The sequence below is a fragment of the Enoplosus armatus genome, chromosome 16 (genome assembly GCF_043641665.1).
Source record: "Enoplosus armatus isolate fEnoArm2 chromosome 16, fEnoArm2.hap1, whole genome shotgun sequence".
Taxonomy (NCBI): Eukaryota; Metazoa; Chordata; class Actinopteri; order Centrarchiformes; family Enoplosidae; genus Enoplosus; species Enoplosus armatus.
This window is the reverse complement of record NC_092195.1, coordinates 7,178,893-7,467,250: the sequence shown is the minus strand read 5'-3', so window position 1 is coordinate 7,467,250 and position 288,358 is coordinate 7,178,893. Positions and strand designations below refer to the sequence as shown.

General features: G+C 41.5%; 1 protein-coding gene across 1 annotated transcript; it reads left to right on the top strand.

Moving 5' to 3' along the window:
- The first annotated feature begins 138,090 nt into the window (after positions 1-138,090).
- adgrb2 (adhesion G protein-coupled receptor B2) lies at positions 138,091-274,705 on the top strand. Its single transcript, XM_070921286.1, has 35 exons — positions 138,091-138,988; positions 171,095-171,178; positions 172,985-173,173; positions 181,611-181,772; positions 187,513-187,677; positions 188,099-188,263; positions 189,568-189,669; positions 191,750-191,856; positions 192,907-193,101; positions 193,604-193,672; positions 194,212-194,320; positions 194,749-194,895; positions 199,843-199,930; positions 200,889-200,991; positions 205,634-205,677; positions 219,564-219,690; positions 230,855-230,958; positions 231,285-231,387; positions 231,869-232,019; positions 234,508-234,577; positions 236,260-236,326; positions 239,619-239,704; positions 241,614-241,712; positions 244,450-244,549; positions 245,943-246,014; positions 248,335-248,427; positions 249,727-249,975; positions 252,153-252,192; positions 252,607-252,621; positions 254,874-255,046; positions 255,489-256,205; positions 258,626-258,661; positions 261,030-261,143; positions 271,949-272,002; positions 274,529-274,705. Exons 1-35 carry the CDS (start codon positions 138,100-138,102, stop codon positions 274,703-274,705), a joined length of 5,265 nt encoding a protein of 1,754 aa, XP_070777387.1. The 5' UTR covers positions 138,091-138,099.
- The last annotated feature ends 13,653 nt before the right edge of the window (positions 274,706-288,358 follow it).

The window sequence follows — 288,358 nt, the reverse complement described above, 5'->3', positions numbered from 1 at the left end:
CTATTTGCATTTTAGTCACTTTCCACCATTTTATTTTGAGTGTCTGAGTTCTCCGTGTCCTTAGTAGGAACACTACTTTTTTGTTAAAAATAAAATAATGCATTGCTTTGCCTTTAAAAATGAGAGTCAGGCAACACTACACTTCAGTCAGTCAGTAATTATGCAAAATGATAGTGATTCATGTTTCCTAAACTTAAAATGACCATGCATTATAGAGAACACAATACATTTTTGATTAATTAATGAAAGACACAGGAACAATGATGTTCCCATGGCAACAATGGAGATGTCGCGAAGACAGCTGTATGGAAACATCTGCATTTGTTGTGTTTTTCCTTTAATTTGTCATCCACCTGCTCATTGGCTTCCGTTGTATGGCTGTTACAGCATGTGTTGCGTTAGCAAACAGGTGCCTGGGTCTACTTCAAGCAGACCCAGAGCGAAACTCGCCTTGAAGTTGTTTTTCTGGCCACCTGTTGAATTTAAATCCAATATTTAAATGCCTCACACCTGAAGTTCGGCCGTCCAGTTCCTCAAAATATTTACATTTTAACAGTAGCTTGCTAGATTCATGCTAGAATCATAGCAGCAATAGAAATTATAGCCACGGTAACAATTTCCAAATCTAGCCTCAGTATGCAATGCAATGCAATGGATGGACAAATACAACAGACTCTGTGCTGCATAATTCATGCCAGGGTACTCAAGAGCATGTTCAGTCGCTGAGCTTCAAATGTACAGTGCCACCGCTGTGTTTCATGCCATCTCCTCTCGCCTTTCACAATATATGCCTCTCCACAGGACTCCAGTGCCACATATCACTGCGCTGTATTCACCTCGCACAACAGCATGGCAAAGTTTGCGTGTGCGTCAAGCTGAGAGGCCCACTTTTAAAACAGGCTTCTCGAAGGCAGCTGCCAGCCACCCAAAGCAGGCCCATGCATTATTCATGTTCATTTACACAACCTCCTATCTCCTTATCATGGGTTCATCACACTTTCACCACTGCTCGCTGTACGATGAAGGAATGGGAGCACACTGTACTGAAATACATCGGCAAAGTATAATATAAGATGGATAAGACCCCACAGGCTTTGAAAACCGTCCTTTAGACATGTGTTAGATGGATTTGGTGACAAAACCGGAGCCTATTTGTCACATCAAGTGTGATTTATATGCTGGTCTTCCGCTCAAAATCAAATGTGTGTTTTTGACTACAAGGGTCACCAATTCGACATATCAGAAATTCAGCAGAAAAAGGAGAGAAATTGAGTTATTCGATGGCTTTTTTTGCCATTTCCAATACAATCACACCACCAAAGGAATTAGCATAGTTAAAATGGGTATCAAGTGTTTCTTAGTTTCTTTTTAGAAGATCATCCAGCGGTTTTGGCTCTTTCTAAAAAAAAAAAAAATGCTCCTGCCACAGGTTAATGAGCTGATGGCACATCAAGCGCTGGCTAGCCGCTGGCTAACTAGCCATCGGCAACTCTTGTGCATAGGAAATGCAAAATTTTAGGTGCATTAATGCATAATTTCCTGTGCATTCATTAAATTAGCATAGCAGGAATGGGGCTTGAAGAATGCAAATACGTTGTTAAATGTTGTTAAAAAAAATGCCTGTGAGGGAAACGAAGATGCCATTTTTCATCAGATAATCTTAAGGATAAACACCTTTAATCCTCTGTACTCTGTACTCTGTCCACGTGTGTGACTTTGTATATGTGTGACAAGGGGATAAGAGCATGGCTATCAGAATAATGTGTTTTAGGTCAAAATAGAACAGAGTTAAACCACATCAGAGTGGCTCTTTTAATTACTCTGTGCACGGTGTGTGTCTGTGTGCGTGTGTGTGTGAGTGCAACTAGCAGTGAAGCGTGTAAGGTATTTAGCGAAAAAAAAATCATTGCATTGATAATTCATTACTTCAAACAGCCATGCTCAGCTGAAAGGAAAAAAAAAGTTACATGAATCTGGTCTGGAGATAAAAAAAAACAACCCAAAAAATGAAATGGCAGCTTCAATATCTAACTGTAATGGCATGATAACCTTTCCTTTGATTCAAAGAAGTCCCTTGGTGTGCTTGATCATCTGCAGCCTCACACAACAGTCAACAGGCTAACAACCTCGCATTTCCAAATTTCTGCCTCTGTTTTATGAAAGAGAGAGAGGTTGTTGAGAAAGCTATTGGAAACTCCACACTAACAGAGGGCACTTGACGTGTTTTTGTGTGTGCACTCCCCCTCACACTGCCTGCACACCTGTGGTCGCCAAGGCAACATCTAACCTCCCCCCTTCCCCTCTCTATTCGACAGGGGAAATCAGGGACGACTGCTGTCTTCCTCCACCTCTCTCCACCTTCCTCTCAGCCAATGGCTCAAATTCCACCCTCCATTCCCCTGTCTGCCTGGGGCAGATGAAACCTTAAATGGAGGTTTAATGAAATCTCAGGGATTGTCCTGTGGCTTGATCGCTCGGGCTCCCCTCGCATGGGGTGGTCCCCCCTTTGAGCGGTGCGTCGCAGAGAAGGAGCACAGTCACTAATTGTAGGGCCTCGGGACAAGCAAGAGAACAGAGAGAAAAAAAGGGAGGTGGGGGAGAGAGATAAGGGAAGAAGGAAGAAAACTCAAAAAGGAATTGCAGCACATGATTCTAAAGGTCACATGTGACAAACAGAGGCATGCTCATACATGCACAAGTACACACACACATATATATATACTCTACTGCAATCACTGGTCCTGCCAACAATCAGCCCCCTGTGGTGCTGATTGTTAAAATGAATATTTAATTAGCACAAGTTAAATTAACACACTGACAGTAGGCGGTGCTGCTGTGGATCATTGAAGCTCAAGTAATTGGAATCTTTCCTGAACACACAGCTATTGTGTGTGCATTTGCGTGGCCTGTATGCGTGTGTGTGTGTGTGTGTGTTTGTGTGTGTGTGTGTGTGTGTGTGTGTGTGTGTGTGCACATTCCATCTCTAGCATGAATAGATCAACAGGCTGGAAGCCATGTGCAGCACGAGCACCAGTGTACTGCTGGAGTAATTGTTGATCGTCACATAAGGCACAATTAAAGGGAAACTATAATGAGTAGATAAACAAAGGTTATTTTTAAATTGCTAATGAACGGCTGCTGCTTGGGTGCATTTTCAATTGTGCAACAGCTGACTGTTTCCAGAGAGTTCTCCAAACGCAGGCTGACTGTTATCAATCACTTTCTATTAAACTTGTTCTGTGCAACCAAAGTCAACTAAAATAGTTAAAATTATTAAACTAAAGTGAATATAATTTGATTTGCATTAGGTTTTGGGATACTTTTAAATTGGATTTGGTGGAGTTAAGTTTTTTTTGTGAAAGATCTTAAACTAAACTTGATTTCTCTTTACTATAAACATCATCAGTAAAAAGTAAATGTCAACTCAATCTCTTAGCAGGGCCGTATGATAAAAGAATACATAGTCTATATCTGATGATTCTTATGTCGTTTTTGCCTTTTGGTCTAATATACAATATTTGTGTTGACAGTGTCAGTCTGACAACAGGTGTTGTCTCTGTCTATGGTGCTGAAACACACAGCTCATTAGACAGTGGTCACACCAGTGTTATTTTATTTGGAACCTCTCCATTGTATTAAAGAAGGCCAGAGGAAAAAAGGAGATGCTATTTGTGGTATTAGTATTCAGTGGGTGTAGTTATGTGTATATGGTATATAGTGTGTATATGGGTCACGCTTTCTAACTGAAGATATTGCACAGAAATGTCGAACACTACTGCTCCTTTGTAAATCTACCTGATGAGACTAAACAAATTCAAGAGCATTTTTCTTAATGGCCTGACACTGTTGCTAGTCTGACCATTAAGCAAGTGTGATTATCATCAGCTAATGTTTATGTACATGATTTTTTTGTACCGATATTTCTGCGAGTTTTATTCGTTGTTCTCGCACTGTAAAGTCCTACACTGACAAAAGTTCTCTCATAGCTACTGGGCTTTTATAGGTTACCAAACTAACTAACTAACTAACAAAAATGGAAGCATTACAAACTTAAACAATGTTTCAAACTAAATCAGTACTGTGTGAAAGTTAAAAAAAAGTTTAGCTTGCCTTAAGCAGTGCGGGTGATGCCTGACTAATACATGTTTTTCCCTCTGGACTTACTGTAGTTGTATACACTTGCTACTGAGACCATTTAATTCTACACACCTGTACACTCCACTCCACTCTACCCCGCACACCTGTAATAACCATGATCTCTCCCTATCCTTAACCATCCTTATCCTTATCCTTATACCGTACATTTTAGAAAGACTTGAACATTATCCAGAGTTTCTGTGAATCGTCCAAAATCAACGTTCTTGTCTGGCTTTAGAGTTGGTATTTTCCCATTGGTGGTGTACATCTGTGTGGCATTGCAAATTAGCTATAACAAACACTGCCAGACAAATCATTTCCAAATGATGGAAAACAGTTAATATACATTATAGCACAGTATGAAATTTAGCAATCTGTCTTGATTCCACAAAAACGCACACACTGACATATTATGGAGCAACTTAAATAACTCCTTGTTACCCTCAAAGTAAAACAGTTTGACTATTTGGAAAGAAGAACGTCATCTTTTCTCACAAAATAATAGATGTCATGATCATGAAGCCGATCACACAATGATAATAAACACTGCATTCCCAGCCATATATTCTCAATCATTTAATATTGTGTATACTGTACTTGAAAAGAAAGCCCTCAGATACTCTCAAGGTAATTAAAGCTGACCCGCTCCTGCTCTCCTGATGATCGGAGACAACGTATGATAGGCTAACCTTGGTGCTCATCAAAGCGCAGCATCTGTTCAAGCCCAAAGCTATATTAGTGTGTTTTCCCTCTCCGTCCCATTGGTGCCGGCTTTAATTAGCCGAGCCAGGAGAAAGAGATGACTTACCTGTCAACCTCTGCAAACATTATTATTATTTGGAGCTTTGCTATTTTATCCTCTATGCAAATCCTTGACTCTAATACTAATATGTCTTAGGAGTCTGCATGCACTTCTTATCATGTTTGTACAGATTTATGGTAGTGTGAGTGCTGTAGAGTTATTGTAGTCTTGGTGGGTGCGTCAGTGGAATGAGGCTTAAACCTATATATATAAGCTACTCAGACAAAAACATACACTACTCATTCAGGTATTAACACGCTTCTCACGACACAATGGGATGCAACTGTGTTTGCAGCAACCAGAAGCAGGCCAGAGACAACAGAAACAGCACGCAACGAAAGCTAATCAAAGATTTATTTGGCTAGGTAATTTACATCTGATTACTGCTGTGATGTCCTGAGTTAAGAGGATGATTTCTGAAGTTTCACCTGTTATTTTCCCCGCAGATCAGGGTGCCAGCCTCTTGTTATGCAGCCCGTGTGAATGATGCCATCTGCTCATCATCATTTAAATGTTTTTGTCTGAGCCAATTATGTTCATTAAGAATTCTAGACAGATCTGAAGGCATGCGGTGTGCCAGCCACCATGTCCATGTCCTGGACTGACCCCTGAAGTCAGAGGAACACACACACATGCAAGAAGCCGATAGCTAAACTCACTTTTACATATATGTAGTCATGCTTCACTATGAATACAATGATGTGTTGGCGGAAATGGTTTTCGATAATATACAGATGTGAAATATTTGAATGATATATAACTTTTGAATAGTCACACACTCACACACAGGCACACATAAACAAAAGAAAACATTACTTGTCTGTGACTCATGGACAAAAATATCATAATCTTCAGTAGAGATGACAAATATGAGGCTGCAAGTCCTCTCTCTCTCTCTCTCTGTCACTCTTTGTTTCTGAACACACACACATACACACAGAAACAAACACAAAACATCAGTAGTTCTTGGGTTTGGTATCAGGCTGCTTGTTTAAGATGTGGAACGGTGTAATGTCAGTGAGATGGGTAGCTGGGATAGATTTCATTTAGATAAAGCTTCTCCACTAGCAGCTGAGGTAAATGTATTTCAGGTGATAAAAAGCGCAAATCTTGTTCTCTAAGTCTCTGCTTGCCACAGAATTTGAATGAGAATAGAGTGCACTCTGGAGTATTGAGAAATGCATGTATTTGTCCCCTTGTCTGCTTGGGTGTGTCTGTTTTTCACTGCCTGTGTGTTTCTGTATCTGTGTGTGCTTTTCAGGGAAGAGCACTTTGATGGAAGGCCGCCCATGGATGAATAATACTCTTATTCAATTTCTGTCTCACTGACTCTTGTCTTAATCGGCGTATGACAGTGCAGCTTTTCCTTCTCCTCCACGCACTGCAACACGCAGCGCCCCCACATCGACTTCCCCCCTACTTTTCTTTTCAAACTTCTCTGTGTTGTTGTCATCTTTGTTTGGAGTTGGTTTTCTTTACAGATACTTTGATTAATTTCCAGGCAAGATGGCAGGGTAAAACCACCAGGGCCTATAAATACCATATTTAGTTGATCTTATTCTAGCTTTCTGATGTTGTGTCCTGACCAACAATTCGAAGTCACTTCTTCTTCCCCGAACAGTCCTAGGCATATAGATGGTGTAAAAATGTACAATGACTTTTGTGTTCAAAAGCCTTTGGGTTCTGCACAGCAAGCTTTATTAAGTCTTTGCTTTGAATGCCAGAATGAATTTGACCACAAGGATGCACACATTTTTTGTCACTAAATTTCTATTATTAGTTAGTTAGTAGTTAGAAAGAAAGGAAGGAAGACAGAAACTGTCCCACTCATCTCCTGGAAAATCTAACTTGACAGTTATCTACACATCAACAATCCGACATAAAGGATTCAACAAATATCGTATTTGTTTTAACTGGATCAGCAGCTTTCAAAAGAGCAGCAGTATATTTTGGCATTTTCTGACTTTAATTGACTGTTGAAACTAAAGAGATGACAGGAAACAAGTGAGGCAACCGAGAAAGAGAGACAACAAAAGATCTGGGGCCAGACGCAAACTGGGGACATTACGGTTCATGGTCAGCACTTAAACCATAATGCCACCGGGGGTTATATTACACACATTTTACATCTCACAATGAGAAGACCTGCTTTTGATATTTTGACAGATTAGGGAGTGAGTCATCATTATCTGACAGCATATCCAAGTTGATAACAAGTATCTGAGTCATTATGCTATAATAGTTGGTGATTGTAACTGTGCAAAGTTAAGTAAATATCACACCATACTCTTTTCCAGTTCATAGTCCGTCCTTACTTCTGAATCTACATTCCATACAGGCACTTTACTCATACCAAGCATCATACCCCTGATATTTCTGTTGCATAGTTTTATAAATATGAAATTAAAGGCCAGATTCATTGATTGAACTCAAACTTTCAACCATGGGTAGTGATGATCATTCCAAGGTACTCCATAGGTTTGCATTGCAGTAAATAAAGCAGGTAATCAGGTAAATTATATGCCCACTTCAATTCTTGGAAAGTCATAACACCATTATGCTGTCAATGGAAGTGTAAGGCGAAAGGTTTTTTACAGTAGAGGTAAATGATGATGTATTACAGCAGGAAATAAAGGTTGTGGCTGATGACCTTCAAAGATGTGCCATTTGAATCCACAGTACGGCTGGGCAGTCAGCCAGGAATGGTGTGACAAAGTTGTGGACAGCTGTCAATAAGTAAACAGCATTCAGCAGTCTACAATCCTTCAGAGGAGTGAAGTTTACGCTACACATGCTCTGGGGGGGAAAAAAAACAGAGCAAGAGAGAGTCCAGAGAGAGAGATGAAGTAATAGACACTTGGGTGGCGGCAGGAGGTCAAGCAGAGGGAGTGAAGGATGGCAAGAGAGGGGGATATATAGGGGGGTGGGGGGTTGGTCTTTTGGGTCCGATTCTGCCGGTGTTTGGGGAGTGAGGGCAGCTGCGTTCCAGACCCAGAGCACTGAAGCTGAACTAACGAGAATGTAATGGCCCTCCATCAAGCACTCCAGCAGCTCGCTAGTATGAGTACACACACTCATGCACACACACACACACAATAACACATATTCAACATTTACTGTAGATACACATGTATGCCCACAGACACATATGTCACAGAAGTTCAACCAAAATTCTAGAGAAGCAGAACCTGTGACGTGGAACATACGCACCAAAGTTGATGTGCAGTATATTAAAGCACAAGATTATATAACAACTTTAATAATGACCTCCCTGGTCATTTCTATCTTGTTGAACTTCTGGCTTAATATTGCTAAACAGGCCAAAAATGGCTCAGAAGATTTAATTCTGAAATATATCCTAATTGCAATTTTAGCCAAAAAGGTACGGCATGAGAGGTACTATTAGTAAAGTCAAGTGCATAGAGGCTAAAGCAGATGTCCAATGTCTGAAATTCATAATTTTAGAGGTTTGACCTGACTCTGATACTGTTTCCCTTATGGGATATTGCTGTTCTTGAACAAAAATGCATGTTAAATCCTACTACACATGCTCTCACGCATGTAAATACACACCCCTACATACATTTGCACATGCACAATACACTTGCAGTATTTACAGAAAGAAAGGAGAAGCAGGAAAAGGGCAACAGCAGTCTGGAACATCGCCGTTTTGCTCGCACGTATCAAGTGACACATTAAATCAGATAGAGATCTGTGTACCTAGTGCTACAGATAACACTAACCTCTTGTACTCAGTGAAAGCTGATATTTGCCAGAGTGGCCAATTATGATGACAGGATACATGTTAAACTTTACCGCACTGTAAGCATTTAATTAGGACATCCTCAACGGGTCCACCACACTTTAGCTCTGCCAATCTGACTAATGATGAGAGATGAGAACTAATGATTTTAACACATGCTCATTCCCATGCACATTCACGTACACTCATTCACACTTTACTGTCACCAAAGTCTACAGTAACAAGCACTGCGAATCCAGCCTGATTCAATTAGAGAGAGGATTAAGCCAAGCCACTGATATGAAGGCATGTAATGTAATATTAAACATTAGTGGCAGAGGTGCTGACAGTGCAATTGTGCAGGACCAGTGAACAGAAGGAAACATCCAGTGCCCTGACCTCGCTGGCAGCCGATTGGTTGACACATATCTCCTCCAGCATTGAGATCACTGACAGCTCATTGAGTCTTAAATGATGTGACATGATGTGGCGGGACCTGGCTGCACAAGCTCTTATCTGGCTAGCCAGACACACAGCGGAACACACACATACACGCACTCTGAGTGATTATTTGCCTGAAATTGTGACACAAAAGCAAACACGCACTACTATACACTATATGTATCCACAAGATGTACATGCACAATATCTCTTTGTGCAAATATTGGATGCAACAGCTGCCTAAATTAACAGCCCTCATGTTGTCACGCTGTCAGCTCGATTAACTAATGACTCAAATCTTAAAAGGCTGGAGATACTACTTGCCTCATAATGGAGTCTTGCCCTCGGATTCTGTGCGGCTCTAAAAGGCTGATAGATAAATAAATAAAGTAGCGAGTAGCACGTAAGACATGGGATTTATTACCTGTCCAGGTAATTAAATGGCTAAAGATATATAGACCGGAGAGTGAGATGAGAGTGGGATGAGTGGATAAACACAAGAGGAGCGGATTGCTGCATCTGATAAATTTTCCTCCCTTCTTCTTTCTTCCTGCACACACGCACACACACACACACACACACACACACACACACACACACACACACACACTTCACTGTGAGAAGTGGCTCAGCTTGTGATGTATGTTTGTGAAGGGGTGCAGATATGCATGATGATACATGACTGTCAGTCAAAGAGGTCTCAAGCATTGCGGACATGCATCCGGGCAACCATGACTTATCAGTATTCAAAGCAACTCCACAGGCTTTTATCAACAGAGGAGAAAAAAAAAAATCAAATTGCGAGGCAATGTTCTGCCAAATGGAGTAGAAATGGCTTGTTAGGCATTTTGCTGGTTATTTGCCGTTTGACCATTGTGTATGCACGAGGAGATTCCCAGGTGACAATGTCTGTTTCTCTCAAAACTGTTTTGTCCAATTATGCGCCACAGTACCGAGAGGAGCATCCTGCTAGTTTACTCCTAATTCCTCCTCAAACTCTTGATGTGATTGTCGACAGATTCTTTTTCTTTTGCAAGGTTACCCTCCACTCATGATTCAATTTGTTCTGGTTCTTTTTTCCCTCCCACTGATCCCGTCGCCTCAACCCAAACAGATGTGTTCAAATGCAAAAAAAAAAGGTGGCCAGCACCAAGACGAGTATAGACATGTAAATTGCTAATTTGGGACATAAAAAGCCAATGCCACAGGGCTCAGCTGGTGGAAAAGGCAATCCCACTTCCATTAGGCTTCTCTCCTCTCTCCTGCAGTGAAGCGGCTATCCTATCATTGTGCTCCTATCAGTGGCTAATTTAAAAAGAGGTTTTACACTCAACTGTTTACCAGCTTGATTGAGACCAGAAGGCTTTGTCTTGCACTAATTTATCTTTGATGTCTCTCTCTTTTTACTTTACCTTTCTGTCACTTCGCTCGCTCGCTCACTCACTGACTTTGGTCCAAAAGATTGCCCGCTCTCTCTAACTCTATGCATGTGCATATGTGTGGCGACCACCCAGGCAAGCCTAGCGGGACACAGAGCTGTGTTATGTCATGAAGGATTTGAAGGGAGGGAGGGGGGTAAGCTTTGACATGGATGTAGACTGACCCACTGGCAAACAAAACAAGTGAAGAGCAGAAAAAAATATTGACGTCAAGCTTTTCCCCATGTAATGTTAGCCTGCTGTGATGAACACCGTCTGAAGTGCTCTCTGTCTGTCTGCCTCTTTTATCTTAGTGGACAGCTGAGGGAGGGTGGAGAGAGAGAGAGAGAGAGAGAGAGAGAGAGAGAGAGAGAGAGAGAGAGAGAGAGAGAGCGCACACATGAGATGAAATGTTGTCGACCTGGGACAGGTCTGATGTTTCTGTGTGGACAGCTGAAGCCACCTGTAGACTCCTGGAGAAACAGACAGTGCTGTATTTTACAGACATAAAACTAGACATGCACACCCCCACACCGATGCTCTATCAAGACTTTCAAGTACTACAAGAGCCAAGATACAAATCAAGGCAACTGGATTTCCTCCCACATTTTAAACATATTACATAATATTTAGGATGATTTTAAAAGTAATAATAATAAACTATATTTATACAGCATTTTTTCCAAAACAAAGCTAAAAAGTGCTTTCTATGCTTGAACCAGGGTTAAAACATTAACAACTAAAATAATAGTTGGCAACTGTACAGCATAAGACATCAGAAAACAGAAGTAGTATAGTAATGCATCAACACTTTAAATATTAGTTTGCACCAAATTCTAGTTTCTTTCAGTACATTTTTTGGCATTAGGTGATGCTCTGTCCTCATTTTGCTGCCAAAAAACATGTTAATTGTGGTAGGCAGACAGGTTATCTTATTGAGCTTATTGACAAGGTCCAATCCATTTTGTGTTTTGGCCCACTCATGATTTAACATCCTATATACATACATGGGTTATTATACAGACCAGTGGTCTGTCTGGGAACCAGACAAATCTGCAAGCTCATGATTTATTGGATCTGGCTAGTCACCAACCTTTTCCAAACAAATTATAATCAATATAAGCCAATGTCCAATGGTCGAATAGTTTCGGACTGTCTGACAATTGTCTGATTTTTAACCCTCGAACATGGATGACACATTGTATAAACCAGTGCTTTTCGAGCACAACCTGGCCCTTAAGCACAGCTACGGCACAGCCTAGAAGTCACATCTTTGAATATGAAAGACTGACATGTGAAAAGTGCTGCAGAGCTCAGGGAGCACGTCAATAATAGGGCCAGGTCACAAATGAACAAATCAAACAAACCTGGCAGCCGAAATGCTTTGCGATCAACTTGGAATTCCAAGAGGTGGAAACATAGACAGGTCGATTGTGATTGACAGGTTGATGACAAAAATGAATGTCAAAGGAATGTCAAAATGAGTACTAGCTGCTGGTTGCAGCAACAAATCCAGATGTTCAGTGCAGTGAATCAATCATGAACATATCATATGTCTGTTTTCATAAAATCTATTAAACCCTTCAGAAAATCTAAGAAATCAATGCATTGTTCTGTTTTTAAAACTGCTGCTAATTTGTAGAAGTGAAACATGGTTTGAGAGCAGCACTCAAGAGAAAACAAATAAATAGCTGGATGTCATGACTGTGAGCTGGACTGAGAATGAGTGCATGGTGATTCCAGTCTTGATGGAAAATGCCAGCACAATTAACGCATGCTTTGTGGCTGCAGTCATGCTTAATTTTCTCACTCTCCATTTACAAATAATGTAAATGACTCATAACTACCACATTTGCCGGTGCTGTTACTTGTTAATTGCTCTCTGAATCACAAGGCGGACCCCCCCCCCATACACACACACACACACACTAACACATAGACCTTGTGTGCAATCATTGACATGTATAAGGCACGCTGATGACTCCCATACCAATTAGTAACCAAACACGTGTTGTATGGCAGTGAGCAAGAAAAGTTGCAAAAATGACCTCAGGCAACATCGGCCTAAAATTGCTCTCATTTTACAGTCTTACACAGATGACAAAGAAACAAAAAATCCTGATATCAAAGTTTTAGCTTTTTAGACAGATGACTCACAATGCAAATGTGCATTGTGAAACAGAAGCTTGCCAGGAAATAGGCAAGCACACACACACACACACACACACACATACACACACATACATGCAGAAATAATCAACCTGAAAGATAAACTGTGTGAGAATCCCTATCTAATCTGCTCGGTTCAATGGCTCCATCAGGACAGGAGTTCATTAGGGAATGTGAACTAAACAGCCGCTTAACAGGGAAAGATCTGATCAGAGACGAGCTGATATAATGTGAGTGCCCATAAAGGAGGTACAGATTAATCAGCAGGCAGAGACAAAATTCAGCTCAATAAAAGGTCCTGCATTTCTAAACAATGGCCAACGTTCACGGTACTTTAAATACTCAACCTTTTTTTTCTGTGGGGTAAAACTGAGACTGTGAGTCCAGATTTTGAATAAATAAATCTGGGCGAGGGAAGTGATTTTTCTTTCTGAAACTATTTCTGACGTGTCCATTCACTGAGTATCCACTAATGACACTTACAACTTGGCAAAGCTAGTTGCTCCAGTGTGCTACTTTCTTATGCTCAATCTTTGCTTGCTTTGCTTACTTGCTGGTGCATGCAATTCGTCCTTGTGATCAAATAGAGATTCAACAACAACGTCTCCTCCATTATGGTTTTTCTTCTCTGTGGTGACAGATGGGAGGGATGCTTTTACTGTGCAAGTTTGTGGTGTGAATATTTACCCATAGCCCTATCATGACTGTCATACAACTGCATGATCATTAAAATTCAATTAGACGGAAGTCACAAAATGCTAACGACACCAATCTGTTTGCAATGAGATTTTCAGTATTTCGAGACCTAAAGAAGGAAAAGAAAACAAGATACAGTTGTTTGAAAGTCATTAAGAGGTTATGGGGGTTTATTAATGCCTTAAAGAAAAAGTAGAAACGGATATTGCTTTGCTCACTAAAGGGGAATAAGGTTTTTGGTTCTTGTGTTGCACTTTATTGGAATGCCTCGAGGCTGAAATTTGCATAAAGTTGCAAATCCTCGACACCCTTGCAAAATTGTCCTCACCGTTTCTATACTTGTTCTCATCCAGACGAATTAAAGAAGATAGGGCATGCAAATTTGCATAATCTCCACCTTTCACCTCAAAGTCTCATTCAAGTTTCTTGTCAACAATAGACTAACTAAGAGTCTACAGCCATGCTAGCTGCTCTGTGAGGCTGGAGGCACTGTGATGCTTTGAGCTAAATGCTAATGGCAGCATGCTGACGACGAAAATACTAACATGCATTTGATATTCAGTAGGTACATCTATGTTTACCATGTTCACCATCTTAGTTGCCTGTTAGCCTGCTAACATTTGCTAACTAGCACTAAACATAAAGTACAGCTGAGGTTGATGGGGATGTCATTGGTTTTGCAGACATTTAGTCATGAACCAAAGTATTGAATACATTTTGACCTGATGATGGTGCTAGATGAAAAGTTAAGGGATCACCAAAGTTATTACTATTCATCCTGAGGGGAACATGAATGTCTGTACTGAATGTAATGGCAATTCATTGTTTTTGTGATATTTGATGGACGGACTGACAGACCGACAGACTGACTTTGCCCTCTCACACCACTTTTGTAGCTAAAAATGAAAAAGAATCAAGAAATAAATACAGTCTTCACAAGTTTGTTCTTTTGACTTAATAACTTTTTGTTGTCAGCTGTCAGATGTTATCGCTCTCTTTATCACACTGTGGCACATTAACATCCATCCAAATCTATTCTCATCCACACCCACATAACGTCCTCTTCACAGACCCTTACTCTCATCCAACTACTTTAAAGAACTGAACACACAAATCCTAAACAGTGTCTGATATAGTTGTGTGGGTGATTATTAGGTGTTGTACAGCAGCTAAGATTAATACATTTCCATGAATGTGATATCACCTAGCTAAGAGAGCAAACCTCAGGTTCAGGTGTTTCGTCTAGTGACCACAGAATCACCTCAACGCATGTCTTACACAAGAGTACTCTTCCACTATACTGCGTGAGATTAAGTTATGGCCACAATGAATACATGTAAAGAGCTCTTAGCAGCTTCAATAGCCAGGCTGCAGCACCAGCCTGAATTTCCTTCAGTTAAATGAGAGTAAAGTGTATCTGGGCTGAGAATGTCGAGCTTTACTCCTTATTTGACTTTAGTCCTCCTCCCACAACCCACCCGATTTGAATGTTATCACTCGATTGAATGGGCGTTATCAGTGATTATCAGCCTCATAGATATGGTTTAGAAGGGGCCTGCTACACCTACCAGTAGGTTCAGAAGGCTTAGGTTTAGGCAACAAAACTTAAGCGATGGGTCCAACCTGAACAACTCCACTCATACTAACAGCTATGATGACAATCTGGAGAGGCTCTGGCTCTGATAAATGCAGCAGGATGGTTGAAGTGCTGCATCACAGATCTGTTAATCTGCCCTTCCCTCAGTCTAGCACCAGTGAAAAACCATAAGGAGATGGAGTGGTTTTATAGGTATTATGTAAACTTTGGAGGGGATTGGGGAGAAGTGTTTGAGAGGACGATAAATCATAGAGAAAGGCTGTATGCTTTTAGTGTAGAGAGAAATTTCTTGAATGTCCAGAGTTAAAGAGCTTTAAATGACCCTCTTGTTTTTTGACCAGACAGCTCATTACAGGAGTTTCCTTCATTGCACCTTTTACCCTTCCTTTGTCCCTTCTGTCTTCATCCCTTCATCACTGCACATCTTCCCCCAGCTCCCTTCTTTCTCTGTTTACCTCTAATGGCTTGTGCGCTCCTCTCACCTCCTCACCTCTGATTGACGGACAGCAGACCTCCCGTTGTCATGCTTGTTAAGCCCATTAAGGCCGGTAATCACCTGCTGCTCTTCAGGTGCTCGGCTGTCTGCACACACCGGGCTAAGAGGGTCGGCCGTGTCGCTGCAGACACACACACACATTCACTCACACACACATCGTCAAGTGTCAGAATTGAAATATTCTAGTGGAGATCCTTACCACTTCAGCTTCATGAAAAATTGTTGTTAATTTAATGGGAGTAGAAATTGTAAACCAAAGGAAAACACTGTGTGTACAGAACTACGGCAAGTAGAGTGGGTCAAAGTCCAGATAGGTTTACAGTGTGCAGTTTGATTAGTTTTGATTTGATCGTTTTACAGTTCACATTTACTTTTCTTAATAGTGTTGTCTTACATAAGGATTTGGTTAAAGGAACAATTAGCATTAACTATACCATGTAACTGCTTGAGCTAACATTAGCTTCAGAGGCTGACAGGACACACTGCTTCACAGCTCTCAATCCAACTGTATCCATTCGGCTGAAAAAGATGAAAAGGTGAACATTTTTAAACAAATATTATGTGCTAAAAGCAATATTTTGACATTTTTGGAAATACGCTTCTTTGTTTTTTTGTTGAGATTTGTATGAATGAAACAAAGGAGACACAGCGTATTAATTAGTGAGCTTCAGGCAGATCTTTTTCCCCCTTCGGACAGAGCCACGCTTGCTGTTTCCCCCTGTTTCCAGTCTTTCTGCTAAGCTAAGCTAACCAGCTGCTGGGTAGCTTCATATGTATCATGCAGACATGAGAGTGGTATCAATCTTCTCATTTAACTTTCTGCAAGAAAGCAAAAAAGCGTATTTCCTAAAATGTCAAACTATTCTTTTAAAACCTGTATGATTGTCTGACGGCTCATGTTTCAGCTGGCAATAAAACTCAGGTTATATGAAACCAGAGTTTCACCTCAGTCACCTCTTCTGACCTGTTTTAAATATACCTATAAATATACCTATATACCTATGTCTATACATGCTTTGTCTATACACACAAAGCATGCTCTGGCAGTTACATAAATATGCATTTGATCATGCAGAGGCTAAGAATGCATACACCTGACCTAATTTCCATGGTTGAGAATGAAGTCAGCAAACTGCATTTCACGCAGGTACATTCAGAAAGGCACAGCTCCAGGCCAACAGAGCAGCATACAGCACATGAGTAGGAAGCTGCATATATACTCTCAAAATGTATTTGTTTTTTGATCATTCCCTGAAGTGGGAGTTAGTCGGTTCCTCATCTAACTGTTCCCACAGTCGATTTGTCCTTGTTTTGTTTGCCCAATAACACAATGTGATGGGGATTTTTTTCCAATCCCTCTGCCCCACAGTTTAATTAGAAATCGCGCTGTGAGCACTCCTCATTCTTGTGCATTGTTGCTCCTTGTCTGTAATTGCCTGTGCAGGTGTTTCCAGCATCCCCAGAAAGTAAAGGGAGTCTGTAGGGGCGCGTTCATTATCCCAACACACTTTGCAACTGTTTATAATGGCTCACCTGCACCTGTGCTGTTACTTAGTGATAAGTGACTCAAGAGCATTAGCTGTAATAATGAGCTGTTTCCTTGCTTTACTCTCTGTTCCCTTCCCTTTCCTTCGTCTCTTGCCATCACCTTAATGTTGTTTACTTTTACCTAAAGCCAGAGGGTTGCTTAGTTAGAAACAGCATGTTATGTGTTTGTATGACAGATCAGTAAAAGCACGCCCACCAGAGTTTCAACAGCTTGAAAGCCCCTATTTATCATGGGGGGCAATGACAAATGTACTGTAAAGCTTTAATTAAAGCTCATTAAAACACAATGTGTGTTTGAATGCAATGTGAAATGAGGTTCCGAGTAAATCTCCTAATTTTCAAACAGCTCCAATTGACTGTCAAGAGTAGAACAAGAAGGCACCAGGCATTTGATCAGTTCCAGCTTTTTCATTGTGTACACTGTGTTTTCTTTTCTGTGGAGCTAACATGAGAGTCTATTAGAGACTATATGCACTGTTCCCATTATAAATCTAAACTAAGAGATGAGAGATTAGTCAGAGGGAGGCCTAATGGACGCCCGCTGCCCATTGTTTTGGTGTGTTTTTGTGTGTTCTTCAAGTGTGTGCACATTGACTCCACTATTTGCAGCTACATTATATTCAAAGCTGTTCTGTGTGACCCCTAATATTTGTGTTATAAAACCCTTAAGTATTCATGAGGCAGTTTCCCTTTTAAGGGAACATACAAATATTCAGACGTATTATAAAGTATAAATATGAAGTGGATCAAGATATAATGTGGGGACTATTTTGGCAATGTGTTGTGTGTTTCAATTAGACAAACCAAAGATCAAAAGTGGGGACACATCTTATCAAAGACAGTGATGAGGGATGTGGTATGAGATGAGAAACAAAGAGACAGTGGCTTTGATTAAATGAAAGGGAGGAAGAAAATAAAGGGGGAGAAACGATGAACCTTGAGGAAATCAAGCCACTTAGAGAAAAACAGAAACTGATGAAGAGAGAACAAATTGAAGGTCAGAGCTTCATTTAGACTTCAGTCTGTTACATCGAGAAGGTTGTAGGCACTGCAATTACCTGGCATCTAGAGTGGGCTCCAAAATCCCTGACATCCTTGATACTCTAGTTCAGAAAACTGAGCACTGAGAAAGGTGAATGTCATTAAAATGGTAATTGTTCTGAGCAGAATTTGATTTTTGATATGTACTCTCTCATTCTCTAATTAAAGGGTTCATGATTGCAGGTCTCCACCTCTGTTCCCATGTCTGTTCTAAGTAGCTCAGATGAAGATGAGTCACACCTATCTCCCATATTTCAGTATCCAAACTTAGCCCTGCTTGTTCTATTTTTGTTCTTCACAAGCTTTTTGGGAATCAGCATTAGTCATAACATTGCTGCTGCAAGCTCATTCTGGTCTGTACAATTTATGTCTTCCGATGTACAACTTTATTGTTGAGTTAACTCCAATATGGACTTGGTGTCCCACTTCAGACACATATTGACTCAACTGCTCTTGATTGGGAATCAGTTACATCCTGAGACTTTGAGTCTGAACCCAAAAGCCCTGCAAAACAGTTTTTCATCCACTCTCCTCCCACAGAACTACTTTGCTGTACAGCTGTGTGGATGTGGATTGTGAGAGTGTGTATGTGTGTGTGCACCCATCATCAGTTTCTGTCAGTTTCTGCATGAGTGCATTAACTCCGCTCCAGTCACAAGAAGCATACTGTACAAGTTGTCACCGTCAGTCAGAGGCAAACGTTATTGTTAGTAGAGTTGTGAAGGGGAAGGAGCTATTTTGGGTCCCCTTGGTTCTGGAAGTAAGAGAAAGTTGAAATAATTAAAACTGGTGGCCATAACAATCACCTATTGGATTGGCAATTTCTCACACTAAATCAAGCCACCATGCCATCTTGCAGAATGTCTGTAGTTTTAGTTTAAAAATATGATGGTCTGTCGAATGTATGAAAATGACTTACTTGTTGACTTATTTATGTCAGTGCGTTGTGCTGTATTGTTCTTATATTAAATTTGTATGTGGACCTGTTTTAATAACCCCTGATGTAGATTATAGAATCATATCCTTTGCATCTGTTTTCTACTGTTCTGAGATGTCGTTTTGGAATTCATTCAGCCACAAGATGCTGCCGTAAAGGCTATTCAAATTGGCACAATTTAGATGCCACGTGGATACTGTTTTTTGCATTATGCATGGAATTTTACAAAGGCTTACTTCTCTGAAAACCTACTTTGTTTGATCCAGGTTCTGTAAACGTTAAGTTCCTCTGTGAGGAACATTATGTCTCTCTCTCCCAAAGCACACAATGAAAAGCAAAACTCTAAACTTTGACCTCATCAAAATACTGAGCAAGCAACTGTTTCATTGACAATAGATAGAAAACGAGGAGTCTTTGACAGTGATTTGTCCAGGGATATGATACATTTTCTAAAGAAACTACAAAAAAACTTACATAAACGTTCTACACATGCAGAAGATGAATTCAATTGAAGTGGCTTGAAGTGTCCAGTATTATGAGAATAACACACAGATTCACTGCAGAGTTGCTCATTGAATGGTTCAACTTTAATGAATAAACTTAAATCTTGAAAGCAGCAGATGAACTGCTTTGAACTGAAGCTGTAGATGAACTCAACGGAAAAAAAGAACTTTGGATATGGAAAAAGACACAGCACAACCGTGGTTCACATTCATTAAATACTTTGATTTGGAGGACTTATTGATTGAAAAACACCCACACATTTTGGGATGTTCTTTAACACTTTGTGCAGCTGTTCTCACACACTCTTCTGTGCAGCTGCCCTCTTGAGGAATATGAAACACCGAACATGTAACACACAGGCTTTTGTCAAATTGCAGATGAGTTGTGCTCTGTTGTGTTACTGCAATCCATACACTCCATTACAAGTATGCCCTAAACTCGCACAGCCCTTTAGGCTTTAAAGACACGCAAGGAATGGCTTGATGCTTCCTCTCATTTAAATCAATCACAAGTGACCTTATGCTGCTACAGAGGAGTGAGCGAAGCCTTGATTAGGAGTGCCTATGCTTGTTAGCCACAATGTCCATCTGCTATTCTGCATCCCACACATTCTAATCAGACTTTCACACACGTACACACCCATATGCAACTTCCGATGGCTGATTATTATTAAGCACAAAGACCTCCACACCTTAACAATCAATGTGAAACTTTTTTGATGTTTTTTGCTGTCAGTAGTAGCTGTTAATGAGTTTCTCCTCTGTCTTCATTTCTGTAAACAAAGTGAATACTGTAGCAAAATGCTCAGTGCCAGGTTCATAAAGAGGACTGTGGTCAACAATAAACCTTTAAAGGTGGCAATGGTGGGTCCAGTATGGATTTCATGCTGCTTGAGTACATACTGAGACATTTTCATCCAATAAAGCAAGTTTGATCATTGCACTTGAAGTGAATACACACATGGTAAACAAGATAAAATGAAAATATGCAGCTTGGTAGAAAACATTGATCATTCCAAAATGATTTCCTTTCATATTCTGAAGCACACTCGATACTATCCGCAGTATTTGAGACCTTGTCCTTGAGTATAAATTCAAGCTTGGATTCCAAGTACTTAAATTAAAAAGTTCAGTTACTGTATAAGAATTATGAAGTATAGAGGCCCTGAATGTATTGGCTAGTGATTCCACCATCCCAGTGATAAACAGGATATGATACACGACAGCAATCATTCTCAGATCGGGTATATCAAATGTAAGATTGAATAAAAGTCAACCATAGTTTTCTATCAACCTCATAACATTGTTAGTCATAGCTTTCTAGACGATTAAAGGGAAAGACAACAAGATATGCCTCCCAAGTCTAATTCCTCTCTAATACTTGATTTTTCATCTTTGTACTTTAAAGCCCTTTCTCTTCTTTCAGCTGCCATACAACAAATTACACAGCATAAAGAAGAGTGAGATCATATTGAATTTAGCATGTTATCCAACAAATCACATTAGATGAAAGATTTAGAGCTGGGCAGGCTGGAGCTTGCTACTGATGGCAAGTCTTCATTCTGTGTTACAGCTGAACCATTACTCTGGACTGTGTGGATTGATGGATTTCTTTCTTTCTTTGACTGTTTGGGATGAAGCACCATATGCCTATAATATTTCAGATTCAGGTTTGGTCACTGTGCCGAGAGTCTGAAAACATATTCAACAGTAATATGCAAGTTGTTTGTGTTTACTGTGTTTATGAGTAAAGGTCATGTGAGTGGGTTACTGTTGTGAAAACACAACTTTGTAAGTGTACATGTTCTGACTTTGAGTACACGAATAGTGACATATGCTGATCTGTTTTTAGTCATGCTGACAGCGTGGCTCTAGAGATGGCTATGTTGGTCTGTCGGTTGGTCCATCATTGGTCCAGACTAACATACTGTATCTTACAGACAATAATGGCTCCCAAAGGACCAATCCTAATGACTTTTCCTCTAGCACCCCCATCAGGTTCACATTTGCAGTTTTGAGTGAAATGTTTCAACAAGCTTTGGATGAATAGCCATGACATTTAGTACACACATGCATATCCACCTCAGGATGAACTGTAATAACTTTGGTGATCCCCTGACATGTCCTCTACAGCGCCATCATGAGGTCAAACTTTTAATTTGTCCAGTACTTTCATTTGTGACTTTATGACCTACAAAACGAATTACATTCCCATCATCCTCAGCTGTAGTTCATATTGAGAGCTTATTAGCGAATGTTAGCATGCTAACACGCTAACCTAAGATGTGTTCGCATTAAGCTCCCAACACTACTGTGCCTAAGTACAGCCTCATGGAGCTGCTAGCGTGGCTGTAGACGCTTACTCTTGTTGAATGTCGTTTTTTAAAATGCACATTCTGCTTACCTGATTTCCATAAAACACAAACACACTTGAAGGCAGTAACAGTTTCACTCCAGTTGCAACAAAACTGCCAGGAGTGTCGAGGAAATGTCACTCAAGCATGTTGTAAACACGCCCACCCAATCCTGAGAAGAGGTCTAATCAGCCAAAATAACTGAACACCTGGGTGGGTGTAATATAGGACTTTAATGACAATCTAGTTTGATTATTCATGATTTATGAGTGCTGTGTATTTTTTTCTTCTTCAATACAAATGATAAGCAGCAAACATTACCCAAAAAGTCATTTTATATTTTGGAACATTTTTCATGCAATATATTAACAATTTCTAAAATGTGCAAAACATGCAATTTCTCATAGCTTAGAAAATGTAAATGGACCCCAGCAATCCCTGTCACATGCTGTGTTTTTTCTCAGCCAATGGTGACCACCCATCACTTAGAAAAGTTCAAAGAAAAGCATGCAGTAAGATCAACCAAATAAAAGAGCTCACACTAAGTCAAATAAATACTGTATTCTGGGACCAAGAAAGCAATGGAAAGTGTGAGATAGGGAAGGAGAGAAGAAAGTAAAGGAGAAGCAATAGTATTTCAATGTCCCCTTTCTGCTGGCACCTGACCCCAGCTTAGGAAAGCAAATTTATTTAAAAGATAAATAAATATGCTTTGGCTGGAGCTGTCTCTTTTGTAACTCTCTGGACAAAGACAAAGCGTGTTGCAGATTGATGTATGAGGCAGAGGAAAATGAAAGTCTGGCTGAGTAAGAGATTGCCCAGGGTCCTCCCATCAACCCTCAAAATCGTATAAACACTATGACGATGAGAGCTGAGGGACGAGAGGGGAGGAGAAACATACCAAGGACAGCAGGAGGAGGGGAAAAGGGGACACAGACATCAAAAGACAGGCAGATTGAGAAACAGATACGGGAATTCAAGCACTAAGTGTCTGTGGCAGAAACAAAAGACGACACATTGATAAAAGTGTCATAAATCGAGGGGGTGAGGAGGCGGAGGGAGGGCGGCTGAAATGGAGGGAAAATGTTCAAAAATGGACGGGAAAGATTAAAGGAGGAAGCTGCAAGCTTTTATCTCACAGCAGAGCCACAGCACTCTTTCCTGGGTGGGGAGGTGGTTACAAGCTTACCAGGAGAGCTGGGGGGCACACACAGAGGGGAGGGTAAAGATGAAGGGATGAAAGAGAGAAAAGAAGTGCTGACTTTAATACTGCGCTTTGTTTCTGTCGTGTCTCACATGCGTCTTCTAAAGTGTTCCTTTTTTTACACGTGTTTTACATTCACGCTCCGTACTGATTCTACCTCTGACATACTCTTTTCCCAAATCAAATCAGATTCTTCTTTCCCATTGTGCATTTTGTGCACGTGTGTTATATTGTATAATGTAAGTAAATTTAAAGCTCACGACACCTCGGTTTCAAATCTTAAGTATTTTACTGTATCATTATTACTGATGAGTGAATAAGCAACAATCCTCAGTCCGGTGTACAGATGATCAAAAACTGGAATAGTGGTTTGACTTTGACGTGTTTAAGTTTGGTAATATTGTCTCAAAAGCCAGAAGGAATGATGGACTGTTTAGTTATGACTGACTGTGATTTCTTCAGTATTATATAGTAAATTAGTTTTCTTCATTTTTGGACTTTTTTGTTGTGTTGTAACATTCTGGATCTGTCATATATGAACGTGTGGTGTCTTGTAGTTACATGCATGAAAATAAAATAAAATAAAATAAAAACAAATTACACGGATAAAAATCAGTTTGTTCAGAAGAAAATCCTGATGATGTTATTTATTAAGACTACACTCAATAACTCAGATAATTAGCTTCATCAGGACTGGGGGGTCTGGGTTCATCAGATTTAACCCTTGTGTGGTGTTAGTATTTTTGTTACTCAGCCAGTGTTCATGGGTCTGGTGGACCCGCTAGAGTTTTGGGTTTTCAAAACAACACAATCAAACAATTTTATGTTAAAATACTCAACAGATGTTTACTTCATCCCAATTACAAGTCTTATGAACAGCAAACATGGTTAATATTTGCCCTTTACCTTTGTTAGATCACATTTATGAATTAATGTGCAACTCGTTTTTTTTAATAAAATGTAATAAAAAAAGAAAATCAGTTATAATCAAGTGGAGTGAGTGGAAAAAAACACATTTACAAATGAAGCAAGATGTTCCCCCCTCGTTCTTCAGAACTATTGATTTTTATTCATTTGAACTTCATTAGACATATAACTCATTCAGGTCAGTTTACATAACACAAGTTGAACACATACAGTAACAATATCAGTCTCAACACATCAGGGATTCTGTGGATTCCCCTTTGGACCTGAAAACTCCAGCAAGGATAAGAACCCTAAAGTAGGCATGTAAATCAGTTTGGTCCATCTCCTTCCACCTCTCTTCAAAAACACGCCTTCCTTCAAGATTAGTGCAATCCAGAATAATTTTCTGGATGGAATCTGGGATGAAAAGCTCAAATGAAGACTTGATGTCCTGCACACGAGTAACTGTCAGCCGTGTTGGCCCTGGTTGCATCCTTATCACATTAGCAGCTCTGCGGGGTGGCTCATTTCTTGGGCAAGAAGACCATTCAATTTCACCATTTTTTGACATCCATATTTCTTCACTTGCTATCTGGTGGGCTTGTTCTGGTCCTGGAGCTGGCTGCTGACGGGCTGGTCCCGGTGCTGGCTGCTGATGGGCTGGTCCCGGAGCTGGCTGCTGATGGGCTGGTCCCGGAGCTGGCTGCTGACGGGCTACTCGTCTTCGTTTTGGTACTAATTGGTGCTCAACCTCATCCTCTTCTTCAAAGTCACTGTCAGACTCTGAATTTTCAGAAATGTGATCTTCACATTCTGAAACCTCTTCCTCGACATCATCATCAGAAGCTTCTCTCTCTTCCAAAATCAATTGCAAGGCCCTCTCAGCAGATAATCTTTTGGCCATCTTGATCAGTTGTGATAAGGAACCACACTGGCAAAGCCATATTTATAGTGTTACGCCCCTAATTTGCAGGTGGGATAGGGTATGAGAAAATAAAGTTTGGTTCCCGCAAGACAGAGGGTAAAATGTGCGGGAATGTAAGAGCAGACGGTGTTGGTAGTTGAATTTTCAATAATGTTGCAACTTTGTGTGGGAGCAGGAGGGGCAGAAAACACTATCAGTAGCCCCAGAAAGAAGGAAGACAGAGTGAAGGTACACAGGACCTACACTTTCCACACTTTTATTAGCCCCGGGTCCAGTGGACCCAAACACCCTGTATGTAATATAAATGCGTAGGGTGGGTGTACAGTATGCGGTCATTGAAAATGTGTTTTGATTTATGTTCTTCACAGAAAATGAGCCAAAGCCAATGAATTTCAGGTTGAAAAAATAATTAATTGTTTCATTTTTCTTTTGATAAAAACTGAAAACGGGTCCCACAGACCCGAACACCATACAAGGGTTAATTAACAGTGCTGGCAACAAATGTTGCTAAACTCTGATTGGTTTGCGGATGTCTGTGACCTCACCTTTCTCCAACCGAGCCCCATCCACTTCAAACCAGTGAGAAAAGCAATGACAAAAACATAAATACAGAAATCTTGCATGTGAAATAAGCAAATCTGTTCTAACTTTAGCAGAAAACAGCGTGTTCATGTTCATAGAAGGAAGCTGATTGAGAAAAGAGTCTTTAAATCTCCTTTTTTGTGTCAGTGTTGCAGCAGCATATGCATGCTTTTGTTTCTGCCTCTTCGGTGGCTGTGTGTGTTCACACAGTGAGTGACAGTAAGGCAGCTCCTGCCTCAGAGACCCAAAGAGCTCAGGCTAGTGTGTCGGATGCTTCACTGATCCGGGTCGAAGCTTTTATTTCTGCATCCCCTCAATGGACAGCCACTCTGTCTGTCAGGTTAGCCTCGGCAGCACTGACCCTACATGCCATCCAACACCTGAACGAGCAGGTATGGCTGTACGTCTGCAGATTGGTTTGCATTATTTGGAGTAATTTGTGGGTAAAGGCAAAATTTAAGTTTCCTTTGTTCATGAACATAGTAATTTTGTGTCATGCTACAGATTTGTTGGATCCCTGGACATTCTAAATAAATTTTAGTAGATCCAAAGTTGTTATTTCTTGTTATCCATGAATCAAAAGTTGAATATGAGATCAAGCTGCTGCTGCAATTCCCTCTGTCTGTTTCACTGGGGCGGAAATTGTCTACCATAGTTACAGAAGGCTCCAAGCTAGGCCTTAGGCACCAGTCAGGGCTGGGAGGGAAATTTCACTAAATGAGAAGACCCAGAATAGCATCCGTTTCAAGCAGTGGCTGTCCAAAACAACTGATTGGCTGACCTCTTTGCAGACAGTTGTCAGATTACACCAACCAGAACGCAGCGTGGATGGATTGTCATCTAAATTACATTTTCATTCCATTGCTCCATAATGATTAGTCTTCTTTCATTGTATTGCTGCCTAGTTTCTGAAGCTATTTGCTTTGAGGGGCTCATGTGAGTAACAAATTACTTCTTCCTTACCCTTAATGAATGTTTTTGTTCCAGCAAAAATATTATGAAATCTTCTTAAGTGTTTCAAACACTTAGGAACAAGCCTCGGATTTAGCTGTTGTGTGATGTATTTAAGTGACTCAACACAAGAGCGGTGTGCTAAGTCTCATGGATGTAAATGAGGCTGCCACTGTTGCTAGGTAGTTGCTAGGTAGTTGCTAGGACACCGCCCCTACAGACCAGATGAGAAAACCCCTCCAACATACGGAGTGGCACGTGTTGTCAGTAAATTTAATTTGCCCTCTTTTCTTTGGTGGATGTTCAACAATGTGTTGTCGTGCGTGAATGGTTGGTAAATTTTATATACAAATATAAATATTTCTCGTTTTATTTCAATTGTAATCAGTAATTGAGGATTAACCCTTTGAAAACGGACCTCCCGTGGTGGGTCGTTGTTTGCATAATACCGTAAATTGATCTAAAATAAAAACCATAATAACTACAGCATTCATTCTTTTTGCGGCGGAAAGCTAGGGCTTCTGTCTTTCATGTGCAGTGCAAAAATGTGGGGTCAACGTGTGGTGGTGCGGTCATTATGGCGTATTGACTTACATAACCTATTAGCTTAGGTTGTAAAGAATCACAATAAGCAAAAATACCAATGTAGGCACTGGGGAAATATTTCTGTTTCAGAGTTCAAAAGTGTTAATAATCTGATATCATGTAAAATTGTGGGAGTGTCTTGCTATTTACTTCAGGCTGATGTTTAATTTGATGTTATCCCTATGTTGATGCCATTATTTTATTAAATCCTATACTTTGTTTAAAGATGTTAACTGCATCAGACGCTTCAACCTGAGTTATTTCAACTCGACATCTCGTGCTTTATGCTCTCGAACCTGGGTAATATCTGCAGGGTTACTCAGTGAGCCAAATTGATATCCAGGATGTAACCTTCCCTCCGCAAGAAGCAGTCTTCACCTCTAATCATTTACCTTCATTGCGAGATGGCTCATCAATAGCTGGCTGTGACAGAGACGTTGTTGTTTGACAACCCACAAATCATTCATTCATCATATCATTGATGTTCTGACAGAGAGGGCTTTGTCAGAGGAAGAGCACGGAAAATGTGATGTATTATTGGGCTTTGTAACCACTAAAGACATTCTTTTTCTTATCTACTTTCTTTTGTGGTAACTGTTTATATGCATCTCGACTACTGACAGTTAATTTTTAAATGTGTGTGTGTTATGCTAGAAGCAGTTAATGTAGCCTCAAGCCACTAACCTCAAGTAGAGATGAGGAGTGGGCTACAAAGCTCTGGTAATCTCACTTATTTACTCCACACCCCAAAACCTGTAGTCCTCAGCCCCAACAGACTTAAGTGACATCACATTCAATTTCATCAGATTACAAAATACTTTATACAACTTTTCCCACATATTCGGTAGTACTGTAAACAGACTTTGTGGTGTAAAATCAGTGGAGTACCCCTTTAACTCCACACTAGATCTTGTATGGAGTACAAGAATTGCTGCACTGACTTCTATGAGTAAAGGTATAGTTATATATATATTGGTATGTACCTATCTGTTGTACTACACCCAGTTCTGATGAAGCACAGGGTGTGGACACACTGCCTCCTGCACTGGCACTGAACTTTAGTCCAAAATGAACACAATTTCAACTGAGCTGGACTGCAGGTAGGATTGTGTGTATTTGATTCAGAGACAAAGTAAGATATAATTTTTGCTAGTGTATGTAGCTACATGCATGAACGCATGTGTACAATACGCACACTAACGTGTATGATTCCATCCTGTGTCCTAGCTTTTTAATGTGGGCTATTGCAACCCTGCTTACCACACTGTTATTTATAGCTTGCCACTGTTTTGCAGCCTGCTTTCATGTCACAGTAAAGCACCCATGGGATATCTCTATATCCACATGTACATGTCTGTAAGGTCCACCAGCTGAGGGCTGTGTTGGATATGGGCGCTTCCCTCTACCTCCCTTCATCTCTCTCTCCTCCCACTTCATTACCCTGCTCTCACCCCTCTCACCCCTTGTCCATCCACCTACTCCTGGTTGACCTTCCATCTCCACAGCCTCTCCTCCCTCTGTCCCTGGGCTTTGGCTGTGGAGAGGTGTCCTTATCTCTGATGACAGTGGGCTTGTTGCCAGCCAGGCCACCACTTTGCCCCCAGCTAGCGCAGCTCTCAAGAGGGACAGCGGGTCACGGATCAAGGGAGGTGTCACAGTCTGACCCACTCCGCCAAAACAACAAACCACAGAAACATTTTTCAGCTGTGACGGCTGCATGGCTGGGGACAAGCATTTGAAGTTCAGTACAACTTTGTCACTAGCTATATCTTATGTTTCCCATTTTTACTTTATTGTTGCCTCATGGTAACATGGGCAAAGGACCATACAGTAAATATTTACATTCAGTTCCACAATGTACATTATGTTCTGGTTATCTTTCCCCAGGAGGAATATGGATTGGAAGAAAAAAAAATGCCTACCAGGTAATAATCACAGTTTTGAGGGCACATAGGGGCTATGCAAGTTTCAATTTCACACTCTACTCTCCTTCCCCACCCGTTTGCTCAGTCTCTCCCGTTCTGTCTTTCTCAGTAATCCTCCGAGGCAGTGCTGACAGCGGAGGTATGATAGAGGAGGGCCTGCTGGAGCGGAGAGGGAAATGATCTGCTAATGGTACACTCTCTCCCATAGGACACCTGCTTACACTCCACAGCCCTGCTGCTCACTCAGTCGGCATGCGTGTGCGAAAGTGAGAGTATGAGCCATACCCTTGTCCATGTGTGCCGTTTCTCAATCAGTGTGCCACACTTTCATTTCCCTCCCACTTCCTGTCTCCATAATACTTCCAGTTGAGCTTTTTTTTCCCCATCCCCCTTTTTTTGATTTTATTTTTCTGTTTCTTTGCCACTTCTTTCTTTAATAGTTATCTCTCGTGAGTGCCAATTCCTACAGAAAGCCATCGGTGTGTAACATCAACTTCTCAGAGCTCATCAGATCATGCCAAGCCTGATTAAAACAATCCGCACTTGTTCATTACACCCATGGCGGTAACAAAGCACACAGCAATTAATAACCACTCTTCACTGTGGCTTTGTTGGCCAATTTTAACTCCCTCTCGCTTGGATAATAAACAATCAGCACATTTTACATCCCAGTAAAACTTTATGAATACGGCTCAATTTGTCTCCCAGGCAACCTCACTGTCCAATGCCTCGGCTTTGCAGCCGTTTCTTGCTATCACTATGCATCATGTCCCTATGCACCAAGCATGTTAGTTATCCGTTTAAGGCAGCCCCGTGGATAGCCGCATTTTAATAGGCTGAGAGAATCCAATTGCTTGCACATTCCCATGAACTCCCACAGCAACAACCCATGCATTCAATCTTGTACATACATCACGTCATCTACGTATGCATAGTGTGGAAAATGTTAATATGTATCATGTATCCCAGCTATTCCATGAACACCTGAGAGATTGTCTCATATTTATCTGTGTAATCATGAAATTGAATCTATTAAAGTAATATATATTTTAATGGAATGATATAACCTTAATCAAATGGCTTCAGGAACCAATGGGGGAAATTAACTTTGTTAACTGGCATTTCACACTGTGGCAGCAGGCCACATGGGATGGATCTGATACCATGCGGAGCCCATATACCTACCATGAAATGGCAGGAATTTGAATTTGTGAGTCGGTGTATTTGTGTGTCTTTCCAGCCCAGCCTTCTGGCGCTGGGTTACCTGGCCATCCGGTGAGAAGGATGTGTCCTCCACAGGGACCTGATCTGGGCTTTGGCTTCACCCCAGCCAGCCAAGGAGTGGGGGGGATCAAGAGCCTCTCTGCCCATCGAAGGGGCTCCATATGTGGGGAGTGGAGTGAGACATCTCCCAGATCAGCCACCATCTGGGAAAGAGGATAATATGCCAGGAATAACATGCAGGGTTGGAAGAGAGAGAGGGAGAGAGTGAAACACAACGGAAGAATAGATGACTTGAAAAACTGACAGAGTGAAGGATTGAGAGCGGGACCGGAGTAGGAATTCATCGGGGGAAAGATGGATTGATAGGAGGGCTGACAGAGAGAAAAGCAACTGATTTAGAGGGATGTTGTTTTCATCTGCTCTCTCAGCCCAACAATCAGCATTTAAGCTTTTCCTCCCAAGGTTGAGCCTCAGTCCCTTGTGTCTTCCCAGTGACGTATGTGAACGCTGTATGTGTGTGCGTGAGGGCCGATGTGTAAAGGGGTGTAAAATGGTCAATTCTCCTCACTGACGAGAACTTTACCCTCTGTGTCCCTGTCCCAACCCCAATCACAGTACTTCCCCTCAACCCTGCACACGCTATCCTTGACAGGCATCCAGATCCACAGTATCTGTGTGTGTGTGTGTGTGTGTGTGTGTGTGTGTGTGTGTGTGTGTGTGTGTGTGTGTATGTCTGGACATACATTTTCACTTTCCACTACTGGTACGTAGCCATGCAAATACCGTAGTAGTTCTGGTTTAATTTGCAAAGGTTTTGAGATATCTGCAGACCTCGCAGTGAACAGTTCATATCGGAGCTAATTTCTACTGATCAAATATTACAAAGGATAATACCCTATTAATTCCAGAGAGTATGTTCTATGGGTTATTCAGAGTAACATGGACACTGATTCTGTCACTGTGGATTTTTTTATTGGTTCCATTCACTTCCAGTGCTTTCAGAAGTGCAGGCTTTTTTTTCTCGAACTGATTCAAACTGATCCATGGAAAACCCGAGACCCAAAAGGCAGCTCAGAACACACCAAAATGTGGTTGACCCAAACATACCCTGATAGAGAGAGAGAACACCAGTCTACAAGCAGTTGCGGTTGAAAAGCAATTGTTCATTAAGTATTTAATTTAGTAAGTATTAATTCAATTATATATAGCTTAAAATAATCTGCTCTTGCGATATAATATCCGCTTGTAGCAACTAAACTAAAGCAACTAATGATTGAACTTTTTATGGTTATGTTTAGACACTGGCAGCATTTGGTTCAATACAGACAAAGTCTGTGTCGACCTGCAGCACGACACACAATGTGTTTATCGTTCACAACTTTATGCTAAACTTAACTGACATGCTTTTATTGCCTAAGCCTAACCACATGCTGACTTTGCGCGCCCACCATTCACCCTGACAATGCTCCCACAGCTTCTGCTGTACAAAACTGTAACACTTTCTTCACTCAAAAAAAAAAAAAAAGGCTATATGGGCTACCAGAAAGAAAATATGTTTGTTTGGTTTTGTGTATTTTGTATGAACCAACCCTTTAAAAAACGTGCTTATCTGTCACTTTTTGAGAAATAAATAACTCATTGTCGTTATTATTCTGTAGTAAATGTATTATTATTAGTAGTAAATTAGTAGTAGTAATAACTAATAGTTAGTAGTAGTATTGCTGTTGTCATGACTTTGCTTTTTACTCATGGGGGTTTAGAATTCTCCGTGGGGGGGAGTTGTGTATACTCTCAAAGACTCCCTCTTGTTATGGCTCACACTGAACTGCCCGTGCTCCTGTTTGCAGTGACAAACTAATCAAAATATTGCACTGTAATTGGTGGGTAGTGATGTGTAGCCTGTAATTACCGCAGTCAACGTTGCCTTTATTCTCCAGCACCATCCTTGAGGGATGAGGGAGAGGGTCAGCGTTCTGCAGTCCTGGAAGCTACAGTTTGTCAGCAACTGAAAACCTGTTCTCATGCCGGCCTGCCATCTCATGGACTTTATGTGGGCAGATCATGTGCAAACAGCAGTGTTGTGTTTTTTAGTTCTTTGGATACATTTGTAGTGATTTGTCTTCATTTTGACATGAAAGAGTCTTTTTCTATTGATCAATGTCAAAAAAGCCTAATGAATCTGTTGTGATTCAAGGTTTTACAGCTTTTTGTACTCTTTTAGGCTCTGTATGATCGTTTAAAAGATATCTGGTGACAGGAAGTATGAAGAGCACAAGGATGTTCACTATTCATTGCACTAATTGCGAGTGTGGATTAGGATGGCAGCAGCAGAGAACAAAGAGTTGCAGACTTAAAAAGCCATCCACAGAAAAGACTAAAACATAGGACAGTACAAAAATGTATTGAGTAAAAATAAAGCTTTTTATCTTTTAAAAACTGCATGAAGGTTTGATGCCTCGTGCCTCGTGCTAGTGTCAGGAAAATGAAAAGGATTAAGACACTGTTATATGCTAATAGACATTTCCCTCAGAATTGTGACGTTATTTGATTGTGTAAAAGTGAAGATCTGGAATTGTAGGCTTTTGTGTTACTTCAAATGTCTGTTTCTAAATGAAACACTTTAATACCAAGTCGCTGTGCTTGGAAAAAAGATCACAGCTCGCCATAATATGTCACCGAATGATGAAGCTGTTTTATAAACATGAAAGTGTGAGGCGGTGGGGCATGATACGTTACTCAATCTCCTGCCTGTGACCAGATATTCTTGCTGTGACCTCTTTAGCAGCCTCATAGATGTATCATTCTCCTCTGCAGACGAGAGATTTATTCCTTTATTACTGGAAATTCATGTCTAAATTGAGATATACTGCTTCTACGTTTTGAAACAATATCTCAGACATACAGTATGTATGCATGTGTGTCACCTAATTCAGATTCTTCCAGCATACTGATTATTAAATGTCAGCACTTGGAAAGCATGCATAAAATGTATTCTCCAGTAACATATAATATAATTTCAGTCCCAGCAGAAATTAAATGCCAACTCTCCAACCAATACGCACTTTTCCAGACTATTTTAGCAGATCATTTCAGATCCCCACATGAAAGACTATTCCATTAGGTCCTCTAACAGGACTCTCCTGTAGCTCAAACATCCCAACTGAATTGAACAACGTAACTTTGGACCACTTCTCCCTTTTGTTTATTCCACCAGGGGCCCCCGCTTGTTATTTTTGGGTAATTAATTTAGAGCCTGTGTGCCTTTGTTTGTTGCAACACCATAGCATTGATTCATGTTTACACCTAAGCGGCACAATTAACGGATCAATACAAAGTGGAGACACGGGGAGCTCTTCAGTCGGCCTTTGTTGGATGAAAATGAAAGCAGATCCACACACCTACAGTACAAGCGCACATACAAAGCACCAGCAGTACCTCCTAACCACTCCATATGCAAATGTGCATGAGTAATGGCTGCGAGGTAGATGGGGAATGAGAATGAAGACAAAGCAATGCTACATGTTTATTTACCAAGCCATGGGATGGGTGTAGGGCGTGAGCCACATCATGGCATGTTGTGTCATAGTGTGTGATTGTGTGTGTTGTATAACTGCCACCCAGCACTGGTCAGGTATGATGGATGTGAGGCAGGCAGGGGGCTGATTGCTGTGGTGCCTCCCCCCCAGGGAGGGATGAGGTTGAAGGTCTCAGGTCCCTGATCACCAGGTGATAGATGTGTATGGGATGCTCAGGCTTTTTAATGAGAGAGCGTAAAGGTCAGTGTGTGAGGACAAGTATGTGTGTGCCCTCACAAGCATGTCAGCAAATGTGCAGGTATGTTGCTAAGTTGGAAAAGAGGCGGAAAGTTCTCTTAAATCCAGCAACACATTTTGTATTCCAGCAAAATAATCTGAGGAATAATGCCTGTTTTGTACTCCTGGCACACACCCTGCAAACTGTAATGTGTGTGTGTGTGTGTGTGTGTGTGTGTGTGTGTGTGTGTGTGTGTGTGTGTTGGATCTCTTCCACAAACTACAGCAGGCAGCTGCTGCTGGGTGGAATCATCTCCATACCATAGAACAGCCAGACAGGCCACCGTCCAACACAGAAGGATTTGGAGGATTTAAACTCTGTGAAGGTGATGCACTCAAACACACATTCTCACACACACTCGCACACACACGATAAACCGCACATACTACAAAGAGAAAGAAAAAAGGACAACGGAGAAGCAATTGAGGTGGAGGAAGAGGATTTTGCTTCTGTCCTCTTACCTCCTTTAAAGTGCTCTATCTCGGCAAACCACATTTGTTTTATTAATTTAATGTCACATCAGGAGGAGTCTGTCAGGCGGCTGACTCAGAAACTCACTTCCCAGAACTTTTTTTCTCTGTGTGCAAAGTACTAACAGAACAAAGCACCATCGTGTAATAACAAAGCAGGGAGAGGAAAAGACAGACAGAGACAAAGAGAGGAGGGGCGCTGGGGGATAAAAGTAGCTTCCCTCCTCCGATTAAATTGCCCTTTAGATAAAAGTAAATCTAGTAAAAGGCAGTGCAGAAAAAAAGGGGAATTATTAATGATTCTCTTCTCTAATGTGATTTTCAGCCTTAATATCAGAGATGAATAATAAGGAAATGAGGGGGAAAAATGTGCATTTCTTGGTGTGTTGGGAACTTAATACCTTTAAAACAACTCCACATCTATTGGATCATAAACAAGCCACCATCAGGGAAAAGAATCTCTGTGTCCAACTGGGAGTTGAGGCAAGAATTGCATGAATTCCAGCCCTCATATCTCTTATTAATGTATAGTTTTGAAAACAACGAATGAGTATGCAAATTAACCTATTTCAACCCATTTACAATTAGTGGGAAAGCCTTTCATTACTCGTTTGTTATCAGTGACAATGTGACCAAACCTTTTAAAAAAAATACATTAATCTTAGCGAACCACAGAAATAAAATGTCACAGCAAGAAATTCTGAAATGTAGATTGTCTCTGGCACACAGTCCTTATCGCCTGTGAGTGGTGTTTTCACTTAACATGTAGCTACTGGTTGTATTTTCTGGGACTGCACAGTACTCATTAGAGTTAATACTGAAAATACAGATAGAAGCACTTGATCATTTTTACTAAATGAGCTTGTTTACAGACTTTGCTCCCGATGTGCGCTGGGGCTGCTGTGAGATGATTGGTTACTTCCAGTTGGCGTGTGAATAAAGATTGTGCCCCTGGAACTACTGTGTGAGCTCCATGACATCTAACACAACTAGATGGAATCAGTAATGAACCATTTTCATACTGGCGTCACGTATACTTTTGAAGAATTTATAGAAGGATACACACTATTGAAAATGTTCCCACTTCTCGAACCATTACAAAGGTTCAAGCTTAACACACTGACCATGTGACCAAGCACAAATTCAGTGTGTTCAATGGTGATTAACTCATAATGAGAACCAATTAAGGATGGAGGTTTTTCTAAAATAATATTTATTAATATTTGTTAATTAACCTGTTCTCTAACTTTCACTTTCATAATGAAGATGGCCAGAGTGAAATGGTCATTCTAACTCTAACTCTAACAACACAGCACTTTCTTTTCTCCTCCTGTGTGATGTTGTTTTTCCACTATTATTCTTTCACCAGTGTTGCTGAGCCCAAGAGGGCACTGTTTGATGTCGGAATTGGTATCTTGCCACAGAGGTGGGAAATAGGAAATGAGATTTGTGGCCTCTCTGAGGGATCGGCCTGATTGTGGCAGCAAGCTAGCCTCAACTTTGCTCCGCATTCTTGACTCTGCCTGGTATTTTTAATATCAATATCCCCTCGTCTAATTCAAGGCAGCAGAGAATTTAAAGGACATCCAATACCACCGGAAAACCAGTGGAAAGCAGAGACCCTAGCCTGCAATGCGAACATGCCCCCACTGAGCTTTGGTGACATTTATAACGTAAAGTAGTCTGGTCTTTGTCTTTTTAATGGAAGATTTAGTCAAATTCCCTGTCTTAGCTACAGACAAATATCATAAATGTCACTGGAGTAGCTGTCAGGCGTGTATACTAGTGTATTTACAAATGTACTGCAGGTGAAAAGTCATCCCTGAATGATTTTTGTCAAGACTTCTACTTTAAGTACTTTCTGATTAGGTGCACAACTGCCTGAAGTCAACAAAACATCTTATAGACATCATGGACATTCTCTCTCTCAGCCTTCGGTGATATGTGAAAACAATGCATGACTTAAAAACTGGTAATAAAAAGTAGGGAGATACCAAGCAGAGAGAAAATGCAAAGTAATGGGAAATGACTGATGAAAAAATATTCGTGATGAATGATGATGACTCCACTAGTGTTCTTGAGAGGCGAATGACTCCAACAACCAAACCAGTAATATCTCTCAAAGCAATACATTGTCAAGGATTTGTAAACTCGCTTCTCGAATCATTCGCCTTTCTATCACTTTAAATGCACTTTGTCAAGAGGAACGATGCGGTGTGATTATTAGGTCGCTGATCAGGATGGTGTTGTGATTCCAAACAAAGATTTAAAACAAAGGTACGTTCAAAGTTGAAATAAGCATTCAAGCGCAAACAACGTTACAAAACTCAGCCTTTAATATTGAATATTATATATATTATATAATATATATTAATATCGAATAGCGTGCCTTTATAAAAATATTGTAGTCACCAAGTGTTTGCTGAGATCTTGGAATGCATTAACATTGCTTGAAATACTCGGTTAGCCAAACCTATTTACAAGAAAAAATACAGGTAAACGGTAAAATGATCATACAAACTGTCTAGTGTAATCTGTCAGCTTGTTTACAGCCTGTCTCATCGTTATCCACTCGTTTCTTACCCCATCATGCTTCCTTTTGAATATGACACCATTGTTCCCAAAAGTCAGCAATTATTTTGGTGAGTACATTGTTGAAATGACGGCCAAAACTGTTAAAATAAACTATAACAAATATAAGAGAACTGGCGTTTTCCTCAGAATGGGACACATTTAAAAAGTGAAATAAAAGATGCATTTTAATTTCAGTTGGACTTTAAACTATCTTTAAGATCTGTATTAATTTTCCAAAGCCTCAGTTTATTGTATATTTTATTATTTTGATTACTTGACTTATATGAGGGCAGAAACTAGGAGCGCACTGACAGCAGCATAAACCCCCCACCCTGCTTCTCACTTCCAATAAAGTATTTAAGTGGAGCGCAGTGATGTGAAGTTTCCATTCTTCAACAGCAGCTTTGTGACTAAGCTCCAGTCTTGATAATGCACAGCCTACGATTAATGACTGTTTCCTAATTAACACCCATCCGGGCAACACAATTAAAAATAACTTCAAAGAAAAACGTAAGCTCTAAAAATACTAAGCAGAGCAGGAACTGAAATAAACTACTGTGTCTTTCCTTGAGATAACACTCACACTCACACACACAATTCTACATGGCTCTATCACCACAGCCAAGAGCGTTGTTTAATAAGATAAACACTTCTGGCTCATGTATTTACGCTCCCATTGTTCCCAGCAATTCAGCCCAGGCCAAGGGTGAGTATTATAATCTTTTGTGACCATTCAGATATTGTTTCGCGTAATCGTCAACATCTATAGGATGCCACCTTAACAAGCAGAGTTCTGCAGCAAACAACAACACAACTTGTGTGCAATCCACCTCATTTTGATTCATCTCCTCTACCAGAGAGCTGAAAGTTATTGCTGGGGAAATTATAAACAAGTCTTCTCTCTGCATCACATCTGTCCTGGCTATTGCCTGATTGCTTTGTGGGCACTGTTTAATTGCCAATTAGGGGGAGACCAGGACAGCAATCACAATAGGTGCGTGTTTGTGTGTATATGTGTATTTCAGTATGTTTAGGAGGTAGCAGGCGAGACAAGGTAAATCAGTGGTCTTTGATGCATTGCTCAACATGCATGTTGTACATTCAGTAGCATTCTTTCGTAAATGCTCTTCAATGTGAACACATTTTTGGTTTAAACTAAATAAGTTATAGATGAAAAAAGCGTAAAAGCGAATTGAAAGGTCACACACAAGTGTACTCTGCAGTGCTGTTTTCCTCCAGACAATGCATTTATAATCCTGATGTTAGCGCTAAGAAGCAATATGCTTTCTTTGCCTCAAGGGAATCTGATCATTTCTCTTAACTGTCTGACAAAAAAGTAGTGATAAGGAGTTAAGAAGTCTGGCGCGTACACAAGGGTATATGGTATCACCTTGTAGCAACACAGAGAAGACTTGTTAGGATAATTTGTTGTTAGTTTTGGCCTTTTCATGGGGCTCGTTAATGATAATGAGATTATAAAATTACAACAGCCTTATCCTTTAAACAGAGCGTGCGATACCTCGGGAGACAAACATGTGACAGCATTAATTACGTGGCAAAAACATGAACACACACTGGTGACAGCGTATATCTGTGCCTTTACGTCTTCCTGCAGTTTGAAAACAGGCTTCGTTTTAACGGCTTTTACTAAACCTCCTCCTTCACAATGGAAGTACATTTTTAGAGTGTGCTGGTTGATTATCAGAAGCTTATTGTCCTCTTTACTAATGGCGCGTTCAAGTTTGGAGCGGCTCGTTGGTTCAGCAGATGAGAGAAGTGATTGTGCTGCCTGAGGTGAGCAGGGTGCTCACTGTACTCAAGGACTTACTTTGACATTCACTCTCAGGTGCCTCAGAAATTTCAATTACCCTTTGCCCCACTATGTCCAGTCGCTGAACATGGACTCATCTCCACTTTTGGGTTTTTATATCCTACATATTTCTTTTTTAAATATACATCTGTTGTTTTTGTTGTTTGTGTGTGTGTGTGTGTTTGTGTAGTAGTGGTAGCTGCCGGTAGCTGCTGTTGTGCCCTTGGGACAGTCTCTTTATTAACCTCTGGGTCTTCAGTCGACTTCCGATAGGGATCAGATCTACTGGTCCAGTTGTTTTTCATATATATTTTCATGTATTGATATTGATTGATATTTCATTATACGTTCCTGGACAGCTCTGTAACTGCACTTTTGATCTCTGACAGTAGCTCTGCATCAGGCAGATGCTCAGGTATGTATTTGTCTTTGCTGTATTTATGTTCTGTTTATATCCCAGCTATGCAATAGGTCATGCTGTACTTATCAGCTGTATTTATCTGTCAACAAATACTTTGGGAGTTACCATAGTAACATTGTTCCCATTATCAAAGGCAATGTTTTCAGTCACTCGTTGCTTTTTAGAATTAAAGCACTAAAAGTTTCTTGATTGAATGAAAAAGTTGCCAATTTGGCAGCAGTTGAGGTGGTTTTAAAAAGGTCCTGAGCCAAAACGTAGTTTAATTTCACAACAATTTTACTCTCTGAAAGTTGGGAACATTACAGAATGCATTTGAATGGCTGTTTTAATCAGTTTTCATGCTGCAAACTTCAATTCAGCTACTGTTGGTACCCCTCCAACTGTCAACTCCTGCTTAAATATGTGATTGCTGACCCCTTTTCTTTTTAAAAGTTTTTGTTTGAAAGAAGTGTTTTCCATATTGGATCACTATATTGATGATAAGAATCTTTTCACTTGTACAGAAGACACACACACAAGCCTAGTGTATCTTTGCTCTTGTTGCATTTATTCATTCTGCCGTAGCTCCTTGTTGTGATATTCAAATTTCAAAGTCGACTCACATGTTTGCACGTCATGACTTCACACAGCAGGTGGGAAGGTTTCAATGATGTGTTGAATTGTCTTACACACAGACATAAGGTGAATATGAGCGCAATGACCGATATTGCTCAGATTTGCTGGTTTGATTGGACTTGACACACTGCGATGACATTTGGCAAGGACAATTGATTATTCAATAACTCCTGTCAGGCAATGATAGATAGCAACTGAATCACAGGCAAGGTGCATTGTCTGCAGCTTTGTTCTTTTGCAGTTGCTACACCCTGGGCTCCAGTTTGGTGGTAAATGGGTGTAGTTTACAACCGCAGTAGTCTGAGATCAAGGGAATGTTCCTGCTCACTTCAGTCAAAGTAGTTTACAGTGTATTTATTGACCTTGTTGCTCGTGATTGCTCTTGTGACCCCTAACCTTTCTGTGGCTACAGTTTATTTCTTGATATATCTTCCGACTAAATCCACTGGTTAAATTCCTAAAATAAGACTAGAAAGACCAATAGGCTAGTGTTTGTCATGATAACTTTCTAAACTGCAGTGATTGATATTTCATTTTCTATGTTTAATATTCAAATATTCATATTCAGGTCAATAATGGGTGCAAGACAAGGAATGGCAACACTGTGTCACCGTTTGTGTACAAAGTGTTAATTTGGCACTGCTCAATGTTTAATTGAGTTTGTTTAAGCTCTTAAACAAATCGTCTGATCCTGTGTCCTCTTTTTGTCATTAGTGTCCAAATGCTTAAGTTCCCACACCACAAATTAATTATAGCACATTCACAAATGCCTCCCCGATGTGCCATCATTAAGCATTCTTTGAAATGTAAACAACTATTAAACCAACTTCCAAGTGCTTTTGGAGCTTGGTAAAGAACACTATAGTTATTTTATGATATACATTTTAATTTCGATGCAGTCATTTACTCTGCAAAGTCCTTTGGAGCCCATAACAAGAGTTGAACTAATTTGTTCAACCCAGTACAGTAGTTCTCTACTGTATTTATCACTGCAGAAGATTGTCAGGTGATTTCAGTCTGACCAGATTGTCACATTTGTCACTTTTTGAACAGAGGAAATAGATGGAAAACATTATCTTTAATGGCAATGACATTAAGGATGCACCAATGCCATACTCTGTATGCAGGACGGGAGATCACTGTTTGTTTCCTGTTTTCTTCCAACGGTCATCGGTGGTTTTGTCAAATATTGTCGCCCACGATCCATTGCTTCCCATGAGTTTTTTATTGTCTAGTACTGTTTCCCTTAACTAAATACTTATTTTAACCCAAACCATAAACCTTGCCTAGCTTTTTTTGTATACATATAAATATAGCCATGTCTTGCAGCCGCCTGCAGATCGCTGGAACCATTTGATGTTCTTCAAGCTGTATTTACGTTTGCCCCATTTCACATGATTCTCATGACAACAGCAGTTCAAAAACTCAAATAAACTCCAGCAGCACTTTATGATGAATGGGTTTTTTTTTCGTTCGAGGTACAGTATTCCTCAGTAGTTCTGTTCTATGCCCCCATCCTCGCTGAATAAAGAACTGCCTGGATGTGCATTTCAAAGGCTTCAGCATTATAAAAGGAAGCGTCAGTCTCGGATGAAAGCTTCACTGTTGATTCAAACATCCAGCACCATCCCTTCCCCTATCCAAGCACTCCTCCGATGATGACATATGTTCTAATCATTGGGTCATGTCTCTCACCAACATCAAAAGTCCCACGTCAAGATGCAGAAATTCTCAAAGAAGCAGAGGAAGGAGAAGGGAAACTGACTTCCTGGATTGGTTATGTTGGGGAGGAGAATAAAACGTTTGACACTTCCCGCTCTGCTCTCCCATTTTTGAAGCCCTCCGGGACGCATGGAGGACTGTGTAGCTGCTCTCTACTTCTGATTAGGGGACATCCATTGGGAATAAAGCAAGTGCAGAAATGGATTTTATTTATATATTTATGTGCATGGCAAAGTCATAAGGGAGACAAGGCGGAGTGTCAGGAGCGTAGGTCTCGGGCTAGTACAATGCATTTTTTCACGATATTAATAGATTGCCGAGCACAGAGCAACCTGACCTAGTTAAAGCCCCTTGAATGGGCTTTGTTACTATATGCTGTGTTGAGTGTGTTCCACTGTGGGCCTTTGGTTGAATGGACAAATATTAATAAAACATCCACAGACTTCTCTTCGTGTTGACAGGGGTGCTGCACTATTAGATTAGGTTCCTCCTGCATAAATTTCCAGATTTTTTTAATTAAGCATCTTACTTTTTCATTAAAACTTTCCAACACCACATTTCGACATGGATGATTGCCTGTGTGGAGATGTAATGCACATTCTGAAAATGTTCCAAACTGTGTTAAAATAATCATTTACTTTGCAACTATTCCATATGAATATCAAACTATCTACCAACTGAATTGTGTAAATGTAGCTTTGGTGTTCTGAGCTGGAAAAATACAAAGCCCAGGTGGTTCATTATGTCTTTTCATTATATACAGAGCGCTGCAGTCATGGTTGTTGCTATGCTATGCTATAGTAGCAGCATACCGACACTGAGTTAATCTGTCTTAAAGATATTAATGTATGTGCATATAATATCAACCTAGTCTCTGTATGTATAGATACAGAGCTAGCTGTTCTGTGGTATTTAAGGTAAGAAAGCAAATGTTACATTATTATTAATGCACTTACAGGACTTCGTGCTGAGCAGGAGCTACACTGACCTCTTTAACCAGATCCAGATGGTGACGATACTAATTTAAATAGCAAAAGTGGATACATACCTTCATGATAAATTATATTTCCCATTTATAGCTCAACAGCTGGCTGGTATGGACATAGCTAACCACAACGTTACATCCCTATAGAGCCCCTGCGTGCTTATCCTGCTTTTACTAAATATACATGATTCCAGGCAAATATGTTCCTTGGAACCAATGTTTTTTATTTCATATAGTTTTGTTTATTTGTCACACTCCCCTTTTCTTTGTAGAGATAATGGGTGTGATTAATAAATTGGTAGAATAAACTGAACTGAACTGGCTCTACATTCAAAAATGAAAGAGGGAAAGGCAGATTGATCTCTCTTCCTCTGCCACACACACACACAAACACACACACAGTATCACCCACCTGTTAAAGCCACTGCCAGCATGCACTGCAGGAACATGAACACATAACACACACACACACACACACACACACACACACACACACACACACACACACACAGACACTCACACACCATCTTGGCCACAGTGCACCTGATCACAGCCCACACATGGAGAAAACATACACATAGCTCTTCTTGCCAAAAGAATCACAGCATGTTTTGTGAGAGCAGTGGATGACTAAGGCAGCAAAAAAAGGAAGTCAAAGCCTTTTAGTGAGCAGAAATGAAGAGAGGAAAAACACTCAGCTGGGTCTTTGTTGTCTGCAGAGCAGAGTAAACTACATTGTGGTCGCTACGCTGTCTTATACTTTTACACATTACAACAACTCTGCCTCCCAGTAGAGCTTCCCCTCTTATGTAAGCACTTTCACATCTGAATATTCACACCCTGCAATATATTTTTGTTCCAGGTAAGAAAATGTGGAGGTAAATATAGATATAGAAAAATGCGTCTTCCCTTTTCTGTATATTCTTTTTGACTTCTCTGTACCCCCCAGCTAACCCTCACATCCCCTCGCCTGAGTGAGCTGGTAATAACTGTCTGCTCCCTATTCACCTTTTCACCTCTCATAAGGTTCAAGTATTGTGGCACAAATGTGCTCAGTGCCGGGTACAGAGCTGCCACTAACCTTATGACCTTATCCAGCGACTTGCATGCACACACTCAGGTAAACACCCAATGCCGGTGCACGCACTTGCACATGCGTGTCATGCCTTCTTATGGGCACTGCTGCAATCACAATGACATAAGGCTAAAGCTCCTTAAGGAAAGGGAGGTCCCTAACCCTAACCCTTACGCACAGACACATACACACAAAACCATATTGTGGAGAAATCTCTGTGGACTTTCTTGCATGACTGGTTTTTGTGCCTGAGGGAGAAAACTCCCTCTGTCATGATGGGGCCACAGTGAACATCGCTCCCTGCAAACATTGGAGCACATTTGTAGATACAGTACGGTGGTTTTCTGAGTAATGTGTGAAAATTGTCATATTAATACGTTCAATCAGCACAATCAAAACATGTTGTCATAAATTGCTCCCGGCTAATCCGCATTATGGTGCGATCACAGTTTGTGTTGTGTGAACATTTGCAGTACGTGTGTGTCTGCAACAACAAATCCTAGGTAGAATTCACAGTTTTGAATGTTACAAAAGGCTTAAATTATAGGATTACGTGGCGTGAAAAACATACATACGCAAATGATTCAGTTAAGATAGTTACAAAAATGAGACTGAGGCTAGTTTATTTTCAGTACATTTGTTTGTTGTGGAACAAAATGGTGCACTCTCCTATATATTGAATGTCACTGTGTGTGTGTGTGTGTGTGTGTGTGTGTGTGTGTGTGTGTGTGTGAGAGTGAATAAGAAAAAGTTAAATCATTCATAAAGCCTTCCCAGTGAAAATAAACATCAAGCAAAGTCTCCCAAACTCCCTGCCTGGTAGGTGCGTCTATATATTTACACATTGTTGGGACAAAAAGTATTAATTCACATATTTTATTTAGTTGTTTTTTGGTACCTGGGAGTATTAAAGGAGGAAAGTTAATTATATTGCATTGTTACCATGGTGACAGCAAACCAGTTGATTTATCTACTGCTGATTTGTTGCCAGCGCGTTCAGTTTTGAGTGCGCCCTGGGAGCTGGAGTCTGCAGGTAGTGAATTACAGTGCTGTGGTAGATGAACCTCCTGGCCGATAACAACTTAAATTCAAACACACATAATGAGACTGACTTTATTTAGGCAACCAGAGTGGAACAGTCATGGTAAATAAATAAAATAAAAAACAGAAGAAAGTGCAGCGGCCGCTCAATGTAGGGTACATTCATCACAAGTGTCTGACCCAATACTGTTCATCAGGCAGACCTGAAAAAGGGCTTGGGACTAATAACCCTGTGTCACACCGCAAAGATTTACAGGGACCTTTGAGCCAAGTTGTGGGAAACTATTATGCAAATTTAGCACATTATCTTGCCTTTTCTGCCTTCTCCATCACCAAAAACTGTCACTAATGTGCTCCGCCTGCTGTGTGGGCTACATACAGACAGGAAAGAGACAAACAAATGCAAGCAAACAGGCAGACATGAGTAACTCCCATGTTTTCTTTTTTCTCTCTATCTGTCTCTTTCTCTTTCTTAATATTTGTCTTTCTGGGTCTTTCATCCTCACACATAGAGACACTTTGTCAGACTGATGTATACTCACGCAAACACGCGGCGTAAACAAAAAGACAGAGAGCAAACAAAAAGAAAAGTGAAAGACACTCCTTTCGCTCCTCATGCAGCCACGTCTGTATGAGCAGATATGCACACATGAGCACATAAACGCCTCCGCAAAGCCGCACTCACGGAAGCATACAGGAACAAATAATCATATAGCGGTGTGTAATCAGGTCTGTCTGCGGTCCTAATTAAATTCACATCTGGCATTTAGTCACCCATGAGTAGCCAACCACACCAGGATAAACAAGCCCCTCAGTGTTATATCTGGGCAATAACGAGGGTGACACTAGGGCGGGGACAGAGGACAAGTCAGCATTGAGAGGTGAAACTTAAAATATTAAGAAGATGCCCACCATGGAGTACGCACCCACCTACTCACATTTTCAACTCCTCAGCGACTGCACTTCCCCTGAACAAAGTGTGCTGCAAGACATTTCCGATGAACCTTATTCTATAGCGAATGACAAAGCAGCAGTGTTATGCATTGTGATCACTTTCTCTCTCGACTGAGGGTTTCTGTTTGAATGAAGACGTTTTGTTCTCTGATTAGCTAGCTTGCTCTCTGTTGTGACTTTATTGCTTGTTGCAGGTCAGTGAAGCGCGAGCAGACGGCAGGGGGCGGGAGGTTGAAGCAGTGCCAGAGACTTGTGTGAGAGTCGAGTCTTGTTGCATTTGATCGCTGGTAAAGGTCAGGGGGTCACGCATCACAGAGAGCCAAGTTGTCAAATCATTCTTGGTCATATTAAGTGTAACATTTTGCAAACAAGCAGAGAACTTCTTTGTGCAAAACAAATTACACTATTTATTAGAGATGTGTCGAAAGTAAAATTGGAATTCTTTAGACACCACCTTTTTGGAGCGGAGAGCTGAAGCCCAAGACTTGATTTGGTTGTGGTGAGGACTAAAGTTTGATTTAAAGCTGCAGGCTGAAGCCAGACTTTCTAAGACTGGCAGATGGGGGTTGAAATTTGATTTGATATTGGGTGGCCTGGCTTGTAGCTAGACCTCAATTGCAGACTAGTCTTGGAGCTGAAACTGGAACTAGATTTGGGGGCGTGCAGGGTGAGGACAGTGGAAAGAAGTTGTTTATTTGAAAAAGAGGCATTTGAGACATTTGGGACATTTGACATGAACCCTCACTGCGATGGTGACAGTTGCAGAGAGGGAATTACATTATTTAGCAGGAAAACTAATACAAGCCATGACAAGATCTGCTCCTAAATTTGGCACAATTTAAGCTGCTTGACTTTGTGCATTAATTCAGCAGAACTTTAGACATTAAAGCCTATTGCATCATCTTGAGTCACACCCTGAACACAATAGGCATTTTCGGACCGGAGGAACTTTTTCATACTTTCATAGAACAGTTGGAGGACCCCGCCTCTTTTTATTGTGTTTGCACTGTTTGCACTGCACCCTAATCCTAAGAACTGGGAATGATCGTAGTTTTTAGAACGCTGTTTTGAGGGACTTTTTTAGTTCGTACTGCAGAGTGGGAACTCTCCCAGCACACGAGGAATGAAGAGTGATGTAAGTGTATGGTGAGTGGTCCAGATGTAAGTATACATTAATTGGTAGAACACGCCACAACAAGCCGATGCGGCTATCTTTACAATGGTAGCCTCAAAAAATGTACCAAAACGCAGACAAATAGACCGACAGTGAAGTCCAGGCTTTGTTGAGCGTATATGCGTCAGGGGAAATACAACGTGATTTTGACTCGTCAAAGTGAAACATAAAATTTGTTGTGTGATGTTGTGAGAGACGTTGCGAGTGACGTTGCTATACCAACCGCCAGCCGGCTTACATCACTTCAGTGCCCCTATTGGTGGTGTGAATGCAAACACTTCTTGGGGAAGCTCCTCAGCGGGCAGTTCCTCTCAGGGAGTCCCCCGACTGTTTGGTCTGAAAACGCCTATTGACACACACTTCTTACACCTCCAGTCAGGAGGAGTGGAGGATGTGGGTGACTGGATTGGACAGGGCATAGTGAAAGGGATGAGAGAGACTAACAGCCCCAACAGGACATAGTAAAACAATACAAAACTATACAAGACTATATTCTGCCTGCTGCATGGGTTTTAGGTCAGCTTGGTTTGTAAAGTATACTGTGTAGGTTTACATTGGCAGCAGAGGTGGACTGGCCATCGTTTAGTCATCCTGCTTTAAATAGTCTGACCAGCCTCTGTGTGTGTGTGTGTGTGTGTGTGTGTGTTGTGATTGATCTTGCCTCATGAATCTTTCTCACACTTCCAACTTCACTTTGATACATTTTACCTTTTATGTGCTGAACTGACAATGACAGACTGATTATGCTGCGCATTAATTGTGACCAAGTCAATCGAACAAATTAGCATTGTACTCCTGCCTTCAGGTGGTGGCTGAAAATAGCAGTTATGAGTTGAGAATGAACGAACAAAATAAAGGGGCTAAATATCACAGGTGATGTTTATTCTATTACAGAGTTGCTGTGGATACCATGTTAACTTTGCGAGTAAGCTATGGGAGACAACTTGAGTGATACATTCCTGTTTGCTGATATTTTTCATGTGAGCTATATTCTCTAATGGTCTGAATGCCTTTGTGCTTACCTGCTCATTCTACGGATGCAATTTTGCTGCCAACACATGTGAGTATTTTCCCTGTGGGAGATGTGCACTTCTTCCTGTGCTCAAATTTCCTGTCCAATATGCTGACACGGAGTGATAAGATCCACAGCTTTAATACTAAAATAAAGGTGTACTGCCTACTTTCATACATTTATTTCATATTTTGATACATTAACTTTCAGACATTTGATAAGCCACTTCAAAATATTAAATTCCTTTTCCATTTTAAACATAATACTGGGTTATACATGTGTCCGTGTGAACCATGTTGACTGTGGGTCAGCAGTGACACTATTCTAGTCTGCCACTGCACTCTAAATCCTTTATTCTCAAAAACTCAATCTCAAAAACAGAATATTTAGTTAATGGTCTTTACAGAGACCACAATATGAAACAACATAAAATAAAACAACTTCTATAACAGTCAGAATGAGACCAGTGCAGAAAGTGGGCAGACAAGAATGAAATGCGTATGAGAACATCAGTACCAAGTAAGTCAACATCACCATTGTTGTCATGATGTTCATCGTTGTTGCATACTAGTATCTGTCACCATGGATACAACTGAAGGTGATCAGGCACAAAAAAAAGAGAAGAGCATAAAAAGACCACAAGCGAGATTGGCGATAAACCCAATTGAAACACCATGAACCAGTCTCACCGTGTTTCAAGTCGAGCCCCAGTTGCTCCTGGTAATTGTGCAAGTTTAAGTTTGAAGTATCATCAATAGAGAAAAATGTACTTGTTTTAAGCCTGTTTCTGAAGATATCTGTGGAATTTCTTCTCTGTTCACAGCAGGGAGACTGATTCATACAGTGCACAGAAAGCTCTGCTACCTGAAGTTCTCTTATTCACTGCTGTGATGGATGAAAAGCCTGCATCTAGAGTTTGGAGGTTGCTCACGTTGTATATGTGTTGCAATAAGATCAAAAACAGAGAATACGAGGCTGTTTGAAGTTACATGATTGGGAGCCTGTTATGAAAGGATATGGTAGGTTTTACTGCATGTAGTAAGAGAATCTGCAGCAGAACTGTAAATGTACTGTACAAGGTGAAGATTTGCTCTGTATAATGTAAAAGGAGTTGCTCGTAGTGACAAATCCACAGAGAATCATCACCTGACTCAGGAGCTCCCTTCAGCTCTATAGACCATTTTAGCTCCTTGCAGCTTGTTGTTTTGGTTTTATGGCTTGCAACATTAATGTTTTGGTTCAGTCCCACTGCTCTCATCAACCTCATTTCCAGACGCAGTAGGCAGTTGTTTTCAGAGAAACACGACCTGCCCAGCAATGGCCCACAAAGTTAGAGACCAGCTGGTCAACACAGTGTATTGAGAGTGAATATTGGACTATTTTGCAAGGTGGTCAGAGATACAACTCCAAATGAATGCTATTGTTGCTTGGTGTCTGCTGAATGTGTAAATATGCAACTCTTTGAACATGTTCACCATATCAATCTTATAACATGATGGTAATGTTGTGTTTACAGCTTGTTTCACTGGCCACGGATTCGGTTAACGTACATTTAAACCGAATACCAATGTAGGCTTCACTGTTGTCGACCTCATTAAAAGCCTTGCTCAGGTTGAGCAGTCATAAAGGATAGATTGTATCAGGATCAATAACTAGCAGCTAATCATAAGACCAGACTACTGTAAGTGGAAACAAAAAGGGAGGTGTGGACATGTTCAACGTCTGTGAATGTATATAAACTAAACATAGAGCTTGGTTAATGGTTCTATAACATTGCTACAACTGGAGCTGCAGGTGGGGCAGCTTGTGGCAAGGGCTAATGAAATTAGAGCTAGTTGTCAAGCCTGGGCTGACATTGCAAGCTGCTGCTATTAAAGCTGTGCTGCTAGAGATTGGGTTTTTGCTTGGGGCAAGGCTGATTGATATACATATCAGCTAGCACAACCACATTACATAATTCTCATGCTCTGAGATAACAAGACTAATATTGCAACTAGGTCTGCCCCCTAAATAGTTGACCAAACCCTTAGTTGATAAGTTTCCGGGATGAAAGTATCAGGGGGGTGGTTGCAACACAGACCTGTTCTCTTGTAACCCAGAAGTCTGGGACATGGGACAGCCTTGCTACGCCTCTGTGACGCATTCGGTCTTGAAATCATGAATGTATTATAAGAATACACTTCAAATGGAACCTTTCAGGGATGCTGTCCCTGAATTGAGACACAGCTGACGTCAAGTCCACACACCTCTGTACACCTCATCACTGAGTCCACAGCCGAAAGTCTCCTTGCTAGTTGTTCCGACACATTTAGACTCATTACCGCTTTTGCCATTAGCATGGCTTGAACTAATGATTACTAGTTGACTAGTAAAATCTTTGGCTGGGGGCAGCCCTAATTGCAACATGCGGCAACTATTATTGGTCGTGCACGTCCAACTGGTTTGGGATCAATGCTGATATGGAAATGTGTGCAATCTGTGAATGTGGAGCACGCCTGGCCATGACTAAGCAAAGCTTCATGAGCGTTGCTGGCCTGATGGAGGGACCGAGTTGGCTAGGATAGTGCGGCCATGGATGTGTAAGTACGGGCATCTATTATTCAAGACATAATTATGCAGTGGGATACTTTGTCAGCCAGTCAATCAGAACCCAGCTTTTCATTAGGCTGCCTGTCATTGCACTGCGCTGGAGGCATGCCTCTCACACACATTACATGTGAATGACACACACCCACACACACAAACACAAACAGACACATAGGTACATATGCACACACAGTATTCTCTCTGTCAATATATCATTACAAAGACAAAAGGAAGCTTCAAGTAAAAAGTGGCGGGATGACAATTGCTCCCTCCTCTCATTTTCCTACTCTTTCGTCCAATAGACCCCCACTGAGATTCAATTTAAATGTCAAATGAGACTGATTGGATTATGGTAGAGTGAAATATTAGAAAGGCAGTGAGAGGGAGGAGGAGGAGGAGGAGGAGGAGAGACGAGGGGGAGGGAAGATATAGAGGAGGTGCCGAGGGAGAGCAAAGGGGAGGGGGGTTGGGGCAGGGAGGTGAGGATCCTGGCACCTTATAGACTGCACACACACACTGTATCTTCCTCCTGCACTTAACGTCAATGCACTTTTAGAATATAGCTCTTGATGCCCTGCTGCCATATGTTCAGCACAAGAGACTGCACGCATGAAGCATTAATCGCTCACTCTCACTCTCACTACTTACATGTAAATAGAGCGCTAGTTACTCCCAAACAGAGCAGAATGAGTTGGGTAAGGTCCTGTGTCCTGAGTGTTTCCAGTTAAGGGAACAAGAGGTGATTAAGTTTCCCCTCATTGCCAACAGAATCCTGATTTCAGCTCAGACTCCAGACCCAAGTCCAGCACATTAGCCAGATGAAGTGGATAACAGGATAAGTGGATGGAGTTGATCACATCAGGATTCCACAGCACATTGCTGTTTTTCTCACAAAACTGTCTTAATGTCTGCAGCAAATGAACCTCTATGCTGACATTGTTACTTCATCCTATTAGACCATCAGTGAGAGAACCCTGACGGAGAGGAGGCACACAGTAGCTCAGTTTTCTTGACTTTTATTTCTCCTGATACAAACCCCTGACACTCTGTTGATCAGTCCCATCAAAATATATTTCTTGTGGTGCTGAAATTGATGAAATAATTAATTGGATTAATACATTTTTATAATCAACTAATATTTCTAAGAGAGTAACTTGACACCAGGCTGAAAAGCCTGTTTCACTGCCCTCTCTGGTTAAATTAGATTAGATTAGATTAGATTAGATTAGATTAGATTAGATTAGCCATTATTGTCTCCCTTGGGAGAAATTTGTCTTGGGCATTCAAGAGATCACAGGTGACATAGCAGCACACATGAACAATCAAACTACAGTTAACATGCAGTATCTATAGACAACACAGAACTATAGACACCAGAACATACACATTAAGAATATTGCACAATGCTCCACCTTTATATTCCACCTTTAACCACACCTTAAAATGACATCACGGTGTACTGACAGACTATGGAGTACACTTGTACATCCGTACAGCAAGAGTAAAACAGTATATTGTCTCTGATACATAAACCTAAAAATAAACAGCCGGGCTTTATGGTGTTGCATAAACCTTACTGGAATACATTCTGTCCTCTGGGACACAAGAAAGGATGAATTGTCAAAGAAAGCTACAGATGGCTAAAGCTCTCTCCCACACTCTCTGTCTCTCTCTCTTGAAAATGCCAAGAGAACATGGTGTGACTGAAAGGGCAGGGAAGAGAGAAGAGAATGGCAGGCAGAGGGTCAGAGACTTGTTGAGAGGAAGACTAAAGGAGAAAGGGCAAGACAGCGCGATGGAGATTTGATAAATCTAGATAGATTTGGCCAAAAAAAAACAAACAAACAAGGATTGAATTATATGCAAAAGGAGAGAAGTTAGAGATTTGAAGACAGGCTAGAACAAAGTTGATGACTTCCCAACATTCTGACAGAAAACAGCCTGATGAAGACAGAGAGCGTGAACTCAGTTTGTGGTTTTGCATGTGTTTGAGAGTAAGAGCGATCTCATAAATATGTATTTCTACATCTAGAACATGTGTGTTTGTGTGCGTCTGAATGTTGACTTTGACCAAGACGTCTCATTACCAAATGTGACGGTTGGCGAAGATGGGAGGAGGGGAAGGAGGGGAGAGGTCCATACTGTAGACCTTGGGATCAAAGCCACCAGCGTGTACTTAAAGAAAAATCAGCTCCACTCCACTCCAGAGAGGAGCGGCACGCAGTAATGATGTTGACTCAAGTCTGATCCGTGTGTACACTTCCCTCCTTGCTCGGCGTGCCTAGAGAGGGAGGTTTGCGTTTGTGGATGTTTCATTTCGAGGAGGAGTGTGCATAATAAGCAAAGTGACAGGGGACTACAGTGAGATCTACAGTACACCAAGGCCGTCAGAAAATGTTTGAATAATGTTGCCTAATTGGTGCCCGATATGTTTGGGAGCAAACAAGAGTAAAGAGTGCAGTTAGCTATACTTAGCAACAGTTTAGTCAGTCACAGAGCGGCTCACAGTTTCAGATTGGCCCGCTGAGGAATGCTTGTGTCTCGAAATACAAAAAACAAATGTAGCTCATGTATTTGCCTTGGCCCAGTTTTAAGTTTGAAGTTATTTTAAATATGTTTATGAAGATACTTCCATTTGAAATACTGGACTTATATATTTCACAAACCACAGCATTGCACCAGTGAACCCCCCCCCCCCCCGACTTCCCCTCCGCCTTGGAAGAAGAGCAAATGAACATTGAATTATAAATCTTTTGCTGTTTAACAGTTATTCAAATTGTCGACAGATTTATTTAATCAGTGGAAGACAGAGCCAACAACACATGAGCTGGCTGCCTGCAGGTATGTGTGGATGCTAATCATGAGTGTGTTTAGAAAACGGGAAAAGCAGCTTCATTAGCCAAGATGTTTAACAAACAGAACAGGAGAGGAGGAGGGGACGTGGCGGGAAACGTGCGGGAAGTGCTGTGAGAGAATGGCGGAAGAAACAGAAGAAGAAGAAGAAGAAGAAGTGACAGTGTAGGAGGAAAGGATGAGGAGGACAGAAGGCGGGAGATTGAATTTCTTGACAGGTTTTGATGACAAAATTGAATGGTGTATGAAAAAAAAGATAGATTAGAATTTAGGATGGAAAACCGTTTTAAACAGAGGTGACGCTTGAGATGACGATCTAGCCTGAGCTGAAAGACAAGAACACCTCCCTCTTGATATCGGTATCAGTAAAAAAAAACTTAAACGCTCTGCAGATCTGAGGAGATCTACACTATTGGTTGACAATTCTCTCTGCGTTCATTGCTGCAAGGGACTCCGCTCACATTATGTCATTTGATTATTAATTGTTAATATAGAAGCATTAATCAGTGCGGTTCTGTTGCTGCAGTGTGAAAGTACATGGTTTTAAAATAGACACAATAGACAAAAAGAGGCCTGCTACAGGATCGAAAAATAGGGCAGTAAACACAAAGAAAAAAAAACAAACAACTGTGCACAGAAAGAATTGGTTCAATTTTCCCTCTAATTAGCAATCATAAAAGAGTAATCCAATTCTGCAATCACCTGGCATCTAACAGTGGTACCAGTGAAACCACTACGAGGCCTTGAAAGTCCTCACAGTGGTGTAACTTCAATATCTGACCCAAATTATCAACATGTTCTCTCAGTAAAATGAAATCAAATGGCTTAAAATAGAGACTTTGGCAGAGGACAAGGAAAGCTGTGTCTGTTATATGCTAGAGGAAACATTACACATGTCTATCCTTGCTGCAGAACCTGCAGCCACCTGCCTTGACAAGATATTAAGATGCCCTCACATATATTTCCCACCAATGTCTCTCCTCTACTCATTCGACTATCTTTGCTCTTGGTTTGGATCAGTGGGGGCATTTGTTTTGCCAAGAACCTCCACCTGTTGAGACATAGTAGTTACTGGTATTTTTAATTTTTTTACAGCTTTTTTGCAGTGCAGTAATGTTCTCATTGGGGCAAGCGTTCAGTGGTACATGAACAAAAGAGAAACAGCAATGAGTCAGCAGCAGCGACAAGGGCCTTGACCGCCTCTCCACCTGATAATGCTTTTGATCTGATGTGTTGAAAGATGATGCACAGTTGACAATTACCTCTCTATTGCAGCACTCAGGGAAAAAAAAAAGCTCTTTCACTGTTTCACTGTTTCCAGCCCACGTATACGCTCAGGCGCAAACATACAAACAAGCGCTCTGCCATTCGTCGTGCCATTTGCCAGGACCACTTGGGCCAGCCTCCAACCTGTTGAACACAAAGCCGAGATAAGATGGATTCAGGCGCCCTGTCTCTCTTTGTATTTCCCAAGCAAAATGTCAACAATACAAGGTGTCCTGGGGAGTGGCTCAAACTAAATACCTCTCCTCTATCAGTCTGTCTGGCCTCTGATCCCCTTTGATGCCACGTCGTTCCATTAAAACTCTGAAAGGATCTGGGCCTCTTATCTTCCCTGTGCTCTACCGCAATCATGCAACTGCCAGTGATGAACTCAGGGTGTGTATGTGTGTGCACATGCAATCTAGAGCGTAATACTTACACTTATGTCTTTGTGGACATAACCATGTGTGTGTGTGTGTGTAAATATGTGCACTACTGCGGGTAAGTGGCTGTTGATAGTCCTCCTGGCATTGTGCAGAGCACCTTGAGTGACGTGCGGTATTAAAAGTGTCACTGTTGGGTGACATGGCTGTGATAAGGAGCCAGTGAGAGTCATCCTCATTAAACATCAATCCTGCTTGGCTTCCAGGCTTGTTGCCCTGGGCGACACCCAGCATTGTGACACATGGAACAGCAACTAATGCAAAAAAAAAAAAAAAAAAGAAGGGAAAAAAAAGAGTTTCCTGTGCTGTTCCAGAAATTGCCTACTTTTTCGGTCACCCAGAGGTAATCTCATGTGTTGTTTTACGTACATCTGATATACAGTGAAGCATTCTCTGTTTTGACACTTCTACAGTAAACATATGAGCAGATTAAGCCTAGTTAGAGGTGCATGTGCTTGCTTATTGTGAGTCCTAAATTAAAGTCTAGTCATCTGTTAAGTATTATAGGATTAAAATACTTTTGTTACCAACTGCAGATGGTGCTGAAAGGGATTTGTTTGTTTCTTGTCTGTCTCTCTCTTACTCTTATTCACTTGCTTCCATCAAGACACACACACACACACACACACACACACACACACACAGTGGCAGGGAGAATGGTATATCAGTGCTCAAACCATTCCAATGTGTCTGTGTGCTTATCAGTTGTCCTTAGAGCACTAAATAAAAGCACTGTGCCTGGGGATTTCTTACTGACAATGCTGACTGCAGACCCTGTATTGTGTCAGTCTGTTGAAAATAGCTGTATGGATTCAGCAGCTTTCCAGCCACAGGTGTGTTAAGGCTGTGCGTGCCTTTGTATGTGTGTCGTGTGGTGTTGCTGTCAAAGGATAACACTTTTTTCTCTTTCCGTTTAAGTCTGGTTGCAGTTCCTTATTCCATGTTGTGTATGTTCACACACACAAACATGTAGCCTCAGGCCAGAATCATAATCCTGTTATTCATCATGTACAATAAATATACAGGAGCTTGTCTGGGGGAAATTGGTGCACAAATACAAACAAGTCATTTAGCTACAAGTGCATGTAGAACGTGTGTTACAAGGATAACAGGAGCTCACATTCAGGGACAATGGCGGGTACAATAGCACGGGTTACACATGCGCCTCACATTCAACATTATATCATTTGGTGCATTCAGGCGTGCTGTGTGTAGCAGCCTTGGGTTGGAGTGGATCTCAACATGCCTTTTAAAATGTGTTTGGGGTAATGATGGAAATACATAAAATAGCTTTGGTGTGTTGTAGACTGCAGCATGAACGAAGAAGCTAAGGACAGCGGTAAAAGCACATTTAGATTCTTGCTTGTGCTGCTAGAATTTCAAATGAGGCATTTCAGACCTGAAAGTACATTTTTGCTTTGCCTTTCATACATGTAGTGTACATAGGTCAGGCATTTTGCAGAGACCTTAGTCTAATCACCTCTCTATATTTTATGATACATGCATAAAATATAGATACACTATATATTGCTCTAAGAAAGGCTATAAAGATGTGTTTTATCCCCATCGGTGGGAGCCATGGGAGCTCCATGCACCAGACTAACGCCAACTTCTTGAAAGGGTCACTGTGCAATTTTATTTAATCTCTTACATTCTGGTCAAAGCAGTTTATCTGTCAGAAATTTGGACCAATTCTGAAATTAGTCAATTAATCAGGGTTAAAATTGGACCTAATCTGTTTGCCCACCTTTAAATATAACCTGACGTGTACTTGTACCATTGTGTCATCCCCTATTTCTCAGGAAAAACTCCACGTCTACCCTGATCCTCTAGTGAGTCACAGGCAGATTCATTTTATGGACAGCATTTTTGTTTTCTGGGAGATAATGCTGGAGTTTGGTGTTTTAAACCGTGTAGTGATATTGATCTTGCAAAATGAGGTGCTCTAGCAGAATTCCAAGTAAATTGGAACACCTTTTTCTTTTTTTTCATATGCTCATTTTGTCAGGTGCAAAATCAATCAGTTTGGAACGTGTGTGCTCCACTGCCTTGTCAAAAGCGAATAATGTGCTCACCTATTGATCACAGTGATGCAGAATTGTAGGCATGTCAACTTTCAAAGGGGGAGAAACACTCAGGGATCTCAAAAACCAATCAAGTGCACACGAAACTGGTTTCCCACCTCGAGGAACTCTGTTTATCTTCGGAGACTGGGAGATAGGTCATCTCTATTCATGACCCGCTGCTGATCTGCTCCTCATGTCCAAAAACCCTGCAGCATCGTTTCCCTTTTCCCTCCAGCCACTAACACCTATAACTCTTCCAAGTTCAGATGGACCTTTCCCCTGTGCCTTTCAGCAGCCAATGACATCATTTAGCAGCTAGTGTTGTGCTAATTATCATCAGGTTTCTGAGCCCAACTGCCTCAGTTCAGAGGCCACATTGGATCCAATCTTGATGATGAGTCACTGGCCAAGGGGCTGGCACCAATGTGGGCTATGTCCTGCAGTTGGATCATTTGCATGAGGAAACCAGCAGGGCTTGGCTTTAAAAGATCGGGGTCAGTGGAATAATATAGAGATTCACTTTTCCTTTTAATCAATGTGGAGTCCTGAGGCCTTGTGCAAGGCTGTTCTGAGAGAGTTATTGGGAGCGCTTTGCTTTATGTACTCTGCCACTGCTGAACATTTCGCTGACAATCAGCAGTATTGGATCAGTGCTGGATACACTCGGCCCCATCTGGGCAAGTATTAGATACCATAGATTCTCCTCCCATTACTCTATGCTGCTCTTTTATCCTTCCTTCAACTGCGATCCAACTCTTCACTGACGTCAGAGGCACGACTGATGACATGAATCACCAATTCACAAAAGCATGATATCAATTTGTTGTCCATTCTTAGAAAAGGACAGATCTTCATCACTAAACTGAGTTTTCCATCAGCCCAGTTGTCATGGAATTGTAGGTGTTTAAACTTTTTTATTGCTAATGTTGTCATCAAAGCTGAAGTCATCTTTGACCTCGGAAACAACAGTTGTTTAGCCACAAGGTCTATTTAGTAGCTTTTCTGGAGCTTTGGAGAAACAAGACGTTTGTTTTCAGTTTTGACATTATGTGCAATATTCACAAACTTACTGTATGCCATCTGTTATGGAGGCACAGTGAAGGAAAGTAGCATAGCCTTGTATTGGTGTGAGACCTTCTGCTTACACTGTTTTTAGAGAGTTATTTAGAGGATTTATTGTAGTGTAATAAAAAGAAAGACAGTCACAGAAAATACATTGTTTTTTCATATTAAAATAGGTTAAAAAAAAGGAAATTTTTTAAGATAAAAATACAATCCATTTGTCATCAGAATGGCCGTAGCTACCTATAATTGAAACATGAAATGCAGCAAACATCATAAACAAAATGCACACTATAGGGAAAGAGGTATCACACTGTGAACGTCAGCTGTGTACATTGCAGCCATGACACGGCTGTGACGCTGATATGTCAAACCCTTGACGGCACTGTGTCATCAGTGTTGAACCTTCGGCCTGAGAGGGAGTACATGGCTTACTTGTGTGTGGCCCAATCAATAGCAGGTCCTGCAATGACCTAACAGTGATGTATTAAGAAGCATGATAGCATCACACCTCCCCCCTGGCTGCATTACGACTGCCTATATATTATGTAAAATCCAAATAAAATACCACTGACAAAATAATGAGAAATGCTGTATGCTACCTGACTGTTTTACGATCAGGTTTATTTCCCTACTGTGGAATGGAGATGCTACATGTTTCCATGAAAGAAATATCATGTCATAAAGGTACCTTAACCATAATCACATTGTCTCCATAGCGTATCCTTAACCAAAGATTTAGTGTCCCTCATGTTCACGCTCATCATTTCACATGATTACCAGATCAAAATGGTGTGTCCCATTTACGGTGTCAAATTACCCAGTTTGTGGTGGAGAAATGCGATACTGACATAATTTATGTCTAAACCATATTGTGTGTTTCACAGCTTGTTCCATTCAATAACATTTTATGAGGCTGTGTTGCTTATGTCATGTGTATGTCACATGCTGCATATGTTTCCACATTGATTTTTACCTTGGGGTGTACAGGATATATATGTCAGTGTGTGTATTGGTGTGTTTTACCTCTCACCCTTAGTATGCAATCCACATTTGGCCACATGCTTAGAGGCCACAATGCATCTTCACTCCACCAGGGAAAGTGAAAGGTGAGAGGAAAGTGCACATATACTGGGAATGAAAAAGACAAACCAACACGAGAAAGGAAAATGAGCAGAAAATCCTGTTAGGACATCACAGCCGCATATAAGACATATGGTCTTATATGAAAGCTGAGTGCTTGTTTTTGTCAGTCCAATGAACCCTACACCGAGCATGAAACGTGATCAAGCTGATATGTGCAAAATAAATGGCCTGTCTGAATTTCTCTGATGTGTTCATAACAAACAACCAATTGCTAAAATGTTGCAGGAAACATGGGCTGATTTATGTTTTCCTACAGCGTAACTCGGCCGAATAGTTGCAAATCAAAACAACCTTAAAGAGAAACAGCTGCTGTAGTGAGGACATCGGCCTCTCCCCCCAAAAAATAGGTGAGACATGAAACTCTGAAACTCTCCCATGACAATTGACACCCAGCTATTTTATTGACACCCTGATGCGATGTCATTGTCTTACTGTGTATCAGTTGACAAGCATTTGCAAGCAGAGCCCAACCCCCCTTAAGACACCTTCACTCCTCAATTGATGCTCCCTGCAGTCTGCCACACTGGGACACTGTGGATTCGAGATTGATTTTAATCAGGGCTGTCACTGGATCAATGGAAGTTTATTACCCCCAGAAGGAGCACTGGCAATGAAGCTCTGCCCCCTGGGAAGTGTAGTTTCACCAGCCTTCATCATCCAACCTGCTAACACCCCTTAGGGAGCATCTGGTATGGGAATTGCAGTTTTTATTGTGCGCAGTAAATATCATTGTTATTCTTCTGACATGTGATGGTTTGGCCAACATGGGTGTCATGAAGGAAAATTGAAAGAAGTATATGCTCTGAATACATTAGCAAAGAGCGGTTTGTTCGTGGAGAGACAAAAGGGAACTGAACAACAGAGCAATGCTATTTATTTGTGCTCGCAGCTCCGTCAGAATGATGAAACAATCGGTTTCCCGTCTAATGTCAGGTGTTTGCGTGCGCCAGCCGTTCTTTTGACAAACAACCAAGCACCGGCGTTTACAGCGCAGCGTGTTATATTAGAGCCATTTAGAAAGGACCGCTGGAGCCCACTCCCTACTGCTCTCAATACACACTGGCTTCCAGTTGCCCAGGTGACTCGCACATGGCTGTGATTAATTGCACTTTGTTAATAAGCAATTCCTCCAACAACTGTCTGCTAGAGCAATTTGAGTGTACATATCCCTGACCATGTACAATGGCAGTGGAGGTATATCTGAATGCGCACACACATGTTTTTTTCTGTGCCATGCCTTTGTGCTTCCATGCCATTGTACATGGTCATATTCACTTGGGGGTTAAACAATTACAAACAACAGAGGTCTCTCCCCAATATCATCCTCATTCCTCACTGTCCCCACCACTAGTATTTGTCCAATGATGTATGAGGTGAACCTAATACTGTTCTCACCAACCCAATGTCCTGATTACAAACAATTATTCATTGTTACTTACAGTAATAAAAGGGTAATGGGGCCTCATAAATCTACTAGCTGGTACTCCCATTCGCTCACAGAGGGGTGTTGCCAGTGGACCCACTGGGGGATGCGAGACTGGGTGAACAGGATGGTCAACGCCAATGTTAAACACTTGACCCGCTTCATTGATTTAAGGCTGCTTGACTTCGACATAAAAAAGCATTACATTATTGTTTAGTAAATGGTGCTGATGATTAATCTTTGCTGCAGTTTATGTTGTCACTTCAGAGGAAACTAAGTGACAAGTCATAAAACATTGCAGAGTTTATCAATAGACGGGGGCAGAGTTAAGATGCATGCTTGCCAGGCTCTGATTGGACGCATTGGATGGCTTTGATTAGATGAAAGGAGGCCTTGAGTGTGTGGAATCAGATTATGGAGCATAATGAAGAAGGTAATGTTAAATTATCTGCAGCAAGGTTGATGCTTTCAATTACATCCGAGTGCTGATGCTGTAGAAACACATGATTAGCACATGTCAGGGAAAAACCCTTTGATGTGCAATGTCAGGAAATGAAAAGAGAGAAATAGGGGAGGGAGGCGGGCAAAAGATCTTCATCATCTGAGCACATGATTTAGAGAGCCTCCCTTCGCTAATTCAAACTTGAATCAAATGCAAAATTTCCTCATCACATCAACCTATTTCTCATTCCCGAGCTCTTCCTCCCACGCACTCATATATTCGCTGGATTCCTGGACTATCCTGCAACAGAATTGCAGTGTTACCATGACGCTGCTGCGGTCAGTCATCAAGGACAGCTCGTTGAAATTCCGCTCATCTCTTCCCTTTCTCCCTCACTTTGCCTCTTCCCCTCCATGGCCGGGGTGAAGCGGCCTGCTTTTGTTAACAGCATTACATAAGTGCCTGAAGAAGACCGAGAGAGAGAGGGAGAGAGAGAGAGGGAGAGAGAGAGAGAGAGGGAGAGATGGGAGGGCACAAATGCAAAGAAAGACGAGGGCCAAGATTCTGCAAAAAAAGAAAAACGAACTCATGTATATATTACACAGATAATCCTTTGTAAATCACTTATTATGCGCCTTTGTAAAACAGGGATAAAATGATTAGGAGGCCATTTGAACAGAACCCTGCTTGTCCCCCTCCCCACCAAGTCCACACGCAAATCAAACTCATACATTCCACCACTAAACCGATGATGATTGCCAGGAAGCACTTAGCATTGCACTGACCTCAGTGTTTATATTAAGGATGGAAAGGAGAATTATAGAAAACATATAATAGGGGTACAGATGGAGGGGAAAGGGGTGTGGAGCGTAGATGGATGGAGGAAGGCGGATACTTAAGTAATTTGCGAAGGCGGACTCACTGGGGGAAAGACCTTTGATGGACTGCATGTCCAGTGCTTCAAGGACAGGTTGAAGCAGAGAGAGGTGGGGGTGGAGTGTGTGCATGGGGGGGAGGAGGGCTATAAGTAGGGGATGGCGGGTTTGGCGTGGTGGTGGTTGTGGGGGGAGGTAATGTGATAAGTGGGCCGTTTGATTCAATCGCGTTCCACGCACAACACGTGTTTCCTTCTGCTTCATTTAGCTCAGCCGAGGCCAGACTCGGTGACTCCCACTTATACTGAAACACACTGATAGATTCTGAACCAGGGAGCACCCGCTTACATGTGTTCACATGAATACACTCATGGGCGCCAATGGCATAAATATCCATCAATATAATGCAATAGGCCTAAAATGCTTGCACTGATTTCTGTCTGTGACACCGACAAACACATACTTACACACACACACACACGCACACACACACACACACACACACACACACACACACACATGCAGACACAGAGCTGCACCTGCCTTTGGCTGGCCCATTAACCATGTTGAGAGGGAGGAAAGTCGGGGGTAGTGGAGTGTCTCTTATTCCAACAATCAATCATACATTAGCCAGATAGCATATCCAACTGAGCAAGCTGCCAAACAGACAGGGAGACAGAGAGGAGGAAATCACCACCTAACACCAGGGGCCAGATGCAGAAAAGTCTGTGTAGGTTCAAGACAAAAAATGTGTGTGCAAGAAATATACTCTGTATTTCAGATTTTGTAAAGCAGTGTGTACACAAGCCTGATTTTCACCCACAGTTTTTCACAGTTAGCCACAAATTGATTTAAATAAGCTGTTAATCAACTGTTTTCCTTCGAATGCATCTGTCTGATTCACGAGTCTTTGAGCCTGTCAATGACAAGAATGGCAAGGTCAAAGTTCTCCAACAACACCGGAGCGACTGTGCCTATTTATAGCACCCACACCGTGATGAATTGATCACATGCACCTGTAAACAATCATAATCCTAAAATGTCATAAAAGTAATCAATAATCATTAGTTTATAGAATTCATATTCCAACAGAGGTGAAATTGAAAGCATCAAAAGCAGCATAATTGTGCAGATGTTTGGCATATTATTGAGAAGTGTGTAAACCACCACTAAATCATACATGCACAGTCAAACTGAAAATAATATTTTCTATTTTCTATTTCTTGTCGTTTTTCGTTTTAACATCACCATTTAAACATGACCCCACATGTATCAACTTGTGTATTGTGAATATTTGTAGACAGTTGAAATACGTTTAATTTTCCTATTAGTTCTTTATGTGATATAGCCAAAGTTACCATGGTTAAGCCTAACAGAATATATACTTTGATATGAATGGTCTTAACAGTCATCATAAGACAGTGTGGACACTAATGAGTGTAGCATAGCTTCTGCTGCACTCGCAGGGAACATTGCTCAGGTTGATTTTCATTAACATGCCTGTTCATTTATTCATGTTGTGTTTTTCTCATCCGGTGAAACTCATTCAGTAATGACCCTTCAACCCCGCGGCTATCTCTGTCTACTTTTTTATTTTTATTTTGTGAATAGAGGGGCTTTGGTACATCAAAACATCAAATCCATGCTGACTGCAGTTAGTCAAGGGTCGGTTTGTTTGAACATATGCACAATGTTTTTATTATAGATTATCCACCATTAAAACAGCTACATACAACCCAAATTCCCTAATTTAGTTTTACACTTTGTCATGACATAAGCAGTTACAGTGTGCTTTCCTTATAAAATGGTCAGTGTACCTCATCATCACGCAGATACAGCTTCTCTGCCGGTGTAACATCAAACAATGTTGCTGCCTCCAGCTGTTTTTTTTTCCATATTGACTGCAAGTAGGCAACAGAAGAGCAGAGGACATAGTTTCTTTGAGCCAAGTTTGTTTTGCTGCTTTAGCTTTTAGCCATGCTAGCAGCACGGCTCCATAGATGGCGGTTGGTCCAGACTGAAATGTCTCAACAACTGTGATATGGATTGCCATGAAATGTTGTACCCACATTCATGGTCCCCAGGTGATATTGTGTCTTTTCCTCTAGCACCACCAGCAGATTGACATTTTTGGCTTTTAGTGAAATGTCTCAACAACTATTGAATTTATTGCCATGAAACTTTGTATAAATCCAGTGTCGATGGTGATCCCCTGACCTTTCATATAAAGCCACCAGTAGCTTGACATTTATAGCTTTTCATTAAATGTCTCAACAACTATTGGATGGATTGCCATGGAATTTGTCACACACATTCATGTTTCCCTCAGGATGAATTGTGATAACTTCAGTGATCCCCTAACTTTTTATCTGGCACCATCATAAGGTCGAAATACTTTGGTTTATGACCAAATACCTGCAAAACTAATGACACTAACAGCCTCAGCTGTTTTTTGTGTTTAATGCTAATTAGTAAATGTTAGCATGCTACCACGCTAAACTAAAATGGTGAATATGGTAAACATTATACCTGCTAAACATCACCATGTTAGCATGCTAATGTATGCATTTAGCTCAAAGCACAGCTGTGCCCAAGTACAGCCTATCAGCAAAGCAAGCTCATCTCGAGATAACCACTCCCCTGAGTTGTGCTGCTGTACAGAGGTGAAAAGGACAAATGAGCTTCAGATCAACAGTGTTTGATGTAAAATGGTACTGCTGATCTGAAGGAAACAGAAAAATGAGGAAAATCATCATATTTAGTTTGGACATTTGGTTTGACATCAGATAGACCATTAGGGGAAGATGTGTAGTGAGAAGAAGTAAAAGGACTTGGGCAAAAGTTAAAGGAAACATTAAGATAACACAATTATGACCACAAACTGCTGCAGTCAGAGTGGTCTGGCACAGACTCTTCGAGTTGCTGAAGCTCTACTGGGAGGATGAGGCTATATCCTTCACAGTGATAATGCTCAGAACAGTGAGTATTTACTGCCATTAAAGTTAAGCTTTAAGAGGTTGAGTGGACCTACAGGACCTAACTGCTTTATTTTATTTTATATCATTCGTTTACTCAGCCGTTTCTTTCATTTTGCCATTGTGTACATATCAGCAGAAATGCTGCCGTCAGCACCACAGACAGCAACACATGCTTCAGTGAAAAGATGCAGGATTCATGTTTGCTTTCCTGTTTTCTGACATTTGTAAGTAAAAAAAATACATGAAGCTCCCCTTTTTTTCAGCGAATAAAAAACGTTGCCACTGCTGCATCAGCGGCCTTCCACAAGGCTAATAAATACGTGATGTAAAGTCGTAACTCCACTTAATGTCACAAAACAGATGCTTTTATCACATCAACAAGTAAACAAAATGTGTGTGACTGAGGGAAACAGGTGGAGCTCAGCTCGTTGGAAAGCAACATCACAGAGTCTGTTGCTCTTATGGAAAAGGGAGCTCATAAAGAATTGTGAATACAGTAATGATCATCATAAGTCATCATACAGTCAAGTTGATCAAGTTCAAGATACAGCAACTTTAGAAGTTAGTTACTAACTAGCCAAGCCTGACTGAATGTTGGAAGTCATGACACAGTTGACTGATGGTGTGTTAAATAGTAAAATAACAGAATCCCATCTGCATGTCATAAATGAAGTAGTGATGCATGATGATGTAGGTTTTGCATTTTAGTGTCAATGTACTATCTGTGCCTTGTTGGGACCTGTGACTTTCATTTTAGGGATTCGTTATTTATATCTGTGCACTAGCAACAACAGCAGCCTGAGGGTGCTTATACACATTGGTGTGTAACTGGGAATTAGTGGCAGCCAGCGTGTTATGGGTCACTGACCTGTAAGGCAGTGAATTACTGTGAAGCCTCTTCCTGATTGTGAAACTTGACCCTGATGCTTGCTCCATGTCTTTTTTTAACACCCTGAGAAAAAAAAAAAAGGAAATGTCTGAAAAAGCAAAAGCAGTGCTCAAAAACATGATTGAATTACTAAAGGACACTCCCCAAGGATGCCACTTTGGGAGCTTTTATGCTTCAAAACATTTTTCATCATGACACGCAGGCTTCAAGGGTTTTTCATACACAATACCTACAGTACTCCATGGAGCTAACTTTGTCAACTTAATACTGGTGTTACTATTTTTTAAATGAATGCTTCCTTTTCTGATTCCTCTTTGCAGTATTTAAGTGCACTAACTAAAACTAACTTGGGTATTAAAGAAAAGTCTGTTTTCTGTTGTTATTCCATAAACTCACTGACATAAAAGGTTAGACTGGTGCTCTTTTTATCACATCATCTCATTGTGCCCTTTCTCGAGAATTAGTGCCACCAACAGTTTATCTCGATGGGCTGAACCCATAATCATATCCACATAACCGCAGAGGAGGGAAAACATTCACTTTTGCTGGTTTTCTGAAAATTTCTGAAGATTTCTGAAGATTTTACGCTACATTTAGATGAAAACCTGACTAATACTGTTCGACAAGTTTAAATGTACTTTTCTGACTACAACATATGTCATACTCTGGTCTGGTCTACGAATACTGTTACTGCAGTGTCCTAAAACCACTATCTTAAAGCAAGAGTAATGGCCGAACACAAACAGGAAGCAAGTGGTCTCCAAGACCTTTCAGGCTTAAAGCCGCTTTTCAGAGGAAAAAAAAGAAGCGGATTGTAAATATTTAATTTTTACTGCAGTCAACCATGTGACAGTGCTGTTTGGACAGGTTTTTCTTCTTCTTCTTCCTCGTGCTTATGAGGTCATGAAAGTCCCACTTCTGTTGCGACAGCATGCTACCCTCATCGAATTCCTCCGTCTGACCAACAAAAACATGCGACTTTTTTTTTTTTTTTGAATATTTCATGACCCACTGAACGCTGAGTATGAATTGCATTCAGGGTGTGCAGTATGTTTTTTTTTTTCTGTGTCAATGAGCACATGCTGTGACTCTTTTTTAGCCCAGCTATTAAAAGATACCACATTTATGAATTATGGATGGACTGTTAGAGGCTAAAACTGAGCCAAAATGAAAGTTTCTCTTAAGAACAGTAAGAACAGTGCATGCAGCCAGAGCATTTATGTTGTGGTCTTTATGCAGACAAACTGTACCAGTGGCTCAGTATGTGATCATTACTTCCATGTACTTCCACTGCTTATGTAACCCTATCGAGCAGAGTGACACCAACAGTCAAGGGTATGCAACGTTATATGTTCTTGCTGGTGTAGCAGAATCCATTGAAAAACAACTCAAATGTACTACATGTGTAACATTATTGATAATGGCTTCTGCTTTTCTATCTCTCCTCTCTTACTTTATTTCCCTCTCTCGCACACAATCACAAACAGCCTTGGGACTAAGGGCCATGGCCTTTACCTTTTAGTGTTTGCGGTGCTTATTGGAGCGTGCTGTCTATGCCATGGCCCAGCTCTCAACAATGGCCTCAGCAAAGATCCCATTTAGTTAAGAGTCCATAGAAGACCTGTCTTGAGGCTAAACACAGAGTAGCACAGAGGGAAGGAAGAGCAAAATAGAGAAAGGGAGAGTGAGACAGAGCAGATGGAAGACTGAGGCAGAGATGAATACGTGGGTGATGCTTATTGGTTAATTGGTTGGTAAAGCCTACACCAGTCTTTGTTGTTCTCTTTCTTCTGTAAATGAAAGTTTAGCCAAAAGGAAACCTCACTCAACACCCATATTAGTCACTAAACACGTCTGATCTACACTAACTCTCATGAATCCAGCATTTGTCATTTGCCCTCCCCCCTTGAAACTCCAATGCTCTCCATCCCAGTAGACCAAGCAATCTCACTCTCATCTTGATTCCCTTTTGGTATTGTCAAAATGATGGAAATAGCAGCCATTCTTCAGTGAGTGTAGCTCTCTAATGGTGATGGGTGTTTTCTGCTGGCATGAAATTGCTAACTCATCTCCTACAGGGCGAGATCAACCGTCATCACTACTGTCAGGCCAGGTTTTATTCATTGCCTCGCTCTGCCCACCTTGTGGAGATGGAGTACAACAAAGCCTCGTATTTCATGTGCCGTAAATGCTCAATTAGGATCACGTCTGGGAAGGAGAGCGGTCACAGGTATATGCCGACATCATCATGCAGACATAGATGAGCTTTGGTTACATCCTTTTCTTAGATTTTCTCTTCTCTTCTTTTAAATTACATGTGCAGTCACTTTATTGCATTATCAATTGATGTTGAACCGCAGTCTGCAGTGTTCATTACAACAGAAGTTATTATTGAGAAAATCCAGTAATTCTGTCCTTTAGACATACAAAAAATATGTGAAACGTACTCTGGCACACTCCCCCCTGAATGAGGCAACATCACTTTCAAACATTTTGGCCCTCAGTGAAGATGGAGACTTGGGCAGACTGAGGTCACTGTCACTGCTTTCAGATTCAGCTGGTAAGAAAGACACTATGGGTATGCGTATTCTATGAATTATGTGTGATCATCAGATGTAATATCGAGGCATAATGGCTGTTAACATCTGAAACGCGTCGGTTTAGACAGTAGGAGAGATATATGGAGCAAACAAATCACACGTTATCATCTCTGCCACTTCTTGCTCATCACTGAGGGGGCAGGTCAACGCTTGCAAACTAGCCAGTAGTCTGCTTGTTTGCAAAAGTTGTGTAAATAAGCAATCTGCACCATTTTCAATTCATGTGACTTTGTGCCAAGCTGCACTTTATTTTATTATTTATTTTATTCCTAATGTAACCTTGGATGCAAGGGCAATGACCTTCTCCTCTACAGACATGTATCAACTGCAAGTAAAGACTAAACTTCCTGTCCCACCACTACGTCTTCTTCTTTGTCAGAAAATCACTACAGAGTTTCCGTGCATGAAGTTAAAATCTTTTTACTTTATGCAAATGCATTTGAGAATTAGTCAGTAACTGTTTATTCAAGGACTTGAAGTGCTTTTTATGCTTCACATGAAGCCACACTCAGGACAACTTGACAAGACATTTTATATGTTCAAGTCACTGATTGTGCCTTAAGCCAATCAGAATTGATTCTCCCATGCCACACGAGACATGTTTAATGATTAAACAGTCTTATTCCTCTACTAAGAATAAATCATGCCGAAGATGCCCTTTAATCCAACAAAGTACAGTCAGCTACTGTAGTCACTCTTTCTCTCTACATGTAATACAGAACATGCATTCTGTTGTTTGTTAGAGGTGAAATGGAATAAATAGACTTACTCTCAGTTCATGTTACTAATTGAAGATTTCAGAAAGGGGCATGAAAATGTTTGTCTCGATTGACTTTTCTTCACAATCAACGGAGAAAATAATAATTATGCAGCAATTAACAGTTATGAGCAAGGCTGAAAAATATGTCAGAAGTTGGCTTTATAGCTGAACTCCTGACTTACCAGAATTACTTCTTTCATGGCTTTTTAGATCTAAGAACCAGCTGGGGCACCGCAGAGCAGCCCACCCAGCCATGAGCAAGGTAGACTTAAATCATATCTTTTTTTTCCGGACCTGTTTGGCCTACAGTCAGTCATGATGGATGGGGCAACAAAGTATGGTCTGCTGTGGGCTTCAGCTGCTCTTAAATGTATGGGCAGGGGGTTGGAGAGATGGGATGAATGGAGCCGACAGAGAGACGAGATGGAGGGACCAGGGGAGATATATGAGGAGAAGGCCTGGGAGAGGTGATAGATGTCTACGAAGGGGAGCGAGAGGAAAGGGATAGACAGGACTGAGATGACCACAGAGAAGTTATACTGTAGGTGGGCCGAGGGGGGGCCATGGTCAGCCTGTGATCTGTCTCTGTCAGATGAGGGAAAGGATTTTCTCCCGCAGATAATCCTGAAATTTAACACCGGTGCTGAAGGTAAGGATGGTTGTGTGTAGGTAGGTGGAAATCCAACACTCACTACATGTTACCCTGTATCAGTGTGATTTATAGCATGGAGGAAATGGAACCTGGGTCCTTTCTGATGAGCCTGACATTGTTGACTCACCATCATGACCGCAGTCATGTTCTCAAAAAGATGAGAAGGAAGAGAAGAGACTGAGAATGATAGTATGGCAAAAAGTTACAGATTAGGTTTAGATAAGATGAATGTAGATACATTTGACTATTCAAGCATCTGATATCATGTGGAAAGGCCTCAATGGCGTCTTTACTGCCCATGAAAACTAAACTTCTTTGGTGTAGATAAATAAGAAGTATTTTTACATTTTAGCTATGTGGCATTACCTTGTGTATAGATTAATAAATGCACTTGTAGGTGGCCAGTTACGGACTGGCCGCTGCCATTAAACCTTATGTATTTCAACAATTTTCTTACCTTATCAGTTTTTGTATTTTTACCTGTGTGAATGTTTTTTTTCATTTTATATTTGTGTTTGCAAACTTGCTTGCCTCAAATTGGTCCTTAAGGGATGAATAAAGTATTTCAAATTGAATTGAAGATTAAAGCAGGTAGAGGAAAGCGAGTCTGAGAATGAATTAGTTAAAGGGAGGGAAGAGGGGTAGAAATACTAGTTTTTGAGTGTTCCGGGTAAAAACTCCAATTCGGAAAATACAGAGCACCGGTCGCATGTTAGAGAAAAGGGCAGCAAACTAAAGGATGCAAAGAGGAGATGGCATTAGGAGAGAGGAGGAAGGGATGGATGGGGGAGCCAGAAGGGAGTTTTGTACCAAGGAGCACTATCATAATTGTCACATTTGATCAGGGAGGAACTCTAGTTAGCTTCATGGACCACTGCTTTTTTCCAAGCTCCCACCCCACCGTGGATTCAGTAGGCTGAGCATTAGACACACAGACACAAACAGGCATGCACACACCCCATCTTGTGTAGGCATTCACGTATACTGCTGCACACGAACCCACACGTGCAAGTGTGCAATTGATTATGCTCATACAAGCATGCACATTTCCAGAAATGGGGAAATAAAAAGGAAGTTCTATAGCAATTGGGGGATGTTTTATTCAGGTGTGTTTGTGCTTTGACTTACCTCAACTTAACGTTCCAAAAGCACAGCGCTCTGCTCTGTCTTGACTTCTCATATAGAGATGCATTAACACAGAGAAGAGAGGACTACTGAAGTCTATCTCTGGGAAGTGTGAATGGAAAAGTGGTCGAGTGAAAACGTTACGGTGTATGTGTTATTTCTGATCGAAGTTGGTACACTGTCAAACTTCAAAGCGATTACTGCAAACAGGGATCAGAAAAGGAGAGGAAAAATCCTCAAGGCAAGTAATAAGTTTGGCCATTTAAACAGTTGATGGTTCACAGACTACCAGGAGGTCCTGCAGGGAAAATGTACAACTCAAGAGGAATACCGGTTTAAAAAAATACATCTGTCTCTGTATGTTGTTGTACTTGTTGTATGGAAGTTGTCAATGTGAGTGTGATTGAATTGGGCTCATTCTGTTTTCCCGATACTAGCTAAGTGAAAAAAGGGGAAGTGAAAAACAACAGTGACAATGCAAGTTCTACCCCGAAGCTTTGGCTTGTCCTTACTTCCCCTGATTCATGGAAGCAAATCAAACACACCATTGTTCAGGAGCCATTTAGCCTCGACCAAATTAATCAAACGGGGGCAATACAATTTTCCGACAATTCAGGCGTTTTAAAATTACAGAATAGGAAGAGTAGAAAATTACAGTTGTTTTGATTAGGGGCACAGCAGTAGAGTTGTGGGTATCTGCGTGCCTTTCGGCTTTTTCATTTAATGTGAATATTAAGGTTGTACACAAAAGCCGAGAACTATACATATGCACACATTAAGTCTAAATAGCTGTCACTAAGGAAAATGCTTATTTTCATTGTTAACACGCAATTTCTTAAATAGCAGCAAAATACCAGCTAGGCTGATACTTTTTGGTTAACAATATTATGAGGAAAGTGACGTTAAAAGGTGTTTATTTGCACAAATGCTTACATAAACACGCAGGCATACAGCACATACAGTATACACCTTGATGTTGTAATCCTGCTTTGAAGATTCCTTCGACTAGTTCCTCTGATACTGTCTGTACAGGACGACTCCCTCTGGCCACAGCAGATGTCAGCTAATCAGGTCAAGGGGCCCCATTCACTTGTGCTGATGTGTACATACATGGTACATATACAGTATGCTGTACATGCAGTTGCATGGACAATGCAAAGCTTGACCTAGCTGCCTCCTGAAGCATGGCCCCCAGAGGTGCAGGTTAGCTCTGGTGCTGTGAAATTATTATTACTGCTAAGGGTAATGTAGATAACTGAATGTATGAACAATAAAAAGTGAAGGGAAGACATGTACGTATAAAACAGGGCGGCAGTCATTTATTTTAAGCCACTTGATTTAATCAGTGAGTTCCACGGGGATGTTGTTTCCTTACAATTATGATTACTGAAACTCAGAAAAGGCTGGTTTTCCCATAGATGCTGATGAATGTTTGACATTATTCAAGGTTTAGCTTGTTCCCAGACTCATCAAATATTGCCTGCACATGGAAGACAATCTGTTGATTAAAGCTGAGAAAAGAGATGCTATGTTTGTGCATGGTAAAGAACACTGATATCCTTTTTTGAAAAAACATTCTTATCCACTTTGTTTTCAAGGGAAACAATACAGTGCAGAATTGATGTTTAGAGAAATTCCCTTTTGTTTAATAGAATGGACTCGCATAAATAACTTTTACAAAGAAGCTCTCAGTCTATGTGCTATCCTGAAACTGGCTAAATCAGCTATAGTGTGTGTGTGTGTGTGTGTGTGTGTGTGTGTGTGTGTGTTTCTATCTATGCCCAGTTGTGTGTAAGTAGGCTCCAAATCACCTTTCATGTCTCTCTGAGATACTGATGGAGCTCTCAGTGGTGCTGAAACCTTCCAAGGGTTTTGTGTATGTGAGAGCTCTCTCTCTCTCTCTCTCTCGCTCTGTGTGTGTGTGTGTGTGTGTGTGTGTGTGTCACTAAAAGCATGATCTCTAAGCTTCAATGAGCTCTCCATGGTGCTGAAATTGCAACAAACTTGGCATACTCTGCATTCCTTCCATCATCCAACTTTCATCATGTCACTATTTTAGCTTCCTTTTCACTGTTTATTCTGAGTAACAATGTCATCATTAGCCAGTATAACCAGGCAGGATAACAAGAGTAGTCATTTATTTCCAACACACATTGGACACATTCTAATCCAACAATACATCACATCCAAGGGGTTCAATGGGTTCAATGACTCTTAATATGTCTTATATTTAAAAGGTTTCCCACATGAATTAATGTATCAAATTAAAAATAATTTGTAACATTGCTCTGTGAGCCTACTAGACCACAGCCAGCATCTAGCTGTGGATTTGCTTCCCTCCAGTACATGCTTGAAACACCTGCCAGCCATCCCCATTGTACAGCACGGGTAAACATTCACAGTCCTGACAATGTGATTATTCGATCTATGCCAAGAATGTTGCAAAATAGACTGTTGTAGTCGATAAAAAATGTTTCCTTTCTAGTGCTGCTGTTATCCTAAGGTGCCGTCTTGGCAGCTGGTTGATGTATGAAGGTGTGAGGATGTCATGTTTGAGCGATGTTTGCATCCCATCCTGGACATTTGGTAGGGAGAGGAGACAAACGTCTGTAGTGTGCCTTCCATTAGAATAGTTAACCTCATGAGAATCCTTTTTCCAATTAGTCATGGGAAATGATAAATTGTATAAGAGAGATTCCTATCAGTCAGTAAGTGAATTAAAGGTGGCGAGTGGAGAATTTTTCATCAATATGTGAAGCTGCAGAATTAGTTGCGATGGCATGTTCTAATGCTAATAAATGAGCATGATTATCACAGTCGCAGACAGTCTTCCTTTTGATCTGCTTTGTGCTTTCATTTGGTCCAATTTGGGAGGCCACAAATTTGATTCTCGGTAGAATCCTCTCAGGCGAATAGTAAAATGTTCATAGAAAGTTGCTTGCAAGAGCTGTAGAGCAGAGGAAAAAAAAGACCATTGCCAAATCTTTTGACAATGGTACATCCAGGAAAAAAAACTAGTTTTCTTTTCAAAAACTTGGGCTAAGCAAAGACACCAAAACACATGTATTCTGTCCTGACATTTCAGATAATATAGAGCCATTTCATTTCCATACGACAGTATTAGTGTTACCATTAACCAGGCATATAAAATCTTAATTGAGCAGTGAAAAATGGATCTGTCAGTAATGCAACACATGCCTCATCTCAGTGAACTGATGCAACTCTCTAAGCCTTGCAACAAGTAGCATTTTTCAAAATATAAAATATTTCCAAACCAATTCCAGAAAATCAAGCTACAGTTAGGCCCAGAAATATTTGGACAGTGACACAAGTTTTGTTATTTTAGCTGTTTGCGAAAACATATTCAGGATACAGTTATATAATAATATGGGCTTAAAGTGCAGACTCTCAGCTGTAATTTGAGAGTATTCACATCCAAATTGGAGGAAGGGTTTGGGAATTACAGCTCTTTAATATGTAGCCGCCTCTTTTTCAAGGGACCAAAAGTAATTGGACAATTGACTCAGAAGGCTGCATGGGCTCGTCCCTCGTTAACCTGTCATCAATTAAGCAGTTAAAAGGTCTGGAGTTGATTCCAGGTGTGGCATTTGCATTTGGAAGCTGTTGCTGTGAACCCACGACATGAGGTCAAAGGAGCTCTCAATGGAAGTGAAACAGACCATCCTTAGGCTGAAAAAAAAGAAGAAATCCATCAGAGAGATGGCAGAAATGTTAGGAGTGGCCAAATCAACAGACAAAAAGAGCGCACTGGTGAGCTTGAGAACTCAAAAAGGCCTGGATGTCCACAGAAGACAACGGTGGTGGATGATCGCAGGATCCTTTCCATGGTGAAGAAAAACCCCTTCACAACATCCACCCAAGTGAAGAACACTCTCCAGGAAGTAGTGTATCAGTATCTAAGTCTACCATAAAGAGAAGACTTAATGAGAGTAAATACAGAGGGTTCACCACAAGGTGCAAACCATTAATCAGCCTCAAAAATAGAAAGGCCAGGTTAGACTTTGCCAAAAAATATCTGAAGAAGCCAGCCCAGTTCTGGAACAGCATTCTTTGGACAGATGAGACTAAGATCAACCTGTACCAGAATGATGGGAAGAAGAAAGTATGGAGAAGAATTGGAAGAGCTCATGATCCAAAGCACACCACATCTTCTGTAAAACATGGTGGAGGCAGTGTGATGGCATGGGCATGCATGGCTTCCAATGGCACTGGGTCACTAGTGTTTATTGATGATGTGACAGAAGACAGAAGCAGCCGGATGAATTCTGAAGTGTACAGGGATATACTTCCTGCTCAGATTCAGCCAAATGCAGCAAAGTTGATTGGACGGTGCTTCACAGTACAGATGGACAATGACCCAAAACATACTGCGAAAGCAACCCAGGAGTTTTTTAAGGCAAAGAAGTGGAATATTCAGCAATGGCCGAGTCAATCACCAGATCTCAACCCGATCGAGCATCGATGCATTTCACTTGCTCAAGACAAAACTTAAGGCAGAAAGACCCACAAACAAGCAATGACTGAAGACAGCTGCAGTAAAGGCCTGGCAAAGCATCACAAAGGAGGAAACCCAGCGTTTGGTGATGTCCATGGGTTCCAGACTTCAGGCAGTCATTGCCTGCAAAGGATTCTCAACAAAGTATTAAAAATGGACATTTTACTTATGGTAATGTTAATTTGTCCAATTACTTTTGAGCCCCTTAAATGAGGAGACTTTGTATAAAAATGGTTACAATTCCTAAATGTTTCATAGGATATTTTTGTTCAACCCGTTGAATTAAACCTGAAAGTCTGCACTTCAATTGCATCTGAGTTGTTTCATTGCAAATCCAATGTGGTGGCTTGCAGAGCCCAAATCATGAAGATTGTGTCACTGTCCAAATATTTCTGGGCCTAACTGTAGGGTCTGTTTGCATAGAAATAAATATGTGAAGAGACAAAGGACCTACTGAGTCACATAAAGTGCAGGAATAGTGAGAAATGTTGCCTCACTTTTAAGGCAAATTTATGGACTAGCTGCTACTAGCTAACTAGCAGTTAATATACGGGCTCTGACACGCTGTAATCTGGCAGTCTCATGATAGCTTCTATTTTCTCTGTATCGTCTGCTGTCGTGTTCACTGAGCCCGATGGTGAGCAATTTTCAAATCTGGGTTGTGTATTACTGTCCACTTTTGTCTTCAGAGAGATGGACTTCATTTTCACACAGTGTTCCTCTGTCTGTCTCTGCGTTTCACTGCGAATGTAGTTGTTGAGTGTTCATTTTAAAAAAGAAAAGAAAAAAAGAAACTCAGTGTATACGAAAGCGTCTCAAGCATCCTGTGTGGCACAGTCGGTGTTGAGCTTTAAGTATTAAATTCAGAGTATGGCAATCAAACAACAAGGCTGATTTAACAACTTTAATTTGGAAATGGATGACTAGTTACAGAACTGTAAGAAGGCTGCAAAATGGATGATGGGTGAATATATGGATGGTTGGAAATCTGTCGACACTAGAAGAGCTGCTCCTCCTCCACCTCCAAGCCTTCAAAAGAAGCACTTGAGCTGACTAATGTCCCACCGCTTTTACGCATCCATATGCAAATATATGCAGCAAGGTGCTCCAAACTCTAGTCACATTATCTACTGTACAGGGGGACGTCTGTGATGCAAGTATGAGATGTAATACCAAAGCCATGAACACGTCAAGGTTTGATATTTGCATGTTTTGTGTGAATTGACATTTTGGTTTCACCCAGGGTTGCAGGATTGGTACTGAAAGCAATACAGGGTGGCAAATCTCTTTCAAATATTTTTATTTGAAAAAAATATTGTCAAATAATTTCCCCCATCCCTTAGCAGTGCCACCTAGGGGTGATAAAGACTACTGCTTGTGCTGTGCATCTTAACTGTCTATTCTTCCGCCAGTCAGCCATTAAGGATATGCCGGCTTCTCTCCAGGTGGAGGGTATCAGTCAGTGCTGTTATCCAGGATTTAAAAGCCGCCACATCTTTCTTTTTCCAGAACAAGAGAATATGTTTCTTTGCACAGGACAGGAGATGATGCTGTGCACTCTGTTTTTGAGTTTTCAGATGCGCCCAGTATGACCAAAAATGTGTATCTGGTCTTATTTGAATCCTTGAAAAGAATGAAAATATGGCAACCCTGAATTCTTGTAATTTAGGGCACAGTGCATAGCTGTGAAGTAAATCTGCTTCTGCTTGGTCACACTTCTCACAAATTCATGACATTTCCAGGAAGCTTTTTATGTAGCTTTATCTTCGAGTAATGCAACATGTGTACAATTTCAACCTGTATCAAGCAGTATCTGGCATTGAAGAGAAAATAGTAGTATTTATAGAGTATTTCTGACAGAGAAGAGCTAACAAGGACATCTGTGAACAAAGCAAAAAAGCACAAATAATAGCACTGAAATGTGGGTTTTGGGTCAGTCACAAATATTCAAAGATGTGAAAATGGGGTTGCTAATTTGTTGAAATACTTTTGGGGATGAACTGTTGAGGTTTTGTACTTGCTTCACTGGACTAACAGCAGTTTTCCTATAAACTGAGAGACGCTGCAGAATGAAACAAACGGGAAAACGTGGCCCACGTTATAAAAAAAAAAAAAAAAAAAAAAAGTGGTGACTATTCTTTGAAGATGTCAATCATTTCTGTGCATGTGCACTTGCTGGATTTGGAAACTGCGCGCGCTGACGTCACGGCGATGGTAGCGGGGGTGAGAGGAGCGGGAGGGAGGACGGGCTCCGTTGTGAACGCGCCTGACGGATCCCCGGCGGAGGGCAGCGAGGGCGCGCATCTCTGTCCTCCGCTCGTGAAGCGACTGCAGGGGAGCCAGATGCCCGACTGTGAGCCGCTGCCTGTGGATACCTATCCCAAATGCCAGAGCAGGCGAGAGCCACAGACACACTTCACCCTCTGACAGGAAAGAGGACAGAAAAGGGGCAGTAAATGGAGTAAGAATTCCTTTATATATATATATATTTTTTTCCCTTTCCCCCCACTCGCTCTCTCTGGTTCAGTCTCTGCTTCAGATGAGGAGCTTCCTTGGACTTGGAGTACCGGGCATCAGTAGAAAAAGCCGTTATCCCGCTCCGCTCCTGCTGCTGCGGCGCCGCTGCCTGTGAGCGCGTCCTCTCACTGCACTGGAATATACAGCGTGCCTACATGCGCAAAAACCATGGAGATTATATGACGTGGATTTATTTGTTTGGAACAAAGCTGGACATCTAGAAAAGCGACGTTCCCTCTTCTTTTCCCTTTTCGGTTTTTTTTTTGGTTGTTGTTGCCCTTTTTGCGTTCTTCTGTTGTGTTCTTCCGTTTGATCCATGGCCACTTTATGATTTCATGTCCGTAGCGATCTTTCCTCATTTTTATTCTTCATTTGTTTTTTTTTTACACTTGTTATTTTATTTTCTTTGGCCCGTTTCGGAGGCGCAGAAGTGGGATGCCTCGCAGAGAACATTTGTGGGGAGAAGATTCCGCGCAGCAGCAGCAGCAGCAGCAGCAGTGAGGGTGAATGAATGATAGTCTCCCTCTCCATCTGAGACGTGCCATGGATGGGAAACTTAATTTGTATCCACGGAACCGATCGGGGAAAAGCCGTCGCATCAAATAACTACTGCTGACAGCGATCAGGTAAAGCATTTTATCTCTTCAACTCAACGGCTCTGTCAGAAGCCTTCGGACTGTTTCTTTGCGCCATGTACTCCACATTGCTTTGCAGTCTGCCGGCTTAGGCGATTTATTTAATTTATTCTTTACGTCCTCGTGTGAAGATCACAGTGTGCAAGTGTAGTCCAGTCTTTCATGACGCAGAGTCTCGGGACTGAAAGGGAAACTGGACCCTCGTTGTCGCCAGTTTCACGAGACTGAAACATATCGGCAGTTATTCGCCGGGATGTGTGATCCGTGAACCTGAACTGAAGTGCCGGTCACAGCAAAATCCCCAAATACATCTCAGCAGCTGAATTACTGCCCATTAGTTGAGCACAGGTGGACAGCAGCAGCCTCCTGAATGCTGAATCCCTCAGTGTGGGGGGGGGGGGGACACAGAGAGCTGTATGATTGCCTCTAAAGCCACTGGCAGACCTGTAACTTTGCGCAGTGGCCAAAAGAAATACACGCACACACACACGCTCACGCACACGCTCACGCACACGCACACACACAGCACATTGTGCGCTCATAGCCTGCCCAAACACTTTTATTTCCACCTGCCATACTGGCTCGTCTTTCTCCACGCATTCACATGCTCATGTCCGCCGACCCCCCCAATACACATGATGGTGATGGTGTTCTCGCTTCTCTCATGGGGGGGGGGGGGGGGGGGGGGTTTCCACGATGCCATTTTGAGTTTAGAATAACATCAGTAAATCAGAGCTCTGAAGCAGCCGAGGCTTCTTTACCAGTGCCCCTCATGGCTGGAAATGATTCTTGGCAGGAGGATGGCTCCTCCGTGGCCTGGTTCACGTATAGCGTTAGGTTAGAGGGCTGGTGCCGATGTTTCTCCAACCCCCCCCCCCCCCCACCCCTCTCTCTTGTGCGCACTGTGCGCCTGGGTGAGTGGCTGCCTTCTCCCGTTGAATGCTAAAGAGCCAGGATGTACCGAGGACGCCAGTGAGCGTGCACTGGGGATTGAAGGAGGGGGGGGGGGCGGTTGACTTACATCCGTACTGGCATCTTACCACGCAACAGAAAGCCCTTTGAAAGCTACCTGATCACGCACTGAGGTCCGATTTATTTGCGGGCGCCTCTGACTGTGGCGTGCGTCTGCCGCAGTGCCGCCTCTTGTTACCATCCCTCCTCCCAGTCCATCCCCGCTCATTCTCACTCAAATGATAAGTATGCGGTGTTTTATTTGATCGAGTCTGAGAAAACGGTTCCTCAGACGCTGGCCTTGTCTCCCCCCCCACCCCCCGGTAGCGAGCAGGTGGCTCCGGTGACGCTGAACGGTAATGACAACCGGGACGCGACAACGGGAGTGCAAAGGAGCCTCCGAGCATCCTCTCCCTCTCTGTCTGCCTCTCTTTTCTACCCATCTGTTGAGCATGCAGTGTGTGCGCTCTCTCCGCACGCACCTCCGAACAAACTCCCACCACCACCCTCAAATCCCCTTAAATAATGGGATGTAACACACGTGGCAGCAGCGACCCGAGTAGCCATCTGTGGCATGTTGAACAATTTCCTAGCACATTCTACTTATTCCGCCACTGAGTCGGGCCAAACTCAGCTACACTGGTGTCGGCTGTTTAACAGGGACACTGATTCATGAGCAGCGACTGTCCCTTTTGGTTCTTGGCACCATTCTGGATTTGGATTACCAGGTCAGGTTTAGCCTGTAGTGTTACTCATGTCTTGAGGAGGACGTTCAGTAATCATGTAATGGATTTTTAAGAGAGGAAGTCACAAGAAAACTATACAGTGTGACCACAGAACAAATGTAAAGGAATACTCTGGACTGTATCCCTGCCTCCACCCTGAATATGAGCATAACCACAACATCGCCTCTGCTTTTTTAAAACGCAGTGAATAACCTCATTTGTTTCGTTTCTCTGGGCTGCTGTCGGAACTAATGGAGCCGGCAGGGCCATGTCCCCTTTTAGCAGAGATGAGCAACCCGCCGATGATGGCTTATGAGTGGGATGTGAGAAGAGGGCTCCTTTTTAACCCGGCTGGATGGAGGACAAAGGTCAGGGGCATCGGTTCAGTAAAGCTGTGGCAACGTCTCTGAGTCTTATAGAGTATCATTTGCAGCCTAAACCTCCATGCCTGCAAGTAGTCTCCACTGATCTGTATTATGTTCATTCTGAGAACATGTGAAGCAGTGACTAATGAGCTCAGAGAACATTGGTTCATAACGCTGCGCTGCTATGCTTTAAAAAAAAAAAAAATGTCTTCCAGATAAAGTTTTGAGGATTGTTTGTTCTTGGTTGTAATGAGAACTGAAAACTAGATCAAATTTGGACACATTTTGAGTACCACAACTTGCACCCAACAGTTACTCTTTATGAAACATACTAAGACATAGATTACAATTGAATTTAGTTTGTTTAGTTTAGTTTCAACCATTAACCCTAACCCTGCTTATATATTTTCTCACTTACCCATAGTGGTATCTAGCCTCATAGTTTTGCTTTTATTTGGCCAGATTTCAAGAATTCTGCACAGCCGTCATGGCAAGATAGCACGCACCTTGCAAAAAAGCTTACTCCATTTGTGGCCCACGATGCTGGTCTTCACATCTCTTAGGGTGCAGAGCTGGTATCTTTTTGTTTGTAGTTTCTTTTGTTGTTAGTGGAGTTGCTCCAGAAGCGAAACCCTCCGCTCTGGGTTTGTGTGTCCCTCGCCAATCTGGCCCAGGCCAGTGACCGTGGACTTCACCAGAGATCTCTCTAGCTCCTTCAGGAAAAGCCTCCTTATGGGTTCCAGGCTGGATTTTCTCATTTTCATCAGGGCCAGAATCCAAAATGAGATCAGGTGCCTTATTCACAGCAACAGTCAAGTGCTCGCTTATTGTGGCGCTACCACAAAATGACATGCTGGCAACATGGAGAAGCCTTATATACTGCCCAAAGCTATAGCACAAAAGTGGTTCCGTGTAGCAAGGTGTCGTGTTGTAGGTGAATACAATGCTGTGTTTGTTAAGGTGTAATTGGTTGTAATCTTTGGGTCCCGCGAGGGGTTAACCGAGATATGTTGCAAGAACTGATGCATGGCTGTAACGTGTTGTGAAAACTCCTCGCTTGAAAAATATAACATAAACACAATATAAAAAACTAATATGAAAGTTTTATAATCGTGGCGATCATTAATTTGACATCCTTTAATATTGAGTGTGAAGGATGTCTGGAAACATCTTGGCAACCAGAGGGAAAAAAAAGAATCCAACTCATTAATCACAGAATTAAGTTATGAAATCGGTCAATTCTGACCGACGCGCGGCAGGAAGGTTAAATGGGACAGACAAATGAGACTGCACGTAATGACTGCGCTATCGCTGAATGATCATCTGAGCAGCTGCTTGAAACGCAACACAAATGACAGTGTGACACATATCAGCTGAAGACGTATGAAAACCACCCAGTTCTGTGACAGTTTTATAAGGCCTGTAAATACGATACTAATAACATCTTCAATATCCGCCCACATGTCATGCACTAATGCTGGCAATGCTAAATCTTCCTCCCTCTCTCTCTTTTTCACACTCACACACACACAAACCTCTCTCTCACCTATCTCTCTCTATTTCACGTCTCACTTTCTCTCACGCAACTCTGATGGGCAAATGTGCAACAGCATACATCAAGACACACACACACACACACACACACACAGCGGGAGGGACAAAATACAGTATGCAAAGTGATAGTGGCACGTCAAGCTGTGTGTGTGTGTGTGTGTGTGTGCACACATGCATGCTGTTTAAATAGTGCATATGGAGTAGGGGCCAGGCGACAGCTTGGTCTTCCCTGGATCACTGCATCCTGGCTGGGCCATTGTTCCTCTGACACCCCCCCCTCTTACACACACAAACACACACTTCCTCCCCTTTGCTGGCCTTTCCCTAACAAGCTTCCTCCTCTCTGCCCCTCCTCATGTCTCTCTTCCTTCTGCTCTATAGCCATTCATCCATCCTTCTGTTTTCCGATTAAAATGTTCTCCTTATGACTTCTGTGATTTCCGATCTTGGCCTTGTTGCTTGTTTTAAAACTGTCTGTGACCAGGTATGATTATCCATCAGCACACTGCACTGGCCTAGTTTGATGTTATATTTTGGCGTATTTTGATGTTTATTTTAAGTTGGCTATCTGCTTCTATCGGTGTGGTTGGGTGAGCCTGTTCAAGTAACCCGCACCGACAACTAGGCTGAAGACTTTTCATCATCACATCTAGAAACTCTGCTGTCAGCTCTCTGCACATCAGCCGTCACCGGCCCAGGCCACCGCTTAGCAAGGGAGAGACGGCCAAGGGGGGTGGGGGGGGGGGGGGGGGGGGGAATTAAAATTCTCATAAAATATGAGGTCAGAGCCATAAAAACGACAGCGTGATGAAGTTGCTTAGATGAGAATAAAAGCTAGAGAGGTAAAAAAGATTTTGTAAGTGCAAATATCTCCTTATATTTCCTCCTCTCCTCTCCCCAGCATCATGCATCGTGCCCTCCTGCTTCGTATGCTCTGCCATGCTCCATTTGGAGTCACAGATGCCTCCGTCACTGGGGCAGCATTCATTTGGCGCGGCCCCCGGGTGACTGTGTCAATATTTGCAGTGAGTGCCATTTTGGTTTGGGGCGCTCCATAAGCATGACTGGGCTCGGGCGAGGCTAAGGCTAAAGGAAAATCAACAGGAAACAAAAAGCCCGGCCCTATAGACTCACTCTCTACAATTAATTAAGCCTTTTGGCAAGAAAAGTGAAAGGATGGGCCTCCTTGGGAATAGATAGGTGGGGGTTGCAGGAGGATGAGGAGGGAGAGAAAACAAAACAAATTAATTGCCTTGAATTGCAGGGATAATTCACATCTCTAATTAATATTGATCGCATGAGGGATAAGAAACTGCCACAATACAACCATAGAGAACAGTTAATTCAATGAGTTTTTGTGTTAAACTCTCTTTGTGCAAAGATGAACAAGGAGTTTTTCCTGGGCAATGACTGTGCAATTTGAGGTTGTTACTTGGTGTGCTTCGATCTGTGTGTGTGTGTTTGCACACGCTCTTGTTTGGTGACTGACTGCGTCCCAGCAGTAATATTTGTCTTTTATGTAATGTTTCATAATGTATGGCCCTTGGGGACGGAGAAGGAGTAGGAGCTGGCAGATTGTATTGATTCAGAGCATCTAAAACTGCTACTTTATAGTGCGGTACAGGAGCGCCTGCGAGGATCGCCTAAGCTAACGTGTTTTCATGATTGCTTTTTCTTTTGGCCTCTTCTCAGCAACTTACTGGACAAGTTTTTCTTTTCCAATTCCGTCTCTACGCCTCTCTCTCCATTTATGGCTCTTGTTGTCCCATCTTTTCCATAACATTGCCATGCACGCACTCCAAAACACCCTCTTCTCTCGTTGTGCTTACTCCTAATGTGTAATGGAAGAGGTCCACGCTGCCCACATCCACAGAAACACACACACAGTCGCTACCCTATGCAGCTCACGCACAAGCAGGCGGCCAGTCCCACTGCTTAACTCAGCGTTCAGAGGGCGCAGACTCATCTGCTTTAGCACATTGGCCGCGTCATCAGCAGAGTGCCCCGCTGTGACACCCATCGGCCTCTATTACGGGCTCCTTATAGAGGAGGACGCTTTGTGTTTGCAAGCCAACAAGTGGAATGCTGTGCTCTGCCGAAGCAGATGGAAGCAGCCTGGACTCCTTTGTGGTGTGATCTAATGGGATGAGATGTGTGCATGTGCGTGTGTCCAGTGTTGCAAGTGCATGCTCGGTAAATATGATGTCTTGTGCATCCAAGTGCTTTTAGTGGGAAATAATGAAATATCACAAAAATGGACCCTACTGCAAGGTTTTATTTTGGAAAGTAGGTTCAGGGGGGAAAAAAATTATATCACAACAGCACAATTCAGAGGAGGATAACCTGAATAAGGTATTACAGTGATGTGTCCATTAATTTATTTGGTCAACATTGTGCATTTGTGACGCTGAGTAATCAATTTTATGGAATACTCCACACTTTCAGATCCTTAAATGCCTCTAGGTAACATACAGCAGCAGTCACAGAAAGTCCTGGCTTTCGTAGTCTTCCTTATCTTGTCCAATGCATTGCTAGGTGAAGCACACAAAAGGGCCCCCAGACTCCTGACAACTCTTGACATTTTCACACTTGTCCTTGGTGAAAGAGAGAGAGACATTTATGACAAAGCAAGAGCCAGAAATTATCTTGAATAAGGTCTTCCACAACTCCCCAGGCAGCTGCTGTAAATAAAATGTGTTCTTGGAATGTTCTCAGCTTGCCTGTTTGAATAAAGGTTAAGACAAAAAATCCGCCAGGCATTCAGGGGTAACATGCTGTGATTTTATGTGCTGCCAGTTTTCATGTTTCATTAGTTCTGTGTGAGTCTGTGTGCTACATGTTTGAACGCTGATGCATGTGAAATTATCCATGCTTTAGATGTGTGTGTGTGTGTGTGTGTGTGTGTGTGTTTGTGTGTGTGTGGAGAACCTCCCCAGGTCCAGTGGCTTGTCAAAGCTTCAGCTTGTGTGTTTTTCAAGGAAACAAAGTGGACAGGTTGAATTCCAGCCCAGAGGCATGCTAGGTAGAATCACAGCGTGGCAGGTGTGTACATTTGACAGCGCAGAGTTGCCATGGAGACGATTAGCCGGATCCCAGTGGTGCATACTGTATTATCATGTTTTCTGTACAAAGTCCCGGAATGGGGATTAATGGAGATTGATTGTGTGTCTGGTGTGTCTCTGTGTGACTCCATGTATTTGTTCGCACTCCGAAGACAGCAATTCTTCAATGTCTAATTCCTGATTTCTTTCAAACTGTCCTGTGTAAGTATTACAGAGAGAGAGAGAAAGGAACATGAATGACCTAGACACACACACACACACACACACACACACAAATACATGCGTAGGATATACTGTATATATATAATTAATATATATCAATCTTAATATTGTGTCAGTGTTCATATTACTGACAAATTCTATTCTGATGCTTTGGCAACATTGTGTTGCCAGTAAAGCCGTCTGAATGGAATTAACTTGAAGTGAGGAAAAAAAGGAGAGAACGTGAACACGGAAGTGAGAGAGATGTTCAGAGGTCCCACTGTAATAGCTTTAGACTGCACACAGAAAGTTGCATGCAAATGTGGCTCTCCACAGTGGTTAAAAGCCTGCATATATTAATGAAGTCATTCTTGATACTGTCAAGCAGGCTCATTTAGAGAGAGAGGGAGACTTGAGGTCAGTAAAGGAAAACAATGCAGCTGCAAGTGGCAGCGTCCTGTTAGAGAGAGTACTCCAACAATTTAGCATCGCACTAATTAAGTATAAAATGCAGCAGAACCGGAGATTTATTCCATGCATTCTTCTTCCCACAGTGCACCTCGTCCACTTAGTGGGAGATTTCGGTGTGTTACGCTGGTAGCGGCTAATGTAGCCTGTAACTGCTAGCCTCAACCAGAGATGAGGAGCAGGCAGGCTACAGAGGTCTTTTACCTAAAACTAACATGTCAGATTTACAAATTATTTTGCAATTAAGCTCAGATATTCAGAGATCAGAGTTTATGTAAGTGGACATAGGGCTTGACAGTTTGGATTTATTTGATAGGTGTTAACATCTACTGGACTATCTAGCACATTCGAGTGTTAGACATAGAAAACCCTGCAGTCTTTGTCCCTAAAATACCCTGCACAGCCTCTGAGGGTACAAATCCATCTCTATTGCTAGGATTGGTACTCCAACCATGTACTCCAACCTCCTCCAGAGGTGACGTGGAGGGCAAAATAATGCACAAAATATATGTAATAGCACATGCCAACTTCCATCTACTTCACCAGAACTTCAATTTTCGACTCATATAAGGGCCTGGACCTTGCAGGGTATGTGAGTGCTGCAGAGTGGCAGCAAATGGAGAAATGTGATTCTGTGTGGAGTAGCTTTTTTGAAAGTCATGGTGTTGGTTCTCTCTCCTTCTCCCTCAAAGCCCATTGGATTGCTCTTTTGCTTTTGCAGCCTGTGTCTCTTGGCCACTAACATCAAGTGTGTGTCCCTACATGGCAGTGCGGCTTTAACAACAAAAAGTGACTGTTTGTGGAGTTCGTCTTTGTGTGTGTGACAGTTCAGATTTGATTTCAGAACTTACAAGGAGTTCCAGTTGTTTCTGTTATTTCCCTTTGGACCATCATCGTTTGTTGCTGTCTCTGTACGCTCATCAAGTGGAGTCATACAGTCCTTTATAGCTCGGGGTAACTGCAAAGCTGGGCTCAAGTTGAAACATTTTCACCTGAGCTGACAAATCTTTGTATCAGTTTTTGCCACCTGCAGCAAATCTGGACCTGTGTGCCCTTTGTTCACATCTTTACGTACTTTGTGCACTTCACTTTTATGCCACCTTTACATTTTGCTTTGTGCTGTATAATGCAACTGAGGGGCAGCATTCGCCACATTTGCTGGAGGACTGGAGCAGGATTTCTCCCAGCATGAGTGGAGAGAGCAAGTGGGGAGAGGAAAATATTAAACCAACAGCAGCTGGGAAGGGAGTGAATACAGATGGTTATGAGCAGGGAGGAAGTGCTGCTATTCCCCACTGCTCACAAGCCATGGGATTATGTGTGCTGAATATAATGACATTTCATGGAGAATGTATTTATTTAGGTGTTATGGCGGTGAGATTTTCGATTTGCCTTGGTGTCCCAATAACAATAACAATATCAGGCCTTAATAATAACAGTCCCAGTGTTCACATTTAACGTAGTGTTTTGCTGAAGCGAGTACACGCCAGCAAATGTACCAAGTTTTATGGAAATGGGGAGGTACGGGCTTTAAAAGAAGTAAAACTTTAAACTTTAATTATAGCACCCCCATGTGGTCTACTGACACCATTGTTCATAAGGTCCTTCGTGATTCCAGTGTGAACAATTTACCATTTCATTGGAACATGAGCAAATAAGGTTGAAAACAACAAACAACCTCTGCAAAGCAAATTGGGCTGAGCCTTGCAGCTTTAGACGTCTAAAGATGAGTTACTACAGTTAATAACATGACTCTTCATGGAGTACCACAGAGAAATACAGGTCTTTCGGAGCAAGACTGCGGTCCCTTCACAGATGCGTTGCGTAATTTACTGTCTCCCCACTAAACATCGTGACCAGAGGCTGTGTCATCATGTGGCCCTGCCGCTACCTTCGCAGCAATTAGACAGGTAGATGAAATGAGAGCATTGCAGAGGCCAGCGATGTAATTAAACTTGGAGTGAGAGGCCACTGGGCTCCTATGAAGTAATACCCCGCTCGCCCACACATTGCATACAGGCATTGCCACAAAGGCCCAAGTGTGTGCTTTTGATCTGTATGGTTTATCTGTACTGTCTACATGCTGTGTGCAGAACGAAGCACGTGCAGAAGTGCACGTGTGGACATATAGACAACCCTGAGGTTGAACTGACAGAGGCCAGCATATAACTGCATTACTTTATTAAAGAAAATGTTCCCCTTTAATATCTGCAGCTAATCATAATCTGCATTGTGAACAGCTGCCCCAGAAAACAAACCAATGGCTCAAAACAAGCACATCCTCTTCATGCAATTGTGATATTCTACAAGTGAAAGAGGTAGCTCACTTGTTATGATTTACAGGCAGGATTTGACACTGAAAAAGTGCAACAGAAGGTTAAAGAAATAGCTCAACATCTTTCTGAAAGGGGTATAAGAGAAAACATCAATAACAACCTCATGACTGTGCGTTGTTACAGGACTGGAGTTAGGCTAACCTCAGCGAGCTTGGCTTATAGTAGCTTAGCTTAGATCAGAGGCAGGGGGAAACAGATTTGCCTGGCTCTGCTCAAGGCGAAGAAAATATGCCTACCGACATCTCTACAGCCATCTTATTTACACAATGTATCTTGATGTTCCGCGCATACATAAACAGAAATGTAAAACTGTTGATTTGTGATTTTAGGAGGGATTACATGTTGAAATTCCTCGACAAACATACCGTCTGTGGATGCGAAAGGATATGTGGAAATTCTTAGGTGTATTATTTATATGATCACAATAAAACATTTTAGTTGCCAACCATAACGTATAACCTACATGGTACAAGGCTTTTTTTGTTTCAGGGGTAAAGACTATGCTGCTGGATATGTGTAAGTACAGTGTAGTGCAAATGCTTAGAAAGTCAAAATGTGTAGCTGTAGCACAAATCATAAGAAATGATTAAATGTGTAGGTATAGCATGAATCTGATCTCATACGGTGATGTGTGGCAGGCAGGACTTCTGTGATATTAAAGCATGTTGTGTTCTCACAAACAGATAAACTAAGCCATAATAACATCCCCCCTGTTGGGTCATGTGGCTTATAGACAATAAGAGCACCAAAACTGATAGTTGGAGCTCTGATTTGTTTCATCCTATCTGTTCTGTGCTGAAACCACTCCCACGAGTGTGCTCTGCTGACATGGAGGTGGTTTGGTTTGCAGTAAATAAAGGCTGTAAAAAGGCCAAATTGAATTGTTTGCTGGCCGAGTGTAAAGCTAAAGCTTTGTGACATACTGCTTGGCCAAATTTTGCTAGTGCTCACTGGAAATGAACAGTGCCATACAGTTCAATTTGAGAGTTGTTAATCAGTCAGCGCTCCTCCACTGAAATTATAATAAGATGCCTTGGGGTCTCACAGAAACCTCATATGTCCAAAGAGTTCGCTTTCTCTGGAATTCAGAAAAGCACAGGGTGACTGTCCGAGCTCTGATCTTTTTTAATGCAGTCTCTCAGATGAAGCTCCGATGCGGGATTATAAAACATCTTCTTAAACAGCAGATGGCACAATTAGAGTTGAAAGGTTTCTGTGTGTTTGTGGAGGATTGGAATTCTTTTTTGTCCATTTAAGACCCTAACCCAGAAACATGGCTCATTGTAATGGTTCTCTTATCAAATGACTTTAATCTGTCAATTTAATCAGTCTTTTCTTTAACTCCATATCCTAAATGTGCTTAATCTTTTGGTTGTATCTTGAGGTTTTTCTTTGTGGCTTGTGTGCGTATCCTCAGTGGCTATCCACTGTGCAAATGTTACACTTATTCTTATGCTAGTTTTAGTGCACACACATACATTTTTCACCATCTCTAGTATGTATGCATTTTGTACGTGCCATACTATACCACACAAATGCGTATAACAGCAGTCGTTGCCATTCATCATGTTTAACATCACATCTTCATCAAATCTGCTTCCTTAACTATGCAGAAACATAACCGCATGCATGTTCCCTGCATCGTTTCCATTCTTTCTCTGTTGAATTAGCACTTTTCTCCTGAGCCTTGCACTAAGTGCATAGTCACACACACACACACACACACACACACACACACACAACCATGCTTCCCACTCAGCTGTGACAGCCACACACATACCACATACTCACGGCGTGACACACTGTGACACATGAAATCTTGTTATATCACAATTACAGCTCAGCAGATGCTCTTATCCAAGAATATATCCTGAGCTATACTTTTCTCCGGAGGGGCTCCTTGTTGTTATGTCTTTCTTCCTGCTGGTTGTAACTTGCAGAGGCATGTAACCCTATGATTTCGACAGTGAAGGGAATGATAACTGTGATGCAAATTGAAGGATATCTTAAGATGCTGTCTAAAACAAGAGTAATTTATTGAAACTAAGTGTGTCGATCAGCAATAAAGGCAGAGCATGGATGTGCGGCTGATGTGCTACTGAGGGGCAAACCAAAAGGAAGTGATGCAGGGTGGATGTCAGCTGTAGGAAGGGACAGGAACAAGCACATAGGGACCAGCTTATGTAGCCAGGACAGCCTCCAAGACAGCGTAAGGGGCGTCACAGTACTCATATGTCCATATTTAAATAGCATTGAGTAAACAGGGTGGATCCATCCAAGTTGTTAGGTGCTTGGTGTTCTCATATTAAATGTATTATCCACTTAAAACTTGACAGTAAGACGTTTTAACCTTATTTGTGTGCACGGATGCAGCCGACTTACCAGCATGATCTCAAACATAATCTCCTCTTAGATACATATGGAGCTTTTTTAGTACACTTGCAGCTGGTCACACATGAACATTAAAATCTGCCATTAATAACTTTCTCTATGTATGCTCTAGTGAAGAAGAAAATCCCCGGTGATGCTTAGATAGGTTTTATTGCTTGCAGCCTGACAGCGTTTTAATTCCCCTTGCGGTTCCAGTATCATAGCAGCCCAATCTCCTCTCGCCACACCATCAGCACCTTTCTCCCGGACCCAATTTAGCTGGCGATCCTAAATCTAGCCCGCCAGAGACCCGGGAGATTCAGAACAGTGCTCGTCGTGGAATAGCACCCTAGTACCTTAAAGGAATAGACCGCCTCAGAAAGTAATTAGATGCTGCCAATCTCTGGCAATCGCTTGGGAAACGGGGCTAGTGGGCCTTTTAATGGAGACGGTTTTCGGCATGCACGTATCCTTCTGAAGTAGAGCAGAACTCACTTTCAAACCAGCGTGTAAGACATCAAAGTATCTTGTTAAAATGCCCGTTGTTGTGAATGTCCCCCATTGGATCTGATCTCATTTACTAAACGATGCTTTGTTAAACTTGCACGTCTTGTAAAACAAATTCATAACATTCGCAACGCAGCCAGGCTTTCTATAATTAGGAAAGCGGGGTTATTTGCTTGCTTTTGCAACAAAAGTGCTCATCCGTTGGGAATACTGAAGATGGAGAGCCATTAAATATCTCACCTTTCTGAAATGAGTGCTTATTTAACAACATTTGGAAATGAATACCACACAGTCCAGTATATATTCTCTTTAAGTATCTCAGCTCCAACAGAGTCATGTTATACCCTCTCGACAGAGTTGATGGCTGGTATGATTATGAGAAAATTATAGCAGCTAATAGTGTATTAAGCCCTGATATGAATGTGGTTTAAATCCTATAGAGCTTAAGCTATGGTGAGAACGTATCTTATGGGACTCTTGCCTCTACTAAATCTATTTCAGAAGTCATTCCAATGCTCAGCGCTGCCATTACGGCTTTTCAGGGTATTTATGATATGGCAAATATACTAAATATGAATCGCTTTTAAGGGCCTGCTATTGGAAGATTAACCTGTAAAGCACTAAACCTACAGGATATTCTCATGCTGTAAAGACATGGGAGACATGGGAGACATGGGATGAAGTGTGTAGACACGCCCTCCTAATGTATGGGTGCTGTGGACATGTACTGTAGAATCTGCTAAGGACTCACTGCACTGCGCTGGCCCTGTACTCGATATGTGGTCTTCGTTCTCCCTTAAGGCAAGGTTAAATGGCTGTAAATACCTATTGAGCGAATGAGAGTGCAGGTCTGACCACATGAATCATTGTGTAAGTGTGTATAGGCGTGTGTGTGTGTCAGTGTGTGGTTCTCACTGTGGATTTGCCTACGTGAGCGTGTATGCAAGCGTCTGGCAGTGCAGTGATAGGAGTCTGTCTGCCTCTTTCTCGCCTATATCCCGTATCTACACCGCTTCACACAGTTACAGGATTAAATTTAACGTGTGTGTGTGTGCATGTACGTGCTGAGGGCCGTGCAGAGTGAGAGCCACTGTCAGGGCTGGACAGCAGAAGGTGGCGGCATGAATACGGGGCTACTGGCATTATTAACCCCTCACTGGATTGAGTGGAGCAGGCAATTACAACCAGTCGTATGGCTGTCACATTGCCGGAGGGAGACAGCTCTACCCCCCCCACCTCCCCCAGTCAGACATTTAGATAGATTTTCAACAATTCCTCGGGTTTGCTAAATTTATTTGGAGGAGAAAACTCAGGCAAACAGTAACAGTAGGTCATTTCACTTCAGATTTTACCTCCAAATTAAATATTTTCCGACTAAACTGTTTACAACCTGTCTGACTCCTCATGCTAGTTGCCCCATTGGACATTAATGGCAAAAAACTATAAGAAATAAGACCACAATTATAACCCAAATTATGTAAATGTGACAATAGTGAAGTCAACTTCCAGGTGAGGACATTTTGAGCCACAAAATCTCCTCTCTGCCATGGAGACAAGGAAAGAGGACATCCTACACGTACAGCACACACAATATGTAAAAACGCTCCATTACAAGTCCTGTATTCCAAATCTTGAATATATTTTCAACATATTTTTAAAAGAATATACTGTATTTATAAGCACATTTTCAGCAAAATATACTTGAAGTCAAAAGTAAAAGTGTTGAATATGCAGCGCAGTGGCTCTTACAGTAAACGCTACATTAATATGATATCTTACTGGATTATTATTACTAATGTATTACTGTGTAAGCAGCATTTTAATGTTGTTCGTGGGGATGGGACTAATTTTAACTACTTTAAATGCTGTGGACCCATTTAATTCCTATGTTTTTTAATGTAAAATCTTAACCTGCAAAGTACCTGGTAACTACAGCAGTCAAACAAATGTAGTGGAGTAAAAAGTACTATATTTATCTCTGAAATCTTGTCATGGAGAAGTATTTAGTAGCAGAATGGGTAAATGTCCTTAGTTACATTCGACCACTGCTTACATAAACACGCTTCTGAAAGGTTTTTTACTTCACATAAAATCTGTCTTATCTACAACATCTTTATTCTGTTTGCAGCAGCCACAAACTCACCGCTCTTCATTGCTGTTATTGTCTTATAAACACTCCACCCACACCAACTCTCTCCTTCTCGCATTCTATTTCAGGGTGTTAAGCTGCTGAGCACGGCCAAACTGGCTCACAGCAGTATATCTGATCAAATCGATACCTATTTCTCTCTCTCACACTTTTTCTATTCTTTCCCCTCGTTTCTGACTGCGGCTAGCCATGATAGGATGATTGGAAGGCGATACATCCACCTGGTCTGTCTTGTCTGTGTGAGATAGATAGATTAGGGGGGGTGGGGAGGGTGTGAGATCAGTGAGAGGGCTTTGCCATGCTGCACCGCAATAAGGTGTTAGCAGATCCATCAGTGTAGCACGCTTAGTGGAAGCCAACCCAAGCTTACTGGACTTGCTTGCAATGCGATGTAACTCCTCCATCTCGTCTTCCCATCACGTCCACCATTAACACCTCATGGGGCCAATAAGGGAACAGATTGAGATGTTTAACACCCACAAACAATCAGCAACATGTTAGCCGTTTTTTCAGTGTTGGCCTCCACCAGTTTTTCCTGTCAGATGCCCATCACCAGCGTCTATTCTCGCCTCTCTGTTCTTTCCTATCTGTGTTGTCTGTTTGGTTTCCATTCGTTCCTCTGCCACACTTGAAGCTGTAGTCTGCAACATTTATTTGCATCTTCCGTAAGAGCATAATCTTTTTTTTTTTGTTCTGTTTGTTGAGCCTTTCCTCTCTCCCCTTGATGATGACATCTTCCTCTCTCGGTGTGGAGGAAGGTTTATTATTATCTGGGTGCAGAGTATGAAGTATACAGAATGATTCTCTTAGTTTATTTTTTTTTTTTTTTTGAGACCAGAGGGGGGGTCAGTCTGCCTCATCTCTGTTCACATTTCTTTGTTTTCCCTGTTTTTCTACCATCTCGCTGCTTGCTTTCTTCGGCTGTGTTTTGATGCCTTCGTGCTGAGTCAGGTTCTGTTGGTTTAAGGAAAATGTGAGGATCCACAGTGTTTCATTAGTACAGCGGGTCCCATCACGGTAGTCTGAACACACATACGCACACTCAACGCAGCCATTTATTCATGACTCAGTCAGCAGGCCAACACGGCATGAGCGTATGTGGGGATGTGTGCCGTCTTTGTTTTGGCTCTTTTATCAACATCTTAAGACTCTCCTCATACTCTGTCTTCACACACGTACCTCTGTGTATAGCTGTCCATTCCTATCTCTCTTACCCGTGTCCGTCCCCGTCCGTGCAACAGTGTGCGCTCACTTAAAACCGATGTCCCCTTTCAAAAGCCTGCTTACATTAAAGGTTTATTTCACTTTTACTTTTTTTTTTTATCTCACCTGGCATATCATTTTTTTCATGTTTTGCATTTTCATTTTGCAGACCTGCTGCTATGGTTACCAAGTTGGCAGTCTTGGCAATCCTGTTTTTTTGTTGTGTGTGGTTTTGAAACTCTCTTGTGAGTCCGTGAACACACACACAAACTTCACTTCCATGTGAGGACTGTGGAAACGAATTTCCAATTGGAGAACAATAAGGTATCTGTCTATCTCTTTTAGACACCCCCCCCAAACACACACACACACACACACACACCCTCAGTCAGCTCAGTTTGTACCTACGTCTGAAGTTGAAGTTGCCAGGGTTGAATGGAAAGCTCAGTTAACTAAAAAATCAGATGTAAGATTTGATTTAAAAAATATATCCACATATTTGTATCCACACTGTTGCAATTGAGAGTTTTTGAAAACTAGCTAGCAAGCAAGCAGAGAAATTGAAATGCTTAGCTTCAAGTAATGAATAAGCAGTTGAAATGATCAGCTAGCTAAAAGTAATGGATTAACAATTGAAATAGTTAGCTTTACTTCAATCAGTTAGCTCAAAGTAATGGATAAATGGTTGAAACATCCACTTCAGCCACTCCAAGTACAAACATAAGCAAAGCAACCCCTGACAATTCATTAGTTTATTGTAACAATGTTAAATAGTATAGTTAATGTCCATCCAATTCATAATCCAATCATGAGAACATTTTTGGAACATGACAGGTGGGGTTGATGCTACTTGAGCTCATCTGAAAGGCTTGTGGGGTCCATCAGACAGAAAATGTTGGCAATTACTGAGTTAGATAACCATTCAAAAACTGACTAGATAGCCATTGTCCAGACACCCGTACTAATGTCACTTTCTCTCTTCTCCTCCTCCTCCAGCTCTGTCACGAAACCTCTCCCTCCCTCTCTCCCTCCCCCCAAGTGTTCCCTAACTTTACATTTTTTATTTTGCTTAGTGACTCAGTGCTGGCTTTGTGGATTCAATCATCACGTATTTATGAGAAGCCCTTAAATGCACTCCAATTCTGGAGGCGTGGTGCTGAGAGAGATTATTTTTTCTATCCCACTCATCCTTTCTACGTTTTTTATCTTTGTTGGCACTCATCCTCCCTGTCTCATTTCCCTCCGACTTACATTCCTCTAAAGTTCCTCTAAGGGAACTAATGACACGACTGAAGCATGAACCCAATCAAGGCCGAGCTCTAATAGGCTGACTAACGCATCCCCTTTGCTTGAGCAGAACTTTGATTGACACCCTCTCATGTGCCGAGTTTAAAACGAGCCCACTTTAAACCGATTTGTAGCCTCCATTCGCAGGAACAGATTGTTGCTCTCTTTCCCATTGCATAAGAAATCATAAATGTAAGTTATTGTTATGATCAAAATTGTTGTGATGGATCCCTTTAGTCTGTTGTCTGGGTTAGGGTAAGTGACACCATGCTTGGCATGCTTGGGTGCTGGAGATCCAATTCATCAGGCTAATGGCCCCCCTGAAAGCAGAAAATGACAATTTAATGAGATACATAGCCTATAATACATATGGCCACTAACTCTTAAAGACCCATGTCTATCAAGAACCCTATAGTAATAACACTTTGGCAATAAAGGACAACCATGTGTGAACAATGTATAATTGGTAGTTGTCGATGTGGTGTCTGTGAGCCTTGCTGACAAGAAAATGGAGTAGAGTGGTAGAGGGATATGGATTACAGTTAAAGGAATGTGGTCTTCGCATTAGTAGCTCTTATCCTAAGCCTATCAGCAGGAATTAGTTCCAACATCGGAATCATTAAAAATACAACTGTAAACCTTTAGACTTAAACAGTGTTCAATGAGAGCATAATCCTTTTTATTGAAGGCTGAAGTGTAAAAAAACACAGGCTCTCAAGGCATACAGCAGTTAACCATCAGCCGAGCCATTTTGTAGGTGTGTGTGTGTGCATTCTCTGTTCAAGTACCCCAGAATACAAATGTTTCTATAAGTGTGTCTTTCAAGGAGCCGGAGGCCCTCTGCATTGTTGGGCAATAGTGGGATTAATCCGCCTAATGAAAGGAACTGAAAAAAAAAACAAGTCTTAAAATCTCTTCCTGAGCTCATTTAAATAGCACTAACCCATCACTTGCCCTGTAAATAGAGGACACGGGCAGTGTGGGGGCAGAGAAAGACGAGAGGGGAATGATTTTCAGATCTTTTTTGGCAAAAAGCTTTACAGTTATGAGTCTCAGTTTCGTCTTTATATTCACCTTATAACACTTACATCCCTATCTTTTTCATTCTTGATTTTCCTACAGTTCCCTCCTTCTGACTATTGGTTTCAAGTGTGTATTTCCATCATTGTACTGTGTCTGGAGACTTTCCCCAAGTTTTCACTGTATTTTCTTGTGTCTTTTACTTTCCAATCAATTTCTCATTATTTCTGTATGGTTTTTTACTGTATTTTCTCCTTCATACCATCATATCATTTTATTTTTTTCCAATATATTTCCACCATTGTTTTACTGTAGCCTCTTTGCTATATGAAAGTCACAATTTATTTTTTTTATTTTTTTTACTATTCATTCCTGCCAGTAAAATCCAGGTTCAGCCCAGGCCAGCGGGTAATGAATTATGGCTGTAATATCTTCCACTGGCTGACAGCCAAATCTCATCTCTATACACTTTTTAAAGGTGTGTGTGTGTTTATTTGTGTGCTTGTCTGTATCAGGATGACTGTGTGTGTGCGTGCGTTTGCTGTGTAAGTGGAATGATCTGTCATCACCATCCCTGTCTCCTTCCTGGCAGGATGTTCCATCATATGCATGCGCATTTCAGTAGAAAATGCACCGTCATGTTCCTGTCATTTGCACAGCCATGATTATAACCCTTCCCAAATTGTAACCTCTCCATCTCAGAGGGTAAAGGCGAATATCTTTAAACCGTCCCCACATAAAAGTTAAAGTGACACATGGCAATGAGCTAAATATGATTCTCACACCTGACTCGGTTCATTTTGTAATCACAGCGGATAAAATTGCCTTAGATTAGAATCTAGCACCAAATTCATAATCGTCAAGAATGTCTCAGCCAATCTAAGTGTCCACTTTGTGATGAGACCCTGACTCTTTTAGCTGACTTTAATTCTTTATAACCACCATAAACCCAGACACTCCGCAAGCAAATCATCTTGGCAACCAGGCAAGCTCTTATACAGTGTGAAATATGTGCTGGGCTGCTGCTCTTTTTGGCAGATGTCTAAAATAACTAAGCCTAATTGGAGGGAAAAGGCCAATCCCACAGTGGGTACTTAAGTCATCCGGCTCTAGACCTGAAGACATGCAGAGTGTTTGGCCAGAGAGGGCTATAATGCGCCCTGCTTTCATCTGTCACACTCGCATCATTTCATTCACTCACTCAAACAGGAGGTGTGAGATGTGGTATGCATTTATGCATGTTTTCATGGGGGAATGTGTGCATTAGATAATGCGTGTGTGTGTGTGTGTGTGCGTGTGTGTGCGCGCACATGTTTGGGTAGGGTGCACAGATTCATTATGTTTTCCTCATAGATATTCTACACAGGGCTTTAAACATGAATGAACACTGACAACAGTGTCATTTATCCTGTCAATTATGTGCTAGACACATGTCTCTACTGGGTTAATGATTATGACTGAGTGTCATTCATGTGTACATACAACACATAGACACAGTCCACAGGGTTTTGTTCCTGTGATTTGTGTTTTGTTTCGTGAAAATTATACCTTTCACTTTGATATTGTCACCACATTAATTTGTGTCACACATTATGTGTGCTCAGTAATCACTGTCTGACACTCATGCGTCTTCTTTTTTTCAATTTTTTCTTCGCATTTGCATTTTGGTTGCTGCTCAACAATAAAAGCACAGATTTTTCTTCTCTACGTCGAGAGTCTGGCACTATAACCAAGGGCATGCGCAGCAGTCATTGTACTGCAACAATGATAAGGAGAAGCAGAGTGTGGGAAGAACACAGTGTCTGATTTGGCTGTAGTGCTGCCTTCTGTCTGATCTTCAGCTAAAAAGGCCCTAACTCCTACAACAGGCTTATAACCCTTCGCTAATCCCCCCTTCTGACTCATTTCACTGCAGTTTGAAGCTCTCTCTTTAAATCTCTTGTTCGCTCGTTGACGTGCACACACATACACACACACACACACACACATATGCCAGAGTCTCTGAATAACAAAACCCTTCAGTTGAAATGGAAATGTCTCGCTGGACCGGTAAATTGCACTGTGAGAAATATCTTTAGCCAAATGGTTCGCACACAGGCACAAGCAAAGACACAAGTAGACACTGCAAAATGATTTTGTGTTTAATTATAAGTGTGTGGGTGTGAGCCACCCGTGACCTTCATTACTGATACTTTTTTGTTTTCTTTCAGCTTGTGTTAAATGTTTTCTTGTTTCTGAGCGTAATGCTTTTCATGATGAGAGGAAGGAGGACACCCTCAATGGGTATTCACAATGGCCATGGGCTCACACACACACAACAGTCCTTTAAGTAGGTATCACGTTGCCTGCTCCTACCCTTTTTATCCTATTCAGTTGAAAATGAACAGATTTCTTTCTTTATGCAGGCCAAATAGGAAATATTGAGTTTTTTGAGTGAGCAAGGCTGCCAAGGGTTTCGAGGGGACAAAGTAACCCCTCCCCTCGACTGTAGGCCTTTGTGTCATGATTAAAGATTAATGTTTTTACGTGCACCGGAGGAATTAGCATTAGTGACGGTTTTAGTGTCAAACGCTTGTTTCAGAGCTGTCACTCGCGCCCGCCTCCCTAAAAATGAGACGACTTAATATCATGGCACTAATAATACCACCTCATCACAGTGCCAAAATAGCAGATCATAGTCATGGGTTTAGTGGTAGGGGCAGAGATATAGAAGGGAAAAAAAGAGGATTCTGTCACGCTGATGGTATTCATAGGAGGCTAAAGCTACTTCTATTTATGTCTGTTTCATATTTGATTAACACAATTGTCCCTTGACTACCGTGTTGGCCTGACTGCAAATGGGTCCTCTTTTTGAAACACCTGTTTTGGGATAAAGATAAGAAGCATCAGTGGCTAACCAGACGATTTAGTTGTTTGGGGATTTTAATGGCTTTAAGCTAAGCAACTGCATTTTTAAAAAATAAAAAGACAGGCGCTCCCATTTCAGCACAGCTTTTATTTTAGATCGGTAGTGCTCAATAGTCTTCAAGCTCTTTATGGTATGCATATTCCTCAACAGTTGCACATGAAACCTCTCCAGCAGCTCCCACTGATATATTGTCCTACCTTCAGTGTGGCCCTGCCGCTGCACTCTCCATCTTCATTGCCCTATGGAATTGCATTGACCAGTCACACGTGAATGGGATGAGAATATGGTTATGGAGAGATGGATATTTACCATGCATAACATATCACCGTCTCCCCATTTAGAGCCATTATGCACCGTACTCAAACAATATTTCAGCCCCTCTTTAAGGCTAGAGTATCAGGGGATTTCTTTTTTTTATATGATTCAATTACCTTTATTCATCAGACAGGAGTTAAATGTCAGTGATTCTCACTGTAATTCGTGTGCTCTCAGCCTCATGACACACGTGCTTGAACCCAGATACTAGAATACTTCTTCTTCTGTGCTGCATGTAAGATGAGTGTGTAATAGCTCAGTGATGAGGCCAGGCTTATCACCAGGATGTATGGACCATTCAGGCCCTCATTACATATATGAATATACCGTAGATTCAATGAGCAAAGCAGCCATTGTAATCTTGTGCTGTGGTTCAGAAACCTGCATTAATGAGTTATTTTTGATAATATTAAGTCAAATGGCCCTGTGTAATGGGAAAGGGGTCGCTTGTAGTGCCTACAGTAAATCAAAGTATTAGCAGTATCAGAGTATTAACATTTAACAGCTCTATATAGCTTTCTGTTGTGGTTCATATTTACTGTATAATTGAGTCTCAGCTGCAACAGGAGGCGGAAGAGCTGCATGATGAAATTTCTAAATCTACCTATCCACTATACTCAGCTCTTAGTGTGATTAGAAAAGAGCGGAGAAATGTGTTGTGTGTTTCTGGTGTGCACAGACAGGCTTTTGCTCACGCAAGAATTGACGTATTGCAGCGCTTCCGCCTCCTGTCTGAACCCGGCGTTAGGTTGCCAGAAACTTGGCCTGTATAATGTGTAAGTAGGCAATAGGTTTTCACAATTTTTCTATGTCCCACATGTTTTGATGTTTTGTCTGCCCCCAGACGGCCAAAAATTGATGAATGCAGCTTCATCTGTTTGGAATGTTCAAAGTAATAATCTGCAGCTGCACTAATATTTGTTTAAGTACTCCATGTTGGCCAGTTGACGTTTTTTAATAAGGGTTTTCAACAGGTTAATTCTTGGTCAGCTCTAGTGAAAGACCAGACCAAGCAAAAGCTACCCTCCACTTGCCAAGTAACCCAAATTTGTTACGAGCATTTAAAAGAGAGTGTTGACTCGGTGGTAGGGCCTTTTGCCCTGAGAAGAGTATCTCAGGGTATCTTCTCAGGGAACCCCGTTTCAGTGAGTGTAGGCAATGCTTCCTTTCCTTCTTCAGGGACAAGAAAGTCTAATTTCCACCCTTGTTTATTGCTAATTGTTAACTATTGAATTGTTCTCGGTTCCTCTTTAAACCTACCTAACTAAAGTACAGTAAGACAGCTCCTGCTTAGCAAGGGAAAGCCATTACACAAACAGCAGAGAACTGAAATGAGCTCTGAGCTACGGCATAATATATTGTAATATATTGTGTTCACATCCTTTGTATCATTTTTGAACCTTCTTGTTTGCCTACTGTCAACACCCATATGTTTAAAGTTTACAGCAGCTTTGCAGAGAAAAGGGTCTTTGCAAAAGACGCATAGTTTCAGCACCCAGTACACAGATTAACAGGCTCACACACAAGCAGATTCCTGCTGTTAATTGCATTATAGCGCATTGCTCTAATACTCCAATGTCCTTGCTTGAACATCTTTGCTACCCATATTTGTTTGTCTTGAATGCTGGGACACAGTTAGTTTTATGCTAATGAGGAACAAGGTGGTACCATGCTAGTTAGTATGCAAGCGGACACAAACCGACCAAGGCGCTTTCAACCAATGTCAGCCGATGTCAGTTAACAGCTTGTCCTGATTGAATAAACAAAGTAAGAGAGAGGATGGAGGGATGAGAGAGATGAGAGGGTACATGTTTGATTAGCCTCTGAAGTGAGGGATGTGCCTTTAATCCCCCCCCCCCCCCTTCCCCCAACTAATCCCTCTCCTCTTGGAGGGTCCTCACTGCCTGGGGGTGAAAAAGTGTTGTAAGTCCTGGGTGTGGAGCCAGCGGTCATACTGTAGGGCTTTTTTAACATCTGCCCATCCCTTTCATTCTGCACACTTAAAACCAGGATGTTCCATATTCAGTACAAAGTGGACATTGCTGCCAATGATGTTGCGGCATAATAAACCAAAAAAAATGGTTACCTTTGGCCACCATTTTGTTATCACAACAAGGCCAATGCTAGTGGCATGGCTCTAGGGATGGTGATGTCGGTGGGTCGTTCAGTCCGTCTGTAAGTCCATCACTTATGTCCAGACAGAAATACCTAAACAACTATTTAAAGCCTACTGACTTTGGTGCCACCATGAGGTTGACATTTACTTCCTGTGTAGCACCACTGAGCCTCACAGAGCCGCTAGTGTGGCTGTAGACTCTTAGTCTTGTTTAAAATACTTTTTGATAGTACTTACAAAAAGGCAAGGTATGAATTTACACCATGAATGTGTTTGGTAATAAAGACGGGTATTCATTCATATAAAAGTGGTGTTAGGTCACTTTATACATTAGTACATCTCTCAAGTTTTTCAAAAACTTTTCAAGCTGCAATTATAGAACAAGGTCACAAAAGTAGTGGATGATGAACCCGCACTTGAGCCTTTACCATGTAGCAAAATGGGATAAAAAAAAATAGGAAAAGAAAAGAGAATAAACTGGCAGCTAAAGCTAATTGTAATTCCCCAAGCACCATAGGAACTTGAAACCTCAGCTTGTAGTGTTATCCTGAATACTGAGTTTCAGCTGCCTGTACCCATTATAGGCTAACATACCAGAGCATATCTTGTGCTATGCAATTCAGTTTAGCCAAATGAATATCCGGGCTCCAGATAGTATGCTCTAGTAGCTATAGCGAACCTCCACGCAGACAGCAGCTGTCATAAAGGACCAGTCGCTGCATAATGTATACAGAATGCTTTGCCAGTGGTATCAATGTGTGATCAATATGCAATAAAAACTCATTAAAGCATTCTATGTTCTGTCATGGAAATTAATTCCGGAAGACAAATCTGCGATGTGTCACCCTGGATATGATTTCAGTCCATCCATGCAGAAACAAGTTATTTAAAGCCAGAAATTGGATATGGAGGGGGGGTAAAAGGGAGAGTGGGGAGAGAGAGGGAGAGAGATACAAAAACAGAGATGGAAAGAGAAAAGGGGAGGATGAAACCAACCCATCTGGAAGAGAGGAGACAGAAAGAGTCTATGACAGCCCAGCATAATGAGATTTGGTAGTCTGTGTGGCTTTCTATTCACCTGAAAGGGAATTAACATAAACAAACACACACTCGTTCTCCATTCTGCTCACATCTTTTCAAATCATCATCGCTCCACATCCATCCCTCCCACTCTCAGTGATTTCAGCATCTGGTGGATCAATCATCTGACTGTTTTTTGCAAATGGAGTCTTTTTAACTGGTTAAAAGGCAGCGAGTCAGAAATGGGACTGAGATGTGGGGATCTATCCATACTGTATGTTGCATTGCAGACGTGCATACCTGCATACCCCCAGCAGGATGTCATAGGATGTTTTTGCCCACAAAGGCTATTTTGGTTTAATCTTGCTTTGTAACTTAATGTTGGGATACTGCTGAGAGCTATGGGGAGCAAACAAATGCAGAGCAAGTTTTAGCGCGGGATAATCTATGTCTGCATTCCCCTTTTGTCGGTTAAGGACACAAAAATACAAACGTTACAATAACAACCCAATCTATATGATAAAATGTAGCTGCTGGGGAATGCAGGTTTCCTCCCACTCCGCGAGGGCTGATACTAAGGACAGGAATAAGATAGATAAATATGTATGCATGTTGCACACATAAACATACACCAGCCTACATGGACTGGCATGCATTAATATGAAAATTCAACTGTTTATTGATTGCCTTGGTTTCTCTCTGCACATTTGCTTGTATTCCCAAGTATAACGCTGAGCTGGAAGAGACACTGACAGCATTTTTTTTCCTCCTCTGGCTTTTATCTAAACAGAACCTAATTCCACTACAGGACATGCAGACTTTGAAGATGAGGCAAAAGCCACACGCTTGCTAACTTACCAAGTTTCCCTGAAATGCAGCTGACTGATTTGGCGGTTGTAGATGTGCTGGGGGTCTTGTATGCTTTGGACTGTGTGTTCATGTGATACATGCACTTTTCTTTCATTTTCACCTTTTATTATCTGCTGTGCTGAAATAGTGTATTGATTCCTATTACATTACCCCAGTCATCTGGTAACCAGCTTTTGAGAGCAATAGCTCATGCTGGCTCCATCGGTTCGTGATCAATGATGTGGATTACTCACACAAATTACTGACTTAAAATCAATGTAATTGACTAAAATCATTATTTTAGACTGGTTAATCATAAAGGTTGGTGCTTACTGAATTTAGTTATAGTTGTGCGTTTTGTTAGAGCTGTCAATAAGCAAACTAATGATGTTCTCTATAGTCTCAGTGGTTTAACATATCATTTGAGGCTGTTTTTTCACAATAAATGTTCGCTATTTTATCTGTTTGTGGCACAATGGAAAGCAGGAGGACTTGTAAAGTTGTAAAGTAGAAAGGCTGCGTGTGTGAGTGTCTGTGTACACCCCTTTTTGTGTGCATGCTATGACTGCAGTATTTTGTTCTGAGTCAGATCCTGTGAATAGCTTGGCTAATTTTTTCCATTTATCCCTGACTCTGCGTTTACAAATCGGCCCTGTCACATCCTATTCATCAGTTCCCGGCCTTTCATTTATTCAGCCCCCCCATCCCCTCCTTTCTTTTATCACACTGTCTCCATTTTTCATATTCTGCTTGAACCAATTGGGCCATTTGCACCCGGAACCCCACAGCATCGTGCCAAAAAAATATTTAGTCCAAGCATGTGGAGGGTGTTCTTGTGTAAAATCCCAGCTTCCTGCAAAGTTTTTTTTTTTTTGCCAGTCTTTTGTCTTCTTTCCTCTTTCTCCCCATGTAACCTTTCTCCTCTTCATTTTTAAAGTCAAGTAGTTTCATTTCCATTTGCATAACACATTGGAATATTTAGTTTCTATTTGCTTACATTAGGCGAGTCCACGGGAATTACAAGCCTTTGGAACATTTGTACTTCAGAAATGCGTGACTACACACACCGGGTCCTCACTATGTAAAAATCACAGATGAATATTTATAATTCCCCCCCATCTGTTCAATGAATAATCACCATCAGCATGATTTGCTCTGACAGTGGACTTAGTGGAGCAGCCAATCACAGACCACTATGACTTGAAGGCCCACAGTCAAAAACATTTTTAAAGAGATGAGTAGACCAAAGCTACTCATTATACCCTGGCGCAGATTCAGCTCTTGGTCCCACCTGCCATCCTGCAGTCGAATATTCTTATCCCATGCCATCGTTGTGGCTGTGCATTCCTGATCCTCAATATCATTCAATTTAGAGAGCTCCCAGTGGTCTGGGAATTCATTGAAACTGTATGAATCACAGCATGTCTGTCTTTTCTGTCCCATCCGTCCTCCATTAGTCTGGGTTAGGCCAGGGCTCAGTGGATTGATGAATGGGGAAGCGGCTGGCAGGGCATTTCCTTTACTACTCTTTCAAGCTATAGTGTGGAAGCCCTTCCAAAACTGCCGGTTCAATGGTTTATTGCTGCTTAACACCGAACGCGTGCGTCTGTGTGTGTATATGTGTTCATGTGAAAACGCACACGCAGACATGCTGAAGCACAGATAATAAATCTGTCGTGGTGTTTTGAGTGCATTATGTAGTGGAGCCTCATTGCTTCTATGACTGTTGCTGCCTATGAGTGGGGAGCCTGAGTGGAAAGGCGGCTTTTTGCCATAGAAAACCCTGTGACAGCACAAAGTCTATGGCACAGCTTTCACTGCCCCCGGGCTTAATTTGAACTGACTCATATGTGGTTCGTTTACTCACATTTAACTGCAGCAGAGAGCAATATCAGGCAGGTCTATGTGGTATACCATATCTGCTTTTCATCACCCAGCTTCTTCTCGGGAATGTTCAGGAAGTTCATCATATTCATCTTAGAAAGTGATATACAGCACTGTGCACAAGTTTTAGGCAGGCGTGAAAAAATGCTGTAAACTAAGAATGCTTTCAAAAATGGAAGTGTTAATAGTTTATTTTCATCAATTAACAAAATGCAGTGAATGAACAGAAGAGAAATTTAATCAAATCAATATTTGGTGTGACCACCCTTTGCCTTCAAAACAGCATCAATTCTTCGAGGTACACTTGCACACAGTCTTTGAAGGAACTCGGCTGGTAGGTTGTTCCAAACATCTTGGAGAACTAACCACAGATCTTCTGTGGATGTAGGTCTCTTCATGTAATCCCAGACAGACTCGATGATGTTGAGATCAGGGCTCTGTGGGGGCCATACCATCACTTCCAGGACTTCTTGTTCTTCTTTACGCTGAAGATAGTTCTTAATGACATTGGCTGTATGTTTGGGGTCGTTGTCCTGCTGCAGAATAAATTTGGGGCCAATCATACGCCTCCCTGATGGTGTTGCATGATGGATAAGTATCTGCCTGTATTTCTCAGCATTGAGGACACCATTAATCCTGACCAAACTCTTCCATGAAGACCACTTCTGGCCAGACTTCTCCGGACAGTAGATGGGTGTACCTGGGTCCCACTGGTTTCTGCCAGTTCTGAGCTGATGGCACTGCTGGACATCTTCTGATTTCGAAAGGAAATAAGCTTGATGTATTTTTCATCAGTTTCAGTTTCCTTGGCCGACCACTGCGTCTACGATCCTCAACGTTGCCCGTTTATTTGTGCTTCTTCAAAAGAGCTTGAACAGCACATCTTGAAACCCCAGTCTGATTTGGCGTCTTTGTCTGGGAGAGACCTTGCTGATGCAATATAACTTCCTTGTGCCACTTGTTACAATTTATAGCATAATGATAAATGCTAAAAATGTAGTGTAACAGTAGCACAAGTGGAGAAGATTCAGTAACATTTAATAATACATATTTATTACATTATACAGTCCAGTACAGCAAAGAGTTGGATTTGCAGAGGTTCAGTACAGATTCTACCTCTTGCTTCCAAAATGTCTAACTGTGGCAGGTTACCAAAACTCTGTCCAATAGAGCTTAGTAACTCTGAGTCATTGTACACTTGGTCATTGCAAAGCTAAATGAGCCAGATACAGAAATGTGACAAATAAAAGTAAGTAAAAGTTTTCCACTTAGGTTCAGACACTTAGTGGGGCGTATCCATCAAATTAGTGCCACTAAATTCTGGAGCTAAATCTGACAACTCCTCCTCCGCTGCCTTTCCTCTTAAATGGAACTGTGGTGGTGAATGTCAACAGTAGGGTGTGAAATATGGGTAAGACTACCTGCCCCCGCCGCCACTTAACCAGCAGTGTGTCTGCCATTGGTGATTGTCTATCATAATCTGCATATGGCTCCACATGTTTGTGTACACTAGTGTGTGTTATAGTGTGTCCATGTCACAACTAATCCTGGGGGTAGACGGCAGCTGTGAGAGATTTTAATTGACTTCAGGGGGGCTTGGAGGGTAGATTAGTATACGTGTATGTTTGTGTGTGTACTGTATATGCATGTCTGTGAACAGGCGCATTAATGGGGCGTTAACACAGCTATTAATGTCACAGCTAGGGGGAAGCAGTAGTGTGGTAAATGGAATTTGTATACTTTCATGTGCATTTGCGTTCATGTGTATGCGTGTGTGTTTAGAAGGTACGAGCTGGGGCGATGTGAAATGTCACACCTCAAGGGAAGCAGGAGGTTTTGATGTACATGGCACGTGCACTCTTTAATACCCCGAAAATATCTCCTGGGCATCAGATCATCTCTGAGGGGGCGGAGTGTGGGAGTGAAGGCTGATGGGAAATAAGGCTGGCCTTCATGACAGGAGCCTGAGCCAGTCTTTTCCACCTGGGAACATCAAGGTCGTATTACTGATGCATGATTATTGACCACCCTACACAACAGCACATGCCTGAAATATGTGAAATATCAGATAGCAGAATCTAAACCACGTCATGTCTGATAAGATACAGCACAAGTGTGGTGATTGTTGTCACAGTTTACAAGGCAACAAGTCAGAGGAAAGTGAAATAAATAGAAAATAGGTCAGTCTGGTCTGTGAAGGCTTTCACTGAGGGAACATGCATGAGAGAAATGGGGATTGCACACACACACACACACACACACACACACACAGACACGCCAACACGTTCACACGTAAACACACAGTCCAGCTGTTATGTTTTCCTCGGTAGACACACTCTTCTCTACCTCTCATCTGACCTGAAATAAAATGGCCTTAATGTGCCCGTTTGGTCTGTGAATGAGTGACGTGAGTTTGTGTTTGCTTATGGACACATTTGTCGGAATATTCAACCATAGACCTCTGTGGCTAATTCAGTTAATTTCTGAGACTAATCAGACTTGTCAGGTGTTGTTTTTAAGCCAAAGTGCCTCAATCAATCAATGTTGTACATGTAACATAATTTAACACGATAACTTGGCTCCACAGGAGTTCAATGGACCCTTTATTAGTAAGAACAGTGCTTATCCACATGGTCTGTCACTCGAAATAATCCGTAGACCTTACTTCATTGAAATAATAGAGTAACTTAGACCAAACTGTTGTCTATGAGTGGGTCATATCATATTGTTTTTTATAATATTGGTGTAAATCTAGATGTGAAGAAGCAAATTGTCATATCACAATAATAAGAATTCTGCAACGTGTTGATGTAATTACTTTATGTCTGTAAAAGGAGTGACTTTGGGTGTGTGGACGGGAAGCGATTTCAGAACATTAGCCTGCGTCCCACATCACACGTGCGAGGCCACATATTCCGTCAGTAGCAAAATTGGCCACGAGATAAAATCGTGTCAAGATCTGATTCAGCTCAGGTGACAATGATGGATCGAACATCACATTGTACATCCGCCTCGAGGTAATTAATCAGAGCAGTGCGTTACAATGTGATGAAAAAAAGAAAACCTTCTCAACTTTTAAGGAAAGAGGTGAAGTTAGCTTTGTAATCAGCAGCTGGACCCACGTATCATCCAATAGAGTCTGCACTCAGTTGAAGTTTAAAGTTTGGTATCGATCAGCTGAGTAAGGTCAGTACAACAGGTCGGTTTCCATCAATGACTCAAATCTGAGAGTTACTTTAAAGAAGAGCTCAAAGCCACAGAACAGCTTTCTGTCCTGTGTATCCACTCGACGTCAGACAGACAGAATACAGTCAAGTTTGACTGTATGTACGAATGCATTGTAACTGTAATTGTATTGTAGTTTTTTAGACTAATATATATACAGTGATGTCATTTTAAGGCCATGTTGCCCACCCTTCCTGTTGACAGTGTCTTTTGTGGATTATCTAGAGTTACAAGGACACTGTTTCCGGAAAGCCATGCTACTGGTAGTACCACAAGAGGAAATCCCTACATTTCTACATGTATATGTGTGTGTGTGTGTGTGTGTGTGTGTATTTTTTTCGTTTTGGTAATTTGGGTGAATCTATTACACCAAATTACACTAGCAGAGGTCTCCTCCCAGCGGCTACCGTTCTGCTTATTAAAAGCCAAGCCAACATGAAGGTGAAGTACAGAAACCTTCTGTGGCCTCTCAGAGGTGAACCGAGCGAGAGAGGGAGAAGAGTGAACTTGACAGTTGGCGTTCAGAGAGCATTTTCTGCTGACAGGTCCCACCAAGCCCAGGTCAAAGGCAGGGATTGAGATGAAAAGGAGGAGGGAAAAAGGAGTGGATATTGGGGATTGGAACATGATGAAGAGGGGAGGAAAAAAAGGGGGGAAGAGGATGTAAAAGCTGTGGTGGGAGGTTGTGTGTTTATCTCTCATTGTGAAATAAAGTCTGCGTTTTACTTAAGAACAAGCACCGAAAAAAATAAATAAATAGAAATAATAATAACTCAGCTTGATCTTATCACTCTAAGCTGTTGGTTTTTCATTTTGTACAAACTGATATCACGCAGCCCCGTCACAATACATTTTCCATTTGGCAGTGGGAGGGGGGGCTGCAGCGCTGAAGTGTAATCCTCCCTCACAATAATACATTCATTCAATCCACAGCTAGTGGATCAGTTGACATTTTTGCTCCCATAAGCTCCCTCGTTCTCCCCATCACTGTCTATCCTTCCCATATCTCCAGCTTTCACGTACATGCTGCCTCTTTGTTTGAGGAGTGAGTCACCTGTTACTGGTTATCTCCCCCCCCCCCCCCGTTGCCTTGTGAAATCTTATATATGTACATTAAACACTGAGGGACACAGAGTCCCAGTAAACAGTGCGGATGGATGGATGGATGGATGGATGGAGGGATAAAACGTTGGATGGAGGGGTGGAAGGGGAGGAGATTAAAGGGGTCGAGGCAAGGAGAGGAGAGGAGGAAGAAAGGAGGGAATCAGGCAGTGAGGAGGGATGACAAAAGGAGGAGAGAGCCGGGCCTTATCAGCATTCACTCATACTACAGTGGATGAAATTACCCTTCTCTGTCTCGCTGTGTCTGCGGTCACTGCTATCTGCCTGGGCTTGGGATTTGCAATGGTCATAAATCTGCTGTGTGTGTGTGTGTGTGTGTGTGTGTGAGGGAGACATGTGAAAGCACGGGTGTGCGGGCGCAGGTGGGTATTTGTGTTTAGATACCCGGTTGTTTAGATGAAAGGACTTTGTGAAATGAAAGGAAAATTTACGGAAATGAATCTGCGGCATGAAGAATGAGCACTCATAAATCATAGGTGTGCGTGTGTGTGTTTGTGTGTGTGAGACTGATAGTCAGCTAAAGCCAAAGCAAGGCCTCGGATGCTCCGCTACCTAATAGTAAAACAACATGAGTAACAATTAAGTGTGGGTGTCTTTGCTTTCCTGCATCTTTTGCGGGAGCGCTCGTGTGCGTGCGTGCTCATTTGTGAGCGTGGATTAGCCTGCACTGAGACACTAGTTAAAAGAGCCCTCCGGTTGATGAATTCTCTTTCGCGAAAAAAAAAAAAAGCAGATTTAATTGGGTTGCTCCCCGATCCTTTCACCGATAAGGACGCCTTGATAAAAGATGATTCCCATCTTTTCTCTTTGCTTCATCGTCTCACATTTCTTGCGTGGTATTCCATATGCTTTATCCGCGACATCTCTTAATTTCTTCTTTTTTTTTTTTTTTATACCTCCACCTTCACTTCTTAACTTCATCTCTCTGTGTGTGTACAGTATATTCTCTCTCGCTTTCCAGCTTTCTCTCCTCTCCCTGCCCCTCTAATTTACTTTCTCTGTGTGCTGTGTGTGAAATGCTAAATTAGGAGTCGGGTAAAAAGAGAGGGCCTCGGAGCAAGAAACATCAATAGCTTCCTTTTAATTCTGAGAGCTCCCTTGCTCCCCCCTTCCTCTCTCTCTCTCTCTCTCTCTCTCTCCCCCTTCCTCTCTTTCCTGCTAATAAAGCCAAATTGGCATGAAAGCTAGTGACCTCTCCCCTCGCCTTGTCTCTTTTCTATGCCTGAAGAACCACGTCGGGGGAAGAAACGACAATGACAAAAAAGCTGATGTCATTTTCCATCCGAATATATATCTCCTCCACATCAAGCTCCTTTTATTTGTACTTTTTTTTTTTAACTCCCTTTTGTGCAGCCTTACGTCTAATCTGTTTGCTTCAGCTGCCATTCTTGCGTGCCTGCCCTCTCCCACAAAAGACTTCAGTATTTTTCTCCCTTTTATTCTGTTTTTTTTTTTGCATTCCCAAAGGAAAAGTGGGTTTGAACATTTCTTTTTAATGTCTGACTCACTTGGTGTGTATTTAATAATGCTGCCTGCCAGCCATACCTGCCTGCCTCTCTGACTGTCCCCTTTTGAAGGGGTTGGTGCACAGCGACCCGGAGGTCGGCAAAACTGTTGCAGAGTTTAGATTTAACAGTCGCGCTCCTTTTTTCATCTCCGTGTCTTCCCTGACCTTGAGGGGCACTTTTTGTTGGGGGGTTTACGTCGCTTCCCTCACTTTGCAAAAAAGAAATACATTTCATCAGTCCCCAAACTTGGAGCAGGCTGTTTTTGAATCCCCGAAGGGCAGGCGAGAGTTGAGCGCACCTGTCATTCGCTTGTCCTCTCTTTTCAGAACTTTGGCTATGAATTATAAATACAGCGTTTCACTCCTTTTATCCTACCCTGGGCATGGAGCGAGCTGAGCGTTATATGCATAGGTACACACACAGACTCTGGATCCCTTTTGGGTTATTCATATAGTGTATATAGCAGCACTTGATCCATAGCGTATTTGCATTTCCTTTGTTCTCTCGCTCTTCTGTTGCCCTCCTATCGTCCTGTCTCTTGTCATGCTCCCTGTGTTTTTGCCCCTTTCTCTGGCATCACACCAAAGAGTGACATCGAAGTGAAAAGTTTTTCACTCTTTTGTAAAGTATGTATGATCTGCTGTCACCGTTAGTCCTATTTTTTCTATTTCTCTGTGTGCCATGATCTTACCCCCCCCCCTTCTGGTGTTTGCATGTTTGTGTGTGTGCCAGTGTGTTTGCATTCAGCCTCTGTGTCTATGCGAGTGTGTCCTGTCCCTCTGGGAGTATTTACACATTAAGTTTGAGCCTGTGATTATTTTGACTTGGTAGCTGTGTTGTACTCTGAAGAGCTGAGGCACTAATATAATTGGCAATTAAATTAAGGAAGCAAGCTTTCCACACACCCCCCGGTGAGTTTGCACAGTGTCTCCTGAAGTGCTCTGCACACATGCACTCAATACTCAGATGAGCAGACTCCCTGAAGTAATAAGGTTCCAAAATTGTTATAAGATAAGCTAAGTGTGGAATGAGCAGATTTCTTCTCTGTCACGGTCAGACCTTTACTGTTTGGAAACACATTTTTCACAATCAACACTTGATCACGAGCCAAAGTCTATTTTTCTTGGTGATTGAGTGTGATGTGTAGACATGTTTTGAACGCGAACATTCAGTTCATTTTGTTAATTCAATTTGAGGTAATGCATGAAGCAATGCTAAGAAGTACAGAGACACAATGTATATAATAAAATAAAAATAATCTAAAATCACTACATTTCAAGTCAAGTGCTGCATTAAAAATCATATTCAAGTAAAAGTACAAAGATTCTTTTAGATTAGTCCAGTGGTTCCCAACCTGGATACTTTGACCTCTTTTTCAGTTGAAACCATCTGAGAAGTTTAGAGGGGAACTCATTCTTTGGTGAGAATGCTAACAACTCATAAACATCTCAAACATGACAAGGGGCCCCTGGAAGACTTTTTGTAAGGGGCCAAAAGTAGAAATGTGCCTCCTAAAGTTGTACAGAATAAAGTGTCTGAATGTTTCCAAGAAGAAAGAGTTCATATACAGAATGTGCATCCACTTGACGCTGATGGACCTCGTCTTTCTTCTCACAGGCTCAACAGTGAATCAGGGAGTCCGCATTAGTATGTGAAACACCCCTCTCCTCAACTTTCTAAATTACACTCTGCTCTGCCCATTACTGGGAGCCCAATGGGAGCGAGGTTTGTTTAGCTCTGCTCCAATGGGAGAGGATGTTGTTTGAAGGCCTGCCATTTCAATCAGGGTTGTTGTTCAGCTGTTGTTGTCTTTTGGGGAACCTGGCCAGGCTCGTCGCCAGGGGGACACATGTGGTTCATCATGCCTGTAATTGGATTTGATTTAGCGTTCTCTGCTTTTTCCTTATGTTTAATTAGGGGACTCTGCAACTAAAGACTAGTGCTGGCACAGAGGGAAGCAATACAGAGCAAAGGAGGGAGAGACTGACATGGAGCCCAATGTGAGGTTGCATGGTGATTAGCGATTTGGGAAAAGTGGGCAAAGTTAATTAGTATATATGGGTATTTGTCTGTGTACAATAAGTTTGGGACCTACTCGAGGGGATGGAAGCGGTTGTATACAGGCTTGAAGTGATTGTATTTGAGACCAGTGTTTTCACCTCGTGTGCATGTGAGCATATCAGTTGAACAGCGAGACTAAGGCAGGGGAGGGGAGGGAGTGATGTAGGCGAGAAGCTGCATCGATTATGACATGGCCTTCCTCTCAGGGGGAACGATGGTCAGGCCATTTGTTTGACAGGAAAAGAGTGGGGGAAGTCTATTAGCGTGGTGCCTTCATGGACTGATGACAGGCAGCTGCAGTGGCAGTGGCCGAGCCCGCTGGGACCGACCCCTTCAACCCCTTCCCTCCCTTCCCCTTTCTAGAGGTTGAGGCAGAGAGAAAGGGGGAGAAAGATAGTGGGAGATGGGGCTAACGATGCTCCCAAACCCCGCGGGTACTTTGAAGGTCAAGATCTTTGTACGCCACCACATTGTATCTGAAGGAGAAGAGAGGACAGAGTGTGTGTGAGAGCAAAAGAAAGGGTGAAGGGGACACAATAATGGTTTTCAGCTTGCCTTTTAGTATGTCACTGACAAGGATGCTATATTTCTAATTAAAAATCCATGCTAAATCAGTACAGTAGCCTACAGTCAATATTTTGGAAATCGCTATTATATTTTCTGTTAAAATAACAGTCACCAGTTAAACGCACAATATGTAATTTCTGCCTCAATAATAACAAAAGACGTAGTGTGATGTCTTCATTGTTAAACAGCCACCATTGCAGATGAAAATCTGCCTGACGTGACTCAGGCAGAAATCATGTTCATGGACGAGAAAATGTATTAAAGTTTTATTCACGTTATGTCATTTCATTCTAATGAAGTAACGTTAGCTAACCACTAGATGATTCCGCTCCCCATACAGCTACTGTAGCTAACGTTGTTTGGCAAACTCAGTTGTGGGTTTAGCACTGTTATGTGTGTTACTGTTACTGAGTATAATTCTGTGACGTTGTATTCCTTCCTTCTTCACTCTCAGACGTATCAGCTGGTGTTTCCCCAGAAGTTACAGCAGCTAGAGGAGGCAAAGGGAATATGACGCCATTGACAGACGACACAACTCAACAAAATATATAACATGGGTCTAGTCGTTTTGAGACATTTTAATGCAGAAATGTTACATATTATGCCTTTAATGGAATGCTCCACAGAAAATCTTTTGACTATCAACTACTCAACCTTTAACATGCTGTCCAGTACAGTGTTGAAAAGTTTCTGCAGGTGCACTCTTTTTTTCTGTTGTTTAGCCCTGATGGCTATGCTCACTGCTAATGTTAAGTCATCCTTTGTCCACGCTAAACAACCTACTTTGATGTTGCCAAAAACATTAAGGGGGAGAGTTAATAAGCCTTCTGCAAATTTCTGTAAGCGGTGCAAAATGTGCTTGTTAAGGCTAAAGATGTAAATTAGCTGCACTTTAACTGATTACCATAAAGTCAGTAAAGTAAATGAGACTTGATGCCGGGGTGAAAGAAGTGCAAAAGAAACTGTTCCCTGCTGCTGAACTTGGAATATTGTTTGAAGAGAAGACATATTCGGATCTGCAAGCATGTATTCTATATGTGAGGAAGCAGAGTTAAATAAGGGAGTGTCGTCAGCGCAACAAAAAGATGAGTTGTGAAAAAAAATGTGGTCGGTAAAACTTTTAGAATATAGCGAAATTAATTAATAAGTATTCAAGCATAAGATTCAATCATAACACCCCAGTATTGATCTGCTAGGAGCCATTAATAGTCAGGAAAATACATATTCAAGCAGGAGGCCACAGAGGGGAAAAGAAAGGTAAAATCATGCAAATTAATTAAATGATTTAATAAGGACGAATGCAAATCTATCCCTCATCCCTCTTGTCTTACATACTATGCACAGGAGGATTTTTTTTTTCCAGGAGAGAGCCTGAACATGATACGTTAAAGCTTCATTAACCGACTAGAGGTTGAATTACATTGCATCAAGTGACAGTAAAGAGGAGCAAACAATTATTTATGGGTCAATCGTGCAGATCAGTCAAGGTACTTGGCTCGCAAAAAATTACTAAGCGGCTTCCCTCCTGACTGTGCAGCTTTAGCCTCAAGCTAAGGCAACATTTGCTCACTGCCTTCACTGTCATAGATCAAATTTGAGTACTGATTCCAACTTTATTTGAATTTCCCCAAATGACTGTCCAAGCCCACGCATATAGACCTGAGCAGAGCTTGAGTTAGCAGTGCCACTACTCTTTTTGTTTTTTTGCACAAAGTGTAATGCGGCCTTCAAAACTGCCCTGCTATTTTGCCCTGCTGTCATTCTGACATCCCACTGCCCTCCCACACAGTTTGAGTGGTTCGCCCACAGCATTAGACTGTAATCTAAAGTCTGGCACTGAATGGCCATCAGAACAAGATGTTTATGCATTTTTTATTTTTTTATTTCACATCTTGATTTTGTAATGTTTGTAGCTACACAAGCCTGAGGCAGCAAAGACTCTTACTGTATATGTATAAGCAGCAGAGAGATGGACGTAGTTTAAGTTCAGTGCTGTGTCACGTTGTGCTGTGAAGCTGTGTTCATGTTTACACAAGCATGTGAATGAATGAGCATGTTGGAGAAAAGAGCAAACAGAGAGGGAAGAAAAGCAAGTTTCTTGTCAGGTTTCCGGGCCACTCCACTGTCATGACCTTGGCTTTCTCATCTCTGTTGTTAACATTCCACGTGGGCTGCAGGCACAAGGCCAACAAGATGAATCCATCCCAAGTCCTTCACTCTTCCAACAACTGTCAGTGACAGAAGTGAGATTGATTTTTGTCCCCAGGGTGCAATTTGAGATTCAAGCAAAAACATAGTCATTTTCATTGCCAGTCTGAAAGGTTATGGTGTCTGAAAAGGAATGAAATAATGAATAAAACTGAGTGCCTGTCTCGAAGTCACATGGACTAAATTGCCACAGAGTCAAGTAAAGGGCTGTTACAGAAATGGAGTGATGATTGTGCAATTTAAATGACAGAGAAAACACAGTGCATTTACAGGTTATTGGAGTGAAGAGAATTTGTTCAGAAAAGAATAACTGTTCTAGATGATATGCCAGGACTGATGCAGAAAATGTTTACACATGCGCAAAAATACAAAATGTGTTCCAACAAACAAACACTTTCTCCAGTGTGATGTAAAACGTTTCAACTCATGTGAGATCTTCATATCAGGGCTGCAAGAATAATCTGTTCAGCTGGGTTGTTTTGTCGATTGGTTATGATCAGCTTTTACATCAACAGGACGCTGACATGAAACGTAATCCCATTTTGCAGATTAAAAGATGGGAGATGCGCACGGATTCAAGATGTCTTTTTTTTTTTTTTCGAAAAGAAATGAGTTTCTTTCCAGTGAGCGAGCCACCATGACGCACCAACACACACACACACACACACACACACACACACACACACACACACACACACACACCGGCATACACAGGAAAACCATGCAGAACTTGTTACTTGATGAGAATTTTCCTATTTCCCCAGATTTTCAACACCTGGAAGGATTTAAAGGTGTTGAGAAAAAAAAAATAGAGAGATTGTGTGAAAAGGTGTGTGTTGTTGTGAGTGTGTGTGTGTGTGTGTGTGAGTGTCTAGACATGGCCCCCAACTCGTCAGTAGCCGGCCTGTCATAGACTGCTCCGTTCAGCACTACTGTAATATCCACTCATTCTCTTCCGATCCTCACACGCTAGCATACACACACACACACACACACACACACTTCAGCACATGCATGCACACTCATTCTCTCTATTCTGTTCCTCTGGCCAATGCTGAATCAGGATATATGGCGACCAAAGAACAGACAAAGAGCTGACAACTACAGGTCGCTTGGCTCGCAGCGTAAAGGTTGCATCGGTTAACAAAATTTACAGCTCGGCGGCCGTGGCGCTTATGAACCCTTTGTGGAGTGAGGTGTCTTCATTTGAACATTTCCTCCTTCTGTGTTCATCAAAAACAACAACAAACAAAAAGACACCATCACACAAAGTCATTTGCATGTAGCATTTCATCCATCTTAGCTGTACTGTTGATGTGGAGGGAGATGATGTAAAATGGAAGAAAAGGCCGTTTGCTTTATACGACCGACCCCACCAGTCAGCGCCTCCTTATCTCATCATTGATTGGCTGCTGGATTAGCCCCCCGCTTTGACCAGCGTGCGGTATCGACGGGCTGCCTGTCACAACCAAGAAAGCCCTCCAAGCCGATGAATAGAGCTCAATGGACTGAGGGCAGAGGGGGGTATTGATGCCGACCTGGCCACCTCTGAACCTCAGATGGGTCTTTTGGCTGTTACCACAGGGCCGTTATCAGGCGCTCTGAGTGCGTCTGGGTTGCAGTGTTGGGCTTATTACTGTGATACTGTGACACATTGCTCATTAATCATTTCAAAATTAATATTGTTTAAGTTATTACTTCCCGGGAGGAGTGCATTTATCACACTAGTCTTTATATTACCTCTGTGTTACACCCTCAAAATTGGCAATTGGCATCCTGTGTGACCTTCAGAAATGAGGATAATTCAATTGCTTCACCTGTGTGTAAATGTTCAGGGAATCCAAACAGCTTTAATGTCCAATTGACTAATCTTCCATCTGATTTATGTGTTGCGCTCTCTAGCGAACTACACAATACCAGTTGAACTGACAGTTGGTCTCACTGTGTAAGCACGGATGTTTGGATGGATCTCAGCTGGCAGGTGATAGATAGGTAGTGAAATGTGAGTCTAAAATTGGTTACGACATCTGCTTTGGGACAAAAAAGTTATTTATGTTTAGGGCCTAAATTAAAGCAATCTGTAGCAACAATTGCTCATCCGAGTTTGCTGTAACAAATTGCAATTCATGATTTCTTTTGTTGTAATGTAATTTAATAAAAATCTGAAACATATGCAATTGTAAAAGTGGAAGAGATGAACTGAGATGAAAATTAATTCATGGGCAGAGCTACAGGGGACAGAAACAAAGTAACTGTCCTGACAGTGGTATGTAAATCCACCTAAACAGTGGGCTTCACTAATGGTCGCACAAGGTCAGCAGCAAAGGCTCTCAAGAGGAGGGACCCAAAAATGCTGCATTCAAGAGCAGTCTGCCGCATAACAGTGCTATCCACTATCTGGAATTAAATCAAATCAAATTTATCTTTATTTTCCAAAAGAGGAAATTAATTTTGTCAGAGGGGCACACAGGGCAGAGACAAAGTAACAGTGCAGAAAACACATAAAGTAAAACAGTAAAAACTATTGAGAAGTGAGAATTAGTTTCTATTCTTCTCATCCTGTTGCTTTAGTGGGGATATGTACTGTTACGGAGGCCATTTTATTATAAATATGAAAAGATAAATAAAATCAACAGATGGTGGTGAGATTTATTTAAATACAGAAATTATCTTCAAGTATGCAGTGCCATGACACATATGACACACCTCTCAGCGTGTATTTATGGGTGTGTGTTTTGCCATGCTAATATTTTGTTTTTGTTTTCTGCTTATTTTTCTACATTTCATTCTGAATTGTATGTTGTCCCATGCGTCTGCGTGTATGAGTCCGTGTGTTCGTGCGCGTGTTAGCGTGCATGCTATCAGCTGCTTGCGATCAGCGCTGTGTGTTTACGGGCTCTGCCTGGCTCCTGAATCGCGCCGGGTCGTCGGGCCTCTCTGGCGCGCTGCTGCCAGTCTGCAGCTCGAGATAAAGTTCTGGCCTAAAGGAGAGAAGGCAGGCCACATCCACCCCCTCTCTACTTAATCCGCCTTCTCTCCCTCTCATCCCCTCCCTTGTTCCCTCTCTCCATCTCCCTATCTCCCCCCTTGCTTACCACCTCTCAGACCTGTGTCCTTCAATACACCACACTCTCTATCTCTTCGTTTCTCCCCCCTCGCTTTTTTTTTTTACTTTCCTCCTGCTGCTCCCTCCTTCTGCCCTGTCTTCCTACATTTTATTTTTATTTCTCTTTCCATCTGCTCTGCCAAACCTATTCTGTATGAGCCTCTCTTTCTCCCCCTATTGCTGCTGTACCTGTCTCTATCTCACTTTCCCTCTGTCTTCTCCCTGGTTACGGTTTAATGTCGTTTTCAGATGGTGGATCACCATTTCCTCAAACAATTGCTGTCGGTGAATTGGTGTGAATTTAGTAGATGGTAAACCCATGTGGAGGCTTTTGTCCCTCTCTCTCTCTCTTTTTCTACATAACTGATTCTGCTTGTACACAGTCAGAACTGAGTTTTTTATTTTTAAAATTTTGGATCTGTATTGTTGTTGACGCCTACCAAAAAAACAGAAATTTGAACAAGAATTAACTGAGAATGACTGAAGATTCATTCATGAAGACTAAACGGAAGACAAAAGTACAATAAATTAAAAATAAAACCATGATGTTCAACATAACCCAACCAAAAAATGTTTTATTTCTCATAGACGAAATCCGTACTTTTTTGATTTAGCACTAAGTAGCACAGATGTGGGAATAAAGGTCTGGTTGTGCCTTTACTGTTATTATATAAGTAGTGAAACTCTATGCTTTATATTTTTAACTTTTAGGATGTGAAACATTCAAAGCCTTCAGTGTTGCTGAATTTGCCATGGCGGACGCAACAACATACAATGTTGGACACTTGAGGAGGAAGTACTACTTACTACCAACCTGTTTTACTCCTGTAGAGATGAGGCAGTGTTGTAACTTCCCAAAGCTAAAAGCATTGGAAGCCTTTGAAGATCACAGAGAAATATTTCAGCTATCACAGACATTTAAAAATTCATTCATTGTATTGTTAAATAGAAAAATGGGCACTGCTGCATGCTGTTAGTGTTTATACATTTTCTACCTTTCAGTCTGCCATTAGTTGGATCAACTTGACTTGAGGTGTGCATTAAGTTTGCTTTATTTTTTGTCAAAGTGGGAGGTTTTTGTAATTTTTTCTTCAAACTCTCAAAATCCGAGATTTGAGAGGCATCTGTTGACCGTCTTATTAAAGCAAGAAGCTCTCACATTATCTTTTTCCCAGTGCCCATGGTTGATCTTCTAACACGTCCTTTGAACGCAACGCTTGTAGGCAGCCATGATTCAAATATCAGATGTCAAAGCTAATTTCATTGCACCACAAAAGGAAGACTTTGTGCACAACATCTTTACTGCTCAAGTAGTCAATGACAAGAAAATAAAGCTAACTGAACATTCAATGTGATTTATACATCTCAAACATTTCTCGAGTGTCTTTAATATTATTGCAGTGTATTTTTAGAGTCAGTCCTGTGCTGAAAAACACATTGCTGCCTGGTCTGCAGCAATGTTAAGAATGTGACATTTGAAGTAAAGTAAAACATGCAAAAGCGGCTGCAAGTAGACTTTGTTATATAACCATAGTGGTTCTTTAATTTGTTGCAAGGCAGCGATTTAACTTCAAGGACTTAAGATCTGCAGTTACTTTAGGCACATATTTTGTCTTATTGGCTTAACTGACATTACCACTTCTTTCTGACTTCTCGGTGAACTCAGCTCTCTGGCTATTGGCAGTCTCTAGAGTTGGAATAAATCTCAGATGCCAACACACCTCTAGCCTTGCTCAAAATATGTAGGTTTTCCAAAAGTTATGTCTTTTAGGATGGTCTCCCCGTTCCAGTGCACCAGAGCAAGTCGTGCACAATCTGGACAGTTTTTAAGATAATCTGGAACATATTAGACATTAATGCATCCAGGCTGGGATACAATGTCAGATCTAGTGGGATTGTTTAGTTTGATTTGTGAGCCAAATGTATTGTGTCTCTTTGTGTCCAAATATACAGACACAGATTCTGTCTGTGTGAGAATGATTGTCCTCTGCCACTGTCATTAGCATTTGCATTTCAATAGTCCTTGCTTGATTGAACACCAACAGCAGCATAAGTGGTTTGGCAGGGCAATTTCCTTTTTGCTTCAAAACAAACACCCATTCTTATTGATGTTTCTCTTCGTCAGAATCAAGATTCAGACATTGTCCATTGCTTTCATTTTGTGTGCTGGAAAATATTACATCTTTACTTTGGTTTCCATATCTTATCTTTCCTTTGTGTTTACTCTTTAATTCCATTTTGTATGATTGATACTAAATATTTTCATCATCTAGTTGATTTGTACCACAATATCAGTTTTAGCAATGCTAGCGACATGCCTCTAGATGACCATGTCGACGGCAATGTCTGTTTTTTGGTTGGTCCACCACTTTGGTCCAGCCTGAGATATCTTCAAAACTAAAAAAACATTAATGGTCACCAGAGGATGAATACTAATGACTTTGGTGATGCCCTGACTTTTCCTCTAGTGCTCCATGAGGTTCACATTTATGGTTTTTAGTGAAATGTCATTCACATTCTTCTCAGTTGTTGTTTACCACAGCTTTAGTTTCTCTTCCCTTCATCTCTCTTACATCTGTTTCTTTTCATGTTATATGGATATGTGATGAGAGTACAGCTTTTTTGAAATGACTGTGACAGCACTCACGAACACAGATATGCAGAGACATATGCTTACGTAAGGGCACACAGAACATACACCAATGCAAGCATGCACCGACTTGTGCTTCAGAGAAGCAGAGAAGAGAGTGTTAGCTCTCACAAAAGATGACATGTTTCATCTTTCCATCCTCCACAAGCACACACATGCATGTGCTCAAGAGTTGTCATGGAGTGGTGAATGTGTGTGTGAAGATGGAGGAGTGTGTGACATCAGTCTGGCTCGTTTAAGTCTCCTTCATTGTACCAATTGTGCCCTTTCCCTATTGTTCCAGCAGTTATATAGTCATGTTATATAGCTATGGTCGCTGTGTCTTATTCAGGAGTCATTTTATGTGATAATTTTATCAAAATGTACTATTTGTTTGTTTTTTGTCCAATGTCAGAGTTCATCTTTTATGCCAGGGAGCATCCTTTCTCTTCTCTCTTACGCCCCCCCCCCACCCCCCCCCTTTTACTTTTCGTTTTAGCCCCCCTTCTCCTCTCCATCACCCTCTCTATATATCTGTCAGTGCATGAGGCGAGAAGAAGAAGTGAAGCAGACAAGAAATATATCCCGGTGAAAGACAGGTCTGGATAAATAAAGAAGAGGTATACTACCCTACCCTACCCGAGAGGGAAGGCTGGAGGGAGACGAGGGAAGGTTTTTTTTTTTACCTTAAGGCAGCTGTCAGATTTTGAGAGGACGATGAACAGGGGAGAAAGAAGGTAAAAACGAGGAAAAGTTGAGGTGAGCGGTGTTCAGGAAGGGGAGATGTGGGCTGGATGGGTGATAATGAGAGATAGGGACGAAGTCAGTATTGGTAACGGAGACGAGCATGGATGCAACATGGCATGTACAGGCATAAGAGATACTGAGTGCAGTCTGATTGTTGTACTGACTAAGATGCGTTAGCGATTGTGTAAAATATAATCTAATCATCATAATTTCTAAGGGAGGATCTTAAATGATAATGGTAATGGAATTGAAAAAAGGACAAAATAAGACAATCCATATACGGCTCTAGACAAAGACATTAATGCCAGATTTTGCCTTGTTTAGGGAGATTTTGCATATCACTCTTGTTGGGTAAAAAAAAACACATAACCCCAAAATGTCAGCTTTTCAGGAGCTAACAAAAAGTGTTTTCATTTTATTAATTAGTTTTGAAAAGGTGCCTTAAACCCAACGGCTATTTCCTCAACCCACAGAAGAGCACAGGATCCTTCAGTGAAAGTGAAAACATGAAAACATGAAATTGCAATAACAAGGTTTACACCTGACAGCCATGATATGTCAAAGTTGCAATATTTTAATGGGGCCCTCATTTACATCAAACTGTCAGGACTCTTAAAGTAAAACTATTTTAGTCCCAACTGCACTCAAAATTGAAACCTTGAAGATGGGAATTCAATTTGGGCAGACTGGTGCACCTACAGTTACTTGATCTGGCTTAATTTGAGTAACTCCTTTAGACGAGCATGACGGCTGCTACAGAAATTAAAGCCTTTTAGTATGACTTCCTCCAACAAGAAACTGTTTTCCGCAAGTGCTGGTAGCTGAATCGTCTACAATCCAGCAGTTTCTGGCAGTAGGAGGAAAGCTGGATTCATGGTTGTCTACTACAAGTGCACAAGTCTGTTAGTAAAGCTGTGTACCAGATACTTATGTGAATTATTAATTCGTTTGCATCAGTTGTACCAATGTAACTACTATAAAATGAAGCTCAGAATAAAGTCACAATAAGGCTTACAAACTGCTGCTCACAGAACGGCATTACAATCATATTGCATTCTTCAAACATCACCTCATATGTAGTTTAACTGAGCTCTATCTGCTTATTTCTTTTGAACATGAGAGCACATCTGACAAATCAAAAAAAACCAACTCTTTAAGCTTTCAACGCGGCCATTTGTGTTTTTAACAAGAACATTGGCTGTCATCCTTATTTGTTCATAATTGTCTTTGAATGAGAATGTACTTGGCAAACACAGTATTTTAGACTTCAGTTTGGCAAATCCAGTTTCCCCTCGTATGGGATTACTTTTTCTAACAAATACATTGCAGCCTCTGGCTTATTCCAGGATTTCCTCCTGATTTCTTCTTCTGTGGCGTTCAGCAGAGAGCTGGAGATGTACAGTACGTGCTTGTGTGTGTGTTTGAGTGTGTGTTTGTGCGTGGATGTGCCAACACTGGTTGGCGCATACATTTGTCTCTAGAAAGGTAGCCTAATACTACTGTTTATGAATGTCACTTACTTGCATTAGCTTCCTTTTGCAGCACTTATGATAGTATTCATTTGTCCGTACCTCTGTGATTCTGCAGCAGTGCAACACAGCAGCTTTCAACACCTCTATAGACTCACAATATTAATGTCCATTAAAATGTTTTTTTGTTGTCTTTATCAATACTTTTAGCTGTGAGTCAGTGAGTCTGGATGTGTTCTAATACAAAATGTGAAATATGTTTCGAAGTCATCTTAGGATGCAGCATGCCATAAGCTTCAGTATAGTGGCAGTTTGTGGGATGGATCATTTTATGATGTGGCTGGTCATGTTGAGGGCCCACGATGATGTTTCTCTGTAATAACTATTGCTTTAATGTTATTGTGTTGTCAAATTACAGTGTGGAGGAGTGTTTAGTGGACAATGTCCAATTGAGCATGTGTTTGTAGTGTGAAATGGCACGTATTAAGGTCCTGCAAAACTGTAGAGCTTTTTCCATTTCCCAAGCAAAATAGCAAAACTACTCTCCATTACGCACTCAAGGTTGAAAGCATGGTTCACTGGTTTTACTTAAAACACACCTTTTCAAGAGAATAACACTTAAACACCTGAGAAACATAGCAGTGATTGAACAATTACCATGACATTTTGCTTATAATTGCCAATCTTGTACCAAACCTCCTTGTTTACTTTGCTGGCCTCTGTTTTCTGCTTTATATGTCATGTGGGAGGAAGTGGAGGAACAATCTTCCCTTTGAAATTTTAATCAGAAGAACATCCAAATTCATTTCTATGTGATAAAACAAATCTAATTGAAATGCACAAGCTGTGTATCACATTTCTCCAATTTTCTTAAGAGCATGTTCATGGTACTATCCAGACTGAGCCTTTAAAGCCCAGTTAGTGATCAGCGTGCAACGTGTGCTCACCCACTCACTTCACGGTCAGATATATATGGTCCACATTGGAATGCAGACCATGTATTTTAGCATCCATGCCTGCAATTAGATTGTAGCCTTAAGCTCTGTAAATCAACATATCAGTCATATAATATAATTTAAAACATCATCACATACTTGGATGTAAATATTGATAAACGATAGATGTAAAAAAAAACTACAGATACACTGTAAGCTCCAGGCAGTGAACAACATACAGTAAACACAAACAAAAAAATTATTATATTTAAATATTTGTCTATTACATAATTTTGATACTGTGTGGTATCATGAGTACTATGAATTTGCACAGTATTCTGCCTAAAATGGTGGGTGTTTATCAGACACTGAAGCCAAACTGCAATACTGCACCATCCACACACATCTTGCACCTGGTCAATAGCTGCGTGTAAAAGGTCAGCGCTCCTTTGTGACATTGTGGGCGGCTTCACTGTGGACACGGTCAGCTTTTAACCCCTCAACCCCCGGCTGAGGTGTGACACGTGTCAAACAAACACAGGGAGAAAGGTCACACACACACACACACACACACCCAAATACATGTGCTCAGTAAATTTATGTCTCCGTCAAGGTCTCAGTGTGTTTCCTGTTTTGATGGATATTTGTATGTACGGAGCGTGCTCATTAGATGAACTTGTGTTTGCCAATGCAATATCCCCACAGGTGTGTGCTTATTTGAATATTTGTGGCATACTGTATATCCTTTGATTACAAGACCCAAATAAACAATAAAAGCTGAATCACCACAATATAAAAGCTTACAGTAGAGGAATGGACTAGCCGGTATGTCTTCACTTTGCAGGATTTCCCATCTTTCCGTCCTTGTGAGGACATATGGCCCACATAAAGATGCAAACTACACGCTAACACACACACACACACACAGTCCAGAGTTGCAGGCCTGTACCTGCAGCGTCAGCTTTCCCTGCCTCGACTCCTGTCTTCCCCTTGATACCGAGCCCCAAAAACAAGGAGAGGAAATAGAGAGGGAGAGGAGATAATGAAATAAATACCCTGCCTGGCAACACTTCAAAGAGAGAGGGAGAGCCTGATCTGCTCGACTGCAGCTAGAGAGGGAAGAGATGTTACATAAAGAGAAAAGATTGCGAGATAACAGCAACCACCACCTCCACAATCGCACACACACAAACAGATTCACACAGAGAAACACATTAATAAAGTTTGACTGCTTCTTAGCTCTCTTAGATCGCCCTGAATCACTGACCAGACATAGTGATATTATATACGTTTCTTATTAGTCTTTACATAAACATGTTATTCCACCACTTTAGCTATGTGCTGTGAATGAAAAAGCTGTCAAAGCTGAGCAAAAACCGTGATTCACGTTTACTTCTGGTGTTGTACAAGCATGGGCTTTCACTCGCATTATGCTCTCATGTCATTGCATTTATTATTCATATATTCATGTAATATGCGCATGCAGGCGGACAGAGGATATTCCCATTTCAAAATATTCTTCGATGTCCAGAGGGCCGTAAGTGTGTGCGCGCGTGTGTGTGTGTGTGTGTGTGTGTGTGTGTGTACATGTTGGTTATCTGAAACACTGTCCTCACTGTGTGGTCATGATTCACACCCACATAAGCTGCACATACAAATACACAATCCTACACACACACACACACATGCACACACAATACAAACACGCTCTATTGGTTAGCATAAGCAGGTGTCCTTTATTCACAGGTATGTTGAGGGAAAGTGCCTGCCTGATGGATGGTTTTTCATCAGTTCACACAGCTTCATACGTGTACACGCACACAGGAATGCACACTGACAAATATATGTGGTCTTGCGCAGTACACATAACCTGTAAAATATACACACACACACACACACACAAACCATCTTGCCCTTTTCACTCCATTTTTCCCTTTAACTGTAGCATTTCTGTTGGCACAGACAATAAATTTAGCTTTGGCTGCTTTTTATCCCTCATCCCGCGGCCACAATTACATTAAGTACACTATTGCTTTGTGTGACATATTGTCTTTTTTAATGAATGTCTCTCCACGCAGCCCACTCTATGCTCAATCAATGAGTTTTGGAACTTAAAAGCTTCTTTAATGCCCTCTACATCCCGTTCAGATGACTTGGCTTTTCATGGAAAGTGTTGTATGGTGTTCTTTAATATTTTAGTCCCAAATCCAATTCAGGATGAGGTTGGCAGCAGGGCAATCGGCGCAGTGATGCGCAGCTGTCCCTATTTACATTGGCGGGAATCAATTGCTCCACATATTTTACCCTGAAAACTAATCATTTCCTTGAAGATTTCCCCCTAACACTGTCGCCAAGGAAATTAAATTTTGGGCGACTTTGTTGCATGTATGTGCTTTTTGATCGATTCATTTCTTTTTGCTTATTCTGATGACATATATTGTAGACACCTGTATAGTGCACCTTAAATAAAGAGCATCAGTATGGACTTTTTTCTTCTTCTTCTACTTCTTTTCTGGCTTTTTTCTACTCATGTCTAGTCTCATCTAAATGTGGAGTGAAAAGTTAGTGAAGTTTATGCTTATTATGATAGATGCATTGCAATCTGGCATGTTCACAAACAATTAATTAACAATTAAATTAATAATAAAAACAATGGTTGTATTTTGTTCAATGACATGAAACAATTTTCTGGGCCATTTCATATCATTGATATTTATTTGACAACTAGATCTCAGCGACTATTTCTGGCCAACTTTGCTATTGAAAAATACTTTTTTCAACTGAGCTGCAATTTTGAGGCATTCCTGTATTTTTCTTTTCCTTTTACATTAAGCTTTTCAAACTTTATGTAACCCAATTCACAGAAGAATACTTAGATGGGAACCGAGTTTTCATCCAAGTATTCCGTCTTTGTCACTACCGCTCCTCCACGCCATACATCTGTGTTGTCTTGAGGAAAAAAAAAAGAAAAAGCTGGTGTAAGCTGATCTGCTGGCAGGGATACGCTGCGGAGGAAAGCCGATCGCCTTCTTCCTCAGTCTGTGATTCTCTGTTTCACAATGAAACCCAAATTCCCCCCAGGCCCACCACAATACTACGAGGCCCTTTTCCAACTCCTTATTGGACACCCCCACACCTCACACGCACACACACACACACACACACACACACACACACACAGATTTATACATGCATACACATGCGAGAGTGCTTTGTACACAAAGGGATATGACTCTCTGCGCATGTGTGTCCCGTCAGATTCTGTCCAAACCCACAACAGATGGTGACATTTGTTTTTTTCCCCCCACCGTGACAACAAGGTTAAGGGTGTGAAGATGCCTGAGTGGGTGTGTTGGGGTTTGCAGGGTCGAGCCTGACACATGCTTCTGCATCTGTAAATTCATGTTCTGCTAAAACTCTCATCGGTTAATTAGCGCAAATAAAGACAGCCAAAATTTAGTTTAATTTTAGTGTGTTATTACTGTAAAGCACAAGGAAAATGGCTGCTTTACTCCAGCCAACCAATTAGTAGCAGAGTCGTGTATATGTGAAATGTTACCTCACTTACTATCCACATGACATTTAGGTTTATTCTAAGTACTTCAATTTACCTTTTAAATTTACAGTATGCAGTGGTAAATAATGTATTTTTAGTTTAAATAATACTTCTATATTATTTTGAACTGTCCCTGAGTGATTTTAGTTTCTGTCTACTGTTGTCTGACGGAAGACAGTTGTGCGTGTGACAGTAACAGGTGTGAGATGAGGGTCTGATGTGAACACAGAGAGAGTGAAGTTGGGTGTTTGTCATGATGATTAAAGAGGATTATTCCAGCAGAAACAGTACCCCGCTTATTACCCACAGCCCAGAGCGACAGGAGAACAAGGTTACTGTCATATTAGCCCGTTAGCTTCCTGTACTCTTCAACTGTAACCCAAAGCTAGACCTGTTTTTCTAACTTAGCCTAATTAGTTAATTAATTAAGTTAAATATTTGCCAGTGAAGTACAGACAGAAGGAAGGAAGTCAAACTGAAACTTTTAATTTGGTAATGATGGTATATAATTATGAGTAATTCTATGGTTTAGCAGTGTCGTGTATTTATGTACACTGCGGCGTGTGCTAACGTGGGGTGTTGAATGTGTGTTCAGTAAACCTGTGCATTACGCACATATGAAAGGGGTATAAACATACTGAATACAACCTCCAAGCAAACTTACAGCGCTGCCACTTACAGTCTAGTTGTAATTACAATAGCATAACATCTTTTATTTGTTGCACACGTAACACGTAACGAGTTTAAAGAGAGATAAAAATGTTTGACAAACTGGATTTTGCTCCTGACAAACACATTCCTGTGCTGTAGAAAACTCCACACCATAAAGGAGTACAATGTTTTGTTCCACTATCCTGTCAATATGACTAAGTCATATCTGGATATCATATGAGTGAGAGATGCATGATTGTGAGTGGATTTTTCCATTCTTGTTATTTTCAGCAATACTTCCTCTCATACATACATTTTAATGTTTTGTTTGTTTCATTTCTATTAAACAATGGACTCTTAAAAATCTTGTTTTTCATCACCAAGTCCCTCACCAGGGCTGTCAGCAATGTTTTACTTCACATTCTGTTCCCCATAAGCCGCCTTTATGAAGTGCAACTTGTGCACTTAGAGGACATATTCATGGCACACTACAAATTGTCATTTGTTCTATTTGTAAATGGAAGAAAACTGGGGGAAAAGAAAAGATATTGCCACCCTGCAAGCCGATTTCCACTTCATCCATTTGCTTATCCACATCTCCAACAATCGTTTATTCACTCATGTGAAATTAATGGGCGTCATTATCAATATCTCCCTGTGAATGCAAAACAGATCAATATTGAAATTCAGGTTTGGAACATATTGAATAAATGCTACATGCCAGCAAACTGTTTTTAAAGGCTATAAGACCATCTGATAATTAGCTGTAATGTTTTCCCATCGGGTATATTGAAAAATGCTTTGGCTCTGAGTGTAAATATAATAGTGATAAATGAGGTGTGCTTTTCTTAGAGCGACGTGAGCTGACATGTCAATGAATTTGTACCACAATATCACATTACTAATGGCATTGCCATTACTTCTGTTTGTATATTTAGCATGGATAATGTCACAAACTGCACAGTATAATACAGAGCTGATGCAGAAAAATTGTATGCACCAAGCTAACAGTTGCTACTGGGTTTTATAATCTCCCAGAAAATAGCTTCCTGATAGTGTTGGCAGCATTTGTCATTGCTGTGCTGTCTAATCAGTGCTCATATTCATAGCTTATACTTTCTGTTTTGCTGCTGATTACAGATGTTATGGATCTCATATGGGTGGAAATTGCAGTTATGAAGTAACTTATCACGAGAAGTCATTGACACCATAAAAAGAACATCTTCTCTCTCTGACTCCATGTTGCCCTTTCCTGAGGGCCACTTTCTTGAGGGCTCTTCCATTGCATTCAACCCTCTCCCCTCTTATAGTGCTACCCTTCGTCTCCCTAAACTATTGCTTCTTTTTACATCTAATATTTCAATCCTTTGCATTCAGGAGTTATTAGAGGAAAAAAGAAACCTTGGGCAACAAAGAGGGATGTCATCACGTTCATGTTAAATGCATTTTAAGATTAATTTCATGATGGAGTGTGGTAATTCACTCCTCTTAGGTTGGGTTACCTTTAACCTGCCTCTCTCTTAGCATTTCACCTACATTTGAGTGAAGTCATTCCATCCTCAGAGAATGCATCTGGAAGCATCTGAGCTCCAATGTGCAAGCATTTGTTGGGAGAGTGTTAACAAGGTTGGTAATCTTTGAATTCTTCTCACAATTTGATTCAGAATCAAGTCTCGATTCTTACTCCCGTTCACTGTGTGCCGAACCATTCGCTTGTGTCCATAGCCCTAAACGGTGAATGAAGGTCAGAAAAAAGCAGAGAAAAGGTGCATGCAGCTTTGTTGATTTTAAAACCTTAACTTCATGGATGGATGAAGGATGTTACCGTCCTCAGCCTGTAAGACAATAGTCATTGTTATACACCACTCTGTATGGGCACAGGGCAAATGAAATGAGTTGGCTGAAGTTTTGTAATGTGGTGCGGTGTGTTTTGGTTGGCCAGTTTGTTTGCATGTGTTTGTGCTGGAGTTTGGTGCGCCGCTCCGCTAACATTAGTCTCTCGGTGATTCGTATTGACTAAATATTTCACTTTCATCTTGTAGAGCTAACTATTAAGTTATTGAAAAATGTTCCCAAACGCTTGCCTTCTTTGAAGTTAAACTGCAAAACAACTCTGCCGAGGTGCTGCACTCTGCCCTTGTGGTTCAATTTCTGGCCTTTTTTCGTTCCGTCAGCATAACTTTATTTATTAAACGTACCAAACTTGATATTTGGAACCTTTGAATCATTTAAGAACTGCAGTACATTTTTAGAAAAGTAAGTGTATGAGAGAGCAATACCATCCAGGCGTTCAAATGATCAGAAATATCAGAGGGCAGTATATTTCACAAGACAGAACCACAAAGACGTGTTTTCATTGTATTCTGGTCTATTGAAGCTGCTATCTGTCTGTATTATGATGCTGACTGGTTTTCTGCATTCAGACACCACTGTAATCTTAGCAAACCCGATGTATGTCATCTGTTGACCCACTCCTCAACCCGATTTAATAATGCATAACTGATTCCCTACCCAGTTTCATCACACACTTATGATTTACGCCTTGTTCTTCCATCACCACACATGTCACATGTCAAGCTGACATGAATGTATGAATATGTATGGGTGCGTGTGTGTGTGTGTGTGTGTGTGTGTGTGTGTGTATGTGTGTGTGTGTTGCGTATGCCATAGCCGGAAGACAAATGCCCTTTAGTGCGATTGAGGGGTTTAGTACTGCTGTCTCTTTTCACAGCATGAGATCCTCTCAGCTTGCCTGCCATTTGTTAATAACTGATACGGCAAAGTGAAAAGTACTTGATGGTGCACTGGATTGAGTCTGATAAAAGGACAAACAGAATACTGACTTCTAAAATGTCAACCGGGCTAAATCAGTTGAACAACATTGGTTCTTCATATTGGTTTACAGCCAAAAGATCTTATCGAGATAAAAGACTTGTGTGTAGATGTGGGTAAATAAATTAAATTTGACTTTGAGGAAGGCTGAGCTTTCTAAGGGGGGAGAAGCTAAAGATGAGAAGGGGCAGAGTTGAGGACTTTGTGCTGGAAGGCAGAGAGCGAAAGAGGAACGTTTCATGACTTGTTAATCAGTAGTGGAGAGAAACTCCAAACACCAGGCAACAGGATACAGTCTTGAATTTTTGATTATATCGAGTTTGCATTCAAACGGGTGTGGCATGTGAGCCTGTGTGTGGAATGCACATGGATTAGTTAGTGTGTTAGTTGGTGTGTGGCCCACACAAGGCCCACATGCTGATCTCTGCTGAGGGCTGCAAATGAGAGAAATACTTTGCATCAATAAATCAGACAAGACCATTCTCTACCACAGTGCACTTAGATGTCTGCACTGAGAATGAGAGATTGGGGTGGAGGCAGAGGCAGGGAGGGGCAGGGAGAAGGAGATAAGAAGGGGTGTTGTGATTCTCCATCGCAACCCTCCCGAATTGCATTTCCCAAAAGAGAAGCACCCTACCCAGGGATATTGTTAAGTCTGGTGCCCAGAAGTTGTCCCACTCTATTATTCCACCAGAAGAAGAAAGTTTACTGGAAGATAGCTGTGGTTCAGCGTACGAATAACTATTCGTTCATGGGATCAAACCAACAACCCTGTGATTAATGGACAATGCACACTACCTGCTGATCCACAGCCGCCCTGTTAGAAAGTATATAGTCGAGAGCTGACAAGAAATGAGGGGAGAGAATGAAGATGTGGTTTATGGTTAGTGCCTAACACCTCTAGTGCCACCAGCGGTCCCAAAGCCAGGTTTAACTTTTGAGACTTTTTTTGGGTCTCTGAATTAGGATCCTGACCACACCAGTGCAGTGGTGTCATTGAAATGAACACGGGGGCTGCTAATGTTGGCCTGGACAAGGCCTAAGACTAGATAAACCTTTTACTACAAGCAATGATTACTGTGCTTATTGTGCTCGCGTTGTTATTGTGCATAATTGGCAAGCAGAAATGCCTGCTGTATATTGGAGAACATGATAAGCAGCTTTTCATGTAAACTCACGCTTGAGGCTTTGCCGATGAGAACCTCAAGTCCAATGTATCCATTAGTTATACGTGTTGCCTCTGTGGGGAAATGTCTGAGCAGGACAAGTCTGATTTGTCATGATTTTTAAATAATGGTGACATTTTCCTTTAATAGGAAACATCTTTTTGTGTTAATATGACTTAATTTCCATTGCTAAATTTATATTTTCTTATCTTGTGTAACAAATGTTTTCTAGCCTCATTGACTGGGGTGATAAGGACTCCTTAATTCAACACAAACAAAACAGAGGAAATATGCTTTTTTGGTTTATCACAAGACAAGAATCATCCACCAGGGATAAAATATGATTGTAATAAAAGAGTTACACGCCAGTCTTAGGTGGTTAATGTGGACTGCACGCATTGAATGACAACAGTATGAGTTCAGCAGCACATTTCTTTTCTCTCAAGGATGAGGTCTGTAAACATAGTCGGTGGGTATTTTATGATTCAGTCATTCGGAGTGCGTCTCTGTGGTTTCACAGCACGTTACAGTGGCATTTCAGTGCAGCTAGAACCGAAGCTGTTTAAGCCTTTCAGCATCTGTAGCAAGGCTGTGGGGCTTCCAGAGACAGACACATGGAGAATAATATAATTGGTGATAGTTCCTATTTGCTTTTACCATCAGTGAGAACATACAGGGTCCCACTGTGTAGGAGAAACAAACTATTTTATCCCAGAGTCTATTCAGATGCTGAATAAATGTGGAGCAGAGTAAGGTCACAGTTTTTAAAGTTTTATTGGACCTTTAGAATCAAGGTGTTTTGTCTTGCAGCAAAGTTTTGCAAAGTTTCTTCTGTACATGTGGAACTATAGCACTGAAGACACAAAGCACATTCTTGAGCAGACATTACAACTTGATGCCGTCATAATGTATGTAATGTAGTATTTGGTGAAATAATGTCTTATTTGGGGGGACGGTGATACTTTCAGTGCTGTGGCATTAGTTTAAAACTGTATTGTCCCAGCGCTATTCACTTTTGCATGAGTTTGACAGTGAAGACAAAAATCAGATGAGTCATATTGTCACTTCACTGCATTATAAGAATGGAGAGGGAGAGCAAAGAGAGACGGGGAGGGAGGAATATACATATTTTGCCATCCATGGTGATAACATTAATGTCAAGGTGGAAGGGGGAAGGAAGACATCAAAGCTAATGAATATTAATGGTTGCCTACAGTAAAGTGCTGTTTTAGAGTGAAGTGGGACAGAATGGCCTCATGAAGACAGCACTTTAGGGCCTACTCTTGCACAGACTGTGGGTCTATGAATATTCATTGTTCATTGTCCCAAAAACAATTTGCTTAACGCTTTTGACTTCTCTTCATCCGAAAAATGTGCATAAGGTTTTACCTATGCATGGTTTGGCCAATAATGCCATCCATCTTCACTTTTGATAGGTCTGTGACAAGATAAACTTTTATTCTTTGCACAATGAAATGAAAAAATACAAAATGTTATGAAGCATAGACATGCTATCTATATGCATCCCCCAGTTCAGCTCAGTTCCAGTGGGAAACCAGGAATACTATCTGTCATATTCCATACTATTGAATATTGCATACATTCATACTGAATTTTTTGGATTTAACACTTAAGTGACATGTTGTGTCACCAGCTGCGGTGCAGTCTGTATGGATTATATCATCATGCCAGACAGCATGATGTCCTTGAGCATATTTCACAACATGCTACATTAGCCTTTCCTCAGCCCAACTGTGAGATGCATTTGTCAAAAGTGTCATGGCAGCCAGCATTGTTTAAAAACCCTTTATGTCATATGTTTCGTGTGAAAATGGCAGGTGAGAATCATGTGGAGGAAAACACAGTTCAACAACAGTGACGAAAGAGGAAGATAAAAGAAAGCAGAAGAAACCAGAAAAAATACATAGTCAGGTCAGGACACAAGATGTTGCTATGGTTACTTGTCTCACACTACTACCAGCTACTCCCAAAGTAAACACTGCCTGATGCGCGAAAGGAACTGCAATGCTTTAATGTAGTGTGGAGGTCTAATTTGTGCATGTGTCTTTTTTTCTACCAGCTGGTTTTTCTTCACCAACATGTCTCCGTTCTGTCACCCAGTTCGCTTAAAAAAATAAATAAGGTGGGAAAAAAAATGTTCCTTGGGAATTATACATATCCTGCTTTGAGCAACTTTTTTGCTCTTCTTCCAATCAAATTAGCAGCACTGTACTTCTGTAAAATATTCACACTCTTTCCAAATCTAATCTACTATTTATTCTGCACAGCAGGGTGAACTAGTGGTTACAGATACCTTTCCATGACCTTAGGGTAACAGATTTAATGTCTGTGAATTGTCCTTGAGCATGACAGTAAACCATTTCATGCATTGTACATCAGCAGAATACCTAAAACCTGCAGGAGATTGTTTATTTTTCATGGTGAATGATGTACATTTTGCACACATTGTTCCAATTCGTTGTCACATCTCCTCCTCCTCCTCTCCTGTTTTGTATCCTCCCCCCATCATCAGTCTGCCTTTCATGTGTTTCTCTCATTAACAGCTCCCACCTGTAAGCCCAAGTACCTCTTGCTGTCCAACTACTGTGGGGTCACCTCTTGACATGGTGAAGTAAGCACAGTTCCTAGCCTCTTAACCGGGTCCTGTGGACTATGTGTCCAATGCTGAAGAGCCTCAACAGACTTACATAAATCCTGTGAAGTGGAGGCTACTGCTGCGTTTAATTAACCTAGACCCATAGGGAAATGGAGTACATGCTCTAAAGTCACTCACATGCTTAATATAGAGGCTTTTCACATGTTTAGTAACCTTGGTTGGTGCTACCAGGGAGACCAATTTGATACAACCAGGAAAGACAGGGAGAAATTGTGTGTCAGCAATATTATGAGGGAGAAAGTGGATTGTCTGTTATATGTGCTTTCAAATTTTGGTTACCATAACAGAAAAAACTGCATGTCTTGTTATGAACCTGAGACTTGTATTCTTCTGTTCGTGTGAGAACAAGTATGTTCAGTTCAATAGGAGCATTTTAAGCAATTTTAACCAAACAGCTGGCACACTCATTTAGCAAGCGAAGTAATGGTAAAATACCAGTCACTGCTAATGCTAGTTTCTGTGCAGTTAATTATATGCCACATTCACCCTAACATGTGGAAGATATTTGATGTAAGAAATTCGTAATACTTTATGAACGGCATTTCCCACATGCATGCATTTTTAATCCATATGATATGACATGATTTCGGCCCCACTACAAGATGGTAGCATGTTAGCATGACGTTAGCTGTCCAGAATAAAAAGGGAATTTATCATATGCAAGTCAACAGCACTAAGGAAATTATTGTTTTATTTACAGTGAGAGATAACTGTGCATACATGTTTTTTGTTTTTCATTTGCTGTTTTTAGCATCCATCTCTTGTTATGTAGTAGTGAGCAGTAGTTTTGTAAAGATTACAGTACAACATTACAATATAAAGTTATACCTCTGTGTGAAAATTATGTGTTGCAGGGAAACATTTGTTCAATTTCAGAGCATAGTGATATTTAGCAGAAAGTTGTCTGGGTATCATGCTATAAGGTTATTGGTAGAGTGGTGTGAAACATTTCCCGTCTCCCACACATCCTCCTCAAACTACATCAATGCAGAATCACTTGAAAATCTCCGGTGATAGAGCAGACACACGAGGCGTACAAACGTGTAGTGGGTATTGAAGTAGTTTCAAGCAAAATACTAAAACAAAATACTAATACTGTATATTGTTTTTTTTTTGTCAGCAGTGTGTGTGTGTGTGTGTGAGTGAAAATCAGGCTGTTGGTGGACCCTCGCTGTGTTGGTGATGGTAATAGTTTGCCAGAGCCTTGGGGGAGCTGCTCAGCAGGCGATTGTGTGTGTGTGTTTGCATGCTTTCGGTTGTGTGTTTGTGTGCACATATCAGCAGGAAAGGGTAGAGCAGGCCCCACAGTGCATGTCTCAACAGCCAAGTCATCAACCCTTTTAATCCAGCCCAGCAGGGATGTGTTTGTGTTTTTGACGGTTCATGTGTGTGTGCGCGTTTGAAGAAGAACTTCATGTGAACTGCTGCTATAAACTTGGTCATGTTATACTCTGAGACAAGGCAGTAATCTGTCCAGAAATATTTCAAACCAGACATTATTCTTTGGTGTAGACTTGAACAGGAATTTTGATAAGATCTTCTTTTGTCCATGTCATGTTGGTTTTGTCAGGTCGTGTTTGAAGATATTTCCTGACGTGTCTAATGTACAGCCCCTTCCTCCCCCCCATCCTTTTCTTTTCTCTCTTCCCCTGCAGGACGAATGTCATAGGATGAACACTGCTGGTGGGGTGTGTCTGTCTGTGCTGTCCTCTCTCCTGGCTGTGGCTGGGGCCCTGGCTGCCGTGTCTGCCTTCGCTCTAGCTCCTCTCGCTGCCCTGGCTGAGGCTGCCTATGGGGCTGCCGATGGCGTCCCCAGCACAGGAGCAGAAGGGGCCCCCTCGCCCGTCTCCTCACCGTGCTCCAGCCTTGTAGCTGGGGTGCTCTATGGCTCTTTCTCCCTAAGGGAGCTCTTCCCCTCCAGGGCGCCGGGCTGTTCCTGGTCCCTGGAAAACCCTGATCCCACCAAGTACTCCCTCTACCTCCGCTTTACCCGCCACCCTATCATCTGCCGGACACACTCCCCCATGCTCCTCTCCCTTGACCACCACCTGGCCAATCAAAGCTGTCCCCTTCACTTACAGACAGCTGCTGCCAGGGATCAGGAAGTCATTGATCTCTGTGGCAGCCAATCCAACTCAGATGGACCGTACTCCTTCCTACAGTTTGATAAGAACTTCGTCCAATTATGTCTAACGAGACATCCAGCTACAGATGAGTCTCAGGTCACTAAGGAATTGCTGGAGCTGAGACTGGTAGAGGTGTTACTCATTAACAATGAGAACTCCAGTCAGTTTACCTGCGGCGTGCTCTGCCGATGGTTTGAAGAGTGTTTACGCACAGGTCACAATGGAGACCAGGAGGTGTCTGACGGGGATGGTTGTGGGATGACCCAGACAGGATGTATCTGTCCAAACCACAATATCATGGCACCACCTATCCCGTTGCTCCCGGAGACACCCCACAGTTTCAGCAATGGTTCGCTGGTTCCTGATGACTGCTGCGTCACTGAGCTGCATTCCAATGAAGCGATCGCCATAGCGCCCAGAGATGTCCGACAAGGTAGGATTTTGTCACACATGAGTGCACTTACCTGCACTGAACACATTATTTTTGCAATGTAACATAATATGCTACAACACCATAAAGTAATTCAACATCATGTAAACAGTTGTTTACTTGAGTACCCAGCTTGCTGTAGCAAATAGACAAGAAAAGTTTGCCTTGTTATCCTGGCTTTTGATACCACCTCAGGGAGGTCACATGCCTCTGCTTGACAGAGAATTTATTATTTGAATTTTGTTTGTTGGCCTTTAATTAAAAAACGAAGCTGTTCAAAGGGGGCCCTTTAAACCTTCCATCAAAAGATTTGTAAATGGCTGTCAGAAATTCAGCCTTCTGATCTATATTTTAGAGATTCCCCCATGTGGCCAAGAGGTGTGGCTCCTAGGACTTCAGTTTCCATGCTGCAGATGTGTGTGTGTGTGTGTGTGTGTGTGTGAAACCATCTGTTGACAATGTTAGGACAAGATCAGATTTGACACCCATGCACTGATACGTGCGCATGGTCATTCATACATCAGTGAATTGAACATAAAGCAGACAATCCCTTTACATAATAACACATAGGGATATGTATGCATGTGTGCATCTGCATGAGTGTATGTGTGTTTGATCGTGTGTGTGTGCCTGTAAGCGACACACATATGTGTTTTATGCATACAGAGATGGACAAGTGCTTGTATTAAAGCTTTCTTAATCATTTCAGTTCATCTCTGCCACCAGTATTTTCATTAATGTAATTAAAGGAGACTAAGTGAGCACAGATATACAGAGAGACATTTTAGTTTGTTTTGTCGTTCACTGAATTACATAATAGTTTTTTTTTTAAAAACATTTTCCTTTGGGTGGATCATAGGCATGTTTGCAAAGAGAACAGCACTAATTAGAACCCAGTTTTTTTATTGCAAGACTTGGCCTGCCTTCAACAACACACTAACACACATACTGAGAGCCCTAGGGAGAGACCTACCTTGCTGATGGGAAGGTTATCGTAGTCTGGATTCAATCAGCAGCGGGGGATTTTATCATCTAATGTACTCAGAGAGGGAGGAGAGGGAGGGACAGAGGAAGAGACATGGCGTAGGAGGATAGAGGAAGACAGAGTCTTTCACCATTTTGATTTGGACTGATGCACTGTTGCTTGAGACAAAAGCCAAACGCTGTAAATTGATGCCAAGTGTTGGGGTGATACTAAACTTGTGCCAATTGCCTGGGAGCTCTGTTGGCTTTTCTGCGTCTCACCTCAAAGACACTGATGTTGCATTCATACTGGTTAGCGGCTGGCCACTCTACGAGGGATCACTCAACACTCATAAAAGACCGCTGTGAACCGCAGAGCGCCCTTGATGAGAAGATAGCCTGGTAGAAGTGTGGGCATGCATTTGTGTGTGGAAAACTGTTTTCTTCCAAACAATTCCCCTATGTCCTAATTACCCTAAAATATCAGAATTACTGTAAACCCAACATCGCGCTGTCAGAGTGAGAGCCAGAATCTTTCCTCCATCCTGTTTCTCTCCTGTCCCCTCTCTCTATCCACTAAAACACAAACACTAACGCCTTCGCTGAGTCAGAGACTCTTGAAAACAAAGCTTGAAAGCTTGCCTTCTCCTCCCTCATCTCACTGTCGCTCCCAGACTCCCTCTCTTTTTGTCATGTTTTTACTCTGCACCCCTTCCTGCAGCTCTTCATTTGCAATGCAGATAAGGCAACAGTTTTTCACCTCACTAATTGATAGACTTAGAGATTCTAGTACTTTCTGATAATAAATAATGACACATATACTGACCCCAATTTCTTAAAAGTAATCTCCCCAAAAATGTACATGCACAATTGTGGAATTAAAAAACATTTTCAGACTCACACTCACAAGTGCACACCAGATGAACCATACATGCAGAATGTGATAAAGTATTGACGCATGTGTGTTAAGACACATGCCATGTAATCAGTAACCAGTGATTCTGGCCAGGGACCTTTGACCTCGTCCCTGTATTTTCTGTCTTATCTACTGTGAACTTTCACAATAAAGGCGAAATGCCTACTGAAAAGTCTTAAAAACAAATAGAGCAAACATATCAAAGTATCCTTTGGCAAGAAACGGATGGACAGACCAGCACCTTGCATGCTGCCATCGCAGTGTGAGTGTTTGTTTGCATGTGTGTGTGAACGAGAAGCAAATGTTGGATAAAAGCGCTATATAAATGCAACCGTTTACCATTTATTTTTTCACATCTTGCAATGAATATAGTTATTGAATTTTCAACATAAAAAAATGACAAAAAACTTAAAAGCAGGACAAAAGAAAGCCCAAGCATCGCACAACAAGGAAAACAATATTTTGGAATGTCTGTGGATGTCCTATATCAGAGTACATTTACTTCTCTGAGGCCGAGCATCTTGAGATACGTAGTCATTGATTTACAGGTAACACTTAACTCCTTTTTTTCTTTTAACTCATTGTATTCCTTGAGTGGGAATACAATGTTTTGTTCTATACATAGGCTAAGTCTTTTTGATCTTGATCATTTTGAATGAGCAGGAAAGAGACCAAAGCTACAGAGACACTAATTTGTCCTGTCCTGTGCATGTACTGTATGTGGACAGTTATTGTTAAAGTGATACAACAGTTTCTACTGCACAAAATGTAGATTAATAGCCTGAGCATTATGGTTTTCTATCACCCCGTCTTTCTCTGAAATATCAATATTTAGATCATTGCACCAAGGTAGATTTTAATTCTACATAATTAATTTATATGAATAGCAATTAACAAATAATTAACTTTGATCTTATCTAGAAGGTGGTTTTGCCTGAAAACTGGATGGACTGTAATTGTACCTTTTTTTGTTGACAATACTGAGTACAGTTTTTATCTTCCTATTGTGAGGGACAATAGTCTGTTATACTGACTGACCTTCAATATCTGCAAAACCCTCAGCAGGCCTCAAGTAGAAGAAGGGTTTTCTTTAGGATACTGTATCTTTATTATCTTTATTATGGGTAGTATGACCTGTAGGGACATCATTTCTCTGTGCCGGTGGAATCTGTCAATAATTAAGGGTATTTAGTGCAGATGCCTGTTTGTCCTTCAATCTCCCAGTTAGAGGAGAAAAAGGTCATTTTTAGCACACATCTTAATGAAGATTTGCTCTGCGGAGTCTGTGCTGTGACATTATATTTTCAATCCATATGTATATTTTTAATTTTAGCAAGAGAGGTCCTGGGTCTTTGTCCATCAAATCTATGAATGTATTACACCATGACACTGAACAGATTCGAACCACATATCTATGTAAAACACAGTTAAACAAATATTGTCTAATTTCCATATAAATTGGGTATTAAGGGGCAATGCAGGCTGAACTATGCTATATAAAACAAGTTTGTTATTTCTTTGTTACTTATTTACTTAGTGAAGGTATCTGGGTCTGTTTTCATTTGTCATGGAAGGGCATCACATACATACGTGTCTGTACATGTATCTGTCTTTACTGCATCGCGCTGAAGCATTAAGGAAGTTCTAAAGCAAAACTCTTTTGTATTGAACAAGCTGCCAATTTCACAACATATGGGTTTATTACACAAAATACACAAAAACACCCTTCAAACACCTCTGAGGCTAGACAGGTACAAGACACACTGTCAGTTAAGTATAATACAGGTAAATGGATCAGTGCACTATGGACCAAGGAAGGTCTGACATATTGTTTACATGCAAGACACCTAGACGAGGGAGCATCTCAGTCATCAGCTTAAGTGCATTTTTATTGCGCATTAGTTTTGCACTTGCTTACAATGCATAAATACATAGATCAACACAAAGGCCAACATGCAATAGAGCATTATGGACAAATTCTTCACAACTTCCCTGCACGTCTTAGGAACCACATATAATCACACAAGCATGCACACACACATTGAGTTTTTGAGCTCCTGAGACGTTGTGTGACTGAATGTCAGGTCTGTTAAAAAGATAGAAAACCCAGATCCCCTGGTTCTCCTGTCAATCAACAACCCAACAACCCCGATGTCATAACTGTCATGGAATGTGTTTGAAGCAAAAACAGATATACCGCTGTGTATCACCTTCTCATTTTCACTCATTTTCTTCTCACCGTGATGATATTTTCATTGTATTGATCTCTGCTCTAACTTTGCCTCCCACCTGCAACGAAAACCTTGTTTTTCTGATCCGTGCCGATCAGCTCGGTGTTGCCAGTGATGGAGGCGGTGTGCTTTCAAAAACACAGAAGGCATATGATCAAAATAAGGACAGACATGCACTGACTTCATCTCCACCATAAAGACATGTATCAGATGCACACGATGGGATATGTATATATATATATCAGCTATCTGTTGTTTTTTTGGGAGATTTTTGCCATTTTATTTTGCTAATTAATGGTCTGCCTTCTTGAGAATTCAACTCGGTAAATAATTCACTTGTAAAACGCAATTCAAAGTGTGCGCGAATAGAACCTGGCAGCTGGAGTTGGGCTACAGGGCTGTCTGATCAATTCATAAATCATATCTGAGAACTAGACCAAAAACTGTATGCACGGTGATCATTTAATAGCATAGTTATGTTATCCCAAAGCGGAGGCGTCCTTCATCTGACGCCACCGGACTCTTTTTCAAATAGTGTCGGACAGCTGTTAAGCCTGTCTTTACAGCTTATTGCTTAGCAAAGACCTGAAGGTGATTTATTTTGTTAAATTGAAGAAGAGAAGCCTATAGGCTGTAATGTTTCACTAAAATTTGATTTTCACATTAAAGACCACAGATGTCCGAGAATAAGGTGAAGGCAAATTTATTCAAACTGCATAAGTGGGTGCTAATTAGCAAATGTAAGCATGCCAACATGCTACACTAAATAATGTTAGCATTTAGTTCAAAACACAGCTGTGCCTAAGTACAGTACGTAGCCACTAGCATGGCTGTAGATTCTCAGTCTTGTTATCCATTAATGTTGTTGAATTGATTCTATAATTGATAGGCAACCAGTAAAGAGTGGCTTGGAATGGTGTATTGTATATTAAGAAGTAGAGAATCAAAGCACCCCCTAATAGAGCAGGCTTTGTGATCTGGGCCAATTCTAAATTACAATTAATCTTTATGTCACTACATAACAGTAACATAGTACAGTATATTGCCAAAGCAACAAGCATGTTCATGGTTCATTACAGATGGACCCAAAATTGGTCCTTTGGGCCAATGATAAAGCTGATTGGAAGATTTTCAACAACTGCATAAGTTTGACAATCACGACTGTGTTATCAGTGGTGTCAAAGATTGCATCTTCCTTTACAGACATTAAAGCACCACAGTTAGTACAATGATGTGATGCTGATGAAACTAAGTTTGGTTCCTTCATCAAGTATTTATCCAATATGTTATAAATTACTTTTTCTTTGTTTTTCTTTAGTTTGATCTTTGAGATCTTGGCATGGAGTTTTACAGTGTGGATGGATCAAGAATTTGCGCTTATGTGTTGACATAAACCTGCTCATGTGGCCTACGTGTGTGCCCTCCACAGCGCTACCAGTATAGCAGTGAATATGTCACCTTGATGGATGATGGATGCCTCCCAGCCCTCTTTCTTCTGGTGATTGAGAACTACAGGGTATAAGGGGTTAGAGCTGTGATCTGGACCAATATATGGAGTTTCTTATTGTTCCTTATCACTTCTGCCCCATTCACCTGTAGCTTGTTAACTCATCTGAAAATGTCCGACATCAGATTTATCTTATTGCGTTAGTACAGGCTTCTTAATGTTATCAGCTGTTATGGGATGTAGAGACATATAGACAATTCATTTGAGCAAGGAATATATCTACATAGATTATGGAGTTAACGCCATTGTTCTCAATCATTCATCAATCATTGATGGGGAAATTGCACCATCCTCTATGTGTTGGCTCATCCATCATGCTGCAAGCCACCATTGCTGTCCTTTAATTTAATTAGTTGGCTTGCACACATTAACTTGTGGCTGGAAGTGGAAGCTTTCCTCTAAAGTTTGTCAGAGGGGCTGTATGTTGGGATGTTTCCACTGTTAAATTGGTGCTCATCATGGTATGATTTGTATTATTAGGTATTAATACTGCAAAGTTTAACTTTTAAACCACCTTGAACTATCACACTCTGTTTTACACAGTATGACGACATGTTTAGCAAACACATAAAAAGTGTTATTTATAAGTATGATGATACACTGTGAGGTGGCCTGGTTTAGAAAATAATGGCCTTGGTGCTTCAATGTGAAGCATGGCTGTATTCAGGGTTAGAGTCAGGAATTAAGTGGCTGAAAGCAATGTCCACTGCCTCCAATGCATGTGCAATCTGGCTCTGTGCAGTCACAGGTAAAGGCTGTAATGTCCACCAGCAGTGTTTCAGATGCAGCAGTGCAAGTCAGACTTGTTTTTGACTGCAGTGTTTTTCTTTCTCTTTCTTTTAATTTTTGACTGACTTACAGTAAGTGACAGGCAACCTTTCATCAGCCAGAATGACTGGAATTGTTTTCATTTTAATAATAGCCCAATACCAGGCTTTGTGAATAAATCTTCAATCCAATCTGCATAATAAAATACTTATTAATACTTAATAATTCACTTTAAAATCACTATTAATTAGATTTCCTGTTCCTGGTCCTGTCTTGATTTAGGTATATGGTCTATTTAGGTATACGATTATCCTGTTTTGGATTGTCCCAAATTGTCCCACGAGTATGTCTTGTTGCCGGACACCTGCCACAGTCTCTTGACATTCACACGTCCTTATGGGATTCTCCCTGCACACACACACACACACACACACACACACTGCAATCATTGGGTATTCTCCTTAGCACAGATATAGGATGTGTGATTGTGTTTCATGCATGAAAGGAGCGAGGCATAGAGAGAGAGAAACCTAGAGAGAGGATTGGGATTCGGCTGGGACTCTTGGGACCAGATCACCCTTGCATTGAGCAGGAGCCAGTGGTCCGTCACTTTCAAACACTCACACACACACACACACACACACACACAGACAGCTCATCCCCTCCTTATGGAATACTATCTGCTTCCTGGTAATTAGAGCAGGGAGAAGTGTGCATGTTATCTTGTGTGTGTCTTTAGCAGCATGGGTGAGAGAGGTGTTTATTTTAACACTCTGCTGGTGTACAGTACATGCAGGTGTTTTAACAGCCTTTAACTCTACCAACACACACAACACATGCACACAGTGAAAAATGCACACGTGCCACTGGTGATGACAAAGAGTAATTGCATGCCACTGTCGCTGTGATTCTTTCTAAAATGAATGAAGCAAAACTGCATGTCTGTGTGTGTGTGAAGGACTGTCTGCTTAGGGTGACTGTGGCAACAGGATTAGTATTCTGTGCTCATGAGCTATGGCTCTCGCTCTGTGAGAGCACTGAGCCCCTTTATGCTCCAGCAGAGGTCCCTACACACACACACACACACACGCACACACACACACACACACACACACCTTGTCATTTTTATCCATTCCCATTTTCTCAACAGATCTCTGCAGATCAGTATGGATTGGTATATAGTACACTGTCTGGCCTTGGCCATATTTCAGAAGCATCCATAACACGGGCCAACTTCCTGTTGATGCTATTAAAAATTGTCATAAATCAAAAATATAGGAAAAATTATAGTGTGTACCTTCCAATAAATAGACCTCTTTGTCCTGTTGCATTGTGCACTGACAACACCTCACTAGGAAAATGATGGGGGAGGGGGGTTTCTTGGAGATCTTGAATAAATTTGCAGTTCAGGCATACTTACTTGACACCTACATGTTCTGTTGCACCACATGTCTTAGTACTTACTGACTTATTAATTACGTCCCACAGCAACCATCTGCTCATAGAGCATTCAACAATCATTCAACAAGGCAGAATTGTGAACAAATACAAAGAGATTCAGTCAGAGTGTAGTTCATTCAAAAGTGTGAGATCTTAGTTTCAACAGAAAGCAGCTGAAAATGTTTAACATCTTAACAGCTTAATATCATTCGCTCAAATCTGAGACAGGGTTATAGTCTATGCATTCTCCAGTTAAAGTCTTGTCAACTTGGTAATTTCATATCTAATTTTGTGAATGCACACACAGCAAGCGGCAGACCACTGAGTTTCTACTCAACTGAATTCCTCACCAATTCATGTTTTGGGGTATCTTTCCTTCACCAGAGTGATCAATCTGTCATGTGACTTTATGAGAGAAGATGTGCATGCTTCAACTTTTCTACAAAATACAATATTTCTTTTTAAACTGTTAATGAGTAAAAAGGTTTAATCTTCATTTTCCAGGACAAAATATCTAACAAGTCTAACACAATTTAAACACAAATATCCTCCACCATAACTACCATTACAGTTAACTCCAACACCCCTAACTGAACTAAAATGATTCTCACAAAACTTCAAAATAAAGTCTGAAGACTGATTGATGGACTGTATACAGTGCTGTATTATAATTGACAGTGTCCTTTCTTATATAGCAATCTCAAAATTTAAAGATGAATACATACAAGGTTACTGACTGTAAGAGAGAAATGTTGAAGACATATAGATCACACATGCACACATGTGTGTACTACAGCAGCAGTACATACAGTATAGTAACCATTCCCCTGCTCCACACCCTTCTCAGGCCCCAGGGGATTTAACCGGTAGAGGGGATGGGATGAGGGGAAAAGCTTGGCTCTGAATTAGGTCCATCACTCTGTCTGCACCTAATGAAAGTTGTATGATGTTAAGAGGAGAGCGGCAGAGAAGGCAGAATAGATTTGTGAGCAGGATATTTTAGAAGGCGAGCGGAAGTTTGGAGCGACATGTGAGCGGGAGGAGATGAAGTGAAGCGAGGGAGATGTGGTTAAGGCGCCAGTGGGCCAAATTAGCTAACCTCTGGAGACCCCACTGGTGCCTACCCGCCACGGGGGACTGTGTGCTTAGGTGCGTGTGTGTGTGTGTGTGGGAGAGAGAGTGTGGATGACAAAAAGCCTCAGAGCTACAGAATGTCTCAGAAGGCTCATGCAGCTCTAGAGTGGCCGTAGAGCAATTCGATGATAATGGAGTACAGAGATGTATTACCGCACCCCACACACACACACACGCACACACACGCACACGCACACACACACACACACACACACACACACACAGTCTATATCACTCTCTGGCCCAGTGACTCCTAGTCAAGCTCCAGTGGCTTCATGTGATCGATTAACTGCAGAAAATAGACGGGCATCCCATAGTGCAGCTGTGCCCACAGTCATGTGATACAATCCCTGCAGGCCTGCGTTTCCATGTGTGTTTGTTTGTGTGTGTGTGTGTGTGTGTGTGTGTGCTTGTGCATCTGTTTGCTGAAGTTCTGGTTGCGTGATGATTTAGAAATATTGCAATTTCAAACTCCAACCATGCAAATCTCTGTGACAAGTCTGACATTGTGTCATTGTGGTTTTAGAAAAACAATATGTTTGTGCCACACTGCACACTGATTTTCAAACACAAACCCCTGTGCTGTTGTTTTGTCAACAATGACATTTTGTGTGAACCAAGCGTTGACGTGCAGTTTGGAACAAAGCATTTGATTTAGGCTGAGTATGTATGAAAAGATCCTTTTATTTCACTGCTTCCACAGGCAAACACCTGTGTACTGCAGTGTAATCCCAGCTCCAGCCTGTGACTGGAAAACAGGCCACAAACTTCGAGTCAACAACAGGCTGAATTTTTGGACACACTGTAGGATGATTTAACTCACCAAAGCCTGCCTTGATATTTCTGCCCCATCTGCATTAAAGGCATCAAAAATGACTCCAGTGTGGCTTTTAAAGAAACATTACATGGGTATATGTTAAATTTAAAGGCTTTGTAAATCAATGGTATGCTATACACTCGTTTTGCAGATGCCACACAGTGGAGCATGTGGAGCCCCCACCCCCCTGACAACCTGTTAAGACTAAGACTACTGAGTATTGTACTGAAATAGCTATATTGTTAAAGGTACCATGTGGACATTTTTGTGAACACACACAGTTATGTTTACATTCAGTGTGTTTTGTGTGTAACCTTGAGGTCTAACAAAACTGTTGAATGCATTTCCCGTCCAAACATTTCTTAGGTCGATTTCTTTTCCAAACCCATGTTGGTTACATCCGTGTTTGCTAGCTAGCAGTCTTCTTCCTCCCGGACATTTGTTGTGAATTGCTACATTTGTTGGTGCACTATGCACCAGGAAACCGACTGTTGCTAAGTGTTCCAGGGGGAAACTGTCGGAAGGAACTTGTATTAGCCTGGTGCTTGTGCGGGTACATGTGTGCTAGTAGAACATGAGATATGAGGACTAATCTAAACATTGCTCCATAGCTCCACTAGGTCGTAAACTCCACATAAAAATCCAGTACGTTATTCATGTAATATTTCATATAAAACATGATAGACAAACATGCAAAACGTAAGGCAGATTTTCTAGTTTTCTTTACCACTATATCTATTGATCAGTTTGTTACATCTTGTTGCAAACGTCCACTGTGAAGTAAATGACTCCTCATCCGAATTGGTTTCGGGACCTCCTTTAAAGAGCTGCTAATCTTGTGCAGGGAGGAAACAACAGAGACAATTTAGATGTAAAGATAGTGATATAACACATTTCTAAACATGGTGAGTAGCATGTGAGTTACTATATAGATGATGGCTTTGAGTGCATGTGGTCCACTTCTGATGCAATCGTGCATGGAAAGTACGACGCTGTGACCCATGTGGTAAACAACTGGCCACCTGAGCCCACAGCGGTTACTCCGCGGTGTGTACGTGCTTCTGTGTGAGCATGCACACCACAAAGCATGTTTGCCTCCCTGACTGTATGTGCGCATGCAGGCATGTGGGCAGATGATCTAACTTGTCGAGCCATCAACAAAATTTACAGTGGTAGTATAATTACCTCTTGGTACAGTAAAGTGATTTAGTGTGCATGGGGCTTGTCACCTCTGAGGTAGAATGATACTGAAAGTGCCACAGCAGCTGACAATCAGTGGTTATCTAATGCTATTCTGGAGCTGTTATAGGTGCGGCTTCCCTCCATTCCCAGAAGTGAGCTGATGGTATTGTCACCCGGAGAGACATACTGAGACAGACAGGGGTTATTGATACCAAGCAGCGAGGGGTATGACTGATAGCTTGTCATTATGTAAATGTATTTTTACAACACAGTATCAAGGCAAGATTAATTTTCATGCTGTGTGTTGCTGCAGTGAATTTAAGTTCAATGTATAGGCCCATATGTTTATGTAGCCCTGAGGGCTCTCCGTGTTTGAATATGAGGTTTGATGCATGGCACAGCCATGCTTACTTTCTGGCTGTCACCCACACCTCCTCTTTACCCGTAAGATGTCCTTCACGATAAGCGTCACAGGGACACTCTTCCCCCAGAAATGTCTCCTCAGGGGAACTCATTTGTGTTCATCTGGCTTGACGTGAGGGGAATCTGTTTGCCAGACACATCCTTACTTGATAGACAGGGCTATTTATCCTAATACAGGAAGGGAAGCTTCCCAAACACACACACACACACACACACACATTCAGAGATTTGTATGTATATATAAAGTATGAAGATGTTTTGTTCTCTGCAGTTACTCTCCTGTTTGTTTGTTGGGAGCTGGTCACTGCTGCGCTCACACATTCATTCGAAAAGCAGTTGTACACAATATAAACACCCACCCACACACACACACACGCCACAGCAGAGCATGACCGCGTGTGCTTGTGTGTGTGTGCCCACAGTATGTACCAGTGTGTGTGTGTATGTGTGAAGAATGCATCATCCATTGTGTAAAGTGACTGTGAGAGGGAGTAAAAGAACTGCGGTCCTCCTCCTGAGGCTGGGTCTCACTGCGCAATGATGACACCCAATGAAATACTAGATTATCATACATATATACGCAAACACACATGGGCATGCACACACACATGAATACACACACCCAAGTAAGTAAACACACACACACACACACGCACACACACACACACACACACAAACACACAAGCTGGTTATTGCGAGGGAATCTGGCAACACAGTGCAGGAAGAACACAATAGCTTGGCATGGAGGTGGACACGTGTGTGTGTGTGTTTGTGTGCAAGAGGGTGTTGTGGGTGAGCGAGTAGACATGTGACAGCAGCCGCTTCCAGTAGCAATAACCTCCCCCCCAAAGAAACGTCATAGGCGAACGGATGTGTAACGCTGACCACTGAGTGGCAGTCGCTCATGCCCTTGCTAAGTCAAAGTTACTTCAAAACAAGTGTGACTAGCTTTTCTCTCCCTCCCTCTGCCGCTCGCTCTCTTTTTGTCAGCGCGCATTAGCATCACCAGCCGGTGTGTGGCAATTAAATATATCCCTGGGCAATGAGGCCCTATTTAGAAATCATTACAAGACAAGGAAATCTTGCCCCACGAGTTTAGCAAAAACACATGGAAAGCTGTGTGTGTGTGTGTGTGTGTGTGTGTGTGTTGGTGGGTGCTTGTGTGTGTGTGCTCCTTACCTTCGCCATCCGTCATACTGCTCCACTCAACCATGGCTCTTTGCTTTCAAGATAACTCTCCCCCTCAGACAGTCTCCAGCAGTGCTGTGAAACCCCCCCCCCCCTTCCCTGCATGCCGACGAGAGATGATATCATCTGCATGGGAGTCTAATGGACCAGCGGGGAGACACCATGGCCAACTACATATTTGGGGTGTGTGTGTGTGTGTGTGTGTGTGTGTGTGAGAGAGAGAGGGAGCTCAAAAATGGATGTCAGGGGGTGGTGATTTAAGAAGCTCTCAAATGTGTTTTCATATTCTCCTTACCAATGTCCTTGACTGGGCGCTGTGTGTGTGTGTGTGTGTGTGTGTGTGTGTGTGTGTGGGGTATTGTTTTGCATGCAAGTGTGTCTCTGCATGGTTTAGGATTAGTGGGATTAGTGACCTCTCACATGCAGACATGTTTATTGTCAAATCAGTTTCCTCCTGTTTCTACTGATATTCACAATTTCGTTGTGAATCATGTTATAATGGAATCTTGCATAAAAGGCACTACAGTGTATAAATACTGTATATATATATATATATTTGGTAGAATATTCAGCATGGGTTGCTTCAGTATAAAAATAAGAAAGAAAAAAATAAACAATAGAACAAAAAAAGGAAATAAGTCACCAGTTGCCTCCAATTACAGACTTTTCCATTTGAGAGGTTGTGGTGATTCTGACTCTTTTTTCACTTCAAATAAACATATTATGCCTAATTGTCAGAGCAACTTTGAATAAGTATCCCATTAGGCTTTTTTTTAATTACTGTGAGTCGACCATTAGTGTTTGATTGCTTTTTTTGGACAATACAGTGATCTGCATATCTAATGTAATGATGTTTGTAGGAGTGATTCTGCCTAATGTTTCAGTGAGCCAATATGCATGCTATCATGCAAATGAAGAGAGCTTTCAACTAATAAAATGCACAACAAAGAGAGATATATTCGGAAAGAGGATGGAAAGTTAAGGAGGCTACAAACAATTAATATATAACGCTCATACGCTGTCAAGGCAGTGACTAGGAAAGCTATAAAAGTTTACGGTGCATGTGAACCCATTAATATATAAATAACGGGACAAATAAGTGGAGAGAGGGAAAAAAATCACCTTGCCTTTTTGTTCTGCAGGGGACATAAAGCGAGGTATGCTTCCTTGGTCTTGCAGGAAATAAATGCGCTTGGGATTTATCGACACACTGGCTGTTATAAGCCTACTGTCACACTACAGCAGTTACCCATGGCGGATTTAAGACTCAGGGAAGAAGAAACACTCTTAGTCTCCATCTCAGTCTCGTTTTCCTTTTCTCTCGCACCCCGCTGCAAGTATTGTTATGCCACTGCAGCCAATTCTCACTCAAACGTGGTCAAGTGGAACTGGATAGGCATTTTGGCACGCAAATTTCGTTAAAGTTGTTCAATGGGAGCATCTACATCTGTGCCAGCCCCTCTAATCCCGACCTATAATTTCTGTTGATGGCAACACACTTGGCACAGAGCCACAGCTCCTCTCTGCACCCTCTGTCTCTCCCATGTGCACAGCTGCCTTGAAATTGCATTTTGTTTATATGATGGTAAATTATTCATAGAGAAAAATAGCTGTGGAAGCTGTCCATATAATCCCCCATAAACTGATATCTAAATCCATCACACACACACATAAACGTGCACACGCAAACACGCCCGCACCCGCATTCCCGCGCAATGAGGGCTGACACCCTCAAGGGCACGACGAAATGAATGACAGCAGCATCCGCATGTGTCTATCCTGAGTGCCAAACATCTTGCTCATACACCAACAGATATGCACGCACAGATGCCCATACACACCAACACACACACACACAGCTCCCAGACGGATGCTGCGGTTTGGGAGTCAGTATCGATCGACACTCGTCAGCATGTCCTCTATAACAAGCACTGTCCCCGAAAGCGCTGCAGCAAGCCTGTCAGGGTGGAGAGAGACACAGAAAAATAGAAGGAGAGAGAGAGGGAAAATGTGGTGAACCTGTGTAGACAGAATAACAGGCTGACAGATGAAAGCTACTGTACATGTGTGACCACTGATCAGCCAACAAACGGCCATGCATGGAGAATATCATCCAGGGATGAGCCGCTAGTGTCTTCACCCACACCGCATCGCCACAAGGCAAAGCATCCTAATTTGTTCACGACTTTTGGTGGGGTTTTTTTTCTCCCCTGCAAAGCCTGCTTGAAGATTATGAGTGGCTGCAAACCGGAGCACAAGCCTGATGATAATGATGAAGTATCTAGCCACCCGGCTAACGAGAGCCCAGATCGGCCCTGAGTCTGCCTGCTATGCAAATTTCTCTCACACCAGCAATGAATCAAAGGCGTAGCAAACCAATGTTTCTCTTCACAGCACTTTAGCAAAGCCATCATTCACAAAGGACACGCCAAAGGCACGCACACTCTAGGAACAAGCACGCGCACACACACACACACACACACACACAGGGAATTTTACCACTTGTGCAACATGTCAAACCACTTTTTATGCGCGTGAAAAATGCTAAAAACACTGCTAATGCGTGTGTGAGCTGATTGAATCCACGCATCAAGTTTTTGTGTGTGTGCCTTTCTGCTGGTGTGACACTGCAGAGCACAATGGCCTCTAACATTGAGTCGACAATAACAAGGCTCCGGAGACAAATTCCTTAAAGTTGATGTTCTTGGCAGAGAAACACAGCGACATAAGACAGATCTTTTCTCTGCCTCGCCGTCTCTGACCTCACAGCACCCCTATGTTCCCGCAGCATGGATTTTTAATGCTCAACAAATAAGTTGCTTCTTTTGTTGCCAAGATGAAAAGTGAGGGATCTTAGAGTCAAGGCTTTAATTGATGGATGGAGGCAAAAGTGAACGCATGGATGCACGCAAATACATTTTTCGAGTCACTGTATGTCCTTCATTGCCTCTTTCTCTTCCTCTGCCCCTCTCTCTCTCTCTCTCTCTCTCTCTCTCTCTCTCTCAGTCCTCTCATTATCTTGTTGCTCTGTCAGGCCTGTAGGTTTGCCTCTGGGGTGTTGAACTAGCAGAAGAAACAGTATGACGGTAATTTGCCGGAATGGAAGGTTAGACGGGCTCACCTTGCCTTTTAAAAGGTGTCATGAGGGCCAAACGGCAGACCTTTGACACCGCGATTAATTATGTAACATATGTAGCTGAGTTTTTTTTTTTTTTTCACACTGGATTTATGTCTTAATTGGATGTTTACACGGGAAAGTTACACTCATTTATGCATGCAAATCAAAAGAAATTCACACATTTATGCATGTTTGAGCAAAACGGCACGCACAACATCTGTAAATGCATGAAATTGTAGACGACAAACACCTACTGTACACACATGCGCTCACATGTCATAGAAGCGCACACACAAACAGACGGTGACAGGCTTTTAAGCCATTGTCAGATTAATAGCCACTTTCCCTCAGTGGTCAATAAATGCTTCAGGGAGTTCCCTAAAGGCTGCAGGATAGCTCCCTCTGTGTGCGTGTGTGTGTGTGTGTGTGTGTGTGTGTGTGTGTGTACGTGTGTGTGTGTGAGCATCTAACAGGCCTCATGGGTCAACCTGTCACCACAAAGATGGCTAAGCAGTTGGTTGGCCAGCGGGAAATCAATGTAAGGTGATGAGGCTACTGTGTGTCAGAGGGTGGGTTTGTGTGTGTGTGTGTGTGTGTGTGTGTGTGTGTGTGTGTGTGTGTATGTTTTTATGTCTACCTGTGCTCTTGTGTGTCTTTGTGCATAACCTCCACTGAGATTGAGAAAAATACCCAAATAGGAAAAACTTGGTACTGAGGTGTCAACGATGAATTGATTCCGTTCAACAGTTTTAGCTTGAAGGGACAATGCGTACAAATAAAAACATTGACGATTACAAAATAAGAGCTTCTTGTCTTCTGCTTTTATTTTTAGGCTGTTGAGGGTGGTGGGCATGCGGGGGTCAGGGTGTGGGTTTTCCGAGGCATGTGGTTAAATCCTGATGCGATGTAGGCTGGAGATTATAAAACCAGCAAGCCTGCCCCCCCCCCCCCCCCCCCCCCTCCGCTCTGGGAAGGTTTGGAGCTCTAGCTCACTTCTCTGCTAGTGAACCCTGGTTGTTTAAACGAGCCCCAGCGGTCCTCATTACCCTTTCCCTGGGCACACTGATGCACACAGATGCAGGCGCACACATTGGTGAATGTGCAGCAGCACTCGTAGATGGAGGAAAAGAAGCGCTCGCACGCACGCAGCTGCTGGCTTTGATGAAGTGGACGAAGTGTAACAGAGCTGGACACCAGTTTGTGATAGTTTGCTCGGACAGCTGTCCCGTCCCTTATCAACCTCGTGGCTTACGGGGTCGTTATCGCGGTAATGATGCTTGGGTCGCCCAAGGGTTGATACACCACCACTCCAGAGAACGAAGCCTTTCAAAACTGATGTTGATCCCATAATATCATATTTCCACTGATAAAAGCACAAATGAAAAACTCTCATGTGCACTTAGTCAGGCATGTTAATTGCGCGACGATTTCAAATGCTGCTTGTGTGGTTTTTTTTGTGCAAGCGTCATTACAGTACATTCACTATTTCAAGTACTTAAGTGCAGCTATTTAAACTCTCTACACCCTCCACCTCCAGAGCGTTTAATCACCGCTTTAGGTGAGCTCAGTTAAGCGTGCTCTCCCCTCCATCCAGTCTCTTTCTCTCTCTGTGCTTCCATTTCCTCTCCTTCTCTCAGTGTTTTCCATCATGTGCTCTGTGGAGTCTGTTGAAGGCATTGAAAGTGTGACTTGTCTCGTCTTCAAGCTCATCTTCCTTTCCATTTGCCTCTGTGTTTTCATTTCACTTATGATCTCCTGCTCCAGCAGACACTGCCTATGGAGCTGGAGATGGGCCTGGCTTTATATTGCTGTTTGTGTGTGTGTGTGTGATATTGAGCACTGTTTGAAGCCTCCAGGTGAAGTTGCGGGAGCTGGGGTTGAGTGAGACAATCATGTGAGTCAAAAATGGTCGTTGAATGTTTCTGGATGTGGCAGCACAATTCAGCCCAAGAGGTTTTCTAAGGAAAGAAGTGATTGAAAAGCTTCTCTTGCACAAACACAACCTTGATAGTATATGTGTTGCATCACATTCTCCTTTTTCTTGTAACGATAACTTGAAACAGCTCAGGTTCAAAGAGTGCAACTAAAAAATCCTGTCAGTTTCAAGAAGTCCATGGCTTTAAGATGTTTTATTTCTCTATAACTTCAACACCCCTAAAGGGATTTTTTTTGTAGCTGTCTGAACAGAAGTCTTTTTTTTCCATCTTTGTGGAAAAGGGAGCTCAATGTTCTTTGTCGTTCAGTGGTGTGTGATCTCTTCAAGATGTCATTGACATGGATGACCCTATCATGGCAGAGCCTTGCACAGATGTCCCCTGGTCATGACTTGCTTCCCATCTGAAGTCTGCAAAAAGAGAGTCCCTACTCTCTGGGGAGTCACCCAGAAAGCCATCATGTGGCAAAGTTAATCAATGTGACTATTGGCTAGGAGTAATCAAGTGATTAATCAGTGCGACATTCAGCTAACGCAGGGAAATCTGGAGACAGACTTATGGATACTGAAAGAGAGGGAATAGAGAGGAGGAATATAGAGGGAAACAAAGTGGTAGACTCACAATAGAAAGCCAATAAACAACAAATAAGGATGCAGGATGATTGGACGCTTGTTCTCAAAGAAGAAAATAATACCTGATAAATGAAGGAGAAAACTATGAGCCAATCAATATGAAATATGAAATATAAAAAAGCAAAGACCCCGTTGCAATTGATGCTTTCTGTTGTTGATGTGGAGCATAAAATCAGTAATGTTCATTCTCAGCCTATCAAACACTAGGGTGCACATGCTCATATATCAATCATAAGCAAAAGATGGATGTTGAAGTGGGAGAAAGCAAAGGCTACAGAATGCAATGAGAAGAGGCAGGTAGAGTCTTATTTTTCTCGAGCTACTAGTGTGAATTTCCATGAGATGATGCAATGTTTGACAGCTTGCATCCCTCTCTCCATTCCCAGCTATCTTTGAAAGGAAATAAAATATTTGACACCAGCACAGACATTAAAATATACACATTAGCTCAAACTGTCTATTCTCTTCCTGGTGCTGTGTAATCACTAGTTTGCCAAGAAAATACTGCAGTACGTTATGTTCACACATTTTTTGTTTTGGTTGAAAATGTGATAGCAGTATACTCAGATTTACTAATTTTTTGACCTCATTGTATTTTCACACAAGAAAACGATGCACCATCTGTGGAAACTTTACTTGAAGCTGGGTATTGTTTCACAGTTGTCTGCCCTGTAGTTTTCTCCCTTATTTATTGGTTATTATTAATATATATATATATATATATATATTATTATCACTGAAATCATGAAGGCATTTCTGTGCAAACTTGAAAGGGTATTGAGATGCTTGAGATGCGCTTTGATTTGTTAAATCAAACCCTAGTTCCCTCTAATCTAGCCAAATAAAAAAAGGCATGTAAGGTTAGGCCTTTAGCTGTGCCATGCACCAAACTAGTATAGTATATGGACCAAGGCAAGTGGAGGCAGAGACGAAGGAGGGGAGAGGAGGAGGTGAGGAAAGGGCAGAGGAAGTGATAATTTCAATCTGTGGCACCTCACATTTCCACTTTCATTCCAAGGTATGACTGGTGAAGGGGTGGCAGGAGAAGAAGAGTGATTGAGAGGTGATGGGGTAAAGACTACGAGGAGGGGGTCATAGGGGCTGACGGGGGCCAGGAGAGAGTGAGAGTCATGAAAGTGAGAAAGCCATGATGGTAACAGAAAGTACTGGATGTGTAGCAAGCAGGTGCAAGAGTGACTGATAGTGACAGAGACACACTGTGGTTGGCGTGGCACATTTATGCCTAGAAGGGACAGGAGTGTGATGGTTGACGGTCTATTCTTGTTCTATTTTTTTAAGAGAGGCCATGCAGGAGAAGGAAGGGGACAGGGGAAGTGGAAAGGTAGACTTTACTGCTTGAAACAGTGTAGTCCATGCATTGCTATGTAATGACTAAAATGATTATATAAGAACAGACATTAGCAAAATCTTACCTGAAATCATAGTGGCATCACATCAAAGTTATACCCTATTCATAGAAAAAAACTACAGCACATATCATGCATTTCTAGTACCAAAAACGCTAATGCCCTTTTGATTAATTTATGTATTGATGTATATTAATTACTGTTGTAACATGAATGTAAATACCCTACTTCGAAGATACAGGGGACTGTGAGCTTGTGTACTCTAAGCAGCTTCCCACGGTTTTATATTGGTGAGAGCTGCTGGCGCTCAACCCTGTAAAAGCCAGTTAACCTAAATACATTGAAAAATGCCAAAGAGCCAAGTATTGCTGCAGACCGGGAGATTGATTCTCAGTGGGATTGGTAGTAGCAACCTCGTCACATTACAGAGTACAGTGGTTTTAAGTTAATATAAAAATGATCGCTTTAGGACAAAAACAAACATGGCTTTCACAATGGCAGATGGTGAAACATCCGAATATCTTATGAAAAAAGTTTGTTCTCTGCAGTTAAGTAAAAGTGAGAAGACATAAAAATGATGCCAGGGAAGGCAAAGGAGGACATGGAGGAACAAACCTTTTAAAGAAAATATTATTATAACATTTATTTATTTTTTGGGTTTTAATCACGTCTCGCTAAAATGTCTCCAGAGAATAAATGCTTCATGTCATATCTTAATGAGTGATATTTTTCATGCTGAAAAGTATGCACACAGTCACTAATATACACCCAAAACGCATTCACATGCACACATGCGCACACCCACGCAGACTTTGCTTGGGCTCGAGTAACCATAGAGAAATCTAGGACAGTCTTATTTTGATGATTCAAGGCAGGATCATTTAGCAAAGCATGGTGTTCTCAAAATTAGGGGTGTTAAAATTCCCACAGCAGACTAGTTGCTGTTATGCATGAGACAGCATTTCTCCCTGGGAAAAATCCACAACTCCAATCAGCCCTGCTGACCTTCATAGCTGAAATTAACTCTTTAGCATGGAGCTCCCTTCATGCTGCACGACTGCTCTGCGCTCTCCATTAGCCTTGTGGCGTGACTGCTCTCAGTTATTTATCCAGGCGCTCGTTCTGCACAACACCTTTTCTCGCCTTGGACCAAATTGCCTGGAACATTTTGTAGCGGGCCAGGAGAGGGAAAGACCGAGCTGAGAGGCCTCATCGCAAGAACTGATGAGGCCCTGGCAGTCCTTGAGCCCTGTAAAGGGGAAGATTGTTCTCACTACGGGCCATATTAATGTGTGTGTGTGTGTGTGTGTGTGTGTGTGTCTGTGTGTTTGCTGCAAGTGGACTAGCGCACACTGAGGAGTGAAGAAGTATTTTACTGTAGGTCAAGGCCATACTCCCGTCTCTGCATTTTTTTTACTTTCCCAGGAGACATATAGAGACAGAGAGAGAGAGAGAGAGAGAGAGAGAGAGAGAGAGAGAGAGAGAGAGAGGTTAATGTTATGGGAGAGTTGGGAGCAGGATATAGAGAGGGGGAGAGAGGGATTATGGGGAGGATGGAGGATTGGGGGAGTATGGCTTTTCTCACTAGTGCCACTACAGGTAACTCATTCCCTGGACAGTTTTGGTGACATCCTCCTGTATCATCAGCGCTACACGGACCCACATGAGGAAATCAAATTCTGGTGACTGACAGTCATAGTGCACCTTAGTGCCTCTTATTACTATTCACTATTCATTATGTTCATACTTTACTTTATTATATGTTTTATTCTGTGCTAAATTACTATGTTACAACATATCACTACATTTTGCCTTATATAATACTTTAAACTCTAAGTATACTTACATAATGATATTATATAATATTCTGGTATATACTGTTAAAGTTGATGGTATCATATTATTCTTACATGTTCTACTTTGCTGACTCCGCTGCTACTAACTGCACCACTATGTCACTTTGCTTGAGACGGTATTGCAGTATTACAATACTATAAATTATTATTAAGTACAACACTGGTTGTGGATACTGTCTGTATACTGCTTGCCTTGTTATTTTGAGTTTAATTGCTCTTGTACAGTTTCTATTTTTATCCTGTTCTGATTTATTATATATAATTTTAATCATTTGTTTGTATTTATCGATTTTTTTTTTTACTTTCTCTATTTATCTGCACTTATTTATGTCTTTGTCCAGCTACAATACCCGGATTTTCCCTCTGGAGATCAATAACAACTGCCATCTGTTAATTGGTCAACAGAATTATCACTTCTTGCGTGTCTGAGCTCCAAACTAGCATTTCCCAAACTCTTGTGTTTTTTCGGCAGCATTTTTCCTTGCTGCCTGCGGCCTTTTCTCAATCAAAGCTTGTCTCCTTGTTGTCATACAACAGCCACATAAAGAGAAGAAAGAACGCAAAATATTCAACGTTCTCCATTGTGTTCTTGTGTTCCTTTGTTTACTGTGTCGTGGTAGATATGATGTCATGCTACTTGCGTGGTTGACGCAGCTATTACCACCGGGTAACAACCCTGCCTACATTAGGCAGTTACATTACGAGTACTGTCTGTGGTGGAAATGCAAAAAGATGTTGGGTTTAGGTACATGTAGGTACATGCAGGTATGAGGTTTGATATGTACCCCCTGATCTGTCTGTCTGTAGTATCTATCAAATATTCTTTTATCCATGTCTCTCTCTCCTATCTTTCTGTATGTCACTTCCCTCTGGTGGTTGTGTCAGGGTTATCGCTACATTGCGAGCCATCCCTTCTTTTTTACCACCCATAAAGCTTATATAGGCTCAAAGTTACGATTGCAGTTTTACAGAATGCGATCCTCTGCAGGTACAGCCAGGTTGTGAAATTCCTCTTTCTATCACACCAGGGAAAAAAGTTGGCATACGGCAGAGCCAGAGTCACATTAGTTAATGCCAGATATGAATCCTCTCCGCGAAAAAAATGAAGTTGTTATGAATGAGGACCTCTGTGATTAATGCTTCACATCACAGTACAACTTCGACCTTACCCAGCAGGCATATCACAGATGATAATGTGCAGGGCCTGAAGTGCACCCCAAGCAAGAAAACTGTTTTCAGTGTATGGAATTACAGCAGGCTAAAATCTTTAACACTTTTGAGCTCATGGCAGGAAGATACTAGATTTAACAAACATTTTATCATAGTACATAAATCCTAATGAAAGGCACTCTTCTAAAGCAACTGAACTGAAGAAGGTTTTCAGAAGAACGCCATGTATTCAATCAAAACTCATGCCCAGTGATATGGATTTAACTTTTCCAGACATTTTCAAAAGTACTTTCAACGTAAATAGTATCAGAGATACTACAATTATAGAAGATGGTTACAGTTAGACTTGACAACCTTGTCTCTTACAAATTTCGTTTATATACTAATAATTTGCAACAGAAAATACATTTTGAATGAAACATGATGCTGCCAACATAATGGGACAAGGTTGCTAATTATCAACAATATCCGCTCTTTCAATACAATATCTATATATATATAACTAAAGCGTGATAAACATTTTTATAGTTCACTCACAGCACTTGGCTATGTATGTATACATATATATATATATACACACATATATACAGTTGTTGTTTGTATTGGCATGTCATGCCAATAAAGCCTATTGAATAGAAATTGAAATTGAACTGATTGCTCTTAAATATTTCAAAATTCCAAAGTGACTCAAGGCACAAGACACAACATGTTTACTTATTGACATTTTAACGAAACTAGCATTGGTTTGATTGGATGTCACTACACACAGCTGGTTAACAAGCGGCTAAATGAGCCAGTGATGTGAAAGATGAAAGAAGCAGCTGAAAGCTGGACTTCAGTGCTGCGTGTCAACTAATGCAAAGCTACATTTTTGCAAAAGGACATCATACAATTTCTCACAGATGCAAACCCAGAAACTGTGAGAGCTATCAACATGTCACTGAGCAGTTTATTTACATGGATATTTGCGTTGGCTTTGCAGAGTCTTACTCCCGGTCTGAAAAGCTGAACTGCTGGTTACTTAAGTCTCCATCTCCAATGTACCAACTGTATTTGATTCCTCTGCACAAGCCATCGAGGTCACTCTCTCCAGGCAAGAGTGGGTAACGCGTGGGCGGTTGTGAGCATGTTTGTATGAGCGAGCATATGCTTTTTACGTGAGCATGAAGTCATGTTTGTGTATTTGTATGAATGGGCACACCGAGCATATTGATGAGTGAGTTGGTTTGTAGAACATATTGTTCTGAAGGTGTAGCCTCGCCTAGAAAATCACAGACATTGAGAGAAATAACACAGTCTCATATTATGGAAGCCAGAAGTGCTGAAATGAAGGACTACTATACCTAAAGAACAGTATAAAATCATCTGGAACGAACAGAACATACTGTAACTGAAGACTCAAAAATAAACCTGAGCCGATATTAAAACTAAACAGTACACAGTGCATTAGGAGCTGTAGACTGTAACAAAGCATAATAGCCACAAAGAAGTACATACAACACAGAAAAACATAGACAAAGAGAACATCCACTCTAAAAACAAGCAACATCAATATACCACAACAGTAAATGTGTTGTATTTTCCAGTTTTCAACTCTTAACTCAATCTCCAAGTTCGCAGTTGAAAGGAAAACCATGTAGAAATCTGGGACACCGTCTCATTTTGATGATTCAAGGGAGGGTTATCAGTGCCTGGCTGTGTCACCGCCTCACTTTTTGTTTTGGGCTTCACCTCTATTTTCTGCTCTCTTACCATTTTTCTTCACATGGGTTCATCCTTCCATCTCACCTAAAAGAAAAAAACAAAAAAGTGGGACTGATTCAGCTCCCCATCTTGCTGGAGCGCTACCTTGACACTGCTAAGCCAAACTAAGCATGTCTGTGAATGACTCTGTGTGTGTGTGTGGGGGGGGGGGGGGGTGCACAAGTGTTGGGGTGCATGTCCGTGTGCAATGGGCGTGCACCACTCCAAGATTGCCCCCCCCGTATCCTGCTGCGCTGACACTTCCCTCTGATGAAAGGTAGTTGACACAGTAGAGGTAAGTGGTGTGTGAATGTTTGTATACTCAGGAGAGGTTGAGGGCGAGAGCCAGCGTCTGAGTATCATTTCTTCTGCCCCCTCTACCAAGTGGAGAACCAAAGTCTGGCTATTCTTGACTCTCCTCATGCTACTCTGTTCTCATTCATGAAACACACCTGCCAGAGTGTGCTCTTGGTTGCATGGGCCTGTGAGCTAAGTACCCACGCAAATGCAGTTTTGTGTGTGTGTTTTTGAAGCAACACTTGCACGAATGCATTCCAGTGCAGATGTGGCTGATTTTCCGTGGCAGTCATAAATTGCACACAGTTCTCTTATTAGCAGGATGCACAAACTGCTTTCATTGTTGATTACCAGAAAGAGGAATCAATATCACGCATGAATGAACATACATGGCCAACATTACTATGTGTGCTCATACATGAGATGCCGATACTGTCGACGCTCACACAAAGGCAATAAATACACGCCGAAAGAACTATTTTTGTTGCTATACCAGTGTTCGAGACAGATACATCTGAAAACAATTAAAGAACATAAGATATATAAAAGAACAAAAGATAAAGAAAGAAAAATGAAAGAAAAGTGAAACAAGAAATAATTGACTGAAGGAAACAATGAAAGCAACAGAACAAATAAAAAAGAATAATGACAGGCAGAAAGAAAAAGACAGGAGTACAAGAGTCAACAGCTCAGCAGCTGCCCTTCACAACAGTCGAGAACAACCGTCTGCCAACTCCATTCACCTCCCCGTCTGACGCAGGACCGGCGGCCGAGTGTGGACACTGATTTATAATCCACCTCCCTCCCTCCGTCCTTCTGCAAGCCCCCCCGTGTCCCTTCCATGCCTTTACGGCGTCAGCATGACGGTGTTGCTATGGCAACTATGGCCACTGCAGAGGCAAATGCGAGCAGTAATCGATCTCTTCGTGTGGTTGTGTCATGTACATAAAACCTCAAGTTTGGTTTAGTAGATATTTTTCGGTGATGTTTTTGGCAGATCAGTATCAGAGGGAGAGAAGGAGGGGAAAAGGGAGATGACGTGTGACAAAGATCACTGAACTGTCAGCTGAGTTCATGATTTAGCTCTTTTGTCTGATATTCATGTTAAGGATTACAGGCTTCTCTATGGGTGGCAGAATTCTTCCAACCTTGGGCTTAATGAACCTTTCAGAAACCACGGAAAAAGCAAGTTGAATTATATCACTGTTGTTTTTACTCCCTAGAAGGGATGGCAGTGTTGGTTGGTCGGTCGGTTGGTCCTGTGGTGAAACATCTCAACAACTACTGGATTTCTGTTAAATATTGTATAGACATTCATGAGTATGAATCCTACCGACTTTGGCAGTCCACTGGCTTTTTCTTTAGCTGCTGGTTTAGATGGTGAACATGGCCATTGCCATTGTGATCATGTTAGCGTGCTGACATTAGCATTCAACAGCCTCACAAAGCCGCTAGCATGGCTGTGGTCTCTTAGTCTTGTTTAATGGTATGTGCTATTTGTGCCACTTTCTTGTCTGCTGGAGTTTAATTATTTAATTAGTGGAAGATGGTTCCCTGTCAGATTGAAAGACAATAACACGTCTAATCTGGACAAAAAGATTTTCATCCAGGGAACCTTGGAAGCTTTGAATAATGTGTGCCAGACACAAAGTGGACCATCATTGGCTTTGCAACAAGTTCACCAGGGCCTCAAGCTTATCTTACATCGACCCATTTAACATACTTCTAGCCATGACTGTAAACACTGCTTCACTGGCCAAATGGAAATGCACTATACTGTGGTTCCTGCACAAACATACTAAACCACGGATGTAATTGTCTATAATTGATCAGGCCAATGCAGTGCAGTCATCTTGCTTTCCCTGCTTTGAATGAATTGTTCTGTCCATCCCCGCATTGAATGCTCTTAATAGATAGCTCTGTAGCTTTGCACAGGGTACACTGGACTGTAAATCCCTCAAAACCCTTGTTATGGAACTAAGAGAAAGAAAGGCTGACGTTGAAAACATAGGGGGGGCAGAACGATAGACTGAATGACTGTGCGGGGTGGAAGTTCGAAGATTTGAAAAATATGTAATAAGAAAGAAAAACGGGGGGGGAAAGAGCCATTTGATATTGAGAATAAAAGTGAAATGAAACAAAGCCAATTTGGCAGTTTGAAAGTATGCCAGGGCTTGTGTTGATCGGTGTGTATATATGTGAGTGTGTAGGTGTGAAACAGAAAGACCAGTCAGCCTGTGGTGCTGAGAAAACTAGATTCTGAATCCATTTTGAAGGCACACAAATGACCTTGAGGCCCCCATAGTCAGGCAGACGCTGTCCTGAACCAACCTGATTCAACTTCTCTCTTCATATCTGCTGCTGAGAGAGAAAGAGGTGAGAGAGAAGTGTGTGAGAGAGAGAGATGGAGTGGGTCTGTCTGTCCAGTAGCTTATAAAAAGTCCATTATGGTGCGCCTCTATCAGTTTGGGCTCTCCCAGATGGACCCTGGAGTAAATGGACAGCACCAGAGAGCTATAAGCTCAGATTTGATATACAGCTGAGAAATAGCTCTGTGTGTGTTTGGGAGTGTGTGTGTATGTGTGTGTGATTGTGCACGTTTATGAGAGTGTGCATTCAATCATATACGCTGCACTGAAAGAGCTGACAGTAGTCAACGGCGAACATTTCCGTGCCTCGGTTTTTGTGCATGCCATTTACTTAACACGGCTGTTTTACCATATTATCATATGCGCTCCCCTGCCACACACACACACACACACACACACACACACACACACACACACCCGTACCCACACACACACACACAGTCAGTCTTCCCAGCAGGCTTAAATCCCGGCTCAGTCTGACAAAGGAGCCTGTGGCTCTAACTGGCTCTGCCCCAATCCCCTTCCCCAGCCTGCTGCTTTGTACGGGCTCGAAACCGCTTTACTGCGTGACGTTTATTTATCAGCCATATTTACTTCCTATTGTGAAAGTGTGTGTCTCAGCATGTGTGTGTGTGTGTGTGCCACATCAAGGTATATTTGAGCTTTGGTGTCACTGCTAATGTTTGCATTTAGATGTTGTATGCGCTGCGCTCGTGTCTTCATGCTTGTGTGTGTTCATTGAGGCTATCCCACCGCTCTTTGCATTCAGTTGAGGAAGCTGACAAAAACCTCTGCCTGCTGACCGATAGCTCTCAGCAGGCTGTGAATGGGACTTTGTCCTTCTACATGCTACTTTATCAGCTGTTTGTTTGACGGGAGGAAAGAGAGAAAATGGCGAAGAGGTGGATGAGACTGGTCAAGAACCATTGCTTTATTCTTAGCAGCTGTGCTCCAACGAGGCAAACAAATCAAGTGGTTATCCTCGAATAACAAGCAAACCTTAATACTTCAGTGGAAATGTTGTGCTGCTTCTGCGCTGCACTCCCCACATGTTAACCAGTTGAACAATGGCACCAGCACTGTGACATTGCATTTTTCATTTTTAGAACTAGCGTCACCAGGTTGCACTTATTTAATGACATTTGGCAAGAGGGAATAGGATAAAAGACATTTCTTTAAATGAAAATGTCACGGATTATCACTTTATGTGCACTATCATGAGATGTTTCCTGGCTTGGCTGTTTATTAGCAAACAGAGCGCAGGCCATAGCCAGCACCAATACTATTAGCTGTGCTGACAGCTCTGAACTAGCCTCTTGCTTAGACTTTCTCATATAGATTAACTCCTGCTCCCAGACTGGCAGAAAACACGAAAGGAGCAGTAGCTACATTTAGCAGTTTGTTTTATCCTTTGCTCTCTAACTGAACAAACATCTCTAAACACACTAACAAAACAACGTAACAGTAATGCTGCATTCACATGGATCCAGGCAGACGGCAAACCGGATATCATTTTAGTGGACGAGAGCAGGACGGTAAAATTAGGTGAGGCTGGCTTTTTGCCGCCTTTTGTGACAGAGTTTACAACCAGATGTTATGTTGCTCTCTCACACAAGGAGAAAACATGGCCGATCTGGACAGCAAGAAGCTAATCATTTTGGTGCAACAACACCCAGAATTATAGAGCTTAAAATCCTACCGAGACACACATCAAATTCACTATCCATGTTGGAAGTGAATGAATTACTTTACCTTTTGGAGGGAATTTAACAAGGTTTATAGAAAATCAAATAAAGTTTGCCCTTTGAATAAGCTGCGTTTTATAGCTACATGCATTACTAGAATAAGTACATAAAGTAATAGACACGACATAATTGTATTTAATATATTTATGTTTATATTAATTAATCAACATATATCACCATAGCAACACATCGTCATGCGTGTTTCATTTTGGCGTCCTGCCATTCCGTCGGACTGTTTGTTTGTTTATCCCGTGTCGTCCAGAAGAGGCTGTCTACCGTCTGCCTCAATCCATGTGAATGCAGCATGAGTCTCGTCACATGTCAGTTGTGAAAGTCAGAAGTTCCTAACTAGTTATTGCACATCTGTATGTGAAGTTCGTTCTTTGTACCAAGCCAATCACAAGATTATTGATCTTAATGTATTCTTAATGAGACAGCTGAAATAGGTTGACAAGAACAGGGATGAGAGTTCTGCTTTCCACGGTTTTATTTCTGTTCTTTCAACATCAAGTGTTCTCATTAAATCAACTGTGTAAAGGTTTGCTTTTAGCAGAGCCTGAATGCCCTCACATCCCGATAATACATAGATGATGACCTATCATTTTATATTTCTCATGGACTACAACGCAACACAGGTGATCTCTTCATTTGTCAGGGGAAGATTCTCATACACGTTTTCACTTCACTGACACTTCTGTCAGATGACACTGAAGCATCAGCTCCACTACAAGTAAAAAAAATCACCACCTCTGCTCCCGAACAATCATAGGTTTATCGACCCTCTCGATTGGAAATGATACTGCCAGCTATAGATGGAAAATAGATTCCCCTGGAGATTGAGAAACAGCTGAAATGGGTGGCAAAAAGTAAGGATGAGAGAGGGCAAGACGATTTGATGAAGTGTGTGATGATGTATCCATTAAAGTGAAGTCCAGAACATTAAACAATATAGTGGGGTTTGTAAAGGTCAGCACTCTCAAGGGGTTTATCCATATTGATCTTTCCTTTCGATTGTGCCGGACTTCACACCGGTGTCTATCTAAATCCTCTCCTGTGCTGTAGACGTAACAGAGAGACAGAGAGAGAGAAATAAAGAGATAGAGAGAAAGGTGGTCCCCACTGGTCATTTTATGTGAGACATTACTCCTCTGTCCTGCTTCACTGACCTCTGTGTCTCGGAGGCACGGAAGCGTGGAATATACACCCACACACTGGGCTTTATTTGTGCCGGATTCAGCCAGAAAATGATTCGCAAACTCCCAGATTGGGACTCGCTCTCAAAATAAATCAATACGTTTTCTGAAATGTTTAAAAGCAAAATTCAGAAACTTTATGTTATCTTGTTGAAGTTTGTGGTATCTTTTTGTTTCAGTTCATTATTCACGAATTACTTATGAATCCTTTGAGTAGACAGCCAGAACTTAAACCTACCGAACTCCCTTCAGTGGGTAATATTAGCAGCACATGTTCTTAGATGGCACCTGTTAGCATTTTGTCTAAAGCAAATTGAGTTTACTTGAAATTAAATGACCACTGTCTGCTGTATTTTCAGCTGATGAGTGTTGATTGATTAGGATGATGAGTAGTGTTGCAATATCTGGGAGCACTGTATCCTGGCAGAAGTTTAATGTGTAAAATATTACTGTAAAACCTGCAGCTAAGTAGGTGGGCGTTTGCACTGTGCGCTGACCTGAGTAGGGCTAATGAAAACTTGTAAATCCCGCGGCTGTTGGCATATGCCAATATGCGTCTCTACTCTCGATCTGATTGTCACATTAGATGCAACAATATTTTTAGCCAATGATGCGATGAGGCAAAATTGAAATCTGTTTATTGTCTTCTGAAATACTTTCAGAGCGATTTGTTAATTTCAGTTTGTTTCGAAACTAAATGAAACTATCAACCCACACACACGCACTTAAATGTTATTTCTTTTACCAAGGGCTGTAGCCAGCTGCAGATATCATCTAGACAGCACAGAAGCGTAATTATTGTATTGTTCCTGTGGTAAAGTATTGTGCTTTGGCCTTTAAGCACAAGTGGTCCTGCTGAGAACAACATACAAAACAAGGGAATGGGAGGGAGAGTTAGACAGTATGAGTGAAAGAACGAGAGCTGGAGGATGAAGTTGAAGTTTTGTTTTTTTTCCTGACAAAGAGTTGTTTCTGTAAAAGACCAAATTAGAGGGCTGGCGGCCATGAGCGTTTGAGCAACCATGGCAGAGCCTCAACACACTTCCCAGGCATTCATGTTTTGTGTGTGTGGGTGTGCGTGTAATAGGAGGCAGGGGAGGATGTGCCGTGCGTTTTTGTTCTTCCTTAGGTCAACTCCTTGATAGAAGCTAATGCGAGGAACTTTCAGAGTCAATCACAATACACACTCACACACAATCACACTCCATGTGGATAATGTACCTTAGATGCGCTGTATGTCTCAGCTTCTCTGCGTAACTGCAACCACTGCAAAAAGATCCCATGGGCGAGAAGTACCCGAGTGGAAAAATATCTGCTCAATCAAAGATTGTTTCCCCTGCCGAGGGAGTTGATTAAGCCTTGTGTTGCTGAAATTTAGGCTACAAATCCATTTGCACAGATCAGAACAGTCTGTGCTCATGCCTCCGTATGTTTGCACCAATCGAGATAAAACCGACTTAGATATGTTGCATGGTTTCTCCATACTTCCTCTCTGGGCAATCGTTCTGTTTCCACAAAAGCTTGTAACTTATATGAAGTGTTCCATTCAAATCTGATATATTTAGATTCAGGCTTTTTTTTAACATACTTAGCTGTTCTGAATCGTGAATACTATCCCATTGCATTATATATGAACATTTTTATTGACATTTCACGTCGTCCCTCTAAGCTAATGAGCCAGTCAGAATTGACTCCCTCCTGATTTTCTGAGATAATATTGCAGACTTGACATTCTGTTTTCTGTTCCTGCACGATGTGTGCTGAAATGTATCAGTGTGTTCTTTAAATATTCTGCTACAAGGAGCAAGCCAAGGAAATGTAGGCGTTTGTATTTTTGTTTTGCCAGAGTCGTGTTTCAGATGTGCTGAAAATCGTGCCTCTTTTGACTTCTCTGAATGTACAAAACAGCAGTGGGTGCTGATGAGCATTTTATCTACTTTAGCTTTAAAACCAACTTTCTGTCAGCGATGGCACGATTACATGTAGTAAACAAACTGGGCATCCATTTGTCAGTATTTACTTAATCTTAACACACTTTGCCTCTCACTGGATTTCAGATATATGTAGCTATACAATGTATGAATAAAAAAATGAAAGACTTTCTTTTTGTCTCCAGACCCATATGATGATGATGATCTGAAGGTGAAGACCCAAAGACCACGATCAGCTGACCAGCCAGGTGTGTTTCAGGCACAGACAGGTGAGTAATGTGAGTGTGTGTGTGTGTGTGTGTGTGGGGGGGGGTGTGTGTGGGTGGGTGTGTGTGTGTGGGTGGGTGTGTGTGTGTGTGTGGGTGGGTGGGTGATTGTGTGTGTGTGTGTGTGTGTGTGTGTGTGGGTGGGTGGGTGTGTGTGTGTGTGTGTGTGTGTGTGTGTGTTCACAGCCCAGAATCAGGAAAGTAGACAACTTGACCTTTACAGGCTGTATGTGTCAGTGAATTTTAGGAGTTCCATATATATAAAAATATATTATATATTTACCTTTTAAAGGATGTTTGAACCCTGGGGCAGCTGCCATAGTTGACCATAGCCACGTATGAACATGTGAATGTGTGCTTTTGAGTGTGTGTGTGTGTGTGTTGACTTACATAATTAATACGATAGAATTATTCATCACATGATGCATTAAACATATTAAGAATGTCATATGCAGAGGAACCTGCCTCATACATACATGACATTACATGTTGGCTGCTTCACCCACACTAGAATAAGTCATAGATTAATTTGAGCTTCTGCACATGTGCATACACACACACACTTTTCCACATTCACAGCTACCACTGTGTGGAGGAGGAAGTCCCTACCGTGAGGGAAACCCCTGGCTCTTTCTCGTCCTTCTCCTCTTGTTCTCCCCCTTCTTGCTTCTCCCCATTCTTCCATTCCTCCAGGCATGTGTGATGAGCTTAAGCCCTGACTCACAGCATGTTAATGAAGATGTAATGCGATTAACGGACATGCAATTAATTTGATTTCCTTCTTTGCCATGTGATGACGCCTCCATCAAAGGACACGGCGCTCATAAACAATTTAGAAAGAGAGAGAAGCGGAATGACTTAGCTCGTAGTTTTGAGCTTTCAAGGGGCATAACTCAGAGGCAACAATGGGGCGCCCTCCACAGCTGCCTGGAGAACTCAAAATCACCCACAAGCATGTCTTCACACCCAATCTATGGGTGCTTAGAAACTCATAGAAGACACACACACACACACACACACACACAGATGTGCTGTATGTACCACCATATTAACATCTTAAGTGATCCTTTTTGGCTTAAAGCTGTGAGATCATGTGTGTTACCATAAATCCATATTAATATCACCTTAAAACACGTCTCTCTAACAGGATCATGTTCTAATTAATATTCAGTTGAAGTTTATTCACATTATTAATGACATATGCAAATATGCACATATGGCCCATACTTTCATAGTGTGCAGGATTACCATATATTTGGTATTGATGATACACCATGAAAATCTACCATAGAACAATATAAGCAAGGCCCTCGTATATCCAACAAATGATGATCTTGGGCTCTCTCAACTTCTAAATGTCTCTCATCCAGTGGGGGGGAAAAGAGAAAAATGGTCCTGTAACTACAGAAAGTCTGTTTGGTTAATGTAACCACAAAGCTCTTTCATCATCTGTCAGATAGTCCCAGGCTTTTCTCCTGACAATTGTATACATTACGATTGTGTTTGTCTTTTTTCATTGTGGTAATACTGCAATGGTGTCACAGTCGTCCAAGGGAATTTAGATTTTATTTCAGTAAATAAAGAGCAAAGAAAAGCTGAGCATTGCTAACAGGAATCAATAGAGCCAACATGTCTTGATGCTTTCAGTTCGGGGAAGATTGCTGTGAAGAAGCTGTGATCATTTTACAACTAATAATGCCTTTCCTCTTGACCTTTTCTTTTCCATCTGACTTGTAGAAACATTAGCACCATGAAACTGGGAATCATTAAGATTAACCTCTCTCTGCCCATCTTTGCCTTGCTCTTCAGGTGACCCTGCGGCAGAGGAGTGGTCCCAGTGGAGTGTGTGTTCTCTCACATGTGGGCAGGGCTGGCAGGTCAGGACGCGATCATGTGTTTCTTCTCCCTATGGGACACTGTGCAGCGGTGCCCTCCGGGAAACGCGCATGTGCAACAACACCGCTTCCTGTCCAGGCGAACCTGGGGTCACAGGCTCAGGTACGAAGTCTCCATTGGCTGAATTCAGTGGCACTGACTGGTCCATACTGTTTTTTCACAGCAAGAATGATGAGGGTTCAATCTTTGTGTACTTATTAACATGCTATGACTTTCAAAATCTGTGATCCCCACGATGCATGCTGGGATATGCCCCCGGCCTGTGTGACCCCAAGTGGCGATTAAAAAAAGTCGAGCAAATAATTGAACAAGGTTTGCAAAATGATGACCGAATCATTGTTATATACATTGTTTGCAGTTTGTGAATACACTGTAGCCACCAGTTTTTTATTGTGTTTCGTTTTGTAAATGTAAAATTTGCTTTCTGCTTAGCGCCTCACTCACCCACGGAGCATTTACTTGTCTATTTACAATGTGTTAAGAAAGCTGTAAAACCGAAGAAAATAATGACAGTGTGAAACTCTTGTCACTTTTGAGGAAGGTAGGCGGTATGCACACACACACAATCACACACATCGACTTACAGAACGAGAATGTCATTTTGTCACTTCAATTCACGCGACTGGCCAGCTGAGAGAGAGAGAAAGAGAGAGAGAGACACAGAGAGACAGACATGATACCTGGCCTCGATGTCAGCAAGTCTATTAGACTTGCCACGGCTCAGAAGTTCATACTTCCTGGCTTCTCTATCTTTAGCTCTCCTCTGCTCTTGCACTTTTCTTTCAGCATTGTTCTCATTTCATTTCTATATATATATATATTAATGTCTACATATGTCTATACAGATACTGCAGTGTAGAAAATCTGAAAATGAATCTTACAGAACAGTATTAGCAGACAAACTCCTGAAGATGTTTGAATTTACAATGAAACATAAGATAATCGCCTATACAATGCCAGAAATTACTGAATGTAAATTCAATCTGTGTTCGCATTACAGTGACAAACATAGAAAAATATTCAATATGATAACTACAACTACGCTTTTGCTTCGACTTTCATTCAAGAAGCAAAGGCAGCTCCAATATATATTTAACCAATCAAATGCAATTTTCACATGCATATGTGCTCTGCCAATCAGGGTGAGTGTATTCAACCCTACCTGCTTGCTACTATAAGGCAGGAGCAAAATGAAGAGCACCCTCATCCCTTTTTCCTCAGCAACACACAACACAATCAAGCCAGACTGAGTCACTGAGGGAACTTGTGTACCGCTCAGCCTGAATAATGTGAGTTCTGCTCTGGTTTGATTGCTGGTGTAGGTCTTTACTAGCTGAAATTGTGAAGTACTGCCTGTCCTGCTCTTGTTTGATTGCCCTGATTGCAGTTGAAGTGATATCCTGTATGGCATTGGTTCCCTCCTGCCTGGCCTCTGTCCCTCCCCTAATCCACAACTAATGCTCAGTCTCCAACCAGAAGATGAGAAAAATGCAGTGCGGCTCGGTAAACCCACAGTGGATACATCGTCCAGTCGTGTAGCAAACTAGTGTCTTGTGCCCGTTGTCTGTATCTTGCCACTTTAGTTGTATTATGGGTAATGTAGGTGCCAGTTTTTAACAATTAAGAAAGATGCATGGATTACAAAAGACAATATCCCTGGTTCTGCTGCATTAATTTAATACTTTTCTTTTAACTTTCCATGAGTCCAACAATGTTACAGGAGTCCAATGCTAAATCGATGCAGTACTCCTTTAAGATTAAGGCTCTGGCATTATAGCCTTCACCAGAACGGAGACAGTCAAGGTATCTGCTAGCTTCACAATGTGTTCCCTGTCCACTTACATGGCTCTTGTAGCTGGACAGGAGGATGCAATATCCAGATGGACCATCACCATGGAAGTTGTGGAAAATCTTGTCTTGGATATTTTTCCTGATGTAAACCTGGTGCATTCTTGTCAAAATTTGCATCAGGCGAGATCTCCCTGTCACCTGAGAAATTGCATTTGGGGTGGGGCTTTGAAAAGGACATGAACAATCTCATAACTGGTGTTCTTACCAACATGAGCAATGCTAAAACTAGCTACAGTGTTTAGCTTGATCACTATCAAACAGGAGTACACAAAAAAAGGACACAATGGATCTTTTTTGGTGCTCCACTATAACAAGAGAGACTTTTTGGAATATCAATCCTGCTGGCTGTGCAGCAGAATCAAGAGAATGAAGTCTAAGCCAGATATGATATCAGATCGACTACTCCACTAGCTTTCTGCACCAGAACATGACAAAAGGGGGTGATCGGTGATGTCCTGGCCCCTGCAGCAATTGGGGGACTGACTGTCTAAGGAACATATCAAAAAAGCCTGCATCGTCCCTTGACTGCTAGAGAGTAAGAAAGCAGTGGGGTAGTCTCCAGGCTAACTTTAATCCAGTAATATCTAAGAGAGTGCGTCACAAGAATATGGAACCAATGTGCTCCATACACAGCCATTCTAATAACGACAGTGATGTGTTTAAGGACAGACTGTTAAATGAAAAATCAGGGCCCATAACTTCTCTGGGGACAGATAACTCACAGCGAAGTGGGGCCACTACTGTTTAAATGTCAGTGTCACAGCAAGGCTGTGTAGTCATGGGGCTTTAGCCGTTAAGTCTATAGAGCCCCATTTTCAGGGCTTTCCACTAGTTGCTTAAGAGTAGATGGAAGAACCTTTATAGGAAGCAGCATCCATATATGGTCGAACAGGTTCACCCTAATTGTCTTTGAATATTCAAGGTATCTTTGTATCTGCATGCACAGATGCGTATGTGTGTTTGTGATGTTAATGCGTAGTTTTTATGTTTGTGTGTGTGCAGCATGAGGTGTGGGTGTTGTTTTGGCTTTCTCCTTTGTTATTTAAGTGTTATTTAAGTGTCGTTAGTTACTGCAAGTGTACCGATTTGTGTACCGATTTGCATTTTCTGTACATCTGTGTGAGAGTGTTGAGAGGTTGTGTGAGTCTATGTCATTGTATACATTTTTAGCACACGTGCGCATTCTCATGTGAGGTAGGAATCACTCAGTGTTTACTGATGCATCTCAATCGACCCCCCCCCCCCCCAAAAAAAAAACAAGAGAAGCGAAACATTTTCCTTCCCTGGCGGTGCATATGCTAATCTTGTTTTTATGCAAATGTGCCAACACGATTTGTATGTCTAAGTGCCTCATTTTCCATTCAGTGTCGATATTAATATCCTCAGCCATTCCTTTGATGGAATATTGGTTGCTGTGTTATGTTCCGTTTATTATTTCATTTTTTTTTTTTCCTCCACTCCTCTGATGTTTCCTGACGTGGTTCTGGAGGGGTGTAGGGGCACTCCAGGGATTGCCTGAATGGGATCACACCAAATTCAAGTAGACTGGGAATGTGGGGGCGGTAGCAAAGAGACATAAAAGTGTTTAATGAACTTAATGTGATTTACTTTTTTTTCTCCTTTCATTTAACTTTGACTGAATTTGGGGGTAGAATCTACGTGCTTGTTTGATTTGTTAATCTCTTTGCTGCTGGATTCAAGCCCTGTCTGACCCTGAACCGATGGGGAGTCATAAACAAACATACAGTACAGAACACAGAGGCAGACACACGAGCACACTAATCAGGACTGCAGTACTTTGGACTTTCAATTCAGTCACTAAAATCACAGATATATACCTCAAATACTAGAAAAACTACACTTGCATACATACTGTAACACTCTCGTCAATAATGTTGCTAATTGGCTTGCTCTAAAATAAAATGAAACAGCTCCAGCTTGAGTTTTTAGAGAAAGTTGAGTATGCATACACACGCACAGCTCATGCATTCAGGCCTTTCAAACCTGCTGTTCAGGCCATGACACCCAGCAGTGATTTATCTGAAAGATCTGCAAATGAATGTTTTTAACCAAGATCCTCTTTTCTGTTTCATATGCATTTTACTCGCAACCATAAACATAGAAGCCATACAGGCATAAGTGAACACACACACACACACACTTTCACAGTTTCTCCACAGTATCCTCAGGTGGGGAGAGTGCAGTCTGCATACTTAATTGGGTAGATGGGTTTGCCAGAATTTTCCATTCTGCTTTTTACCATTTATTTGTGTTTGTGCACAAGTTAGGACTTAGAAGTGTGGGTGTGTTAGGAGTGTGAGTGTGGGTGGATATGTCTCTGGGCACATCTCTGTGCATGCCTGTATGTGTGTCTGCATGAGTTGGGGAACATCAAAGAAAAACAGCTTGGACAGAAAGCCAATGAAGTGAAAATGGACATTTTTTTTCCTCCTCGTTTTTTTATGGGTAAAACTCCTAAATTAAGGTGATACAGATAATCAATTTTAAGTAATGGTCTGGCTCTTGACAAAGCAAACTAGGCAGTAATTGGTCCGGCAAATTAACTTTTTTTTTTTTTTTCTTGAATATGCGCTGAAGTATAAGGATTTCATGCCCCAAAGCGTGCAAAGTGAAGTAGTACCCCCACTTCTCCTCTATTTAGCTACTGTTCATTTGCTATAGACTCAGTGACATTTAAAACACAGAGTGGAACAATGGTGCATTATGAACACAGTATGTCTGGGTCAGTGCGTAGTCAAACGCTGCAACACCACATTTCCAGTAATCATTCAAGCAAGAGACTGAGGGAGCATGCAAGGATGCAGTCATGAACTCATGGCAGACTCATGCAGATGGTGAACACACAAACTTAGACACGCACACACACTCATGCTTAGTTTTAAATAATGCTGCCATGCTGTGTGCTTTGACCCCAGATGAAAGCTAGTGATAGTGGTAATCCTTTGGGTTAATATGATGCATGTGTCCTTATGGACTATGTATTTCAAAAGCAATACATAAGAAATTAAAAGTTGGTATCTTCATACAGCATGCATCATTGTATTCAAGCATATTTTATAATTGCATAGATTTTAAAGATATGTATAGAATACATCCTCATTACAGATAACCCTTTTCTCTGCAGTGCTGGGAAAGTGTGCATGCATATGTTTAAATAAAGAAGGGCGAGCATGGCATTTTATCTTCTCTTCTTTGAGCTTACTCGGATTTGCATCAGATAACCCAGGCCAGTGTAAGTGAGTCTATGCAATCTTTTTTTTTTGTACGTTTTCCAGCTACTTATTTCTCATCTACCTCTCACAAAGCTGAATTTCTGGAGTTCATGAACTCGTTTTTGTGACCGGGTGTTACACAAATCTGTCACTCTGTTGTTTGATCATCACTGATCAGATTGCTGCTGTAAACATGCTCTTTTCCACCTCCCTCTGTGACTGAAACCCTGATGGCAATGAACTCCATTTTTAATGTGCACAGTTGAACTGAAAGATGAGCTGTATTATGTTAATGTAGTTGTTGGTGTAAAGACAACATATATTATATAATTGCTCTGTGTTGCTTTGTTTATGACTGGAAATGCCACTTGATGGGGGGTATTTGCCTGGTGAAAGTGGTGTAATATAATTCTAATCCCAGTATCCGAGGTCGTGTTTTGTCCTCTTTAATTTGCTTATTTGCTTCTACATTTTTCCTACTTGTGTCCCCATCTCCAGTTGATATTTTCTCCTTTTAATGTGTCTTAGTCCCAAAGCTGCTTCAAGCTTTATTTTATAGGCTAATTGATTGGCTTTGCGCAGTCAGACTTCAGATACACTTGTACTGGGTTTGAGAGATGGAGATTCGATTCGGGTGAATAAGTAATGTCGTACAAGCAATCCTGTAGTGTTGTAGTAAAAAAAAAAAAAAAAAAGAAGAAGAAAAAAGATGCTAAATAACAGAACTCTGACTGAATTGAATTTTTTCACTTTTCTCTGCTCGTTATTGTATCAAGTTCTGGAGTCTCCTGAGAAGATTTTGCAATTTGGAAAGAGATACCCCCAAGAAATCTGCTTGTACGTTGAGGATGCCAGTTATATTTTATTACTATTATGATTTATTCAATTGAATATTTTGGGAATAAGTCTTGTTTCGACATACTTAGGCTGACATACTTCAGCTCACTACATCAGCCATAAACTGCATTGAAATAACTGCCTATCAAATCAGTAACACATGCCACAACTTTCTCAGCTCAAAGATCTGTAATTTGGGGGCTGTTGAACACTTGCAATCTTGAAATCGTGCTTTTTAAAAGAATAAGAAATTCACTGGGGACTTGTTATTTGTTGTTCGCTACAGTCTGACTCACAAATCCCAAAATTAATGTCAACACCAATGAGAATTGGGTTGCACCAGCTATTTGTAAATCCATTACTAAGTTTGTGTGAAAAACTCTTCTTAAGGGTCTTAGTAGCTGCTTGCTAGGTTCAAATATGGTTGCACCTGAAAAAATGGAAAAAGATCTGAGCTAGTAATGTCACACTTATAATGTGTGGAAAAAGTTGCAAGGAAACATCTGTAGAACCATCCAATCAAAATACATCAACAGAGTTAACAGGAAGTCACTGCAGCATCACAAGTTGTCACACAACTTCCTAATATAAGAGTTTTAGGAGTTAAATATGTTAAACCTTATAAATCCAAACCCTTAATCAGGTAGGCATGACTTTATTTTATTTATATCTGCACATGTGGAGAAACATTTGTGTTTCAGAGTGAGCAGTATTCAAGCAGTTTTGTCTAACTGGGACATATCTGATTATGCTAACCTAGCTGATGCTATTTGGTTATTTAGTCATTACGTTATTGGCATAACCTTTTGTAACTTGAGGTGTATTATGTTTTTTAGAGGAAATGCAATTTGGAATCATTATTAAACAGCATATTAATCAAGTATCCATTGAGGTATGACAACCATATTAGACGTAGCAAGCTAACGTTAGCTTTGTCAGTTGGTTCAGTTAGCTATGCAGCAGTTACACCTGGCAGTTAGTATGCATAAATATTATCTAACAACTACTTAATCTAAACACTTAATAACTAGGCCTATAACTAGGTAAAGTTTTAACTTAAGAACAACTGATGCAAACAGCTCCAGTTCAGCAAGGTCCACAAGTGAACTTACTTGAAAAATCATTTCATTAAAATGAACAGTACAGTAACAAAAAGCAAAAAGTACCACAAATGCTTCTCAGTGGAAACAGTCCTGATGCTTTTTTCTCTCTGCCAGTATTGGAACATATAGCCACTTTGTACAGCTTATTGATACCGTGTGTTATCGAATCGAAGGATGTCTCACTATTTACCAACTCTCTATATCTCCATACTTTTTAATACCACCATCTTCTCCCTCTCTCTCAGCCTTCTACTCCTGCTCCTCTGAGCCTTCCTTCACAGAGTAGACTTAATTATTTATCGCCATGATTTATTTAGCTTTGCTCAACACAGAACCAGCAATCTCCATCCTGCTGCCTCCACCCCCCCCCCACCCCCCCCACCCCCCGCATCCCTCCCTCTCTCTATATCTTGCCTTCTATCTTTCTTCCAGCATCTCTCCAAATCCGCTCCTTTCTCTTTCTTCCATCTCTTTCAACATAGCTTAATCTCCTCTGGTCTCTCGCTGAACATTTCTGTATTTTCAAAATAACCTCCTCCATTTCTGGGCCTCTGTTTTTCATTCCAAATTCTTTCAAACTTTTTGAGCCTAAATCTTTTGGTGGTCTTTCAAATTCGCTTATAATGTCTTCTTTTTGTCATGTTCATCTGTTTAATATTCTCTCCCTCTCGTGACTCTCATTAACCAATCCTGTCATTCATCTTTCCCTTCTTTGGAGTCTCCTGTTCTTTAGCATTCTTTTTCCTCTAATATCGGACTTTCCATCATTATTCCCTCTAATCTCAGGTCAGACGTCTCCGGAATGATTTTGGCAATTATTTTTGTGCCTGTGTGTGCATATGCGTGTGTCTTTTCTCTCACATGGCACAAGCTGCCAGTGTCACATTGCAGAAATAAAAGATCAAGTAGGCACATTCCTGCGAGAGCTAGAGTTCAGTAAAGCAGCATCACAAGGGTATCTTGAAGTCACGTTCATTATCTGCAAAGTTTTTCTGCAACTCCGCAGCTCATTTATTCTATTTTGATTTATTTCAACTCCATCTGTTGCTAAAATGGGATGAGATGTTCAAGAAAGAGGAGAAACGTTTTTAATACTTTAATTGGTGTTTGAAGTGTTTGAAGTCATTGGACTCTTTGGATCCTTTGGTTCACTGTATATAGTAACTGAAAGCTCTAATAATTTCAAAAGTAAACTTACCACATTCATTTCCTTGTCATGACTTGAGCTGCATAACTGCATGACTTCAAATGCCAGAGTGTCCATTCCTACATTTTCTTTCATGTAGCAACATGTAAGTTCAGCTTCATTCTCTGTGTTTCTTTTCCTCTGCAATGTTTTTGTGGAGGTCAGAAGGTCACCTCCTTCATGTTTTTTAAGGAATGTGCTCAGACTCATTTAATATCTCATGTTTCTCTCATCCTCTAACCCTCTTGCCTGCGATGGGATGCTCCACCCCCCTCGCTCCCTCATTCCTCATCCCCATGTTGTGTGTGTGTGTCTGTGGGTGTTTGCAGTGCATGGGCTGTGGGAGGAGTGGTCGTCATGGAGTCTGTGCTCTGTGACCTGTGGGCGGGGCTCCAGGACGCGAACCAGGAAGTGTGTGAACGGAGGCGGGGCTGTGGCTTGTGGACGGCCCGACATTCAGACCAAACTCTGCAACATAGCAGTGTGTCCTGGTTAGTATCATCCCCATTTACATGATACACCCAGTCTCTCTCTCACTCTCGCTTCTTCTTTTTCTTCCAAATCACAAAAATCAAAAACCAAACATACCTGGGTTACTATCACAGCTCCTGAATTTACATATACATTTATATTTTGTGTTCTTCCATTAAAGCTCTTGTGGTGACCAAGTGTATCTCTCCTCTGCTATGAATGTGGACTCATGCTGCATTCATGTCACGTCGTGCACACTGTAATTATTACATACTGACATCAATAGACTCAATACAGCTGAATTAAATCAATTTATTGACTGCTGCAAGGTATGGACAAACAGTAATGTACTTATGCATTTGTTTGTTTTTCTGTTGTTATTATTTATTCTTTAGTGTTAGCTGCCCAGACTAAAATATCTCACCAACTGTGCATTTTCATGAAATTTTGTATAGACATTCATGGTCCCCAGAGGATGGAGCCCAAAGACTTAGTTGATCCCCTGACTTTTCCTTTAGTGCCACCATGAGGTTGACATTTGTTGTTTTGTGTGAATAATTTTGCCAAATATTGGATGGGTTGCCGTAAACTTTGGTACAAACATGGTTAACATTGGCCTGCTGAAGATCAGCATATTAGCATTGTCAATGTGAGCATATTAGCATGCTTATATTAGCATTTAGCTCAATGCACCACTGGTGTTGTACAAAGGAGCTTTACAAACATGTATATTTGTACCTGGTACAGATGTAGAACACGTAGCTAATTTAGGCTAAATTTCCATTTAACCAACTTGGAATAATGCTTTAACACTATAATTCTTCTTCTCGTTCTACTGACGTGGCGTGATTGCAGCATAACCCCCATCTTTCCTGCCTGCTTATGCTCGCTGCTGTAACTCCTGTATCCTCACCAGAGTTTTCAGTTCCATATTCATTCGTGGTCAGCCATGGGAGTCATGCCCACTTTTCAATCTCTCACTCAGCCACCCTGAAGGATCGTAGCCTAGGAAAACCTTTAGGTTGGACAACTATGCTTCTTCCATGGTTGGCTTGGTTTAGATTGCTGAGCAGACCTGCAGTGGAGCTCTTCAGCTACTCTGAGATTACCTGTTAGGCCTACGCCGCTTCAAGAACCGCAATAAGTCACCAATGCAGCGCCATCTAATTCTGGTGTCGAGGGTAACCTCAGGACGTTTCTTCCAATCTGGCTCAGACTGTCCAGCTGAAACATCTTTATCAGGCTGCCATTGGAGTGGAATAGGACAGAGCAGCAACTGAAATAACGTCTCAATAGAGCGGACACCGAAGAAACAGGGGGGCAGATTTTGACCAACAACTACTGTAGCCTATCACAGAGCAGCTTTCTAGATGTAGATGACAACGTATCTCCTGAGATACTAACATCTGTAATTTTAAATTTGTATTGCAAGTCCCTTTAGAAAACCACTTACGTTAAAAGCACTGACATTAGAATGGAATATTCATTTAAGTGATTTCATTTGTTCCATGCTTTTTGTGTCAGCAGAATATGAATAGTTTCTGCATAATGCTGGAATAATGACATTAATGGACACACAGACACTAAAACATAAGACAGCTTAGAACAAAAAATGGTGGCTGCTATCTGAATAATAACCGTTTTTTCCCCCTGAATTGATTCGTAGTCCGAGTGAAAGTGTGTGTGCTTGTATAGTATGTAATCACTCACTGGCTGAGCAATTATCACAGGGTAAGTGCTTTTTATTTATTATTGCTAAGGCAAAGAATCCTGTATCATTTTCCCCTGGTAAATGATACACATATTTATGTGAATGTTGCTGCAGCCTGTCTGGACTAGAGCCTTTTTTGTGTACTCACCCTCTCCAAAGACTAATATTTATTTATTTATATATATTTATTTTCCTTTTTTGTTTTTATGTTTTCAAAGCAGGGGTTTCATAAGGTTAATATTTAAATAAAACAAAACTGTCCCCATTGCCAGACAAAGAGGCTGCAAAGTTATGTCTCAAAGACGGGGGAATAGGGAGACGTCGTAATCTAAAGTATGGCCTCCAGGATGTTTTGCCATGCTGTTTTGGGAACGGTGATGGGAAGAGAGGGTTTGGGAGAAAGGGTAGGCTCGTCCTTCAAGGGCCTTGAGGAAATCTGTGTATGTGTGTCTTCATATGGTTTATGTGTTCAAGTCTGTGAATCTATCACAACAGATTCAGTGTGCTTTTGGGGGTTCAAAGGCAATGGTCCTTTGAAATGATGAATACCAGCATAGGCCTTTTGGCACCAACGTCCATGCATAGAGAATAGAGCTTTGATGGATCTTGTCTGTGCGCGCGCGTGTGTGTGTGTGTGTATGCGTGCGTGCATATGCCTGTTTTTGTATGTGGTTCAGTTATTGGATTCACTGGAAACACTCGTATACTATGCCATACAGTATACTCTATACATAACATACTGTCTATATTACAGTATGTTAAACCAATGTAGATTTGAATTTAATCATATTTCACTCTCTTACAATATCAATCTATGTCTTAATGGCTTATCTCTTATGTAGACACATGCTAAGATAACACATCAACAAATACATGCATATGTAGGCAGATATAGGCTGTTGCTTCCAATGAAGACAATCGACAAGCTAAGAATAAAATCAGCGGAAATGTCATTAATAATGTATTTGATCATATCAGACCTCTTAACATCAAGAAATTAAAAGGCACTCACGGGTAGGCAGAGAGCTGGCTGGAAAATGCCTTTAAGTTCCTTGACACCTACTTTTTTCTCACAATATAAACAGTTAGTTCATAGCCAAGCGTGAGCTGGGATTACCGGCTGTGTCTTAATTACAGACAAATTAATAGTTTCTGGCTTTGGCAAGAAAACAGCTCCATTCCTACTTTATCACAATCGATGTAAATATGCTATTGGTTTGTTGGCATTTTTTTGCTAGGAAATATCTTGGCATATATTGTATGTCTAGCTCTACTTGAGTTTAATGTAACATACAGTAGTTTCTGCCGATGAACTAAAGCACTTAAAGACTTTCTCACTTTGATTACTCAGCGTCAGACTTGGGAAATGTCACGCTCACAGCTGACTCTGTTTGTCATTGTTGGCCCCAGCTAGTTGGAACACTGTACGGGTCACACACTGCGTGATTGACCACATTACCAAGGAGAGTTGGCAATGCTTTCCCACTTGGGAGAACCAGACAAATACATTTACTGCACTGTACTTCACTTTCTCTGCTACTTAAAGCCCCCGTGGGTGGAATGTGTGCTTCCATTTTTCATTCTGAGCCGAAACAAGAACAGTTCTCACTCTGAATTGCCATTTTTGTTAATATAGAGACAAATGGACAGGCCACTGTACAGTCCTACAGCACATACACAATAGCTATGCAGCATTAACTGTCAGTTGAATGGTTGTAAAGACATGTTTCCTCTCTTTTACGTAGCATAGTAGCCTGTTAAAATGTATGTGATTAAATGTTAGCATTGTCTTAACTTAATTCATTTCACACATTTTCAAAAATACATGTTGCTGTAACTCTAAGAGCGTACATAAGGTGTTTCTTTTCAGCATAGATGACTCAGTAGACACGAAAAAATGACCCCTACATCAATGCAGCTTGACTGAAGGTTACATTAAAGAGACTGAATAATAATCAAACGTTAAACTCTAGTAGTTGAAATCAAAATTTAAAGCTGCGCTGCACCTTTTTTTTGGGGGGATTAACAATTGATCAAATGACTGTGTAATGTAGTGATAAACCCACAGAGAATTCTCACCCACTCTGCTCTCCTCAGCTCTATGGAGCATTTTACTGTCTTTTAGCTCAGTGTTTTGGTTTTACTACCCATTACTTTACTGTTTTGGTTCAATCCTGTTTTCACTGACCTCCTTACCTGCAGCAGCTGCTTTTAGTGAAACAGTTCTGATAAAACCACTGAACGCCACCTGAAATAAACAGCAGACAGACAAAGTAGCAACTAGCTAATGAACACAGTGGAGCATTTAGTTGCTAAAGAGCCAGATATTTCCCACAGAGTTGGTGTAGAGCTAAAAGGAAAATGAATATTAGACTTTCTTTAATTGGGTGGCCAGAAACGTGACTCCAAATCAATGCTAATGCTGCTCCGAGTCTGCTGGAAGTCTAAATAGGCCATTACTTGCTAACATGTTCACCATATCAACTTTATAAGGTTTACAAGGGGCAGCATGAACATTTTGGAGGATAGTGTGTTGTCATCAAAACATTACACTTTGTTTGGAATTGTTACAGTTCAGTAAAATATGACAAGCAAAAACAAATAGCTCAAGTCCGCGTCAGTAATCCAACTGGAGGCAACACATGGGTTGGATTTGTTTTTTCAACATAAGTGACACTGCTGCCAACACAAGGAGGAATGTGTGTTTGTGTGACACTAGTAGAGAAAGCACAAACAATTTATTTGAGAATAACAATGGACTATTCAGTGCAATTAATTGCTGGGTAAACTAAGCCATGCTTGGTGTGAAAATATTACAATATAAACCACAGTTACAAAATGTTTCTATTATAATTAGACTCAGAATCAGAAATACCTCATTGATCCCCGGGGGGAAATTACACTAACTGCAGTAACAGTACAGTACAGTAGTAACTACAGTAGTACCGCAATACAAATGATCAAGCTTTTGTTTATCATTCAGGATACAAGTGTGCTTTTGTTAGCATGTTGTCTAAGATGTCAAAGGACAGGACTTGTGAATTTTCACACCAGAATTTGGTTAGAAACTAGAAAACACTTACCATCTTAACAATATCAAATTGAGTCCCTTTATTCAACAGTATTCTGAAACATAAACGGACATGGTCACAGGTCAGTAATTGGTCATTAATTTTTGTGCCAAAGAGTTCCATTCAAAAGTACGTATCAAGAACAGTGAAGTGATACACTGACAGTTCATTTGTCACAGGTCTTCATCTGCTCTCAGTCGCACATTGTGTTCTTTTCTGTGACACATCCTCAAACTATTACTGGCTTTGAAGTTGATGACATACCAACAATCTTTGACTGCACACACATATAAATGATTAATCTGCCTGTTTTTGATTATCATAATTTATTTTTTATTTTTTTGCATTTTGGATATTTTATTTGACAACTCAATTACTCCAGCAACGCTCCCATATTAAAGGGGGCTTTGATTACACCTGTGCATGTCAACAGGCTTTGGTTAAGCTATTTGGTATTCATGCACCGTCTGACAGGCAGTACTGGATTGTACTGAAATGTTTTATTTTTTTATGTATCTATTTCTGCACAACCACCAGTCAAGAGTTGAAATGTGTTGCCTTTCTAATAACGCTTTGAATGAAATCCCAACCGGCTGTACTCTGTGTGAACTCTTTAAAACAAAGCATGAAAGGAATTGTAATAAGCCATTTCATAACAGATTGAAATATTTAAAATGTCCATAGATCCATGAAGTGTGTTATGTTTGTTTGTTGCTATTTATGGTAAACCAAATAGCCTCTGTAATTTATTTGTTCTCCGTCCTTCTATATGCGGTTTACTTGTAGCATACTCACTTATTCTGCTCTCTGTCTCCTTTTGCACCTTTCTTTTCCCTCACATCCTCTTTCATATTCTTCAAAAATCTGGATCAATTTATCCTGATTTCCCCCCTTATCTCTCAAAATCTTCTTCCTTCCAAATCATCCATTTCCCTGTCTCTCCCTATCTACTTCCATCTCCCGTTTCCCTCCGTCCAGTGGAGGGCCAGTGGTTGGAGTGGGGGCCGTGGTCGAAGTGCAGTGTGACTTGCAACACGGGAACTGAGCAGAGGCAGAGGCGCTGCAGTGCGTCGGTGCACGGCTGGGCTGAATGTAAGGGCCCCCATCAGGAGAGCAGAGACTGCGCCAACCCTTCCTGCAGCGGTAAGGTGTACAAATGAATGCTTAGTATTCACCCTCACATGCTCTCAGACGCCATTTTGCAAACATGGAACATGCATTATCTAAAGGCATATGTATCTGATTCTTGTTCCACATACTAGGAATGTGTGGGTTGGGACCAAGTTTGGCTTGCAAATCTGTTTCGGCCGGGACCCCAGAGGACAAACATACTAGTGTGTTGTTATGACCCAGGGCCCCAGAATCTGCTCATATTGACTTAATTTGGACACCACACTAAAAAAATTTAAAGTTTCTAAAGTGCTGCCTTAGACTTGTAACCTAAATTTACTATTCATCAACAACTCTTCTTTTTTCTTTTTCACCTTACATGCCGCTCTCGTTCCCTCCCACACTTCCTCCTCGCTCCCTAATCAACACCGGCGGTGTTTTGCTCCTGTTCTAGGTGGAGGTAACTGGGGCAGCTGGAACCACTGGAGCCTCTGCAGCAAGACATGTGACTCTGGTTGGCAGCGTCGCTTCAGGATGTGTGAGGGCACCGGAGTACAGGGCTACCCCTGCGATGGCTCAGGAGAGGAGGTCCGGTCCTGTAACGAGAAGAAATGCCCTGGTCAGTGACTCTGCGAATGTGTGTGTGTGTGTGTGTACTGAGAAAACGAGGGAGAGCTACAGTATGCTTATATTATTCATGCTTGAAAAGTCTGTATAAACACTTTTTGCCTTAGACATTTTTTTTTTCTGTGTGGCTGCATTTCTCTGCATGCCTCTCCAAGTGGATCCCCGACAGAGACAAAAGAGTGTGTGTGTATCTGTGTGTGTGCCCAATCTGCATATGCACAGTATTTGTCAGGCAGAATGGAAGTGATTCCCAGTGGTTCGCACCACAGCCAAAGGCTTCTATCACAATTTTAGAACTGCGCTCTTCTCATCTTCATCTGTCTCTTGTCTATCTTCCTGTCAATTCACATACCCATCCATCTTTACCTCTTCATTGATTTTGCATGTCCTTGGCTTGTGGTGTTTTCCTTTCATCCTCTCTGTTTACCTGAGAGGTACTCCATTTCTCCTTATATCTCTCCTCTTTAACATTGTTTTTATCGCCCTAATCTCGCTCGCTTTCTCTCGCTTGCCTTCACTCTTTCTGTGTGTCTCTGCCTGGTAGAGGGAGAGATGCCCCGAGTGTCAGCCACAGCAGGAAATAGTGTGGTTTAATAAGCATGCCCCTTAACTGAAGCTGTGTGTGCGTGTGAATATGCAAGTGTGTTTTCTGTACAAGCCTGAATGCCACACGTGTACGTGCTTGCGTTGAGCTCTGACAGGCTACAAATGATAAACTTTTAGAGTGCAGCCTCCACAATGACCCCTTGGTTCTGAGTAGCTCTCAAGCCTCTTTTATGCAAGACAAGGATGTTGTCTGTTGGCATTGCAGGGGAACACCATATCATATTTCCTCTCTTTCTGCGCCTCTCTCTCTCTCTCTCTCTCTCTCTCTCTCTTCACTCTACGTCCCTCTTCATCTCCCTGCATTGCCTCTGCCAACACTCGTCTGCCCCCTCGGAATATCTTCAGAGCGCTCTCCCCCCGTTTTTCATCAGGGTTATGAAAGAGAGGGAGGGGGGGGACAACAGATGAATAAAGAGGGGGGTAAGATGAAGAGGGAATGAGATACTGTACTGAGGCAGTGACACTGACAGAGAGCACTGAGCAATGTACAAGGGAATAAAATTGGGAGCTGCTGCAGGAGAACATTGATTTGAATCTTGTTTTTTTGTGCTTTTCTGTCTCCCTTTTTTTTTCGCTGGCTGTGTATGTGTCTGTGGGAGTGTGTGCGTGGTGATTTTTCTTTCTCTGCGTGCCTGCTAGACTGCGTTTCATTTCACTTTTTTTCTGTGTATGTTTCATCTACTTCTACAGCTCCTCATGAGATATGTAAAGACGAGCATCTTCTCACTATGTCATGGAAGAGAGCCTCAGCTGGAGAAACCGTCTACAACAAGTGTCCAACTAACGCCACTGGTCAGTCACGTGATATGCTTTAGTCAATATCTGTTAGCTGTTAGCACATTTCTATCAAGCTTGTGTGAATGTGTGATTCTGTTTGGCTTGTAGTTTTTTGTATAAGTCAAAGGTGACGTTATACAAGTAGCCAGTTCATAAAATAAACTTGGACAAATTACCAACCAGCCATAAGCTGGCATTGGAAAATGTCTAACAGGCCTAAAAAATGTCCAACAGCAGGAGAAACATACATTGAATGTACATTAGCACCCGGCACTTATCATGAGCAGTTCTAACTACAGTGAGATTAAATAACCAACAGAAACTTAATCAACAGAAAAAATGGAAAATGTCCAACAGTCCTAAAGAATGTCCAAAAGGACCAACAAAAGTTTGTTAGCCCCATGAATATACGTTAGCACCCGTTGGTTAGCATGAGCAGAGCTAGCTACAGTTAAAGAAAAAACAAGCAAAGCACCCACAGAAACGTATAATTGATTAACAGAAAATTTGCGGGAGGACAAATTGGAAAATGTCCAACAGGTAAAAAAGTTCCAACAGGAGTAAGCAGTTTGTTGAAAGAATGTGCATTTACTTCTGGTAGTTAGCATAAGCAGAGCTAGCTACAGTGAGAGAAATAAATCACCTACAGAACCACACACTGAGTTATTCAACAGAAATCCAAGGAAATAAACGTAACAAAATATCCAGTAGGCATAAAAAACTGTACAACAGGAGAAACCGAAGTTTGTCGGCCCCATGACTGAACGTTACAACTCGGTATTTAGCTTGAGCAGAGCTAGCTTTACAGAGAGAAAGAAACTTAAATGACTCAGAGAACAAAAAAACCCTCCATGTACTGCTTCTAATGTTTGACTGTTAAGTGACCTTTGGGAAATACAGTATGGCAACAACAATCATCCCATTAATACCAAATAAAACATTATAAAAGAGATAAAATTATAGGATATCCAAAATTAGTCTACTGTCTGTGTTTCAAAAGTTGATGTGCTTCTTTGCCTGTAACAAATAGGTACTCGGATTGATGTAAATTATGAAATTCATGTCTAAGGCTCATCAAAATTGTTGTCCCAAAATAGAATTACTATTCTGAGCTTTGGTATACAGAGGCAGTCATTATAACATTTCCAACGCTTGCATTATCCAGCATCTACCTTGAATTAGTACAGCAAACGTCCTGCCTGAATGCAGTCGAACCTTATTTGTGTATTGCTTGAGGTAATGTTAATCTAAACTGCAGCATTTCTCAAACAGCTCAATGACAGACCTTTTCTTTTAACTTCCAAAAGCAGAAAGAAGGGAAAAAAAACACTTGAAGGTTTTTTTTTTCCAGACACTTTAGGCCCAGAGCAGATGTGGTTCAGAATCCATAAACGTCTTTCTACATCTTTCAAACTTTGACATTGGCTCCGACATCAAAAACATGCCTGCATGAATCTGGTGGCCTGCCAGCAAAACATTACAGCATAAAGAACATCACATTTAAGGTAAATCAATGTGTTAAATTTAATTAACAGAGAAACTTTACAGTTTATTTATGTCACTCTATTACTCATAAAAAGGCAGAGCCAGGATTCAGTAAGTGCATATTTATTTGGCTGGAGAAAAGGTTTTGTCTCAGTAAAGTATTTTGGCAGCCTTCACAAGTTTATCTGCTGGCTGCCAGGTTAAAACACCCAGCAGGAGTGAGCTGCCAAACACTGTGAAACCGCTACAAATGAAATATTTGGTAGATGTAATGATTCTATATATTATATATTACCTATATAATATTTTACTCCAAGAAAAGGTATATTCACAAAATTGCAATTTTATAAATGTGCTGTGGTATCCCTCTGTCTATTAAAATTCATCTAGCAGACACCTCAGAACTTTGTGTTCCCTCTGAGAATCCCTCTCAGTTTTAGAATTCAATCAAGTAGTATTTCTCAAGTATTTTTGCATCATGTATATATCATATCATCCTTATGCACAGCAGCAGGTTCTTTGGCCGTGAATGGACACCATATTAACAGTAGTAGTTCATGAGTTTGATAAATTCCCTGTAAAGTATTTGTCTCTCTTTCTCTCTTTCTAGGATCTGCTAGTCGTCGTTGCATGCTGGACAATAATGGAGTTGCTTTCTGGGGTCCTCCGAGCTTCGCCAGATGCATCTCAAATGAATATAGATATTTACATGTATCTGTGAGTTCCCTTTTAACAAATAAGTACTCCCAAACTCAGAAACTCTTTCTATGCTTTTTTTCCAAGTTTTTTTTTTCCATCTTCATAAGGAAGAAAAAAGATGTGTATATTCCTCCAGATTACATCGTTTGAGGCAGTTAGTTGCACTGTCACCCTGTATCATAACTCACCTTCATCAAACCTGTCTGTCTCATTAGTGAATTTCTGAGAAAGCGAAGGCTATGTTTTGAAAAGTTACTCTCTGCCTCAATTTCCCCCTTTTCACCCATCATGTACCTCTATGCAACTTTCTTTTTTAAAAAGTTTACTCAAAATAGAGGAGTGCCTTTACTCAAGGCTTGCCGGTATCTCTAATTAGCTTTTCCAGACCTTGCACTCACACTTATCAATTAATGAACATAGCTAATGAATGTGTTCATCAGCCAGACTGTTTTCCTGCTCTGTGAACTTCAACCTTTTCCATCTCCTCGATGGTGGCGGAAGGAGATGGGGGTCAGGGATTGTGCATGACAGAGCTGATTGCACTGTTAGCTTCTGTTCCAACCTTTCATTAACACCAGGAGTCAATAATTAATTTTCTGTGATTGCTGTTATCTTCTGTTCTTCCAGTCTCTCTCTCTCTCTCTCTCTCTCTCTGCAATTCACACACACACACACACACACACACACACAGTCTTGCTTTCTGTATCTCTTTCTCCGAAGTGATGAGATCCAATTTCTGCCTGTTAGTGCTGCTAGGGCCTCTTTTTGTTTGCCTATTTTAAGCACAGGCACAAAAATCCCACCATGCACATATATCCTCCTGTCCTGAAACTTCCCCCTCGGCTCACATCCAAAACATTCCTGTGATTTCTTTGGAGAAGAAAAACATGATCTTTGCTGTGTTTGGTCTTGCTGTTTCTGACATTTTTTTACCAGCTACATATTTTGAATAAGACCAAGTGTTCTACAGTAAGTGCCAGTGGGCATGCATTTAATTAACTTGACTGTAACCAGCAGGGGTGAAACCATCAATTGTTGTCAATTTCTGTCTCTTTCTGCACATTGTAGTTACGAGAGCATCTCGCGAAGGGTCAGAGGACCCTGGCTGGGGAGGGCATGTCTCAGATCGTAAGGAGTCTCCTGGAGCTCTTGCAGAGGAGGAGCTACTACAGTGGCGACCTTCTCTTTTCCACGGAGATTCTGCGAAATGTGACGGACACCTTCAAAAGAGCAACCTACTTCCCAGCTTCCGACGACGTGCAGGTAACCAGAGCCTTCTCTTGAAGCCCCGTCAAGTCACAAACCGTACAAAACATGCAGTCACAGACACACTCTTACATCCAGACACACTTGCAACACCTCCAAATTTATTCAGTGTACGAGCACCACGTTCTACTGCACGGGGTGTGCATAACAATGAACTACAGCTGCACAGTTGCTATAGCCTCAAAGGGTTTTTTTTTTGCTGCGTTTTTCTCTTTTTACTGCCTGTAAGAGAGCAAAATGTTCCTGTCTCAGTCAGTCATTTGACAGACATTATTTTATGTTTACACTTTGCCTATGTACAGAGGATTACTGTACTAGACTTGACAGAGAATAAACTGCAGTGCTGCTGCAGTGCTAATGGTTGGTGGGTGCAAGTTAGCTACATAATAGGGGACAACGGCTAACACTTCAGTGTGCATGCAAACACATACAAATGAGATAACACAATCTAATGGTCCCGCTGCATTAACAGCTGAGTGCTTCTTCATCTTGTGTCTAGAAATTCTTCCAGATAGTCAGCCACATGTTGGACATGGAAAATCTAGAGAAATGGGAAGACGCTCACCAGGTAAAGCCTTCTGTGTGTGTTACAGTGTGTGTGCCACTATACACTTCTTTACCATAATCAGTGGCTTCCTACTACTGTTCCAACTTTCCTAAATGTGTGTGTGTGTGGTTAAGTACTTTATTGCATGTGCATACTTGAATTTGTGTGTAAACGTTAATGTGGGTATGACCACACCCCACATTAACTTTTCATTAGAGTCATAAAAACACACCTGTTTACTAAACACAATGGCTACCTATTAATTACACCAGGTGTGTGTGTGTGTGTGTGTGTGTGTGTGTGTGTGACCCAGCTTGGTGCCCTTGAGTTGAGGTGTGTTTACTTGCCATCTGGACACAATAAACAAGCAACCTAATGTGATATTATACCTCATGTGGCCACAATTTACCATCGTGAAACACATTCAGTGGTCTAGATAATGCAATGAATAAAAATGTGTCAATGGGTGAAACATGTCTCATAGAAAGTTGGCCATGGATTATAATTATGATGGCATCGTGATTGATGTTCACCTCTCTTTTTCATCCCTCCATTCATAGGTCGCTCCCGGTGCTGCTTTGCTGATGAGGATATTAGAAGATTTTATTCACTTCATTGGAGAGTCCCAGAAGCCTTTCCAGAGTTTCCTAGTGGTTACCAACAACCTCAGTAAGTGTCACACCATGCTGCCTCGTGACAAGGCATGACAGAGACAGATATAAGATTATTTCACACCAATCTCAATGTTTAAAGACATTCATTTATTAATATTTAGATATCATATAGAACTGAAGTCTGGATTTTGTTGTGAATTTCTATGACTCTTTATCCTCAGTCAAGCTCAGCCAAGATCTTTTAATCATATCAAAACCACTGCCAAATTATCCATTTTAACTAACTTTAATATAGTGCTGAAACTCACATCCAAAAACACCCTTGTTTCTCAAGATGTTGTACCTCATTTATGACTTTTAACACTAAAAATTACTTTTTAAGATCCGTATTTTTAGCTTTCATCGTTTTTTGCTCGCCTCTTTCAGCTCCAATTTTGCACTGCAGTGAGTTTGAAATGTATTTGGTACCTCTTGTTTTCCCAGTGATAACCATCCAGCGAGAGCCTGTGTCAGCAGTTTCCAGCGATATCAACTTCCCAATGAAGGGCCGCAGAGGGATGAAAGACTGGGCCAGAACAGCAGAGGACAAGCTCTACATCCCTAAAGAGGTCTTCACCAACCCGACTGAAGGTAGGAGAACTAAGACAGATATCCACTGCACAGGGTTTGTCCAAACTTTGGGCTTTTTTTGGTACCAATCTGTACCATCCAGTCTGTTGACTGTCATCCCATGTACTGTACATAAGATGCAAGAGCAGTTGTATTTGTTTCTAGAAACAATTATCAACTAGACCTTCAAGCAAGTATCACAGAGTTCAAGAACTGAACACTCTAACTGGTGGTTTCATACATATTTGCTTTTATGCTTGGGCAGGCTGATATACCCTACTGCAGTGCACACTGCCAAGATTTGACCCAGCCTTGGTGCTTGTTTCAAGGGTTCTTCCAGAAACAATAAAGATGGATGGAAGAATCAAGGCACAAGAAACAGATCTCACCATTAGTAGCAAAAGGAGGCTGATGACGCTGTTTTTAGAGCAAGTTCCAGAAGTCTGTATTAAGTCAGGTTTGAGCACGAAGCCCATAACCATGAGTTGGATCTGTTTTAGTTGTCATCCTCACTCTCGGTCTTGAATCTTAGACATATGAGGACCCCACTCAACCATCTCTTCAACCAAGGTCAGAACAAAAAGTTATCCCAGTGTGAATTCACACATTCAGAGAAGTGCCTCGTGGAAGCAGATAGAAGGCTTTTCAAGGACGTCGGAGGGTAATGCTGAGAAGGATTTGGACTGTAAAGAGGCCCAGGAGGGCTTCTCAAGAAGATGCAGGTCTTTCATCTGTGAAGAAGTGTGCCGCATGCCCTTGAGAGCATCAAGTCCTCATATAATTTTGAAAGATGTCTCTCTGCTTTGAGCAATGCAAGATGGTTAACTGCTGTTAGCCTCAACTGCTGTGAATTTTTTCCCCATGTGGTTTCAAGTAAAGCCAAGAAACAAGCAAAGTGATTGTCCAAACACACAGGAAGACATAAAGGTGGTGGAAAATATAAAGAGAAAGAAGACACCAGGAAGCATAGGAGCTCAAGTTGTAAAGGGGAAACAAAGGGACTTAAAAGAGTGGGAAGACAGTGGTTTATATTAGATAAGAGAATTACTGTGGCAGATGCGATCCACTATCAACGAAGGCTAAGGTCACATCCTACAGGAAATTACATTGGCAGACTTCCTGTCTGGCACACTGTCAGCCGCCCAAATTAAAGTTCAGAGAGGCTGCAGGCCGAGAGAGCATGGCTGTCTCTGATCTCTGACTTGCGCTGATGATACAGACTCTCTTTGATTGGCGTTCAAGACATCCTGTATGTTAACCTCAGGGTGCCTCACCTCAACTCACCCACTTTCTTTGTCTCTTTATTATGCACAACATGATATGTTCGTTTTGTGCTCTTCTTCCATACCATCTTCCATCTAATCATCCACCTTGCTTTTATGTAAAAAAAAACCTGCTCATGAGTTGGCTGTGAGTTGTTTTGTTCAAGTTGCTTCCCACACTTTATTGATTTTTTCGTCCATTATCCTCAGAGTTTGCGGTGCTGAATGTTTTGTCTCTTGCGGTGCCTGTAATACAATAGTAGTGACCAGATGCATCACATTTACTTGGCCATTTTCTCATATGATATCCAGAACATGCAATTGCCATTTCAGCATATGCTATTTGGTAAATTGTTTCATTCAAACTGCATATAGCCTTATGAGGCTATCATTAGTGCTCTTTGCCCCTGTGGGAACTCTGCCTCTTCCCATTGGCAGTCCATGAGTTGAGGTCTCCAGTTGATTGCTATCAGTTTGATTGGTTCATTTACCCCATAATGAAAGCCTATCTCAGATGGACAGCTTAAACATGCTCATAAAGGCTCATTGGCACCTTTGTGTGTGCATGTGCGCATACACACAGCCAATTGATAGGTTCATGAATCGCTTCACTGGGCAGAGGCTGGGACTGTTCTTCACTGATTTTCGAGGAGACAAACTCCCTCTCTCCCTCCACCGTCTCTCTCTTTCTCTCGCAAACACACAGGCAGGCACTCACTCTGTCTTGCAGCCATGCACTCACATACATCCAAACACACAAGCCAGCAATGACTTCACATTTCAAATACACCATTGGTGGTACATGCATACGGTTATGCACCATTAGATTTGAAGTTTTATTCAAGCAAGAACACAAACCACATGAGCTCTGCTCTCCAATAATATGTTAAAACCTAAACTGTAGCTGTAACTTCAAAATATCACCAGTGAGCGGGAAACTTGCTGTCATTAATTGATACTGATATGAAGAAATAGACCAATTCGTTCTTTTGACGAGAGTGAGATGAGAAGATTGTTACCACTCTTATGTCTGTGCAATAAGTACGGAGCTGCCACCAGGAGGTGAATAGCCTAAAAAGAAACTGGAGGCAAGGGGAGGTAGCCCCCTAGCTAGCCTCCAAAGTTTGAAGATACGCACACCAGTATGTCTAACTAACAACTAATTAACACATATCTCATTTGTTTAAGCTATACACAAACAGAACTGTAAGAATGGGGTTATTTGGCAACCTCACAATGACAACAATACAAGACTTCAGGAAGTCACCAGCTTTTGTTCACAAAGTAATAGTTAGTCAGTTAGTTAGTCCCTGTAAAATTACAACGTGTCATTTTTACATTCCTGTTTCTACAGTAGATATAATGTATCAATTAGTTCGCTTTGGAGGTGTTGGTAGGCGTGTTTTTGAACTTTGGACAGAGCCAGGCGAGCCATTTACCCCTGCTCTAGTTAAGCTACGCTAATAACCTCCTGGCACCACACGTAATGCACAGACATACAAGTGCTCTCGATCTTCTAATTTCCCTCTTGGGGAAGGCGTATTTCCCAAATTGGCTCACTATTTCTACAAGAATCAATGGCTTGACCAGTAGTTAGAATTAAATTAAAAGACATTTAGCATGGAATGATAAGTTATATAGGTCATTTTGTGCAAATAATAAAATCACTGACCATAAAAGAGTAGCACTGCAGTCAATTAATTTTTCTGAGCTTGAGCACATTAGCCTGTCAGTCTGTTCAACTGGGTGAAATTAAAACTATTCTGCAGTACTTTCTGATTTCTTACAATTTTCAGTGCTGTGTACAAACGTGCAGAAGAAAGAAACCAGGAAGGTATGAAAAGAGTAACTCACATGGAACTGTTTGGATGGAGCTTTCGATCTTTGATTAAAACCATAAACTATGGCTTCGCATCAACTCCACGCATATCTTTTCCTGACAAATGGCTTATTAAAGTTCACAGCTGGTGACTGGTGGTTTGCCATTTTGCTGGATTACAGCTGACCACCAATCATTTAGATGTTCAGCAAGCGAAGAGTGACGAGAAGTCTGTTCATGGGAAATTAGAGTTTTGTGATTGAGTGCTTTTGTGGTATTAATCATCCTCAAGCGTAGGAGTGCCACCCCCTCACACACTGATTTACCATTTACCCACAATACACTGACTTTCTCATTTGCATGCCTTTGCAGACACTGTCCAATTAGGATCCATCACACTCACAGGCTTTCTCGTGCTGACTTTGATCTGTTTTTTTGCACCTCAGTCTTACAATTGCTTTTTTTTCTCCACTGCCGAGATCTTTTTGTCTCTTCCTCCCTCTCTCTCTCCCCGTCTGTCTTGCATAGCCATCTCTCTTGCAGAGTATTACCTCTTAGGCAACAGGCAGACAGATTTTGGATGAGTCACCCAGTACGTCTGATACCATCAGCCCCCTCTGTCGCTTCCTCTCCCCGCCTCTGTGCCGATGCTCCGCCATCGCTTCTCTCAGCCTAAAAGGGCAAAGGAGGGAGTGGCATCTCTCAACATGAACTCTTCCCCTCTTACTTTTCCTCTCCGCTTCCTTCCGCCTCCCTCACTCGAGACAAAGTGACATTTACAGAGGGACGCTACGTCTCCTTGGGAGCCCCTGCTCTTTTTGGTGAAAGAACACTGAAGGGAGTGATGCAAGGCAAGGGGCTGTAAAGGACTGTTGAAAAGGGTGGAAAAGTTGAGAAGTGGGCTGGAGAATGGAAACAACAACAGAGGAGGATGAGAGGGGCGAGTAGAGAAGAAAAGGGATTTGAAACAAGGGAAAAAGAGAGAGCATTGAAGAGACGGACATTGTCTGAAGAGGATGTGGACACTGACTTTATTGAAATAATTGTAATCAAGTTAATTGCCTGTTAGAGCAATTGACTTGATTTTAGAAATGAGGCTCCTGTATTAGGTCTAGCTGAGCAATGGGTGAGCTTCCGCCTACACACAATGTGAAACCAGGATCTTGCACCTGAATCAGTGATATGTTTTCAACTTAGAAGCATAATAAATCTGAGCATTGAATATGTAGCTGTCATATCAGGCTTCTGGAGGGCGCCACAATTAACTAACTTTTCATAGTTTGATATAGTCAACAGAGCATTTGTCAGCAACAGTTTAAGAGTAAATGTAAATGATGCTGAAATTGCAGGTTGATGAGACAGGTGAAATCTCTGCTTGTTTGCTTCACCAACAGATAGATGTGTTTGCATTTGGTTTATTTATATCAAATTACTTAGTCATCAGTGCGGGTTAACTCAAATCAATCACACGTACTAACACTCCAGCCTATAATTTAAATACCAGATTAGCAGGCTTAATATTGTATAGAGATTAGAAACCACTGTCTTCCCAATCAACATACAACTGAATTTGCTATATTCTTGTTGATATTTTGAATATTAATTTTCTGCAATGACTCATTTACCTGCCACAAGTGTTTATAAAGCCTTATATTTGTTTTGTTTTTTACTAAAATGACAAATATGAATTAGTTTCCATTTGTCTTCAGCTGTACTTGTTGTCTAAAAATACGTCCTTAGCAACCTGTGCCATTGCACAGGATAACAAGGGGTATACAAAATAAATTCATTGATGGATAGATGGATTTATATTTGGTTTTGAAAGTGTGTCAGGCAAACCATGGCATCTATTTGAGCTGATCAGATGCAAAATTGTATGTGTTTCAGAGACGGAGACGGACTCAAAGGCTACAATGTACTATGTCATCGGAGCCATCTTGTACCGGACGTTGGGCGTCATCTTACCTGCACCAAAGTGAGTACTTCTCATGTGATCCGCTGTCTAATTATTGTTAACTTTCAAACCATATTTCACCCTCTACTTTTTTCCCTGTCCTTGCTTTTACCTTTCTGCATCTCTTATTTTCAATACTTCCTCCGACAACTTTTCATCAACTTTGCTTTTATTTATTTTTTTCTTAGTTTCCATTCTCACTACCTTTCTATTTCTGTGCCCTTTCTTCTTTCACTTCTTCTCTCTATCTAATTCCAATCTCCAATTCTCCATCTGTCTCCTGTCTTATAGTGTCTCTATTACTTCTCTCCTCTGCTTGTGTCTGCCTAGTCATCAAGCATATGTCTTGGATCTCCAAAAGTACATTTCCCTAGAAATTATTCCCGTTCTTTTGTATCGTCAATGTATTTTTGGGAGTGTTCAGTGGGTTTCGAATGGGTGCAGGCCTAATGGGTCCTGAAACTTGCATAGAACTTGGAACAGTAGAAGTTAGGAGAAATCAGGAGGTTGTCAGTGTGATATGGTGTTTGTACTGGCCCTGGGCCCTTTTATTCAGTTCAGTGCTCTTGGTTGTAGATGAGCTGAATCTGTTAAACCCCTTTTCTCCCTGTAGCTCTGCTGAATGCTAATAGGTCAGTTGTTCTGTTTTAACTTAGGCGCTGGCTCTGGCTTTCTCCCTTTCTCACTAAGTTTTTATCGATATGCTTTTTATGTATTTATTTTACACACACCTGAAAACCATCAAAAGCATGGCAGGGCATTGTGTATATATATGTCTGTTTCTAAGTGTGTTTGGATGTATGCATGTGTCTGTGTGTATGACAGATGGCAAAAGAAAGCAACTCAGCAGCATATTCCACTTTTCTTTCTCGTCATCGCTCAAAAACAGAGACAATATAAGCCAAACTTGAATGTGCTGTACAATTCTTACAAAATAACACTCTTTTGTTTGTGATTTTGTGTGTGTGTGTCCTTGCAGTCCCCCTGCGGTGATCAACTCCAAGATCCTGACAGTGACAGTACGGCCAGAACTGCAACCCAGCGAGCCCATGGTGGTGGTGGAGCTGTCACCGCTTATCAATGTAAGTTTTTTTTAAATCTCTAATTTTCCACAGCTATTAGAGCTGCACTGTTTTTATGTGTTTTTCGTGCAATGCAAAACACTGTCCATGAGTCTTCGAGATCTAGCTCATTTCAAGAGTAGAGAACATTACTCTTTCATTTCCATCATTTAATATTTTCCAACCACTCTTGGGTTTCGTTCAGACGTGTAACTTCTAACCTCAAGAAAATTAATTATTTTCCTAGTTATATCAAAGAGTGTTACATGCAACAAAAATGTAATTTATTCCATATGAGGCACTTTCCAATGCAAGGGTTTGCATTTTTTATTATGTACTTGTTTATTGAGCAAATCTTTGGCCAAGAAAATAAATATGTTTAAGGCTTTAAAGGATTTCTTTTCTCCCAGCTGACCCATGTTCCCTGAGTTCAGATGAAGGAGAAAGTGCTGCATGCTATAAAGCGCCATAGGGCTTGGTGAATTGCCTGAATAAATGCAGACCTTTTTGACTTCCTTATATCGTAGTGTCTCCTGGTAGCTATTCAGTTTATATTACGGTGGAGTGTGTTATTATAAACGACTCGTGGGGTGTCTTCAGTGGAAAGGACTAAGTGCAAGTTTAATGAGAGGCACTCTTCACGACCTCAATAAGATGTGGGTTTCATTAGCCATTCTTCTGTGTAAAGGTGGGCACAGTTTTGAAAATAATATTGAATATTTAATGGTTCTCTCTAGACAGCACAAACAAACACACACATATACACACACACACACTAAAATCTTCCAATGAAATCAGTCTCTTGCTGTGTCAACCAGGACCTGAGGGTCAAAATGATTTCGCAGTGTTTCACTATAAAGACTTTCTATTTATTCTCCATCTCCCTGCTTTGAACCACTGATACATTACTTAATTATGGCATTTCCTTTATATGCCTTCTTTTATCTTCCTATTATTCTGCTTTTCAACACTTTTGGCAAAGCAGAGGTACTGCAGGTTGCACACCCTCCATCTAGAGGATGATGTCTTAATGCTGATCCCAGCATGCTGCTCAGGACTGCCAACCAGAGGCTCCTGCTGAGGATGGACACACTGTACAGTACAGATGTGGAGGGCAGATGCACATGTGCATAACTTAGACCAGTGTTTGTGAGACCATTTTCATCCTGCTTAAAGGTCTACTCCAGCTATTTAGTATTGCACTTCCCCAGAGATTTTAGAAGGGATGGTTTAAATCAATCCTGACTTTCAGTCCCATCATATGGGTCAAGCATCAGAAACCCTCAATCCATTTCCCATTGAGCAACTGGATAGTGTCTTTTGATGGGATCCTTCCTGCCCACGTCTTATAAACTCCATGTATAACAAAGACTTTCTGTTAAATATATAAAGTGTCCAGAGAAGAAGTTCACCTAAACTTTAGGTGAACTTCTTCTCTGGACACTTTAGTCCTAAAGCATAACTACCCTCAATAGAAATAATATGAAGTAGAAAATTAATTAAAACTACATAGATAGATTAATAAATCTCTGCCATATAACAAAAATTACTTCGCAGAATCGCAGAAGATGCAACTGATTAGCATAATATTAATTTGGTTCCATTTGAAATGCAACCAGTGCTTATGGTCTTAGTCGTAGCCACAAATATCCATAATTGCTCCTTGAAATTCATTTGGGTTTTAGCAACTCCTAAAAGCTAAATAAAAGACAATAAAAAGTAATATATTTTATAAGCAAAATAGTTTCTGGGAAATATACCTTTAGCTAACCGGCTGCTGGCTGTAGTTTCTTATTTAATGGATCGATATGAGATATATTGATATATTGATTGTCTTCTAACTCTAGGTGAGCTAAAGTAAATGAGCGTATTTCCCACAAATGTAGAACTATACCTTTAAAACACTGCTGAATTTGTCATTTTGTTAAGATATAACCAAATTATACTGCAAAAAAAAAAGTTTAACTGGTTTACTGATTGCATTCGGTGAACCTACTTACCGATACTACCAAACAACAATGCACATGCACACAGAATTATTTTACTGCAAAGGCACCGTTAACCTTTGTTCCTCATTGCTCAGCTTGGCCTGAACTTCATTAGGCGTAGAAAATGCTGAGCTGCTGTATGGGAACCAGAGAAGGCAAGAAGTAGCTGCAGTAGGTGTCGACCTTGGCCGCTGTAGAAATACCCAGCTGCTGAAGCAGTGCTGTGGCAACAGCTGCCTCTGGCTTCACTCTCAAAGGGGGGCGTAGGGGTCTCCGAGCACGGTCATGTCTTTACTGAGAGGACATCTGCCCCAGTCAGACTCTCCACATATTTCCCTGGTTTCAAAGTGTGCACGTGTCTTTAGTGGTGAGTAAGAAGCAGGAGGCCAGAACGCTCTGTGTCCTTACAGTAGACCAGATGCCAAGAGTTACCCCACACCCCCTCCTACAGCTATCCCTCAGGTAGCCTTTTCAAATATAAAAGGCAGCACTGGTTAGGTTTACGAACAGCCTCTCTGGTCATTTCACTATAATCTACTTTGCTTTCATCAGTCAAAAAGCATCTTCCAGGTTGCTCCATTTCATTTTCTAAATCTATAATCTTTGATATGACGTGAAAGGCTTTTAAGACTCCCTGTACCAGTGTGGTCTCGTTCTGCTACAGTACCTAATTTCATCTGATTAGCTTACCATATTCACAGCCACTATACATGAAGCATTTTACCATCAAATGGCTACCACATGTGGTCATGAATACCTTGTAGAAAAAGGCTGTTCCTTTTTGAGAGAAAAAGAAGACATAGCTGCTCAGTTAGACACCGTTGTTACCGTCCATAAATGCGGCTGTTAGAATCAGACACACGTTGCTCCCTTTGTGAGGCATCAGTCGAGCAGACGCTGTCATTATGCGACGCATCAACGCTAAAGAGGAGGCAGACATTGTGGGAGTACACGGGTGTCACTCCCACTGTAGCGTACAGTCAGGCACGATGCCTGCTGATTGATAGTTGAATGCTAAGAGAGCCCGCCGCGCTAATGCACGTCCAGGGACATCTAATGTTGGTGATGGCGGCGGTCTGCGTGTGAGGCAGAACAAAGCGCTGTCATCCATCAATCTGTGTCGGCTAGCCTCTGATCCTGTGTTTGTAGGCGTCGCATCATCCTGTCCTCTCAAGTCCAGCCATGCAGAGACCCCAGGATTCACCAATTCACGGGAGATCAGTTATGGACTATTTGGAAAAGGAGGGGGTGACCTTGCCTTTAGAGAAATAAATCCTCATAGTGCAGACTTGGACTGTGCATCACCTTCTTCTCTCCCTTTTTGCCCATTTAAAGCACTGATGTTGATATTCAGAAAACATTCAATTTGCTCTTCACATTTTTTTCAAATTTTTCTTAGGCTGTAGTGAGTCTATTTACAGTGGACATCATCCTTTTTGTAATGGACAGTACAGTGTGATTTGCTGTGGAATTACTGTTATAATCTCCTTTACCATAAGGGGGAGCTCAAAGGCAAAGTGCTTAATGCAGGACTCAGGAGGACCAACAGTCTGGTACAGAGAGGGATCCATTTTCCTCTGCATCTGCCCAGTGGAAGACACACATCAGTCTCACTCTAAAGGAACCAGAAGGTTTATTGACCAGTTGTGTCTCTCAGACTGGGGTTGTACTCATTTTGCGCTCAAAGACACCACTTTGAAACTTTGAATGCTTTGGACTCAGGGATGAATGTAAGAACAGAATCTTTGATCCAGACCAGACGCCCACCCAAAGTTCACCTGAAACCAATCACAATCCAATCCTTGCCAAATGAGGCATGCAGGTCGAAAGGGCACAGGCGTTTCTTTAAAAGTAATCAATGCAGAGAACGCTGAAGATCACCGATGGAACAAGTTGTGATGAGTCAGTTAGAGGTATTGATCCGGTGATTGATTCACTGATTGAGTCATAGCGAATCGCGTGACTGAGCTTTGATTACCAGATGATTCACCTGCATTTTGAGCCCCAGTGATTGGCTTTTGGCTCCAGCGAGTCGATGGATTAAGAGTGAGCTGAGAGCAAATCACAAGCGTTTAGACCATCATGAGGGGTGGTGACTTAATTTTGCGGTATTCAACAGGTTTTCTAATCAATTCCTAGAAAACATATGAGGATATTCAGAGATAAGGGAAGTAACAAAATGTATTAAGTACTTTGCTTGACTTTGGCAAGCTTTTACACACTCTGAGAGAGCCAGGTCTTCACAATAAGTACTTGTTATACTTAAGTACACTTTACGGCTTCATAGTTATTTAATTTTACTTTGCTACTTTCCACCGTGGTTGTACTTAAGTAAAGAATTTGAATGCTTTTCCACTACTGGATGTTTATGACACCAACTTGCTGTGTATTGTTTCTTAACTCTCTCAATTCACTGCTCTCACACCTTCTGTCTTTTTGCATCAGCAGTTATTTGCTGCTCTGTCCTCTGACAATGACTCTGTCTCCATCCCTCCCTCCCACCGTCTGTCTCAATCCTTCTCTTTCATTGTCTGTTTACCTCTCTCCATCGCCCGTGCAGCATCATTCTTTCTCCTCTGGCAACGAGCTATCCTCTCTCACTCATTCTCTCGACTGGCAATAACAGCTTATCTTCTCTCCCCCCCCTCCCCAACCTCCCCTCCCGTATCTCGCAGGGTACATCGGATCCTCAGTGCGTTGTCTGGGACTATGGCAACCCGTAAGTTACTCTAAATGATTCTGACACGCGTGTGTGCATGTGAGTGCGTACAGTGCATTAATACATGTGTCTGTCAGTGCAGTGTGTTGATGTTTATCCCGTGTGTGCTCGTGCCCAGTCGGATTAATTTTATTAATGAAGTGAAAACAGTCTAATGAAGTTCCCTGTGTTAGTGTTAATTAAATTGAGTCAATGAGAACAAACACCATTCTCTCTGTGTTGCGAAGAATTCAAAAGTAACATCACTCAGCACGCTTCAGTGGAGCAAGTTGTCCTTTGTTACAGCCCTCTTTACCTTTACTCACACCATGTTAGCAGTTTCATTTGCAAGTCTGTGTTCCACTGTGGACATTTGGTTGAACTTGAATGATCCAGTTTCATGCAATCAGTGACCTGAAGCCTTAGTTTCTACCTAATATGTTTTCTCTCGTTTGACATTGTCAGCTGTGTATAGTGGACCATCTAGTGAGCTACATAACTGCATGTAAACCAGCACAATTGATCATGCTGTTCTAACCATTAACCCACATAGCGATTACTCTTTTTGTCAATAACAAAGTCAAACTGGTTCAGAACCATTAAACCAGGATTTGGTTCCAGGTCATGGTCTCATTGCACTTTCACTACCACAATCCACTGTCTTTGAATGACCCATATCTTCTACCCATGCCAGTATAAATGAACAGATGCAACCCAGGCTCCTGCAAAATACAGGAATATACCACTAATTTTATTGGCATTTTGAGGAAATCTAACCCTAACCCTTAAATATTACAAATCTCAACACAAGGAGATTGTTGGGACAGCAAATTGAATATATTAACTCTGAGCGATCGAAACACTTTGCATTGGTGGTAAATGTTTTATGGTTGCGTTCAATAAAGGTTTGCTTGTCATTTTGAGCTGGACAGTCCATTCTTGGTCTTGGAAACAGTAGTTGACAAAACAATCTCCACTCGAGATCTACCTACTCACTTGTTCTGGAGCTTTTGATCATATCACATGGTCTTCACTGAAGAAGAAGGAATTCTTTTCACATTTTGCACTGCAACAGAGATGCATAAGTGAATGAATAAGTGGACCTCGAGGGGAGATTGATGTGTTTCATTGTTATTTTATACGAAATGCCGTCCTGGTGGCATTACTTTTCATGAAAAATGTATTTGTGATTCAGATTAGTTATATATAAACATCATTTTTAAGAGACCGATTTGACAGATGAATCTTCAACAGAGCAAATGGATTTTATGGGAACTGAATTGGTCATGGAGCCTTCACAGTCAACCTCCCTGTCTACTGTGACAACAAGATGGATGACAGAAATATTCTGGTCAGCTCAGCTTCCCCCTCGAGATCACATTAGTTTATCCAGTTCTAGAGGAGTGCTCTCCAGTGACCAAAGCACACAATGGGGCTGCAGGTTCTCACAGAGAGGATAAGACATTGTAACTTATCAAACTACCCCTCTCAATCAAGGTAGGAGAGGAACAAAGCTCTGCAAAGTCAATTAACTAGCCGGCAGATTACAGCTGCAATCAAATTAAATTTGCAGACATTACGGAGGAAGAGAGCCAAACAGAATATAAAGTGGCAAGGTGGCGGTGATGTCTATCATCCAAACATACTCAAACTGGGAGGAATGTGGAAAACATCCAAATGTGTTTACCAGGGATTAGGTAACATGTTTGCAGACAGATGCCTCGAAGCATTCACACACAAACACACACGCTGACCAGGACCTACGTTAATGTGACATGCACTGAAATGCAAGGATTGAATGTAGCCAGCAAACACCAGCAACAAAACGAGAATGTTCCAGTAATGATAACCGAATCTGTCTTAACCAGCCAGCAGCATCACTGAGTGAAATATTTGGTCTATTTTGGACGATCATGTCAGCTATTAATGATTTCCATGGGTTGTTTACATTTTGAGCTGATGCACAGATTGACCGCTTCAGTGTAAACAGCCTTAAGTCATCACAACATGCTATTTGGGTGCGCAGATGCTGTTAGGAGGAGGTGTGAGGCTGTGAAGCTCAGCCAACTGGTGCGCTTCAATCAACAAAAAAAAAAAGGGAAAAAAAGGCAAGACTTCTTTGCAAAATCTGATGGTCACATATTGCATTTATCAACCACACGTTATGTCAACCCATCAAGGGTACATACACACATACAAGGACAGAAAAGGACATCCGCACAGGGACCAAAGTAGCATCTGTATATGCACTGGCTTTACAGTTTTGATATTTCAATCCTCCTCCATTTGCTAGTCAGTGCTGGGCAGCAGATCTTGACTGGGCTGGGAGGGAGCGTGCTGTTGATATGGGCAGAGAACATGTTGTACAAAGCGGCAGTTTGTTTGCGGGAGGATATCACCTCTCTCAACCTGGCTGTCTCTCTAACTGAGCCACAGGCTTTGAGGTTGAGCAGGAGGCAGACAAGAGGTGGAGAATGTATAGATAGCGATGCGGGAGGGAGGGCAAACACGGCATCAGCAGCTGAACCAGACAGCAGGCAGAAAATAAGTTCAGCTCAGAGATGGAAAAGTAACTTATTAACCTATTTATGACTTGTATATGGAGACTATATTTAGTGCAACCACATTCAAAAAAACAGATTATATACTGTATGTGTATCTCTCCCCCTTGATTGTTATGATACACATATGGGTAAAGGTTAGGGATCACATAGAGGCTCAGATCTCTAAAGCCTACTGTCACACAGTTTTTCAGCAGTGGTGGTCTATTTAGGAATCTGCAAGCAATTTCAGTGGTAGCTCTCTCCCATTTGCACTCTCTCTCAGCTGGCTAAGTTGGCCAACAGTTTGTGGCACTCACAGTTCATCTCAGTATTTATGTGTGAGTGTTTATTTATTTATTTTGCCCCTAACAGGCCCATATGTCGGCACCATCTGCCCACCCAAATCGTTGCGCTGCGCCATCCCTCCCTGTCTTCCCCCATGTGCCTGTCTCCTCAACCGACTCTCATTCACTTGCCTCGCCGGCTCGAATAGATACTGTATTCTTTAGCTCTGTTTAGCTAGTTTTACAAGGTTCGAAACTGAGAGCACAGGCTAGTGGAAGCCAAGGAGGCCATTAAGAGTAACAGTGTACACATTTTCTGACAGTGTTTGGAAGTATACAGGGCGCTGAAATTAATTTCTTGATATTGTCATTTTTGTCACTGGGTTATTTCTCCAAAGTCTCCCTCTTTCATTTTTCTGCCGTCGCTCTCTCTTCTGTGAGAAATGATGATGGGTGTTCAGCCTCTCTTTGCTATGTGGTTGCTGACCTTGCCTCTGGCATGTCCGCGCTTTGACCCTCAGTCTGCCTCGGTATGGGAAATCTGGCTGAACCCACGGTGACATACACACACTCACTGTACAGTGGAGCACTTATCTTATGTCTGGTGTATTATGGATTACTGTGGCTCCATTAGATTGTGCCATTCCCAGATATACCACACTGATTCTATAGCTGCTGAGTTTTCAATCAGAACCAACTGCCTGTTTGCTGGAATCTATAGAATATACATTGCACTACTTATTTATGTATGCATCACTCCTACATTTCATATTTCATTTCTAATAAGCCTTGAAGCAACATAGTGTCATTCAAATGACAAAGCTCCAATAGCTATGCATTATAGGCGGGCAACTGAGCAATCTCATTTTAAACCGTGCTTAAAGAATATGACCCAGTAGTTAGAGATAAATGTAATATACACTTTAGATGGATGGATGGCAGTAAGCTTGTGAAGGGTTGAGGGTCGCTTAATCCTATTTCTAATCTCCAGTGGTCTTCAGCTTGATCAGGGATCAGTGGTTAAAGACCTAGGTACTCCACCCTTCCCCCACCACCCATCACTGCCATAGAGTAATAATGGCCTGGTGCGCACAGCACAAGTAGTTCTAACATCCTCAATCTGACACGGTAGATTGAGGCTTGCTTTGGGCTCAGACTGATCTGGCACCACTATCAGCTTTGGCACTGGCAGGTCTCAACCTTAAATGAAGTAAAAAGTCAGAGGCATATTCTGCACACTGCCAAAAACCAGCTGGACACAAATCTGGCCAAAATGTAATCACATTTATTTTACAAAAAGGCATAGCGGTGAGTTCTGACCTCAGCCAAGTGTATGACACCTTTTTCATTCATATTGGCAGTGTTATGGCCCTTTATGTGCCATCTATTACTCTCCTGTGTAACAAACAAACAAAGTCAATGAGAGAATAAGAGAAAAAGAGAACAAAATACATAAATACAGTGTATTGTTTGTCCCTCTTCGATACTAAACACTGTTACTTGGTTTAAGATGCCTTACATTAACAGGTTACATTTATGTCTGCACTGTAGATTACCAGCAGTGATTTTGTAGACCATGCCCAGCATTTGTACAGTAGTGGTCTCTCAATGGTTAGCACAGTCCCCTCACAGCAAGAAGGTCCTGAGAAATCTCAAATTGTCTGCATGTATGTTAGCCCTGGGACAGACCCTGTCCATGGTGTACCCCACCTCTTGCAGGCCCGATGCATTATGGTATAAACTTCAGCTTACCTTGACACAGAATGCTATTAAGTGGGTATAGAAAATGGATGCATAATACAATGCAATGGTACAGGCAGTATTATCCCTGAGGAGACAGCATGAAGTTCAAAATAGCCCTCCATATGTTTACGTCTGTACAAGGTAATAGCCAAACATATTACACCATGTGGCAGATGATACAGTGCCTATCGCAGGTACATTAAACAAGTGATCTGCCTTATTCTGCTTTTTTTCAATGCTTGTCTCAAGGCAGCTTCTGAACTTCAGTGTAAGTTTTGTTAAAAATACGTTTTTGAAACTGACCAAGACCAACAGATGTGATAAAATGTACATTTTGTCAGTGTCTGTTGCAATTGTGTAAAAGACGTTGGTGGCTTTTCTTTCACCTCTTCTGAGACTGAAGTGCCTTGTATTAATTTACCACTTTTGCATATTTCCTCATCTCTCCCTGTTGTCACAGACATACACTTACGCAGGAACACAAACACACACTAACACACTTAACAGTGTAGCCACCGGGAGGAGGGGGTGGAGGGCTGATAGGGCTTGCTCCACTTTTCCATCTGACAGAGCAGAAGGGATCAAGACTGTGTCAAACAGTGAGTCGGCGCGGCAAGAGGGAGTCGGCCAGTAAGGCTTATGTGGGCTCTGCCTCCATTGGGCGTTACAGACGTGGACAGGCTCTCAGCTCATTTCCCCAGCTATCACAACAGTCCTTGGAGAGGGCGTTAACATGGTAGCTTCGATTCTCAGTGTTTAATGCCCAGGTTCTTAATGAGGACAGTCGGCTTCAGGGTACTTTTGATGGCTTTAAGAAGCTGTTACATGTTGAGATCAGTTCTAAGTAGCTGTACGTACAAGTCTGAACTTCAGATATGATTTCTTTTTGCTACTGGACTTCATGGATAGGTGTGGGCTGCTTACACTTAAGAAAACTCCTCCTTTTTAGTTTGGGTGAGGTTATGTAAAGCAGGTTAGTCTTATTTATAGGTTAGCCTTTTTTTTCCTTCATGCATTATTCTTATTGATTGCATCACCATGTGACTAGTGGATGTGGAATGGGGCACTGTATCGTATTGTACGGCCGGGGATAGCCTTTAGAACTGATGCTGTTTCCCTAGGGCATAGCCTTAGCCTAAGACGATGTTAGGCATTTGTAGTGATTAGTATTTGAAGTTTAGATGAGAAACAGAGAAAAAGAAGACTTGCTCTCTGCTGTCAGTTGGAATACATTGCCTCCTCGCAGCGAGAGCCACTGGGTAAGTAACATCTATACCCCCTTAAAATCAATTCTAGGTCATTTTGTAGCTGTTGTGTTAAGATCTCCTGAGTGATGTTACACTGCAAATATATTATTACAAGATCTTATATGTAACCTAAGGTCAAGTGCAGTATTTGTCTTATGCTTATCTTGTTGACTCACACATTATCCTCTTTACTCTTGTGCCGCTGGAAGTAGGCTGAGAGGGCACTGTGTTAGTGCTTTATGAGACTCAGAGTTGCTCCTTTGGTCTTAAGAGTCCTCTTTGAGCTCCAGGCAAGATGCTCGGAAAATATCCAGTTTTCAGAGAAACCCTCTGCATTTATGTGGCATTTGAAAACGCTGGGTATGCCAAAGTACAAAAAAATATATATTCATACTTTTTTAGGAATCAGGATTAATAATCCATTTTCAGCAGGAGCCACTTTCTTCAGAACCATGCAGTGTGTCCATGTTAACACAGAATGCAGGCAGTCAGAACGGCAGGCCATTTATGGTTGGAGCCGAAACCTGTATCTCTGCTTTTGCTGTTCGCTCACTAGCTTGCACACCAGGAAGAAAGATAATCCCGGAAAAGAAGCTTATAAATTAGCCCACGGCCATGCCAGAGAGCAGATTGGGGCGGTGGAGGTCAATGACAAAGCATCCTCCTCACACGAGAATCAGAGAAGAAGAAGAAGTAGGGTTTTGTGTGACAACCTCACGTGACATGAGCCACAAGTAAGACAAGTCGGATTAAGCAAGGGCAGTACACTTCAAGATCTATTCAAGTTTCCATTTAAATAAGTCCTTTTGTAAGCTACCTGTGTACTATCCTATAAAAATATGCTTAGTGTCCACATCCTTGGCCTTGTGATGGCTCCTCACTTGATGTATGCATCATCAGAAGAGATGTCAAATTAGTGTTTTTCCCATAATCACTCCATAACATACGGGACTCACATCAATAAATATTACATGTTTAAGTTAGCGCAACAGAGATAACATTTAGAAATGTAAACTCTATGGTCTTGCACATAAACATCTCAGCAAGATAAGATAATCTCGCAGCATGTTCTTGTGGTTATAAGACCCGTCTTTACATCAGTCAGCGGAAGACAGGAAAGCTTAGTTCCTACAGAGTTAATATCTGGGTCAAATACATTCATGCATGCAGACACACACGTGCACTGAAAAGCAAACACGGGCCTACATTGTGGCGAATATTGTGATGTGAATGTGTGCTGGTCAGTCCTGCGTAATAGGTGGTATGAAAGGCTGAGTATGTACAGATGATTTGTGTCGTGAAGATTTGCTTCAGTGCTTTCTAGCTGTATTGAGAGGAAAAGGCCAATATGCGCTGCCTCTGGTGAATGTGTATCCGGGATGCCTGGCAGTCGGAGATGTAATGTCTACCGGAATAGATTCCATCAGTCGAAATAGATGTTCTCCTACGCACTTTTTTCCTATTTCTTTCTGCGGCTTGGATCATGAAACTAAACTAAGTACATTCAGAATTACATAAAGAAAAAAAGGATTTTTTATGATGATGACGATATAACTTGTTTATCACACATTTAACAACGTGGAGCTTCAGGAAACATATGGAGAGACAGATAAAGGGATGACACATGACGCTTAAAACCCATGATGTTGCATTTGACATGGTTACCGACAGCTGGGCCGCCAGGATGACTTAACCCTTGTGTTCTCCTGTAAAGTGCATGCAAACAATCACAAAATGATTTCAAATTTACAGTTCAAGACATTTCATTTCGGACAGAGACTTTAGTGGGTGTGGTATTAATCTTGTCACGTCTACTGTACACTAAATTGAGAACCTTGTGGCAGTAACTCAAGCATCTTATAGAAGTCTTACCTTATTAGGAGACAATGAAAACACATGCTTAGTGTCCAATATGTAAACCTTTTCAGGGTTTTCAGTTCAACCTCTGCTCAGGTTGAAGGTAGGCAGAGATATGATGTCAACATGCCTATTGTCACTGCAGACATTTTGACTTGTCATACAGTCGTAGGAAAGGCACAGGTGTTACTAATAGCATTAGCGATGCCTCTGTTCTTTTCAAGTGTCCCAGTAAGTCATGACAGTGTGACAGTGAGCCAGCATGCACACCACCAGGACTCTGAAACTGAAGCAGCTAAATGGAACTCAGCCATCGTTAATCTGATTATTTCCACCTGTGCTTTTACTGTGCTTTTACTGTGACATGTCAAAATGTCTTCTGTGAAAGAGGCCTATTACACGCACCAGACGTCACCAGACACCAGACCAATGAGAAGAGAGCGGTACACGAAATAGTACGTAAACTGCAGTAATCAACTGTGCACTATGACAACAAGCACGCCTTTGGAAGAGATGTTCATTGATGCTGACATGCAGTGACAAGTTTTAACCCGTTGGTATCTGTGCAACTGTGTCCACTTGAGGCCACTTACCTCCATGATCCTTAAAATCCCTCTCCACTACAGCAAGCCCTCTCCATCCCTCTAGTCCTTCTGTCTATGACTCATTAGCTCACTGTTTGCAATGTGTATCACCAACTCTCACTCCGTTTTAGACAACGACTACACTCAAAGTTCTCTTCTCAAAGAGCACATTAAAACACCAGGTTATACGGTATCTGTGGCAATTTGCTTAATGACTTCATAATATCATGCAATGAATATTAAACCTGTTCCCACTATCTCCAAAAGACTTTACAGCAATTTGACTTGAAATTATTCTCTGTGTAATGAGGATACAACTTTTTGTGATCTACATGCATTTGATTTCCATCTATGTGTGAAATTCTTTTGTCATCCCTCAATGCTTCTGCATCTCTTTGCATTTATTGCTGTTTGCCTTATCCCTTCCGCATTTTCAGTTTTTTCTTTTGTGTAATTGCTTTGCTTGTCTGCGCTTCTGACCACTGATGACAGCAAAATACTTAAACATAAATTTGATGGCACATTTTGCCAGAAATGAGCAATGAGAAACAGAGTGATGGGCACTTGGCATGCAATGTTACTACTAAACTATATCTTTTTTGGCTACAGTCATCTCATAAATCAGTTTTGACAGTGTTTGCCAGCAGCTAAAATTAGCTGATAATGTTAATCCTTGTTACATCAATGACAGCTATATGTAGGACAACATTTTCCCCTGTAAAACTAGTTTAAATGCTTAGCAGTGACCAGATATTGAAGGTTGTGCATTCTCTGTCTGTATTCTCCGTCCTTTTGCTTTACCGACAGTATGTCATCTTTGCCTGCTGAGGATAAAAAGTTGCTTTGGATGAGAGACAACACGCCACTATTCCTGTCTATGCGCTAGGCAGACGGAGGGGTTGTTATTTCAGTGGCTCAGTGGCATACAGCTCAAATCCCTGCATCAAGCCTTTCAGTTTTAAAAATTCAAAGCATGTTTAACCTTTTTTTGTTTCTTAACAGGGTGCAATTGGCTTTCATAGCATTGCCCTTTCAGTCAAGAGTTGGTGCCAATTTATTCTCAGTAGACATAAAAGGTCAATTCATGCTGTTGTTCAGGAAGTATTTTTCCTATTTTTCGTAGCAGCTGCAACATCATTCTACAAGCAATTAGGGAACAAATTGCAAAGCATTGAAATATGTTACTGCAATGGTCACAATACATGTATTAGCATAGTGCTGAGAAAAAAATCTTTAGCGCTGTATGTGTCATTACAAGCACAGCATAGCTTTTTTTTTAACCATGCTAACAGTGTGGCTGTAGGGATGGCAATTTTGGTCGGTTGGTCCACCACTTTGGTCCAGACTGAAATGTCTCAAAAACTGTTTGATGGATTGCCATAAATTGTGTTCATTCAAGGTACTCAGAGGATGAATCCCATTGTCTTTGCGGATCTCCTGACTTGTTATCAAGCACTACCAGCAAGTCAGTCTGGTTTTCACTTATCCAGTGAAATATTTCAACATCTACAATGTGGATTGGCACAAACTTTTGTACAGACATTGATGGTATCTTAATGACTTTGGTGATCCCCTGACTTCTTCTCTAGCACCACCATGAGGTTGAGATTTGAGTTTTTGAGTGCTATGTCTCAACTACAACTATTGGGTGGATTGCCATGAAATGTTGTCCGGACATTCAAGCTCTCCACAGGATGAATTCTAATATCTTTGGCGATCCCTTACCTTTTCATCTAGCGCCATCATCAGGTCAAAAGTTTAATTTGTCCAATACTTTGTTTTATGACCAAACACCTGCAAAACTAATGATATTCCCTCCAGCCCCAGCTCTACTTGAAGGTTTGCTGCTAATTAGCAAATTTAAACATGCTAACATGCTGAACTAAGATGATGGACATGATAAACATTACACCTGCTAAACATCACCATTTAGCATTGTTATTGTGAGCATGTTAGCATGCTGATGTTAGCAATTAGCTCAGAGCACTGCTGTACCTAAGTACCTAAGTACAGCCCCCACAGAGTTGCTAGCTGTAGACTCTTAGTCATGCCGAGTATATATGTTAAGTTTTTTGGCTCATGGTGATCAGAGCAAACTGTAATCTTCATGTGCACTGAGGGATAACTACCTATCAAAATGAAGCCAACTCTAACATCCATTAAATAAAACGTCATTCTATGTCAAAGTCAAGACTAAACAACAGATGTATCGATTATCGCAATGCTAGCAAACTGGATTGTGTTATGTATATTTACACATCTTAGCATTTGTTTGGATACTGCCAGGTTGATATCTTTGCAGTATACATTTGAGATCCATAGCCTATAAACCAACTATACTGATATGTACACCTGTTTGTACATCTGGTACCTGTTTTCCATGATAAGAGGAGTCGGCAGCGGCTCCAGGCTCATTCAAGTGCTATAACAAAAGTAAAACAAAAGCCATGTCCTTTTAATCTTTTCTCGCCAGCTAAACCCAACTGATAATCTAATACTTCTATGAGCCCAGTGGGGCACACAGCAGTAGTGTGTATCCGTAGCTGTCGTGGATCCGCAATAACAAAGATCAGAGTTTGCTCCAACTTTGTGGGTGAAACTAAAACTAAACAAAAGTCAAAACTGAGAGACATAAACACCAACAATCAAATCCAGCTAAACTAGATGAGGGTCAGCAGTCAATTAAGCTCAAAATTCAGCAGCCAAAACAAAGAGGTCACAGATGATGTGTGTTTGTGCCTGTGTTTGTTGGCATTATCTTCAGCGACCCCCTGTTGTGAGCTGTCAGACAGTTTCTCATTATCCCAACTTCCTCTTTGCTGCCAGACTGACATAGAATACTTGATATGTGTGTGTGTCTTAGTTGCCTGTGGTTAGACCGTTAGTGTCAGTCAATGAATGGCTTGCATGCTTTCATCATGCGCATCTCCCATACTATAAATCAACTGACATGCATAAATCAGTACGCAACATTTCCCTCTGTCTGCCCATTTTACACACTATCATTAATGCATGCGTAGTCAGAGTCCATATGGTTATGTTTTACTTGTGTGAACAGAGCCATTTGTAAATACTTTCCGTGACATCTCGTGGGAGTTCACACACAAAACTCACATGTTTTCTATTCATGGATGCATGTAACGTCAGATGAATCATTGTTAGATCAGTGGATTCCACATGTACGTGTTATTTTTTTAAATAAGAGATGTAAATGTAACAGAAAACCTCACAAAAAGTACACACTTGATGGATTTCCTCATAAAAGGACAAGTGCACATATACTCTCATTCACTCTGTTCTTGTCTTTCTCCCATTTCTCTCTCGCTGACACACACACAGAAACACACAAAGCCGCGCGCCATGTTGCTACCTGTCAAGTTGTCTCTAGGCTTCACTGCTGTGACTCGTTTTCTGATCTTCAGTCTTTGAAGTGTCACTGTGCAGATGATGATCATCAGGGAATTGTACTCTCATCTCATTACTGACATTAGGAATTGAGTGTCGCTGTGTGTGTGTGTGTGTGTGTGTGTGTGTGTGTGTGTGTGTGTGTGTGTGCATTCCTTCATGTTCAGATGTACTTTTGAGAGTTAATGTTGATACATTCTTGTCATTTAGTGTCACACTGATCATGCTTGAGTGGCCTGTCACAGTAGAAGTATATTTAGTCTTGAGTGATGTATTGTACTATGCTGCGGTTAACATGTTGTCATTGGTGGCTGGTTCATTTACTTTATTTGATTGACAGCATAAGAAACCACAATTTGACTGCATTTTTTTCATTTTTGTTCAAGATGCAGAGACAATTCAACATATTTGTTCATTCAGTGTATACTCACACATATTACTTTTTTTACTTTTAATTAACATGACATATTAATTATGTGCTGAGCTTGCAAGTAATATCAACTGTCTAAACTTCAAAATAAAAGCACAAAAGTTTCGAAAGAAGAAACAAAAAGAAATACATTTTAATTGATTTGTTTGCATTTCATTGTTACATCCAAAAAGAAAGTGCTTAGTAAAAATAATAAGGAGGAGGTATGTGCGCAGCATACACCACAGAGGAGGTGCTGGTATATACATATAGTCAAAATAAATAATGTAATGTAATGAGAGGGATATACCAGAGTCAAAGAGTTAAAGCAAATAGTTTCTCTATAGGAGAGCATTTCTTGTACAGACCTTTTAGGTTACCTCCTCTACATCCCCCTCTTCCCCTGTACTGAGACAAGCAGCTAAGGCAGGCCTCTGTTGCTTTCATTCATTAGTACTGACGGCACCCCTTCAGGTCTCTGGTCAAGTTCATGGTCAAGTTGTAGTGTTTGGAAGATATTTGTCTGTTGGCTCTTGTTTCATTTTCAGTATAAGGTTTCTGTTTTTGAATCCACGTTTGAAATAAAGCCCCTGAAAACTTGGCTTCATGTCTTAAGTATTTAACTATAATTAAATATTGTATTATTAATTATTAATATATTATTAATGTATATATTAAATTTATATTATAATACACATTAAATATTTAATATTTTAGGTGTTATTTATTAAGCGTTTACACTCAAACGTTACTAAATCCTGATTGGTGCATGGTAGTATGTGACATCACCTTTTTCTAGTCCTACCCTCTTCAAACCAGTGAAGAAAAAATACAGAAAACCCTCATGTGAAATATCTGTTATCTATAACTGTTCTAGTTTTAAATCAGTGTGTTCATGTAGGACCTCCTTATTCACTGTGAAATGTTGATTGAAAAAAATTTGTTTTGCTGCCTCTTTACACGTCAGTCATGAAGTTGGCCTTCTTCACCCTATCAGAACATCTCTGTAGCTGCTCTTTTCCCCCCCTAAATGCTGCATCTGTCTCTGGTGGCTAGAATAGAAGTATATCCAGGGCTAAACATAAGGTTAATGTGCAGTGTGAGCTGGCAGGGTAATTAGTTCAGTTAGAATCTTATTGATCGACCTCCACACGCAACCTTCTATTGAGGGTATTAAGAGGGAAGGGAGGCGGGGGGTGGGGGTGGGGGGGTAAAGGGAAAATGACAAAGATGTAGGGCAATGAAGTGTACAAGGTTTGATTGTATGCCATTCTGGGCACTCTCTTCCCCAGTAACTTGTTGCATGTCAAAGCAATTGACCATTTAGTGCTGAATAATCCACCATCCACCATTTAAACCTCACCGGTCATTGTTAACTGTTAGCTGATGCAACCCTTTCCATTTGTCCTCAAGGCCTCAAGTCTCTTAGGGTATTCCTCCAAGAAATAGGGAGACGAAATAGAAAGAACAAAGACGAGAAAGAAAGTGTTTGGGGTGCTAAACACGGAGAAGAAGACTCAACAACAAGTGGGGTGGCATTGGCTTCTAATGCCAGCAGGGTTAAAGAGCCTGTCAGTGTGCGTGAGTGTTGATCACTGCATATTAAACCTATAGAATGGATGGGTAAACTTGGTGAACTGGATGGTGAAGAATATCTACACTCTGAAACTTTCTGTCCCTCTCTCACCCCACCCTTTGAGTTGGACTTTCCTATAGACATGTATAGCCATGTGACATTCCTTTGTATTTGTCTCACAGTCACTGTTTATGTCCCCTTTTGCCACCTCCCTCCCCTCCCCACCCCCCCCCCCCCCCCCTCTTCTCCCCACCTCCAGGGAAGCTGGCGCAGAAAACTGGGGCACAGGAGGCTGCCAAACGCTCGCGTCAACCACTGTCCACACCAAATGCCTGTGCAGCAGGATATCCACCTACGCCGTGTTAGCGCAGCAAGCTAAAGACCCGGTGAGTCACTAATGCATAGTCTGATGTACTCTGTGGGACTTGGGGGCTATCATGGCAACTACTAACAGGGGCCAGGTCAGTGAGCTGATGAGTTATCGTAGTATGAATTTAGATGGTGACCCTGTCAGTTGGATTCTACTGTAAACTACAACAGGCTGTTAAGGCTGTCATTTATTGTTGATATGAATGGATAATACTGGTGTGACTAGTGAAAATTGAATGTAAGGTGTCTACTTTCCTTGCACCGCTGACAAGAAGACTGAGCTGTTCCGTCACTGTTTAACATTGTCACGGTATAAGAAGCTGTTATGATCAGTATGTCTTTGCTTGTCTAATTATATGTTGATCGGTTGTCATTCTTCACGTCCTGCAACTTTTTTTTTTAGCTTAAACTTAGTTAAGGTCAGGTTGCTCAGCGAGCTATTTCCATTTGATGGGAGAGAGGAGAGGCATCAAAGAGAAAGAAAGAGATTTTATTGTGTCTGTTTGTGATTTTGCCGGCAGCACATAACCTGCGCTTCTATAAATAGTTCATGTGGCTTGCAGTGTGTGTTTGACATGATTAAAGAAGGCTTTTTAGCAGTTCAGGGTAATGCCTGTTCTGATACATTGACCCATTCTCCCGTACTGCGCTAATGGACATCCAAAGACCTGACAGCTCTTAGTTCACCTTCCTCTCACAACCACCCTCTTCGTCCAACAGACCCTAATTTATGAATTGTATAACATCTCACATCGTCACCCCATTTATTTAACACCTTCCCTCTATGCACACCTACCCCAATTTATTATTTATACCCACTTTCTTGCTCCCTTTTTTCTTCTTAGCCATATTTTCCATTGATGTGTCTTTTTATCAGTTTTTCCTTTTCCTCCTTCTTAGCACCCTACCTCTGGCTCTTCTTCCATCCTCCCTTTCACCTTGTTAACACTTTCAGTTGTTGTTCTCACTTTATACCACAGCTCTGTGACTGCTGTGGTCACAAAATGTTCCCTTCAGCTTTGGCTGTTAATTTGTCTCCATGCTTACTTGCACCTAATGCCCACGAGGACAGTGATTACATTAGATAATCAGTGAGAGTGTAAGGAGATGGAGTTTGGCTTAATGTGTTGTTACACACTATCTATGGGAGTGTTTTTTTTTTGTGGTTTTCTTTCTCTTAATGGTTAGGTTATAAAATGGAGCTAGCAAAGCACATCCCCAGTAAGGTGGGTAACTCCAGGTGTCACCGAAATGGAAAGTGATTGTGAGGAATGGAGGATTTTGGTAAGGAAATGTTCAACCAAACAGAAAAGGCAGTCTGGTCTCAGCTGGCAGGGGGAACTAAGAGAGAGAGAGAGAGAGAGGGAGAGACAAAGAGATGGAAAGGAGATGTTGTCTGTGCTGAGTAATAATACAATGCAACAAGCAGTGTCGCTGAGATAAAGAGCTATGGGCTTATGTGGACATCTGTCCCGGTGTAACCCTTTCAGTGTAAAACATTGCTACCATAGAGCACTCACTGGTGGTCTGCGTTGTTCTTTCAAAACACATTACTGCTAAGAATGTCTCTGTACTTACATACACTCTGTATGGAGTATGAAAAAACACATCTCATAGAGGTGGCACTGTGTCTTGGTTAGCACTCTTAATTTACAGCTTGTTATGTAAAGTTTAGTCTAATCTCTACATATCTGTTTTTTCTGGGGTCTTTGTTTCCTCTCGTGTTCAAAAGACACATAACAAAGTTCAGGTGGACTGGAATTTGAGTTTCTCTCCTCAATGTTCCTCAGCATAGAAATGCAGGGGTGACCCGGATAATGTAATGATCCTATAGGTTATAGGTCACTAACAGGCGGACCGTGGTCCGAGTCCAGACCCAGACACCATCCTATACGGACCCGGACATATAATCAATAAATTATTAAGAGATTTTAAATTTTGACAGGGCGCTTCTATTTTAGCCGGCGCAGCTTTTCTAGTCTTTACGGCGCTGGTTCAGCGCAATTGGTCTGTGGTGAAACTCACAGACCAATTGCATACGAGTTACGCCAGCCCACGTGATGCTACTCAGCCAATCAAATCTGTGCATTCCAGGCGATAAACATTGCGACTCTGAATACAGACAGACGAGAGAGGTGAGAGGCGAGTGACCGATGATAAGATGAGTGAACCATACAGGGAGAGAGACTGTTCAGTCAAGATGTGAAACAGTTAACAAAGAAAAAGGGAAACTCAAGTTGCTGCTACACTTTATTTTGTTTTTCTAAAATTAAGCACTTTATTTTAAGATGCACAATTTTTCAAATGCTATTTTATTTATTTTCTCTATTTTATTTTTAAATGCAGCCCTTCTTTTACTTAATGAGAGGAGAACATTATACATATCTACAGTATTATATATCTTTATAGTTCAATGTTAAGTGATAATAAATATTGTCAAAATGTTTTTGAATTGTACTTTCTTTATTTGATTTGACAGTCAGTTGTTGATTACAGGCAGACGTTGATACAACTACTAGGCTACTTCAATATATATCACACTAAATAACAACGCAAGTTAGACATTATGATGTTCCGGACCTTTGCTTGAGGACATTTTCTCTAACTGGACCTCTTCGATTTTAGTTGAATAGCCCTGCTATAGGTTTATGTCATGGGTTCAAATTATTTCAGCTTTGTTTCTGAAAGTTTTTTCCATTAGTTGGGCTTGGCGGATGGCTGTAAATACTACGATACCCATGAGTATGAGAGTTTAAAATGCTTCTTCCTTGCAGTTGGTAACAAAACATGGCATCATAGTTGTCAAATTTATCCAGCAGACTTTAAAGCTCAGTAACTGGATGTTTCGTACCAAAATTGAGTCATAGATAACTTTTCACCATATGTTTTTATGTATAATGGTTTGTACCTTTTATCAAAGAACCAGATATTTTTTAATGCAATTCTTTGTCTTTTCGGGAGAGTGTCATGGCCACCCAAGCCATGGAAGTGCCAACTATGAGCCACTTAACATTGTCTAGACAAGAAATAGCTCTGTTGTGATAATTTGTGATGATAGCAGTTGGCTTTCTTTCTCCTGCTTATTTTCTTTCTGTAATCTGTCTCTTTAACTTCATTTAGATTGGTTTGGAAGTACTTGAAATGTCATTGTGCAAAACACAAGTACATCTTTCATGTCCAGGTGCTGAGTCCCAAATAATTGTGGCTATTTTCTGTTTCACAAGCACTCACAACAAATTGGGCTTGTCCTTGTGAAAAATAAAGTACTCGAACTGTGTCAAATATGTCACATAGTAGGGAGATGTTAAAGGTTTCAAAAAGTGGATGGAGCAATCCAAGTGACATCTGCCTTGAACTTTCATTCGGATGGATCAATGGATGGGTCATTTAATCCATCCAAACTTGGATAAGCCAAGTTGCACCTTGCTCGTGTCACCAGCGTTACAGCTGAAAGGGTGACACCTATTGGTCTTTTAACTTTTAGATGCCTTGCCTATGCTAAAGGCGCTGAACGAACTGGATAGCTATATGATATGGACCTTCAATAATCAGTTGGCTTGTAATTCTAGGGATCTCTACACCATATTATAGGAGTTATTATTTTACTCCCATCTCTTCCCCTGGATAACCCACCCACCCCCTTCTTTTTTGTAGTGTAATGAGAGTCAAAATAAGGTGATGGTCATCAGGTGCGTAAATGCAGTTATTCATTATTTTGTTCCTCAAATCTTGAATTACTTCATAGGGGTCTGGAACCTATTACAGAACTCGGGGAGACATTCATTCCCACTATATGGGAGACATTCATTCCCACTATATGGAAAACATGGTGGTGCAACCTATAAGCTTAATGGGTCATTCCAGCCGCTATTTCTGGTTCCTGTGACTCCTCTACCAACTGAATAATATTGACTTTTCCCTCGCCACAGCAAGCAGGTCGGCCGTGTTGAGGGAAAGAGGACTAGGAGGCAAAACACATTGACTTTTTTTGACATTTGTTACATCTGCGAAGAGTGTGTTAGTCATTAGCGATTCATCATTCAGCCCCCGGTAACACCATTAGACCTAGTGCTGAGGACTGGAAAGGTATGGGTCAGTGTGTTTGTGTCTGAGCCTCTCAGTCAGGAGCTGTTGTGGCCAGTGCTGAGTGCACTTTGTTGCTTTACGGTCCTCCAGAGTTAACTTTTTATTCCAGCGGAGATTGGATTCTATAAAACAGGAGGGAGGGACGGATTGAATTTGGCAACAAATAAAAAAAAACATTCACAGCCAGACATGCAAACACAGACAACTAGGTACTTTTATACACTCTCACGCACAAAAATGCACACATAGACACATTTATATGCACATTCATATGTTGTGTCCAGGCTGTGCGGCTGTTGGAGCAGAGCTGAGTATCAGCAGCCCAGCTCTGAATGCTTATCCTGGGCCACGACGCTAGGGACAAGGGGGGTTGAGGATTAACCTCCATGTTTAATAGAAAAGGGATGGAGGGAGGGGGAGAGAAAGAGATGGAGGGATTTAGAAGCAGTGCTGCCATTACAGGCCGTTTACAGTGGAGCGAGGGATAGCCAGTTAATCCTGTTTACTTTCTATAGCCTCTGAGATTTCCGTGTGTGTGTGTGTTTATAGAGAGACCTTCACTATCAGACAAGACAGAGGTTGTTACTTTAGAGAAAGGAAGAGAGAGGAGAGAGTGGGAGAAAGAGAAGTTGATTGAGAGAGGTCACCAAGCCATACAATAAACCAAGTCACTTAATTCCCAAAATGACTGCAGTGGGAACACAAACCCTACAGATATGTCTGAACTCATTGCCTCCACAGTGCTCATAGGGATCATGGGATTTGGAGGTATTGGCTTTATAAAAGTCAGTTTAACATTTTGTGCCTCAAGTTAATCAAGTGAGTTATACTTCTTCACTTCAGTTTCGTCGGCACATGAGGCTGCTTTCCTCGTTGTGTTGACAAGGAAATGAAATTACAGTTTTTCAAGAGCTTCTCTCAAACTTGTGTTCATAGCTACAGTACAGTGGGATTCATGGCTTGTATTTGTTCAAGCAGGTAACCAGAAATGTGAGTGAAAAGGTCAGTGGTTCAAACAGCACCTGAAATCCACCTGAGACCTTTCTGTCATATATATAATGTTACAATGTCAGATGTTCATATTGTACGTATCATGTACGTATAACCAAAGTTTCAAATAATGAGGCAAACATATGCAATCTTTGCTGCTGCGGATGTTTGTGCTGTCCACTCTCATATTCTGCATTGGATTCGGACTCTGACATGTACAGATGGATTTGAAAAACATGCCATTTCCAATCAAGAAATAGTGCTAGTGCTGTCTTGGCCAATCAGAAGAAAGTAGGGAGGGGGGCCTTAAAGAGACAGGAACTAAAATGACTTGTTTCAGACAGAGGATGAGCTGAGGGGCTGCATAAAGGGCCAGTATTAGAAAAAAAAAAAGTTTTACTTTGAATTATGCAAAGCTACTCTAGTGGAGTCCCAGAATAAAAATATAGAGCTGGAAATGAGCATAATAGGTCCACTTTAATCCCAGTCAGTGTGAATGAGTACACAAACATGCACACACACATTGGCTAGGAGGCACGGAGTAGAGGGGGTGCCTTCTGCGTTTCCATAGCTCATTTATAAGCCAATTACTGTATCAAAGCAATTTTCTCAAAAGAACAATATGTGAAGTGATCTCTGCTTCTACTGTAAAGGATTTCTCACAGCTTCTTTTACCTGCCAGACTAACTGCCTTTGGCCCAATCATTCTCGTGAAATGATTGAGTCTGCTTGAGATGAATTGAGTCTGTTTCCTCCGCCGTCATTAGTGCTCACAGGCAGCTAATCAGAATGGAAAAATCTCACAGCTGAGTCTATTATTTAGACTATTAATGGCCAAAGTCCCTGATTTGACTGCACAAGGACGCTAGGAATGATTAAGACGCTCTGGGATGGCAGCTCATATTTTAACTTGTTATAATTATAGTTAAAGTTAAATATATATATATTAAAAGTTAAATATATATATTTATATGTATATATATATTTAACTGGAGACAAAGAAAACAAGGCCTGCCCTAGATGGAGCGAGACTACAAGGTTACAGTATGCAAATGTCTTGCACTTGTCAACCGTAATTAAAAGATGAGGGTTGCTAAAATTTATGAGGGACTCAGCGTGGAATTGCATTAGAATCTTTGGATCCCCTGTCACATTATTGAAGGTGAGTTAGTGACAAGGGAGAGGATGAGAGCGTAAACACGTGCAATTATTTAGCTGTTTCTCTGGCTGAAGATGCATAATGGCTGAGCGTGAGTGTGGTGAGGACAGATTTACTTTGTAATTAGATATTTTAAAACTGAGTAGAAAGGGTTGTTTTTGCTGTGGTGGTATGTTTGACAGCAACAATTTTATGTAGGGCATGTCTTCTGACTTTTTTGTCATGTGAATTACAAATTTTGTACAGTAGTGGGTAATATATCCTTTTGGAGACCTCATAATTAAAATTTGATGATTTGAAGATTTGTGTGAACCAACAAGGCCTGTTATAGTGTATGTGTAATTGAGCAAAGATGGTTTGGGCAGTAGTCCTGAAGAAAAAGTGTATCTTGGTGCCACTTGCTTTAATTTAGAACTTTGTGTTGTAGCTGATGCTCTACATTTTGCTTCAACAAGCAGTACAAACCTCAAATAGTATGTAAAAAATACCTGAGGGTAAGGCCAGCACTTGATATGATGACTTTACATTTTAAGTCACTATGTCAGCTCTCCAGGTTGTCACACTCTGACAGCAGACTTATGGTTTGTCTTGGGGCCATTGAAGCCAGAGCCTGTCAAGTTGAACCCTCGAGGGTCTGCTGAATTGATTCAGTTGAAGCATATCGCAGGCAATATTTACTTAGTGCCCTGACAGCAAAACAGGCAACTGAGTAGCAGGAACACAAGATTAGCAAGATGTAGTGTTTTACATTATGACAGTTCTCTCTCAAAGGCAAAGACGAAACAACACAATGTTGTTATACCTCCTCAAAACTTCTTAGGGAGGAGGTTGGTGTGGATGGGTGGGTCAACAAGCATGCGACTTTGACATACTGTTCACATCCCATTTCCTACCAATACTCAACATCTTAAACCAGCATGAACCGATTTTTTGGCCACTTGGTAGCAGCAGAAACAAGCGGTAAGCACAACAATTATTACACATCTGAATGCTCCACTAGCTGCATGCTAACCTTGTCTGTCTGCCGTTGTCTGTTTGGTGCTGAACAGGTAGCATACAGTGGGTTTTAGAGCTTTTCTCCAAAAACAGCTGCTTGCTGTGTCTGTAAACAACGCTGATGAGAGCGGGGACAGTGAACCAAAACAGTCAAGTTGTGGGCTGTAAAACCAAAACAGAGGCAACAGAGCTGAAACTAGAGGAATTCCAAAGTCAGGTGATCGGCTAATTACCTGTGGTGTTCGTCGAGCGAATCCTTTCACATACACGTGGTAATTTGATGCATTGTTAATATTAAATTATTGATTATAGCAGCTTTAACCAAGTAGTTTTACAATTTGTCCAGTACTCATTTGTCCAGATTACTTTAAGTACTTGTAAAACTTTGGACATTCCTATCAGCCTCAGCTGCCATTTGTGTTTAGTGCTAATTAGCAAATGTTAAACTAAGATGGTGAACATTATACCTGCTAAACATCAGCATGTTAGCATTGTCATTGTGAGCATATCAGCAAGTTAATGTTAGCATCATTTAGCTCAAAGCACCACTGTGCCTGAGTGGAACCTCACAGAGCTGCTAGCATGGCGGTAGCTCATGTTTTAACTATGATCAAGATCCTTCCATAACCTGTAAAAAGTAGTTCAAGTTGACTAAACATAACCAAATATTAACCGCGGGGAGGGGAGATCATATAATGCTCATATGAATCACTTTTATAACACTCATGTAAGCTGTTTTCTATGACAACAAATGCCCTATTTTGTATTTTTGGTGTGAGAACTTTTTGGATAAAAATGTCAAATTTCCAAAATGCCATCTTTTCAAGAAGTAAGAAACAGTCTTTGAAAGCACACAATGGACTTTTTCAAGGTTTTCACAAGAGACATGGCATTTTCACAGCCTATATGGGCCTATGACACACCACACTACATGAGTGGGGATGAATACACACACACACACACACTGCATTTGCAGAATTACTTAGAACAAGTGCAGTATTATGTAAACTCAGCACTGTCAATCTTCATGTTTAACTTGCAATAGAGAGGGGGTTGGAAGAGTTAATGGAAAATAAGAAAGGTACAGATGAATTTAGAGTGACAGAATAGAATGAGAGAGACCCACTGCTGAGGAGTGAGTAAGAGGTAAAGGTACTGAGGAAGTGGGGGAAGAATAAGGGAGACACAGAGAGGGAGAGAAAGGGAGAATAGGTAGGAGTGGAGGGAGGAGGGGTGTGAGTGAGAGGAGATAAGTAGGTTAAACTTCCTGAGCTGAAAATAGCTATCTTCTCCATCACATGGTAGCCAAGCTGCCCAGGGGAGCCTGGCCATATACAGCAGAGCCTCAGCACACTCTTTCTAATCTGTAGTCTCTCTCTGTGATTTTCTCTCCTCTCACACACACATACTAAACACGAGCATAATATCCCCTCCAACTGCAACATAATATCACTATATCTATTTAGAGCAGGGCATTTGTGTGACACTGTAGCCTCAGGCCGGATGTGTTGTATTTGTGTGTTTGTGTGGGTGTTTCCTTTTTTTTTTGTTTTTTCCCCATTTCCTCCTTTGTAGCATCCTTCCACTTTATGAAATTAGACGCTTAATCTCATCACGCACACGTAACCTAAACATACCAATTAAGAAAACAGTGTTAGACAAATTGACACAATGAAGAGCTAGGGACAATTTGTGGATGCATACCGAGTAAATTACAAGTAAGAGAGTAATTTATTCCATTACTTGTCTGGTAGAGGCTAATTCAAGACAGAGTAAAAGAGACAGAAAGAGAAAAAGAATATTCAATAGGCTTGTATGTGTGTGTGTGGGCTTGTCATTCCCCATACTTCCCCCATGTTTGATCTGTCAGACCTCAAAAAAACACAAATGCCTGTGTATCCTTTGACCTTCCTCTCTACATAATATCAAACACACTGAGTCTCTGTTGTCTCTCACTCTCCTCCTGGGCCTTTCCTTTTTCCTAAAGCAGATGTTTTTCATATCCCCTCTTTCTCTTTTTCTGTGGGTCTCTCCTTTCTTATGAGGTGGTTTTGATTATGTTTCACCTCCTTTCTCCTTCCAACGTGTTTGTGTTTGTATGTGTGTGTGTGTGTGTGTGTGTGTGTGTGTGCGCCGTATTGGTATTCCAATTCCACTTTCTTCTGGAGAAATTGGCTTCTTTTGATGGGCCAGGGAAAACCACTAAAAGGGAAGCTTTAACTCCCGCTCATTTTCTTTTCTCCCTGTCTCCTACTCCTTGCTTTCTCTTACTTGTCCTTAACTCTTCCCACTCCATCTCTCTCTCTCTTCCTACTCCTTTTTTTCAGTTTGCACACTTTATTCCTTTCTAAAGTCCTCTCTCTTTCTTTCCTCCTCGGCCTTCAGCTCACCTTGAATAGACACACACACACACACACACACAGACACACACACACACATTCACACGACTTAAACACTGACTTTCAATTACTTGGCACATCTGCCTGGACGTGCCTTTGTGTGCGAGTATGCACTTTATTTGCAGTAAAAGACACCTTGTGCAGTGTGTGTATGTGTACAGTGATAAATCTTTTGGATGAAAGGGAAGGCCAGCCACTGTAGGAGGTAAAGTGAGGTAAATTGTGTGATTGAGAACTTAAAAGCAGGCCAAACATTAAGCCCATTTGGGACACAGCGGGGTGTATGTTCTCCATGCAGCTTCATTTGTCTGTTCCTCATCCTTTCAAAGGCACACCTCGGGAGAGAGGCAAAGCAGAGGTGCACTGTACATCATGACCTAAATCGCTTAATTATGCGCTGTGGTCTAGTGCTTTTACCCTTGTACATGTGAAATTATATAAATTGGTGTAAATGGGTGCAAAGCGGGCTCCCAGTGTACATTCTCTACCTTGGCAGTTGGTTGGTTACCTGAATAAGACTTCATGTGTCATAGTAAATAACTATGAAAGAAACTATAATCCTAATTATAAGGTCTGTAGGTGATGATGGAAAGGCGTCACAGGTGACAGCAAAGTGGCCAAGTTACTTCTAACAAACAGCAACTTTCAAAATAGTGTAATTATGTGTTATTATCCAGCTCCATCTAACAGACTTTTGTAATTTTAATTAAAGGTAATTGCATGTAATTTGCAGGCTATAATTAAAAGGGGGCTACCAAAGGGATTACATCTAAGGAAGAACGAGAGTTAATAGATACTGTAAGTGCAAAGTAGGAAATGTGCCAACAACTGCTTTAATCTATACAGGCAAAGAATCTTAACAGGACTTCAGTCAGTTATCGCTCTCCCTCACACATCTATCTATATATCTGTCTATCCATCTAGCTCGAAGCTCTTACCAGTTTTGCACCCTGTGTGTATGACACCAATATCACAGTAAACATGGATTCTCCCTACATTTGACCATTCAGGCTGTTGGTCATGGGTAAATACTAGCTTGTTGCTGTTAACATAAAATTTAGTCAGAGACCTTCAGACACACTGTCAATTTGTCCAGAAAGTTTAACATTGTGATCATTGAGGGCAGTGTAATGGGATTTTATTTATTTCTAATGAAAAATAAAGCTGATTTATACTTTACAGTCATATTCATGCATTTATAAAAGAGGAGGGTTAGAGGTCTATAGTAGAGTCTCTGCAAGCAAGTAGTAATCCTATTGTAATGCAACAATTACTGTATAAATGCATGCAACCTTCTCATAGGATATTCGTCGGCATAACAAGCCACACCCACCCATATATTCCATTCCACATGATGGAGGCTGCCATTTCACTGTGACTTTCACTAACCCATATAGCTCTTTTGGTATGATAAAATAAGATGTAATTTGTTAACTACACATTAGGATTCGTCAAGCAAAGTACATCTGTGGGATAATGCCTGGTGATAATTATTAACTATCCATTTTCCCCTCTCTGTCCCTCCTCTTTCTTTCTTTTCACTCTCTGCAGGACATGGGTCCTACCAGCATGCCCTCTGTTCCCCTCATGGTGGGCTGTGGGGTCTCCTGCACCGCTCTGCTCATCCTGCTGCTAATCTACGCTGCCTTCTGGAGGTACATGTGCACACTTGTGCAAGCTCATACTTGATGGTGTGCAAACAGTGGTGATTTTTTTTCTCACTATTTGGCTCCTGCCAGTACATAAAAAGTGCATTTTGTGTGTGTCCTCTGCTGTGCCAAAACTCCAACGAGGCCTAATAAGGAACAAATGGTTCAACTACAGCAGGGGGTGGTGATTAGATTTTGGTAACACACATGACAGATGGCAAAATCAAGCTAATGACTCTGCAATGTCCAAAAAGATGCTGCTCAGTCCATCAATCTGTCATTAATACTTATCTCACATGTCTGCCCACCCACTCTCATCCTCTGCTCTCTAGGTATATACGCTCGGAGAGATCCATCATCTTGGTGAATTTTTGCCTCTCCATCCTGGCCTCCAATTTATTGATTTTGGTGGGACAATCTCAAACGCTTAGCAAGGTAAGACACTGTGCAAAGATACAGACGTGGAGAAAAAAATATATTCCCACACATTGCAACTGACTCCAGTAATAGTGACCAAGCGTTTTATAATGCCTGGAAACAAAACTGTCAAAAAACACCGGGTTCAAAAGTAGACCCAGTTCATACAGTGGAGTTCTCAAAGTGTCAGGCTGACATTTTTGGCACACAGCACTCTGAGTACTCTGACTAAGCAAGACTGCACTGTGTGGTGGTCAGTATCGATCATAGCACAGGAGCACAGCAGAGTTGAACTCCTATTCTTCTAAACAATATGCGCTTTATCGGACTCCCTTTTTCCCTTTGTCCTCTTTATTTTGCGGAGGTTTCATTTTCCTCTGCTGACTAGTCCGAAGAGATGATTCATTGTAACACCTCTCACAAAACTACCTTTTTTTTAAACTTTTTTTTGTAAAACGCCTCCAACAGTTTTATCTCCCTGACTTTCATCTCTCTTTAGGGCCTCTGTACTGTGACCGCCGCCTTCCTGCATTTCTTCTTCTTGGCGTCCTTCTGCTGGGTGCTGACGGAGGCGTGGCAGTCCTACCTGGCCGTCATTGGCAAAATGAGGTCACGACTCATTCGCAAGCGTTTCCTGTGCCTCGGCTGGGGTGAGCACCCACAGCCTCACACATTACCAGACACACGACTGTTGTGTGAATTTTGCCACCTGGTTTTGATTCAGTTTCAGTTTTAAGGCCTGGTCACACCAGAAAGCACATATTGAGAAGGACTTTGCATTAAAACACTAATTAGTTTGTTTGCCCATTCATCCAACTTTCACATTATTGTTTAGTCTTCATTTAATGGTGAAAACTGTAATAAAGTAAGTCACAGTTTTCTTTTTCAATGGTCACTTTTTATTTAGTTTTAGTTGTGTTTTCGTCATAAAAAAAGGTTTACAACAACTATTTTTGGCACAGTTTTTGTTAACATTACATTCCTGTGCATGCAAAATGCATAAGACAATGCTGAGCGCACACGCACAATGACTTCATTAGTTTTGTCTGGCAACAACCTTCATAAGCATCAGCATCTACTGCTAAGCACTCAGTATGGTATATTGCTGATGTGATTTCCCAAAGATTACATGTCAGTTAATCATTTTTGCCAGTACATTGCGTGTTAATTTCTGTAGCTACAGCCCTTTGAAAGGGACTATTCAGTATAATAGTGGCATTCGCTATAACACCTAGCTGCTAATGTACATGTCTGCTGTTGCTGTTACTGGAAATATAAACTGTGTGCCAGAGGATTTTCAGCGTCACAAATGAAGACACTTTCAGGAATTGGAGGCTGATGGAACCACTGTTGTGTGACATGCATTGGTGATGGAGTGCAGTAAGACAGGCATTTTTCACATGAAAATATAGCAGATTATTATGTTGTAGTGTTGAAATTATTGGCTGCATTCTGCTTAATAACCTTCATTTGCTCTATTCTCATTTATTTCCCATTTTACTTTGCTATATGCTATTATCTGCTGCTTCAAGGTAGCAATTTCTCAAAAGACATTCATTACACTTTCTAATATAATCTTATCTAATAAAGCTAAAGCTAGACAAGCTAGACATGAGTCTTTACATGTATATACACACTTGCAACGGGTGTCACAGCACCAACACATTCAGAATAAAGGCAATCTCACTCCTTTGTGCCATTCAGCTGTACATTACCTCTGTTGCATTTGCCCTCCATGTCCCTCTATTATGCTGCCTTCTCAATGTACCACAACCTGATGCAACAGGCACCAGGGATGTTAGAGGATAATCAAAACATATGATAACATCTGGCAAGATGCTTTGAGATAGTGGTAGAAATTACAACTAAAGCCTCCACCACCATCACCACACACACACACACATCGTCTGTTCATTTCATTTGATATTGATCCAACCAGTCTTATCTGCCAAGTCACTGATGCCCTTACCTGATAGAGGGGAGGGGGAATGTATAGATTGTTGTACAGTCACGGATAGAGAGATACTGACACAGTGTGTGTGTGTGTGTGTGTGTGTGTGTGTGTGTGTGTGTGTGTGTGTGTTGGGTATGCAGTGGCCGCTATAGAATTATCCGATACACCTACAATTGCACATGAAATGCATGAAACAGTTGAGCAGAGTGGATGGGATCAAACAGCTTATCCTCCTCACGTCCATTTCGCAATTTTCTCCCCAAATTATGTGATTGAAATCAGTTGCCATGGAAACAAGAGATTTGGACTGTGACTGGATCTGTGTTAGATTAGCAGGAGAGTGTGTATGCGTAATGTTTAGGTGTGCGTTCATTGTATTATATATCGGTAAATACTAGATTGATGTTGTCGTTGTCTAAGTGAAACTTTGCGCATGCTTGTTAGTGGACCGGCCTGGCTCCCCACCATCTTATTTGTTAATGTTAATGTGACTTTTTCTAATTGCTTTTCATTTGCAGCCATAATCACAGCTTTGTTAATTACATGAATATTTCAGAGCCAAGCTCATTACGGGCCCAGCATATTTCCTTCTTTTTCTGGCACGCGCTCTGTGACACTCAGTCTCACTCTCTTTCCCTCTCATTTACACACACACCCACATGCAAACACACACATGCAAATTGCTTGATTTAGCTAATTAATGCATGACTTATTGACCACTCCGAGCTATACCTCACATTTTTATAAACTCTCTCTTAGTCTCACATGCTCACACACTCAGGGTGTTACTCACACACAATCTCGCATGGGCATGCTGCATGCACAGGTCACATACGGCAGTCTTAATGTACACATAGTGTCAATGCAACAAGAATTTCCTGAGATGCTAAATCAGAACTTCCATCTCTGCAGGGAACTGGGATCTGAGCCCAGTTTTCATGCCTGTGGCTAGACCTCTGTGTCAGGGAGCACATGCAGAGCACTCTGGGTTACCTACAGAGCACTCAGTCAGTTTCAATCGCATATGCACATGTTACGTGCTATTGCATGGCTGCTTAGCATTTGAATGGGAAGAGCCGTATGGAGAGGATCTTGTTTGGCCGACATGCTTCATTGTCCCCATTAAGGCTTCCTTTCATCCTTTGTCTCACCCTTTTGATCTTTCTCCCCCTGTTTGTCTGCAGGTCTACCAGCTCTAGTTGTAGCAGTGTCTGTGGGTTTCACCAGAGCAAGAGGTTACGGCACAGCCAGCTAGTGAGTACCTCTTCTGGACCCCCTGCCCTGTCCCTCGCACCAATCATGACTCGATTTGGATATCATCACTTAATCATCAGTTTTTACCTCTGATTTATGTTTGGATGGGTCGGAGGCACTGCACCATCCATTGCCCTTACTGCTTACCATTCAGAGCATACCCAAGTCTTCCTTTTGCTGTTTGAAGAAGTCTATCTCTAATTCCCCTGAAGGTTTCAAGCTAAGGTCAATTTCATAAATTTGTATTTTTATACAATTTTTCATTCAGTGGAGGCTCTGCTATAAACAGCTGAATATATGAACTCTTTGTTCATTTGTAATTTGTATCAAAAAAACAGTCGAGTTTTTCTCGCATCCATCTATCCACCCAATTTCTGTAACTGCTTATTCCTATTCTGTGTCCCAGTGGCACTGAAGCCTGTCCCCGTATGGACAATGTTGTTAATGCCAGTCGTAAGAGAGGTTGTCAAGATTCCATTTGAAACACATTAAAGCCCTTCCAAACTTGGTTTAAAATCTGACGTATTTCTCTGTACCTTAAAATAGTCATGACTAAATAAGCAACAGTCCAAGTAGGAAAAAACATAATTAAGTATTATTGCTGATCAAAAACTCAGCTAATCTGCCTCCTCAGAAGTGTTTGGGATAACACATAGCGCAACATAAGCGGCAATGCCAGAATTGTCTACACATTACGATTCATATAATGCTTAATTATGATTAGTGCATGGAAATATGTGACATCACCTTTTTCCAACTGAGCCGCTTTAAAACCAGAAAAACAGGGACAAAAGCACAAATGCAGAAGTCTCTCATGTGAAATAATCATATCTATAAAATGTTGTGCTCATGTGGGACTCCATAAAGTAAAAAGCTGATTGAGAAAATAGGTTTTCAGGACCTTCGAAATGAAATGAATCTAATTGAGGCGACAAAATGATCCACCTTACATGTTCTGAGAAGTTGTTTTTAGCACATTTTTATCTCGAAATCTCAGAAGGAGAGCAACGCGTTTGTATGCAATCAAGTGTAGTGTCTATACCTTTCAACAGTCATATGTAAAGCTTGTTTCGGATGTTTATGTTGGGGCAGAACATTTAAAAAGCACTATTGACAATTACTGCTGGGCTCTGTTACCCAGTCAATGGTGTAATTGATTCTGTGAAAACACATCTTAAGATGTTTACAGGTTCGTTCCCTCTCACTTTACTTAACATCTCATTAATACAAAGACTGTATATTAGCTTTTGGGCCTTCATCTTCCCTTTCACTGAGCTGCAATTAAGACAACACAGGGGTTTCAGTGTGCTTGGATGACATCACTGGAGGACACATTTAAACGTCTCATTTAAGTCTCAATAGTTTAATTTCACAGGCTCTTTTACAGTTTGAGGATATGTTTTAGGTAATGTACATAATAATTTGCTCAGCACTGATGGCAATATTTACAGAAACAGGCACTTACCCACCCATAGAAATGACTGCTTTATCCCTCACTTAGGAAATTCGAGTAAATGTGATCCTTAATTGGTTGGGTACTTATTGTGGTTAAACACTTGGCACTCACAGCAAGGGAAATGTGAGACCCGAATGTGGTGAAGTGATATTTTTTACACCAGTAGTTCTGTGATTTTGCTGTGTCTTGTGCTTAAAACACTCGTCTGTTTTTCTCTTTTCTCCAGCTGCTGGTTATCCTTAGAGGGCGGTCTGCTTTATGCCTTCGTTGGGCCTGCTGCTGTCATTGTGTTGGTGAGTCTATCCGACACTCTCTCTCCTGACGAGGTTACCCTCTCTTTCAGACGAACCAGCCTAACCCTCTCTCACTGGTCACATTGCGTAATTCTACAAATATTTTGCTAAAGCAGCTGCAGGGATTTTCTTCTTCCCTTCACTCCCACATGCACATGTGAGCATGCACACCCGGGGTGTCCATGACAAAATGATGAGCTAAGCACTTTGATCCTTGAGTTTAAAATGTCAGCCCAGAAATTTTTTTTATATATATTCCTGCAGACAAGAGCTTCCTGGCAGTGCAACACATGGCCGGACTGAATTCATGCCCAGCAGCCAAATATCTCACTCTTATATGTACTTTCAAAGTATGAGTCACTTTACCCAATGTATTTAAGGCTAGAAATATTTTTTTTAACTTCTTTTCAGACATAAAGATGTGACTAACAGTGCGCACCACAATCATAATAATGTGTGTTTGCTTTTGCCAATTGCTATAAAACAGACATTTCTATATACACGTAAATAGAGCTGTATATTGTTCTACAGCCAAATTGAGTGCATTGATTGCATCTCAGTGGTGTTTTAATCATCTGTTGCTGTGTGCTGCTGTATGTGGCTGTTCCTAGGATTAGCTAATTTCTCCTAAATGAATCCCTGGGTGGATATTTCCACCACTAAGCTTAATAAGTCTGGATGGGGTACTAAACTCTAGTTTGGTAATTGCTGCCACTGCTGTTGTTGTTGTTGTGTTTGCGTGTCTGCTCATGCGTTAGGATTTTCCTTTCTAGTCGCTACATAGTATTACATAGTATATGTTAGAGAGGACGCACGGATCAGACGGCATCACAGGTGTGCAGAGTGATATGCATGGTTTTGAAGTAAATTCCTGACAAGAGAGTGGCAGTTTGACAGTTTTCTTCAAGCTACAGTTTGGGACGAGAGGGAATATGGGGTTATATAGTGCTGAATATTCATGATTATGATAATGTAGTGGCTTCCAATATTACTGTTATTTAAGGTTACATAGTCAGAAAACAATCAAGTTGGTGCTTTATCTTACGCAGTCCAAGGTACATGCATTTCAGAAAGGTTTGGGGACTCTATGTATAAGAGCTCAAGGGTTACAGCCATCATGTAAAATCAAAGGATCACACATTGCGTGTCAGTGTCTGGTGTTTCTTGGAATGTCTCCAGCTATCCACCCTTTCTGCTTCCACAATGTCGATGTACACTCCACACCCCAGCTGCTATGTAATGGTCCCCGGCCCCCCGGTGTTGTTGCCGGGGCCCCACTCTAACAAACAGCTGTAATGAGAGTGGGACGTCGGGCAGAGAAACACAGACCTTCCCACAGGACTCTTCTCTAATTAATGAACCTGGCCTTGGGCAAATAGCAGAGTGGGATGATGCTGACTCAGAGCTGGGGCCAGACATGACTGGCATGACAATGGCGCTCTCACAATATGGCACATCGTAGGTAGTTGTCGGCAGCGACACACACGTGAGAGAGAAGGAGATCAGACAGAGTGAGAGATTCTTTTTAGCAAATTGCAAACGTTGCCAGATGTAGTGAAGAAATAGGCTTCAAGTAAGAATCCGGCTTCTGCAAAAACTGCAAGAACTGGAAATTCAACTGACCACATGAAAGTCAAACTTCAAACTAGCTCCTCAACTACTCAGCTTTTTTCCTGAGGATTTCCAGCAACTGTGTGTTGAATCTATAAAATGTTTTCTGCCCAGCCAGAAAATGCTCCTGGTGACAGATGAAGGAAGGAATCTGGGCAGACATTTAGTTAAGGACCTTGATAACAATGGGAATGCATTGCATACACAGTATAGGTATGTGCTAGAGTGTGATTGTCATTTGTTGCTAATGCACTTCACTGCTGAAATCCCAAAGCACAGGAGCAGATGAATAACCAAACAGAGAAACCCACAGAGGGTGGAAGAAAGCGTACGGATGAATGTTGGCAACCAGGATTAGAAGAAACATGTCGCCATCATTGAAAATCTCCCAGATGGGCAGGATTTCAGAGTGGAATAGGTCTACATGTAGCAAGCCTTGGCTCAGATCTGTGTGTGCGTGTGCCTAATAGAATCTTTATGACTGGGTCACTATGGCCAGATGTTTGGCAGGCTTAGCTATGGCCCCCTCAATAGTAAGAGAAGCCAGTATGACAACCAAGCAATGTTTTTTTTTCTTTTTTTTTTCAGGTAGTCACCACAAATGATTATTTGTATAATTCAGACAATTACACCAAGGAATTGACCATTTATAACATATAACATGCTTATACAGTTAGATTTGGCAGAAAAGGCTCTGCTGTTTGAGGGAGCTCTTAAAGAATGTGAGCAACAACGAGGATTCTGCTGAGAGAACTAATTACCCTCATTAAATCAACAATACAGAATACCGCATAAGTAGGAGGGTTAGGGTGGTGGAGCGAGCAAACAGTGTTGAATACCTGCATGAATATGATTGGACGTTACTAAACACTCAGCTGTGAATGAGCCATTCAATGTAAAGCATATTGCAAAGAAGCTGATATCGATCAGCCAATCCAAGCGCGACTTCAGTCCTCTGCCTGAACTACCGCTATGCTTCACAGTGTATAAGTTTGTATAAAGTGCAACACTAAAATGATACACACAATGTGATTTGGTAAGAATGTAAATATAACTCATAACAGATTACTTTTAAGTTGGCCCAATTTCTTCCTCCCTGCACTGAATGGCGGGCTCAGCAGCATTCCACTCAGTACTGCCACTAGTGGCTGGAAGCTACACTGCAACAATCAAATAAATTCTCTTACATTGGCATGGTTGGAGAAAAATACATTTTGATGTCATGATGTTACAATCTGGTGAGATTTGAGTTCACTTTGTAAAAAATATTTTAAATGTGCTTCTGTTGTCAAAGCACAGCACCAGCTTAAAGACGATGGCACCACAAATATGTAAACAAAGTTTAAGAATTTCTTCCTCTGCAGACATTTTGGCCATCAGATTTTCAAAACTGTAAGTAATACCTGTGTGCTAGGAAATGGAATGTATGCTTTGTGTGAAATGTGCTGAGCTTAAAGCTCCTCTTGCACAGGAGCAAGTCAGCCTGGGAGCCCTGACAGCAAAGGCATCGTCACTTTCAGTCTTGAGTCTGTGGGGCAATTAAAAAGTAACCTACAATCAATTGAAACATTAAGAAAGAAAAATATAGAAAATCTGTTATGCGGTACATGAATTGAATCCCTGTTGGCAAACCCATCTATTATAGCACTCCTGATCAAACACTCCTTTCTCTCTCTCTCAGGTGAATATGCTCATTGGAATTGTGGTGTTTAACAAGCTCATGTCGCGAGACGGCATCTCAGACAAGTCTAAAAAGCAGCGAGCGGGGTAAGTTAACTTCCTAAACCCTCCGCACCTCATACACGTACAACTACACACAAAAAGACATTAACACGCTCCCACAAAACACACACCGCTTACTCATCCATCCATCCTCAATTCTTGGTGGGAACTGACTACAAATTTGCTGCATTAGATACATTTTACCCTCTGTCAGACACAAAGCTGAGGGAGACAACATTTTCACGGCAACTAACTCAGCGGCTTTCAAGGGTCTCACACACACACACCTACATGTGCACCTGTGCCTCCTGTAAAAAAACATATTTAAAAAAGGATCCAATTTGGCAACAAAATGACAAGACATCTGTTATGTTCTGTTGCTCTGTGAAATCTTATCAGCATTGCTTCCACACACATAGTTGCCATCTAGTTTTCTCAGTTTTGTGTGGCATAGATGAATATGGCGGATATGAAAATCAATGGCAGATGGAAACATACTGATGTCATGGAAACATAATTACATAATGTAAATACCAGGATTATGTGGATGAAACCATATACACTATTACACTATTGAAATCCTATTCGATTCATGTATCCCTCCAGACGACACACACATGATATATATGCATACATATCAGACATGCATGCATATGCATCCATCTACAACATTACTTCTATTAAAGCAGTTGGCGGTTGTTCATCATCTTTGCTAATCCTATGAGTGGAGATTTCCTCAACTCTCGCAGCCAAATCCATGTTCTCATTTCCATACCTATTGATTCCATTGTTGTCTCTCTCTTTTTCCTCTTGCACTCTTACACACTTTTCCTCTCTCTCTCATTACACTTCCTCCAATGTCTGTCTCCTGCACAAAATGAAATTGATAATTTGCGTATCGTTGCAAGGGTTAACGGTACAGATTGGCTCTCTGGGGGGAAGATGAGCTTTTGTTACCCGGTGATGCAACTGAGATTAAACCAGTTGATGTGTACAAACACACCCACAGACACACACTTACACACCCACACACACACACACACACACACACACAAACACAGGTGTACCCGTCTTTGTTACAGGCAAACTCCTCTGTGTAACCGGAGTATTAAGCACATTTCCTCTCAGATTCTCAGAAGTTTGTGTTTAGAAGCACACACATAATCTCAGCACTCCCACACACAGTAGTTGGTAGTGTTGCTAACAGGACAGGCTGTCATTAGCGTAATGTATTTCCTTATGAAGCCGTGGGGATGTGGCTGGCACTAAGGCAATGAGCTGTGATGGGACGCTAATGTAGCATAGCCTGAGCATGTCCTCATCATTCTCCACTTGCGAGATAAATGTATGTGTGTGTGTGTGTGTATATATATATACACACACACACACGCACATACATTTCTATCAATCTGAGTAGTCAACTGTAAGTAAACAACCAAAGGAGTCTTTTTGCCTTCATTTGCATTTGCACCCCAATAAAGCATCATTGTGCACAGTCACATGCAGACATATATAACACACACCTGCATACACTCGCAGTGGAATAAGATGGTTAGTGTACTTCCTGTCTGTGTCACTGTAATCTGTTAATCCACATGACTGTAACATTGCAATGTCCGTCTCTCACTTTCTCTCTACTTGCTCTGAGTCAATCTTTGTATTCTGACTGTTATTCATTGCTGCTACTTTTTAAGATCTGGTTTTAATTTGCCTTTCTTTCTTTTCTCCCTCCCCCCTCCCCCTTTTTTTCTTTTCCCCTCCCTGTCTGTGTTGTTTTTTTCTCTCTTTTGGTTCTTTTGCAACTCTGACACTCGCACATTCACCTGTTGCCATCACTGGAACTTGTGTTTCCACCCCCCCCACCCCCACCCCACCCCCAACCCCACTCCTCCTTCTCCTCCCCACATGGTTGTATGTATTTGTGTGTGTCTGTGTGTGTGCACATGTCCCAAAGTGTCCCAGCGGAGGCGCGTAGCCGGCTGCTCCTGAAATGCTCCAAGTGTGGCGTGATCTCGAGCACCGCTCTGTCCAGCTCGACTGCCAGCAGCGCCATGTTAGTCCATCTTCATCTTTCTATCTCTCTCCCCATTCCACTCTCTCTCTCTCTTTCTCTCTCTCTCTCTCTCTCCTCCATCCTTTTAATCTCTGGCTGTCAGTAATGATGCAGGATGACATTCAGACTTGTCTGGATAAAAAAACAAACTAATGAAAGGAAAAACACCTGCACTGCAAGCCGCCACTATTTAATGAGAGCATGTTTTGATCCAAAGCGGATTTTCCTCAGGTCGTGCTGAGCAAACCTGACCTGTGTCAAACCGTATATGTGAATCATTTTTAGAGTTTGTTTGAACTTGTTTATAGTGCAGTATTGCAGAGGCTTAACACATCAGGGCAGTGCAGTGTCAGTAATACATTACTGTAATTGTCTAAACTTTCTGGCCCTCTTTATATTATCTTATGTGGTCATGTCATCTGGGTTCCACCACCTTTGGTCACAGTGAACGCATCATATTTCACTCATAAAAACTGCATAATATACACTTGAGCTGCAGGTATTTAAATCTTTCTGTCTGGAGCATTTTTTTCCTTCATTCCTTCAATTCATTTCCTAATTATGCAGAGTGCTACACAGCCTGTGAAAATAGTTTTGTAATGTCTTTTGTGGCTCTGAGATAATTATTCCAGTGACATTGTGTCTTGACTTGAGCTTGGAGACTGCAAATTCAATGAGTGAAATCAGTGTTTATTTGAACTTTTAGACCCATATTAAGAACAAAAAGTCAGAATATGTTGGCCTCAATTTTGAATCAATTTGTATTGTTCTTGTTTTATTCTAACTTTATGTATTTACAGAAGTGCAATACTAAATTGCTGGAATGTTATTTTTATATGTTTTCTTTCCTTCACACTTACAATTGCACATTATCCAAACAATGCAATGACAAAACACACGAGGTATGGCTAAAACCGACGCTGAAAACAGGTTGAAGACACAGATGTAGATGTATGGCAGTTGTATTTATTTTTTTAGTCCTATAAGCTTCTTTTTGAACTTAAAGTATGAGTGACATTTTAGAAAGTGTGACAAGAAAAAGATCAAAGACCAGTTTCTTTTTTAAGAACGGATTTTTGCTCTCTTAGTAAGAGGTTTGTTGTCATGGTTTCATATTCCTATCCAGACTATTAATGAAAGACCCTCCTTCTGTTTCACTGTTGCAAACAACCCTGAGCATATTTAACTATGTCCCTGTGCAAATCTTTCATTATGGCTTTGTGTTTATTTTGGAAGAGCTCTGTGCTTAAAGCAGCAACTCTGTTCTTAGTTGTGTTGTTGCATGATTGGACGCTATGATTGGAGGGTAATGGGATGAGATTGCCTATTTGCAGTAACAAGTTTCTATCAGTTTTTTTTTGTTTGTTTTTTGCTGTCACTGGGAACATGCGGGGCCATTACTGACTTTTTTTTATACAGCTTTGCTGATCTCATATGCACCTACGTCTCTGCTGAATACATATAAAGTCTATTTTTAGATATGGTCACTTATATTCACATTACTGCACTTCTTCTTGCTGCTTGCAGTATATTATTTGGTTGGAAGGTCCTTCAAATAATCTGCTTACAGAAATCCTTAGTGTAAAGCCATAATCAACTGTGCTGTGTAATTTCTGTATTATTTATAGGAATAGCAAATGTTTCTAGTGTTACAAACTCCTTCATTCACTGTAGCATTATTATATAGTAAGACTGGTCTATTTACCCCTAAGTGTCCTGATAAGGCTTTCAAGACTATTACTCAGGGATTTATTTCTAGAATGAGATAACCACCATTTGAAAATTGTGACAAAGCAATTCCAAGCTTTCCACACATTTCTTTTCTCCCAAATGACTTAGCAACACTTTGAAATATAACAGCTCATTAAAAAACCCTTATTATGTATGATTAGGTACACTTGCAATATTAGATTGTGTCTTTTCACATAGAATGTAGGCTGTTTCTGGTACTGTTCTGAACCATATTTTGTAGTTAGTCCACAACAGCTGGAAACGTTACACATCAACAAGAGGACAGCCCAGCTTTAGCTTTATTGTTCTATATTCTGTTTCATTCATCACCTTCAGCCGTGCACCTCTAAAGGGATGTGCACATTTCTCAGCATAGCTAGACAGAGCTGTCCGTCTGTCAGATGGACAGTTATAAAACCATGAATATGTGCTCAAACAGCATGAACATTTTAAATTGGTGTCTGACTCCATAGAGTTACAGATGTGCACACATTCCCATACACACTGACTCCTCAGAAGCCCCCGTGTCAGGACTTGTCAATGGCCTGTCTTCCCCCTCCCTATTGGCCCTCTGCCTATCGTCTCACAGTGTAGCAGCATGACACTTAGTGCGCATCAACCATGTAATTGTGAGCAATTGTCAGTCTCATAACTGTCTACATGATTGCACATCATCTCCCACATCTCAGTTTGAATATTAAGTCTGAAACAAACCTCAGTGTGCCAATCAGCATCAAATTGCCCACCACTGAACCTATGACTGATCTTTGTGTGTGTGTGTGTGTGTGTGTGTGTGTGTGTGTGTGTGTGTGTGTGTGTGTGTATGTGTGTGTGTGTGTGTGTGTGTGTGTGTGAAGTGGAGTTATGTGACTTACCAGAGCTGGCTGGTCTGGTTTGAGACTGAACCCCTTGTTTCTTCTTTCCCCTCCTCTACCCTCTCTGCCTCTCTCTCTCTCTCTCTCTCTCTCTCTCTCTCTCTCTCTCTCTCTCTCTCTCTCTCTGACAGGGCCTCTCTGTGGAGCTCGTGTGTGGTTCTTCCTCTCTTAGCATTAACCTGGATGTCAGCAGTGTTGGCCATAACCGACCGGCGGTCCACACTCTTCCAGGTGATGTATCTCACAACAGTAGCAGATCAGCTCACATACACCTGTGACACACCATTGAAAAGCAGTTTTAAAATTGTGTATGGCATCAAAAAGTGCAACACACACCAGCTGCATCGCAGATGTTGCATCTATTTGACATCTGCAGCATGGACTGAACACGTCACATGAGACATAGTCAATGAACAGTAGCCAGGAGCTGGCAATGTGGGAGTAAATGTGATAAAAGTGCTGCTTTTCTGGAGAGTTATTGCTCATCGATGCTGGGAAATATGACAACACATCCTAAAGCATTGCCAAAATGCGACCAATTGTTTCAGGCGTTTTGACCTGATCATATGCCGCAGGTGTGTGTTGCCCTTCTGGGTTATTTAGTCCCTGAATGAAGTGGAAACTTCTTGACTTTGTATTACATTTGGCCATGGAGACAAAAAGATAAAACCTGAATGATACCATGTGTAATTAGAGAATGGGCCAAAGAAAAAATATACACGTTAAAAAAAACAAAGAACAACCTACAATTCCCACTACATAGTCTATGAATGACTGTGATGATTTATTTTGAGTAAACATGAGTTGGCTGACTCATTTTGCTCTCTAATGATCACTGAGTCATTTCACTACAGTAATACAGTAATACGCATCACCCTGGGGTGCTCCATAGACAGTTCAAGCATGCCACAAGGTTTATTTCTTCTTTTTCCCTTTTTTTACTGAGCATGTTTCACCTTTCAATATTTCATCACAAAATAAGGCAACATTTACATGTTTATATTACGTTTTCAAACGTATCAAAACAGAAAAAAAGGCAATAAACATCAAAGTCATCATATCAAAATGCTTAATTCTTGAATTCGCAATTACACCGCAGCCAAGACCGCACACTTTCTGGCCTGTGAGTTTTCCAGGTCAGAAATAGTGACTGTCAGAGCAGTGATGGAAAGATTTGTCACTGTAAACAGAGCTCAAAGAGATGCTGATACATCTCGACCCTCAACACAGTTTGAGACAACTGAACCTTCTGGCCAAAATAACTGAAATCAATCCGTGCAATGTAAGCTTCCTTTTTTTTTGTGCTGTGCCGCACTAGAATGCCTCTTCTGCAGGGAAAAACTGTCAAATACGGCAAAGCTGCCAAGTAAGCTCAATAAAGATCTTGAGACAAAACAAGCCAGCAAAGGTACTTTATACTTTAATTGACTAAGAGAGGTAAATGAAAAACTGTTATTGAAAACCTAAATTGTAAGCTTTTTATTTTAAATTTCATTTTGAAGGGAATGAAAAACATTTCACAAAGTATAAGTATAAGGGGTGCTTAGGAAACTGGTTTGGGAACCACTGCGAAAATACTACAATGTGCAATAATTAACAAGCACTTGTTTCTTGTCTCCTCCAGGTCCTCTTTGCCGTCTTTGACTCTGTCCAAGGTTTTGTCATCATCACTGTCCACTGTGCAATGCGCCGAGAGGTGAGTCCAGCTTCCTCCTTCTGCTGAGCAGCTGTGTGGATCCTTGACACGTTAAGTTCATACATTTCTAATTCAGCGCCACACAGTGACCTCAGCGGCACTCACTCCCTTCGACAGGTGGGATTCATGTTCGCAAATGTCACGTCAGTTGCTGGGTCAGTTTGAAGTCACGGCAGAACACAAGCGGCTCAGACATGAGAAGGATTAGCACAGTATTGGTGTCCTATGTTGCGGCGCTCCTTCTTCATAATGCAGTATGATAGTGCCGTATTGTCCGTCTGATCCAAGGCTGCTTTAAGGAGCTTACTAAGATGTTGTATGGAATAAGACGATAAGTCCCTAACTAATACCCCCTAGTGCCTATTTGCCACAGGCTTTGCTGTGCCCCATGGGACACAAAATTTTAAACTCATTGTGCACACACATGTATTCATGCCCTTGAGACGAACATTTACCCACACACTCATTTTACACTAGCTACAATTAATGGGTTTACAATGTCATCAGTTTTCCATAACTGTGTATGCTGGCTTTTGTTGCTGATGCATGTACACCACACACAGCCATGCCTATATCCAAGAGATCATTATGATATTGAATGCGCTGCATAGTGTAAGTGAATTTTTGAATGCCTGAAATGCTTAGCTGCATTAAATCAATAGCACAAAAGCGGCAGGGATCAGGGTACAGTAAATCCAGGAATTATTTATTTTAAATGTATGAAAATCCCCTGCAAGAGACTGAGCGTAAATCCTCCGTAGCTGCAGAACAATAGGCAGAGGGGAGTGCCACAGGAGAGGGAGGGAGGAAGGGAGGGAGTGGGAGGAACAAGGGGGAGAATGAGGAAGCATTACGGTGCAAAACAAGAGAGAGAGCAGTAAAAAGTGTGATATTATGTGAAGTAAACTACAGACATAAAAACGTGACGGTGAGCGTCGCGCCGTGTAGTGCGCCCGGATATCTCCCGCATGTAATGTGCGGCGGGGAATGAAAGGACAGCGGTGGCACGGGCGGCCTGCTGAGATCAGTGGAGGACAGGCGAGCGGATGAACATGTGCGACGTTAGAGGTGTTGTGATTAGGAGGCAGCAGGAGAGGAAAACAGGGGAGAGATGTGAAGGGGAGGTATATTGTGAGAATGGTCTTGGTTAAGTGAGTAGAGGGGAAGGGGAGGAAGGGAGGTGGAAGAATAATTGCATCTGTGGGGGGAAAAAAAAGTGATTGAAGAGCGAAGCAGGGGATGATAGTAGGGTAGGAGGAAATAGAGAGGAAGGTGGAGAAGCAGGTACGGACCCATAGAGGGGCTCTTCACTTTGATGTCAGAATGAGCTGCATTGAGTGCCAATACACACACACACACGAACAGAGAACGGGGAACAAATGCCACTGAGGATGCATGTGGACATTAAATGAAGAGACGGACGGAAGGAAACAATGGAGGCAATACCCTAGCCCATGCAGTATTAATCAGACATGCTACTCCAATCTACTCCATTTGTAGCAGCACACACACACACACACACACACACACACACACACACACACACACACAAAGATGAGACCACCCGGTGAGAGTGAAGATGCTCTCGTTCACTCTTGCGCCGCTTCTAACACGAGCGGTCTTGTTTCCAGCCATGAGATTCTTATGGGATTTGACAGCAGCAACACTGAGAAATGATGTTGCTTCTCAGCAAGCAATCAGGCTATCTATAATACAGAGCCTGATGGGGGGGGGGGGGATCTCAGAGTTTTCCTGTGAAACATAATGCATAGGGATCCATTTGATTTGAGCTCTGTTAGGAGAACCGGCTCATTTTCACCAGTGGGCTGGTGTGTCTCTGCTTAGATGCTGTATGTGGGAGGATAAAGAAAAACAATATGACACTGGAAGGGCCCAGGGGTTAGAGCATCTATATACCATGCTGTTGGTTTTAATTAGGACCGTGCGCCACTGATCTCACAGGGCTCAAATAGGCCACTTTGAAGAACTGCTGTGTGCTTTCTATACTACTCAGCTGACTGTTATGTAAGCTACAAGCTGAGCTACTTTGTGAAGAATTTAACTTTTACGTTTACTTTGCCATTTTCATATAATTTAGAATTCACTGAACATCTGTCATTGCAGTGATAAAGATGAAGAATATAAAATGTCTGAGGAGTGAGTTCCCCATGCTCCAACATTTGCCAAACTAACTTGAGCAAAAGTTCCTCCACTAACTTATTTTCTTTGCATCGTCCCTTCATCATTCTTTTCCCCCTCCCGCTTTTCCTCTCTATGTTCATCCTTCCTCTCTCCTCCGTCCCTTTTTACCCCCCTTCAGGTGCAGGATGCGGTGCGCTGTAGGATGGGGGGATGTAAAGACGACAGCGAAAACTCCCCAGACTCCTGCAAGAATGGACAGGTGCAGATCATGGTGAATAGCATTCCATTTCATCCCACATTGCAATCCATTAGTCTCGGACTAACATTAACCAGGCTGGAGCTTTTCTAGAAGCTTCACCTCCAATTGCAAGAAGCATGATTGCCATTATTGAAGTGCTCAAACTTTCCTTAACCACAGGAATTCGTTATTTTCTGTTCATCATGCATTTTTACATTTTATTTTCCAAAAATGTTTGATTTCACTCCCCATAGAAAAGCAGTTTCACTCCCAGCCTGAAACTAACTTCCTATAACTGGACATAAGAAGTTGTCACCAGATGCCACTTCTGAAACAGCATCCTGCTAAAATGAATATAAGTTCTCATTTGTACTTACCTCAAGATAAAAAATATGTATATTGCCCTTTCATGTATTACCAAAGCAGACACTTCAGCACTTTTATTTACTTTTAACCTAAACTTCTTCATCTTCATTTGAAGAGTACAGAGCTCCCGTAAGGTTATTGTATGTGTTCCAATGTGGCTAATAGTGTGATAAATCATATAGACTTGAACTGCCTTGCCAATGTCAGAACGGTCACACTGCTACTGTGAGAGCACAAGCGACTCTCGCAACGCTATTCCCTTTATTTCTCCCTCAGACCTGTTTGCGGTAACGATTATGGCTTTCTGAACGCCCCTCTGAGGTTATCAAGATTAAACTTTGGAGCCATCATTCTGCTCAGAGAAGCCATTATGACACATTCTCCGTCTCTGTTTTCATAACTGCGAGGAACACTCAAAGTCTAACTGTGCTTTTTGGTTAAATGTGTTGTTATCATACACACAGCTCACAGTGATGGGTGGTTGCTATGCCAACTATTGCTCCTTAAAGGAAGACAGCTGGTAAACCTGTAAGTTTTCTCCAGCTTTCTAGCCTAAATGTGGACGACTTTGAAGAACTCTTCTCAGACTGCACATATGCATGGAGAGCTGTTGTATGGAAGACACAATACCCTTGAGAGCATTAATTGTGATGGATAATTTAGTGAAGCTGCCACCAGTTATATCAGCATCATAATTACAGAGAACACCGTCCTCTCAGGTGTTCTTGCTACATTCACAGGAAATCTCATTAGAATGTTAAACCCCTGACATTTAGAGACATCATAAAGATGTAGAACTGTAACTACACCTTCTTGTTAAAGCTGAATCACTGCCATCTTTAGGAAAGCATTTGATTAGTTAATCCCTGATTAAAGCTCAGCACTCTCCTCCACAAAACTGGTTATATGTCCTCGTCTAACATTTCAACTTTATGTTTTCCATTATGTTTTTTTTTATACCATCAGAAGGGTCCAAATGTGAGCCACTGTGGGCAGCAGTGCGGCTCTCTGCGTTATGGCACATCCCCGTGCCTGTCGGTTTGCCACCCGCAGACCTTCCCACCAACGTGCCAGCAAGCCTGTTACCACAGTCTGCCCCGCAGCACCCACAACTACGGGCTAGAGCACAGCCATGAACATAACCCCATCCTGAACAATACCCACAACCACGCTCATAACCATAACCACGCCCACAACCACATCGGCAGCCAACCAGTATGTTACAGTCACTAGTCATTATGAATAGTCAAGTCCATAGATGGAGAAAGGTGGAATCTGTAAAACTACATTTTGCGACAAATATGAACAAATGACAAACAAGAAATAGTTTGACACTCAAGAGATACACTTATTTGCTTTATTGTCAAGGGTTAGATGAGAAGACCGATACAACTCTCAAGTCTGGACCCTAAATATGAAGCTAGAGCCAGCAGCTGGTTAGCTTAGCTTAGCACAGTTTGTTTAATCTGTTCAAAAAAGTGTAAAAATGTCACATTGTGGTTTTACATGGCAACCCCATGTTGAAGACCACAAAACCACAATATGTCATTTATATGCTTTGGTTTTCTTATGGATTAAACAAACAACATAAGAAGTGCTAATAAGTGAGGGTAGAGGTGCTGTTAGGCATAATATGTTACCGTTGGACAGAGCCAGGCTAGCTGTTTCCACCTGTTTCCAGTCTTCATGCTAAACTAAAACAATCTGCTGCTGGTGGTAGCTTCATATTTAGCATACAGACATGAAAGCATTATCAATCTTCTCATCTAACTCTAGGCAAGAAAGCAAATAAACGTATTTCCCCAAATTTCCCAAACTAGTCCTTTAGCCAAAAAAAGTCACCAAATTTAGTTTTGCTTTGATTACATATTGCACCTTTAAATCTAAGTAGGAATGGCTGTGGTGTGTACATATAAGCACCTTTACTGTAGCAGGATAAGCAAAACTTGTATTTATAGTATATCTTTTTTATTGATTTAGGAGATGATGGTTTCTTTTGCCTTGTTTTCAGCAGTAACCTCACCGACAATGCTCAAGGCTACAGGATGTTTCTCAGTCAGTAGGACAATAGGATTGTGGTGTTTTTATAGTTGATGTTGATGACTCACTGCACTTAACCTGTGAGGCTGTTGCAGACAGATTGTGTTATAGTTAAAATAAAGATGATTGGTTTTTCACAATTTGGATGGGAGTGGGAGACTGAGAGAAAGAGAGAGAGGTTTCTTTCATATCCGCATTCTTCCATTTAGTAGAGACCCATTTATGGGTCTCCTCTGAGACCATTACAACCATTACACATTCTCCCCTTCTCTCTTTCAGTTTTTCATTCCCCTCCCTTCCTCTTCTCTTTGCCTCTGTGGCATGCCCAAACTGTCTAAAATCTGTAGTTTATTATCCAAACAAAGGCTTTTGTAAGTGAATCCCGCCGAGGACAGGGGGAGGCTCTATCGTGAAAGAAGGAAGAACCACAACTGCATAGCAATGAGCTTCACTTTCACTAAAGTTTAGGAAACTTGAGTGGTGGCCATTTTGGAAACAGCACTTCTTCATTCAACCCACCCCCCTCTGGGTTTAGGAGTGTTTCTTTGCCCCAAGGAGTAGTGCCACCCTGCATTCCTCAAGTGAATTCCAGATCAAAGCTAATAAATACTATTTTTATTTGCTGTTTGCAAAATACTTTATCTACATAAAGACTTACTATTGAGTGCAGGTTAAACTCAGTGTTGTGCGGATGTTTGTGTTTTGGTCTCCCGTGTGAAAGCATTTCTATTCTTACTATTTCTTTCAGTCGAAGAAAAGCTCAACTAGAAGACAGCAAAGTTTTGCTCTGGCACAGCAGATAATAGTTTTGCTACTGTATAAATTTCTGTCCCCGTTTCCATTCAGACGATAGCGAGGTGACTGATGAGGCATACAGTAGCATTACATACCTGGCAAAACCCTGTGGCGTTCTGCTCGTCTCTTTCAAAGACTGTATTTGGATCTGCTGCATGTGAACTGATACGCATCACGAACAAAGTAGCAGCAGTGCATGCCATCACGCAGACTGTTCTCTCTTTCCTCTGTTCTTTTTGGTGTGACAAGACTTTGGACAAATTCACTATAAAGAAATGGAAACTGAATGTTTCTGGTACGACTGCAGGCAACATTTTTTTTGTTCTTGTTCATTCATAGAGGGCATTACTAATTGATTTACTAATTTGAGTTGTAATGTGTCACCATGGCAACAGATCATATCCTTTTCTATAAAGTCAAGTTAGAGCATCAGAGTCATTGGATACAGCATAACCATTGGAGATCCAATCACTCATCAGGCCTGTGCCTCTACTAATGTGGTGAAGGTAGTGACTCATTGTCTTTCCTCTCTTCCTACCCTGCCTCACCTCTCTCAGACGGATTTTGAGAAGGATGTGGACTTGGCATGTCAAACAGGTGAGCTTTCCCTTCCGTCTGACTTCTCTTCCCCTTTCTCCCTTTGTCTCCTCCTTTGTCCAACACAGGATTAGCATTGCAGAGAGGCGACAGAGAGCTGTAATGTTCTTGGCTTGCTGCCGTGCATGTTGATAAAATGGCAGGAGATGATGTGCTACATCTCGACACAGTTGTGCGCAAATTATTATGCCTTATCAATCACACTGATTCTGCCCAATAAGTGCTCAGCGAGCATATGTTTGGATGAGACTGTGTTTAATTGTGCATGATAATAACATTCCTCAGTGTGTTCAGACCTGTTTCACTCGCTGGTGTTGTGTGTAACTTTGTGTGTGTGTTACAAATGTACCACAATCTCGTTTGTGTTGTGCTTTGAAATATTAACACAGTCACTTTCCCCCTCCACCCTTGCAGAGAGAGGACACCCATGTAAGTTTTGCACCCATCTGACCTTCTTAACACTGCCTGGCCCATCCCTTGACTTATAATTGACTGATTTGTCTATTGGGAATTATAAATAATTATGAATAATTCCCAATAGACAAATCAGGGTTGTAGGTGGAAGTAAACAAGCCGCCATTACTGCAGTGGCACCGCACCCATAAACATGCATATAAACACTGAAACGTATGTAAAGGATTTCACTTCTTATTTGAAAATGTAGTCATCAGTGCCCGTACCAGTGATGGCTGACAGTCGATCTATCACAGAGCCCTCTACCCTCATAACAACAGTACCACACACAAACAGGGTCTGCCTTAGAACTGAATATGTATTTTAAGGCGTGTCAGCCAGAGAGTGCAAAAACGAAGGATGGGTTTATTGTAATTATAATAGCTCCTTGTACCTGATTTACTAAAGGAAAAAGCCTTGTTTAATCCCACTATTTACCGCCCAGTGAAAACATTTGATATAAAAATAATTTTTAAATCTACCTGGTTGGCACCTGCCTTAGTAAATCAGGGGGTGAGTCTATTTGTATCGCAAAACTGAGGATTAAAATTTACCTACAGAGCAAACACCATTTCAGAAGTGTCTCTTGATTCTCCTCTTTTATTAGACGAAAACCCAAAGTACTGCCAGATGGATGAAGTGGTACCTTTTGTACCTTTTTGACTGATTTTTTTGTATTTTTTTGTATTCTGGTATATTCTGCAGTTAGATCACTATGACTAGTATTTCAAGTATTTTTTATAATGCATTGCTAGTAATTACATTACATCAGTAATTACAGTTCTAGCAAGTAATTCCCTCCGGGTTTAAGCTAGAGTTATTCGTCATATATTATGTGGAAGAGCATTAATGTTATTTTTTTCCCCAAAGGCTTTGTAATAATTCATTTCAGACCAGTGTGTGACTGAATACATTTCACATTCACACAGCGACTGCTGACCGTGATTAACCCAAGCATCTCTGCTTTCTATCTCAGTGTAAATGTGTTAAGTTGAACTGTGCCACCGCAGTAACGGCAGTGTAGACACACATAAAACAACCACCGGATTTGTCTATAGGTCATTCTCTGGGTCTCCATTAGATGCAGATGTGAAGGGATCAGATTGGTGAGATTTCCCAAAACCTGTCCCATCCTTTCACATCACTTTGCACCAACAGGACAGTAAAACGCTCAGTTCTGAACTCAGCCAGTGTCCTTGCTGGTATGCTCTGAATCAGCGGGATCCATCTTCAATTTTTGATAAAACGTGTAGCTTGACATTTTGTCATATCAATGCAGCCTGCGCTACATGCTTTGGTCTAGAATTGGATTTTGGGGCCACAGAGTAAATATTCCTTCCTCTGATGGTGACAGAATGAGCATGATATCTAGCATGAACATCCAGATGGTTTGAGTTGTGTTTGATTGTGATGATAGATTGATGTTTGTTGTGATTAAAAATCGTCTCTCATCAGCATGTCATAGTTAATTTTGGAGCAGCTATTCTAGAAATGTATAGCATCTGTTTGTAGTTTTTTTCCTCAACAACATGCATGAAAGCTAACCCAAAGCCACTTTAAGTAGTTTTATATTCTGTTTTATTGATGGTATTATGAATAAAAGCAGGCCCTCATACAGAAGTACAGATTGATACACATGTATTAAAGCACATGAATGCACACTGACTCACAGGGCAGGGAATAACAAGCTGGTGAGCAAGATATGGGACAGGACTCAGTAGCGAGGGAATTTGGCTCCATTTAATTTGAAGCACTCGGCATTTTGCACTGAGGCACTTCCTCCAAGCTAATAAAAATCCTGGCTCACTGGCAAATCTTGAGATGGAGCAAGACTTAAGGTCACAGTGTCTCATCTTAGTTACTGTGAACCATAAGTCCAAAAGGAGAAGTGAAACTTTTCTTTGGAGACGCAATCTGTCTCACAGTAACATGAAAGCTGCAAACAAACCTCTATCTCTGCCTAATATATGTCTTATGTTTCTGTTTTGCCTACCCCTCTGTCATATGTCTTCCGTTTGACATAAATCATATTAATTCCTTTCCATTCAACATCCATTACTCTTTCTCCCTCTAAATGTTCCCCTTCTTTCACTCCACCAATAAACTCTTCTCCTCTTCGTCTTTTCTTGCTTCCACCAATTACCCAAACTCCCACTCCCCTGTCTCATGCCTATTCCTCACTCTCTTGCCATCTCCACGGCTTCCCTTGCCCCCCCATCTCCCTCCAGTCATATTCAAGGAGGTGAACACCTGTAACCCGGCCACCATTACTGGGACCCTTTCCCGCATCTCCCTGGATGACGAGGATGATCCTAAGCTGTCAGCCCACCAGGAGGGGGGAGTCGGGGTCAACTTTAGCTCCCTCCCCGGGAACATCCCCCCTCCTAACCTCATTGTACAGGTACAGGATTTAAGGCATATTAGATGACCAGTGTAGTGTTCTGCTCAACTGGTAAAAGTGTACTAAATACAAAACATATGAATTTCCCTTAAAGCCATATGACTAGAAATTGAAAATTTCAGACTTTGGCGCCACCCAATGGTAGTATCAAGAATGACAGCATTGCAGCACCGTGCTCCATTTTCACTAGGAATTTCTTATTTTTCTATAATCACATAATAATTTTATATGTATTATTATTATACACATAGTTGCTTTAATGTCTGACTGGAATCTAGTTAAGTAGAGAAGGTCCCAAAATTATAAAGCCTAGCAGCATCGCTAACAAATGAAGAATTAAATCTAGCCACAGGAGTTATCTGAGTCAAGATGATCTAAAATAAGATTATCTTGCTTTCAGTAAATACTTATATAACTGAAACGTTCCTGCTTTTTCCACAAGGTTCCAACCCTCGGCGGCCTCAATGAGTTGAGCGAGACGCCCCTAAAGAAGGAGGTGAACGTGGATCAGCAGAGACAGCAGGGGCAGCAACGCAGCGGCGCTCCAATCTACTTGTGCACAGAGAGTGGCCTGGGCTGGGCTCGACCGCCCGCTTCCTCCAACACCTCCCAGGACGGAAGTGCCGGAAGTGGTGGAAGTGGAGGAGGGGGAGGAGGAAGTGGCGGAGGCGGGGAGGGAGACTACATGGTCTTACCTCGTAGAACGGTCAGTCTTAAACCTCCAGGGTCCTCCTCCCAAGGAGGAGGCCTGGGACTGGGGGGCGAGGATAAGCCTCTCAACATCGCAGTGGAGGATCCCCCCTTCCCCCCGCCTCCCTCTCCCCTAACCCTCCACCCAGCTGAGAGTGAGGCCTACCCGGCGGATTTTGTGCCGTCAAGTGTGGGTGACATGAACATCACCATGAACCTGAACCGCTCCTATGGGACGATCAAAACCATGCCCCACGGGCACGGCCACATGATGGCTCAGGGTGGTCTTGTACACTCCCACGGAGGACACTTGCACTCCCACGGGCATTCGCTCCAGCTGAAGCCAGGCCAGAGGCCGTCGGTCAGACAGATTCTGACAGGGGGAACCACAGTGGAGAGAACCAGGACCCTGCCTCGCAACCTGGGCAGCACCAATGCCAACACCAGCCTCTCAGCAGGATCCCTGGAGGTGGGTAAGAGGTTGAGGGAAGGAGGGGTTCCCAGCGGTGGTGCAGCTTCTTCACCATGTCCACCTTTCACTTGAGCACTCACTTGAGGTTTACAGTTATGGGTGTGGTGGTGGTGTCGCCATATAAGTGAAGTTGTAGTGGTGGAGTGACAAAAAGAGGGGAGAAAGAAAGCAAAGGGAAGGAAAGTTCTCTGCATTAATTACTCTGCAGTTATGTCATGTGAAATTCTGTCTTTGCGCCTAATGTAGTGACAGTTCAAGAAAAAAACAGATTTGCACTGGGAATAAGTAAAACTATTTTATCCAATCAGCATTTATTGTTACCTTAAGAAAAAGATAAGATGTATATACTGCACTAAATGAATTGTTGTGATGAATATTCATGGCTACAACAGAATATGGGAGGAAAAGAAGCCATTTTGTATGGCTAAAATCCACATGATTACAGTTGCCTTCAAACAATTCAAGCAATTTCTAACACATATTGTCTGTGATATACAGTAACAATATGTGCAACACACTGCGATAATACACAGTTGTGTGCCCTAACAAGTCTGTTACAACAACTGCTATCATTTTCAGCTGAGTAGTATTTACTGCGGCTGACTGAGACAATGAGCATTGAAATTAGTTAATGACAGCTTCTTCTCAGTTTACTGTCTGTGTGTGTGTGTAATGTGTGTGTGATACTCCCTCCTAACCTGACAAGGTGGCACAGCAGATGGACTGAGACTGACAGGATCAGAGGAAACACCCCTGATGAATGTCTTTCAGCCCACCTTAATTTTACACACACATGGACCTATATACACACAAAAACAAGCGCACGATAACACAGACACATAAACACACACACACTTTGGATCTTCCCCCAATGGCGTCTTGCTGACTCACAAGGTTGATTAAAGAGATGGAAACGACACTTTCACCGAAAAGTGCAGATGCTTCATTTAGGGCTGAGGACGTTAAGGACGAGTCATTAAAACTCATAAAAAATCACTGTCAGAAGAGCTACGAGTGCACTCATGAATACCAAAAAAAAATTCTGCAGAGAAACCTGCGAGATGTAATTTACTGCTGTAATTTCACCCTGTTTGAATATGCTTGATTTGGAGATGGATATCAGAGCGTGCCTCTCAAGATTAAATCACAGCAGAGTTTTACTCCCCAATTCAAACATGGTGACGCATAATGGAGGGATCACGCAAATGTACTCACAGTGTTCATTTCACTGTTGATTTTTAGTTAGAGGCTTGTAAATTTAAACTGTAAATGATCCAGTCAAGGCACGAGAAAGGTTCACGGGGCATGTTATCCTACTACTAGAGAAGCCAGTGGAGGGAGTATTGAAATATAAATTAGTATATTATAACTATATATAATTATAGAGGTCAGGTTATCATACAGTATATACATTGAGTACTTGCAAACATTTGAAAAACTAGTGTGTGACTGTGGTTTGCTATAGGACCATCATGCCATCATGACACAGGAGCTCCTTATGAAATTTGTATGAATGAGTTAATGACTGCTTTATGTGTGTTCCCACCAAAACATGCAATATACTGTACATGTATATGCATGTTGCATGTCTACCACATTACAAAGCAAACTCAATCACGGAATCTCTCTGTCTAAGGTAAGGATCTCTCCGCAGGACAGTAATTGCATTGTGTTTTAGAGGCAGTGAAATTCACAAAGTGAACAGGACATCTCTATCTGTTTGCATTTTTTTTTTTATCTTGGCTGCCATAGCGTCAGATCAGCAACTCTGCCCTCTCAAAGAATGAACACAGCTTTTAACTAACTGTGGAGAGCAGCTCCTCTCACTGCCAAATGCAAATCTGGCAGACAGCGAGAGCCAGATAGGAAGTCAGAGATAGAATGTAATGCAATGCAGTGTCAGGGCCAGATGAGTTGGAAACGTCTGCAGCTGTTAAATTTGCGGCTTGTGTGCCACTTGCTGTAGCTATGGAGGCACTTAAGAGGAGAGCGCTGGGGTCCAAACAAGATTAGAGGATGAAAACCATCCCTCATATGTTTGTTGCAGCTCTTTTAATCGGAAAGTCTCCAACAAATTCTCCAAAAATAGCATAGAGGATGATTTATGCTGGGGTTGTAATGATTGTATTTGAGAGTATGTGAGCCGAGAAATTATTATTTCATTCTAATTCTGGGTTATTCCACTTCACTAATCTCATTACGTTGAAATAGACTGAATAATTTGCTTTTTGCTTAGACATTTGTAAGAATGTCTGTATCATGTTGGGCAGCCAGTGCATGTTAGCCTCCCTCTTGTTAGTGAACAATGGCACTGAGAGAGCCACAGATGAAATGAGATAGAGAGGTCTAAAGTTCAATAGTGGTCGAGGGGTGGTCATTGATGCTTTCTTCTCTCCCCCTGCCCCCTCCTCTTCCAGAGGAAAAGAGTACGGTACTCTGAGCTGGACTTTGAGGTAAGATCTCGGACCTCACCCCCTGTCATCAGCCTGTCTCTGCTTTCTTGTGCTTCTGCCAGGACTTGAGTAACGCATAGAGGAGCAAAAACCCTTGCTAAACCCTCCCTTCGCACTTGTTTCTCCCTTGCATTCAGAACTTTGAACTGTTTCAGACCTACTTCACATAGTATGCTGTTTCTCCAACAATGGCCTTAAATCTGTCCCTACTCATTATCTATCCTAACTTGATGAATGTACATGTCAATTAATCATAGCATCATGGACACAAAAACATCCCACTGACATGTACAACTAAATCAAACAATGCTGTCATGTCATTGTGGGGGGTTCTGGTTGAAGAAACAGCAAAGTAGAGTGCTTCTTGTGTCTGAATGAATACAATTCAGTTTTGGATCAACACGTATGTGGCTGTAGTTGATTGGCTGGTTATATCTGTTGGAACGACATGGTATGGCAGTGCGTGAGTATGTTTGTGTCTGAATGACCTGGGTGTCCTGTGAATCTCCAGTCTCTAGCGAGTAGTCCTTTGCTATAAAACACAGTACCAGCCTTTGCATTGCTGCTTTTTGGTCAAGTCATTTAGACTATTGTAAAGACTGGACATTCACCCTCCACCATGGAGATATATCTCTCATACAGAGGGTGTGTGTGTGGTGACAAGCTACTAACAGTGACTATGGCTGATTGTTTTACTTATCTGGCAAACTTACTGGAGAGTCATGTGTGGCCGCTGCATGAATTTAGCACCAGGAGACTGGCTCTCCTGGAAATCAACTCTTTTCTCATCAATTGACTATTGACTTTTGAGAAAGAGGTTGACGTAGAAGAACCATTAAAATAGGGAAGTGTACACTTCCATGATTTAATGGAAGGAAAACTCATTTTCATCCATGTTTTTTTTTTTCTTTAATTGAGTTAGACCACCCTATTAGACTGTCAAAAATTTACTTTTTATATATATATTCTACAGCTTTCAGCATTCCAAGCAGCTTTAAACTTAGCTTTAGAATATCGTCTTTTAGGGGAAATAATACTGAATACTAATACTAATACTGACATTGATTTAGTACTGCACTTAAAGTCGGGGGACTTGCAAGGGACACATTAAAAAAAAGAACAGTCAAACTCTGAGCTGAGATATCCCGACTTTTAGTTCCTAGTATTGGTCAAGCTCCAAAAATGCTGGATCCTACATTTACCGTTATGTCACTCAATAGCGTCTTTCATTAGGCCCCCCCTGCCTCCTAAATGCCCACTTCTTTCAAACAGCACACCTGATCTCCACAGGCTGTTTGCTATGAAATCACTAGCTCAAGTTGAGCTTTTTTTCAGACTTTTGAAAGCTCCTCCAGAACCACAGAAGACATTATACAACTATTTTTTACGGACTGGGTAGTACTCCTCCTGACAAGTAAACTAAACTTTAAGTGTAAAGTCCTTGGAGTTCCCCTGTAAATGAGCGCGCTTTATGGTTCTTTAGGTTATGACGATCACTTACAGGAGGTCATAGTTTATACACTTTTTTTATTGGACTTTAATAAAAACCTAAAACCATATGACTCAGACAAGGAGATGCCAAACATAAAAAAAAGGAAAACTAAAGACATAGCAGCAAAAAGACACAGAGCAAGGAGCTAGTAGCACCTTCTTAGCCGAGCAGAGATGAGAGTGCCCACTCTGAAGTAATTGGAGCCAGTGCTAAGCGCCAGTCCTGGCCGGTAAGTGTGCGGGTGTGGGTGCTGGCATCTTGCCCCTGTGTCACTTTCAACCTCGCAAGCTGCTTTGACGATTAGCTACTCCCGAGCAGCTCCAGCACTGCCCATTAGCACAGAGGGACAACAGCAGTGGCACTAACAAATGCAGTTTGCATTTGTCAGGGAATTAAAGATCTGGATTTAGCTGCCTTCTAGACAGGCATATTCAGAACACAGGGAAGGCAGTTTTTGTCAAATGTCCTTTCGCTAGGGCAAGAGTTAAACTCCAGTCCATCTGTTAGACATTTAATGAGTTCGACAGAATCCTGAGTTAACGGGACCACCAGCTAGCAGGCACCAATCTGTAACAATGGCATTTCTGTCAGTCATATTCACCAAATTTTCACATAAAGGACACCTCTGCAGCACTCCCAGTTGCCAAATTCTTAAGGACTAAGGAAGTGGATGATGTATGAGCATGAGCCAGCAATCGATCGATCTGTCGGCGTCCCTCTCTAACCCCTTTTCATGGCTGGCATCGCTGCAGTCCCTCAGCCTTTTACCCATTCCCGTTCCCCTGCCTGCCCCTATATTGGCCCCCCTTCCTTTTGCTTTTTTTTTGGTTTCTGTTTGGTTCATTTTTTGCTGTCCCTTCCTTTCTTCCCTTCCAGAAAGTGATGCACACTCGCAAAAGACATTCTGAGCTGTACCATGAGCTCAACCACTCGTCCAAGTTCCACACCATAGACAGGTATAGCAGGGACCCAGCCATGTCCACATTCAAGGTAAGACCATTGCCCAAACGCGGGATGGGAACCCGCTCTACCCACCTCCACCCTCCTCCCACACTTTGTCTCAACCCTAAAACCCCACCCCTTTAACACTGGAGATTTGACACTGGAAAGCAAATGCTGACTTCTGCGCAGATCAAAATTGCAGCAGTATGGTTCACAGAAAAATATTGTCAGCACTATAGTGACATTACATTCACTTGTAAATGGCTCCCTGTCATATACAAAATAAGGTACCTTTAAAAGCGCTTGTATTCATTATGTTGTCTTTTTTTTCCAGCCAAATTGCTGCCTTAGAAATGAGAAAACATTGTTTGCTCTAACAAAGGAATTTAAATGTAATGTAAATAGTGTAAGTCATTTCATTGTCATTTGATTAATTCACTGTTTTTATTATCATATCCATGGAGAATCGAACAATAACTACCTCATGAATATAACTTTAGAGGCACATTTTATTCCAGTTTTCTTACTGTAAATATCTCTTTAGACCTGCTGTAATTGGCCTGAAGTTAATTCATTCTCACTTGTGGTCGGTGCCTTATTAACTAACTGTCAAAACAGTTGATCACATGAGCTGTTAGCTGAGGGATAATCAATCATAACTGGTAAATGAAATCCAAATTTTGCCATTTAAGACCTGTGAAACAATTTCTCCCTCTTCCCAAATCTCCTCAGCTCGTCATAATGCATTGCCGGAAAAAAACCCAACAACACATGTGCCTATACACACAAGTGCTTTGTCTATGCCTCTCTCCCACTGGTTAATGTGTCTGTTTTAATGTGGATTCGTTGTCTATGTATTGTATGTGACAATGTTTTCATGTGTCTGTGTGGGTGGTTAGGTGGGTGTGCGTGTCAGCGGGGTGCTTGGGTGGGCACCTGTGAGCATGAGACTTCTTTGAATCATTAATACACCATTAGCAGCAGACGAAAGAGTCCCTGCTCGCTCTGCACTGACCTTCAGAGGGCCAGTTTCATTAAGAATTACACACACGCACACATGCTCACACTCCCCTCATTTGCGGGGCTTTAGTGCGTAGAGCCATGATGAGTTAGCCAACCTTGATAGGTGTACTTTCCCCTGGCATCGGTGGCATGCTGGTTCACATCTAATTTACACCACCAGCAGAAGAACAGAGGCCAGACTGACATCTTTCATATTCCCCATGTCATGTAGTAACTCACATACTGTACACACACACTCACACACGCGAACACACTGCCATTTCCCAGTGCCAGACCGGCGGCCTTTTCCTTCACTCCTCATTTGCTCAACGTCTTGATCAAGATTTTCAGAAGCGTTGGCTGACTCCCCATTCATTAATGCCAAGCAAATATTTCATGGAGGAGAAGAAAAATGGCAGGCTGCTTGCAAAGGCATGAGCCATATATTAGAAGTCTGTGGTTCTTAACAGTTGCACTGCAGCATGCTAATGTGCCTCAGAGGGAGCTCAGGTGTGCTCTGAGATTATGCCCAAACGTAGAAGAAATGAAAGCCCGGCCACAAATAATAGATAGGCTGTATTTAAACTAATTAAGACAAATTGGAACGCATATTTCCTCGGGGTTGGTGATGGCATATACGTTATGAAATGAAAGGGTAGTATAGATATGGCTTACTCATCCAAATCCATTATGTTAAAAGTAAGCAGGCAGTTCACTTAACTCTGAATAATTACACGGATAATGCTATCAGTGTCAGGCCTTTGACAGGACCCAGCTTGAGTTCAGCTCTGCTGTTGTCAACATCTCACTTTGAGAGTCACCCCCAGACACGGACATGCTGACTATACAGTAATTATGGAGATGAGAAGGGTGTGTGTGTCTGTGTGGGTGGGTGTGCGAGTCCGCACACTTGCATATTGGAGTGCCTACGTGTGTGGCTGCATGCCTCTGTGTGTGTGGTTGTAGGCATGAGTGTATATGTGTGTCTGTGTCCTCTTGTTCCTCTGTTTGTGTGTTTATCTGTTTTACATTTGAGATCAGTGTGTTGCACTGCCAGTGTTTTCAGCACATAAACTGTGTTTAGGAGACAATTACTGCATGAATAATGATATAATTGTTCCATAATAACTTTAATAACATCCTTTCTATGCCATATGACAAACTCTGACAGTGATTTTCACATATACTACATAAGTGCTGGGATTTAATAGCAAACATAATTGCATTTCACGAGGACATCTTCTCATGGATGGACACCCAAAGTACTGTGAAAGTTAATACTCAGCCTTATCTTCATATGGCCAATTGACTTAGTCACTTAAGGACTGGCACAATTGAGTGCCTCACCTTTTAATGATGAGGGAGGCTAGCAACTTCCAGGCAAAACTAGTAGAAGGAAAACCCTCACTCCCTCTTACCTGTCTAACGATGAGTGATCTACCTCAAGCAATGATACCTCAACCTGTAACCCCTTCTCACTACCGCGGCCGGTGTTCATTCACCACAGGTCCCCCCTCCCCCACCGCCGAGGCACAACACAGAGCCATCACTAGTACGCAGAGCGTCCCTCGTTTACAAAGAAAGTCAACGTAAGACACACTAAACCCCACATAAACCTCCTGCAGTAGAGCCCCTCTAACTCACTATCTAAGATAGAGTTGATGCGCTACATGTCACTGTGTATCTCATAGTTTGCCACTGTACATACTGTATCTGTGTTTCCATGCTGCAGAAATGTACATTTCACATGTAATTGACTGTTCGCTAAACCTCTCTCCCAATCAGCGATTGTCCAATCATAGCTTATCAACCGTAGCTAGTCATGGCAGGCCTGTCAAGCTCTGGATTTCTCGATACTCAGCTTTTCAAGAGTTTGAAAGGCCTGTCTTTTTTTCTAGCCTTTCCAAAACCAAAAACAGAAGAGCAATGTAAGGAATGGATTAAACAATGTCCATCCATAGCATGTCCAGCTAACTAGCTTACTACGTACGGTAACGGTAGCACATCCTTAGTTTGTGTGGTTTCAAGTTGCATTACAAAAAACTATAGCACATTCATTGTATAGTATTTTCCCCACTGTGTGGAAGCTGTGTCCTGGATGTAATATCGGAGTTAAGCTAATGTTAGCAGTTCTGTGCTGCTCCTTATTGGATTTGGGTTAGTTTACATGCCAGCAACCCCAGCTATCATTACCTGAGATAGAGTTAAGTTTGCCAAACACATCTGTAAGTGTTCATCTTAAAAAGCTTTTACTCTTGTAACATAAAATTGAAAAAACAAACACGTATGTAAGCTAAGCAGTCAAACAGGGTTATATTAGAACAAAATAACAGCCTGTTCTTACACGTCATCATTCTTATAATACAATACTAGGTCTAACTAATGGACTACGTAGATGCTGAGGATGCTTGAATCTTTTAGCACTACTGTAGTATGTAGCCCTTAAGTGCTTATTCAAGACCCTTCTTTATAGATGCTCATTTTAAAACAAGTCAGCCTGAAAACATGAAAAAGTCAGGCAACTCTTGGAGCTAATGTTACACCCGTAATAAAATGGGGAGAAATAAACACGAGCGGTGACGATCCTTTCCTCAGCGAGAACTTCACCATAATGAGGAAAATACCGGGACTTCCCCGTGTATGTGGGTGGAGACAAAACCAATAGATCTTAGGATCTAAGATTGAGACTATCTAGCCGATCACAGATCAACAGTTTTACAGCTTATTGAAATAAAGTGAACAATGTAATATAAACAACTTCTTTAACATTTGAACAATTTTAAAACATTTAACAGATTTTAAATATATTATGCAATATTACATTTTAGCCAATCCTCTATCATGTATGTATGATCTTTTTAACATTATAGATTTGAACATTAAAGACCATGAACTTAATATACTTTGAATCTATAAGACAGGCTATCAAGTACTGTATTATATTTCAACTTGTCACACTAACATTAATGCTAGCTAAATTAGTTAGCTACCTACACCTGATAAAGTGACATTTTGGACATCACCTGCAAATGAGACTCATCACGCTTTTGTCTACCTCTGTCTGAAATCGAGTACCCACTCTTTCAAAAACTATGAAGAATTTCCATGGTAAATCTGCCACCGTTAGTATGGTAAAGCTTGACAGGCGAAGCAACAACAACTAAGCAGGGTGTGGCTTAGAGAACAGTCAATTCAGAGAACATGTGACTCTGAAAGGCCTTGCTATTTCGAGACCATAATTATTTGTAGTTACAGTCACACAGACAGTGTCAAACTATAAGCTTACTCCATGTAGCTGCTCATCTACTACCTGTCAGCGGTGTCTCATAGTGAAGTGACTGTATTTGATGAGCCTAAATATTAGAGCGTTCCCTAGTGGTGTGGTGGTGTAACAGTGCGTCACAGCTTGTACCCCCTGTGCTTCTGCATTCATACAATGAATGCTGATACCCCTTTCCTCCATCAAGTCCTATGCAAATTCAGATTGAAATATACAATCTGAAATCACTATAGAGAGATGGATTTGTGAAGTGGTCTGATGCGGGACTGGATTTATCTCCCATGATAAGACAAAAACATAGAAGGGCTTTTTTGTTGCTGTTTTTGGGTTGTGTTTTACTGTAGCACCACTGTGTGTGGTGCGACAAACAGTCAATGTGCCCATTTCAGTGCCTGAATTAAACCTTATGACCTAAACACCATAACCAAGTGGTAAATCAGTTCATAAAGACAATGATCCTTCCAAACCGATTTATAATCACCTCATAAACCATGATATTGTGTCCGTAAACTAGCTCATTGGCTGTAAAAAGGGCCAAACACGATGCACTTTGTATGGGTGCTGATGAGAGACTGTAGGAAATATCACAAACGCTTATGTAGTCAGAAGAGACCTGATCCATTTTACTTCTCTGGAAAGGTAGGATCTCTGCGTTGGCTGTGTTGAGGAGATGAGTGGATATCAGAAAATGTCACACACACACACACACACACACTTTCGCATCTTATCCAATTTTCAGTGTGAGTGCAGTGGGCTTAAAGTGGTCTTGGGCATTACACGTGGCATCACAGATAGAATCCACATACTTCAGTCTTTTAATTTCTGCTTTTCTTGTCTTTCCTTGCCTCTCCATACCACCTTCTCACGCTGTTAACTCTGTGTTGTTCGGTAACTGGTAATATCTATATTTCCCACACTAATGGCTAGAGGCTGTTAAGCGATGACTCAGTGTTACGCTTAATAGACGCAAACGAAGGGGAAAGACGTGACCGGAAAGAAGGAGGAGACAGACACTACATCACAAGACTCCCCATTAACCTCAACGTTGAAAATCACCTTGTCTGTCTTTCCTATCAGGCTGCTGAGGCTAGCAGAGCTATTCCTGTAGTCTGAAAATAAATCTGCAGGACACGTTGTGCTCTGTTACATATTCTGTTGATATTTTTGAAAAACATATGCATGACCTTTAAAATCTGCTTGGAAAAATGGCTTCCTGGTAAACTATGGCTAACAAAGGTCAGCAGCAGGCTGTGACACAAACATATATTTCTCCTGCTGGTTTCAGACATCTGTATGTATTTTTAATGCAGTAAGATACATAACAACTCTTTTGCTTGAAACCTGGCAGCAAGAGTTACAGAGGTCACTGTAAGTTAATTGTCGATTGCTATCTTTTATTTTGCTTTGTCAACCTTGAATCAAGCATTTTTGTATAAATACACATTTAGCTGCCCCCATAAGAGAATAGTATCTGTTGCAGTGGTAACACTTGTATTGTACTCCGTTGAAGTGGATAGAAAGTGGGCTTTGCATTAATGCTAATGTGGAAAACAAATACAAATCCTACTCTGTTTTAAGTACAGTGGATGCTCTGGCAGGGGCCATATGGCTAGCAGGGGGATGGAGTCCGATGGAGTCCTGTTTCGTTGAGACAGGACGCAAGCAGAGTCAGTGGGGTTACTGAGAGACAGAGTGGATGCAGTGTGTTTGTTACACAGTATGCATCAGCATCACTGTCTGCGCTAATGTTTAGATTTAGAACAGCGTCTTGGCCTCTGTCGCTGTGGAGAGTTAGCCTAGTCGTTTCTATCCTCTCCACAGGGTTCAGAAGGTCATAACACAAATTTGCATGCAGTGCGCGATGATGCAGTGTCGTGCCTCTCTGCGAGTGGGATGGATGGTGTGTGTGTGTGTGTGTGCGTGTGTGAGAGAGAGAGAGAGAGAGAGAGAGAGTTCGCACTGTGTAATGGCCTGGCTGATGCATTTTTTAGCTCTCAAATGGGATATATTTCCATCCCGACGTCTGCTGTGTTCTTGATTAAATGAAGCGTGCTTGGCTTTCCTCTCCAGATAGACAGTGAGGAGTTGTGCGGAACGCAGTGGGATGGAGAAAAAGACAAAAGGAACAAGTGCTCTACTTTGTTGTGATTTCACTCATGCTGCATCAGTGCGGGGACAGCCAGTGAATTTTCGATCATGAAAGATGTATTTGCAATCCAATCTAAATGGCCGTAGGCGTATGTTTGAATTCTATGGTGAAATCCTGGACTTTTAGACTACATATGATGGATGACAGATATTGTGGTACAGTTTAAGAGGGTTCTTCCATTAGCCTGCCCCATAAAAGAGAGGTGAGACCTGGGGTGCTCTCTTCATGCATCCACGGTTAACATTAGTGGCTATTATTGATATTCCAGCAATGTTTTTAGGCCACTGACAGGAGATTTAGCTAAGGTAATGTATATGCTTTGAGGATGTCTCGTGTAAAATGAAGATGTATAATTTTAAATGACAAAGACTCCATTTTTGTTGATTCAGTGAGGGAAATTTGCCGGCACTTGCAAAACCCCATAGGTCTTGATTGTCAATTTGCTGGCATTAAGCTAAGGGGCTTCAATTTCACATTCCAGCAATAAAGCAAGTCCTCCCCTCTTCTTCCTCTCATATCTCCTTCCCCCCTCTATTCATCCTCACGGCTTGACATTTTCTCTCTTGCCATCTTCCTCATTTTCCCATTTCTCCCTCCAAACTCAGCCCTCAGTGGCACGTTTGAGGCATTAATTGAATAATTAATTCCTCTCATTAGCTTGTTTTTAATTATTTCCTTGCCCCCTTCTCCATGCCGAGTATAAACTCATCAACTGTTTTCATCCTTCCACACAAATTGCCCATGAAAACTGAAGGCTGGCGAAGTGTAGCTTTAGCACACTGGCTCCTATCAGTGGCTCCTAATGAGGGGACGGTTAGCCCAGGCGGAACAAGCCCAACACTGGCTTCGTGCACCAAGAGGCACAATACTAATTTAGCTCATTTAGTGTCCTTGGGCCAATTAAAGGGAGGTGAAAGGGACCGAATCGCTAGCTGGAACGGTTTTCGCTATAGGAGCACTGGCCTTGGATTGCATTGCGCTGCATTGTACAGGCCCAGACAGCAGCGAACCAAGACTGTGTGTCTGATTGCTCGTTTGTTTGCAATGTGTTACACTAATGGAATTTATTTGCCCTACATTCTCCAGATCTGGCTCCTTTGAAGGGCCTTATTACTTGTGACACAGATTCCTTCCCGGCTAAGGGGTAAACGGTGCTAAAGACTGCTATGCCCAGTTAGTCTATTTTTGTCCTCCCTAATAAATGAATGCTGGTGCTGAATAGAAAAACTGGATTCTATCATTATCTTGATAGTTTAATGAAATAAACACACAGAGAAAGCTTGGAATAGTCCAGTTCTGGTTCAATGACCTAAAGCCCACTGACAGCTGAAACACCACAGTGATGTTCTGGTATCCATTCAGTCTCCTCTCGATGTTACTTTCATTCTTTCATGTAAATGTGATTTAAGTTTGTTTCATGTGAGCCTCACACTCAGTGTATGTCTTTTCTTTGCCTTACTGCCACATTTTATTGATTTCTGTTTTGTTTTTGTTTTTGTTTTTTTTTGTTTCCTGTTTTATGTCCTGTGTTGGCTGACTGGGCCTTGTGTTGCATGCTTGTTGTCATGTCCCAGTTTGAATGTAGCCAGACAGTCAGCAGAACCATGGGCATCCAAGTCAACAAAGGTAAAGTTAACCCACTTACCCACAACCACCTGTCCTCCCCCATCATCTCCCAAAGACAGCCTGCCACATTGCTCACCCACATCCAGACACAGTTTCCATTCCATGGTCCAAATGAGGGGGACTGAGTGGCAGAGAGTGGGCCTCATCCACCAACACTGTAGCCGAGGCTTCTCCAGATGGCTTTAGATGTTTATGCAGTAGCATATTTTTCTAGTATGTACTATCCCTACAAACAATTTTCTTCTCTTCGCTTTGTCATGCTTGCAGCTTGTAGCTTTTTCTCTCAAACAAAGCATGTAGCTTGCCTGAAACTTCAAGTGTTGGGCGATTTGGCAAACATTTCTGATTGGTGACTGTCACCCCTTTAACCAGTGATAAGACAATGAAAGTGAGTTGTTAAAATTGTTGATATTGTTCTAGTTCTCAGTGAATGAAAACCCACATTGCCAGTTCCATTGCAAACACTTTTAGAGGTCAATTATTAAATCACATTTGCTGCTTTGAATGCTGATGAGGCAGAAATATAAAGGCACTCATTATGGTGATTGGAACTGACCAGAAAAAAAAGTCTGTCGCCCATAAATTCAGCCTATCGCAGATGGCTGATAATCTTCATCCTATTTCCCAAACTGCTCAAACTTAATATCTCTTTGTACAAAGGAAGTGTTTTTACAAATGCTGCATATGTTTGGACGTGACAGTCAAAAGCAAATAAAAGACAGAAGAGGACAGGAGAAATAATGTGGTATTAGGAGACGGGGAAAGCATAGAGAAAGAAATAATTGATAGTTTATTTCAAGACATCATCATACATCACACATTTTTTTTTGTCCGTACAGTTCAGTAGTGGAGAAAGTATTCGTTTTTTTAAGTAAAACTAGCAATACTGCAATATAAAAACACTCCATTACAAGTAAAAGTCCTGCAATGACATTTCCACTTGCACACTTGCACACAAAAGTATGCAAGTATTATTTGCAGTTGTAAAAGAATCTAAAATGCAGAGTAATGGCCCTTGTAAGGGCTATATGAATAGTGTATGTATATTATCATTGGAGTACTGTTACTGATGCATTAGTAGAGTTTTATTGTTGCAGTTGGTGGAGGTGGAGCTAACTTTAAGTACTTTAATACTGGTCGGTAGTTAAATCTAAACAATGCATCATATTTTATAAACTGAGCATGTGATTTGTCTGTAAAATCTTAATCTGCAAAGTTACGAGAAACTAAAGCTGTCCGATAAGTGTAGTGGAGTAAAAAGTACTCAATACTCAATTAAAGTACAAGACCTTTTAAGTACAGTATTTGAGTAAACGTACTTACTCATGTACTGCACTTGCATTCCACCACCGATGCCGCTGACATGTATGTCAGTTGCAAACACGTGAACAAGTGGTGAATCTTAAATCTTACATACCAACACCAAAAGGTTTGTGTTTGTGTCTTTCGCTACACACACACACACACTCCCAAACACTTACATAAACAGCTCTCCGAGACAGACTGAAGTGCAATTTTGTCTCCTGCTTTTCAAAAAATAATAAGAACATAAAGTATCAATTGTTTGTTTGACAGAAACATTTTTTAAATTTTTTTTACAAACTTGAAATACTTCTAGCCGAAATCAAAAGCTCCAGTCAATATTAGCCAGGTCGATAGAGGGAATCAATTTTGGCCCAGACTTCAGGCAGACTTGAGTGGGATTTAGAAAGAATCCCCCCCCCCCCCCCAACCAAACATCTCATAAAACACATAACTGAGACCAATACCAAACACTATAGGACTTGCTTTTTTCTATTTTTTTGCACTGGTGTTGCTGGACTCATTGCCACCTCACACTGTGACCAGCCAACTAGGAGAGCACCTGTTACTTCAGAACACCTGTGCATGTTGGACAAACAACAACAGACCGCCCATACAGGAGCAGCAGTTTGCTTTAAAAAAAAAAAAAAAAACAGGAACATAAAAAAAACGATAGATAACACTGCAGAGGTACAGCAGGGGAAGTAGGGTTTATGTGTTCAAGCCGGAGGCGGAACATACAGAGTCAGCAATGTCCACTTTATAGCCTAGCTTTAGCTATTTTATGTGTTGTGTTAACACATACAGTATCAAATCAATAATGCAGATAGTGTAGAGAGCGTTTCCATGGACTAATAACCAGATTAGTTATCCTCTTTCAACATTATTTAGAATACATGAGCTCCAAAGCCTCTAGCACTGCACAGTGGATTCACTGTTAACAGCTTTTAGAATCAGATGACGTTACGCCCACATGCTGTCCTTTCTTTTATCCCTTTTTATAGTAGCTGCAGTTGCTATTAGTGGTGCGTAGCGTGTAGAATGTTTCAGTTCACTCTGTCCTTGCTTTTACCAGTTTTCCTCTTAAGCTTTGACAGGTCAGGATGTTTAAAAATACTGCCCGCTCCAACGAAGTTCGATTATGTGTGTGTAGAACCGTGCTGACATTGTGTGCTCGGTCATTGTTTGCACTGTTTATGTTCCTGTGTGCATGTTGTTCGTGTGTACACGTGTCCTGTTTTCTCACGAGAGCGCTGGTGAGGGGGATTTAGAGATGGAGACAGAGAGAGAGAGAGAGAGAGATGTAAGGTGTAAGCACAAAGCAACAACTGCCTTTTCACCTGCTGAAGGTGTGGGAACAATGCTCTTGTTTCAGGGCAGAGTTGTCAGTGACTGTGATCCCCCAACCCACCCCCCTCTCTTTCTTTTCCTCTCTCTCTCTTTCTGTCTCGTCACCCCCTTCCTTGTCTTCTCCCTCCCATTTCATCACCACAGAGGGAAAAGCGATGGAGCATTTCGTCTGCCGGAGGTGAAAAGAACTCGTCGAGTGTAAGTAGAGGGGTTTCTGGCAGAGAGGGAGAAAGAGAGGGATGAGATGGGGCTTTGGGGCAAGGAGGGAATGGAGGCAGGCAGAGATGGCGAAAGGGAATGGATAGACACGCAATAGCAGCACAATCGCGTTAGCCTAGTCTCCCAGGGATAAAGTTGGGCTTAACTGCAGCATTACCCACACTCCTGCATTACAAAATGTTCCTTCGCCAGCATTTAGCATGCAAATTGGCTCCCAGATTATGCCTTTTGTATTCATTTTACCAACTGTCAGGCTGTGACGCAGGGAGAATGATAATCAGGCTGATATTGCCCCCTAGCGCTCCGGCTACAATCATCACACTGCAAGGGGGGAAGGGAGTGCTGTGCTACTGCAGATCAATCAGTTGTGTGTGTGTGTGTGTGTGTGTGTGTGCGTGTGCGGGCGTGCGTGTGTGTGTGTCTGATGAAGGGATAGACAGGTTGAGGGTGTAGCTCAAAGTGAATTACGTGTGAGTACATTGTAAGGGTTGGTGCAATGAGGGGAAGGTGGGATTGTGGCAAAATAAGATGGTGAAACCAAAACTGAAAGAAGCTGAAGGAGACAGTTGAAGAGCAGATACAGTAGTGCTTTCTAATGGATTACATATGTACAAACAGGTGCGTAGGTGTAGACACTCATGCTGAATTTACTCTCAAATACTCTCTTGAAAGCACTCATCTTAGGATGTGTTGTCCTGCTAGACATGCTCTGTGAATAATTGTCCTCTTAATGTTGAGTATGAATATTCAGCTCCACGTAGTTTTTTTTGGCTTTGTATGTTTTGCTCCACCAAGAGTCATCTGGGCTAGCGATCCCTCATGTCTTTCCCGGCTCGTATCTGTGAAATCATTATCTCGGCCAGATAATGAGTCCGATTTGAATAATGGCCCTTATCTGATGCATAATGCGTCCTCTAATTCCGTTCATAGCCATTCCCCCAACATGTATTTTACATGCACGGTGAGCACATCTGCGGACCACATGCAGCGACTCACCTTCTAGACCCAAGCCTAGAAGGTTCCCTGCTTTTATCAGTCAACCTGAAAAAGTTACTAATTGGGACAGGCGGGAGATGAAGGAGGACAGGTATCATTTCTGTAAACAAATGAACAGACGTAGTTTTTGATGATAGAAAGATGGAAAGGTGCCTTGAACTACAGGTATGTATGGTCCTGATATCTAGTATTTGTGAGGTTAAATACCTTCTAAGAAATGGCTCTGAGTGGTTGGCCTCCATATGTTGACATAGGTTAGAGACAAGAGATCAACTGTGAGTGCATATTTTAATGTTTCCATCTCCAAATCTGTGTACTGGCCATAACAGGCCAAGCCAATGGTTTCCAGGTAATTCATTTAAAGGAAAATTCCACTTGGGTCTTATTTCATAGTGTTGGCCATCATTTCTATTGTTTTGATAACACTACACTCACAAATTTAATCGCTGAAACTTGGGAACAACGTTGCTACAAAGTCTGACATGCTAAGAAACGCGTGTAGTCGGATGATCAGACATTTTGGAGACAAGCGAGCACTTTAGTGAGATTATGTAATCCACTTTATTTGGAGATAAAACCGAAAGTGAGTGCACCCAAAATGTCTGTAATGATCCATCACTGCACAGGAAAACTGTGTATCCTCACTGCTCTGGTGGTTACAGTAGAACAAAACTGAAGCAGGAAGTCAGGGCCGTGTCAACCCACCAAGGCGCCCGAGCTGGAAATATTTAAAGGGGAACAGATTTTACACATCAAACTCTGTTTACACGTCTTTGGGAGTCATGCTGCATTTGTGAAGCGTTTTGTGGCTCCAGAGGGAGCTGTGCGAAATCTGATTAATTGCCTCAAGTGATGTCACGTGAGTCAGCGTCAGTTTGGGCTGAAGACGACAAGTTTGAAAATGAAAAAAGTCTAAGGGTGTGGATTTGGAAAGAAGTGAGGCTACCAGACCTCCGTAGGCCATTCCTCATCTTTGGATGAGGCCACTACTAGCCGCTACTATCATAACACACCCGAATCTCCGTTTGGACAAGGAAAAAGAATGTGTAGAACAAAAAAAGACAATGCTCACTCTCTAGAGTGCATGCTAAAACCAGCATGGTATAGGTAAAAATTCACGCCCTTATCTTTTCAGAACAAATATGCACAAATGACTTGCTTCACAGGTAGTCTGGGCGTTTGTTAGAAATCTTTGTCTGGTTAGAAATCTGGTCTTGCAGGAAGTTGGTCTGTAAACTGGGATGGATGTTGAAAAGGTTTGGGTCATAATTTTGACATTAATCTTCATTTTCTCATCCAAATAAATTTGGCTAATCTAACTACTTGTGTTTCTTGCCCTGTCACCACTGTTGGTAGTACAGATAAAAATGGTGTCCGAAGCTATCAAAATAAGACCCAGACCCCAAACCAGAACTTCCCTTTAACTGAGATTTTGTACCTTTTTTACGTCCATATGGCACCTTATTTGTCCTTATGTGGTCCTTTTTCCTTGTCCTCCTTCTCCATCAGGACAAGTCAACCCCAGAGGAACAGAGCTCCTGGGACAGCTTCAAGACCATGACCCCTGAGCTGTCCATCGTGCCTGGGGAGCAGAAGGACCGGATGGAGCTGCACAATAAGAACTGGGACTCCTCCTCCGCTAACACACCTGACTCCTCTGAGGGAGACTTCCAGACTGAAGTGTGAAGACACACACACAGACGTACACACACTCACTTGAATACACTCATGCTCATGCCGAGATACAGATGCACACAGAAATACTGAACTTCTGAAAAGCTATACATAAGTAAATGATTTTTTGCAAAGATCTCACACACACACACACACACTGCTCCCCGTCTCCTGCAATGTGCTCTGCCGGATCCCATACTGTATTTGTTTACTGCTGCAGTGGACAGACATGGAAAGAAGACTGTTCTACTCTATATTTTCGCAAAGACTACTGAAAAGAAAGAACAGGGGCTTGACACGTCTGTGGCCGACGAAGATTTTTAAAAGAACTTAAAAAACCTATGGAAAAACTTATTTCTGAGAAAAATGTCTTGATTTTATTCTGGAGAAAAAAAAGAAAACTCTTTCAATTGTTTGATGATTTTGGGGGGGGAAAAAGAAAAAGAAGAATATTTCTGCACCGTTCAGTTCTTTTTATAGCAAGGGGAAAAAAATCTCACTGAGGTTTCTCACACTGGTAGCCCCCCTAGGCACCCTGCTTTCATTTATTACCCCTTCTCTTCTAATGGATGACGAAAGCATTCTATCTCTCAGTCTTTCCTTTTTTTAATTTCCATTTGTTTCTTTTTGTCATTTCGGATGGATAGGGCATGGGGGACGGGGGAAGAGCTGCTCTTTGATATGTGCCATCCTCTCCGCTTTTTTCAGGTTCCAGTTCAACAATCCCATCCATCCATTCCCCTCACATCCTCCGTGTCAACATTGTATCCCTCTTTTTGTGTATTTTCTGTGGTTTAGTTAAGAAAATGTCCTCCCCTATGCTTTGAAACTTTTAATGAAAAAATAATACGATTGAAACAAATAACTGAGTTGTGTTCTATGGTCTAACTGTTCAAGAAGAATTGATTTATTTTCAGACTGCTTCCTTTCTTTCCATTCTTCTCAATTTCTTTTCTTTTTTCATTTCCTGTGAGAATTAACCCATGCGGAACTTTCAAGAAAAAAAAAAAAGGATTTAGGACACACACAGCGCATAAATGTGAGCTTGCTTTCTGAGGTAATGTGCGCCGCATGTTATCCACCCAAGAGGGAAAAGAAGGATAGTGATCATCATGCAGATTCTCGCTCTTTTTTTCCCCCAACTGCTTGGAGATAAAAGCCTTTAAAGATTGCAGCATCTGAATCCATTTCAGCAATCAGCAGTCACAGTAATGGCAGAAAAAGAGAATATCTCTGTCATTCTCAGCCCAAATGGAATCTGTGATCTGTTTGGCATCTGTCATTCCACAAAAACATCCCGCTTAGACTGAAGTATCGATCAGTTTAGCGGCTAGCTCGCTCTTCCCCAGTTACTGAGGAAATATTGTTAGCGTCACGTAACCTGAGGAGGTTTTTCAAGCCAATAATATGTGAAACTAGACACCACCCGAGTCAAATTCTTCACGGATTTAAAGATAAACATGCCTCCCTTTGCTCTCCTCCACCACCTCCTTCCCGTTTCTCCTTCAATGTTGCTCATTCTGCCCAACCAACGTCGTGCTACCAGGAGGCATGAAATCTTAACGCTAGCAGTGAAGCCAGATGTATAATCCCTCGTTCACATGGAGGCCTGTCCGTGTGATTGCATCCTGCGCTTGTGAGCATGGCAGCTGCAGAAAGAGAGAGTGAAATACAAAAACAGAGCGGGCGTCACAGAGGTTATAAGGCTGCAAGGTGGCAGACACAAGAGGGAATAGCAGAGGAGAAAAAAAAAAACAGTGATGCTTCCTGCTTGACATTCTACATCCGCACTTCAGTAGCTACGAGAGGACGACCACTTTCCTACTGTTGCTACATTAGCACGTCAGTTCTCCACACACCGGCAGAGAGAAAGTGTCAGAGTGCAGGATGAATTCAATAGATGGCTCGATAACTTTTCAGTCGATGTTCAAAGCGGGGCCCATTAATCTAACAGTCTGGAGAAAGAGATGAGAGACAATTTGGGGGAAGAAAAGTGCAAGAGAAAGTGGTAGCCAAGGAAAAAGATCCAAAAATATAAAGCGAGGAAGCTAGAGGCAGGCAGAGATGCAGATTAAGAAGGGGAGTGCTCAAAACAGTAATTATCCGGGGATGGCGATTTGTCCTGACATTTTCCAATGCAGCCCTCAAACCATCTGTTTAAAGATCCCTAATGTGGTAGTAGTGCAGCACAGCGCAGATGGTGAGACAAGAGTGCGGCCCTTCTAACCTTTCAAGCTAATCAGCTGATAGGCAAACTTACAACCCCGCTCCCTCTCAGAGGAGCGAGGTAGGCTCGGCCCCCCCGCGTTGCAGAGCTAAGGTCACATTCACCTGAACTTCTGTGAGGCTCAGGATCCAGATCTATTGTACAGCGTGTCCAAACAGACCAATGCAGCAGGCCTGTCAGCTCCACTCACTGTGTGTTACTCTACAGCAGAAGAAAACATCAGTCTCAGGTGAAACAAATGTGACCTTTACTCAGACAAATTAGGATATATATATATAAAACTGAACGTTTCAGAGAGAAAGCTCTACATGTATTCTCTACAAAGCCTTGTTCCCATGGTAACTTATAAATGGGATTTGATGAAAGATGAAGAGATTTTCTTACTTTCCTCCTCCATTACTGAGCTTTTTTTTTTCTCCATGTTTTGCTCATTGCACATGAACAGTACGACACTGAGCGGCTGGACTTTTAAGTTTTCATCTCCAAAAACGGTAAGTGAGATGCTGCTTGATTGACTGAGTTCGAGATGTTCGTCGTGATTTTGTGAATGTGCCACCACGACTTCTGGATCATCGAGCAATTTCACCCTTTTCTTTTTGTTTACAAGGATAAACTCTCACATGGGGAGGTGATGGTCAGGTGGTCAGATGTTAGTGTGTCACCTTGTTTTCCTTTGTGTGTTGAAAGCCAAACTCAACAGCCCATAAAGAAATACGAAACACAAGCAAGCCAATTTGCAACTTTACGTCAATTCCAAAAACCTACTATGCTCACCTTCACCTTCACCCTCAAGCTTTCGATTAGGTGTTAACCGACTGCTACAACCATCCTACACTCCCGTTGATTTATTACTGAAAAACCCTCCCTCTCCTTTTCTCCTTCATTTTTGTTCTTTTTATACATAAGATTGTACAAAGTAGTCCTCTAATGTTTTCATAGTGTCTTTTTATATGAAAATAAATTTTCAAATGGATCTGGGTGTCTCGTGTGTATACGCGGGCTTCAAGGGCATCTGTGGACGAGAACAACTGGGCTCTTTCTTGGTTTGCAGTGTGCTCACAATCCCATGTTTTCGTAATATCAGTCTGGGTGTTGGGCATGACAAACTCTGTTACCCAGAAGCATTGGAGCTTAACTGTGACCAATCAGAGACCCCGCTGGTCTGTCTGAAAATGTAAGAGGAACAGTTCCGTGGGTTTGAAGTTATGTTGCATTGGAATAACCAAAGGGGAAAAAGTCAAGTGATTATTTTATTAAAAATGTATAAACTTTGAGCGATATTTATGCTAATAACGATCCTCTCCCAAAGTAGAATTTCCCAAAAATGTTATGTAACAGGGTGAAAATAGTCACAGTGGACGGGCTGGACTGAAGGAACATAAGGGGATGATGCAGTGCGCATGCCTCGCCCACATTCTACATTTACCCTCCAAGGGGCTTGTGGGTAATTAAGTGTGGATGGGTCTGTCCATGGAGCTGCCATCACTCACCCTAGAGAAAGGCCACCAACTGGAACTTTCTCAAGGGAGTGAGAGGGATGAGAGAGAGTGGTCAGAGGAGGAAGAGAATAGAGACGCCAGCCCGAAGGACCAAATGCATGGTGACAGGGCAAAAGCGAGGAGGGGGGTTTCACATTACCTCTGGCAGTGGACTCAGTGATTAGAGTGCCTCTTGGTTATTTTTCCCAGAGGTTTGTGGGTAATGAAGCTGTGGTACTGGTGTGTCACTGGTGACCTGAGGAGAGACCCTGCTGACAAATAATACAGGGAGACAAAGTGTAGCGTGGACAGACATGACTTGGAGGAAGTGATAACACATTTTAACTTGACTGAGGGTGTGTCCACTAGGAGCCTCATGATATTTACAATAAAGACAGGACACGCTATTGCGTGTTCCTGACTGCACCAGGAGACCAACCACGTTTCAGTGCTCAGAACAGCAAGTGCTGAAAGTTTAATATCACTGAGTCAAACAAAAGAGTTCCACTGTTGGTTTTCAATAGTGACACAGCAGGAACATGAAGCATTAGACTCGTCATGCATAGTCAAACAGATAATCCACAGGATTCTTTTTTTTCTGTGTGTGTGTGTTTTGGCTACATCTTCTGTAACAAGCAGTTAATGCCGTGTTTCGTCTTGCTATTCCCAGGGATCACTGCTCAAAAGGGACCACTGACGTCAAGCAGGCATGGGCTGTTCTACACTGGTCAGGGAAATAGAAAACACCATAATCATCTTTACAATATTACTATATCACATACAAAGCCAGGCAGCTGTCCACTTTTACGGTGTGTCAGTTGCTTTTAGGTCATTTGATTCATTTCACTAAAGTACAATATCAATTAAGGTGCATCCTGCATTTTTACCTAATGATGTGGCTGTGTCTTTAAGAGGGGCCCTGCATCGACATCTAGTTTAAGACCTTTATTGTTGTTTGTATTGCACTTAACATGCTGTGTTTCTTCATTTTATCACAAGGTAATTGACAATCAGAAAGTTTGGGCCACGAGATGTTATTCTAGCATAGCTGCTGCTAGCATTGTACTTGATGGAAACCGGGAGGGCAGGTGGTGGTGGTGGTGGTGGTGGTGTCCACAGCCTCATAAGAGGCTAATCTGGCTATAATCAGATATATACAGTGTAGTAACTGTTAAGTTACCACTTTTACTTCACTACTATTAAAATACTTAAGCGACCATACAAAGACACACCTTCTGCCTTTGTGTGTTCGCTTCATATTTGCAGTCATGTTTTGTGTTTTAACTTTACTCATTCATTTCATTTGTTCCCCAATTTTGTCCTTAAGACAGCGCTTCTTCATTTTGCCTTCATTTTGCCAGGGTACTGATGTTGCGGAGGCACTGCCTTAATGACTAAAGTCAGGGAGCAAAGTCTCTATTGCAGTCAATGCCACAGATTACATGATTGCCTTACTCTAAATGATGTGCATTGATACGTATACTATGGTTATTTTCAGGTATATGTAAAGTTGGTGACGGTAATGCGAAAAGATCTGAACGACGTGCCAAACAAAGGCGGTGAAGAAGTCAGATAGTTAGCAAACTTTGATGTAAACAATGAACGATGCATTCAGCATCTTTGTTCAGCCTCAAGGATTCACGCATTTCAAATGCAAACACAACTTTTGTTCGTCTACATTAAAACCTCACTGGGCACCTTAAACTAAATATAAAAGATCTCTTACACAGGGCATAGCTTAACTAATATGTGGTTTCTGGAAGAATCAACTATCAGCTACTTTTTTTTTAATTTCTAAAATATATGTATGTGTGTGTGTGTGTATATATATAGACAAAAACAAAATAGTGTTGCGAGCAAGGGGAGATGGAGAGTGAGAAGGACTACGATTGACAAGCAAAATAAAAAAACAAGCAAAACAATACTAGAGGGAGGAAAAACAAAAACACCCTTGGAACATTGAGGAATTTGGGCAAAGTGACAGTGTGAGGTACCTCGGGAATATGCGACAAGCTGCGAGTGGAACGACATGTCTTGCTTTGACACTGCAATAAAGTGAAAGTGTGCAGGGCATGCAAGTATTAAGTTTTAGTCCTTAGACAGGGAAACAGTAGAAATCTATTGCTCTAATGGTTGTGGCATGTCTCGCTGTCCCTCCTTGTGGCTGACAGATGGTTCTGTCCCACAGGCTCCGGTGCCATGCTGCTCAGAGAGGACACTGAGAATGGAGCAGGCTGATGGATTAGAAGGGAGGATGCAGCAGACAAGGCCGTAGTGGACGGGGGCGCTGATGAAAGTGAAAATTAGATGCTGGAGAGTGGCTCTGTGAAGTTTTTCTTGAGGTTGTAATGTAAAGTAGAAGATCACAATGTAAACCGAGTCATCTTAAACTTATAAACCAAGTTAAAGGCGTTGGTGAGCCTTTTGGACAAAGCCACAGACATCTCTTTTTCTGATGTTTGACTAAACAGCTTATTCTCATCTGTGCTGTTATGGATCAGATCCCTGAATGCTTTGCGATGCCAGCATTTCAGGGTTGGCCCAGTTCTTTGGTGCTGGTGGCACAGCCAGACTGCTCTTTTGAGACTGCCTTTCCACAGTGGCGTTAGATGGCTGTCCATATGAAATGCCCTCGCTGTCCCTCATCCAAATTCTGGCCCCGCTGATCCATTGAGTGTCCAAGTCCCCATCATACAGACGGGGATAAAACACAAGTGGTCTTTGACACTTTGAGGGTGATTTATTCGGAGCTGAGGTAAAGGACTCATTGAAGCTTCTTTTGGCTCCACCAAGCTCTATCCACAAAGCACTCTTCACATATCATGGCAACCTACATTTAGTCAGAATGAATTGCCTCTCCACACTGCCAAGGGGTTCTCGAAACACTGGCATAATTTAGAGGTAGGCTTAGGCTAATGCAATCTACCACAGCCTCTCTCGCATGCTGAGAAATGCGACGCCTGGGACTTGCTAGATGTTTAACAGCTACTTAGCCTTCTCATATCCTGCGGTAAGGCGAGAAAACCGAGAAAAGAATACTGTGCAGGCGGCTTTAAACCTCCAGGCTGTCAGAGGACAGGGTGTAGGAGACGACGCTGACAGGGACAGGGAGGTGAGGAGTCGTGATGTGCCCCCACACACGTCTGGTTGCAGGGTAATGAGACAAGCCAAGGCAGCCGCTCGAACTCCAACTGTCCAATATCGGTCAGCAGTGAAGAGTTCAAATGAGGGCGACCACCTCCATGCCTCCCACATGCACTTTAGTCATTGTTTTCAGCTGTGTGCGCGACTGTGTGTGTGTGTGTGTGTGTGTGTGTATGTTTAGCCTAGCTTAGCATAAAGACCGGAGGCATGGGAAAGTAGACTTAAGTTACAAATTGTGCCGGCCGACACTTCCAGAGCTGTCTTATGGCCGGGCCACACGTCCTACGTGAGCGGCGCGTGACGGCTACCTCGCTGAACTGCTGCATCTCGCAGGCACGTGGTGTCCACACAGACAGCGTTGCTGCTGCCTGTCTTTCTACATTGACTCAGCCTTTGATCATGGCCATCAATAATGGAATGTTTCATTTCATTTCATTCTAAATTTAATGTTTATTAAGTTTAGACAGAAAAAGGTTAAGAGGTGTGCGTCAACGCTCACGCAGGATGTGTGGCCCGGCCGTTATTTAGATGGTGTATCTTGTTTTTTTTAACCTAGACATAAAGAGAAAAAGGGAGTTACATTTTGGAACTATATCCTAGCAGACATGCTAAGCTAGTCTCCGTACTTGAGAGTCCTGGCCATGTTTTTCCCATCACTGGTGCTCCGGATCTCTTGCTAAATAAAGATTTGTATAAATTCAGTACTGTAAGGCAAAAGCAAGTAATTGATTTTATTTTTATCAGCAGAATCTGGGCTACATGAATATGTATGCTGCAGTGATGTCACATGATATTATGAATATATAAAGTGAGTGCATATGCATGTAGACTAAAATAACAAAGGAAAATCAAACTGAATTTGAATTTTTCAAATTTTCCAACACACACACCCAGTAAAAATCTAATACAGGGTCCTGTGTCTTCACAGTTGTGTCTCAAGGCCTCAGATAATATACGAAACAGAGACCCACTCATCAAAACATTGCTCCATACCACTGCTAGTGGTCAGAAACTCCACAGGGTGCCTTTAGGTTTCGTACCCTCAGCAGCTCGTCATTTGAGCAGGAGAAGTGACACAACAGTTTGCTTTGCTTCAAGTGAAAGAAACTGAAAACAAATTCTACATTTTTTTTGACATTCTGTATTGGCAGCAATCCCTCTGGAACATGGGGTAGGTATTTCTGAGCATTTTATTTAGTGTGTGAAAAGCTTATTTTTACGTTACAATGTGTGTATGAGGCGGGAGTATGTCATTTCATGCCACAATGCATGCCCAGTATATCTAGCCCCATTTCCCTTATTATCTCTCTTTGCATTCATGTACATACATAACTGAGCACGCAGCCCTCTTCCTAACCTTCAAACAAGAGCTACCGGGAAGCTAATACACCAAGTAAATTCTATCACCAACATACATTGGTTGCCTCAATCTCACTTCACCCCCTTTTTCATTCCTCTATTCTCTTAGATAAGGCTCGACGCATTGAAGAGTGGTCTGAGATAAAAGACGGATGCGTTCAGGGACCCCGTCTCACCCCTGGGGGAGTGGAAATATTATTTGATCCCACTCAAAGAGCCTCTCTGTGCCAAGTCAAGCCAACCCACGGCAATACAGGAATAGATTCCTCCATCTCCTTCCCTGCCTCCCTATCTGCCATCCCTCTCAGTGAACCATCCCAACTGGGAAATTGCTTTTGATTTGCACACACGTCGATATGTCGCAAACATAAACACATGTATAGACTGATGTGTGTGTGTGTGTGTGTGTGTGTGTGTGTGTGTGTGTGAAATATGATGTCTTTATTTGTTTTACTATGTCTCTTCACTGTATCTCACTGTATGAAACTGATTAACACCTCACTAATGTTTTGTTTTTTTCATCCACAGGGCATTTACGTTAGTATTGCTATGCTATAATGCTATAATTGGACACATGTCCCTTTAATGGACACTCATTAAACACGCTTAAAGTGACTTAAGTGAAAGATAGAAAAAGTCTAAATCAGAATAATTCAAACTGTCTTTCTGACAGAAGTGAAAGTAACTGAAGTGAAATGAACACTAACGTTCAAACATCACATGTGAGGCGATTGACTATTACTGCCATTTTCAGCACTATCATACAGTCTTCCCATTTATCACGTTCAACCAAGCCATTAAGACTTAAAATACACGCCTCTCTCCTCATCCCTTCCGTATAAGAGATGAATCACAAGTTGTCAAAGAAAAACATGCATTAGCACTGTCTGAACAAAGTCTCTACTTTTAAAAGTGACCCTGAACATCATCTTGAAACAACACACACTGTCTCCTTTAGTAATTCCATGAAATGTTATTAAAAATGAACATGAAAAGGGAAAAATCTTTTTCCACACAATCGTCCGACTCCTGCAACTCAAGGTGATAGCTTCAGCGAATGTAAAACACAGCACCCGTTCATTTGTACAGAAGTGATTAATGTTGTGATTAATGCTCAGCTTCTGTTCTTATTAGATTCTGCTCCCTCACCAAAAAGAAACTTGTTCCAAGGACCTAATTAATCTTTAAAGAGTTAAGAACAGCACAGCCTGTTGAAGTTCAAATAATTGTGCTGAAAAGAAGAGAAAGGAAGCTCTCCTTGCACAGTCACTCTCAGTACTGTGTACGGAATTATGACCAAACATTACTTGAATTAGTCTGAACATATTCAGTTTCATTCATCTTTCAGTCCAAGTAGCTACATAGATCAGCTTGCAGGTTTGGAATATATTATGTCTTGAGTACAGTAATATAATTTTTTTCAAATCCAGTAGCATTCTTGTAGTTACTGAGGTCAGCCACTTCAGTACAATATAATAAAAGCAGAATTTGTAGTGTATAATATCTAAGACATAAAATGTTTTGGGGTTTTTTATCTTGCCACTTACTAAGGTCTTCTAAAATGCTCAAGCTAAGTTTCTTTGTAAATACTACTCTGTAGCTGATTGAGGAGAAATCTTAAAGCTGTGTTAATGGATTTTTGTTCACTAGGGGGCAAAAAAACTCAAACAGACAGTTGTTATGGCAAACATTACTGCCCACTCACACATCCAGCAGACACAGAGTTGTTATGTGACAATGACAAGTTACTTGATAGAGTCACCAAATCATAATAAAAAAGTAAAATAGCAGGAGGTTACAAATCATTTTGACATTTTTTTTGATTTAAAGGTGTTTCTTACTTGTCAATTATACGTTCAGCTAAATGTCAGCATTTCACGTGCCTGGCACCTCGTAAAGCAATTAGCTGATATGCATTTTAACAGCCTTTTAATTAGTTTCCTTGAGTAACCTGTCAGAAACAAGGTCCTTACAGACCCTGTAAGGAATGTGAAAAACACAACAGCAGTCAGTCAAAGGTAGAGACTGACAAACATCTACTACAGGTATTAGGCTCTCTTTTATTTCCTCTAACCCAAGCAACCATGTTGAGGTTCCCAGTTCATTTAGTAGCTGTTCTGCAGATAACACTTTGCATGTAATTTATCATTTGCAATATTCATTAGGTTTATTAGGGAGCGGCTCAGTGTGATGGCTCTACTGCCTCAGTGGTGTACAGTAATCTGGGCTACACAGTGGCAGTGCTGACAGGGAGGCCAGACCCTGCAACGCAAATGGTGAACAAGCTCAAAGGGTGAGATTTTTTTAGTTTACTAGGTCACACAGGTATATATTTTTAATCAATTACACTGCCACATAAACCTACATAGATAGACAAAATATATCATTTCTCTTTAATGACCAATAGCTAAGATGTCATATATGTCAGTTGTTGTTGCCCCCCCTAATGTCCTGCCCCTCCTCTTGGTTCTACACTGCGAGTCCTGCAGCAGCTGGTGGTGGTCCGGTTTCATCAGCATCTCTGTTGGAACAGGAATTGGTGCTTGAAATTAGTTTATTAAGGAAGCACAATGGGCTCCTCGACCTACAAGTAAAGTACTACTCTCAGAACAAAAAGCGTTTGAAATAAGATAATCTCTTGGGTAAAATAGTTCGATTAACGTGTTTTGACTGGTTTCTGTAGATACAAACTAAAATCATTGCTAGCTAAACCAAGTTCCACATAGACAATGTGGTGTGCATTGGCAAAGTAATTTTGTAAACCAGTGAAGGGTTTCATGTGAACCATTTTCCCATAAGGTATCAATACTGCAATACTTACACTTCTTATCAGACTGGAATTTGCACAGCAATACATGAGTTCAAAATCTCAAAAAAAAAGTCCATAATGCATTCAGGTAATGTTCAGTAGAAATCATAGGCCTTCAAATATCTAAAATATAAAACACATTAAAATATAAACCTGCACCTGTAGAACTGTATAAGCTCAGCTGCCTGCAGCCTGTTCTCTCACTGTAGCAAAGAGTCAGTCTCAACCTTGAACAGTTGCCATTAATGGGATCTCTCCTGCAAGCCTAATGCTGCTGCGCCTGCCTCTCTGTCTGCCTGAGCCTCCGGGTATCATGAGCATCGCAGATCTAGTGTCAGTATCATTGTGCTGAAGGGCTCCAGTTACTGTAACCAATGTAGGGTCCAGAGTCCAAATACACTGTGATGGAGACCTTTATTTTTAGGAGGTAACCCGTACAGATATTTTAACAATTATTGAAAGGGACATGTCCCTGCCTGCGAATGCTTGGTCGTGGACATTAAAAGTTAATATATTATAGCAACTATTCACAATATAATTACTTAAAGAAGGTTGGCACACAGTAAGGAATAAGTAGTAGCCAACACATGTGACCATAATACATAACTTTTTGAGTATTGTACCATGGGGATGACATATTCGCTATTCGGGGCCCTAAATATCTTTTCCTAAGTATTCTGCCCAGCACATGCACACCAGCCAGCTGTTCATGCTTTCTGTGCCAATGTCAGCAGGGACGTCATCCTGCCTCTGCCACACCAGGATGATCATCAGGTTTTCTTTTGAAAGACAAAACCAAAGAGGAGTGTCCCACTCTTCGAGCGCAGAAATTGCACTACAGGAACCAATTAGGCACTTCTCTGTGAGATCGAGCCCAGCGGGTTGATGAAACATTTGGGCTCCCAGCAGGTCTGTAGAGTTTGCATGTACAATAGGCTGTTATAGAACTCCCGCAAATCAGATTAGCTCATTGAACAAGCCACTTATAACGCCACAGTCTGCTTTAACCCGGCCAAAACCCTGATGTCAGGAGATGAAATGCTACAAATATGATGATTCACACAAGAGAACCTGTGCTGTTCCATAACTGATTCTGCCTTTGTCCTTGGGCCATTCATTGATGCAAACCATTATTTTATAAATTGCTTATGTTGAGCAGGATGTTCCAAAATAACATTTGCCCACTTAAATTTTAATGTGAAACTCTCAGTCAGCATAATTGGTGCCTGATGCACTTGAAATTCAGCAGCACTCAACAGCCTGATCTGGTGAATATAAGCCCAGTACTGTAACCATTTTTTAAAGAACTGTTCAAATTTAGCTCATGTGCTGTTTTATATAACACCAAATAGTACATTATTGAGGTTTTGGGTATATGCATTTCCACAGTGATGAGAATTACGGCTCTTTGAAGGGAGCCAGATCTTATGGCTCCGATCCTTTTTGAGAGTCACTCATCGTTTTATTTAGAGCTTTTTCCATGTTCAAGCTCAGATGATGAGCCAGGCTAGCCATGCTTGAGTGTGGCCACATGCTTAATGGCTGTATTTGTCACCCAGTTGGAAATGTGTCACAAAAAAAACCTGCTTGTTTAATGAAAATCTTCACTCACGTTTATTTGAACCAGCACAAAGTTGTATGAGATAATGCTTCCTCATCTTAAAGTTCTATTAGTCGCATTGACCAACTGATCCGGAAAAAATCAACACTGAATCACAGATAATAAAATACTTGAGAAGAAAAGTGGAATAGTAAGGTGTTGCATATTATTCCACTCAGTGCAGCCCACTGCATGAAGTTAAAGGCACTGGTTACATTTCTTTACACATAGCCGATAATGCCCAGAGAAATCTGAAACCACCAATTTACTTTTCACAGTAAGAAGCTCCTCCTGCCAGCTATTACACCTGCTGGATATTTGCCCCATCTCCCAGATGTCAAAGGTACCCATTGTTTTCAAAATTGCACTTAAAACAGCTTGCAGAGACAACTGCTAGCTTGACACACCTAATCTATGATATAAAACTACATGTGTCACATGTTAAGGGACCACATTCATGCAATCATATGAGAAGTGATTCCATTTTTCTACGATGTAATGTGAGAAGCTCAAGCTAGCAGGGTTAGGGTTAGGGTTGGCTCTGGGATGGCAATGTCCACCACTTTGGTACAGACTTAAATATCTCAACCACCATTGGATGGATTACCATGACAATTTGTACAGACATTGATGGTCCCCAGAGGATGAAGCCTACTGACTCTGGTGCTCCCCTGACTTTAGCTCTGAGGTTGACATTTGTGTTCTTTAGTAAACTATTGGATGGAATAACATGACATTTTGTACAGACATTCATGTTCCCCTCAGGATGAATTATGATGGACTATAGTGACATTCAATCTTCATCATCAGGTCGAAATTTATATTTAGCTAATACCTGCAAAATTAGCTAGGTTTCCAACCAAATGTATCGCAAATCTTAACTGAATTTCAATCAAATCTGCAAAAGAAAATGCGAATGAATGCCTGTTTCCATCCAAGTACTGTACTACGATTAATCGGAGATGGTTCATCGAGATAAGCAGAAGGTGGCGCAAATTCTCCAGTCAGGTGCCATTTAAAACACTGCAGAAGAACAGGGCGCAACAAC

What these genes read in the sequence shown, in the direction of transcription:
- adgrb2 (XM_070921286.1), top strand. Translation starts at nt 138,100, where the DNA reads ATGAACACTGCTGGTGGGGTGTGTCTGTCTGTGCTGTCCTCTCTCCTG. An exon ending in GTCATCTTACCTGCACCAAA is followed by an intron (nt 199,931 to 200,888) that starts GTGAGTACTTCT and finishes GTGTCCTTGCAG; the next exon opens with TCCCCCTGCGGTGATCAACT. An exon ending in TCTCAGCAGGATCCCTGGAG is followed by an intron (nt 256,206 to 258,625) that starts GTGGGTAAGAGG and finishes CTCCTCTTCCAG; the next exon opens with AGGAAAAGAGTACGGTACTC.